Raw genomic sequence first — 204,315 nt, forward strand, 5'->3', positions numbered from 1 at the left:
GATGACTTGCACCTGGAGGGCATCTCATTTCCAAACTAGTGTCCCATTTATCACCTTACTTGATGGTAACTGCAGTGAAAAGTAAGCCGCTGGGGGTGGAGGGGTAGGGGGTGTTTTGAACAGGGTTTTAATAGGTGACAGGTACCTTCTTTTCTTTAAGCTGGGACCGCAGGTGGACATGAGTGGGAACAGTGCTCAGGGACTTCAGGTCCTCTGGGTGTCTGCTTCCCAGCCAGTGAAAAGCATTTCAGATTTAGTTTGGAGGAGGTTTTCCTTCAGGCCAGGAGAAATGTAAATGATTATTCTCAGCTACTGCTGGGCCCAAGGCTTAAATTAAGTCTCACAGGATTTTGATTTTAGGTCCAGAATCTATTGTGGGTGGGAAAGTGGCTGAAACATGTGGGAAGGGGAAGCTGCTGACTGATCTTCCTTTTAAGGGGCTTACGTTTAAATTCAGAGGCCTCGTGATCAACTTCAAGGGGGCCACTCCCCTTGTTGAATCTTTCGGCCCCTGTCTGTGAACACTCCTGTTCTGTTTGAAGCCCTCAACAAGCAGGTTTCTTGAACTGACAAGCCAGCAGATCCCCGGCAAAGCGCTCGTCCTTGGAGGAAATCCAAGGCAGTGAGCAACTCTGTGGCTTAACTCCGGACCCTGAAGTTTGGAGTTACAACCTCCTCAGCATTCCGGGAGCCGGAAGCGGTGTCCTGCTCCTTGCCGTACCTGACACCTGATGGGAAGGGGTTTCTCCTTTCTTTGCCACGTCCTGGAGTTAAAATAGAGTGATACCACCCTTGAGAGAACCAGTGGCCGGATATGGAAAAGAGTCAGAAAATAAGACGAGGCTGCTGTTCCAGGGAGTCATTTACTGGTGGGTCTGGCCCCAGCTTTTTGGCTCCCATTTCTAAACACACTTCCCTTAGACTCTGGGCCTTGTAGGCGGTGCACTGTCTCAATGCCTTGAGCTCCTTCCACGTGTCCTCGCAGGGCCTGATGGACCCATGGCCAGCTGTCACACTTGAACTGCAGCGGCATATTTTCTTGCGGTGATTTCTGGTGATCTTTAGGAATGTGGCTTTTCCTTAGCTTTGGGACACTTGTGAAATGTTCTTCTGACCTTCACCCTGGCACAGAAACTGGAAACTCACAGAGAGGGGCAGAGAGGATTAGGTGAATTGGATTGTGGACTTAATGGTTGCATTAATTCTGCCCCCTCTGGTCTGTTTGGAAGCTACCATCTCTACTTTGGTTCTTACATGCAGGACTTACTGAAAAGGCAAATGCTGGGCTGGGGGGGGTGGGGGGACGGTTGGTGATAGACTTTGCTCCTGAAGCTGGGCTGTTTTAGACTCAGTCTGGACAGAGAGCTCCTCAGTAAGGTGGGACAGTTCTAGAGCCAGTCTCTTAGGGTGGTACCTGGCTGTAGGTGAGGGGTTCAGCATAGCTTGGGACGCTACAGGACTGAAGTGGACTTTCTCAGTTCCGTGACCTGGGGACATACTAGACTTTTTGTGATCCAGTCCATGCCCCTTGCAGGTTGAAACAGAATTGACTTAGCCCCCAGGAATGTAAAAGGAGTCCTCTAATTTCATTCTGTTCTTGGGATGGGGCTCTGGTATTGGCGAGGTCACTCAAGAGGTACAGAGATCACTGCCTTTTCCTGACTGGTCCTGTGTGCCCTGTGTGTCTCAGATCTTGTTGTCTGTCCTTCCTCCGTATGTCATGTCTGCTGTTCTCAGTTTAGTCCACGGATCTGTCCTGTCTCCTCATCTTGTCATTTTGGAAGTAGCCTCCAGGAATCTTGCTGTCTTGACTGTACCCGGGCTTCCTGTGCCCCCACTAGCACCCTAAGTTATTCAAAGAGAGCACCTTTCTCAGGAGAACCGATCCAGCTGAAAAGTCCCCTAGTTTTCCCTCAACCCTGTATCCTGGGTGGCCCTGGCGAGTCAGTACTGATTTCCTCGGTTCCTCCCTTCCCCCTCTCCCTCCCAAAGAAAAAGCACGGAGTTAGATTAATGAGAGCTGCCTGGCCAATCGTCGCTTTGAGAAAGTTTGGGATGTGATCCTATTTCATTAGGCTGATTGGAGCAGCCTTCACTGGGAGGTAGAGTCCCTCCCCAGGGATTCCGCGTACAGTTACACTAGCTGTCGCCGCCCGTGCACGCCCTTCTGGACAGAAATGAACCCCCACCCCTAACCCCGCTCGTCGCCCCCTGCTCCTCCTCTTTTGTTTTTATCCAGTGTCTGCTTCCTCTCTCTCTCTCTTCCCCTCCTCCTCCTCTCTCTGCCTCTTCCTCCGCTCTCTGCCTCCCTGCAGCGCCAAGCCGGCTCCCCAGCCGGGTCCGCCGAACGCAAACCGCTGAGAGTTTGCCGAGCCGCCCCTGGGGCCGGGGGCCGCGGGCCGCCGAGTCCCGCGCAGGCACGGCCGCCAGCCGGCGAGGGAGCGCCGCGGAAGGAAAACAAGCGGGCGCGCGAGGAGAGCCCCGGAGGGTGGCCGGGCGGCAGCGGCGGGCGGCAGCGGCGGGCGGCCGGGCGGCAGCGGCGGGCGACCGAGTTAGATCGGGGCGGTCGCGCCGCGAACCCCCGCGCCCCCTCCTCCTGCGCGGCGCTCCGGGAGACAGACTTGCTCCGCTCGCGGCTCGAGCGGCGACCGTTTCTTAACGCGAAGGGCGGGAAGCCGGGCCGGCGGGCGGGAGAGAGCGGGCCGGCCGAGGCGCCGGGACAGCGCGGAAGCGGCGGGACCCATGCCGGCGGCCAACATGATGGAGAGCCTGCAGCCGCCCGCCCTGCAGGTGCCCGAGCCACGGGGCGCGCCCGAGGGCAGCCCGATCTGGTCCAGCTCGTCGACCCCCACGCTCCGCCGCCGGCGCTTCAAGATGCGCCGAATGAAGAACGTGCAGGAGCCGAGCCTGGAGGCCGGGCTGAGCCGGGACCTGCCCGGCGTCTTGGCCCCCGGCAAGGAGTTCCTGCAGCTGCCGTCCATCGAGATCACACCCTCCAGCGACGAGGACACCCCGTGGTCCAACTGCTCCACGCCCAGCGCTTCCCCACGCCGAAAACGCTTCCTCCTCCGCAAGTGGCTGAGGGTGAGGGAGAGGAAGGAGTGCAGCGAAAGCAGGTACGTGCCCGTTCCGCTCCCTGCCTTCTTCCTCTTTCCTCCCCACTCCTCCCCAGAGCTGTCCGGACCCCCAGGGTACCCCTGGAAACTTCGCCGAGGATTGCAGGAGCCCTTCGCTGTAGTGGACGGCTTCCCACGTGTCACCCGCCGCCCCAGTCCAGGGCAGGGGACCCGGTGACTTTACATTATGTAACACGTGTGCATGGAGTTTCACGCCGCGTTCCACCCCACTGGTTCCTCACAGCAACATGAATAGTAAAATTCATTAGCAGCTAATGGTTATCGAGCCCTTATCGTGTGTAGGTCACTACAGTGAGCACCGTCTATCTCCAAATTTAATCCTCCCAAAACCTCTTTGAGACAGGGACTCCTCTTAGCCCCATTTTACCGGCGGAGGTAGTAGAAGGCGAGAGAGGTTAACTCATTCTTCCACTTAAGTTTCTGAACTCCATTTCAATTATTACTTTATTTTTGGCCACCCCAGATTCCCTTTCCTGGTCCTATGTGTAGAGGAGGTGGTGGAGTATTTACATTGAGAGAGTCACATTTCCTACCAGTCTTTAGACATCTGGGCCTGGTCCACACGGTGATGGTGTGTGCCAGCTACTTTGTGCCTTGGTAAATGTGGCATCTGAGTAGTTGTCAAGTTGGCTTTCCCTAAGCAGAGAACTGGTATAGAATACGGGAGGGCAGCTCCACCCAGTCTTGGCCAGGGGTTGTATTTGAGCCAAACCCATTGCCTACTGGAGGGGACAGTCCTCACTGGCTCTTTGATACTATAGACCCGGCCCATTTACTTTCAGACTCTAGGGCCCTGGCTCTTAACAATGGTCTGTGCCTTTGTGGGGCACAGCTGAGCAATTGGCCACCTTCCCTGGGACTCTTCCTCCCAGTCTGTCCATTTCTATTCATTTGAATTCAACAAGTGTTTATTGAATGTTCTTGTGAGTTCAGTCTGGTACCAGCTAATGGTGCTGTGGTTGGGGGGGGGGGTGCTGGGTAGAGTGTGGGGATGTGGAAGTTGAGAAGGAATATGGGAGGAGACTTGGATAAGAAATGGCATAAAGCCTGTGAGTTTCACTGGGATGGAGGGGATGGAATCTTTGAAAGACATGTACTATGTGTGCCATGTGGACTGTACAGGCAAGGAGAGGAGAAAGACTTCTGGACTGAAGAGGCTCAAACCATGACAAGTACAGACAGATAGTAGAAAACAGCTGAACAAGTATGAGGTCAAGGGCATGAGGTCAGGAAAGGGGAACAGTACGGACAAAGGCGTAAGAGCAGGGCGAGATGTGTCTTGGAGGGATCGCTGAGGAATTGGGCTGGGTTATACGGATGAGGAACATTCTAAGCCTGCCAGGGGTTCTTTTTTGGTTCTCATGACTGGATGTGGTTATCCTTGCAGGTGCTGTTGTAGGGCTTAGTTCTGGGGTTTGGAGGGGACTGGAGGATAACAATTCTTTCTGTACTAGTACTTCATCCTGCTGCCGTTTCCAGAGAGCAGAGGGAAATGGGACAAACTTGGTGGGAGCTAATCTTGAAACTAAAATAGTACATCACAGTTTGTCAGCTTTCCCCTCAAATGTGAGAGACCCTAAAAGAAGCCCTATTTTGACCTTGAGATTCTGCCATATATACTAAGGACAGAATACGGGGGAAGATTCTTACGTTGATAGCCAGCATGCGGATGGGGTGGATTTGGTTCAGTTTAGGGAAGTCTTTCTTCGTTTGGAGAGTTGTCTACAGATGCAATGGAATCTTCATTTTTGTTAGAGGAGGGAACATACTCTTAAACCAGGAAGGATTTTTCACCGTCTAGGAATAGTTTAAAAACTGGCAGTTGTTTTCAGTGGTTGTTTGTTGGATTAGAAGAGTATGTGTATATATGTAGAAAAAGGCAACCTCTGGGTTCAACCCCAAATTTGTCTGACTCACATCTTCACTCTTAACCGCTGTGAAACTGCTTCCTGTTGGAATCTATCTAGATCATGGCTAAAACAGAAGCCCATCATTTTTAGGTCTTGGAAACAGAAGACTTCTTGGAAAGAAAAGAATCAGTCAAGTGACTGACTAGATGCTTGCAGATGGCCGGCATGATTCCCTGAGGTGGAATCGGCATTTAGAGTCAGTAGGGCACAAAGAATATTGGACATCAAGTCGGGAGACATAGGTTTCAATTTCAGTTCTGTCGTTTCTTAGCTGTGGAACCTTGGACACCTCCCTTCACCTCTGTGTTTCATCTCCTCCATCTGTGGAGGGGGAGCTCTGCGGGTTAACGGGAGGTCTCTAGATGATAATACACGTGAAAATGTTTTGTAAACTTCCCCCTGTTGTGCAAGGGGGAAGGATGTGTGTCCTTATTCTATGAGTATCTCACAGGCAGTGGATGTGTGCTTGAGAGTATAGGTTCTGTACTCATGTGTCCTGTTTCCTGGAGCAGCACCTGGGACTCCTCACACAAGACCCGATTTGGAGATGATGATGATTGGAAAATGACCCAGCTCCAGCTTGGCTTGGGAGGATTAGCACACCAGGCCCAGCACGGCATCCATCCCACGCATGTTTCCCACCCCAGGTCTCCCTCTCCGCAGCAGAGAAAAGCCCCTTTCAGGCCTGTGATGCAATTCTGTCTGATATTGTAGAGGGCAGGGACCAAGAGGACCACAACATGTGGATTTTAACTGCACAAAGTTGAAAATATTAAGAGAATCAGGAGCCCCTTTTTTTCTCCTTAACCCTGGAAAGAAAGAAGCAGAGAAAACGGTGAGGTTAGCAAGGAACTTGGGGAACAGGACTCCGAGTCCAACTTTGTGTGGTTCATCTGTGTCTTCACGGTCTAGCACTGTACTTGGCCTTTTGTAGTGATCGGTAGATGTTTATTGATGGATAAATTAATAATGAATGAATGAATGATTCCTTTATCTCTACTCTTTGTAATGAAATTATCCTTACTCATGAGTCAGGGAAAATTTCCTGGAGGAGGTGAGTCCAGAGCTGAGGTTTTGATGTGTGACAGCTTTATTGAGATAGAAGATACATGCCATACAATTCAGTCAGTTTGAAAGGACACAATTCAGTAGTTTGGAGTATATTCAGAAATATGTACAATCATCACCACAGTCAATTTTAGAACATTTTCATGACCTCAAAAAGAAAACCCTGCCTTTTAGGTATCACCCTCAATCCCCACTCCTCCATCCCGCCAGCCCTGGGCATCCGTGAATCTACTTTCTGTGGTGAACTGAGTCTTGAACGGGGACCAGGTGCCTTTTGGTGAAAGCAGTTTGGGTGTGTTGACTTGAAGACAGGGGATGGATGACCAAGTGTGATCTTGATAAGAGATGTGGGAAAATGAGGGCAAAGTGATGGGCTGACAAACTATGATTATGCTGAAGAGTTTGAATTTCAGTTCATCAGTAGGTCAACAAAGATGTATTGAGATCCTACGGACAGTGTGCTTTGTATACAAAGAGGATTCAACTCAATGGGGAGCCATTGTAGGTTCTGGAACCCGGGAGAGACGTGCTCAGAGTGGTATTTGAGGCAACTAATTCTTGCTGTTCTGTGTGAGCTGGGTGTGAAGTAGAGGCCTGAGCCTTGCACTGTTCTTCCAGCAGTCACTGTTCCAGCTGGGAATTGTCATCTTAGCCACCGTTTAACGTAAGGTGGCACAGTTTCTTTGCTGGCCATGCTGTCCCCTGAGCCCCGTAAATAATGTAGTTGAGGGGGCAAGCTCTTAGAATTAGTACCTGCAAGTCTCCCTAAATCCCTTGGTTTTTAACTGGTGGTGGTGATTGTTCAAAACCCAAATTGAGGACATAACGGCATCCTGACCTTGTTCTCTGGAGAGGGAAGGAGAGCGGACAAGGGGCACATGACGAGGTGTGGGTGGCTGACTGTGGGCTGTCTTTCTGGGGGACACAGAGGCACTTCTCTGCCCTGTCTCCCCTGGACACCCTCCTTATTATCACCTTCTACCCCACTTTCTCTTGGCTCTTCTGTCCCCTCTTCTGTGTAACATACCTACCCTGTCGTGACTGCCCACAGTCTAGCAGGCTGGCAGCTGGAGAGATCTCTACCTGGAGCCTCAGGACTTCTGCTTGGCTACACATCTGACCTCAGCTGGTGCCTCCCACTTATTCTGCCAGCCTGGTGGGCCTGGTTATCTAGCTGGTGCCAGCCTAGCTGGCATGTGGATTGGCAGGTAATGATTACCCATCAGTGGTATATCTATCTTGATTCTTTATCCCCCTCGTCTGACCGTTGGAGGGAGTCTTGCTTCTGGTTTCAGCTCAGTTTCCAGGGAGCAGGCTGATGTGGGCATCCAAATGTTACACCCATCCCCTCTGTGTGGACCAGACCCTGCCATGCAGAAGCACACAGAGTGTGGGAAAACTCATGCTTTTCTTAAACAAAGCATCAAACAGGAGACCTGGGATTTGTCAGCAGATTAAATAAGTAATTGGTGTTGGATAAGGTTAAACTAGGAAGAACCTCTACCAGACCCATAATTCGTTGAGGGCGGGGGCTGCGTCTTACTTTATGCCAAGTTTTTCTGCTAAGCGCCTTAAATATGCGAACACATTTAATTCTCACAGCAAACCCCCCAGGTGAGTTTTAGGGCTGAGGAAACTGAAGTTCACAGATTACGTTGCTCCTGGTCAAAGAGAAGCAACGGTGGGGTCTGAGCCACGTTCTTCTGATTCCAGAGCCTGAGCTCTTTACAGCTGCACTGTACCATCTCCCCAGGGCCTGGAAGTCCTTGGCCCTTACATGTTTGAGAGCATGTGGACGTACACCTGGATGGGGAGGTGGGAAGGAGGTCTGGAGGATGGGAAGGAGGCTGAGAAGAAATGTATGGGGTTGGGGACCAGCAGTAGGAGGGTGGTGCTACCTGGCGGAAGCGAACTGGTCCATGAGAAGTAGCCAACCTTTGGCTGTAGATGTGGTTTCCAGATTCAAACAATTTGTGGAAACTGACAAGGTAGAGATGAGCCCTAGGGACTGATTCACACCGGCCAGGTTTCTCTGGTGGTGGGGATTTTGAGAGTTTCCTTGGTGGTTATGCACTCAGGCTGCCAGTTACACGTCAGGGAAGAGACTGGGATTTTTATGGGGCAGATTAACAGGTGATAATTCTGCCCTGCTTGGTTAGTTTCTCCCAGGTACCAACCATCTATACACCAGTTGCTTTGCTCATTGCTTCCAGGGTGACTCTGGAGTTTTCCTTAAGGCGCCTGAAGGGCTAAGCCTCCGGTGGGGAATTTCCTTCCTGACCCCTGTGGTGAGCCACTGGGCCCTGAAGCAGGTGCTTAAACACAGAGCCAAGCTGGCCGGAGAGCCTGCGGGCGGTTGCCGGGTTGCTGTGTGTACCAGAGCTTCACGATCTGCAGGCTTTTCCTGGAGCCTGGAGCTTTTGCCCTCTTGGGATTCTTTCCTCCTCACCCAGATCAGTGTGGTGACTTGCCAAGTGGCAGTTGTACCTGGTGTGAAGGAAGGTGCTTTTAAACATCTTGCGATTGGGGTGGGGTGGGGGTGTCTGTGAGCTCTTGTCCTATGACCTGGGCGCCTGAGGGCCCTTGCTTCTCTCAGAGGAGGTGGTGAGGCTTCTGTCAGGGATGCCGAACAGAAAATCGAATGTGGGCCTTCAGGTGGGAGAAGGAAGATGGGAGGGAGATCCTTTGCGCTGGTAAAAAGGGACGTCGGGCCATGGCCTGCCCCCCCACCCCCCGCTCCATGCCATTGTCCACAGACACGTGCCACCTCCTAAAGATAGTCCTGGTGTGAGTGCTCTCCTGTTTTCAGACGGTGCATCTGGCTTTTTTGTCCAAGTAACATAGTTCAAAGTCATCGCCAGGACGAAGTGCCTTAGCTAAGACGAGTGGTGAAGGGAGGCGGAGAAGGAAGCCCATGGCTTTTTCACTTGAGGCCTGGGTACATTCTTTGGTCAGAGATGTAAAGCCCTTTCTTCTGCTTCCTCTGCACGGACTCTGACTGGGTTGGGGCGCTGGTTGTCCCACCCCGATTGGTGGATGAGATAAAGAAAGGCGATTCTGCACGTTGCAGGGGCCGGTCTGGGTTACAGCCTGGAACTCGGGCCTCCGCCCTGAAGTCCGGACTGGCTTCTATCTGTCACATCTCTGGAGCCTCTTCCAGCCTGGTGCCTCCTACCTCCGCAGTCTGACCGCAGAGGTTTCTTGGTCTTGCCGCTTCTGGTTCACAAGTTTAGTCAGGAAATGACGGGGCTGAGTCAGGGGACTGAAAAACGCATCCACGTCCCACTTGGTTTTTCCCCTTTCTTTGGCAACTGTGCAAAAAGAACCCGCCTTGGGGCCCTGTGGGCACGGTGGGTTTGGCAGCCCTTGCCGCCTTTGCTCCAGCAATTAGGAAAATCTAGAAAGACAGTGGACGGTTACTTTAGCAATACATTTTTTTTGAGTCCCTCCAAGGGTCTTCCAGCTTGCTGTCTTAAAATAAATTCTTATATCATAAAATTCAATGAGTATTGTGTGTGTGGTAATAGCTAGTTTATATAAAACTTAAGAGGAGAATAGCTCATCATTTGACTACCATTAGTAGCGTGCTTGGTGTATCATCTCCCAGTATTTTTTCTCATTCAGAGTTTCTTCTTTTTTGGTGGGGAGAGGTAATTAGGTTTTTATTTATTTATCTTTAATGTAGATACTGGGGATCGAACCCAGGACCTTATGCATGCTAGGCATGCACGCTACCACTGAGCTATACCCTCCCACCTTCAGAGTTTCTTTTTAATCGAGAGATTTTTCCTTTTCATCAGCTCTTCGGTGCCTTGTATCTGTAGAAGGTCAGGAAGAACAGAAACCCACAGGTTGAGGACAGGTAAGTCTGTGGGAAAAAAAAAAGAATTTCTGAAGCATTGTTTCTGGAGGAGCCCTTGTGATGAGACATTTCTCCAAAGTGGGGGTAGGAGCCCTCTCTTCAAAGATGCCACTTGACCTCGTCCTCATGTTCTCTATAATCCGAGCGTGGACGTTACGGCCAGTCTGACCCCTCAGCAGTCTGCCTTGCACCGGCAAGCGTTTGTTTCCCAGCTGGGTCGTTCCACTCCGAAGCTCTTGCTGACCTTCTGGTTGATTCTTAGGATTGTTTGAAATGGCAGTGATACATTACTCTGAACAGGGTGGAGCTTCTTCAGAGAACAGTTTACCCTTAGCTTGAGTAATACCATGTCTTTTCTCTGTGTCTGCAGTGAACCATATCTTCCTGACATGTGAATAGCTCATTAAAAAAAAAAAAAAAGAAAAGATCCCAGGAAAGAGGATTGCACCACCTGTCCTCGCTGGGTTACTTCCTTCTATGCTTTTAAGCCCTACTATTGAGAAAGTTCTGCTTAAGAGCTAACTGAAATCCCCCACGCTATAATTCAAACTCATTTTCTCTTGTTTTGTCCTCAGTGAAGATGAGAAACTACCTGGTCATTGTCCTCTGAGAATATGCCTTCAAAGACTTACTATTAGTAACTTAGGGTGTTGCTTCCAGATTCTAAGATGAGCCCTGGGGTTGCAGTACCAATTACTTGGTCCTCTCTGATTGCCCAGTGGGGGCTGGGGAGCCCTGCGGGCATAATGGAGGAATTGGCAGCCACACATTTTAGAAGAGAGCCAGTCCCAGAGGTGAGCAGGGTAGACAGTGGCCTGCCCATTCAGAAAGTTCTTAGGAACACTGGATGGTACCCCTTTCTCAAGTGCCTTCTCTATGCTTGGACTGCTTCCCCAAATGCTTCTGAGTAGATATGCATTTTGTTAAGCAGAGAAATGAGGCTGAAAGTGTAGATAACTCAGGAGAGGTAATTCTCACAGTTCAACAGACATTAAACACGTTTATCCGGCACTTACAGAGAATCCAGTACTGTCCTGTGTGCTTGGGGCACAAAGACGAATACAAGTGGCCCTTCTGTTGAGAAGCTCACAGCCTGTGGGGGAGATTCAACACACAAAAGATAATTTCAGTAGAATATGGAATTCAGACTGAAGCACAGAAGAAAAAAAAAAAGATCTGAGGAAAAGATCTGCTGGGAGGGAAAGGGGAGGAGGGTCCTTGGACCTAGATCCCCCCACCGCATGGCCTTGCTTCTCTAGTGCTCAGCTGCCGCATGATTGTACCTGCAATTCCAGCTCTGCGCCTCTCTCTCAGAGAATCTGGCCTTCGTGGTGGATGGGGTTCATGTGTTCATTTCAGCTTTGAGCAAACTGAGAAGTCCACGGCTGCGAAGCTGGTCAGTGGCAGACGTGGCTTTAGCATTCAGATCTCTTGCAACTTGTGTTCCGTCCATCCCGTGTCCTGAGGAGCACATCTTTGCCCAGGATAGAGCTGGGTCTTCATCAGTGAACCCGGAAGCTCAGGCAGGCCTCGTCTGTCTGTAGGGGCAGGGTGATGGTTTGTCCTAGGACAACTGCCTTAGCACCAGTTCAAGGGACATACTGAGGCAGCATGGGGTGGAGGCCCAGGGTCTGCTCTTTTTTCTTTTTTCTCTTTTTACTTTTTTTTTTGCTATGTGGTCGTGCATAGGTTACTCAGTCTCTCTGGGCCTCGGTATCATTAATAAAAATGGAATGTATACATGTCTTCTTTATCTTGTAAGACAAAATTAAGTAGACATGTCTGAAGAATTATGTTAATGTTATCATTAGTTTATGAAACTGAGATTTTTTTTTTTTGGTGGTCTGTGAGACCTCTGAGTCTGCTCCTCTGGTTAGTGTAAGCTGAAACAGTGGTTTGTTGTTTCTTTGATGAGATGTCACTTTTCTGATCTATTGATAAATGCTGAAAATGAGTTTATAATTTGTGGGCTGCTATTGGCTGCCTGTCTCTGCAGTGTTGGTCTGTTTAAGGTTCTGAATCCAGGCTTATTTCTCTTTCTCCTTTTCCCCTGTCTCTCGCTCTCTCTCCCTCTTCCTCCTTCTCCTAAATCTACATACTATCCTTGGGCTATTTCGTTCACTCTCTGGAATTTAATTATTCCCGCTAGATGATGATTCTCACAGTTACATCTCAGATCTCATCTCTTTCCTGAGCCTCAGGCTCATCCCTCCAACTGGCTGATGGGCATTTCCATTGGGATGTTCTTCAAAACAGTTCATAACTGAGCTCTTCAAACCTTTCCCTCCAGACCAATGCCTCTCCCTCTGTTCCTTGCCTTGGGGTTTGGTATCTTTCAGTTTCACAAGGTTTCTGTCCCTCCAGAGAGAATGTTCCTCAAGACTGTCTTCTCATCTCTACCACCATCTCCCCTCCCTGGGCCATCACCATCTCTCACTTGTGTTATCCCAGCATCCTCTTGACTGGTCTTCCTGATGCCCCTCACCCCTTGAATTTCACTCTGCAGCCAGAGTGGTCTTCATGATCTTACTTGTGCTGCCCCTCCTGCTTCCTTTACTGCTGCTCGCAGTCCTCCCCCTCCAGCCGGAGTCACCTTTCAGTGCCTCGACGGGATGCTTCATTTTATTTTTAGGCTCACAGACGCTGTTCCTCCAGACGGAATTCCCCTGTAACACTGACCCGCTCAGCCACCCTGCCCTTCTTCTCCTTTGGATCTTAGCTTAGCTATCCTTTCCTCTAGGAAGTAGTTCCCGACTCAGGTGTTTATGACATCGTTGTTCCTAAATTGTGACTGCTTGGTCACATCGTATCCTTCACTGGATCGTCAGCTGTGAGAGCAGAGTTCATTTTGTTCAGTGTTTGTTGATTCAGTGCCTGCAAGCTCTTTGCATGGAACACAGTTGGAGCCCGCTAAACGTGTACTTGGGAAATGAATAAATAATCCAATGGATGAAGGACTCTAAGGAGATTTGATTTTCATGGAATTCTATTGGAAGTCATTTTACAGAGCAGGAAGTCCTCTTGAGGCTGAATAATTACCCTCTCATGCGCCATTTGTGTAAATCTGGGTTACTATGTGTTGTTTGTTTTAAGCCTGTTGGTTTGTTTTGTGTTTTTGTCTTTTTGCTTTCTTCCCTCAGACTGTAAGTGCCCAGAGACCAGAGGCAGCTGTTCTTCTAAGGGTGGTCTCTATTCAGGGTGACAGATTTGGCATCATCAGGTGAGAGTGGTTGACCTCTCCCAAAACGAGGCTCCAGAAAACAGGAGCGCATTGAGGGCAGTATTTTGGCTCCTAATCAACCCGGGGCCCAGGCACAGTCTGCACATAGTGGTTAGCCTTTTCCCACCAAAGACCTGTGACAGCCTTGAAGGCTGTTTTTATTTTTGGAGCTGTGGTTTCCATGGTAACACGGTACTCCCCCCCACCCCCAGTCTTCTGATTCCAGGTCAGGACAACAGTTGTTCCTCTTGCAGGAGAAAAGGATTTTGTGATACATACATCCTTCAACCCTTTGTTCCCCTACTTAACCCAACATATATTTCATAAACACACATTCCACGCCAGGCACTGTTCTGGACACTGGGAACAGCTGGGAACAAAATAGTTTCTGCCCTGGCGGCGCTTACATCCTAGAAAGGGCAGAGACGGCAAGCAAGTTAACAGTGCAACAGTAATCCCTGTTTCTTTAAAAACAAGTTATTTGAGCACATCACTGAAAGGGAATTAGTGTGTTTTCTAAACTTGGGAAATCAGGAGTGGTAAAAGGAATGTCTTCTACTCTGCTTTGAAGAGAGATGGAGGAGAGGAGCTGGGACTGAACATGGGAGGCTGACTCCTCTCCCATCGATAGCAGGACTTAATTCAACTTCGGAATGCATACGCATCTGGTGCGCTGACATCTCCCAAGACCTCGGGAGATGTGGTATTAAGCAGGGTCTCTATCTGCAGCTGTCAGAGACCAGAGCAGTTGTTTTCCTGGTGTTGTGCTGCTTTCTTCCTCTTAGCTCTAGTGGGAGCCAAGAGCCAAAGGGTTGCTGATACAAATGGCCTTTCTTCATACCGAGTGACAGCAGCCTCAAAGGCAGGTCGGGAATGCCATTCAGTGGGGCACATTAGAGTGTGGCGCCTGGAACTGGGAGCCCAGGGGAGGTACAGAGCAGAGAGGGACACCGACACCTGCTGTTGGGAGCTTTGGGTCACAGCAGCAGGGGAATGGTGCCCTCGTGGGCACGGGTGAACACAGTGCTGGCAACAGCAGTGTAATAATCTCTTAATTTGGGGAGCATTTGATCCTTTTCAATATGACTTCCTAGGCCCTGGGCTCCAGAAGATGGGCTCAGAGTGTAATTATTCTTCGTATTTGTCCTGGCATGTAACCACAGTGCCTGGCACACATGGAGCCTTCCAGTAACGTGCTTGTGGCCCGACCATAAGCTCCTGCATTTGTTCCCGATCCCATGGGGCAGACGTAGTGAGTATGTCCACTTGGTCCTTAAGGAAGTTGAAATTCTGAAACATGCCCACATGGCATGCAACTGAGTTATGATGGAAACCTGACTCAAAAAGGTTGTGTCCTGTTGTTTTTAATTCAAGCCTTTTCCTGTATTGTACAAACACTTATATATCTGACATTATACCGATGTTTATGTATGTGTGCTGACCCTGTGGGTCATTAAAATCCACAGGAAATGGAAAGCAAAGGCCAAATATTAGAAGGGGCTGTTTTCAGCATGCCTCACCTGGTGAGAAGCAGTGATTGGATTTTTACCTCCCCCCGATCTCCTTCTCACTTGGAAGGATACATTAAACCTTCAGGCTGTCACAGTGAGGCGAGTCCAAATTCTGCAGAAACTGACCACTTGGCTCCTGTGTGTCAGCCACTGAGCTTTGAGTGGCCTCTGCTCTTGAAGGGTATAGTCTGCTTTATTATTCATCCATTCATTTGTTCAGCAACAGATTTTAATTGAGCGTCTAATAGGCAGTCAATGCAAATCGTACAAATAAATGTAAAATTTTTCAATGTGGCCAGTGTACCCATGGAGGACAGCAATACTGGTAATATCTGGTAGTCCTGGTAATTGGCCAGCCTTGTTGTGAAGGACGTCCTCTCACTGAAGGTCTGCTGGATGGACATTTCGTTTCAGGAGAGGAGAAGCAATTTCCTTTCGACTTGGGGCCTCACTCATTCAGTTCATGGAGTAGAAGTGTTGGCTGGAGAGTTCTGGCTGTGGACATGGGGTAACCAGGGCTTTTTGTTGTGCTCCTGCCTCTTCCTGCTGGACACAGGACCACTGAGCTTCCCTTTGGGTTCTCCAGCAAAGGATAGGAAGGCGAAACAAAAATTGTTTTGTTTCTCATAAGCACCATTGATGCAAAGGATTCAAAAGTCAGGCACTTGGGGTTTATTAACTGTGCGTTTTTCTCCCTTACAGAGCCACCAAGACTCCAGAGTCCGAGAGCCTCTGCCCCCAGTTGCCTAGTAGATTAAGGCCCCCTTTGGGTGACAGATGCTGGCTTAGAAATAATTTACTTTCGTTGTCTTAATCAGCTCAGTAGTAGCCACAGAGGGTTAATAAGACAGTTGGCACCATGCAGATAACCCCAAACCTCTACTCATCCAGGCTAAGTGGAAGGTAATTGGAGAATGAGTGAATGAATGAATGAATGAATCTTTAAAAATAAATGTATATTTAATACATATAAATATTATATATGTATCTCTGTGTGTGTGTGTATGTGTATGTATTTTTAAATCCTGGGTATCCCCTACACCAAGTGAGGTGCTCTTTGGCCATGGGATGGTGACCCAGCTCTTACCAGTGAGAAACTTTAATTTGCCTATTGAATGTGATCTTCGTCTTGATGTCAGCAGTTGGGTTAGATCCATTCAACTCAGAGAGACTTACAGACTGGGCCTGCTGGGTTCCAGGTGAGGCCAGGGGAAGCCCACCTGTGGCTGTGTGACGGCGTGTCTGGGGTCACAGGTGGCTGCTGATTGTGAATTATAGAGTGACTGGGGGAATTAGGGAGTGACTGGGGGACAGCTGAGAAATAGAATGTTTCTACCTCTTCCAAGGCTGTTCCTCTTTGCAAAATACCATTGATAACCTCCCAGGCCTGCAGTATCCCTCACGGTGTCCATACAGATGACTTCCCAGGGGCTGCCTTTGACTTTTATTCCAGTAGCAATTTCCAGCCTGCTTCCATGGAGTAAAATTCCAGCCTGGAGCAAGGTTTCTTCCCTCAGGCTGCGTCCCGTCATCAGTTTCCTCCTCCATAAGCGGAGGGTCATGCTAGCACCCACCTTGTAGGTTGGTTTGCAGAGGAAAAAAGAAAGTAAGGCTCGTCTCCGAGTGCCTGTGCATGGACTCACTTTCTCATCATTTCCTTTCATCTCCCTCCCCTTTAAATGTAAAGGAAAGAGCTGTTTTCATCTTGGTGTCCTTCGGGGCCAACCTTACCTGATCTGAAGGGCAGACCGTGGGACTTGTGGTTGTTGGCCATTGCGGCACCTTTGCTGAGTCATTTGGGGTTGGCGGACCTGGGAAGAATAGTGGTCCAGAGGCTGGTGAGAGCTGTGTGTGGTCAGCTAAGGCAGCCTGTCCTGTCTCAGTATTTCCCGGGGCATTTCGGGAACCTGAGCACCCTTCTCACCAGAAGGGGAGGGGGACAAGTGACCAGCCCTGGAGGTGTTGGGTGTATCTTGCCTGGGGCTGGATTTCCTGTGATGTGGCTTCATGAATCTTTGATTTCAGCTTAATTAGTGCTGCCGTAAGGCTCTGTGGAGGACTCTAAATGAGGAGGGCAGGATTGTCTTCCGGGTTCGAGATGGGTGACATTCCTTGGTATGAGGCATGAAAAGGAGAGAAGATGCTTTTGGTGCTAGGGAGAAGACGCAGAGTGAGAACTTTTAGAAAAATGAGAAGAACTTGTAAAAAAGAGCCGAGGTAAGATTTAAAGTGTTTAAGAGAGATATGAGTGGGGAGTGGGAGGTACAAACTCTTGGGTGTAAGGTAGGCTCGAGGATGTACTGTACAACACGGGGAATATAGCTGATATTTTGTAATAACTGTGAATGGAAACCTTTAAAAATTGTATAAAAAATTAAAAATTAAAAAGAAGGGAGACATGAGGCATTTGTGAGATTTGGATTGGTTTTGTGTGTCCCCTGTAACGCTTGTGTCATCTTTTGTGAGACTTATATTTGTGTAACTTATATTTTGAGAAATGCTTTAACTTGATATAGCTGAGTATTTTATGAGCACTTAGTCTCCTATCAGTGAGAGTATTGTGATCCATTTTATCCCTGTCAACATCAGTGATAAATACTGTTTGAATATGTGCTCTGTGAGAGCTATGTTTAATAAAAAAGTAGGACGGTGGGAAAGCAAACATTTAAGTCTGTTTTTGTAGACTCTGCCACTTAATATTGATGTGACCTTAACGTATTTTTTTTTCCTTTTTTGAGACTCCTCACCACGTGGCTTTATTATCTTCGTAATATTTTCACTTTTGAAATTATCCTATTTTTTTCTTTTGTCTCTTTGTTGATGATCAGTATCCCATTCTGCCAAAACACAGAACGTGAGGTCTTTAAGAGCAGAGCCTTGCCTGCTGCTGTGCTGGTACCTAGAAAACACGCAGCAACAGCACACAGCACATCCATTTTATGGAATGAACAGCCCTTAGTAGTTACCCTCGACATGAGCCGCAGCACCAAAGGGGTAAGAAAAAGTGTAAAATACCTGCTCTTCGCCCGGGGACTTTTAGTTCTCACACCTGAAGGGCAGCAGTGGCCAGAATGCTGCTCTAAGAATAGGCCAACTGAAGTTTTACTTTTTGCAGTGCAATTAAATACCTCTGTAGCTTTGACTTCTTTGCCCTGTCTCTTAACTTCTTTGGCCTTAACTTGTCCCTTGACTTCTTTGGCCTTTTGATTCCTGGCCTGAAAGGGAAAGAAGTGGACGAGATCATCTTTTAGGCTTCTGCTTGCTGTAAGGGTTGGTCCATGATTTCATTACTAGAATTAGAGACTATATAAAACGATAAGCTGGGGACTGGAGAACAGTGGAAGGAAGCCGGCTTAGCAGGAGTCCGCAGAAGTGAGCCAGGGCAGCGCGTTTCTGCGTCTCGTCTGCTCGCTCTCCCCTCCCTGCTGTGCAGCCCAGGCCTCCTCCCCTCCTGGGTCAGTTCACCCAGCTCCCTTCTCCGCCGGTCACCAGGCTTTCTAACTGATTTCCCCGGCAGCTTTCAAACCTTGCTTAGCTTCCTGGCACTTTTAAGGCCAGAAGGGGCCTCTGGTCATCCAGCACACCCAGCAAACCGAGGTTCAGAGCAGCGATACTCCTTGCTCTCTGTGTGCTGCCGGGTCAGGGCAGAGCCAGAGCTGGACCCAGACTTCCGAGCCCAGCACACGCACTGTGGCTCCACTGCACTTGTGCCTTATTTCCCATATGTTTTTATTTGTAATAGGTGAGTGTTGCTTTGCGCGTGACTCCAAGATGCGTGTATGCGGATGCTATACAGAACCCAGTTGGGTGCCCTGAAGTCTTCTCATAACCTACTTTTAGCAGCCCTCTTGCTCTCGCTCCAGCTCTGAGGCTCACTGAAGATTTGCTGTAGACTTGCCACTAGTTGATGAAGGTGGTAGCAGTTACCTAGCCAGCAGGTATTTATTGCCTGCTTCCTATTTGTTTTGCCTGATAATGGAGGGGAAGGAACACCAAAGAAAGAGATTGAACTGCCCCCAAGGGCTAGCGAGCAGAGGAAGCAGGACAGCCTAGATTTCACCCTTGCCTGTTCCCATCACCTGCGGTCAGGTATCTTCTGCATCTCTCCCGGCTCGTTTCTTCCTCCTCACTCCCTTAGCTTGAGCCTTCATCCACTCTGCTTTGTTGAAAGGGCTTTCTTGTAGGCCTCCCACTTAACCCTCTGTGTTCTTCTAATAAACGAATTACTTCCCTCTCCAGATTTCTTCCGTGCCTCCTCATCACCTGTAGGATGAATCTCATCCTGCTTCTGGGACACACAAGGCCCTTTGTGTGATGCTGTGATGCTGACCTTGCGTACCTGCCTATGTTTGTCTCTTGCCATCCCCACCTCCACCTCCAGCAGCATGGGGCTCATGATGAGGTCAAGGTCCTTAACTGAGCATGAGTCTCTCTTCACGTCTGTTTCTTGCCATGTGCCAGTCTCTCCGCTTGGAATATGGTCTGCTAGTGAAATTGTAAATGTCAGCTCAAGTGCTTGTCATGCTCTGGGAAGTGCCGTCCTGGTCCCATGCAACCCCAGGTGTTCTTTCTCTGTTGTAGGTGCTGAGGCTTGCATGCACACTTTCTCCATCCCACCCTCCATGAAACTGTCACCTTGTTTTGCATAACCTCATTATTCAATGGAATGTTTCTTTCTCTGCTGGAGGGTGAACTCCTTAAGGTCAGATCATACCTCTCTCTTTTTCAATCTTTGTGTTCCCTCAAATGGAGCCTGGCGTGCACAGTAGGTGCTCCAAAGATGCTTGTTTGAATGAAAGATGTGATTTCACTAAATACTATTGAAATTAAGCCAAGGACGAAATACTTTTTACCCCAAGAAGGAAGAGTCATTTCAAATGCTGTAGAAATGTCAGAAAGAACTAAGATAGAAAAAAGGGCCATTAGGCAGTCATTGGTGACCTTGGATAAGAGAACAGTTTGTATCAAGCAATAGAAATGGAAGCTTGCTTTCAGGGAGTGAAGTGAATAGAGAGGAAATAGATGCAGCTGGTGGCAATCACAGTTAGAGGAAGGGACAAGGGAAGGGGAGAAGGAGGGTAACTTCAAGAAGTGTGATGAAACCAAAATCATCTGACCCCTTCGGGGCAAATAATCCCCCTTGGGACAACTGGGCATCACAGATACCAACTTGTCTCATCAAAATGAGGCTCTCTTTCAGCGGAGCTCAGGAATGGAGCCTGCGCATAGCAACATCTCTCATTATCTTCCCCCTATAACTGCCCTGAGAAGAAACGGGATGTGAAGAAGAGTTTGAAGCAGATTGCTTTTTTGATCTGAAAGCTCCTAGCGAATGACACAGGTAAAGGCCAAGCCTTTTCCCTGCTCATCATAACCCTTCAGTCATTTACTGCTAAAATGTGAGTGATGAGCAGAAAAGACAGAAGAGAATGGGAGTATTTTGAGTGATAAGAACAGATATGGCACAGGCGGGTTACTTTTATGTGTCAGCTCTGCACACGGGCAGTGATAGATAGAAGCAGAGCTTCTGGGACTAGCCCTTTGTGCTCCTGTGACTTCTCCCCAACTCTAAATCAGATCTCCTGAGCCAGTGATGGGGACCATGATGTTGGGGAGAAAGAAAAATTTCCTCTACCCTTCTAGGTTCTTCTGAGTGGTCTAAGAATGAAATTGACATGAGACCCATTAACCAGAGAAAATCAAGCAAAGTTTACTAACACGTACAACACAGGAGAGATCCAGGAAAACAGAGTAATTTGCCACAATGGCTCAACCCCTTTCCTTAAATACCATCCTCTGCTAAAGACAAAAGAGGATGTTGAGGGTGGGGAGAGCCAGTTCTGGGAGGTTATCAGGAAAAGCACAGTCAACAAGGGTGATTGTGATACAGATTTAAGGTGCTGCCTCCTCCCTTGGCAAGAGTTTCTAGAGATTTGGTCCCTCCTGCTCTTCCAGACAGAGAGATAACCTTGTAAATGGAGATTTCCTTTACAAATGTTAATGTTTCTTACAAAAGGGTGACTCCTACTTGGTCTTTAGAGCCATCCCCAGATCTGCTGTTTCTTAGAAAATAACCAGGTTAAAACAGTTCATATGCCGAAGAGACATATTTTAGGGTGGCAAATTCTGCTCCTTACAATGTATAATCACCTTACTGCTCTTAGCCCCGCAGAGTTACATAGAGGACCCAAGACTCGTGGGCTTTAGGCATCATCAGCACAGTTACCTGCCAGGTTCTGAGCCTGGAAAAAGCATTTATAGGAAGATGTGGTAGGGGGCGCTATGTTGCTCAGAAAGAACATCGTTGATGAGTTATGGTTACAGTGGAGTTAGGGCAGACGTGTGTATTTGGTTATATAAAATGGAACACTTGCATTCTTGCTATAAATCAAGAAAGAGTAGAATTTGAACAAAAAAGAGAATATTATTTTCCTCATATACTGCTTTTAAGGAAAATGCATATAGTAAGTAATCAGTACATGTTCGTATCCCCTTTCTCTATGAAACAGATTTTGGTTACTCGTAATTAGACTTTTAGCTCCATTTCTAAACACACATTAAGATTCATGAGGGTAGTGTTAGATCTTGGGTACTTTGTGTCTGCTGCCTTCTAGCACAGTAGGTGCCCCCCCAAAGCTTGCTTTCTTATCTTTTCTGTTTGTAGACTGTCATTCAGAATGTTCTTTGAGTGAATTTTGAGTGAATAAATTGTCTACTTTGTGGATCAAAATCTGTTTGTGGTGGGGGGTATAGTTAGTGGAAGAGCGCATGCCTAGCACGCACGAGGTCCCGGGTTCGATCCCCAGCACCTCCGTTCAAAATAAACAAATAAACCTAATTACCCCCCCCCATCTATTTTACGTCCTTGTCCATGTGGGTGGGTCCCAGAGCTGAACTTGAAGAGGCTTAATTGAATAGAGGGCAGGGTGTGTTGGGTTTGATGAGGGGGGAAGGGTGTTTCATTAACATTCTCCAACAAGAAATGATTATTTGTGATTTATCCAATTTCTGTTTTCTTTTGTTCAATATTCTGATTACAAGTATTCCCCTTGCCTTGTTGCCAGTAAAAGGTGACAATGAGTGGTATATACCTAATGAGAAAGTTGTCAAGTGCTTGGCAGAGAAGTTGGCCCTTAATCCCATGTGGAAAATGACATTGTGGAAACAGATCACGCTGTTAGACCCAGACGTCGTGACTCCAGGTCCGGTCAATGCTATTTCTTCCCAGGCCCCCACGGGGCTCTCTGTGAGCTGGTAAATGACCGGAGTTCTTGGTTAGGACTATTTTTATTTCTTTTAATTGGAAAAAACCCACGGTAATAGTTTTACCATAAACCAATGTTTCCTGGGGCTAAGGGCAAATGAAATGGGATGGGGGAGGGGTTGGGGCGGGGAAGGGGACACAGGGAGGCCGAAAAGACTCTTTCCGGAAAACAGCACAGCCTGCAGCCTGTCCTTGAACTCCATGGTCCCTCCGTGGGGTCTGGCAGTTTGTCTGTGACAAGGTTTCTGTGTAAGAACCCCTCTTCCCCCATGTGTCCTTAGTCCTGCAGAACTCGAGAATTTGTCCTTCTTTCCAGCTACATCGGCCTCTCCTCTGTCCTTGGCCCCCGGGGCAGAGCACAAGGGGAAATTTCTGTATCTTGCCTTCCTTGACCTTTAAACTCATCCATTTTCAGCATAAGGGGTTTGAATTCTGCTCACTAGAGGGAAACAGGTGGTGACAAAATTAACTGCCGGTTGGGAAGCCACAGTCATAAAATGTCTTGAAAACATGTTTATTCTTAATTGAGTTGGCTCTTCAATCAGATGTAAAATAGACTCTTGCCACTTTGTTTTCTGGGGCGTCTGAAGCGTTACTGTAGGAATCCGCCAGTTGTTTCTGGGCATCAGCTGCCCGGTCTACTGCAGGTTGGCTCCTAAGTCAAGCTACTCCGACCTCGCTGGCAGTAGGATCAGGTTGGCACTGCCAAGTGTTTCCTGCACTTATTTCAGTGAAGAGGCCCTCGGGGCACCTGCCTGTCTGCTCTGCGGTTGGCCTACCCCTCCTGAGTCCTGCTCTCGTGCCTAAATGAGAGGGCACTGGCCTCTCAGGTCTTCAGAGACTCCCCGTTGGGCTCAGGCCAAGCCTTCACTGGCTTCCTAGAAGTCTCTCTAGGCTCTGGGAAGCCCTGCCCTCTCCCTGGGCACGTTGCTCTGTCTTATTTGGCTTGCCCATGGTGTTTTCACCAGCTTGTTGATGAGATAGCTGTATTCTGATGCACTAATTATTTTTTCAGATGTGGGCAAACACTAGTTTATTTCTGTGGTTTCACTTGTGGCCTTGTGACCTCCCGGCAGGTGCCGTCTCGTGACAGTGCCCGTTGACTGTTTAGGGCAAACTCTTTTCACTTCTTGTTTCACGGTTTCTGCTGCATCGGACCTCCCAGAAGTTCTTCCTTTCTGTCTGAGGGCTGCCTCCTGCAGGTCAGAGATAATCAACAATTTCAGTAGAATGCATATTAACGGCTCTTCCCAGCCCGCACCACGCCAAGTTCAGATCTCTCTCCATCTCACTGCTGAGGTCATTCCTGCCACCCACCCCTTCCCAGCGCCAAGTGAAGGCTGGGCCCAGCACTGTCATACGCTCAAGGCGAAAGAACAGAGAAGTCAGGGGCAGAAAACCTAGAGTGAAAATCACGTTCCTTAGCTTCCCAACTGCTTGCTCTTAGGCATGTCATATACTCCCTTGAACACTTTCTTCATCTTTAAAATGGGGATCAGAGAAGATTATGTGTGTGTGTGTGTGTGTGTGTGTGTGTATTTGTGTACTTTATAAGATTGGAAAGATCGGTTGGAAGAATGTACACGGAAGCACTTCGTAGACTCGTAAACGTGCAGGTTTATTGTTAACATTAAACACAGCATGTTGGTATGTGCCCTAGCTTGAATACACTGAAAAAAACAGCTACTGTTTGCACCAAAGGCGGATTTCTCTGATGTGGCCAACAGGTTATCTCCAAGGCTCGGCTGGGGCCACCACCATCACTGGTGATAACTGCTCAGGCTTGGGTTTGTCCTGGTTCTGAGTCTCAAAGGGAACAGAGCTCTGGGTCCGGCAGAGAGAGAAAGTCAATGAACTGGGCCCTGAAGAGGCAGCCAGGCTGTCAGAGGGACGAGGCAGCCAGGCCTCTGTGTGGCATGGGGCTCAGCTGGCCAAGGTGGGAGATGCAGTTAGTGAGGTGGGGGTCTGTGGGATCACGTCAAAGCGACATTTAAAGTAGAGGGGACAACGTGAACAAGATCTGGAGGAGTGAGCTCACACGGGGGCTCAGTGTCGGCAGAACGATAGGGGCTCAGGCGGAAGTGGCTGTAGGGGAAGTTGAGAAGTTGAGAAGTTGGTTTTGTGTTGTAAGGGCTTGTGGGTGAGGCAGAGGTCTTCGGGCTGTCATCTTCACATGAGAGGAAACCTTCAAAGGACTTTAACCTGGGAAGAGGCGCGTCTAGAGCTGTTTTAGAAAATGCAGGTGGTGGTCAAGTCACAGTTCCTTGCTGGACCAGCTTGTATCCGCCAGCTGTGCACATCACTCCCCAGTTGTGATTTTAGTGACCTCACACTTGAAACCAGCCACAGTGGGAGGATTTACAGCCCAGAGGTCAGCAACTGATACAACTTTCCCCCTCAAGCTGGTTGTTAAAATTTTATCCAGCACAGTTAAGGAGCCATTTCAGTAGGGTGGGACTTCAGTAGTTTGCAGACCTGGGATGTGCCTTAAAAATCCTTCAGGCTACACCCTGCCCCAGAATCAGCATCCAGGGCAAGTGAGGGGGTCGGAACCTATTTGTAAAAAACTTTTCAGTCAGTTCTTATGCAGCCCATCTGGTACTGGTCTTTGGACCAGGACAGGCACAGGAGGGGTAGGGAGGAGGGGATGGATATAAAAGATGTCTCAAAGGTAGGAGCAACAGAACTTGGCAAGAGATTGAAGGTAGGGAGTGGACCAGAGGGAACTGCCAAGGCTGTTTCTGAGTTTCCTTGTTTGGACAACTACATGGTTGGGTAGTGATGGCAGGGAGCTGAGCTGAGGGAGGCAGATGTGCGTGACTTGGTGGAAGAGGCGAGGGTGGGGGAGGGAGAGGGTAGTTTTGGACAAGCTGCTTGAGGAGCCCCCGGAAGCAGGGTGTTGGCCCTGTCCCGTAAGCACCTGGGGCCAGGGACCTGGCACAGTTGGTGGAACAGTCTGAGCTGGCAGTGCCGGTTTGGGAGTCAACAAGTGGGTTGTTGAAGCCATGGGCTTGGATAAGATGGTTGGAGGAGAATATGGAGAGAAGAGAAGGGAGCTGTGGGCCAAACTCTTACTTTTCAGAGGCTGGTAGAAGAGAAGCCGAGAAGAGATCCAGCAAACACCTGTTTGTGTATCAGTTATGAAAGTCCGTGCTTCCTTGGAGGAGGGAAGCCTTCCTTTAGGTGTTCCTAAAATTTCCAGAAGCTTAACAAAAACCACACATTGTTTGATTTGAATTCTATCAGCCCAGGGTGGTAAGGCATGTTATTGGTTGCTGACCTGAATGGTAGTCGTGGGCCTTTGATGACAGACACACACACAAATGAACCAGGAGATGGATGGCCCTTTGTCAGTTCTCTCTCTCAGAACGTGGTAGTTGGGAATGCAGTTGAAGAGTTCTTGGTGTGGAGGAAGTAGGGACGGGTGAGGAACGTAAGCAGAGGCTCTTGGTCTGTCGTGGGAAAGTCTACCGGTTCCCCTGTGAGAGGAAATCCACAGAGAAGGAACTTTAACGCTCATTTTGAGCAGTTTAGACAAAGGGACTGGGATCAAGATGACTGTCCCAGGTAAGGTTTTGGGGTTGTCTGTGGACAGAATGGCTTCTGGCTTGCTTGGGGTTTGAGAACTCTCTGCAGCTTCTCAGCACTGACTTCCTTCTCCAATGTGAAGCCCCAGATTGGGACGGAAGGGGTTTTCTAAAGGCGGGAGGGGGCCCAGGGAGCTGGGGAGGGTGGAAGGTGAGGGAAGGGAGTGGGGGCTGGCCTTTGAGACGCTACTGCCCAAGGTCTTGGCAAATTCTCATAGACGGCAAGTCCTGGGAAGCTGCTTGTTGGCCACATTACTTTACGAGTAAAGTTGCGCCACTAAGAGACCTGGTTGATTTGCATTTACTCTCCTCAGAGGGCCTAAGCTTTCACTGTGAAGCAAAGTAGCAACTGAGGCCAAGGAAGCTCCTAGGATGTGGAAACTGGACAAAGGCAGTGTCTTCCTTTAGCTGAAGAGAGTTTAAGCTCCACAGGCCCTCCTGGCCGCTGTCTTCTGACCCCACGGGAGGGAAGCGCTTGGGGAAGTGTGGTTCTTCCAGGTGCGTGTGGTGAGAGGCCTAGAATGTTCTTGTGGGTGAGGGATTCTTTTTCTATTTTATTTTATTGAGTTATAGTCAGTTTACAGTGTTGCGTCAGTTTCCAGTGTAGAGCACAATTTTTCAGTTTTACATGAACATTCATATATTCACTGTCGCATACTTTTTCACCATGAGCTACTGCAAGATCTTGTATGTATGTCCCTGTGCTGTACAGTATAATCTTGTTTATCTGTTCTACATATGCCTGCCAGTAGCTACACATTTCGAACTCCCAGTCTGTCGCTTCCCACCTTCTTCCCCCCGGAGGGGTTCTTTATCCTTTGTGAAACCTACCTCTGAACAGGGCATTCGAGAGAATTACTTTCTTTTCCAACCAAAATGTGATTATCTGTATTCATGGGAGCCAGGGATTAGCATGAAAACTGAACACTCACAGACATTTTAGAGAGAAGCAAACAAAAAGATTGCAGCCTTGGGTTTCACAGTCTTTTCCCACTAAGTTTACCTATGATGTCTAATGGGGGGGGCACATTCTTTCTTTTTCGCCCTCCGACGGAGGCTCTGTCGGGCACGAGGTACAGCTTTCCCACGCTGGATGACTGAAGGTGAGGCCACAGCTTTGGCACGGGTGTGGGGCAGGGGAGGGCTGGCGTTAGGAGGGGCATGCCAGCCCTGGCGGGGTTTCTTACTGTGGTAGCTTGCTTTATTTGGAAGAGTCACACACATCTGATTCAAGTTGGTGTCTCCAGAGCACCGAAGCCTGAATCCTACTCTGCTGGCAACAGGGCTGACCAGATGGCCCATCAGGAGTTCATACAGAATGGCAGGCTCCTTGAGGTCACAGGCCATGCCTTACACATCCAGTGGGACCTCACTGGAGACTTGGAACACAGGTGCTCAGAAAATGCTGATGAATGTTTGGAAGCACATTGTAATCTGGAGGGAGCGTGTGATCTGTACTCGGCAAAGTGTCTTTCTGTGCTGGCCAAGGAGTATTCAGCAGAAGTGGACACCTGAGAGAGGGGACGGGGCTAGGTATTTGTGCATTAATTTATCCGACGCATGTGGTACACCTAATATGTACTAGGGGTCTACTGCTGGGCACTGGGGATTGAAAGAAATGATGCATAAAATAGGATCTTGGCTCTAAAATAATTTACAGTGTGGTAGGAGGCATAGAGAACTGGTCAGTAATTACTGCATCCCAGGGAGTGTGACAAGTGTTATGATAAAGGGGAGTACAGGGTGACATAGGACCACAATGTGGGTGGCGGCCATCCAGGAAGAGCTCCCTGAGAAGGTACTGCTTTTGGAGGATCATAAGCGCTATCATACTGAGTATCTGCTCCATGCCAGTATTTCGTGGTTGCTGATTTATTTAATTTTCAGAAGGCCCCAGCGAAGAAGATACTTGTATCGTCCCCCTTTTACAGAGGTTGCGTTTGAGTAGGTGCAAGAGTAGAGATGTGAGCGCTGAGAGTCTAAAGCTGGGCCCCTCAGGCTTAATCCCCGAACCATCCTGCTTCAGTGATGAGAATGGGTGAAGCAGAAGGGAGTGGAGAAAAGGGTATACAGACAGACAGAAGGGCAGAGTCCAAGCCAGGGACAGCAGAATGGCTGTCTGGAGAGGGTGCACGAGACATGGGAGCGGGAAGGTAGGTTGCAGTCCGCTTATTAGGCTTTTATAGTTTAGTTTTAGGCTAAAAGAAAGGGTTTAAACTTTGCTCTGAAGTTTGGGAAGCCTGAAGGATTCCAAGCCAAGAAGAGACATGATCAGATCTGCATTTCAGGAAGAGCACTGTTGTATCAGTGTCAAGGACAGACGGGAGTAGGGCCAGGTTGGCAACAGGAAGAGCAGTTAGGAGCCTGTTAAAGTAATCCCCGCAGGGAGTGATGAGAGCTTGCCCTCAGGCAGTGGCAGACAGGGTGATGAATGGAGGATGGAACGCGTTTGAGGGACAGTAGGAAGGTACAATCTGCAGGTCCTGGTGTGAAACTGATGTGGGGGTGCATCTCTTAAATCCTTACCTGTGGAGTCCAAGGAGAGGACAGAAGGATGGTGAATTCAGTATTGGGCACATTTAGTTTTTTTTTTTTTTAAATAATGAAACTGTATGATTATTTTTTCATTTTCATATTCTTTTTCATTAAAGGTTATTACAAGGTAGGGAATATAGTTCTCTGTGCTATACAGAAGAAATTTGTTTTTTATCTGTTTTTATGTACAGTGGTTGACATTTGCAAATTTCAAACTCCCAAATTTATTCCTTCCCACTCTCTTTCCCTGGTAACCGTAAGATTGTTTACTATGTCTGTGAGTCTGTTTCTTTTGTAGATGAGTTCATTAGTGTCCTCCTTTTTTTTTTTTTTCAGATTCCACATATGAGTGGTATCATATGATATTTTTCTTTCTCTTTCTGGCTTTCTTCATTCAGAATGACAATCTCCAGGTCCACCCATGTTGCTGCAAATGGCATTATTTTCGTCTTTTTTATGGCTGAGTAGTATTCCATTGTATAAGTAACACACAACTTCTTTATCTAGTCATCTGTGGATGGACATTTAGGTTGCTTCCATGTCTTGACTGTTGTAACTAGTTCTGCTATGAACATTGAGGGGGATTCGTTTAGTTTTGAGGTTCTTAGTGGACTTGAGAGTCCAGTACCATGGCAAATGTATGATAATAAAAATAAGTATTATTAACATTTATTGGATACTTATTACTTGCCAAGCCTTCTGTTAAGGGCTTTGTGTTTGTTAACTTGCTCAATCCTCCAAACAGGTCTATGAAGAGACTTACATTTAAAAGACAAGAGGGCAGGAATGTAGAGAGAGGTTAATAAGCTGCCCTGAGTTACTCAGATAACCAGTGGCAGAGCTGGAACTCAAACCCTGGCTTTGATCTGGAAGTGTCTCCACTGTCCAATGAAGCTTTCTGAGATGATGGAGATGTTCTTTATCTGCATTAATGTGGAACTAAGAGCCACGTGTGGTTATTTAGTTCTTGAACTGTAACTAGTACAACCAAGTGAACTTCTAATTAATTTAAATTTAAATAGCCACATGTAGCTAGTGACAGCTCAGCCCTCTGCTGTCTTTGAGAGTCATTAACGGACCCATCATATTTGAAGCCATGATTCCTCTGGGATGTATTGCAGTGAATTTTAATCTTCTCTGGGTCACAGGCCTATTTGAGAATCAGATGAGAGCTATAAATCCTCTTACATGAGTGTGTAATATAACAATTTCAGAGGTCCACGAAACTTAGGTTCCCGTGGTATAGAGCTGGGAGAAGGAACCCAGTAAAATGTGAACTCCTTGAGCGCGGAGGTCTTACCTGTTTTGTTTACTGCTCCGTACTTGGGATCTAGGTTGTAGAACAATGCCTGGTCTATAGTTGGTATCAGGTAACTGATTAACTGAGTGGCTGATGAGTCCTGGGAAACATTTTAGGACCAAACTGAAGAGGAGTCCATGAAGTTCCCTGAAGAAGAAAAGAAAAACAAAAGTAAGACAAAAGCCAAGAACCAGGAGAGGGTGTTATTGTAGAAGGCACCAAGGGTTAAGTTTAAAGAATGGGAATAATCACCAGTGTCAGACCTGTCCGGGTGGTCGGATGAGATTAGTATGTAACCGTTGTCACTGGCTTTGGCAGGAGGTCCTGGTTGATAAAATTAAGGAGGGGTAAGGGTGTGGTCCAGGTTATAATGGACTAACTCATGAATCAATGGTGAAGAGGCAGAGGCAATGAGTGTGATGTCCAGTGGGTCTCAATCACAGTTGCCCACCAGAATCACTTGGGATGCTTTTAGAAAATATGCATTCCTGGACAGGCTCAGATTCGGACTTGGTAAATTTGGGAAGGCACCAAGGAATCTGTGTAATAAAGCTCCCAGCTTATTCTGATATAATTTTTTTAAAGTAATTTAAAGTAGTTATTGATTACCATAAGAGCATTAGATATAATAATGTTTAAAATGTTTTAAAGATGAACAATTTTAAATTACATAGAAAAATCAGAATAAATGAGACATGCTTGAAATAAGGAAATAAGGATATACTCTTTGTTTATGAATAACTACTTAATTATCACAACACCTATTATATGCAAATCTCTGACACAGTTTTGATGGAGGTTTGGCAATCACCAAATAATGTATTCTTTCAATAAAATATGGTCCTGTAGGGAAGAAAGGAAACAAAGGAATTGCAGGAGATTTTTTTTTTTTTTTGAAGACAGAGAGATGGATATGTTTAGAGGGAAAAGAACTATTAAATAAGAAAGTGTTAGTGAGTTGTAATGAGTTAAAAGACTTCCAGCTGGATTCTCAATCCCTGAATCTTTGACCAGCTCCCCACCTTGCAGCACATTCCCTTGGGAGCCACTGAGCAGAAGCAGTCCTGCTCACTTTGTAGATAAATCATTAATTTTCACTCAGGGCATGCTATTTTCTGAGTCGTATTTGAGACTATTCAGGTATGTTGTGTAAGATGCTGGCAGTCATTGGCAGTGTCCCAAATCACATCTGTTTACTTACTTTCTATTATTAGACTCTCCTATACCCGCTTGCCAGATGGCAAACAGAAACTATTCTCTTTTATTCTCTACTTACTTGCTACCTGCCTTTCTTCCCCCATCCCCCTTTCCTACTCAAACTGAAATGGTAAATGCCAGTCATTTCGCAGGTGGTCATAATTCAGTGTGAAAGCCCGGCCTTTTCTTTTGTCGGTGATGGTGTGACTCTGCTTTTCAAGTCAGCGGCGCTCAACAGCTCTGCCATGAGGATCTCTTCTGTTATTTTCCTCCCATGCTTTGGATGTTTCAAATACTTACCTTGCTGAACTCACTGTGAATACTAAATACAGTTGATGTCCATCATTTCTGGTACACCCACCAAGGCCCAAACGCTGCCCTAGGTGCTTTGTGTAAGATGATTTCTACCATTTCTAAGCCTCACTGCAATCCTTGAAGGCAGGTGACCCTCACATCTGACACTTAGAAAAGTTAAATGCTTTGCCCAAGGTCACTGTGCTCAGTGGCAGAACCTGTGTCTTCCTGACTCCAAATCCTGAACTCAGATACTGTGATTGAATCACTCACAACCTAATCCCCAGCACAGTTGTACAAGTGGTGTTTTATTGTTACTGTTTTCCAGGGAAATAGGCTGAGAGAGGGTAAGTGACTCTGCGGCAGTTTTAGGGCCAATAAGACACAAAGCCGGGGCAAACCTCGGTCTTTCTGTCTCCATTGCTGTTCTGCTGTGTCCGCTGCTTAAAATAATTTCTTCTCCCATTTTTATTAGTCAAAGATAAGCATCAATCAAAGTTGCTCTCAGCCTTTCAAAGTTTCTAATTAGCATGAGATATTTGGTATTAATACCCTAGATTGCTCTGATTACAGCCAAAAACAAAGAAGTGGGAAAAATGAGTGCACAGCATTAATGGGGGTAAATATACAGGTCTCATTAGGCTGCAGAAATACTAAATTACAGCTTGCCTAGCCCCATAACTGCTTGGACTCCCCTGAATCTCTCAAAATCCCCTCTGGGTTTAGGAGACCCCAGTAGTGTTGTCTGGGAGAGAAAGAGCTGTTTCTGCTTGTGAAGCACCAACTCAGAAGAGGTGCCGAGTTCAGCCTCCCTAGCAGTGAAGCTGTACTTTCCAGAGGGCAAAAGGACACCTTGCTGGTGGCTTGTGGGTTTAGCCTGTACTTCCTGTAAGTGCCCCTGGTGGAGGGAGGGAGAGAGGCCCGGGGAAACATGGCGGTTCACCCAGCCTGCACTGCAGGGCTCCCCACTCCAGCCCATGCATTTCTGCCTTCTGGAGTGTGCCTTCAGCTCAGGTTACAACGATTTTCCCCAGCCAACCTTCCTGGTTTAGTGTGACCTTCTAGGATAAGCTCCCAGCACTAGCTTGCTGATGGAGAACAAAAACCAGGATTCCAGATTGGATTCGCTTCAGCTGGTTTCCCTCAGGAACGTTCTGGAATTCAAAGAAGCGCTTCCTCACCTTATTTAGTAATACAGTCTAGAGTTTCAGAATTTGATTTATACAGTGATTTTCATCTGAAGCTTGAATTTACAGCAGGAGGGGTTGCCGGCATCTTGTTACCAGATCTAGCTCTTCTGGGGGAACTGCAGATGGTTGCTCACACAATTTCCATTCCTCGCAGTGTTAAGCTGACGCTCAGTCATCTGCTGCCCAGGCTGTCATTCCAAACCCTTGTGTAGAGTTTCTTTTCAGGCCTCCTCACGGGCGTTTTCATCTGTTAGTGCCCTCTGCTGGACTTCCTCCAAGTTCTTCTCAACTTCCTTAAGCTGTGGAGCCCAGACTGGTTTCCTGTCCCATCAAGTCCTTGACTAAGACGGAGTGGTTCAGCCTGTGGCCCCTGACCTTCCGGCATTCCACGCTCCCTCATAAACACTCTGCTCTGGTGGTTGCTTTTTTCATGACCTCAGAAGACTGGCAGACTTATTTAGGGAGCAGAGTGAGCTGCCTGGTATCCAGGTGGCCTGTATCATTTGAAAAGGCTCATCTAAGAGAGGGACTGAGAGTTTCTGCTAGAGAGCGAGGCCACGTCTGACCGTCTGGAAATTCTGCTCGACAACGACCATTTCATGGGGTTGAGGGGAGAGGTGGTTGGCATCTATCTCACTTTAAAGACTGTGGGAAGAAAAGTTCTGAAACTGGGAGGGGAGAGGACCAGGCTCCTCGCGGCGGGTCTAGAGGAGGAAGGACCCCCAGGCACACTGTAGCTGCTGCTGCCTTGGCTTCATCTGCAGTTCTCCTGTTCCACGCTCACCTCTCCGATGTGTTCCTTGAGCCCCCGGCAGAAGTGTCTGCCACCTGCACCTGTTCATCTTCCCGCGTTGCCGCATCACAGTGCACAGTGAATTCTTGTGCCTCCTCGACAGAGCTCTTTACGTCCCGGTCTCCTAGCACCGTGCCTGGTACGTGGTAAATGTTTGGTGAACGGAGCTGAAGCAGAATGCCCTCCCTTCTCAGTTCTTCTCCTTCTGAATCTATTTGGATTTCACGTCTCAGCACAGAAAGCCTGGCTGTCAAGACAGTATTCTGTTACCGGCCCCAGAAGGAAGTGACCTTCCTCTGGTCTGTGTTTCTGTAGCATTTAATATTTACTTCTAAGAGTTATCATTTTCTGCTTTTAAATGCAGATACTTGTATCGACTCTAACTTTGCAGATTGTAAACACCTTGAGAACACGTCCTTGTCTGCTTGACGTCTTTATTTTCCATGACCCGCAAAAGGATGTCTTGCGTGTGATGATAGCATTTATCCAGCAGTTAATATGTGCCAAGCACTGTTCTCCATACTTCACATATGCTCATTCTTTCATCCTTACAACAGCTTTACATTCTTTCATCCTTACCACAGAAAAACTCATAACATCTGTCTCCATTTTATAGGTAAGGAGGATGACCAATAATTTGCTCAGGGTCGTACAAATAGGAAGTGGAGGAGCTTAGATTACAAGCCCAGGCAGCATTTTCCGAAGTCTAGCCTTAACTGTTGCCTCAGTTCTGCCTTTGATTGGCATATGTGCACAGAGAAGGCATTATACAAATATTTGTTGAATGCATGCTGGTTAATATTTCTTAATTATTTAAAACCAGTGAACAGTTTGAAGGTGTTTTCTAAGCAGCGGGAAGGCCAGAAGGGGGTGCCACAAGGTTGGGTCTAGTTTTGGTTTCAGAAGCTGGATGGGTTGGCCTCGGTGAGGTTCTGGTTTGGAAGTCAGCAGTGCCATCTAGTGGGATAACTTGCTAATATCAGCTCAGAATTATTTTTCTGAATCCCTGGCGCATGTCTGTTAGTTTTGGGAGCCCCTTTATTAGCTTAACTTTAAGTTTTGATTGCCAGAGGGCGGGTAGGGTGAGGAAGAAGAACCAGCCCGTTAGAGCTTAAACAGTCAAGTGTGATCTCTCCTATGAAGAGGCTGTAAAGCTGATCGTGGTCATTCGGGCTGGTTGATCCCCTTTGGGTGTTAGATGGTATGAAACACTGGGCTCCAGATGCCCCTCCCTCTGCTTCTCACACATCCTGCCCACAGTGTAGACTGGTATTCCTCCTGCGATGCTGGCCTCCGGAGCTGAGTCAGCTTTGGAATTTGAGTTCCAGTCATCTGTGGGTTGCCTACTGTAGTCTTAATACCCATCTCAGATTGTAGAGAAGAGGGAGCTTGATACATATGATAGGTCAGTCCCAGTGTCAGAAATCCTCTGCTCAACAACACAATAGTATCATTTTGTTATAAGGAGTTTTCAAAAGGCAAGCCTCTGAGATCTTGCATAAGTAGCAAAAGAAGTGCTTTGTGTAGAGTGAATGAAAGAGAAAGGGCTTGTGTACACACCTGATTCTGCCCCAAACTGGAGGCTTTGTGTGTGGTGCTGTTCTGGTTTCTGGCGTGTGTGTGTGTGTGTGTGTGTTTTAAAAATTGGATGTAAATTGCTTCTAAGTTCATTTACATCTTGCTGAAAGAACAGAACTGGAGAGCGTGGTTGTAACTGACCACTAAAACTCACAGGCTTCTTTGGCGGAGAGCGGACAGGCACCGGGGCAGGCACTTACCCCACAAGCCGTTTGGAGTTTGCCGTCTGCTGGGGATCTAGCCTAAGGAGTACACGCTGGTGAGACCCGTGCACGGTATCGCTGTGAGGAGTGTACCAGCACCAGGGAACCACTCTGGGCCTGGGTTACAGTGTCATTTATGGTAATAGGAATTCATTGTTGCTTTTGTTCGTGTGTTTGTTTTAGGGAGGCAATAATGTTTATTTATTTATTTATCTTAATGGAGGTACTGGGGATTGAACCCAGGACCTCGTGTGTGCTAAGCACACACTACCACTAAGCTATACCCTCTCCCCTAGGGTGATAGGAATTTACTATTAATAGAATCTATGCAAAGCAGAGGTTTGCTAACTTTTTCTACAAGGGGCCAGACAGTAAATATTTAGGCTTTGTGGGTCTAATGGTCTCACTACTCCACTTATTCAGCTCTGCCTGAACCACACAGCCCTGCCATTGTAGCAAAAAAGCAGCCGTAGTTAGCTTGTAAATGAATGGGTGTGGCTATTCCAATAAAACTTTATGACCTATAATTTTGAATTTCATAGAATTTTCATGGGCTTTGAAATATTATTATTTTTTAAAATTTTTGTTCTCACCCATTTAAAAAAGCAAACACCATACTTAGCTCAAGGGATCTCCAGATTTGGTCGTGGGGCTATAGTTTCTTTAGGACTTTGGATTAGGTGCCTAGAGTATTTAATAATTAGCAATTAATAACAACTATTTGTTAGTTAGTGTCATGTCCGAACAACATTTCTTTCTCTTGCGTAAGATGGAAGACTGGAATTCCGTACTTTGAAGCGAGCACCTGAAGAACTCTGTGAACTGAACTCTGATCTTCATGCCTACAGGGCTTTAAGGGCTGGAGGGACTCCAGCTGCTAATCCCTCTTCTATCCCTCTCCCTCCTCAGCCTTCCCAGAGGCAGAGAAGCAGGCCAGGTGGCCTTTGGCCCCCCTCCAGTCTCAAGTCTCTCTCCTGGCTGGAATCCTCCTCCCCGTCCCCTCCCCCTCCTGCCCCAGCTCCTTGAGTGTCTCAGGTGAGGCTGAAGATTGGGATTGTTATCCTGTCCTAGGGATTTGGAGGCCCAGGTACCGAGAATGCTGGAGGCATCTGCTCACTGAGACTGTGCCGCCAGGGAGGAGCCAGGGAATAGGTCAGGATCTCCCTCTTCTGCCTTAGGTATGGTGGGCGGGGTCTTCACCCAACAGGTGTCTCAGTTCCACTGTTCCTCAGTGTACCGGCTGTGTGAGCCTCTGTGTAGACTTACGCGGGGGACCTTCTACCTTTGAGATGTTGTAACCCCGTTCCTCTGTCGAGCTGAAGTCTGGGCGATCTCCCCCGGGGTTGAGAAAGAAGCTGAACGTTAACGGTTCATATCCTGTGTCTTTCCTCAGCAGCCAGCAGAGCAGCCAGCAGAGCAGCCACGACGATGACTCGAGCAGGTTCCTGAGTCCTCGGGTGCGGGAAGAAAGGTAAGGTCCATGAGGAGGGAGGAGGTGGAAGCAGAGATTCCAGGGGCTGGGGGAGGACTGCACTTCTGCGAGAACTGTGAGAAACTGGGGACCTCTGTGCTCACCTAGCACTGAGCCGGAGCAAGGCCAGGGGGCTTTTGGTGGTCAGCAGGGTAGAAGTCAGTATGTGTAAACCAGGTCTGTCGGGAAGATGTCAGAGTGGACTTGGGACTTGAGGCTCACCTTAAAGGCTGGGTGTGGTGTGGAGCCAGCGGGGAGAGGGTATTTTGTGCCTGAGGAAAGCTGCATGGCCTGGGTTGGCCTGTGTGGCATCAGATTGTTACCCGAAAACTGGGTTCACCTCTTGGTGGTTGTCAAACCGAAAGACAGAGCCAAGCCAAAGATCAGGAAAAGAGAGGAGTTATTATTACTTGCAGCAATTGAGAAGAATACCTGGGATTTTTCTGCAAGCAGTGTCTCTCCCCAGCAGCTAAATTTCAGAAGGTTTGAGCTAAGGGTAAATGCATATTCATGAAGGGGATGAAGCAGAGGAGAATTCAGCATCGAATTGGGGCAAGGCTGACCGAGTCCAAGCTTTAGTTGAAGTCAGGAGGGTCAGCAGCAACCTTCTGTCCTCCCCTGGGCATGGGGTGGGGAAGGGGGTGGGGGCTTAGATCCTGCAGAGCTCAAAGACTGCATCACTTTGTTATGTGCATCCCTTCAGGAGGAACTAGGACCCTGTTTTATTGCTGACCCATTGTTTTCTGACTGGTTTCCTTTGTCTCTGCATTCCCTCACTTCCCTTGAGATCATTGGTTACTGAGACCAGGTCAAGGGCAAGCATTGTGGCCAGGCTTGGATCACAGAATGACTTCTCTTATGTCAAGAAAGCCATTCCTGGTTCTCTTTCTCCAGGGGCCCCCAACCTGTCTGCCTACAGGACGGCAGCAGGATGCCAGGACTGGAGAGGACTGTAGGTGTCAGGGGTTAGTGGACAGTGAGGTTGGATGTGCAGGGTGTGCTGAGAATGAGGAGGCTCCTAGATGCTTGTGTGAGGCTTTGAGGTGGGACTGGTTAAACGCTCCGGATTTAAGGACCAGGTGGCATCTGCTTCATGTGGTGCCTCTGAGTGGCAGACAGAGAGGGGTCTGTTGGAGCAAGATAAACTTGTGCCCATAGAAGGTGGACTGTATTGATGTTGACTGAAAGGAGGTCTCAGCTGGCGTACCCCAGGGCTCTGCTTCTGATCTAGCTCTGTTTACCGCTTTTATCAACAAACTGGATCAAAAAGCAGGTACTTTTACCTCATTTATCAAACATGAATGGTAGCTGCTTAGCTGAGAAGGAGTAGAGAGAACACCAAGGATGGTAGAATCAAGATTTCTTATTATTTCAAACAGAACAGTGGGTAGGGACAAGATTTTTTTTTAAGGAAATGGGCTATTATAATTTGTATATTTATATTAGAATTGTTTCTTAAATGCAGGGTTGCCACAGGCAGCCTAGCTTGAAAGGATTTCATGTAAAAAAAAAAACTTAAAAACAATTTTTTTTTTAACCAGCCCAATATGAGCCCATAATATGAAGCAAGTACCAAATGATCTTTAAAAGCCTGAATTCATTAATGAAACCATGGAGCATGGATTATTTTTTTTTTTTAAGTTTCACTGTAGCCTGTGCTAGCTTGACCATGTCTGATGTACTGTGCTCAGTTCTTCGGAAATGGGTATTGATGAATTACAGTCCAGAAAAGAATGATCAAGATGAGAACTGTATCAGGAGGACTGGTTGAAGGAAAGGGGGGCTTAGCCTGGAAAAGAGAAGGTTTAGGGTGACTGTAACAGTACTCTTTAAACATCTGCAAGCCTAAGAGATAGAACTAGAAGGGTAGACGTTACAGAGGGAAGGATTTGCGCTCAGGATGGGGAAGAACTGTTCTGTAACTGAGATGTACTCCATTGCAGTAGGCCTTGCAAAGCCATGAACTGCCCCCTCCAAACAAGTGTTCAGGCAGAAGCTAGGTGGTGTGTCATGAAAAAGATTCCATCCTGGGTGAGAGCGTGGGACCTCTGTAATCCTGCTCTTTAGATCATGAAGTTTTATGAGTTCTGACCTAGTTCTCAGCTTTGTGCTCATCACTAACCAAAATGAGCAGTTCAGCTCATCAGTTTAGGTGGCGTGTATACGGAGGCAAGGGTCCTCCAAGGGGCAAAGATTAATCATTCTTGTCAAGATGCTTTCTTTATCAGTTACGATCTGAGGGTGGTTCTCTTAGACTCTGAGCGTGGCCTCTCTTTTCAGTGCTTGGATTTTGACAACCATACTGTCAAAATTGGAGGGATCTGTAGAGTTCCCCTGGGCAGCCTCCTCCCCTGTGCTCATGCGCCGACATCTCCGGAAATGTCCCGTCCATTTCTGACCACGATGCCTTCAGTTCTCATCTGTCAGCCCTGTGATTGGCAACTCCTCACCCCCTCTCTTTATCTCTGCTGCTGGGGGCATTGCTGGGAGAGATGAGTAAGTGCCAAATTGCACATACTCTTTAATACGTTTTCCCCAAGGCTGCCTGCTAACTAGAGAGAGCCCTGCCTTTTGTTCAGTATTCAGGATTTTGTGTTGATAAAAATTATATTCTGGAAAAAAAAAAAGAAAAAAAATTATATTCTGGTTTCTTCTCTCTCCATTCCCCCAGCCAAATGGAATGCTTCGGAGGGTCTCGCATCCAAACCTCTGCCCAGAAAAATCCTCTGAATGTCTTCCCTGGTCCTTTCTTCCCATCCCTGGCCCACTGACACCGCCCCCCAAACTCCTCATGGTGGACGGTGGATATTAGCTCACCTTGAGCAGTATGGGAAACAGAGAGGGCTGTGGTCAGAAGGATGCTTCCCGCGGTGGTCCCTGTGGACCCCTCTCCTCAGAAACTCAGGAGCAGTATGTGTTGTGTTCACCATGGCCTTTCTGAATGAAGTCTTTTTTGCCCTTCTCAGCCAGTGGGTTCTCCTGGAGAGAGCAAGTCCTCAGAGTGCTAATTAATCACACGGCCTCGGCTCAGAACAAACCCTTACACCCTGCACCTAATCCTTCCTCTGACATGTTTCCACCCAATTAAGAGACTCTCTGGGGCGTTTGGATGTTGGTCTGTGATATCCTGGCCTAGAGCAAGTGTGAGATCTGAGCCCTGGGGAGATTCTTCTGCAGTGGTGGGGATTTGGCTGGTGCTTCTTGCTCTGAGCCCCATTTGATGGACAGCGCACCCTGCTGGTTACGACAGCGTTTCCTACATGGCGACACACTGAGCACCTCATTTCCTCTTTGCCATTCCCCTGGGAAGCAGGCAGAGCAGGATAGAAAATGGTCAAGTATGAGGTGGGTACTAGGGACCCTTTTCTGTGGCTGCTCCTCACTCCCCAAAGCATGTGGTCAATTACAGAATGAAGGATCATTTCACAGAGCAGGCAAAAAAAAAAAAAAAAAAGACATTGATTTCTTCTGTTTCAGAGATCAAAATTATAATCCTTCAGTATGGGATGAACTTTCAACTGCTTAAATAAAACATTGATTTTTCTTTTTTCTTGTACAACGTTCAGAATGGATATAACGTTTAGAGGCAAAAGAGCTACTCTACTGTAGTCTAAAAAACGTGCACATTACAACAAAAGGGAAAACACCTCAATATGACATCCGAAACTTAAGGGCTTCTGAGAATTTTTTTTTCCTCATTCACATTAATTTCTGTCCTGAAGGAAAAATAGCCTTTGGAACCATGATGAGGGCAGAGGGTAGGTGGGTGCAGGGAGATAGTCATTTCCTGGATGGGTATGCATCAGGGATAAAGGCTGATTTTAGGAATAGAGTGTTTTTTAGGAAATAGGGTTTGTCTCAGAGGTAGGAGAACCACCCCCACCCCCAGATTTCTAGTAGAAAGCAAAATAGATCTAACTTTCCTAAAGTGTGTATGTGCGTGTGATGGGATATGGACACTAATCCATTTTCACGCTTCTAAGTGAAGCCAGGGGTACCCTTACAAAACACTAGTTCCCAGGTTCAGCCCAAACTGGACCAGTTGTTGGGGTTTCTCAGGTCACTAGATCTTTATTTACTACATTCACTCAATGGTAGGAACTTTCACACGAAGCCAGAACTGTAGACAAAGGAGCCTTTTCACTAAGGGCCTTTTGTGTACATGATGTTAGTCACAACAGAATGTGGTCTTGGTTGACCAGGAAGCCCTCTGTGGTAGGGGAATGAGACCCAGACAGGGCTGGGAGTGTAACCGAGGGCCAGAGCAGGGCGGCATGTGTTCATGTGTCCCTTCCTGCGTGGCGGCTAGGTGCCACACACCCTCGTGAAGGGTCTTCAAGATATGGGAGCCTGCTGGAGTCCAGGCTGCAAGAAGGATCACGGCTCACCGTCTGCCAGTGGGCCCTGGGGTGTGCAGGAAAGAGCTAGAGCCTTAAAGTCAGACCGACCTGGTTTTCATTATCTTCTTCCTTCTTGACTATGCATTTTTTAAAGCATTTTACTCAGCTTCACTGAACCTTAGTTTCCTTGTTTGATTAAGTCTTTTCTTATGAAGAGTCCATGGGATAACATGTGCAGAGTACCTGGTACTCATAGGGGCGTGGTAAGTGGTAGCCGTGAGTACTCTGCTGATTTTAGCTGCCATGAGATTTACTCTTAGTCTCTTAGCAGATCTGTGCTCTTCTGCCCTTCAAGAAACAGAGACAGGAAGAGTGTGTAGACTGTTGATCACTGCAAAATGTCAGATGTTGACCCCGAGGCTAAATAGAATAAGGCATGGTATTTCCCCTCTGGAGCCTTGCTGTCTTACGGTGAGGCATACCTGTAAGCAAGCCAGTATGATGTAATAGTTGACATGTGGAATTTTGTATAAGGTAATAAAACTAAAGAATTTGTTTACTAATGTAGGTAACCTGTGCAGGGAATCCTGCATCTACTTTCAGACAGAAACCTCTCCACAGCTGTCTCAAATAGATGCTGTGATTATCTTCATGTTAGAGTTCAGGAAACTGAGGCTCAGTGGAGTTAAGAAACTGGCCCGAGTAATGCAGGTGCTCTGCTTGGGGAGAGGATGGGGAGGAGGGAGGAAAAGGGCAGTGGTATCCAGGAAGACTCTGGCGGGGAGGGGGCTGTGCTTCAGCTAAGAGCTGCAAGATGAGTAGGAGTCCGTCGACAGTGTTCCCAGGCTGGGGGACAGGATGTGCCTGAGCGTGGACGTGTGAGCAGGAACGGCAGACACTTCAGGGTTTCTGCGATCGTGTCCCAGGAGCGGGGATAGCTCCCCAGTGGCTGGAAGTCATCTCTGTACAGGTAGGCAGGTGCCTGATCATGCCACATCCTGCCGTGATAGAGTGGGCTGTGTTTATAGACCAGGGGAGGTGGCTGAGGGATCCTGAGGCCAGCGGTACCCAGATCTCTCCCAGATACTCTTGTGAGAAGGATCTCGTCGGTCTTAGTGTGAGAGGTGAATTCAAGGGGCAAACACTGGGAGCAAGTAGACAAGGAAGGAAATTGTGGCAGCTGTCTACCCCTCCCTTCCCTCCTTGAACAAGTATTTATTGAGCACGTGCTGTATGCTAGCCACTCTTGCGGGCCTTGGCGGGTACGGCCATAAACAAGGACCATTGTCTCTTCTTTCATGGTGCTTACTTTCTAGGGAGGGGAGATAGATGATAAACAAGTAAGAAAACATCAAACAGTAATAAGTGCTATAGAGAAAATGGGAAAAGGTGAGATGGTAGACCACCGCTTTCTGGGACTTCTGTGAGTTGGGTGGGAGGGCTGGCTTACTGATGTGATGGCATTGAAGCTGAGACCACATGGGCACATTTCTGAATTATGGTAGAAGGTCAGAAAAGGAGGACTTCTCCTCTGTGCCTCGCTCTCCTCATCTATAAAATGGGTGTAATAATAGTTCAAACCTCATAGGTTTTTAGAAGATTGAATGTGTATGTGTGTGATGCTTGGAACAATAGTAGTGCCTGGCACATGGCTAGCATTATATATGTGCTTGCTATTATTGTTATTAATATTGATATTATTATTAAAATATTGGGTAAAGGAGGGAGAATTTGAAGAGCAGGGTGGTAGTGAATTTCATTTAGACACAGAGTTGGAACTGCCCATGGAACATGCCAGTGGAGAGAGTCATGGGCAGTGGGCTATACCTGTTTGAAGCTCAGGAGACAGGACTGAAACTATTTGCTAGGAAACAAGGATGTAGTTGAGACCAAGAGTCTTAGGATGAGCAAAGTTTAAGCAGAAAGCCAAGGAAAGAGGAATTTGCAAAAGATCGCCCACTGAAGCTAGGAGAACTAGGAGACAGAAATTTCATCAAAGCAAGAAAAGACAAAGAGGGTAAGATGGAGAAGATAAGAACCAAAAAGGATCTTGTGCAGTGGCAACCAGGAGGTCACTGGTAACCGCAGAGCAGTTTTAGAAAAGGATATATTGAGGGGAGGAAGAGGAGACAGAACATGGAGAATTCATCCTAGAAGTTTGCCTGGGAAGAAGAGAGAGAGAGGAGAAGGCAGAGGTAATTGGGGGCAATTTTTGTTTTAGTGTAGGGAGAGACAGCACTTTTTTAATCTCTATAGTAGAAACTGATAAATCAAAGATGAGAATTTTAGAGAGGATATCATTCATTCATTCACTCAACAAACTCTTAAGACATTATGCATTATGTACTCATTTGAGCTCCCAGTCGTGTTGAGGAGACAATAATAACATAACTGAGTGTATGACACAAAAAATACAAACTTGGAGATGTGTATTGAAGTGGGGGAACATGGTTCCGTGAGGGAGGGTATCAAAGAAGTTGGATCTGGAAAGAAGGGGTTGCAGGATGAAAGCGTGATGGTTGAACTAAGGCTGGAAGGATGAGTCCAAGATGAGAGGGAAGCAGTGAGATGAGGTAAGATGGGGCAGGAGGTTGTTCAGCCATGACGAGGACTTGAGTATGTTCAGCGCATCAAGAAGCCACTGAAAGTCTTTTAAGAAAGGTTGCAACTTGGAGAAGGGATGTAGAGAGATCGGCTGGGGCAGTTAGGAGGCTGTTACAACAGTCCAGGCAAAGGACTGGATGTTGGTAGCTTGGACATGGGATGGTGGTTGTAGGGGATTAAAAAAGTACAAAAATTCGAGGTACATTTGGAGATAAAATGCCCACAACTTGGTGATGGACTGGACAAAGGGTGTGAGAGAGAAGGGAGGTCTTCAGAGTTGGTCCTGGGATTCCATCTTGCTCGGCTGCAGCAGAAAGATAAGGAAATACAGTTTCAGAGGAGGCAAGAAAAGGTAGATCTGGATCACAGGTGAAAGGATTCGCTTGAGTAGGAGAGAAGAGTGGATGTGGGTGGAGGTGAGTTCACAGGCGATGGGTAGACAGGTGAGGAGATAAAAACAGCAGGATCTGTGTTCTCTGTGAAACAGGAAATAAGTTATCTCCGAAGATCGAGGAAGGTGGAATGGGAGTTAATGGGAGTGGTGGGAGACTTGGGTGTAGTGAATTTGGGGATTTCTTGTGTCACCTTTTTTCTGGCTGGCTTAAAAGACGTTCGTGTCTTACACGTCTCACTAGAACTCACCCTGGTCTCTTCCAGTTAAGGTAGGGAAGGCAAATTTTCTTTTTTTTACATTTTTTTATTGAGTTATAGTCATTTTACAATGTTGTGTCAAATTCCAGTGTAGAGCACAATTTTTCAGTTATACATAAACATACATATATTCATGGTCACTTTTTTTTTCGCCGTGAGCTACCACAAGATCTTGTATTTATTTCCTTGTGCTATACAGTATAATCTTGTTTATCTGTTCTACATTTTGAAATCCCAGTCTGTCCCTTCCCATCCACTGCCCCCTTGGTTGTATTCTGTCTATGAGTCTGTTTCTGTTTTGTATTTATGTTTTTATTTCAGATTCCACATATGAGCAATCTCATATGGTATTTTTCTTTCTCTTTCTGGCTTACTTCACTTAGAATGACATTCTCCAGGAACATCCATGTTGCTGCAAATGGCGTTATATTGTCAGTTTTTATGGCTGAATAGTATTCCATGATATAAATATACCACCTCTTCTTTATCCAGTCATCTGTTAATGGACATTTAGGCTGTTTCCATGTCTTGGCTATTGTAAATAGTGCTGCTATGAACATTGGAGTGCAGGTGTCATTTTGAAGTAGGGTTCCTTCTGAATACATGCCCAGGAGTGGGATTCCTGGGTCATATGGTAAGTCTATTCCTAGTCTTTTGAGGAATCTCCATACTGCTTTCCACAGTGGCTGCACCAAACTGCATTCCCACCAGCAGTGCAGGAGGGTTCCCTTTTCTCCACAGCCTCTGCACCATTTGTCATTTGTGGACTTTTGAATGATGGCCATTCTGACTGGTGTGAGGTGATACCTCATTGTAGTTTTGATTTTCATTTCTCTGATAATTAGTGCTATTGAGCATTTTTTCATGTACCTATTGATCATTTGTATTTCTTCCTTGGAGAATTGCTTGTTTAGGTGTTTTGCTCATTTTTGGATTGGGTTGTTTGTTTTTTTCTTATTTAGTCATATGAGCTGCTTATATATTCTGGAGATCAAGCCTTTGTTGGTTTCATTTGCAAAAATTTTCTCCCATTCCATACGTTGTCATTTGTTTTACTTATGGTTTCCTTTGCTGTGCAGAAGCTTGTAAGTTTAATTAGGTCCCATTTGTTTATTCTTGCTTTTATTTCTATTGCTTGTGTAGACTGTCCTAGGAGAACATTTTTGAGATGTATGTCAGATAATGTTTTGCCTATATTTTCTTCTAGGAGGTTTATTGTATCTTGTCTTACGTTTAAGTCTTTGATCCATTTTTAGTTTATTTTTGTGTATGGTGTAAGGGAGTGTTCTAGCTTCATTGCTTTACATGCTCCTGTCCAGTTTTCCCAACACCATTTGCTGAAGAGACAGGGAAGGCAGGTTTCATCACAGTGTTTTATAGGTGTGGTAGCAGGCTGTGGTACCTCTGCCCAGCATTTGCCCGTGCTGTGCACACTTGGGCTTACTTGTCTGTCTCTCCAGCAGCCCCTGAGACCCTGGAGGGCAGAAACCGTGTCTCTTTTCTGTCTGACACAGAGTAAGCGCTCAGCACCAGATGTCGGTGGGATTTATGAATGAACAAGTGGGGAAACCAAGGCAAGGGAATTGGAGCCTCCGGAGTTGGAGCCAGGCCAGAAAGCAGGCCCACTCCCTCCAGCTCAGGTCTGGCCACTGGAATAGATAGCTTCCTATTAGAAGGATTTTCAGTTCTATCACAGAACTTGTCCCCACATCGCGTGTTTCCAGAGCACTCTAGCCCCACCTACCTGCCTGGCTGCTGAATTCCCCACGGCCCCAGGACACTCAGGTGATCTCTCGGGTCAGCTCCCTCACCGAGGAAGGAGCTGGAGCAGCAAATCCTCTGGGAGCAGTGCCCGCGGCCCTCCCCCTCCTTCTAGCAGCTGACATCACATGCAGGTACAGCTCCATCCTCCCTGTCTGAGGACAGAGGAGGAGAGGAAACTCACCCAGTGCCCAGAGCGCTGCCAGATGTCGGGGGATGGGGGAGGGCCCTGTGTGGAGCTGGGGCTCAGGCTGAAGGCAGGGGGTTCCTGGTAACTCAGAGCCTGAGGCTCCCGCCCCGGGCCCTCCACCTGCCTGTGTGTTGTGCTGAACATCAGGGCGGGGAGCGCTCACATGCACGGGCCATGTCGACAGCTGAAGGAGCTGCACAGGCAGCGGCGCCGGAGTGAGCCCCCAGCCCGTGAGGTCCCCGCTGCCATGTGGCGGGCCCCCCCGCGAGCCCAGCATGGTCCAGAACCTGCGCTCCCAGACGGTCTCTTGCAGCACGGCTGTGAGGCAGGCCTGCCACTACCACGTCTCCTCCCTGAGGAAGAAGCTGTCCTTCCTGAAAGCCAAGTAGGTGGCAGGGGGCCCTGGAGATCAGGGCACAGGGAGTTGGCCCTTGGCTGGTTTGGGGTGACATGGACTCTTCATAGGCAGGAGTGCTTGTGGGGTGACTCCCCATGTTTGGGGCTATTGCAGTCCCTTGCCAAGTGACAGGCTCTCAAGAGGGAGACGGAGCAATCTGTCGTCAGAGGCTGAAGGTACAGGACGAGGGGGTGCAGCGAACGAGGCTGTGCGGTCCTTGGCGTGGTGGAACACTTGACTGGGCCTCGCTGTGCATCTCCAGGGAGCTTGCTGTCTGGGTTCTTCATAACTGGTTGGGGATCATTCTTTTCCTCTTTCAGAGTAAATTAATTCAGTTGGTGAAGAACTTGGAGGTGCCAAGGGACAGGTGCTGTAGAGAGTGGTGTGCACTGTCTGATTTCAGGGCCCCTGGTGTCTTTGGGGGTGTTGATAGTTCCCTTCCAGTGATAGGGACTTAGGGGTGAGATATTGGGGGGTTAACTTTGTGGATTCCCTTCTCATAGCCACTCATTTGGGACTTTGAGCAGCTGCCAGGGAGATCTGAGCAGGACCAGGTGTGGGGCGCTTTCTCCTCAGGTGGCCCTGGCCCTCGGCGGGTGATGGCTCCATGCCGAACATGCTGCCTTGGCCTTTGTGAGAAGCAGAGGGGAGGTTTCCTCGAGGAAAAAGAGGTTCCAGCCCCTAGGATCAGAGTAGATCATTTCATCCTTCCTGAATCTGCTTCCTCCTCTGAAAATAGAATTGTACGGACTTGGTGGAAGTTGTGGGGATCAAAATGAGATAAAATGGGAAAAACACTTGGCACCCAGTCAATGGTAGCTTCTGTTAGAGTTACTGTCAGCAGACAGTCTCCTTGGGCCAAGCCTGGGTGGTGCGTGGAAGGTGAGTTTGGAGCCACAAGAACTGTTGTTGGAGACTAGGTTAGAGGGAGCCCCAACCGAGTCCAGAGGTGACATTTCCCTGGGGAAGCCAGTCCCATAAACTCTAGTCCTCACTCTCCCAGCTGATTTCCATCTTAGCACTAGTTGTGTTATCATTGTTTTTATTTGTTGACTTGGTTGTTGTCTGTCTCCCCTACTTGTCCCTAAACTTTGTTTTATTCACTAGTGTGTGCTGACACTTAGCGCGGAGCCTAACACGTGGTAGGTGCGCAGTAAAGATTCATTACATGAGTAACTGGCACGTGGGTGACTGTCTAAGGCTTTTGCTGGCTCCAGTGTTCTGTGATCTTGGAATTCTGGCTGTAACCTAAATTGAGGGCCACTGACGAGCACTTACTCATCTATTAACCTTTGTGACAGCTTCATGGTCAAGAAAGTGGTTGATCTGTGACCGCCCCTCATGTGTTCTCTTCTCTCTGATTCACGTACACATATGCTCCGGGGATGGCATGGCCTCGTGGCAGACAGCGCGTAGGGTGTTTGGATAGTAGAGGAGAGACATGTCTCAGGTCCCGGCTTTGCGCTGACTTCGGAGGCGGGGCAGAGAAGCCAGTGGGTACTCCTGTCTCCCCCGCCCCTGTCTGCGTTCCCAGTTTGCAGCTCCTCTCTGGCTGCTTCCGTTGCTGTCAGCAGAACTGTCTGCAGGTGTAACCATCACCTGCTCTGCGTTTCTCCTACTCCAGCATTTCTCCTTTTATGCCTGAGAAAGGGGGGGTCATTAATTTTAGCTCAGCAGACCACTCTCTCTCTGCTGATGCCACGGTTGGGATTTAGATTTGGACAACTGGCAGGGCGGCTGGTAGATTTCATTCCCCAGTCTCTCCACTTCCTGCTGGGAGAAAGCCCATATTCCTACCAGCCGGAGTGTGAGGGGGTGACAGCTCTCAGCTCAGCAGTGACTCCACCCACAGGCTTGCCCTGCTCTGCGCCCCATTCTTTGCCTCTTTCTTACTCCAGGGCTGAGATGCAGTTGGAGGCCCCAGCCCCTGGGTTCTCATCTCAACACGCTGCTGATTCATAATGTAAGCTCAGAGCAGCGATTTGCAGAGCCCATTCCTTACTTTGAAGAAATCATTGTACCAGAAGTTGATACTCCAGCTTGGTTGTAAACCTCTATTGGTAAACATTTTTTGAGTGTGTATCATCATAACACATATGGATGTATTTACACAAATTGTAACGTACTACTGCTGCACGAAAGCACTGTGTGTATTATATCGTTAAGCAGAAATTTTAGAAGGACGAGCTAAAAAGAGGTGTAAATGTAAGTTCTAGTATTTTCTTCCTGCACTACACGGGTAGGTGCTCACGTCCCTTTGATGGTGAGCAGCCAGCTTGGGAGAGCAGGGTTCTAAGAGAGTTGTCCTCAACCTTTTAGTGAGTTTCAGAATCCCGTGCAGAGCTAATTCAGCATGTGCATTCGTGGACTCTGGATTTTCACCCAGCCCCAAGTGATCTCCATGCAGGTGGTCTTTGAGAAAAGGCCTGTAGCGCGAAGCCGTCAGTTATCCCTGCTCTAGCTAGCATCAGGAACCCAGGTCTGGGACAGGGAGGGCCTAGGTGTCCCAGTCCTGGCCTGTGACATCCATTTTAGGGGGCCTCTGGCAGACCCTCGGTGCCTTTTTACCCAGAACCTGGAACACTGGTGTCAGCGCATGGCTTCTGTTTCCCCTTACTTTCTGCATAGCCCAAGGGTCCCCATCGTGCAGCAAGGAGAAAGATGGGCGGGTTGGGGATGCGTAATTAAATGAATCATTTCATCTTACCGTCACCACGTTCCAGGTTACTCAGTGCCTCTTTTCTTCTTATCCTTAGGCAGGTGAGCCGCTAGCAGGTAACTGCTGGGCTCCCTCCCTCTCTTTGCCAGTCCTCCTTAGTCTGAAGGGGAAACTCTTCCACTGAGATGCAGAGAAGCCCCTGGCAACCCTGGTTCAAAATGGTCCTTGAGCTGGGAGGAGGGGCTGAGGGAGGGGAGGATACCTGAGTACCACCCCCCCACACACACCTGCACCAACACAGATGTTCCCTTTGTCATTCTCTGTGTGAGCCTGAAGAGTGAGTTAGTAGAATTCAGGGTTAGACTTTTGAAACCCTTAGTTTATTAATTTGGCTCGATGCCAGACTTGCTTTGTGATCTGTTAAGTGCACAGTTTCACTTGCTTAGTTCCTTTCCCTCTAGAAGTGGAGCAACTATTACCCATGTTTCCTTTTCCTGGCGTCTTAGTGAGAGGCTTTGCATCTGGCTGAGAGTTTACATCAGTTGTCCTTGTAAATGCGGTACAGAACAGAGAGCTGCAGAAGGAGCCCTTAGGAGGGAATTTAAGGGGCTAAATGCTCTCTACTCCTTCCTGGTTCAGGAATTTCTTCTTCAGTATCTATGCCAAGTGCTTATCCGCCTTTCTATGAATAACTTCCACAATGGGAAATTTGCCAAGGAAATTAATTGGGGTCTCTTTCAGCACAGAGATCTATCATTATAAGAAACTACTGCAAGTCTACAACTGAGAAAAGCAAACCCAAGACGACACAGTGTCCGTGTTCTTAGTTTGTGGGCACAGCATCAGTGCTGAGGTATTATTTGTTGTTGCTAATAATAGCTTCTGTTTTGAGAGTTTATTGTGTGCTCAGGGCTGTGTGTTTCATGTGCTGTTCTCATTTAATCCTAATAGCAGTCCTAGAAGGGAGGCTGCTCTTCTGCCCATTTTCTAGATAAGGAAATGGAGGTTTAGGTTGGCCATTGCCTTTCCCTGTAAGTGGCAGAGCTGAGATTTGACTCCTGAGCTCAAGTTTGTATTTGCAGTTTGTTGTGAATTCCCCTCAGGAAGGGATACAAGTCGGGGGTCCAGTACAGGACCGCCTGCTTTTCCTTCTATCTGATGGATCTAGCTTTACCAGCATCCTAGGATTGAAGCTCCAGATGTGGAAATGTATGATGAGCCATCTGTTGATGAAGGTGATGTCCTGAAAAGCTTCAAAACCAGACAGGACAGGAAACAAACTGACAAGGAAGGAATAGACCCCAGTGATTCTGAATGATACAGTTAAATATGCCCAAAGTTCAAATAGTTTTTTAAAATCTTTTTTCACTATGTTTCCTATGCCTTATTGATTTTGAGAAGTATCTTAGGATTTTAGCTAACAAGTTATATGTATGAAAGTTCCAGTACGTCTCTTTGTTTCACAGTCTCTCTCTCTGATGCTTTCTCGGTTTCACTTTTGTGTCTAGACTGCAGAACAGACCCAGTGTTACTCTTACCTCTCTCAGGTGCCAGGTGAAGGCCCTGTGGGCACCTGCAGGACCTGCAAAAGCTCTTCACCTTCCCTCTGGGCTCACCAGCACCCCCTGCTGGTGGTGGCTTTGCTGAGAGGGGAGGGAGTGGCCAGCTGATCCCTCCTGAGTAGTGGAAATAGTCCTGAGTCAGCAGGCAGAAGGCAAAGGACGTGGCCTGGACTCCACTCCTCAGTTGTGGAGGGCAGGGCTGTCTGCTGGGCAGGACAGTGCCCACCTCGTGGGAAGAAAGGACACTGGGGGAAGGGAACTGCCAATGCAAAGGAACACTTGCTGGTTTGAGGTGCTGTGCACGTGGGTTTGTATGTTCTTCTTGGACCCTCTGCTCAGATTCCTCTGGGGCCATGAGTTCTTCCTTGGACATTTAAATGGCATTTTCCTTGGTCATTCTTTTCTTCCCCACCCCACCCAGCTTCCACAGCACAATGGTCTGTTTGTTTTCTGGATGTACATGCGACAGCGGCAGCTCCAAGGGTAGGAAGGCGCCAGTATCCTTCAGAAGAAAAGCTGAGGACAGCCTGGAGAGGGTGGTCGGCTCCGGAAGCATTCCCTCCACATTCTCCTTTGTGTGCGGCTCCCCCAGCCCTGGCCCGAGAATTGGCACTGATCTGTATCTGCATCTTTCAGCCTCGTTGCCAGTCCCCTACAAGAAAGCTGGGACCTAGCGGTGGACACTCTGGACTTGGAGACTTTCCCTCAATTTCCCCCTTACCTGTCCCACTTGCCTGCTCCTGCAGCTGCAGAGAATTCGGAAGAGGGTGTGAGACACTCCTCCACAGGCGTCGTCAGGGCTGCAGCTTCTTGCTGGACTACCCAGGGATCTGTCACCACAGCTTGTCACCTTATCTTGTTTTCTCTCAGTTTCAGCAGTAGTCACTAAAGGGACCCGCGTCCAATGATGTCCCAGTGGCATTCGGGTGGCCCCCATATCCCCACCCTGACTCTCCCACCAGCACCTTCCTCCGTCTGCACTAGAGTGTTTGATTCTACTATGGAAACGTGTGTGGCTCCCATGTACTGTAGGAGGGTCAGGCAATATGATTGGCCTTCTCCCCCCTCCTCCCTGCTGGCCCTCTGCTCAGTTAATCTTGTGGCTTCTCATATATTCTCCCCCTGAACCCTGACGTGAAAGGCTCTGACGTCCTCTGCGGCCTGGCTGTTGGTGTTTTGTGACAGTTGGTACAGGCACAGGAGCAAAGCTCCAGAGCAGGGAGTGGAGAATTATCCATCTTAGGCATTTATGACCCTGTCCACTTGGAAACACTTGCACGCATCTGTCACTGGGAGTCTAGCTGAAGGCCCAGCTGCTGGCTGGAGGTGGTGGGCCTGGGCCCAGAGATGGTGGGTCAGGGCAGGAGTTGTGTAACCAGACCAGTGCCAGCTCTGCACTGGCACCACGTGCACATGGCTTGGAGGTTTGGGAGAACTTGGGGAGTGGCTGCTGTTCCCACCCCATGAGTGCCCTTAACATAGCAGGTGTAAAGGCAGCATTATTTTAGTTGACATTTATTGAGGGTGCTTATTATGTGTCAGTACTCTTGTTTAAATTTCCCCGTTTTTCTATGAAATAATAATAACTGTTGCCTCCATTTTATAGATAAGAAAACTGAGGCTGCGGGGAAGCTATAGCTCAAGTGGTAGCGTGCACGTCTACCATGAACAAGGTCCTGGGTTCAATCACCAGTACCTCTTCTAAAAATAGATAAAGGAGCCTAATTACTTCCTCCCCTCCCCCCAAAAAAATTAAAAAAAGAAAACTGAGGCTTTCATAACTTGTATGAGAGCACATAGCTGTTAAATGATGGGCTGGAATTTGAATCCAGGCAGTTTGACTCTAGGTTCTAACCATTATGCTACACTGCCCAGCCCCGCTCTACAGGCTGATGTTGGGCCGTATCACTGATACTCCTGTTGCTTGTGAGGTCCCAGGATGTACCAGAGGCTGCGAGAGGTGGGTCTCCACTTTGTCGTGTGGTTGTGTCCCGGGGAGCCGCGATGTAAAGCCACACTGACACCAGCAAAGACCTCGGACAGAGCCTTGCCTGAGCTGTGAACTTCCCTAAGCAAGATGCTGTGGGAGGCGGTCGGCCTGGCACTGTCCCTTTATCCGGCCAGCGGAGGGTGCAGTGCTGGAGGTGACTGGTCCCCAAGGCTCCTTCCTTTCCTCCTAGAACTTGAACCTTAATCCTGACCGCCTGTCTCCTTGTCCTGACTGCTTCAGAAGCTCCTCCATCCCAGCCCACCTGTAGCAACTGACATCTCCAGAGATCAGTTCAGCTCTGAGAGCCCAAGTCAGATGTGAGCTTTGCAGAGGTAGCCGCCTTCCCCTAGTTTCCCCCGTGCTGGGCAGTTTCTCTCCGTCCGCAGCTCCTCTTGGACACTTCAGTCACACCGTCTCGTGGAAATTTCCACTTTGAGTTTGTAATTGTTTTGTATCCTTTCTCCTCGCACTTGCAACCTGACCAGTTTCCCTGATTTCCTTTGTGAATCTTTCCTTCCTTTCTTACTTTCATTTGGACTCTATCATTGTTCTTTGATGGCTTTTCCCCTCAAACTCCCCTACACGTCCCTGCAACGTCCACTCCCGGTCAGCGTGTCCTGCAAGTGTCTCCTCTTACCCTTTTCCTTACTCCTTTTCTGCCTTTTCCTTCTTCTAATGACCACCTCACCCCACCGTTCTGATGCCTTTATTCCCTAAAAAAGCAAATGCATTTGTTTTCTGTCCAGCCTGCCTCTCCCATTATCAGCTCTGCAGGGGGTCTTACAATTCCATGCTTTGAGGGGAGAGGTCCCATGGATGGCGAAGACAGGAGGTGAACCGCTAAATTTTTTTTTAAAAGCCCTTAATGCTTAGATAGTATTTACTGTGTGCCAGATGCAAGTCTAAAGCCCTTTCTGTATGTTACCTCATTTAATCCTCACTGCAGCCTGTGAGTTGAGAGATAGTATTATCCCTCTCTTACAGATGAGGAAATAGGGGCACAGAGAGGCCAAGCAACATGCCCAAGGTCACACAGGTGGCGGTGGTGGGCAGTGGAGTCAAATTCAAACCTAAGAGGAATGGCTTGAGAGGCCACTCCTGCCTCCATGGAGTTGATGGTTAACCAGTGACAGAGAGGAGACGGCACCTTCCAAGTAGACGTGCACAGTCATGGGAACTCACACGCTCTGCCCTCTTTCACCTTCATTCTTCCTGCCTCTTTCTCTTTCTGCATCTCCTCCTCTCAGGAGAAGCTGCCGCTTTGCGTGTGCAGGGAGAGCAGACGGCGGGTGGCCTCCCCTGGTCTGTTGTTCTGGGAGACTCCCTGTTGCATTGTCATCTTTTCAGTTTACAGTCAGCAGTCAGACTCTGGAGAGAAGGAATTTCACCTTCTTGGCAAAGGCGCTTGATCTATATTTGTGGTCTCAGGGCAGGCAGAGCAATCGAGCTGCACATTTTATAAGCATCTCAGATAAGGCCATCCCACTGTTCTTTACTCAGAGAGCCGCGTGTGCACAGTGCGGCAGGCCAGCGGGTTGGAAACGCTTGTCCCTGCTTACCTTGCAGCCACTCCTACCAAAAGGCAGCCGCCAGAGGAAGCTCTTCCAGAGAAGCCGGTGCCTGGACTTCCCCCCACACCTTAACCGCCCCCTTCCCAAACTCACTCTAGCCTCTTTTCAAGCATCTGGGGTTTTTTCTTTCTTTCTTTCTTTCTTAACTTGGTACATTAGTACATGATTAAGCAGTTAGAATGTAATACTTAGGGTAAAGTAATTAGTATGAAGAATTGCCCTGGAGACAAAATGATATAATGATGTTTATAAAGAGGTTCCCCTCCTGTCTGTCTGTCTGTCTTTTCACTAGCTGTTAGGCACAATGGAATGAGCCGAAGTTGTAGAAGTGAGACCTAGTTCAAAAGGCAAATGCATAGAATAGAGGAGTCATTTACCCTACAGGAATTACTAGCTCAGTTCCTTTCTGGTAAGTAGCAGAGTGCAGGTCCACTGGCTTCTCAAGTAGATACGCTGCATCAGTTCTGTAGTGTCATTCATCTTTTCCATCTTTCTTCCTGGAATTATCTTTGGGACACATTCCTTCTCTCTCTCATGAAGGTCTGGCACCGCCTCCTTCCTCCCGCCCTGCCCCGCCTTCCAGGCTGTCTGCTCTGTAGCTAATAGCACTCTCCCTGCTGCTTTGAGTTCAGGACACATGAACTGCTTTGTAAAATATGTTTGGATGCTTCCAATGGAGAAGCACTCTTAAACACCATTGGCCACATTCACCATCCAGGGCTGTGTGACAGTTGGATGCCTTTAAGAACTGAGTAGGTGAATGTGTTTGGTCATTTGGGAGACGGGGTGCAGTCTCATTAACGTGGGTCTGATTTCTGTGTGATTGTGATGAAACAGAACATCCTCATTCATGGGTACTGGCCTTCTGCTGGCCATCTGTTTGTACATTTGACTGTCAGCCCAGGAACAGAGAGGACCGCGGGCCACGGCAATAGCTAGAAGGCACATTCCAGGCCTCGGAGCAGAGATGACATGTGTGGGTCTGGCACAGCTCCTCACCTTGTTATTGTTGTGGGGCTGTGGTGAAATATCTCCACTGCAGGTCGACTGCACCTGTGACCATAGTCTAGCGCTTACAAAGAAAAGCAAGCCATTGGCCTAAATGATTTTCTGTTACTCTCATCCTTGTCCTTTGTCACGTAGGTTTATGGAACTTGGCAGGCCTTGGCTAAAAGAGTTAAGATGGGAAGGCGCGGGGGAGAAGTGCTGCATTTGTTGTTTGTAATGGCTGGGAAATAACGCACCCCCGGGAACCAGGATACGTATCTTTTTTCTCCCTTAATTTTAATCTTGATAGTTGACCAGTTTGGTCAGGTGCCTTGGTCTCCTTTTCTGCTTAAATAAAGCAACCATGAGTGAATCTTTGATGATTCTTTTAAAAAGCATTTTCCTTTGGACGCAGGAGATTTGCTAAATGTATGAAATACCTTCTAAAAATACCCTTTTTTTTCCTTAAGGTTTGATAAAATATTTTCTAATTTGCTATCTTCAAAAAAAAAAAAAAGGAGATCCCAAAGGGAAATGGCAAATTAATTGATGTCTTATATTCTCTGAGTCTCTGGTAATCAGGAGTAGTGGGGACAGGTGGAGGAGCGGGAAATTTGATGGTATGATATTCAGTGGAAGGGGATTTGGAGTCACTGAACATGAGTTTGAGTCCCAGCTCTGCTGTGCAGTCTGTGTGACCTTGGGCAAGTCACTTCAAGTCTCTAAATCTCAGTTTCATTATCTGTGAAATGGAGAGAACAATACTCACCTCACTGGATGCCTGTGAGTATCAAATGAGGTCATGGATTTGAAAACACATAAATCATGGGGCACTGTGCACACGGGAGCTGCTACTGTTGTTGTCCCTGCCAGACCCACGGATGCTGGCAAAATCAACTTGTAGAATGTCTGATGTCATTCTTTTGAAAAACTCTTCCCTTGACATGTCGGTTACCAGGTTGCGCAGATTTGTCGTGAAGTCAGGCTTGAACAGGAGCAGGTAAATAGGAAGAATGAGGGGAAAGGCAGGTGGGAAGGAGAACTCAAGGTCACTGCCTTCTTTTTTTATTCCCTTATATTTTAATCTTTCCATTTAACCCTTGCTTTGCTGAGTTTTTCTGTGCTCCGGGGGCTGGATTGGGAGGGGGTAGGGAGCATAAGGGAGGGGGGAGTGAGGGGGGTCTCACCACCTCTGAGGGAAAATCTACATGGAACTGGGAAACAAGTGCTGGGAGACTTTTCTTTGAGCCTTCTTGCTTTTTGCGGGGACTTTGATGCCTCGTTGGTAAAATGGAGCCGAAGCTTTAAGGTCCCATCCGCCTGTAATATTTTGTGGGTCTGAAAGCATAGGCTTGAAGGAATCCATGTCCTTCACAGCAAGCCCAGGTTAGGAAGGAGGTGCTTAGGGACGCCTGAGGATACTGACCTGCTTTCCCACCAGTTATTCTCTCTGGTGGGGAGAAATAGCTAAAGGTTCAAATGTGTTTGATTGAACTCTTCGGCAGGAAGTCTGGCGGTTCACCGGAGCACACAGCCTTGCTTCCTTGCTGGTTTTGAGGAGGGGAGTTGCTCTTTTGCATTCTTGCTGGTGCCGGCACAGCACAGAGAGATGGGTGGGTGCGCTGTGCTTTAAGGAGAGGCTTTGCTCTTCCCTGGAAATGTGAGCAGCCTGCTCCCCGCTTCCCTCTGGGGCCTGGGGTGCTCTGATCCCTTCCCCTGGCTGCCCCTGACCGCCACAGCCTATCCCAGGTTGCCTGAGTAAAATGGGCCAGAGAGGAAGCGGTTGTCACTGCACGCAGAGCGGCCTGTCCCCGCTGGGCAGGAAACCTAGAGTGATGAATGGGGCCGGATGAAGTCATCCTGCTCCTCCAATCAGGCTGCTCCGAGAGAGCCAGGGGCCTCTGCAGATCCAGCCGGGCTGCCGGCTGCTCTCATGTACCTTTAGACAGAGGCTGTGAGTCTCTGGGAGTGGAGTGGGGGTGTGTGAGCCGCCCGCTCCTGGCTCCTGTGTAGGCCTCAGTCAGTCTGAATGTTATTGCAAGGTGAGTGGCTTCACCGGGCGCATTCCTCTCCCTCTAGTTCCCAGCCGTGCCGGCTCCGGCTTTGTGGCTCCGGCATCTCCTTGCACAGCACCTTCTGCTTCCGTCTGAGTGCCTGCACCTTCTTCTGGAGGTTCTCACACCCGCCCCCCACCAACCCCTGGCCTTCTCCCTTCCCGCTACCCCCAGCACTTGCTCAGAACCCACCAGCTGGCCTCTTCCCACATGCTCCCCTCTCCCTGACCTGTGGGTACCAGTTGGCCCGGGGATGGGAGGGCAGGGCCTCCATCTCTGTGCGCTCTCCCCCAGCAGGGGGAGCCCTGGCGAGACCCGCGCTTGCCTCCTGGGGAGAAGTACCAGGCGAGGGGAGACGCCCCCTGACTCAGCCTGATATGGGCATCTGTGGGAACACAGGTCCCCGACTTGCTGGGGACCCCAAGGCTCTTTTCTCCCACCTCCAGCGGAGGAGGTCCTGGGGCCAGAGGGTAGAAATAGGTCTCTCCTTTTCCCCGAACTTCCGAGGGGTGGTTTGTTCTCTCCGGGTGGACCTTTGTGACTCTGCCTTTTCTTTCTGGATGGGGCCACTGCTCCTTAGGCCCAGCCGAGATCATGGAGCCGGCTGATATGGCAACAGCAAAGGTAGGATGGAAATGCTGCCGGCCGCACTGTGCGTAAGTGGCTTCGCTTGGCGAGTTCTGCCTTTGGTTCACTTTTCTCTCCCCTCCTCTCCCTCAGCCCACCACTCGGAGCATCCAGGGGCTGTGTCAGAGTGGAGGGAAATGGTGTGGGAATGAGGACCCCAGGGGCCAGGAGGAAGGGCCGGGCCTCCAGAGCACACTCCTCACCTTGGTGTGCCCGGAATTCTGTTGGGGGGGGGTGACCTGTAGCCCTGTCTGGGCTGACCTGTGTGTCTGTCTTTCTCTTTAGCTTTGCCTTGTTTTCCGTATCTCTTTATCCTCTCTTTTCAGCCACCCCTCTCCCTTATTCCTCTGTCTCCACCCTCTGCCTCTTCCCCGCACCACAATGTCCCCTGGTCCACGTGTGTCTCCACACTTTCTTTTCCCCTGCTGCTTGCTTCTGTTTTCCCTCTGCCTGTTGTATAAGGAATGGGTGGGGTCGGTGTGGGCTGGACAGTCTTCTGAGCAGAGACGGCCTCTCATCCTGCAGCAGATGTTGGCCTTGGGATTGGCGAGGACTTTGTCTCTGAGTGGCAGATGCTGCTGTTGTCCCCTCCCACTGCTCCTCCGAGGCCCCAATGGAAGTGTTGGGTCTGGGCACCTCTAGGGAATGGTGCCTGGGTGCTGTGTCGCACAGACCCTGTTGGCACGCTAGAGGGCGTTCCTGAGTCAGGTTTCTAACCTCTCCTGACTCCTGCTTGCAATTGGAAATTTGTATTTCTGTGCATTTTTCCAAACAAGGACCTTGAGCTACTGAGAGTAGATGGGGGAGCTAAGGAGGCTGAGTCTGTAAACCCCAGCCCCTGTGTGCAAGGAGAGACCTGTAGTCCTTCCAGAGGTTCTCAGCACTTGGTTTGGGGGCCTTCCTCTTTGGCCAGATGGCAGGGTCTCCTTTCTCTCAGAGGTGGAAAACTGGACGAGGCTCAGACTTCTGGAGCAGGTTGGGTACCCTGTGTGCGTATGGAAGAGAGAATGAGGTTGGAGGCCCAAGCAGCAGCGGTGCTGCAGGCAGTAATGTGTTCAAGTGGTTAGGACATGTCTCTGCGAGTCGCAGCACTGGATGCTTACCCCCTGTCCCCCACTCCCCCACGCTGTGTGATCTATTACTTAACCTCTCTGGGCTTGCATCTCCTAGTCTGCAAAATGGTGGAAACTACATGTATATGTTGTTTTAACCAGCTTAGATCTGTCAAATACTACTTCCTTTTCTTAGAGCTAGGGGGAGAGCAAAACTAAATGAGAACAGGCCGCCCTGGATTCCTGGACCACATCGCCCCTCAGTCCCCGCTTCCCCTCTCTTTCCCTCCTGCCACAGACATTTGAGTACCCACACTGAGCATGGCTGGTGCAAGGTGCTGTACCCACTTGGCCGTGTGCAGTGGCGGCCAAGGGAGCAGGCTTCTGCAACTGTGTTTGGAGCCAAAACATTTTGCTCTGAGCAGTTTGCTGTCTGACTGTAATGCTGTTCTCTGTGATGTCGTGTCATCTCTCGCCAGGCTTACCTCTTAGAAACCTGCTGGTCAGCTAGCTCTTAAAGTTGTAAGCAGTTTGGGATCAACCAGGGGTGGTGGTGGCGAGTGCCCTGGGAGGGGTGTGCTTGAGGGGGTTGTGCAGCTAGCCTGCAACTAGCTTGGAGGTGTGTGTTATGCTTGTATTTCCATGTGGAGGTAGACACAGAGTCAGCTTCATTTTCCTCAGGCCCTTGCCATCCCTTCATCCAGACTGCAGGTTATCTAATCAGGCGGAGAATCAGACCTTGGAACCCGACCATTCCTGAGGCCAGAATTTGCGTTCAGGACCTTGACCACAAGGGTGAATCTGACTGGTCACAGAAACGGATGCCATTTAACCCTGGCACTGTGACCCTTTTTCCTTAACCTTCTCTAAACCAAACCTTTTGGAGGGAGTTTAGTTCAAGTGTTTTCAGTCTGGGCCCATGAACCACTGAGGTCCTTGGATGGACTCTAGGAGAGGGTCCATGACCCTCTGTCATTTGAGTCTCCTTGGCTCTCATCAGATCTCCAGAAGGCTTATAACTCAGAAAAGTCTTAAGAATCTTTAACTGATCAAGATGCTCCCATAAAGAGTCTGTTTGCATTTTGCAGCCCTGGTACGAAGAGAACCTGTGTGTTAGGGTTGCACACTGAATCTCTGATGATGTGTAAATGCAGGAACTGTTGAGCAAAAATTCATAATGTGACTCATTGGTAAATTATTTAATGTGATTTGGACATCACTTTTTAGGTGTCTAAATACATGTAAATGCATTCCCCTTACCTAACCGTTCCCCTGTAATATCTAAGGTCTTGTTCCCAGGATTCCTTTGGCCCCTAATGTGTTGGGTTGAGTTACCACAAAATGAAATAGCTCTTGGCTGGGGGTGTGGTCGCTCTTGGTGACGGCCCTGGCTCTTGAGGCTGCGTCCAGCTCCCGGAGGAGGGCTCTTGGAGCCATGACTTCATCTCCCGGAGTCTGGATTATTGTGTTGCCGTAGTGCCACTCTTTTTTTTTTTTTTTTTTTTTTTTTTAAGATTGCAGTTTCAAACAGGGACCATCTGATGTCCTGACGTGACTGTCTTAAGATAAGCAGATGACAAGTTGCATCCTGAGACACAATTTCAACCTTGAGAAAAGAGGCTGGGAGGCGTTCATTAATCCATTCATTCAGCAGGTGTTTATTCCGTGCTGATGATACACCAGCAGAGATTCAGCGTGGAGGTTTTCGATGAATAGCACATGATGACTGAGCAGTTAGTTGCTCGTGGGTTCTTGGGGAAGACAGATGAGTAAACGAGTTACGGTGGCACAAAGGTAATAAGTGTTGTAATAGAAGTTGGAAGCACAAAAGAACGATGTGACGTTGCCTGGGCAGGCATAAGGGCTTTCTGAAGGAGGTGCCATTTGTTCTGAGCCGTGCAGCGTGGGCAGGAGTTTATCAGGTGGACAAGGGAAGAGAGGTGATCTAGTTGTGACTGGGAGTCTGGGGTTGAATGCCGGCACTGCCACTTTCTGGCTCAGCGAACTTGAGCGAGTTATCTTGGCTTTTCCTAGTCTGTTTTTTAATTTGCAGATATGGGAGGGTGCTGCTGTTGACCCTACAGGATTGTCATGATTAAATGAGTTAATTTAGGTAAAACGCCTGCGCATTGTAGATGTTCACTGAGCAGTAGTGAGGCAGGCGGGGGAGACAGCAGGAATGTGGCAAAGCTCAGGTCACCACAGGTAGTTTGGGGTGATTGGAGCGTAGGCTGCGTGTGGAAGATGGGAGGCAGAGGTTGAAACTGGAGAAGTCAGCCGGAATTGACGTACTGTGACAGCCCCTCTACAGCACAAGGTTATGTAGATACCAGCAACAACTGAAGGACTTCAAGGTATCCTCAGGTTTGCTCTTGAAAAAGCGTTCTCTGGCTACAAGGTGGACAAATCATTGACATTTCCCCCATGTGGTGCCATCTCTGACACTTTGTTTATTTGTTACATGTCGGTCTTCCCCCACTAGACTGGGCTTTTTATGGACAGGGATTGTGCGGTTTTGCTTTTTAAGGCACAAAACCCTTAGCATCTAGCATATTACTTGGTATGCGGTAGATGTTCAGTAAATATTTGGTGAATGAACAGACAAGTAGGAGAGGGTAGGTACAACTGCTGACCTAAAGATGTGGCTTGAACGTCAGGGCAAGACCAACAGCAGGAGACAAACGCTGCTCATATTTAGGGAGCTGGAAATGACATGACTTTGTGTCCAGTTAAATAGGAGGTGGGAGAGGAGGCATGTAGGATGGATTCCAGTGTCTAGGTGACTCTGCAGTTGGTGTTGCCATTGATTGGGATAGGCGCAGACAGTCAGGGTCAGAAGGAGATGTAGGGAGACAATGTGGCGTTTACTTTATCCGTGCGGGCTTTGAGGTGCCTGTGAGACATCTATGTGAAAGTGTTTAGGAATAGTTGGGAATTTGCATCTGCGGTCAGGGGAGTAGTAATAATACACATGTTTACTTGGGAGGCACAGTCATAGCCTCAAGGCATTGTTGAAACATTCAAGTCTAGATTAGGTTATTATCAGAAAGAAAATTGTAACTATGCGAGGATGGATGTTAACTAGACCTACAGTTGTTCGTTTTGCAATATATAGAAACATGGAATCATGATTTTTGTATTCCTGAAACTAGCTGTCATGTTATATATCACAGATATGTCAATTTAAAAAAAAAAAGCCTCTGTGACCCAGATGACCACCCAAAGACTAGGGAGTTGAAAGAAGCTTTTCAAATCCCCCATCACAGCAGTGAAGAGGCCGAAGCTCCCCTGTAGTAGAATGTGAGATCTTAGAACTGAGAAACCCTTCTTCGTAACAGAGTCTGAACCTGTGGACTTTGTAGAGAAATCGAAAAAACTTGGTGGACTGACACAGAATTGCCAGATACTTATTTTACCTATAAAAGGTAACAAATGGAACTAAGCTGAGTTAAAATATAAAACTACTGCCACCAGGGTTTATACTTAGAAGAATATTTAAATACAAAACATGCACGGATATGTTATCAGAAATTAAAAATTCAATATATTTAATCTTTGGAAACTTTCCGCCTTGCTCTTCTTTTTCTCACTTGTCCATGGATCCACGTGGAAACTTCAGCATGGTACACACCAGCACGTGGGTGCCCCCGAACCATCAAAGGTAGCTCGTGGCAGAGTCTGGAAAGACACAGCTGCATTTACTGAGTGGCTCTGGTCACAAGACAGATGGAACCTGAGCTCTTAGGTTTACTCATGATTATGCCAGTCTCATGGCTATTGTGAGATTGAGAGAATATGGTGGGTATGGTGCAAGCCTGAAACATCTTTGAGCATCTCGTTTTCAACTTCAAGGCGCTGATGAGAAAATATCCTCGTGTAGGAAGTGAAACTTCAGAATCCACCCCATTAGACGCAGCCAGCTCCATCCAAATAAACCCGTGTTTATTGGCAGCAATCGTAGCAGTATGTTCCAAAGGCACCATTTCTGGACACCTGTCACGCAAATAAGAAGTTCTGATCTCCTTAAAGGATGATGACAAATACTGGATCCTTTTTCTGGCTAACTCTTTTGTATTAAGACCATACTAATCAAGAAAAAATTATTATAGACAGACTTAGATTAGGGTAGCTGAGAATACTCACTATTACTCATTAGTTGATTGGAAAATTGGTATAATGATTACAAATCTGTCTTCATTTTGGGAAGCAGAAGCACTCTGTCCTTCTGATTATCTCTGCCTCTCTCGTAGGATTTATTGCTTTAAACTTTATGTTAGAGTTGTTTAATATGACGACTTAATGCCCATGTCTTATCTTCCTTATGAGATTATAAACTTCCAGAGATCAAGGAAGATACTAGATTTATCACTGAAATACCATCATGATTTGCCTGGGTCATGAACACACTAGGCACGCAATGAGTTTAGTTATTGTTAAATAAATAAACAGCTGACCACCCTAACAGAAATAATCACAGAATAAAAATACAAAAATATCCCCAACAAAATAGGAAAAATGAGAAACTTTGTTTAGGAAAAGTAGATCCAGAAGCATAGAAATGGAGCCTGTGGTTCTTGCAGTAGGCAGTGGTGGTCTGAGGACACCAGTTGGGAATAATCATCATAATAATGGTTAAAATGTTTTGGACATTCACGATACTACGTCACGTCACGTGTTGTGTCACTGACTTAAGCTCACGGAGTGTTGTCATCATCACCTTTTTATAGATGGAGTCGAGGCACAGAGATCAAGGTCACACAGCTGTTAAGTATGAATTTGAACTCAAGTCTAATTCCGGAATCCTTGTGCTGAACCACAAAACCCACCTCGGGGACTGGGGTCAGGCCCGTGGCAGTTAGGAATGCAGTTCTTCCAGGCTAGTCCAGCTTCTCTGCCAACAGTAGATTCCTGTCTTGCCCTTGGGCAGGAGGTTTTCACTATTAAAATGAGTTAACACTCGATTCATCTGTTCGTTGGTGGTAACTCTAACGTGTAACTTGGTGGAGATAGAAGAACTCGCCTTTCGGTGGGAGGAGAGCAGGAAGCCGCTGGCTCTGGGTGTGTGGGTGCTCCCTCCCAGAGGGAACCTGAGTTTATCAGCAGCCTCCTGGGTCCCTGACACCATCAGTCACCCTAAATTTCTCCAGAAAATAAACCAGGAGGAACAGGGCTGGTAATGAGAAATCTGCCCTGCTTCTTCCATCTGGCAGGAGATGCGTTTTCTTTTGTTATGAAAGTAAAGAGAGTGAGGAGTGAAATCAGGCCATGTTGCCCTCTCCTGGGGAGAGGGTTCCTTGGAGGTGTATGTATCCTTCCTGATGGGAGGGCGTGTACCTTTTAGAGGACGGCCTTCTGTCCAGCAGCAGAAGGCTCCCCGATGGAGAAGGCCGGCAGATCAGCCAGCACCGAGCCTGGTGGTGGGGAGTTGGGGAAGCGAGGAGTGGTTTTGGAGGGGAAGGGCAGGGGAAGGTAGGAGAGAGGGACCCCTCTCTGGGATTTCCATTGCCACAAAGAGCAGGGCCCAGGAAACCCCTGTCTCCTTTCATTCAGCCAGGAGGTCTCCATGGAGAAGGGGTGTCAGGAGCTGTTTCCATGGCAGGGGAGGGGGTTGAGAGAGCTTAGCTGGGTCCTGTGCATGGGCATGGGAGGCAGGTCCTGTCCTGGCCTGGCTGACAAGGAGAGGATCCTAGGCTAGAGAAAGCTGAGGGATGGGTGTTACCCTAGCAAAGGGCTTTGCTTTTTTAGCTTTTGCTTTGTTTACCAGCCCCCGCCTTATCTCAGGGCCAGGAGCAGCCACTTGTAGCGGGATGAGAGCTTGGCCTCCCCGGGCGTCAGTTTCTTCTTCCATTACGTGTGGCTTAGTAATACCTGCCCGGGCTGTTGGGAGAACGCAGACATAATGTGTGGGAGGCCGCCTTAAACTCTCGAGTGGACAGGCGTCCATCTGTGAAAGCCCTGGCCGCAGCTTCCATCCTGTCTCCCACCCTCTCGTCCACCTTGTTGGTGAAGCCACTGGGGGCAGGATGAAGCCCACTGGGGCTTGGCTTTGACCTTGTCCGTCCTGCTGGTTGCCTAAAGGAACATTCGGATTAGCAGATTGTGAAGGAGGGGAGAGGCAAGGAAGAATGGGGGGAGGTAAGTCTGTCTTTATTTTTTTAAGTATTAAAAAAATTATTAAAAGAAAAAACAAGAAAACTCCAGCATCCTAAGTGAAACCCTGGGGTTGCAGAGGCAGGAGGAAACATTCTGAACAGAGCCTGGCTTGCCTTCCCCACAAGCCTCCCCACCTCAGCTGCTCTGCAGCCTGGGCCACTCACCCTGCCCCCCCACCCCACGGTGGGGCTGGAGGGCAGGGGTGTGTGCTCAGGAGGGGTGGGGCTGCCCCGAGGCTCCGGCTGGGTGCTGACACAGATGAACAGACCAGAAGGCAAGGCCAATGCCTGCAGCCCACACTGTCACCCCAGAGCCAGTGACTAATGGTGGCAGAGGGTGGGGAGGGAGTGGGGGGAGGAGGGGCCAGGGGAGTGGGGGGAGCACCTGATGGGCGCAGCTCTGGCCGCCTGCCGCCCCTCACACAGCCTCTATTGACTGCAGTTTGGAATTTGGAAGAGGATTCCGCTTGAGGACGGAGGAGGCTTGTTGTTGGAAGGGAGTGTTTAGGAGGCCGCTCCCTCCCCCGCTGCTCCTCGAGCTAGCTTCCTGACCTCCAAAATGCTCCTTAAATATAACACTCTCAGCGCCTGACGACTCCCCTGCCTGAGCTCGAAGCTTTGATTCCCCAACGGGTGACTGCGGCACGGCTCTGCCCCAGTTTTGCCGGCTCCTAGAGGCACACTGCTTGGCCCTGGCCCTGCGGCCCGCCTCTCCCCAGGAGCAGGGGCAGAGGGAGGGCAGCGCAGATCCAAGAGCGAGAGAGGAGAGCCTCAGGGACCACGTCGTCCATCTATTTTCTGCTCCAGATTTGCTCCCAGTGACTTCCCAAGGTCACGAGGAGGCGTGAGCTTCTAGTGCTGAAAAGAGGCGCTGGTGGGGAGGTGGGAGTCCCGAGGGCCGGGTTTTGGCATGGGCTCCCAGCTTCTAGGTTGCCCTTGGCTATGGGCCTTGGGTGTTTGCACCAGCCGCATGTTCTGGTTGAGAGACCTCTCCCACCATTCTAGTGCCCACTCGTGATGAGGCAAGAAACGCCAGTCGTGTTTTTGTTGGATTAGAAAAGGAACAGTACCAGGGTGAGTGGGACCTTTAGGCTCCTAGGAGGCCAGGAGAACCTCAGAGCAGCTCAAATCAAATAGGAACTGTTTTCCAACCTTCATTCCAAGCCCAGTAAAGTTTGGAAGGAACCATTGTAGCAAGAAGCTTAGAGTGATACCAGCCGACCTTCTGTTAATCAGACCTTGTTTTGAACTTAAGAGTCGTGAAAATGCAGAGAACGCAAAACATTGTCAAAGTCACTCCTTCCCCCATGGCCACCCCGCCCTTTCATCAAGTCTCTTCACAAAAACCCGTAGGGAAAGATTGGTGTCAGGTGTTTTCTAATTACTTTGTTTATTTTTAAGTTGTTTTTGCTTAATACTGAATGGGTATAAAGATTCCTTATAAAACATTAGATATGTGTGAAGTATACAGAAAGAAGAAACCGGAGACAGCTGCACCTCCTACCTGTCCTGCCGACCACCTCATCTTCCCTCCCTCCGGAGTGACCCCTCCCTGAACACTGAGTTTGTCATTCCCCTGGCATTTCATTTTGTGGATACAGAATATCTGTCTATACGGATTCCGTATGCTTGTGGGATTACAGAGTCTATCTGTCTATTATCTTACATGTTCTTCAGCTGTATTTGTGTGTGTGTGTCTGTAAAATCATACTGTAGACATTCTTCGTTGATTTGCTTCCACTGTTCAACACTGAGCTTTATCCACTTTGTTGCATGTGACAGTAATTTTTACATTTTCTGTATGCTATTGCTATATTCTATCCCACATTAAGAAAATACTGCAGTTAATTACCCTTTCTTTTGCTGCCTTTTTTCTCCCCAGTTTTTCAGTTGGTTTCTGCAAACGGCATCCCATGCTGTGTGAAGTCTCTCTTGTGCGTGTCCTAATGTGAGTTTCTTCAGTCAGCGGGGTGGACCCCTTAGGTGTCAGGGGACACATTTCTGCAACACGACTGCGTAGTACCAAAGTTTTCTTAGGTCTTCGAACATTGTACTAGCTCCTTTCCAGCCTTGATACTGTTAGACTTTAAAATTTTTGGCCAATCACATGGATAGGAGATGGCATCTCATTGAAGTTTAAATTTGCATTTTCCTAAATACTAATGAAGTTGAGCACCTTTTATATGTTTATTGATCATTTCCTGTTCGGAAAGTGCTTATTCTGATCATTTGCCTATTTTTCTAATTGTGTTTCTTTTTCTTATTGATGGGTAAATTTTTTAAAATAAATTCTGTGGACAGCTCCTTTTTCTTTTCTTTTCTTTTTCTTTCTTTTTTTTTTTAGACAAAAAGCGTGATATAAGCAAGATTTTTATTAGTGAAGTGAAAAAAAAATAGTGAAAAATAGTACACTCCTGAGAATTGAGAGAATTCCAAGAGAGGAAAAATGGCCTGACAGCTCCTTTTTCAATTAACGTATGTTACACATATCTTCTCCCAGAAAAACCTTGTCTTTTCTAGGATCAGTTTTGATGATCAGATGTTCTTAATTTTGCTGTGGTCACAGTCTTCTCCTTTTTGGACATTGCTTTTTTGTGGATTGCTTAGGAAATTCTCAAGCAATAATCTGTGCGGGGATCCGTTTGTGATTATGACTTAATCGGAGATTGTTTTTCCTCCTCATTCACTCACTGTCAAGGTTGAAGACAGACAGTTTTCCTTTTAGAACCTTAGCAGTACTGTGTGTTTTGAGTTCATCCTTTGGACGACGGTAGAGCCAGCAGGGCCCACTTTTAAAAAGGAGCCCTCCCCGTACGCCTCTCACAGGAGTGGGTTTTTGGCGTTGTCTCTTGTCCACTGTGTGACGTGAGGCCATGGAAACCAAAGCCCAATCTCACAAGTTTTGCAAATGCCCTCGAGAAGATGCAGCCTCAAGACGTTCCTTGATTTTCTGGGTTTCTGCCCTCGCTACATTTGTGCCTCTAAATATTCCTCACTATTTTGATAGCTCATCAGGCATTTTAAAAGAATTCCTTTCTTTCTAAATGTTTTATTTTATGCAGCACTTTTTGGTTGTTGTTAGCAGGGAGGACCATCAGGGATATCTAGCCTGCCATATTGCCAGAAATGGAAATCTGAATTTAGTTTCCTCTAGAAATTCTTGCCCTTCCTGCAATACAGATATTAAGGAACAGATTCTGCCAGATTGCAGAGTCAGGCAGAAGCAGGAGAATCTAATGCATTTGCCTGCTCATGTACAGATTAATGTAGAATTAAGTCAGTGCTGACAGCTTGCTGGTCAGGGAACTTTTCAGACCATGCAAAACAGACTGTCCTCTATGAGAAGATAAAAGAGGGAAAATACATTAAATGAGGAAGCTCAGAGCACTCCTCACATCACATATAAACACAGTGACATGCAAGCCAGCTAAACTCATCAGTGAGCGAAAGAGGAAGCCTGCTTGATGTAGCTTCCTTTTTACCTGTTTGCCTGGATTCTTTTTGTTCCGGAAACATATGAGCTCTTATAATCAGCTTGTTGGATAGAGAAAGTTTTTTGTTTTGTTTTGTTTTATAAACATATGTCATGATGGAGAGACTGGATTTTGGAGTTGGATGTGTCTGCATTAAAATCCCAGGCTTGCAGCTTGTTGGCTGATGGGCATTAGGTGAATCAAGACACCACACTCTTTAGTTTTCGGCTGCATGATCTGGAAAATAATAATGATTAACTACGTCATAATATGGATGTGAGGATTAAATGAGATAATGCATGTAAAATGCTTGGCATGAACCCTGGCATGATAAACCCTCAATAAATTCTTACTAAGAGTTGTGAAGCAAAGGAGAGTTAAAAAAAAAAAAACCCAATCAGGTAAAGAGTAAAAGCTAAAGAATTTTAACATTACAATAATGTGATTCTTAGTGTAAGGCTTGGAAAGCTTTGATCCCGGTTTTGTGTGTCACCTGCGATCAGAGCGGGGGGGGGGGGGGGGGGGGCAGGATGAGTAGTCTTACTTACCTGGAGTACTGTAAGTGACATGTCTCAGGCCTGGGTCAAATGTCCTGGGAGATCCTTTGAGTGACTTGTCTGGGTCCTAAAGGAGAACTCGATGAAATTCTGGAATCTCTTGCATCCTTACAATACCTAGGCTGCAAGTATGGCAAGGGTAAGGCTCAAGGAACTTTAAAAACGTAACTCCAGATGTGTCCAGAAGACCTCAAAACACTTCAGTGTTTTCTGGCGTGGTGGGGGTGAGGGGGTTGCTATGGGTGGAGGGCAATTCCATCACCCAAGGCTGCTTTGGGAATCCATCTCTGAAAGCTCAGGATCCCTTCAAGAGTATTTCTGCAGGACCATCTGGACATGAGACTGCAGTGTTTCAGTTAGGTTTGAATAAGGTCTCTTCAGTTAAACACTTGCTTATCGGACCCCTACTGTGTGCAGGCCCTCCTTGTCACCAGGGAGATAGAGCTGAACCAGTATACAGCCCTTGCCTACAGGGAGCTGACCGTCTGCAAGGAGGAGGGCAGTTAATAAACAGTAATTACAAGTACAGGGAGTGTTACCAGTGGGAATCTGCATTCCAGTTTTTCTTAAGACTATCACCTGAGAGGGTCACAAGTGTACATGGTGTGCACAATACAGCACAAATGGATATCTAGACTGCTTTGGGGCAAGTTGCAGGGTGGAGGCTTACTATGGTTCAGTTGAAGGTTGCTATGTCATAATTAATCTCCTTTTTGTTCATCCTCACCCATCCGCATTATTGACCCAGATAGTCAGTAATCTAGGGGAGGACAAAAAGGAATCAGAGCCAGGGAAGTTGTTGGGGCTGGAACTCCAGGGCCCCAGCTTGGAGGATTTTAAGAAGAGCCATTCCCCCTCTCTCGCGAATTGTATGTTCCAGTTGGAAGTTGAAAAACTCAGTCCCTCGTCACTTGATGCGTGGCTGGTCCTTGTCTTCGTGGAGCCCTGTACTGGTGATAAAGTGTTGTTTAAATCCTACGCCAGGCCTTTGTGGCCACCTTGAAAGGATCCGTGGCCCCAGGTGATTGGGGGCGCTGCTGGGCCACCCTAAGTTGCTGCCTCGCCCCGGCCCCAGAACCCAGAAGTCACGGCCAGGCGATTTCCCCAGCGGGGACAGAACTGTGCGTTGTGTGCGCTGTGAACTGCCGGGATCGCAGCGGCAGCCGCAGCCCCGCCGCGAGCAGCGCTCGCCCCGCCTCGCTGGGGAGAGGGCAAGGAGTCTATTTAAGGTGGTCTTATGCTGCTGCCTGCTTTCAGACCTAGGCCCCTAGCCACTCAGGTCGGCTTAGCTTTGGATTCCCAGGGTCTGCAGGGGGCCTGGGGGCGAGGCTCCCTTCCCGCTAGGGGTGGGGCATTTTAACCCTTCAGCGGATGCCCACGAAAGTGCTCATCTTCAGATATTTCTGCCCGTCTCCTCTTCCTTCTCTGGCACCTCATTGCTTACTAACCTTCTCCCTGACTTTCTGTCCCATCCTGGGACAAAACATGTGCTGTGTCTTTAAATGGGCGGAAGTGGCTGGCAGTGCTTTGCTTGGGTACTGCATTGATTAGGAGATTATATGGAGCTGCAGGAGCTGCCGCCTGGGGGAAGAGAGGTGCAGATTCTACTGGGTTTTTGCTCTCCTCCCGGGCTCTCCTTGGGTTCCTTCCCCAGGGCTGCCTTGAGTTGGCGGCGTGAGGTGAGGGTGGGTGGGTGGCCGGCCTGCCTGCCTGTTGACAGCAACTCCAGGGCTTGTTTTGCAGCCTCGCCAGCATTACCCATCCTCATCAGGAACTGGCGGTGGCAGCAGCCGCTCGGGCAGGCAGCTCCAGCCCCAGGCTGGGTTTGCAGAAGCTGTCCTTTGCCTTTTAGCCCAGCTTTCAGCCAGGAACGAACAGGGAAGGAGGGAAGGTGGCAGCGCTTCCTCTGGCTGGTGCTCGTTCTGCTTTCTCTTTCTGTGTTCGAGTCACATTACATGGGATTCTGTTCTTTTGGGACTTCGTCATCTTTTCAAATATGTCCTGGGACCTCCAGAGCTGCTCCCGGGATGCTAAGGACATGGTCAGTGGATTATCGTGACTGTACTAATGAAAGGATTCAAGCTGTCCTGGTGAGTAGAGAAGGGGTATGGCATCTTCCCCTGCCCTTGTCTTTCTTCAACCCTGTGTCCCCCCAGCACCTCAGCTTCCTTAAGAGGGGTTTCCTGCAGACAGGCCCCTCTCCCTAGGTGTGTGTCGAGGGGTTAAGGTGGGGTCCACACACTCTACAAAGTTGGGTAGCCCTCTCTGACTCAGCCCAGCTTCTGCACTGATGCAGATCTTCTGCCAGCATCTTCCTGGGGGAGGGGCTCTGTGGAAGCTGGGGGGCTATGGAGAAAATCAAACTGCAGCTGAAAAAAGTCTCCAACTTTGAGGGGGCTGGAGGGTGGCAAACACTGAGGGAACTTGATAAAGAAAGAAACCTTTCACAGGCATCTGCATTAAGCTGGCAGAGCAGACTTTCTCTGCCCAGCAGACATCCCGAGGGGCCTTTCTCACCCTGCTCCGTAGGGCGCCCTCAGCCCTGGTGGGCAATCTCTGACCTCAGGGGCTTCTCTCTGAGGGGAGTCATGAGGGGCCAGCCTCTAACCTCTAGCGTGCCAGGTGTCCAGAGGAGAGCGGACTGCCCCCATGCCACAGCACGCACACCCCCGGGGGCCTTGCAAGTCCCTCTTCCTCCTGCTTTGGGGTGTGGGGTACTGGTGTTGTAGCCACAAAAGTAGTCAGAGTATTTTTATCTTCCACTTAAAAACTAAACCCCCTACCTCTCCCTCTTCTCCTCTGAATCAGATGGGTGGGTGAGCTGGCTTTTTATCTGGTTGAGCAGCTGGCAGTTTTGCTTGGGCAAACTTTGCCGCTCCCTGCAGGGTGGTCTGGGCAGCTCAGAGAAGGGCTCCTTGGCTGGGGTTGAAGCTTCCTCTCATTGGAGGCAGTGGAGGGTGGGAGGAGGAGAAAGCCTGGGGGTGCTCCCTGCAGGGATGCAGCCTGGCAGGCCTAGCTGGGGGTTGGGGGGTCACCTCTCTGGATTGGAGGGTGATTGTCAGAGTCGGGGTCAGTATTGGAGAGTTTAATGCAGGGATTCCTAGCCTGGCTCTAGGCCATATCTATCTGCAGAACCCTACCCCAGTTCAACCCTGTTAGAATCAGTCTAGTCTAGCCCTCCTCCTTTAGGCAGGAGGGTCCTTTAGTGGAAAGATACTTTAGGAAAGATACTTTGCGGAAGGGAGGTGAGGAGGAGCTTAGTTCCTGCAGGCTTCACTCTCCATAACTAACTGTGAGGTCCCAAGCGGTGGTACACACCGAGGACCACCCCGCCTGGAGCCTCCGCTTCTCAGGATCTGGCGTCTCTCCCTCTTATGTTTAATCTTGTGCTGAAAGCCCCTCCGCGTCTAAGAAAGGGAGGTAGAGGTGCTGTGGTGCCATCCCTGCCCTTGCTGTCCTGTGGGGCAGGATCCCTGTTCCGTCGGGGTTGGAAGCTGTTAGCAGGCCCGTCAGCCTCTGGAGCTGCCCCTTTATTCCTCGGCAGAGCCGAGCAGGGCCTATGACTTGGATGAGGCCTCCGAGGAGAGCCCAGGTGCTGCTTGGAGAGCGGGGACACTGGCTCATCATCAGAAATAGCTCAGCCTTCCTCCGTGCCCCTGCTGTCAGCACACCCAGGTCGGGGCTGCGGGGTGCTTGGCTGTCATTCAGGATGAGACATCACTTTCACGCAGGAAGCTTCTCTGCTCAGCCCCGGCTGGTCCCTTGGGGACATGCAGAGATGTTTGCCTTTAAAAATCTGCCTTGAGTATCTCTTGATGCATTTGAACAGGAGAGCAGCGTTACGCTGGGAACTGCAATTGGGGTAACCTTGTCCTTTTCAGCCAGATAAAATGTTACCAGGATGGGTAAATTGTGTATGTATGCCTGCCTGGGTACCGTTAGATCCCGGGATTCACCATCTCGTCAGGTATAGGTTTATCAGTCCATTTTGGCCCAGGGGCCGGACTTTGTAGTTGTGTTGTGGGTGTTTGGGCTGGAAATGCTGCTCCCTTTGGTGGGGTCCCATGTCAAGGTACTTTCTACTCTCCCAAAAGGGAGACTTGTAAAAAACAAGGCAACAGATGTATTGACTGCCTTGCTTTGGATAACGCTGTCTGCATGTGGAAGAGGATGGAATGAATTAACTTTCTAATGTTTGAATCTCTTCTAGAAATGCCTACTGTGTGTTAGCAAAATAGAACATGATGGTAATGCTGACAGCTATCATCATCATCATCATGGCAACTAACATTTACTGAGTGCTCACCACGTGTCAAGTACCGTGTTAAGCACATTACACGTATTGAGTCATGTAGTGCCCACAGCGTTACGACTAAGGTCCCCACTTTACATAGAGAGGAAACGGACACAGAGAGGTTAAGTAACCTGATTGGACGCATACAGATAGGAATCTGGCTTTGTAGGGAATTTTTCCCAGAGATTTACTTGTTCTTGGTTGTTTCTCTATAGAAACGCACTTTCCTCTGTATTATATGTATGTGTGTGTGTGTATACTATATGTTGGCTTTTTTATTTCTGTTTTGCTCTCTCTTTGCCTTGGATTTTTTTTTTTTTTTCGGTTAGTTAATTAGGCTTTTTAAAGCATATGGAAGTCTCATCCGATTCTTACCATAAGCCCATGAAGCGGCTGAGATCTCCATTTTAGAGCTGGGAAAACTGAGATACAGAGTGGTAAAGGGCTTTGACTAAATTCTTGCAACTAGTGAGTGAAAAGGCCAGGGTGCAAACTCTTATTACTTGACCATTATTTCAGTGTTGCAACTATCAGAGCAACAGCCAGGTGTATCTGGTTAGACCCACTTCCCCACAGAGCAGGATCAAGGTCTGTAAATCTGTTCTTCATCTACCCCTTCGTGCCATAAGTGTTGACCGAGTAATTATTATTTTCACAGCCCTGAGCTTAGGCACTGTCAGGGGTGAAAAACTGAAGGATGTTGCCTCTGACCTTTAGGGACACCGATGAGGTTATCACATGGGATGCTTTTGAATGAAGCTGATCAAGATACAAGTCTGTGATTGACAAGTAGCTAGAAATCCTTCCCCCAATCCAAGCTCCCCCTCATTCGGGCAGGGGCTTTAGGCTCTCCCAAAAGACGATTGTGTGATTCCATCTCCTGATAACTTGGTGAGCAAGGTAAAGGCTGCGGGGGAGGAGACTGTGAGAGGAGGTGGCACAGAACGCCCACAGAGCTGTGCCAGAGCAGAACTGTGGGACACGGAATTTGGAAGCCAAATACATTTTTTAAAGAACACTTCCCCAGTCCTCCTTAGCTTCTACATGGTTAATTTTTTCTTTTTTTTTGGTACAAGTATGATGTAAAGCTGTTCCCAATTCCTTTAGAGCTTCAGAACCTCAACCACTGAAAGTCTCCAGTTTCGTGGGGCTGCCCCCTGTACAGATTGTTTTGGCCCCCACGGGACTTGGCAGCCTGTAGTGACATCTGTCTTGATTTCTCTGTCCTCACGTTCCTGGTCCTCACATCTTTTGGGCTTCGCGGGGCAGGCTCCTCGGTGCGCCAGGGGCTGTGACACAGCTTCAGGGGAGTCAGTGTGCTGGAAGAATTTCATTCGGCAAAAAAAACGGAGTAAAGAGAGTCAGTTCTTGGCACACAGAGTGGGGGAAGCATTTTCTGTGGCCAGGTCTCAGTCCACAGATGAGAGGAATTTCAAGGTTGTCATTGTGTTTGAGTGGGTGAGTGCACCGTCATGCGACTTCACACTGTTTATTTAGGTATGTGAAGGCTGTGTGAGAGCACCTGTCACTTATGCTTTTACCGGGTAACTGGGGACAGGACTTCATTTTGCCCGCATCCATATTTCGTGGAGATTGATGGCCAGCTGTATTTATTTGATCCCACGAAAGGAGAAATAAATGGTGGGGTTGCAGCAGGAAGGACTTAAATTAGACGTAAGGAAAAAGTTGGGAATTTCTGGAGTGTTAAGCTCAGGACATATATTTAACTTTCAAGGCCCTTCCTGTGAGGTTTCCTCTAGGGGAGGGGAAACCTGGACCTGGCTCTGCATACCCCCTTGAGAACCACGCAGCCCCGCTCTGCACTTGGCTACCAGGAGGTGAGGGCTGGGGTAGCCGGAGATTCTGGAAAGCCAACTCCTGAGTGAGTCTTGTCACCACCTTTTGACCTGCTGGGTGGCCTTAGTAGGTAACTTCTGTTTGCCTTGGGTGGTGGCTGTCTTGAAGGTGGGATTGAATAACAGTGCTGGGCAGATTAGTGGGTCTCATGGGTCTCTCGGCTTTCTTTTTACTAACAGTTTAAAAAAAGGCCACGGTTCCGATAGAGCGGGTTGCTTGTGATGTGTGTGGCCCCTGGTGCCCTGCTTTAGCCAGCAGGAGACACTAAAAATAAACCTTTATTTGAAAATACTAAACATTCATTTACAAAAATCACCTAGCAGGCACACCTCTTGCTAACAGTGTGAGATTTACTTTATTATTTGATGGGTGGGGAATTAGAGTTTTCCCATGGTCTGGTAAATCCAGGGCACTGAGTACTGGTCACCTAAGCATTTAAATCCCTTGAGTGATCAGGACAGCTTAGGGCAATGACCAGATCTTCTGACTCTGCAGATTTCTTAAAAAGACAGGCCTTTCCTACCTCTTCCCCAGGGTTTTTCTTTGGGAAACTGCGTCTGACTTGAAATAAGCAACACGAAACGTTATTTGCTTTGGTTTTTTGTTTTTGTTTTTGTCATCATCGTTATTACTTAAGAAGGAACAGATTTACTGTATTAAAATGTAAGCTTCTGGATGGCAGAGATTGTGTCACACAGATCAGATTACGAGCACTCGAGATTCTTTGCTGCTGGCTAGAAACTCTTCCTCCTGGCCATTATGAGACTTCTTACCACTGCATTTTATTGCTGGAAGAGATGATTTAGGGCTTCTCCTGATAGAACTTGAAGAAGAGAAGAACGCTTCTGATTTCTTGCTAAATTGTCCAGAAGCCTGGACATTAGTCCCCTAAATGAGTTGTTAAGGTGAAAGGATGTGATAAACAAGGTATTGCCAGGTGTTTTTCTGTTTATGTATCCTTAATGCTGTTCTTTGGTTTGTATTTGCAGAAAGATGTTGAATTGAACTAGGTAGGGTAGGTTATGCTATGATGAAAACCACCACCTCACCTCTACCCGCAAACTCAGTAGCTGTAGCTCATCAAAAGTTAGTTTTTGACCACTCTAAATCCCTCCAAGACTCTGGAAAACTCTCCAGGGATGCCATCCTCTGTGTGGAAGCTCAGCGATCCAGGCTGCAGAATCTCCTGGCACCTCCTCTACAGTCATCACAGGGGGAGGAGAGCGTGCCTCTTAAATCCTCTCCTTGGAAGCAGATACGCTGTCATTGCCCTGTCAGCACATTGGCCAGAACTAGTCCCGGGGCCCTGCCTGACTGCAGGAAATCTGGGAAAGGTAGGCTTTTGAATGGCAGGAAGAGACACACTGTTGAGATCCAATGATGCCCACCGCAGCTGCTTTTATGGAAGTGTGGGCATGGGCTCACTCCCTTCTTAAAACCCAACAGTGTGTTCTTACTGCCTATAGAACAAGGGCCATCATTTGCGATACCACGGAGGACCTTGTGTGACCTTCGCCCAGGTGTCAGCACACTCAGCTTGCCGCCTGTTTTTGCCCAGATGGTAAGCTCAGGATTTTTTTTTTTTTTACATTTTTAAATTGGTGGAAAAAATCAAAAGAAGAGTAATATTTCATGACGTGTGAAAGATTGTATGAAATTCAGATTTCAGGATCCATGAATAAAGTTTTGTTTACACATTGTCTGTGGCCGTTTTCATGTCACAGCGTCAGAGGTGAGTACTTGGGACAGAGACCTATGGCCCCCAGAGTCAAAATAATTACTATCTGGCCCTTTACACAAAGTTTGCTGCCCCCTAGTTTAGGCAAATAGGGATCCCTCCAAGTACAACAAAGTGATGTGTTTTTACTTGCTACTTCCTGGCTGGTGGTCTTGTTCTAGGCACCTTAATAGTAATAGTGATGGTAATAAAGATATTAATAATAATAATAGGTAATACATAACGGTTTACTATATGACACACTTTAAATGTTTTCTGTGTATTAACTCATAGCAGTTAATTGAGCTCTGTATTATTATTGTGTAGGTTTTACAAATTAGTAACTAAGGCACAGAGAGGCCAAGTAATTGGCCCAAGATCACACAGCCCAAAATTGTTAGAGTTGGCAGTCTGACTCCAGAGTTCATGTTTTTCCTCTACAATCACAAAGCAATTGGGAGATAGGTCTTTGCCCATGAGAAGACCTATACCCATGAAAACGTAGAGAACTATTAGAAGGTAATTTATGAAGACATTTGATGATATGAATTGTATGCATCAATGAGGTACAAGAGCAGACTGAGGAAGAGCAGTTATGGGCAGAATAAATGGAGAAGGGCTTAATGGAGAGGGTAGGCTGAGGGATGTGTGTTGATCCTTGAAGGATGGAGGCCACTGAGATTTCAAGAGGGTTTAGCAGCCCTCTCAGGCAGAGATGAAGCACGTGCTTGGTCACAGAAACCCGAATGCGGGCCTGGTGGAAGAGGGAGAGTGGGGCAGAAGTGGCAGGACAGGGCTCCCTACAGACAGCCTCCAGAGTGAGGCCCAGGCCGGGCTTGCTGTGCTCCGCTGGTAGAAGCCCACAAGCTCAGCATGACGTAGAAGAGCGAGGATGCATTTCCCAGCGTGGTTGGCAGGCTGCTCTGGGGCTGAGAACTGTAGCATTAGAAGTGAGAATAACAATGCTTCTCTGAGCTTTCCATTGAAAAAAACTTCACGGAACCCTACAGGAAAGGTGGTGTTGATCCCGTTTTACAGGTGAGGAAACTGAGTCTCAAAGAGGTTTAAGTAACAGGTCCGAGACCACGTGGTAAGTGACAGAGCTGGGATAAAACTCCAGATGTCGCACTTTAAAGCCTGTGCCCTCAACCTCCACACTCCAGTTCTTGAGTCGGTGTGAAAAGAGTGTTTCTTTGGTAGAAACCTAGAGCTTTAAACTTCGCATTTCAGCTGAGGTTTGCTGAGGAGGTGGGGCAGTCTTTCTGGGTGGTGGTGCTCCCTTTGTCCCCATTTGTCCCTCTACCATGCAGTAGAATGGTTTCTCCAGTGCACTCACCCCCATCGTGACCATATTCATCACTGCTCTGGTGGCTGTCACTTCAGGGCTGGGTCAGGGTTTATTTAAAAGTAAGTTTTTTTTAAAATTTATGAAGTGTGTAATGGATCCATACAGCTTAGAGAATAGTTAAATATTGTCTGTCACCATCTAGTTAAGCATTAGAACATTACCTACCTTTGAAAGCCATTCAGTTTTTGTTTATTTGTTTCTTCTATAAGATTTATGAAAATATTCAAAGGCTAGGAGGATAAGCCCCAGAAAATGCAAATCTTGGGAACTGAGCACTGACTGTTTTCCTGAATCTGGCTTTGGGACTTTGCTTTCTAGAGGAGGCAGGCAGTGCTTCTCAGTTCTACACAGGCACAGACGGCTGCTTCCTCACCGGAGCCCCCTCCCTTTAGCTTTGTGGTGGACACCAGGGTACATATGCATATGGTTCTGCTGCTTTCTAGTTGTTTGACTCCAGGCAAGTTACTTACCCTCCCCAATCCTTGATTTTTCTTATCTGTAGAATGGAACTAATCACACCTACCTTGGAGGGCTGTTGTAAGGATGGGGAGGATTAAATAAGACAATTCTTGTTTAGTAGGAGACCTGGCACTTTGTAACCACCTTATAAATGTTAAGCTGTTGTTAAAACCTCTATTGTTTTATGTTGTGCATCATTCAGAGAGCAAGGTCATGGTCCTTACTCTCTACACCTAAAATCTAAGGTTGTTTCTCATACCCTCAGTGGATACAGAGAACTCTGATCCTTGCCTTTCCTGGAATAGCCAGGAGAAATGGCCTTGGGCTACTACCTGTCAGTTTCACCCCGCCTTTCAAGTTAACAACCTCCCTCTATCATATGTTTTAGTCTCATTGCTGGACCTCGTCTGTCTCCTGTCCCACATGGATGTGGTCACTTGGTCACTTAACTAGAGGCTCACTGGGTGTGTGGCCTTTAGCAGGGCACCAGTGCCTTCATCACTAAGATCAGAGCTGCAGAGTTTATCTCTTTCGGATCCCTGCAGACTTCAGGCTGAGAATCTCTGGAGAGCATGACCCTTTGATGTTCTTCCCAAGTTCCCACTGGATTCTTCCTATCCTCCCTTTGATTCATTTATTCGTTTGTTTATTCAGGGAACATTTCTTGAGCGCCCACTGGGCTAGGTGGTAGGAACACAAAGACAAGTACCAGCTGGTCCTTGCCCTGAGCGGTGCCTAAAGCAGAAGGCGGCCAGAACTGGGCTCCCTTCCATGGAGGGTCTCACCGGTGCTGCGGATTATAGGAAAATTCCACAGAGGGACTCAGATGCCTCTCCTGCTGTAGTGCAAATAGATTTATCTTTCAGTTAAGATCTTTTTTTGGACCCTTTCTCCTGAGACTGGGAGCCTCATTGTTTCATAATAGCTTCCCTGCAGCGACCTCAACTTTTTATCCTGACTGCATGGTCACGGTTTATATCCAGTGGCATGATGACGGGACACGCAAAGCCCCTTTGTTTTCCGGGGGCTTAACTTGACAAGCCTCAGTATGAAAATTCTGGGAGCTGTGACCACTGAGCTTTTGAAGGTGATCTGCTTTGCTCATTGCACCTTATTTTCCTGAGTCATCTTTTTGGTCTAAAATGGACCATTTTTACATATTTATTTATTTTGCATCTGTTGACTCTGGTGAGTTCAAATGATTTTTTTTTAACCCTCTGATCTCATGACCCAAGGCTTCTACTCCATATTTGTGCCTTCTTTGACATAAGCAAGCAGAATAAATCAGTTCTCGTGAAGCACATTATTTGTAAGAGGAGCTAACCACTGCCGTTCAGCTACTGAGCAGTCTTTGTATAAACCATTACGTTTATAGCTGCAGTGTTAAGACTGCTTTTTTTTTCCAAAACCTGTACTTGGAGCAGTAAATCCTCAGCTCTGTTAAGTGCTTGGAATAGTGCATGTGCAGCTACAGAGTTGGTTTTTCTGGCTTGCTGCAGTCTTAACTTCTTTCTCTGGCTAAATTCCCCTAACTATATTTCTAAGCATAAGTTAGCACCACTTTTAAGCGGGTCATTAGTGTTGCATATGATTAATAATTGTCATCACCAGTCACAAGAGACCCTCAGCCCCACTTTCCTGGCCAAAGAAGGGCTGTTGACTCCAGATCTGCACCTGTCCCTCTGTTCCCTCACTTCCGGGGATGGGCTAAGCTCCTCAGACTCACTACTTGAAAAGCAGATTTATAATAGTCTCCCATCCAACTTTCCCTTCACATCCTCTCTTAGTCATTCACATTGGAAACTTCTGAGCTATTTTTTCCCTTGTTCTTCCTCACTCCCCACACAGCGACTTCCGTCCTTGCAGCGTCTCTCTGATCTGTCCTCTGTCCTTGCCTGTGACCGCTGCCCCTGACTTAATCCATAACCTTCCAATGTCTTGCTTGGCCTGTGGCAGTAGCCACCTGGTGAACCCCCTCTCTTCTTTCCTTTTATAAACAGCTTTATTGAGACATAATTCACATACCATACAATTAATTCATTCATTTAAAATGTAGCATTCAGCTTTTAGTATATTCACAGATATGTACATCCAGCATGGCAGCCAGTTTTAGAATGTTTTCATCATCTTGAAAAGAGATCCCATACCTTTTTAGCTGGCGCACCCTAACCTTCCCAGCCCAGCCCTAGGTAACTAGTGATCTACTGTCTGTCTGTCTGTCGCTATAGATTCCCCTATTCTGGACTTCCATTCATGATACAGACATACACACACACACACATATATACATATATATATGTGTATACACACACACACACACACACACACACACACACACACACACACACACACACATGCACACAGAGACGTACTTTGATGACTGGCTTCTGCCACTTAGTATAATGTTTTTATAGATGGTTGTCTTTAAGGTTCATCCAAGTCATGGCATGTATCAGTACTTCATTCCTTTTCTCTAGGTGAATAATCTCTTCTTGTAACACTTGGGTTCATTTTTCATTTGAGTGACATGCAGGTCAGATTTCCAACCCTTCTTCAAAAATCGAATTTGCCGACAAAATACAGTTGACACCTCGGCTTGGCACTCAGAGCCGTCTCCAGTCTGGCTCCATCCTGACTGTCCAGCCATGTCGTCCACTTCATCCGTCCATGAACCTCTCTGTCCCCGCCACCCTAACAAACCTGTCCTCTGTGGAGTGTCTCACATACTTTTTCATATCACTGCAGTCTCTAGTCATGCTGCTCCTTTGCTTGTGCTGCCTGTGGAAATCCTATTTATCCTTCAGAATTTAGCTTTGCTATCACCTCCCTAAGGAAGTCATCCCAGATTTATCTCATCCTCAAATAGGAATTAATTAGTCCTTTTCCATTCTCTGAGCACTTTGCTTGGATTCCCATAACTACAGTGTGTTGGATTAGATGTCATTCTGTCTTTTATAATGTTACATCTTCTCTGAGAGTAGAGAGTTATTCTAATTTTTGTTTTATTTTCTCACTGTACTTTTCTGTGGGGCTTTACACATAGTTGGTGCTCAAAAAAATTGCTGGATAATTGATTGCATTCTTGTGTTTGTAGTCCTTTTAGCTTTTCAAAGTTCTTTTATATATTTCTTCTCTTTTGAAAATCAGAAGAACTTTCTGAAGAAAAAAATTATCAGTAGTTTTAACTTGTTTAATTTTTTTTTTTGCAGCAAAAATTGTGGGCATTGCAGAAAAATTTAAAAATATAAAGTGAAAAGAAAAATCATTCATTATACCATTCCTCAGAGATTATCACTGTTAACATTTTACTTGATATCCTTTGAGCTATTTTTTCATAGAAAGATATAAATAGGTGAAATTTATAGCTCATTCTACATGCAGTTCATTGTTACATTCTTTAATTAATATCTGATCTCACTATAATATTCATTTACCTAATTACTTTTAAGGGTAGCATTGCAAATATTTGTCCAGTCTCCTCATATTTGACATTTAGCTTATTTCTAATTCTTCAAGATTAAAACTAATGTCATACCAACATTCTTCAGATAAAAACTTAGAAGCCAGATTTCTAGGTCAACGGCTTTTAATATGTGTGCCAAGTTGCCCTTGGAAAGGTTGTTCCATTTCACATGCCCACCCCCAAGTTTGAGCGTATTTGTTCCCCTTGTCCTTGCCTGCTTGGCATTTCCATTCTTTTTAGTCTTTGCCAATCTGATATTCCACAAGTGGTATCTCAGAGTTGCACTAATTTGCATTTCTTTGATCACTGATGACATGCTTTTAATTTCCCTATTACCCGTGTATATTTCTCCTGTGAATTGCCTTTTTTGTTCTTTGCCCACCTTCCTGTTGAGGTGTTTGTCTTCTATATTGCACACAGCTCTTTAGTATAATAAAGATATTAGCCCTTAGGCACACTTGTTATATGTATTTTCCCTGGAATTTTTGTCTTTCAACTTCAGGCTGATTTTCAGCACGTAGAACTTTCTTTGTTTGAATGTGATCAAGTTAGTCACTCTTTCCCTTTCTTTCACTCTGGTATTATTCATAGAAGGTTCCTTCTGACCTTGAGAGTATGCATATTCACTCATGCTTTCTTTGAGTCCTTCTGTGGTTTGTTTTTAAAGTTAATTACACTGGTCCATTGTAATGTAAAATTGTATCTACTTTTATGAAACCCAGGTGAGTAAATTTTCAATCGTGGGACTAGAAGGGACGGTCATAGGTCATGTTCATTCTCCTAGCATCAGAACACCAGACCAGGCTGATAAGCCCCTCTTTTCCAGGGTATGATAGTCAACCACCTCCTGTCAGTCACCCACACTTCCCATAATCCTTTCTGAAATCACCCCTGTTATTGTGTGCCAGTTACATATTAATAATATCTAATCTCAATAGGCCAGTTTGAGGCTTAAATAAATTCGCAACAAAGATTATGTGACGATCTACAGCACACTGCATGGCACACGAATGTTCCACGTCAGTTTTGTTGAGTGAATTACTGAATGAATGAGTGAGTGAATGGTGGTGTGAACAGTGATGACAAGTCACTGAAGATGTTGTAAGACAGCAGCAGCTCTTCCACTGAAGCTGGGCCTTGGCCAAACAACAGTGGAGGGAGAGCCCTTGCCAGCTGCAGTGTGCCAGGGCAGTGTGGAAGGAGGAAAAGCCCTGACAGGGGTTCTGAGAAGGTGGCAGTGCAAGGGTTAGGACAGAGCCCACAGGCTCTTGTACACCATGCTTGAGGTACATGAGCAAGTGGGAGCCATGCTGGAGAATTCCAAGGGATGCTGGAGAGTTTGGGATTTGGGGGGAGTTTATCAGGGAAGTTTCCCTGGGGAAGATGCATTGAGACCAGAGCTTTGAAGGAAGGCTGGGACCATACAGGGTAGATTTGTGGAATGCGGTCATTTGATGCAGGGAGTGATGTAATAAGCAAGCAGTATTTTTTTTAAATTTGAAATAGTGATTTTTTTTTGCATCCCTTCCCGCTTTCTTTGCTTTTGCTCTCACTGTTTACTCATTCTCAGCTTTTCTCATCCTTCCTGCTTTTAGTGCCATTTAGAATTCATCATGAGAAAGGTTGTTAGTGGGATTGAGAAAGTTGTCTTCGAAGTGCTTGAGCTTTTGGGTAGAAAGACACCAGGGAACAGGAAAAAAAAATTACACTTCAGAGCAGCCTTATGAGAAAACGTTAGCCATAGCAGCCTTTCTCCAGCTCCACTCAGAGTGGAGGGGAAATTTGTGTTTTCTGAGACTTACCTAGCTCAGAGTAGGCACTCCCCTGTTTAAATAAATCAGTGGAGAGAAAAATCTGAATGTGTTCCCCAAGATGTGCAGCTGTTCAGGAAGCTGATGAAGAACACTTGAGGGATTCAACCCGCTGTGGCCTGGGAAGCCGGGTGGGGTGGGCATTTTTGCGATGAGGGATTCCACGGAGGACACCTTGAGGGGTGGCCATGCACCCAGTATGAGATCCCGTGAGCTCCCAATCTCAAGCATTAGAGGAAGTGCAGAAGAACAGGGAAAAGGGACCTCTGCCATGCAGAGAGGTGTGGGACAGACTGGACACAGATGCTGAAGAAACCAGCCCGAGGGAGTCATTGCAGTTGGCTGGTGTTAGCTAAAAGCTCTTCTTGGAAGTCAAGTAATTGGGTGAAATGCCCTCAGTCCCAAGGTAGAAGAGCAAGAAATGGGCTTCTGCTCCAGGATTCACCTTTCCTACTATTAATGCCATCCTTTATTTCAGGGATCTGCAAGCGTCAGCCTGCTGCCTGTTTTGTAAATAAAGTTTTATTGGGATGCAGCCGTGTTCTTTCACTTGCATGTTGTCCGTGGCTCCGTGGCTGCTTTAACCCGACAGCAGCAAAGTTCAGTAGTTCCGACAGACTGTATGATGTGCAAAGCCTAACGTGTTTCCTGCCTGGCTCTTTACAGAAACTCCCCTACCGCTGCTTTACATTATGAATAGATGGCTGATTTTGAGTTGTTTTTCCATGAAAATCATGATTTGCATCAAACCTAAATGCCCAGTTTCCTAAATGAGCACCCCCTTTCCCATGGCACACATTTGCAAGATGACTTACTAGGACCAGTGGTGTGGTTTGGGATTCAGGCCTCTTGAGGATGCTCTCTGAATGGCTAGTAATCTAATAACAGACAATACTAGTTTCTAATATTTTCTTACTGCTCAATACATGCCAGTATTACAGAAAAACTGAAGCTCAGTGAAATTAGGAAAGGTGCCCCAGTTTATGTAAAGTGGCAGGATTTGAACTCAGTCTGTAGGAGAAAAGCCCTGGCCCTCACCACCACCCTGTGCGCTGCACACCCTACCCACTTCTCTGTGGTTACTGGATCAATCATCTGCCATCCTTTGCTTTCTTGCATGAAATAGGTTTCTCTTGGAGCATCCATTCCTTGGTCCATTTTCTTCTCGACCCCCACCCCTCCTGCAGTCACCTTTGTGACTTGGCCCCCCTAGCCTCATTTCCTTGGGGCTAACTCTCCCTGGGAGGATGATTTTGAGAAACGAGTGAGATCTCAGGTTCCCTCCACATCAGCACTTCCTGCCGGATCACTGAACCTCGCTAGAAGGCATCTGTCACACAGGTGCTCTGCCTTCTTGGGAAGACAGGAGGTGCCCAGAGAACCAGCTGGAATGGGGAGTGTGGCCAGGGCCCCAGGGCACCAAAGTAGCAAAAAGGCAGCCGCTGGGCAGGCTGAGCTGGCATTTCTGACCTTTGTGGAGAGAGGGCGTCCTTAAAGGCTCAGCGAGCTCTTTTCTTTCCTGGTGGCCGACTGCCAGTTCAGATGCCAGGGATTTGAAGAGACCATTGTTCTGGCGGTGGGAGATGGGGGCCCAGACCGCCCAGTCTTTTTTCCTTTTCCCATTACCAACTGCCTGTCCCCCTCTGATGTGCAGCCTGTCAAGTGTGGAGGGACGGTGAGCTCCCTTCAGTTCGTCACCCACCCGCCCCTCCTCCTCCACCATCTGAACGCAGCCTGTCACCAAGGCCAAAGAACAGAATAGCCCTCACACAGCCACCAGCTCCCCCTCCCCCAGGGCTGCCCCAGTGGAGAAGGAATGGCCTCCTCAGGCAGCACCGAGGTGCCCCAGGGGGTCGTTGACTTGTCCCAGGTGAGCTGAGTGAGGCGGTGGGGCTCGTTCTCCACAAGCGCCTTTGTCAGCCACCTGCACTGGGATCTTCTTCAGTGCCTGTTTAAACTCTAGATTCTTGGTTCCAGTTCTAGAACTCCTGGGACCCAGGAATCTGAGTATCGGCAAGCGCACCATAGTTTGAGAACCACTAACTTAATTAGCAACTTCCAAACCTGGCTGGTCGTCAGGATCACGTGGGGATGTACTGAGTTGGGAGTTATCTGCACTGCCGTGAATTTCAGCCAGGCCGCTTCTCTTTGGCGGTTAAGAGCGGATACCCTGGAGCTGGCCCAGTGGGCTTGAATCCTGGCCTCCACAGGCTACTATCTCTGTGTCCTTGGGTAAGTTTCTCAACCTGGTGTGCCTCGGTTTTCTCACCTGTTAAAATAGGGATAATTTAGTACCTGCTGGATAGGGTGGTTCTGAGGATTAAAGGAGCTGATATTTACAAAGTTTGCACGACAGAACTAGCACATCAATAGTACTGTGTAAGTTTTTGTGAATTTCTTTTTTCTTTTCTTTTTCTTTTTCTTTTTTTTTTTTTGGTAAACTGGTCATCCAGGTTTCATGCAGGAGATCACAGTTTGAATAGTCTTTTAGTGGCAGCGTGCCCTGGCTAAGCTGGCCTTGGGAAAGGAAGCCTTACGTGCTTTAGTAAATGACCAGCGGTTCCCGGGTGCGTCGGTGTGACTTGCTCTGAGAAGGTGGCCCTAGCGTCCCCCTTCCCTGTCACTTGGCCGACAGGGTGAAGAGAAAAATCCTGGCCTGATGTCCCCCTCTGGGCGAGGTGATGTTGATGAGCACTGGGATGCTGTCACATGAAGGCCAGAAGCCACGTCTATAAGGCTGGCTGACCTCTTCAGAGGGGACTGAAGGAGGAGAAACAAGCTGCAGGCCAGAAATAGCTCGACATAAATACAAGGTATTATAATTACTATCCACACCCAGCTCCATCCCCTGAGTTAAATTGAACCCTCTGTGCAGCCTTTCTGACCTCAAGGAAGGAGAGCGGACGCAGGCATCCATGGGGGCTGGGGGTGTGGGGAACCAGGGGTACGTGGGTGGCACCACCCTCAGGAACACTGTTGAGCCAAAATGGGCACTGCTACGTTTAGCCCACATCCAAGTTTTTATTATAACGTTGGTTTTGCTCAACCATTACTTTTCTGAAAATGATTCTGTTGGACTAAATTTTTCCATGTTTAGTATCCAGCTCAAGGCTCCTTTTTCTTCCTGTGCTCTCTAATTTCCCTTTGCATTCATTACTCAGGAGTCAGATGTATCCAGCTGCTTACGGGCATGGTGTGATGTTGAAGGAGGTTGGGAGAGAGACACCCAACCTGGGAGGATTGGGCTGGTCCTTTCTACCTGCTCCCCCACTGCCCCCCAAGTGTTCTGGGAAATATTCAAGGCTGGACAAAGGGCGTTGGTCTAGTAGAGAATTCTAATGCCATACACCCAGGCGGTGGTATTTTATAGATCCTGATACAAGGGGTTTTGGTGAGTCAAATGCTAGATTATTTGGAAGAAAACGAGCCAGTCTCCAGGGCATATCTCGTGGATGTTTTCCATCCTGACGACAAATGTCAGCATACAGGGAGCCCAGCAGTGGGCAGAGCTTTCCTCGCGGCCACTCACTCCCACTTGAGCATAATTCACGAGATTTCCGGGAAGCTTCACAGGGGCATTTCTGTTCTTGGTGGGGATTTTGGTACCTTTGGTGGCTCTGAGACCCACAGTGATGGGCAGGAGGAGGACCTCAGTGGACCGAGGGACACATTTTGTCAACCTCTCTTGGGAGAAGGGTTTGGCTACCTGCCCCATTAGTTAAGAATGTTGATTTATTGTTTTGGAGGCTAATGGATGAGATCCATTGGTGTCTTTTCCTTCTCTTTGGGGGGAGCTCCAGAGAAAATCACTGCTTCGGGTGAAAAATTAGGCCCAGTGAGATCAAAAGGCCTTTCCGCTTTGGAGATTCGTGGAGTCTGTGGAAGTACCTTTGGCCCCTAACAGTAGAGGGAAGTCCTTCCCTCTCAGTCTGGAGAGGAAGCATCTAGAGAATAGGGGCAGGTGGAGATTACCTTCTGGTTTCCAGTAAAAAAATCAGAAGACCCTGTGCTCATTCCTGCCCTGCAGGCTCACAGGGTGTCATCTGTGACCAAGCACTGCTCAGCCACAGCTGATGCCTCAGAGTCGGGAAGATTTGTAAGATCTGGTCTGTAAGTCTGGACCAACCTGGAGATCAGGATATGAAAGCAACCTCTTGGCTAGAAGCACACTCCCCGCAGCTAGCCTCTTACAGTGTTTGGTTGCCTAAACTCTCAGAATATTACCTGTTACTTCAAACCCAATTACGCAATCTGATAACTTCTCTGTAGAGAAGCAAACCATTGGACACTTCTTTCCTTTGGCTTTCTCTCTTCTCTTCCTCTTTTCAAATATTTGATATCCTGCTTGCTTTAAGGCATCTCTCCTCTAGTCTTAAACACTCCCAGGCGTTTCACAGTTTTGCACAGGGCAGGCTGTCCTGACCCACACCGGCTTATTTAGCTTATCTGAACAATAGACCTCATAAAGTGGGGTGCGCTTTCTGGGTGTTGTTTGCTGTGGGTTTACTACCTCCCTTCACTTGCTTCTGTTGACGAGGCCCAGATGTATTTTAGTTACTCTCACAGCCACATCGTCGTTCTGGTCCATGCTGAGCACTGTGATCTTCGCTCACTGGTAACCAGGCTTTCGTCTTCCTTCAGGCTCTGTGGAAGAAAGGCCCGTGCCACGAATCAGGGCCCCCTTCCGTCAGGCGGGCCCCAACATCTGGCACACATGGCCAAAATGATCCACCACGTGTGGACTGTGAGAAAGGAGTTTGATTGTGGTTGCATTTGATTTTGGTTGGAGGGCCTGGGACTGCCAGGATGTCACAGCACACGTACATGCCTGGTGTCCCCAGCTTGCCACATGGCTACTTACTTCCTTAGTCAGATCTGCTCCTACCTGTTCCTTTCTAGCCCTTACTGGGTTTTGACTGGAAGAATTAGGCCATGTCTGCACTCTTTATGAGGATTGGCTTAGAGTTTGGAAAGAGAGAGTGCCTCCCAGCTGCCCAGTACAGCCACCCTCATGGCTTTTGAGCTCTTCTCTAGAGAGACCAGAGGTGTGGAGGGAGAGAGAGGAGAGGCAGGGAGTCCTGAGCAGTGATGTGCTCAGAAGAGAGAACGCAGGAGGAGAAGGGGCCTCGGGGCCGGTCCCTGGCCCTGTCTCTGTGACCAGCATTGCTGCTCTGTTCTGCCGCAGTGAGTGGCCTCAGAGCTCCTCTTTTTTTTAGCACTTGGAAATGTGTGAGGTGAAATGGTTTAGAACAGGAAATAACTTAGGAGTTTATCTAGACGGACCCCTTGTTATAACAGATGGGGAAACTGAGGCCCAGAGGAAAGGTGGGTTATGTCCAAGGTCACCCCACAGTCGGCCATGTGCCTGAACCTCGGGAAGGTGGACATTGTCTAATCAAGTCAGTTTTGGGTTGTGGCCTGTCAGAAACTCCTCCGTTAGCCTGCAGTGTCCTCATCAAGAGGCAAGCGTATGCTGTGTCCTGAACCAGGACAAGCCCTGTCCTGGGAACAATTTTTGGCCAAAGCAGCCCAGGTGCTGCCCTTGGGGAGGGTGACCGAGCAGACTAGCTGCCACAGCTGGACGTGTATGGAGAGGTGGACACTGAGAAAAGACGTCCAGATAAGAACAGCTTACACCCTAGGGGAGCCCAAGTGAGGTCTGGCAACCTCACAAAAGCAGCTCGGACACACCTGCAGAAGCCAGACACGAGGCAGCACTTAGGAGTCCAGGGTAAGGCGAGATGGTGGGAGCCCTCCCAGCACCTGTGTGGGCGCCCCTCCACCCCCACGCCTCATCCTCTGGAGAGCCTGGGTTGAGTGAAAGGAGAGCTGAGTCAGGATGCTGGGACAGTGAGCCCTGGCGCTCTTCCCTCCTGGGCCCACTGACCACCCAAACTCCCGAGACACGGGGTGTGTGGAGTGGGGCCAGGAGGCAACAGCAGCATCCCTGGCACACCCCAAGGACCCCCGGCCTGTGACTAGACCCCTCCTGACTCATCCTGGTCCCCCTCCCCCCACCCAGCGTGGCACTCTTCCTCACCAGCTCCAGGGCCTCCAGGGCAGGGGCCTAACAATGGGGTTTTCATGATGGGAGCTCTGTTAGCCACCAGGGCGGCTGGTTCTCTCTCTAGGTTAGAGGCAGAGTGGGCCGGGGGTGGAAGGAGATGGAGGGGATCGTCACAGGCCAGTGGCAGGGAGGACCCGAGATCTGTCCTTAAGTACAACGTGTCAGCATCTTAACTGGGGCACCAGCAAGCAGGCTTCCCTCTCTAAGACCTTAATCCCGGATTAAGGGGAGGTCAGTTACCTCTGCAGAGAGGTGATTTGGAGGGGGCTCAGTCTCTCCTAATGTCCGGAAGTGGGCAGAGGTAGAAACCCTCGCGTGGTCACCTGCCTGCCGCGGGGCCAGGTCTCTCTGGAAATTACAGACTTGTCCTGAATCCTTGAGCCTGAAATTTGGTGTTTTTCTTGAATTTCAGCAACGTGTCCTGTTGCCTCCATATTCACACATTCCTTTATGGTCATTAGTGTGTCTTGGGTTGGAAAGAGATCCTGAAAGAGACATGGAGACAGATTTGCCTGCAGGAGGTTAATTGGGAAGTGCTCCTGGGAACAAGCCTGTAAGTGAGGGCGTCAGGACTGGGCAGAGGGAGGAGGTAAACTCTGACGCACCTCAGCTGGTCCCATGGACAGCTGTGGTTCTGGATGGCCCTGCAGAGTCATCCCAGACCAGGGCAAGGGGGCAGGTTTTCATATCCTAATGGACTAGCCATTAGGTGTGGTCTGTCCTTGGTTGGGGCGGAGGGAGGCATACTCCTCTGTGAGCCTGCTTTCTTTGGTCCAGGACAAGTCCCAAAGGGGAGCCCAGTTGTGACCCAAGAGCCACTCTTACTCAGGCAGCTGTGGAGATGAGTGCCTGGTTCTGGAAGGGAGCAGCGCACCATGGTACCTGCTACACTGTAATACTTCACACATGTCTAGGAGTCCAGGATGTTGCACTTGACCTTATAGCTCTTCTTCCTCACAATTACCCTCTTATAGAGCAGGTGTATTATTTAATCCTCTTCCATGTTAACTCTGGGGTTGTGAGCAAGTTAAACTATTTTAATTTGCATAATTAGATAATCAGATTAGCTCTGTGTCCATGTTTTAAAAGTCTCCAGCCCTGTTTATACCCACCCTCCCAGCATTCTCTTCATCCAGGGCCCTCCTGCTTGGGCAGGTGTGATTGCCTAGAAAAGAGGACAGCTTGCCTTAGGATAGTCCCCCTTCAGTGAGGCTCTGAGCCTTCCCTTGAGTTGCCAATCCCACCTGTCACCGTCCTCAATTTTTCCTTTTCTGCTTTCATTCCTGACAAGGGTTCTCTAGTTCCTGGACTCCACACAGACTCCTCTTATCACCTGCTTCCCATAGAATTATGACCATAGGTTATTTACCTCCATCATCCTCAATCCCATTTTTTCCTTCCCGGGAATCAACTCCAGCTCCTTGCCCCACCCCAATCCCTCCCACGGATGAAGTGTAATGTTCTGATATCTGTGGGCTCTGTGCTGCCTCTCTAGGGCAGAACAAAGTGTTCTAAAGTAGTGCCTGCTCTCTTGTGTAGATTTTTGCTGTGGCCACCAGGCACTCACTCTAATTCGGAAGATCTAGGAAACAGAAGGATTTTCATTCTCTCTCCAGTGCGTATCCAAATATCCCCCAGCTTACCTACCTGAGGTTGTCTTCTCATGTAGAAAGAGGAGTTTTCTAAATCAAAAGAATAGAGCAAATGTGATTAGGTTAAATTAAAACCCAAAGATCATGGAAAAGGTAACACGGAGGAATTGAGCTTTTAAAACTTGTTGAAGGCTCACAGGTGTCCTGAATAAACTTGTAGATGTTTCCATAGTCTTTTGGACTCAATTTCTCATCTGTGAAATTGGAATAGTAAAATTAAATGAGATGTAAGCCAGTGTGCGCTTTATAAAGTGCCTAGAACAAGGCCTGGCACGTAGTTCTCAATGAATGTTGTCTCTGATCATTATGTGAGAAATCCTAGAAAGAGAGAAAAAGTGTTTGGGTTAAAAAATAAAAAACAAATTGACTTTTAGAAAACACAGATCACAAGACTATGCTTTCAGAAGAATTTCTATACTGCCTTACTAGCGAATGAAGATTAAAATCGTATATACCAGTGGTTCTTGAAATTTGCTGCACATTGGGGATCATTTAAAAAAAAATACTGCAGCCCAGCTCTCACCCGCAGACACTGATTGAATTGGTACAAGGGTGTGATCTGGCCACTGGGATATGTAAAAACTACTAGGTGCAGCAAAGTTTGGGAATCACTGGCATGGAACATTCGGTGGATTTATGGTATGATTGATCCTGGCTGAAAATCTAGAACTGATGGTCAGGAACTTTTAGAAAAGAAAAAGGTGATACTCAGCAGTCAGTTATTTATTCTATTTGGATAAGGTTAGAAGAAAATTGGTGGAGAGTTTTGGCATGCGTGGTGACATGGGCTTTGACTCTTATGTAGAAGGAGCCCTAACCCCAGCAAGTTCTCGTCCCAGGGAGCTGGGAGGGGGGGTAGTCTGTTTATCCTACCGGGCGGCATTTGGCTCCAGGGGAAGCTTTTATCTTGCTGAAGTTTGACCTAAGGGCTGGGCGCTGTCTTAGTGGCAATGTTGGTTTGCCATAGGGTGGGAGTGGTGTGAGAGCTATCTGAGCCCTCATCCCTCTCCCCCCACCCTTCCGGCCATTTCTTGCTTCAGGTTTTAATTATGTAGACATCACTGCTCCTCATGTGAGAGATGCAGTATTCATGAGAAGTCTCGGGTTACAGCTGGGTCAGAGGCAATCAGTATACCCATTCAGAACCCCTGATCCAGGTTCCATGGGTGAACGTCTGGGTTGGGACCTCAGAGAGGGCAGAGTGGAAATCTATGGACCATCAGTTCCCCTGCATTAATGGTTCACGAGACATGGACCATATCCTGAGCATTAGTTCTGAAAGAGATATTTAATAGTCTCTGGAGCATCTGATGAGCAGGGCACACCAAGCATTTTACACCAAGACACCGAGTTAGAAGCCCTTCAGTGGCCCCTTCTCATGTTTTGAATTCTTTGGAGATGTGTGGACCTCTCTGGCTAACAGTTTTAACTTCTTTTTTCTCTTCGCACCTTCCGGAGAGACTGTTGTGTTTCTGTGCCCCACTTCTGCCTCCTTGCCCCTCTTCCCCTCTTTGACTGCGGCCAGTTGATGGAGAAGGCATTGCACCACGGCTGAGAATGGACTGTGGGGTCAGAAACTCTGGCTTCCCTGCCTACTGTGTGATCTGCGGAATTTATTTAATCTCTGAGATCTCTCCATTTCCTTATCTGTGAAGTAGACTTGATGTGAGGATTAAATGAGGAAATACGTATGAAGTGTATAAAAACTGTGTCTGGCTCACAGACCGCTCTAAATGCGTTTAGCCGTTTTATTACTACTGAATAACTTCAGGGCAGGGTGGTGCCTTGCTTCCCTGAGCTGCTTCTGGCTCATCCCTAGAGTGATGTATCAGTGGGCATCAGTCAGGAGACAGACACCACGCCAGTACGTTCAACAGGGAAAATTTAATACGAGGAATCATTAACAAGTCAGCGGGTACAGCAGACTCTAAAGAGTGCAGGAGTAACGGATACAGGCAGCGGCCACTACCTCTAGGATTGCAGCAGAGCACCCACCAAAGGAACAGATTGTAGGGGTGGCCCCCACCCAGCCCCCAGGGCTAAGATTCAGAGATTAAGATTTGTTGGAGGGCTGTGGCTGTGGCCCAGTGTATGGCGCAGAAAGTTTCTGAGACACTCCAGACTGGGACAGATAAACCAGAAACTGCCCATTGGGGCACCAGGGAGACTCATCGGGAGGCTGGTGAGATGCTCACAGGGTATGGCTCTGGCATTATAACGCCAGGCAAAGAAGGGTACATTTGGAGCTGAGAGGCAATAAATGGATGGATAGATGGCCTAACTAGGAACGATGGAACTTACCTTGCAGGGTTGGTTATAATTAAATGCAGTGACCTTTGAAGTGCCTTTTCCTTAGCAGGTGTTTATTTATGGAAGGAACGTGGTGTGGTGCAAATGTGGGTCTTAGGAATACTAGTGTGACCTTGGGTAAGGATAGGCTTCGACACTCAGTTTCTTCATCTGCGTGATTAAATAGAAGTTTCATAAGTAAATAAAATATGTGACTAGCACATATTTTATTTGGTCACGTGGTCGATTCTCAGTAAATGTTAGATCTTTGCTCCTTTTTCGCCTTTGACTTACACACACACACTGCAGGGATCACCTAGATGTTTGGGCCTCATAAAAGTGACATGGTGATAGTAATACAATCAGGTTCACTTTTGCCTGTCATTCCCCCTAATTCAACAAATTCAGATTTAGTTAAAGTCTTTGAAGTATTCCCTATGTAAAAAGTCTTTTTTGTTGTTGGGATGGGAGTAGGAATCAGAGATGCAGTAAGACTGTTCCTTTTATCATCCCCATCTCCCATTCTTGTCAACGACAGTTATTAAGCACTGGAGGTGAACAAGATACTGTGTAGACACCACCTTCTTTTTATAGTATGTGGCTGAATGGGCCTGGGTTGAATGGGGCCATTTGGCTCAGCTGGATTTGCAGGTGTACCTTAACTTCTCTTTCTTCCCCCGATCCCTCCAGGGTGCTCTTCAGAAAGTGCTTTCGATACTTCACAGGACTCGCAGAAACCTCTTTTCCTTTCAAAAATAGAAACTAATGTCAGTCTTCCTGTCTCTCAGGGAAAGATTTAATTCAGAAAAAGATACCTACTTTTACCTCAATTTCCTAAATTCATTTACAGAAAAGCAGTTTGGGAATTTAGGCACCAAAGAGCTCAGCTGTTCCAACGTGGAGACTGAGTCCGGGGGCCCGGGTTCCGTCTGTGGACGCCCGGTTAGCTTTGTGATGGTCACAGCAAGCACTCTTAGGCCCGGCCGGCCTCTCCGGAGTTTGTGCTGTGACTTTCAAGAAGGCCGAGGGGCGCAGCGCAGATCTGTAAACACAGTCAGTTTAAAAAAGGCCCCTTCCCTCTGCGTGACAAGTGGGAACCACTTTTTCACATACAGTGTAACAGTTAAAGGGAAGGACAGGGCTAAGGTGGCCTGGGGTTCCAGAAACATGCTTTTACTGTTTATTAACCATATACTCTAGGAAAGTTACCAAACCTTCTGTCTCGTAGTTTCCTTGTCAGAAAAGCGGGGGATGGTAAGCACCTGTTTCTTACTGTTGCTGGTAAGATGAAATGAGACCATCCACATCAGAGACTTAGGGAGCGAACTGTACTGTGTATAGAAAGTACTCTATTTCTGTTTCTTATCAGGAGAATCTTGGTTTTGTGTAGCTCAAGCGAGGAAGCTTCTAACCTTTCTAATGAAAGAAAGGCTTACATTTTATAACACAGTAGACATAGTTCAGATTCTCTGACTTGCTTGCTCTGTAACTTTCCTATTATTTAATGAGGTCCAGGCAAAGAACATTTTGGAAACTGAGGGAATAACCTGCACATACCTTGTGCATCTTAAGGAGCTGAGATTTTTCTTAGATGCAGACTCAACTGAAGGCTTCCAAATACCTGTCTCACCACTAGACCATATCTTCTGTTGTGTTTAAAAAAAAAAAGTTATTGTTTTTCACCAATATTGAGACTAATCATAGGTTTCATTTATTTGTGTCAGATACAGCAAAAAGCTTGTTACATGTACTTACCTCATTTAATTTTCACACGATCCAGTAATAGTTATTTTTGTGACTACTTAAAATTTTTAAAGTCTGAAGCTCAGTGAGACTAACTGTTCAAAGGTCCCAAAATTAGGAATTGAGAGGAACAGCATTTGAAGTCAGGTTTGATCTCTGAATCTGCTGTTTTATTGCTGTTGGTGTAAACCATGAAGATACTAAGACTCCAGGGCTATGTAGAGCTGCTTCAGAAGAAAGGTGAATCTGTGCATTTTATAGAAAGGTGAATCTGTGCATTTTATAATGGAAGAAGCAAAGATTTGTCCAAAGTCACATAGTGAGCGGAGCCAGCAAGAAAAGGGTGCAGCTGGTTGGCCCCACCAACCCCTTTGTTTATTGTCCAATTGGAGGACGGGACAGTCAGTGCAAAGATATTTACTGATACCTGTGCTGTACCCAGGACTCCTACGTGTTGGAGGGACATGAAAGAAAAAGCCTGCAGTCTTCTTAGGGAGATAAAACCAATAGAGTGAACAACAGAGTCTACAGTTAAGCTTTAAATTGTGCACTCCAGTTATAAGTGCAGAGGTGGGGAATGTAGCCAGCTTCTCTTGGGTGCTTTTCCATGCCGTTGTTTTATTCCATCTTTTTTTCTTTTCCCCTAACAGTGTCAGGGAGGAAATATGTATTTTTGCCTTTTTCAGATGAAGAAACTGAGTCTGAGATGGGGGTAGGTAGGCAACTTAGGGTCACAGAGGCAGAAAGCAGCAAAATATAGCTTTGAATATAGATCTGACCCCAAAGTCCGAGTTCTTTCCCTGGAGTAACAGAAGGGGAGACAGGTGGGTGGTCCAAGGTGAGGTCCAAGAAGAGGCAGGGCTTCAGCCAAAGTAGGGGCGGGTAGAACTGGGCAGTGCTCACATCCCAGGGGCCGCCAGCACACCTTTCTTTGGTGCTGAAACTCCTCTAGGTAACTGAGGCGGGGGCCGGGCAGCCTAAACCTACCTGCTTCCTGGACACTTTGAGGCTGCTGTTCTCCCAACAGGTTGGACCTTTCTTGATGAGCCGTAGGGCTTGGCGATCCCAGAACAAGACATTTTACCACCAGATGCCCAAGAAGTATTAGCTGCCAGCGTTGAGTCAGGTGAGCAGGACGCAGGTGACATGGAGGGGTTATAATTAATCTTCACCTTCAGCATGTTATCCTGTGCAGCTGCGGCAGGCACACAAAAGTCTGCCCTTGAGGGGCATGCAAAGAGAACACATAAACCAACCCTTTGCTACCCAGCGTGTGGTCCATGGCACAACTTGGGCTTCCCCTGGGAGTTTGTTAGAAAGGCTGACTATTGGGCCCCCCTCCTTGGGCTACTACATCAGAATCTGTGCTTTTACAAGATCCTTGAGTGACTGAAGACTGAGAAGCACTGAGCGAGCTAACCCTCACCATTGTTTCTGTTGTTTGTTTTGGCCCAGGTTTGGAAAGAGGAAGCTCTTTGCTCCCCTCAGAAGATGACAGTGGTACTCAGGGGTCTCACAGTCATTCTTGGGGTGTTGTGGGATTTCATGTCAGGTGCTCTGGATTCCCAGCTCAGCCTTTCTTTCTCAGGTTCTCAGCCTTTCCAGGGCTGGATGTTATGTTCGATGTGGTCATAGCAAGTCCTTATAGATGATTGTTGTGGAAATCAAATGAACTTATGTGAGTGAAAGCGCTTTGCAAGCCATAAATGACTTTCAAAATATTCATTAATATCACTGTTGCATAGAATACCTCTCATCTGAGAGCACATTCCTCTAGGGGCTGTTTCAGTACCAGTGCTGCATTTCAGTGAGTGGGCAGGAGAAAAAACAATTTTAGGAGGTGCAGCTTAGAGTTTGAAAACTCAGAAGACTCTGCTTTGTTGTGAATGTAAGTGTTTTAGTTGTTAAGGGTGTAACCTGCAGGAATCACAGCCTGCTGCCTGGAAAGTCGGGGAGAGGCTGCCCTGAAGAGGCCCTCGGCCATTTTCTTCTGCAGATTACGGTCTCCAATGTATCTTCCTCCTTCCCTCTGTTCCCAACGCTCAGGCAGTGAGAGCAGCTGTCATCCTTTAAAAGATGCAAGGCTATTTTGAGCCAGGCGCTTGTGTTTTGATTTAGTGTCACCTTCTTGATACAGGTTGACCTAATAGGCAACACCTGGGAAATAATTGGTAGCAGCAAAGGGAGCAGAATCTCTTGGGAGCATCATCTCGCGTTTTGTCAGATTTGGGGATGAAGAGGAAGGAAGGCTCGCAGCCCCAGCGGCTCTGTCCTCCGAGGCGGCATGAATAATTGAGAGCTGGCAAGCTGACTGCACCAGAGTTGCATTATGTAAAGCGGCAGGCGGCGGCGTGCGCGCGCGTGCGTCTGCGTGAGTGTGTGCGAGTGTGTCTGCGCGCCGGAGGGGTGCGTGTCTGAGTGTGTCTGTGCGCTGTGCGCGTGCGTGCGGGAGCTCGGAACAGCTGTCTAGGAGGGAGTCGGAGGGAGAGAGAGAAAAGGAGCCAGGGAGCAAGGGCAGTGAGAGAGGGGCTGGGGTCCCGCCGCACGACCACACCAAGTAACGCCTAAACAGCCGCAGGGGAGGTGGGGGGAAGAAATTCAAGGGGAGCCATGCTTAAAATTCCAGAGCCGTTCGAAACAGCAGAGAAAGGAGGCTCCCCCGGCTTGTGAGAGCCCTGCCCCCACCGTTGGCCACTGGGCTGAGGGATGGTCATGGAGGTGCGTGCCCTCCAGCGTCCCCAGGGCCCCCGCTCCCCGCCCCCGCCCCCCACTGCCCAATGCATGAATGAATGAGCGCTGCACTCCACTCCACTACCGTCCCCAATGGCTTCCAGGTTAGTGCTCACTCGTGCTGACGCTTGTGTGTGTGTGTGTGTCCGTCTATCTTTGTTTCCTCCGTGCATTTTTTGGAAGGGGCGCCTGTGCCCGGAGTCGGGTCGCAGCCCTGGGGGCTGTAGAGAGGACCTGTCTGTCTGGCTTGTGCTTTTCCCAGCTGGCGCAGGCGCTGCCGAGAACACAAACCTTTGATGGCACAGTAAATCCGGAGTCCATGTTGTTTTGCTTCTGTTCTGTGTTGGGGGATTCGAAAGCAGCCAGCGTGACATCATGCTGCAGAGGTGCCACATTCTTTTTCCTCCCTAGCTTTTTTCTCTCCCCCTTCCTTCACTGCCTGAGCTGAGCTTTGGGGCATTGAGGGGTGAACCCGGGTCTGGTGGGTTGGGTTGAGGCTGGTGGGGTCCCCTTGGCCAGCAAGACTTCTTCAGGGTCCCCTAACTTGGAGAGAGGAGGGCAGAGGATTGCATTAGCGGTGCGTCATGGAGAGCTGGCCGGAGCTCCTGGGGGAGGTGTGGACAGGCCATGTGCTCCTGTTCTCCTCCCACGGACTTAGCTCTGGGCTGCCCCTGGTGGGGGAGATGTGACCAGAGCAGTGGGGAGCTTGGAGGGGGAGGCAGGCTGGAGGGTTGTAAGGCAGGCCCCCCTCTCAGATGTGGACAGATCCTGCTTCTCCCAAAGAGGGTGAGCCATGGGACACGGATGGAGCTGGCGAGCAAGCGGGAGGAGAGCGTGAGAGGGGAAGTTGAGAGCTCCCATCTCAGGGAAATGAAGGGATTTGTTTATTCTTTGGCTTAGCCGGCATTTGGCTCAGAGATTTGCCATGTGTTTTCAGAAAATAGATACCCAGTGGCTGGGCCTTACTCCCCCACACCTCCTTGCATTGTTAGTTATCTGCTTGATTTAGGCAAGTGGAGGGTGGGGGAGGACTTGAAGCTCTGTCTCCCTGGGGACTCAGCCAGGCACTCTCCAGGGAGAAATCTTTGCCTCTTGACTTTTTCTGACACTTGCTAGCAAGCTGCCTCTGTGGACACTGCCCGGCTCCTCTGCTTCACGCCTGCCCTCGCCCCAGCTAGCCTTGAGCGGTGGGCATTTCCTCCTTTGCCTGGGACAGCACTCCATAGGTTAGAGAAATTTAGGACCTGGTGGAAAGAGCTGGCCTTGAAGGAGCCTCTGGGAACAGGAGAATGTCCCTGTCAAGGCCATGGATGGTAGTACCCCCTTGGGAGAGAACGAAGGAATGGGAGCTTCTATCATCCTTCCTGGGGAAAAAAACTCCTTTCTTTCCTGGCCCTACAGATTTCCTCTGCTGGCAGGAGCCAGCCTGCAGCCCCTTACTCAACTATTGCATCATCAAGCACCCATTCCTTAACTGTGGGACCCAGACACCCTCCTCCCCAACTTGACAGGGGAGAAGCAGACTCACAGAACAGACCTTTCAAGGTCACACATTGTTAGGGCAGGGTTACTAGCTGTTTCTGTAAGGGGCCCGACAGTAAATATTTCAGGCCTTGTGGCACAAGCTGTCTCTGTTGCAGTGACTCAACGCTGCTTTGTACAGCGGAAGCAGCCAGTCGTCCATGGACCAGTGCGCGTGGCTGTGTTCCCAGTAAAACCTTATTTATGGACGCTGAAATTTGCATTTCATATAGTTTTCACACGTCACAAGTTATTTTTCCCCCCAACCATTTAAAAACATAACCGTTCTTAGCTATGGGTCATGCAAAAGCGGGTGGTGGGCTGGCTTTGGCCCTCAGGTTGCAGACTGCTGACCTGTGAATTAGACAGTCCTGATGATCACCTAAGACTTCCTTAGAAAAGCATGAAGGGTGCAAGCAGCCTTCACTGTGCATGTGTTTGCACGCACGCCTGCACACATGCACTCTTCTGTTCCGGTAGCAGACAAGACAGGGCTGAATTCAGTTTTCCTGACGACCTCAGAACCTCACAGTATTGCTCTCCGCCAGCCAGGAGAAACCTTAGCTTCTCTGTAAGTCAGGCAGTTAAAGGCCCAAGGAACAAACGTCTGGACTAGAAGGAGGGAAAACATTTGCTAAGGACTTGACATGTCCAGATAAAAGAATCTCTAGGGGCCCTGGCTTGGTGTCTGGCCTGGAGATGCTCATAGAAATGTTCAGAACTGTGGTCTCACCTGAGCTGGGGTGAGACCTGGGCGGGTTCTTCATCCTCCCACTAGCACTTGGGTTTGTCTGGTTGGGGGAAGGGCTGGGGGTGCGGGGTGTCCCTTGTCAGGGTGCACTCTCCTTACCCTGGAGGCTGTAGCCAGAGACTCGAGAGAGAACAGTGACTAATTCCAGATTCCTCTGATTCAGAAGATGACTCCAAAAATATTTGTTTGCATTCTTATTTCCAAAGCACATGGAGTGATGGTTCTGCTCTATTCTGAGCTCCTCAGAGAACTTCTTTGCTGTCTTACAGTCATTTCCATGGTTTAAGGGGGGACTAAGATGAACTGGAATTCATTTGGAGGAGAGTGAACCCAGTGGCTGAGGGATCCATAGTCATGGTATATGAGGGACAACCAGAGGGACTGCCAGGTCTGGAGGAGAAGAGACTGAGGGGGCGCGCAAGTGCATGTGGAGGAGGGGTGCCTTTTATTCTACGGCTGCCAAGAGGGTGGAAAAGTAGGACCTTCCTCAATCAGGAAGCAGATTGAGCTTAAAATAAGGAGCGTTGTCCAAAGGTGGAATGAGTTACGTCATCAGTTAATTACTTCTCTGTCACTTGAGGTAGCGTCTAAACAGAGATTAGGTGGAGATGTAGAAGAAATGATTTTAAACTTCTAAAAATAGGCATGAGACATTAGAATCATTCCACCAAAGAAAGGAGGACAGGAACAGAGGAGTGAGGGTCGCTGCTGAACTTACCTCACGTCTGAGAAAGCTGGAGTAAAAGAAAATGGCATTAAATGCATTATAACAGGGTTTTGTTTTTGTTTTTTGTTTTTTGTTTTTTTTGACTCATAAAGAACTTCTCGATGGTAGCAGAAGACAATGAGAAGGGTCACAGAGGGAAGCCCTGGAATTTTGCATGCTGAATATATTTTAAATAAGGATAAATCCTCTCCTGAGTGACTTAGGTATCTGCTGGCAGCCAGGCAGATTGGCTGACCTCTTACAGATCTCTTTGTTCTAAAATTTCTATGATTTTAACATGATAGTTATTCTTATGCCAGTTTCTGTTTGATCTCTAGGAGGAAGTCAGTTTAACTCCGTAGGGTCTGGAGGGGATTAGCCCCACACTTGACTCTTAACAACGAGGTTAGGGAGGACAGATTGGAGGGGAAGGGGGCACCAAATGCTGTGATTTACGTCCCATCCACCTACACCCTGCACACCCCTTAGTCCGACTGCCTGGCTGGCAGCTTCCTCCTCATAGCACGGCAGCAGCTCTGGTGCCTGACGTGGCTGGTGGTGCTGAATTAACCAGGACTGAGACTGCCGGGGTCTTGTTTCTGGATCCTTTGCCTGATTTGGATCTGAGTCCCTCTGTCTCAGAGAAGCTACTGCTCTTAGTAGATCACAGTGCATCCTTTTCCTGCTCTTTGTCACCCCCTCTCCTGTCTCTGGGGGGGAAGGTGGCGTTCACACTCACTCTTCTCACGTAATGAAAGCTGCAGCTTGGTGAAGAGTGGTTTGCCCCCAGATCCTACACAGGGCAGGGGCTGAGTCAGGGCTGCCCGGCTCCCTTGACAGGAGGTGAGGGGAAATGTTTTGATCAAATCCAAGTAGCTCCTGCCACGTGGTGTTAGTTAATTACATGTCTGTCTCTGTCACAGACCAGGAGCTCCCTGTAGGTATCCCTAATGCCTAGAACATCACCTGGCATGGAGTGTGCCCTCTTCAGCTGTTTGATGGAGAGGGTGGATGGACAGATGGATCCTGCACAAGTTCCTTTGAGTTTCAGTGGCAGCATTTCTCTTGCTGAGGATGGGGGAGGGGCAGACCAAGAAGAAACTGGAAGTTCTATCCAGTTGAACTCCTCCCTGCCGTGTTCCAGTGATGGTGGCCTCCCAGTGGATTGGAAATCTTTTTCAAGGAAGGCGCTTCCTGGGGTGGCTTAGCACCTTTCTGTTTTCACAGGGTCCCGTTCTCCTGAGTGTTAAGGCCTCTGAAATACTTTGGGTGGGATTGTCTTAGATTTGGCTGAGACTGACGGTGGATCAAGTGTAAAAAAGTATTAAGTCCCCAGCTTCACACTTAATGCTGTGTATTTGATCTTTGTGTATCTACAGAGAACCATGACATACTTGCTGCCTGGTGGGGCCCTCAAGATGAACACGTATCACATAGCTGGAGACACATAGTAGGTGTTCAGCTTGTTTAATGACATCCAGTCAGCAAGGTTAGCTTAATTTCTAAAGACTGTGAAGCTCCAAGAGAGCTGGATGGATAAAAATCACTGAGAATCATGGAGAAGTAAGGACCATGCTGCTTAAAAGTCCCTTTAGAGCTGTTCCAGTGTAGATGCGGCCACCAGGTAAGCCAACACTGCCTGCCAACCTGGCGGGGCTGTCTCCCGAACGTTAGGTGTTTATGAACAATCTCAGAGAAGGGAAGTTGCACAGCACCAGTAAGTTCCTGTGTTTAATTTCAGCGTCTTCTGCTTCCTTTCGAGTCTTTATCCTCCCAGGCCTGTGGAAGTGGAGACTAGCCGAAGATGTGAAAAGCCCCAATTTGTATTCTCACCCCTTGTCTTTGTCTTGTGGACAGGAAGAATTTGGAAATAGAATTCAGCTCCTTAGCTGGAAATTCACTTCCCACTTCTAATCCTTTGTTTCCCTCTGAACAAATTATAGGAAGCCCTTTACTTTAGGGATTCACTGTCTAATTAGGTTTTTTTGTGTTTTTTTTTTTTTAAGCTTCTGCCCCTCATCCTAGTAAGGTGGGTTGTGATCATCCCACAGGCAAGAAACACGGGTGCACAGAAAGATAAAGTGATTTTCCTCAAGGGCACAAAACAGCTCAGAATTTAAACTCAGACATATACGCTTATGTCTAGACAAAGTGACCGGGGCGGCAAAGATTCTGGAAGTGATGTCATATTTTAGTTTTCATGAATCCAGAAGTCAGAAAAAGAACCAATGGGCTGGTGCTGTAAGAAGGCAGATTTGGGGCAGGCTTAAGAAAGAAATATCTAACAGAGTGGCTGAACAGTGGCTTTAAGAAGAGCTCGTTCCGTGATCTGAGATCACAAACACAATACGTACCTGCGATCTCAGTGTGTGCCAGTCATCATGCTAGAAGCACTGGGGAACCATGCAACAGACAAGGCCCCAGCCCCTGTGGAGTGTTCAGTCTAGTGTAAGCAACTTAACAACAACAGAATAAGACAACTTCAGCTCCTGATAAGTTCCACGAAGAGGGGAGGCGGCATGATCTGACAATGCTTGCCTGGAGACACGGAGGCCACCTGAGATGGAGTGGTCCTTCCGGACAGGCTGCTCTGGGGATGTGACATTTGAACTTTGTTCTGAAGGTTGAAAAGGAATCAGAAGTCAGGACTGTAGAGTGAGAGTTACAGGCAGAGGGACCAACAGGTGCAAATATCCTGGGGCACGGGTGAACTGGGTGCGTTCAAAGCACAGAAAGGTCCAAGGAGAATAGGGTGAGGGAGAAAGTGGTACAAAAGGAAGTTGAGGAAACTGTTGCCCAAGTTTGGATGCCAGGAGTTGGATTGCTGGTCATTAAGTCCTTCCTTCCAGAAGGTTAGGACAAGGACACAGTGGATTTGACACAGCCCATGGGCCCTTTCGGTGAAATAGTTCATGTCTGACTCTGACTTCTGACACTGGTTCTGTAGTGTCATCAGAGTTTTCAAAGGTTGTCATAATTTGTTCCTCTTTGAAATGTCCATAGAGATCACTGGGGCTCTGGCTTCTCCCTCAGCTCTGGCAGGACCCAAACAAACTTACTCTGTTTTTGTAGGAAGGGGGAAAAGTGGGTCAGGCTGTTTTGGCATTTCAGGCATGGAGTCCTGGTTGTCCTGCAGGCCCCGGTCTCCATGGAAATGAAAAATAGTGTTTGTCATGCCCGTTCCTGGATTGAATTCCAAACTCTGGGCTGAACAGAAGCTGCAGGAAAGCCAGGGAGTGGGGGAGTGGGGGGATGGGTGGAGGCTCCAGCCCTAGTGATGAGGAGGCCTCTCTTCTTTTGCTTGTGCTGGAAAGGCAAACAACCTTTGCCCAGTCTCCAACCCTCTCTTCACCCATCACCTCTCTGGACCTAAAACACCAGTAGAAGAATAACTGACATTCTGCCTTCCTCTGCTTGGCCAAAGACCTTGCCCTTTCATTAATTGGTCAATTAATAAATTCATCGACAACTGAAGTCACAGCTAGGACTTTCCCACAAGTAATTCCTTCCAGGCTTAAGTATGAGGATGTAACTAGTATGTACCTAGAAGGTCTAAAATTCATCAGCTGGCTGAAGATGTTTTGAATGGGCTCTGCCACCTTTCATTCCCTTTGTAAGATTAAAACATTTGTTTAACTTTCCATAGACACTTGAACAAGATAGGGAAGGAGGAATGGGTAAGCGGAAGTTGGTGGCCATAAGAAGTGCCCTGAATTATCTACCCAGTACATCTCCAGAGATGGGGACCAATGAGGGACAGGGAGCAGAGAGAGGGCGGGGCCTGGGCCATGTGGACCCTGTGAGCCAATGTTTGGATGACCAGTGGCTAGTTAGTGAGTCTGGAGGGTTGTCAGGCTTCCGTTTGTAAGGTGTCTCTGCCAGTGGCCTGACCTGGCAACAGTTTAGTTCCACCTTCATGGTTCCAAATTTCAGGCAGAACCTGTCCCTGAACACCTTGTATGCTTCACTCAAAGGCCCAACTTGGAAAGCCCCCAGGTTATTTCAGCAAGTTACTCGAACAGAGCAGAGGGAACAAGATGTTCATCTGTCAAAATCTTTCTCTTGCACCAGTGGAGGGAGGCCCATTGTGCGTGGGGCTCTGCAGTTGGCATTGTATGGACAGTGATAGGAAAGAAGAGCGTTATCCTGGGAGCCCTCTCCCTCCCCGCCCCTCGCCGAAATGCAGCGTGATGCTACACCCAGGCCAAAGCGCGGCGTGCCGGGACCAGGCCGAGACCTGCTGTAGCAGATGCCGGGAACATAAACATGTGCCACAAACAAACAAAAAAGCACCTCTCCAGAAGCTGTCTGGCCCCTTTCTTCACCCCGTAATCACGGTTTGACACAAAAGACACGGTTAACTTTCTCCCTTAGAGCAGGAATTGGACCCAGGGCGCAGTTGTTGCCAGGTTTAGATTGCAAGTGATAGGCCTGCAAAGAGTACGTTCCACCCATGGTCACTGAGAGCTCCTTTTAGCAGGGACAGTCATACATTTTTCATCCTTTCGAAACCCCACCCCATCCAGTATCCTAAAAACCGTGGGGGATGAAGCCACTGAGACTTGCACTGTTGAGCACCCCGTCCAGCTGCCTCTTAAACCCTGGTAGGCAGTCCTGCCACCCCTCTGGACCTGCGCTTCCATCCAGAACGGTAAGAGGATTGGACTGGATGAGCCCTTGACTCTTTCTCTGCAACAGTCATCCTCTTGGGACCTGAGACTGGTTTTATCTTCAGGGCTAAAGGGGGCCGAGACCAGGAGCTCCCGGGGCATTATAACAAGAACTGAAGCAGGCCTGGGAAGTCTTTTTCCTAAGCGACTTGATATCTTGCTCCCCAAGGAGAGTTTAGGGCCCTGCTGAGACTTGTGATTTGGGACATTTTTCCTCGTCTACAAAGTTCTGGTTGGGTCTGCCCTTCCCACCTACTGTGCTGTGGTTTTTATAGGTGCAGAGACACTGCTGAGTGACAAGCAGGAATACAGAGAGGAACTGAAAAACAACAATCTTCAGGGAGTCCTTGCAAACTCTGAATCTGGAACCCGTTTAGGTGGACAGATCGAATGGAGGCATTTGCAGGGTGCACGTAAATTTCATGCAAATGTTATGCAAATACACCTGTGGCCTTCCTGTCTCTGACACTTGAGCATGTGCTGTGGGAAAATTCAGAGTGGAGCTGGCTAATTTGCATGGGTATTTGCAATGCTATTATGAAGAACTGAGGAGGATTATCGATGTAACTTCGGAATCAGCATGGGGATGGGAGGTGCGTAGCTGGAAAACAGAATGGTCAGCTTTTAGGAATTAGGGACCGTTAGATACCAGAATCAGCTTTAACTTGATGCTACGAAAGGCAGGGAGGGATGGGGTATTTGTAATATGGCTGTGGCCGGGGGTCTGATGATAATTGTCAGGCCCCTACACCAAAAGAAGGTGTGCTGAAGGCCTCACCGTGAGAACCACACCTTCTGCGCACTCCCCATCAACCCCGGGGACTTCTCCATGGGCCACGCCTATGACAGGTTCAACTGATTTTCTGTTCCAGTGAGTCCACCCACCTGGTAGACACTGAGCAGCTGATACACTCAAGAGGGTTGTTCAAGCAGGTTTCTGTCATCTCGGGCAGATACGTCACTTACCCCTTGATACCTACAAGATTAGTCCTTGGGAACAGCGGTTCTCAAATTTTGGAGTGCATCAGAATTAGCTATGGTGCTTGTTTAAAATGCAGATTCGTAAGACCATCCCCTGGAAATTGTCATTTATTGAGTGGGGGTGGGGCTGGGATTTTGCACTTAAAGGAAGCACCCCAGGTGAGAAGTAATGTTGGGGGAACATTCAGAGCCTGTCCATGTTACCCTCTGAGGAAAGAGGGCACGGATAAATATTCCACATTTTACAGAGAGGAACAAAAGCCCTCTTCATAATAGCAGCTGAGAGATACTTATTAAGCGTTCATTATGTATCAAGCACAGCGCTCAATATTTCACTTAGGTTGTTTCATTTGACACAACAGTCCTGTGGGATAGGTATTAATATTGTCCAATGAGAAAAATGAGGCTTAGAGGCCAGGGTCCCACAGCAAGTGGCAGAGCTGGGACTTACCCTGAATACCACAGACTGGCAATTAATCCTGGCCCTACAGGGCCCAAGCAGACTTCAGCAAACAAATGTTGGATTTGAAACTGGCTTCTAAATTTCTAATTAAATGTTCTTTCTGTTAAGGTGGGGTGCCCTGGAATGTATCAGGCAATCTTAAAAAAAATTACCAGTACCGGGCACCCAAACTGTGACTGCGGTTCCTTTGCTCATCCAGGTCGCTGCAGAGCTGGCGTGGGGGAAACAAAAAGTGAACGGAGGCATCTGGGTGGGGAGGAGGGGAGGTAGACCCTGCTGGCGAGAGAGGGGGAAGGGGCTGCTGAGTGGAGAGCGACAGGCGCATTCTCTTGCAGTCTCTGGGGCAGAAACAATTGATTTCTCTGAAAGCAAACAAGAGAACTTGGAGGAGGGACACTGGAACACCAGCTGACTATTCTTCTCTGCTCAGGGTTCTGAAAAATGTATGGGGAGCTGGTCAGGGAGCTGGCTTGCTGACACCATCTCCCCATGCCCGCAGGACCACACCAGGCAGAAGGATGGGAACAGAAAGCCAAGCAGAGCAGGGCCACGGCTCCCATGTCTCGCGTGGAGGTGGGAGATGCAGCCAGTAGAGTCACCACAGAAGGCCTTTCCATGTGCCCCTGTTTCTTAGGGACTTCAGCCAGACGTACCAGTGGAAAGTAGGATCAAAACTGTAGCATGAGGAACTGTGGTCAGACTTAAGGAAGCACTGTTTATTAGGAAGGTAACCAGGAGAGGAATGAAATAGTTTTTGTTGGAGGTTTAAAAATGAGAGAGGTGGGAAGTGAGTGAATGACCTCTGGGCCCCCTACAGTGGGTTAAAGGTGGCTGGTGGGGGTCTCAGCAGATTATTATTGTTGGGGAGAGTTGGTGAGGACAGGAATCTCTTAAGCATCAGTTTAAGTATGTTATGCGTCAGAAACGCAGCTTCTTGTAATGCTCTGTGTGCTGCATGCCATTTTAGGCCTTCATATCTTCACTCATGCTGTTGTTTTGAAGTTTTGTTTTTGTTTTGGGGGGAACATTCTCTTCTGTCCTACTACCAGCCCTTCACCTGGCTCCCTCTAACACATTTTTCAGGACCCAGATCAAGTCTCCAGGGCCACGTCTTCAAGGAAGCCTTTTTTGATCCCCCAGGTGTGGCTAAGGCTCCTTTCCTCTCTCCCCTCGCACCACTCATTGCTTCTGGTAAAGGGAGAGGAACACGTGTCTAGCTCTCCTTGACTCTAATGTCTCAGGCTCAAGGATCTTCTCCTACCCGCCAGTATGAACTTGAATGCCTAGTATGGCGCCAGATGCTCGGTAAATGTTTGTGGAACGGAAGATCCAGATACGAAGCCATGTCACCTTGGCCAGGCACTGACCTCTGCTTCTCAGGTTTCGTGTATGTGAAGTTGAGAGTTGGATATATTAAGTCTAAGATCTGAAAGGGGGGGTCTTAGTCCAGTAGCCCCTCCAGGACCTGTCTTTCTTTTCTTTATGGCAAACCTAAGGTCATTTTTAGCTTTAAAATCCAAAGACTTTGACTGTTATTAATAATGGTGGCAGGATCAGATGAACGGTGTATCATAGAGTTTCTTGGAAAGACTATAGGTTATGAGAGTCTGAAGAATTGGTTTTATTGGCTCACAGGACATCCAGTCCTGTAGGACAATGGAGCGTCTTCTCAAAGAGTTCTAGGAATCTAGCAAGGCTAGGAGTGATTTTGCCGAGTTAGAACTATGGTAGCTCCAAACATTTCTTCTCATAGCGAGGGATCAGAGTAGGGGTGGGGTGGGGAGGATCCCTGGGCTCAGTCTTGAGTGTAAATGTTGGGTGGGAAGGACTAATTAATACTTCACAGATGGGTTGGGAAAATTAAATGAGATCATGCTTAATAACTGCTTGTCACTGTGCCAGAAACGCATGAACATTCATAAACTTTCAGCTATTTTTGTTAACATAAGCAGGTTGGAGGTACGGATCTGGGAGCTGCCGTGTACTGGGGATCGTTAAAGCCCTGGGCATGAAGACCTGTTCACTCCAGACATTAGCTGAGCTCATATGACTTACAGAGCTTCGGGCTGAGCGGTGCGGGAGGGGCGAGGGGTGTGCCCCCCGGGAGTGCGTAGGTCTTTACCACCAGGCAAGATGTGTTAAGTCCTTTGGTCAGTTCAGTGGTGGGGATTTAGAAATGCTTTTTGGAGAAAGTAGGCTTTTGAGATGGGCCTTCAAGGATGAGCGGGACTCCAGTAGGTAGATGTGAGGGAGGGAAGGAGGGGGCTCTTCATGCACGGGCAGTGAGTGCTCAGGAAGCCAGGAAGGAGGGGTGGGGCTAGGACCCGGGACCCTTTCAACGAGTACACGGAGGAAGTGTTGAGATCTAGACAGGTGTCTAGTTAGGTTCAGTACAGAACCTGGAGTTCCACTCTTAGGATTTGGGACTTCAATATGAATGCTCGTAGCGGGCAGAAAGATTATATCAGACTTTTATTGGGAAAGATTGAAGGAAAAGGTGTGAATGAGTAAGAAAGAGGAAGGGAAATGGAGGAGACCACTTAGAAAGCTCCTGGAAAAGCCCCGGCCCGAGGCCTTGAGGACCAGAGCTAGGGCTCTGGGGGTGGGAGGGCAGGAGGGGTTCAGGAGCATTAGGGAAATGGAATTGGGTGGGATTCAGTGACTCACTTAGTGTGGGGTGAGATGGGAGAGACGGGTTCGCAGCCTGGGAGACTGGGAGATGAAGGTGCCTGTGAGGGTGGGCAGCAGTGGGAGGAGCTTGGGAGGAAAGGTGACAAGCTTAGATTTGAATCTCAGGTGCTGGTGAGACACCTCTTTGGAGGCAGTGTCACGTCGGCAGCAGGTTGCTGGGCTGCAGCTGACAAATGTGATCAGAGCCAGAAGCAGGTGGAGGAGCCCTCCGATTCGAGGCATAGTCAAAGTCATAGAAAACAGGAAGTGGTTGGGGCGGTGTAGGACTCACCTTTGGGGAAGGGCTAAATTTTAGGTGGAAGAGCAGGAAGGGAGCCAGGTGCTGAGACAGGAAGAGGAATAGAAGAGAGAGGTGTGTGTCATCAGGGAGAAGAGGAGATCTTGAAGAACGACACAGATGATGAACAGCCTTAAAGTGCAGAAATTAAAGTGGCAAATGATAGTATAAGTTGTTTGTCAACTGACGTCTTGAAAGCAGAATTTTCGGGATCCTTGGGTGACATGGAGGGTCAGCTGATGTGGGGTCACTAAGGGAGGAGGACATCTCATGGACACGTCTGAGATTCATGTGGTTTTGGATCGTTGGAGTGAGTTTCCTCCAGGTTGGAATTTTTTGCCTATCCCTTGCTTGCATCCTTCCTCTCCAGCCAGTTATCAGCAGGGATTCAGATATCCTTTGAAGGATAAAGGGACCACCTTTCTGTTCCTGGGTCTAGAATCACCCTCTGTGAGGATGTCCCCCTCTCAGGAAAAGACAGGAGCCCAGCTGTGTGTTCATGTGGTCTGAGCTGGGTATGTGCTGGGTGCCATCCACACTCTAGCTCTGCTCTGAGCAAACTAGCTGAGGTTCAGGGCGGGGTTCCCAACTGTTCTTCCGGCAAAGTGATCCCTGGAGTGCTTGGCAGTGGGTTGAAATTGGCCGGAGAGAATGGGGGCTCCCCCAAGGCTCCCTGGAGGATGGGTCTGAGGACCTACTCACTGCTGTTCTAGGTCTGGGCTTTTCCAGCTGAGGAAAAGGAACAGAGTTTCCTTTCTCCAGGGCTTGTAGCAGTGGATGAGTTTAGAAGTCCGAGGATAAGGATGTTGGGGGTGGAGTGAGAACTTAAAGAGCCTCTTTTTCTAAATCACAGTTGTTGTTGGTATTATCACGGAATTTGAGGATAAAGCAAAACATTGGGCCTTACGTGTCCCCATTCGACCCCTGGTCACCTCTGTCTTCCCTTTTCTCAGGTCTCCTTTTGTTCCTTTTCTCTCTCAGTTTCCTTCCAAAAGTGAGAGCCCCGCTGCTGCCCTCCTCCCGCACGTGCTGGTTTGGGCCTTTGGGCTCCTTCCTTTTCTCTCTGCCCAGGATCCTTAGGTGGGAGGTTCTGCTGAAAGGGGCATGGTTTTCATTGCAAATGGGTCCAGTGGGACACCTGAGGTTGCAGCTGGGTCTTCATGCAAGTGGCCGCGTTCCCCACCCTGCACTCTGCTTGCTTAGGAAAAGCTGGGATGAAGCTTCCTGAGAGTTTCCTGGGGCCCTGACGGGCTCTGACGGGCTCGGCCTCGGATCCAGCTGCGCCCAAAGCCTGACCCAGCTCTCTGATGGCTGAGTGCGTGAGAGGCCGCTGGGCGTGTCATCCCCTCCCTTGTGCTTTCTCAGCTTTCCAGTGTCACACGTGCTTTCCTTCCCATTTCCCGCCTCTGTCCTCTCTGAGGAAAGCAAACACCTGTTAGAGCTTAACTGCATTTAATTTTCCTCTCCTCTTCCTTTCTTCATCTCTTCTATCCCATTAAGAACACAAGCTAAATATTCATACAGTCTGTAAGCCTTGGTGTAAGGGGATTTGGGTCTGTGGGATGTCCCGAGTACGTGCCAGGAAGGAGCTTTAGGGAGGGGAGTATGACACGTGAGACCTGCTGTGTTCATTTTTACCCTGGGCAAGGGCGGCAGGAACCAGCGCGGCTTACATGGAAATGGAATGGTGTGAATTACAAGTCAGAGGACCCAGATTTTGCTTCTCAGCCCTCTGTGATCAGAGGACACTTGGTTCTCTGCCGTGCATTAGTCTTCATTTTAAAAACAGGAATTAGGGCTCTTGCCATTACTCCCTTGGTGGAATGATTTAAGGACCCAGTGAAATAATATAAATACGGATACTTTGGAAAGTGGGATTCTTTTTGTTATTTTCATGGGAAAATCTTTCCAAAACAAAATGTAGGAGCTGTGTTTGCAGCATGTATAAAACGAGCTGACAGTATTGATATGATCTCTAATGAGTCAGCTCTTAAATTCCATCTTTCCTGGACAGTTCTTGGCATATACTGGGAGAGGTCTAGAAATATTTGATCGATGGACACAGTGATGGATGGATGGATGGATGGATAACGTCTAATTGCCCTACTTACCCCTCCCCATTGCTATTTCCATTTCACATGGGCACCACCGCCCTCTCCTGGCTAGCAGTGGTATTTCGGTGCAGTAAGTCCATAGCTGGGCCCTTTTCTCCCTATTTCTCCCCAGCCCCTAACCTTGGCTCCCTGAGCTGGCTCCTTGGGACCCGTCTTTGGCCTTCAATCACTGACTGCTTGTCTCTCCTCCTCCTCCTGTTTCCACCCCCTCCCTCTCTCCATCTGCCTCTGCAGCACTGCCAGTAACTCCAACCGCAGCACGCCGGCCTGCTCCCCCATCCTCCGGAAGCGGTCTCGCTCGCCCACCCCACAGAACGTGGACGGAGACACAATGGTGGAGAAGGGCTCAGATCACTCGTCGGACAAGTCCCCGTCCACACCGGAGCAGGGTGTGCAGCGCAGCTGCTCCTCACAGTCCGGCCGTAGTGGTGGCAAAAATTCCAAGGTGAGCCAGACCCCACCTGGGACTCTGTCCTTGCTTGTTAGCTGGCTGCAGGGAAGCTGGTTTGGGGGGGTTGGCGAGGTAGAAGACCCCTTCATCCAGAGATGATTGACTGGCCTAGGGTCCCAGAGATAGTCTTTATTTAGTGAGGCGAGGGTGGGGCAGGCAGGAGAGACCCTAGTTAAATTGTACATTCTCAGCTAAGCACTCAGAGAGGGTCCCGGGAGCTGGTGCAGTGATTCCACAGGGACCGGTATCTCCCTTTAGGGGCTTGGGAGCCTCACGTGCCTTGAGATTTGGAGGAGGGAAGCTCTGGGGGTCGGGAGGGATCATCTGTTTAGCACCGCACCCTTTTGCAGATTGGGGTAGAAGGGAACATTACTTGGGACAGCTGTCGTGCGGGGAAGGGAATCCTCAAGGAAGGTTGCAGAATGCTGTTTTAACCTCCACCCGGGCCGTCACCCTGCCTTACTTTTGGTAATAACCCACTTGATACTCATCTGGCCAGGAGGACGGTGACAGGGCTCTCCACCCCTCCCAGGTGTGTCAGCATCACCACCCGAGCACTGGGCCTTTGCCTAAGGAGGGGATAAAATAAGCCCCAGGGGGCCTGGGCTACTTGTGGTTCCCAGAGGTTTTGTTCTCCCCCTCCTTAATCCTTTGGGAAGAAGGGGATGTCTTTGCCTAGATGCTCCCTCTAAAAGCTTCTCTTTCCCGCTGGACTCACAGGCCCTGGAGAAGGGGGGCCCCGGGAGGCTTGGGAGCTGGCTTCCCACCTGAATTTGTCTTTTGATTTCTTGTTCTTCCTCTTCTTCCCCACCATTTCCCAAATACCTTCTTTGCATGCATGGTCTTAGTCTCACAAGCGCCTCTCAAAAGTAAGCCATCTTTTGTCTCTGTCTTCGGTCTCCCCTTGGGTGTTGAATTGTTTGTAGTGCTCGGCACCCCTCCCTCTGCCCCCGCCCCTTTTGGCCCGTGTGTCCTGCTTGGTCCCTTTCCCAGAAGGGCCGGCCCCACTGCCCCTGGCAGGCTGGCTGAAGTCACGCAGGGCCCATTTCCACTGCACCCGGGGTCGAAGAACAGACCCACCCCACCCCCACCCCCGTGTCTGCCTGCTCCCCAAACACTGCCTCTACCTAGAATCTCCTCCCTCCTTACATGGTGCCGTCTAGAAGCAGAGTCCTGCCAAGGCTTAGTTTCCTTCCTTTGGGGGAGGGGAGCCCCCAAATCTGGCCAGGCTGCAGGTCCTGATACCTCCGTACACCTGCTCTGCTGAGTGACTCCTGGTTCCCTGGAGGGTTGGCTCCCTCCCGAGTTCCCTGGTGCAGCACAGTGGCCCGGGAGCCCTACCCTGCCACTCCTCCTATCTGCCTGCCCTGCGAGTCGCTCAGCCTGACTGCCCCTTCCACTTCCACCCCCTGTCCAGCCTGGGGCTCAAGGTGTTCTGAGGCTCCTGGATCATGGTCAGAGGGGAACTTGGCTCCAGGGGGGGGTGGTGCCAGCCGATGGAAGTTGGTGGGCATTTATAGTAGCCCCTGCCAGGCCCGCAGAGATGCAACCAGGCCAGGGAGCCGCTTCCAGAGTCTGCCCATGACGCCAGGATTTCAGAGGCCTGCGGAGAATTTGGAGGGAGTGGGGGCGGTGAATAGCAGGTATTTGGGGACGGCAGGTCTCAGGAAATAGTGCCCTCGGGAAGGGGTTAGTGCAGGAAGGCTGAGGCTGGCTTAACAGCAGTCTCAAGCCTCTCAGTGTTCTGGGGAGGAGGACGGGGAGCAGCTGCTCCCGTTCCTGGGGGACGAGCAAGGGTTACAGGGCTAATCCTAATCCTCCAGTCTGTGACCTTCAGGCCGAAAGCTCATCTTAGCTCTGAGGACTTTCAGTGACTGTTGCTGGCTGTGGGCAGGGGAGGATGCTGCCTGACTGAGGAAGCCCCCAGGAGCCCCCTGCGGGTTCAAGGGGGTTGGCAGGAGCAGGCCGTCTGGGGATGAGATTTTAAGATGACCTCTGTCGGCCCCTCCTGAGTGCCTCCCCAAGCATCTGGCTGGGGTGGGGGCAGCTGTTTCTGGACAGGGGGGTCCAGTTACTCCATTTCTCTGCCTCTTCCCTCAGCGTCTGCACACTACCATCCCAAGGTCAAGCTGTGATCTTCCTTACCTCTTCCCCTGTGCCCAGCAAGGCTCCAGCAAGCAGAGCAGTACTTATCTGTGGTCCTTAGTCACTACTTACCGAGTACCTCTTTTGCTCAAGTGATGGGTTGAGGGGAGAATCCAATAGTGAGGATTTTTTTAAAAACTCTTAAGTGGTAGATCTTCTTTAAGAAGTGCGTATGAACCAGGTTCCTGCCCCCAGGCAGCCTGTAGTCTGGGAAGGGAGATAAGAGACAGCTTATCCACAAACCAACCCCGACCCTGAGGACCACAGGGTGCTCCGTGAATTCAGAGGCGGGAGAGCGCATGTCTGAGTCAGGGAGTGCACATTTCAGGGAGCAGGTGCAGGGAGCCAGGCCGGAACTCCGAGAGGGATTGTTGGGGGCAATGTGTGGGGTTAGGAAGGGACCGAGAGCTGAGCGTGAACGGGAGTGAATCTCTGCCCCTTTCCTAAGGAGCGAAAGCAGGAGGTGGCTGACGGACCAGGTTTTCTTTCCCTGTGAAGAGCCTGGTGAGGCAGGGCCTGTCCCTATCCGCTGCAAACTGAGTTCCCCAGCTTTGGAGAGCCGCCTCCCGGCCCCATCCCCTCCCCGGTGGTGACCATCGTCACCACCACCACAGCAGTTAAAAAGGACTGCCTCGTGGTGGGAGGGCGCCCCATAGCCCAGTGGGAAGTGGTTGGTTGGGATTTGTGGGTGCGGGACACAGACCAGAAAGGACACATGCGAACCAGTATAGGAGTTAGGTTCTCCGTCGGTCAGGGCCTGGAGCAGAGAGGGAGGGGAGCTGCAGGGGTGAGGGGAGAGGCGAGGAGGCGGCGCTTCTGTGGTGGGGTCACCTCCTCCTCCACTGGAAGATTTTCTCAGGTTGACCAGACATACCCACAGCAAGGGATGTGGTAGTCAGAGCTATTGTCACTGTGATCACAGCCAGGCCACCTCGCTCCCTGTCTCCAGTGCACCTCGTAGAGGAGGTGACGTATATTTTTCAGACAAGCTGGAGAGTGTTCCCACTTTTCTCTGGAGCCAGGCCTCATGGTGTCTGTCGTCCCTTCTCCTGGGGTTGGAGTGGGTACCAGTAAGTCCCACTCCTCTGACTCTGTAACTACACTGCCGAGGCTGACCCGTGCGAGGGCAGCTCTGCCAGAGCCCTGGGCTAGACCGCAAGGCCTATTTCTGCTTCCCGGCCCCCTTGGTTGTGCCCGCGCCCGGCTTCCGCTCTGTGGTGCCGGCTGGCGGCCGCCAGAGGGAGCCCCGGCCGTTTGCTGCTCCGCCAGCTCCTGATCTGGGCGCGGTGCGGTGCCCCGCAGCCCAGGCAGGTCTTCGCCCCGTGCCTTGTGCCTCCCAGCGCTGGATGTGCATTGCCGCCCGGCTCTGTGGCTCTGCCATGCCTTTTCTTTGACTTTTTCCGTTTTTCAATCCTAATTTTTGTGGTTTTCTTTCCAGTATGACAGACTTAAGCTGATCAAAGTAAGAAATTGTTTTTTTCCCCCTAACTCCTAGCTGTAGTGAGCCTCCGTCCCCTCCTCTGCCCCTATCCCCCATCTTCCAGACTCCCCGGCCTCTGCACTGGAGAGACAGATGTGTAAGGAACTTGACTGCTTCCAGGGCCTTGGAATCCCCTGGGCGTTTGCTCCTCAGACCTCTCGTAGGCACCTAGAAACCTGCTCTGCTAAGCCCTGTCCCCGCAGCTCTGTCTTCGGGCAGTTTTCCTGACTCCCTCGTCCTCTTTGGCCACATCCACTTATAACCCATCAAAAAACCCTCACCCCACTCCCTCGTTCTGTTTCTTCCTTACTTTTGGTCCTCTCTGCACAGGAGGGTGTTTCCAGACTGATTCAGAAGGGCCCTGCGTCTGTGTGGCAGTTCATGAGAAGAGTCCCTCTCCTCCTTCTGTTTACCTGGGCAGGAGGGAGCGTCTGAGCAGGAGTAACAGTAAAGGACCTTGGGTCCCCCCACCAGGCCCAAGTTCCTGCTGCCCCTTTCCTCCTCGGAAGGCCTGGAGAGGGGGGTGTCTGATGACCTGGTTTGAGTTTGATGAAATGCCGGCAAACTCAGGCATAGGCTGAGGCTAGCAGCTGTAGTGTGTACCTTCCCACTAGTGAGAGATATATTTTCAAGGATAGCTGTACACCCTCATGCCATGTGATCTCAGAATCAGGACCCAGGAAGGTAAGATGTCCCAGGATATAGATAAAGTCACATGCAGCCTCCTTGCCCCGTCCACTCTCCTCCAAAATGACTGGAGGCTGAATTTTCAGGTCCTGGATTTCCATGTGGCCATGGCTCCCTTAATGATGAAATAGTTAATTTTGAATATTTGGATTTAGCCCCTTTACCTGCTAAGACCTCTGGATTGGAGGAAGACATGAGGCTATAGGGGGAATACGTGACTTCTGGACAGGGCTGTGGTGACAGCCTTTGTTGGGAAATGATCAAGGAGAGCATCTTGCAGGGGGATTGAGAAGCCTGCCTTACCATCTGCCCCTGACCCCCAGCCATATTGCGGCCCCTGAGGTAGGGTGTGAGGAGGAAACAGCCACCAGGGCCATCCCGTCCTCTGCTGACCTGTTTCCTCTTCAGAGTGAAGGTGAAGGTCTCAAGAGAGTTCTGGGGGGTTGGGAGAGCCAGCAAGGAGGGAGATCACGTGACCAGGCTTTTGTCCCTGCACACACACTCACCCTCTGCCCACCAGACACACACACAGCAGACATCCTGCCTTCTTCCTTTATGGATCTGGGCCCCTTAAGACCAGGTAGATGGGATAAAGGTTACTAATTGTGCCCAGGATCCACGCTTTGCCTATACAGACATACCTCGGAGACCCTGCGGCTGGGCTCCAGACCACCACGATAAAGCAAATATCACAATAAAGTGAGTCACGGGAGTTTTTTTGACTTCCCAGCGCATATAAAAATTATGTTTACACTCTGCTGTAGTCTATTGAGTATACAATAGCACTATGTCTAAAAAAGCAATGTACATTTAATTAAACTACAATTAAAAAATAAAACTTAAAATCAACTGAAACCAATGCAGATGGGAAAATGGCATCAATAGACTTGCGTGACGCAGGACGACCACAAACTTTCAATTTGCAAAAAATGCAGTACCGTGAAGGGCAATGAAAGGCGGCATGCCTGTAGTTGAGATGTGGACTTGCAGGCAAAGCTTGCCTCTACCCAGTGATTCTCTACCTGAATTACACCCTTGACAAGCTTTTTTAGACTGAAAATACCCTAGCCTCAGTCTACACAATCTCAACCTATTGGACCAGCACCTCAAGGGATGGGGCCTAGGCAGGCGTGCATGTGTGTGTGCGTGAATGCGTGTGTGTGTATCTGTTTCTGTCTGCCTATCTCTCTGTCTGTCTTCCAAGTAGGATGTGCATAGAAGACTCCTGGCCGTAGAGATTGGCTGCAGACCAGGCACAATCGTAGCCATCCCTCCTCTTCCCCTACAAACTTTTCCGTTGCTGTGAAGATGAGTGACCTTTGCCCAGAGATGGGAATGGAGAGTACCTGAAATCTGCAGTTGGGGTGGACGCTGGGTTTGTTGCTATTGAATCACAGCACCGTGAAGTCGGGAAAGACGTTTAGCAATTATGTCCTTCCCCCTTCCTCCCAACACAGAGCCCCCACCGCGCCCCAGCCGTTTTCTCGTAGCCCATCAGCCAGTTGGACAGAAGGAGGGATTTACTCAGTTGCTGGCTGAGAACAGTTGGAGGGAAGTTTCCAGGCATTCCCCTTTCTCCTGACACCAAGGGTCCCATCCTGCCTTCCAGACAGGCTGACTTGGGGTGGAAGGCTGCGTTGGTCTCCGTCGGTACTTTGCTTCTGATCAGGGCCCATGGGGGACTGGGTCTTGGATGCCTCAGCGCATCCCTCACCCCCATCAGAACCTTGCGATGGGGTCCGACTCCCTTCCAGCTGAGCTCTAGCTGGTGCTGCCGCTGCCTGCCACCCCCACTGCGGTGGGGCTTCCAGCATGGACCGCTCCCTGGGCCTCCTTTCGGGAGCTGTCTTGAGAAAGGAGGACCCCCGCCCCCGAGCAGCAACGTGGGAAGCATTCAGCTGCCTTGGGATTCCTCCTCCCTGCCCGCCCCCTGCTGTCTGTGTAACTCCCCGCCGGAGCCAGGAGTGCCCTGGCCATTCCCACCGTCTCTTCCCTGACTAACATTGCTTCTCTTTTATTTTGTTCTTTCAGAAAAGCCAGAGTTGGTATAATGTAAGTATCCCTTTTTTCTTCTCGTTGGGTCTGTGAGAAGCAGGTGTGGGATGGGCGTGGTCAGGGGAGTGGAGGCGTGGGGGTGGGGGCAGCTTGGCTTCCCTGTGGGCTTGAGGCAACTGAGGGGTCTAGAAAGGTGGGCTTTGTCCCCTGACCAGACCTCTCAGAGACCAGACACGATGGACAGGACTGCTGGGGAGGGAGGGAGGGAGGGTTCGATTCCTGGAGACCAAGTAAGGATGGCCCACCTTCTCCTGGACTCCTGGACAAGGCTTCTCCAGCCCCCAGAGGAGATGGGTCCTGGGAGGTGTCCCCAGGCTGACAGAGCTCTGGGACAGGGACAGTGCCAGGGCTTGACCTCAGGGCCAAGGTCTCCTTCCCTTAACCAAGACAGTTCTGGGGAAAAGCAGAAAGCTTTCCCATTAGTAGAAAGGCTGTCTCAGGTGATGGAATCTGACTTCAGCCTCAGAGTCGCCTCAGTAGCCCCAGGAGCACGCTTCTCCTGGAAGACGTCCACTTCTACGGGGGCTGTGACAATGCAGCCTGGGGTCGTCCCTGGGGAGCCCCTGCCAGGCGCTCACACCCAGAAGCCAAGTGTGGAGTAAAGCAGTCCCTGCGAAGGCCACATCCTGTTGGTCACAGAGCCGGGGTTGCACGATGTTGAACTTGTCCCCTGAAAGCAGCTGGCCGAAGTCTGTCGTGCTCCACCCTCTGGGGCTGCGCAGTGGACAGGCCGCTGGTTTGCAGCTGGGGCCTGGTCTCAGGTCACTGTCTCTCACCCCCAAGCCTGCTGCTCCCTGTGCTTGTCCCTGATGGGCACGCGGGTGCCTCCCCCGCTCCTCGAACACCGGCCCCGCTGCAGCAGGTGTCATCGGCTTGGGGAAAGTGTGGGAGAAAGCGTGGGAGAAGACGTTGAGGACACTCCAGCGAAGGGGAGGGGGTGGGGTGAGGCTGGGTTTAGTGTAGGAACTTGGGTCAGAATCACTGGGGGGGCCTGTCTTCCCACATGGCTCAGCGATCCCCCAAAGTCAAGCACGCGCCAGTCAGCCCTGTGGCTTCCGACCTGATGCTCATGGGGCCACCTATCCCTGGGTGGGCCCAGTAGATTGACGGATCCCAGCCTTGGCCCCACTCGGCACGAACAAGGCAGAGGTTGTGGGCTTTGCTTATAGGGGCAGAGTTGAGGGCTAAGGGGGCCCGCATGGAGGGGAAGCCAGACTTCAGCCCCCAGCCCTCCCCCTTGGACCTGCCATGGTCTTCACTGGCCTCAAAGCCTCCCCGGGGCCAAAAGCTGACGTCTGTGAGGAGAGAGGCGCTCCTTCTAAGTGTGCAGGGGGGGCAGTGGGGAGAGGAGGGGTGGAGGGCTGCTTTCCTGGGAGCGAGTGGGGCGTCCGGCGTCCTTTCTCTCGCGAAACCTTCCACCCTTCCGAGGGGTATTGTCGAATTAGTGCCTCCGAGGGGAACAGGAAACACGTGGCTGCAGACCCAGGTGACATTAAAAGAGCAGATTTGGACGAGCGAGTCCTCACCCTTGCGGCTGGTCTCTGCCCTCTCCCCCACACCTGTTCTCTTTTCTTTCCTCTTTCCAGCAGCCTTTTCTGCTCCATCTCACTTTTCCTTTTCTCGAATCCTTCCCTACCCTTCCCTCTCGGACTCCCCTGTTTTCCTTTCTCCACCTCTGTTTGCCTCTCCTTTCTGACTTCTCCGTTCTCCTGGCTGGCTTTCCCTTTCTCTCTGATTCTCTCTCCCATCTCTCCCACCCTTTCACCTCTGATTTCTCCCTCAGTCCCACACACGAGGACCGGTGTCTGAGCTCTCAGCAGAACAACAGGCTAGAAATAGATACTGCTGCTCGGCTGGAAGAGGGGGGCCAGCTGCCGCGTGGGGCCCGGAGGTCAGGGGTTCTGATGACAGATGAGGGAGAGATGGCAGCAGGCCTGGCCGGAGCCCTGCTTCCTGACTGATTCCACCTGTGGCTGGAGACGTGCTGGAGCAGTCCACCCTCACTGGCTTCGTTAATCTCTTTGAAAAATCGTCCTCCTGACCACACCCATTGCCCAGGCCTTTCCTGCCTCTTACCCTCAATTAATACTGGACTGTCTTCCTTCACCCGCTACCTGTCACCCCAGATAAATTACAGAAGCACTGACTCTCCACCCAACACAGATCATGAGCTCACAGAGGCCAAGTGCACCAGGGGCTCAGCTGAGCAGTGTTGAGTGATTCCCTCCCGGCCTCCTGCTCCCACACTGGAGGTTCTTCTGGAGACTCAGCGAGACCAGAGAGGGGGCCCTTCTACAGATGTCTTCCTCCTCCATTCGGGGCTGCCAGGCACACTGGCCCCTGGGGTCTGCCCTCCGCCCCCTGGGTGCTGCCTTCTTCCTGGTCCTGCCAAACTTCCTGTGGATGTGGACGTCCTAGCTTGGGGCTGGGTGTGGGCAGGACAGAACGGTGTGGGGGAGGGGGTAGAAATGGCAGGTGGACATTGGGAGGAAGAGGCAGAAACTGGGCAGTTGGTGCGACGCTGAGAGGTGGCACAAGACCTCCCACCGGCCTGAGCCATAGACGTCAGGAGCTGTGTCCAGCGCATCTTTCCAGTTTTTCTTCAAGTGTTTTCACATCCAGAGGGTCATCGGCCACCGTAGTGGGTAGAGCTGTAGATAGGCTAGCTTTAGGCAACACTGGGAACCCCCTTCCAAGTAAAACCCTGCTCTCTTCCTGAGCCCCGTGCCCTGGCTCTGGACTGGTCCACTCCTGGGTGTCTGTGGAGGAAGCAAGATGCTCCCTGTTCCACATGACAGGCGTCACCCCCATGTCTGCCCCCTCTGATGTGCAGCGTATGGAGCTGTGGGCGACCTGAGTGTGGCTGTGCTCCTGGGCCCAATGCCTAGCCCGATCCCCCATGACCTGGGGGGCTCCCCAGAGCCCCCCAGGTCTGCACACACCGTGCGGTGTCCCCACCCAAGCGCACTGTGCGTGGGTCAGTGCTCGTGTGCAGAGGCCCCGTCAGGAAACTTCAGTTCAGCTCCCCACTCCCCAGCACTGCCCCCCAGTAGTCCGTTCATGGTTTTTCTGGTGGCCCCGACCCTGCCCTTGTTGCTTTGACCCGGTTTTCTGTTTTCCCCTGGTCTGCTCTGTCCTCCTACCTTTCCTTTGTGTTGCCCTGAGTTGGCTGGACTCTGACCATCAGGAAGGATGCCCTGTCTCTCCTCCTCAGCTCTGCCGACAGCCCTCTTTCTGATCTCTCCCCCGACACGAGTGGTAGCTGTCCATCTGCTCTGCTGCCTGAGGCTCCGTCTTTGCACTGGAAGCCCTTCAGATAAGCGAGGGCTTTGTCGTCGCTGCCCTCTGGCCAGATTCGGGGGTGGGGTGGTGAGCGCAGACTCACTGGCTGTTGCAGGAAGCCCTCAGGCCTGCTGGAGTAGCCTGGGTCTGGTACGAGAAGCCACCCAGCACCTCCTGCCCCTCGCCAGCCTCCTCCTCTCTTCTGCCTTTTACTTTTACCTCGTTATCCAGGGAGGAACTGATACCATGGTGACAACCCACCCTAGCCTCTATAAAGAGTGGGTCCCACGGATGGGGGTGACTGGACCCCAAGGACCTGTGGAAAGGCTGAGGGGAGAGCCTCTGGTCTCCAGCCAGGAATATTCAGGTCAAGAGTGGGGTTTGAAGGCCGGGCCGTCTGCGCTGCCCTGAGTCCTTCCCAGGCCTGATCCCATTGCCTCCCCGTGAGCACCCCTTCAACCACCCCAGTTTTGTCAGCCAAGGCCCCCAGCTTGGGTAAGCAGAGAAGGGAGCGCTGGGGGTGGGAGGGGTGCAGTCCGCCGCCGCCCCCTCCCCCCGCCGAAGATGGGCTCACTAGGCGCATTGGGCTGGGGAGGGGTCTTGCATCTCGGGTGAAGCCAGCAGGCGCAGGAGTCTCCCCGATGCTCCAGGTGGGCAAAGGTGCTTCCCCACTTGCCTCACCTCTTTTCTGGGCATCAGTTGTCTCCATGGCCACCCAGGGAAGGAGAACTTCTGAAGTCAGAGGATGGGAGCCAGACCCTGGCGGTTGCCGTGAGACTTCAGGGCCAAAGTCGCCTTCCGGTCCAGGTTGGGAATGCTGGCTGTCCGATGGAGAGGAGGGGTGGCGCAGGTCCTGTGGGATCACCAGGCAGCTCGGACAGGCATAGGATTGAGCAGGAGGACGAAGCTTTGTAGGAGTGAAATTCTGTTGATGGGGCAGGGAAGAAAGTGGGGTGAGTGCTGAGAGGCACCCCGGTGACCTTGGCAGCACAGGCCTTTTTTTCTGGGGACTGACTGTTTCCTCTACCTTTGTCTGTCTCCCCTCTGTCTCCCCAACAACCATCCTGAACTTTCTCCGGAGTGGCCCCTTCTCCAGGTGAGACCACTCGCAACCCCTCTCCTCTCTGTCTCTGTTAACACCTTCGCCGACCCCCCTCGGTCCTCCCTTTCCTGGGTCACCTCCCCGGTCTGCATTGCCCCTCATCCCACATCTGGCTCCTCCCTACCCAGATCTGGTTGAAAGTCCAGGGTTTCCCTTGAGGGTCTTAATTGGTTTCTTCCTGGTTGAGATCAATACTCCACCGAAATCCAGCTGTTTTTCTGCCGGGCTCTGCACTCTCCCTCCTGCTACTCAACCCAGGGAGCGGGTACCACTTGGTCCCAGCTCCCAGTGTTTGCCATCCGGTTAATGTTTAGCCCGGGGCCAATTCCCTCTCCCCGGGCTGGAAGCTGCCTGCTGCCCTACCCAGCTGGGAGGGGGCGGGGGCACAGTAGACAGAGGCTAAGCACACTGGGACTCGTCTCCCAGGCCTTATCTTTCTGGGTGTGTACTGCCCCTGCCTCACCCCGTTGGAGCCCAAACAGTCATCCCTTCATCTGGCCGGATCGATACTTAAATGTTTCCGGGGAATTCTTGTGATGATTCAGTCTCCATGGGTCCTGGTACCACCTCGGTCGTGGGGTCTGTTGTGGCCCAGGAAAGAGACATTTGGGTCACCCTGGAAAATGGAATTACTGAGCCTCCTACCACACTGCTGGTGATGGGGCTGGTGCAGGCAGGGCAGAGGGGAGCTCAGATACGTGGTTTGGAGAGCGTTGGCAGGGACGGGGGACCTAGAAGTCATGCCTATAGAATTGGGGATCTCTGTGAGTGTGCGCACACAAGATGCGTGTGACTAGTGACAGATTTAGAGGTGCACAAGGAGTGCGTTCATTTGGTAAATAGTTTTTGAGCAGCTTATATTTGAAACACACGATGCCGGGTGCTGGAGAGCACGGTCCTCTGGAGTAGCTACCCTGCAGGAGACGGTGGGCGGAGGCGGTGGCTGCATCCGGGCGTGTACATGGAGAGAGGGAGACGGGAGTTTGCAGGAGGACTCAGGCTCCTCCTCTACTTCTTCCAGCACTGTTTGCCTGGGAGACCCCAGGTTCCTCTGAATCAGAATCTTTGGATTTGGGAGCCAAGAATCGACATTTTTAATACGTTTGTTGCACCATTTTTAAGTACAGTAAGGTTCGAGTGTTACTGCATCAGATAACAGATTCCCAGGACAAAGGCACTGTTCTCCATCGTGTGCAGCTTGGAGACCCTCCTGGCGAGGTGGGCGTAGCTGGAGAGGGCGAGGGAGGTGCTTCTCAAAGGTCTCTCAATCCAGTCTTCCCAGCCCCAGTGCCGTCTGACCTCTGTCCCCAGCTTCTCTGTTTGGAGCCCTTCTTCCCCCCATCGGCCTGGCTCACTTTCCTCTCCCAGACGTCTCAGCTTCCCTGCAGTTTAGCTGTCACCTTTTAACCTGGGCCAAATTCTCTGCTTTTAGCATCACAACTTGGTCCTCCAGGTCTGAGCAGCTGGAAATCCTCTTGGCCTTTATCCTCCTCCTGCTAGTGCTGGAGGCAGGTCAGCGTCACTAGAAAGGAAGGAGGCACCTCCGACAGACCTTGGAGCTGTTGACCTCATCTTCTCCCCACCAGCACATCTGAAATGGGCTGAATTAAACTGCCAGGTCTCCTGCTGCTGCTACAGAGAAGTTGGTAGATGGATGGGTCAGTAAGGGGGAGAGTGTGTGTCTCCAAGAAGTCCCTGGCTATTTTAAATCTCAAATTTCAGATTTCATCATAACAGCCGTGCCCCTGGCACCTCCTTCCCTCCCCTCCGCTCCCCCACTCAGAGTCCTGGCCAGCTACTTTCCATTGCAGGAAACATCTGCTGGGGAGGCCAGGCTAGGCCGGGGGTTACTGGAGGACGTTGGCCAGTACCATCACCCAGATCCTGTAACTTGAAGCATGTGTCAGGCCCCAGCCCTTCCCGCCCACCCGCCCTGCCTCCCGCCTCCCTCCTGCCACGGGCAACTCTAACAAAGAAGTTGTTTGCTGGTCAGCTGAGAGGAGCCCGGTCTGGGAGGAAAGGGGTGTGTGTAGGGGTGGGGGTGGGAGCAGGCCCTGGTGCCACAGCCAGCGGTGGCCGCTCTGCCCGAGTGAGGACCATGAGTCATAGCAACCAGTGCCCGCCCAGAGAAGTGATTGCACATTGAACGGGCCGCCTTATGGGACAGGCCAGACGGAGCTGGGGAGTTCGGTGTTCACCCTCCCTGGAGTTTCAGACCAACTCTGAGCTGCTGTGCTGGCTGTGAGTAACCGGAGGGCGGACCTCTGGACCTGGCCGTGGTGGTCCTGAGGGTGTGGAGCCCTCAGCCAGCCTGGTACACCTGTCCTCTCGTCTGAATCCTGGCCACAGCCAGCCTCTGCAGTGGCTGCCCACACTGACCGCGAGGACGGGCTTTGTCACCCCTCTCTGGGTCACCCTCAGCCCGAAGACCAGCCACATTGGGAGCCAAGTGGGACGAAGCAGAACCTGGCCATGGGAGACTGGCCGGCCAGCCTGTCCCAAGAACCATGCTGAGCACGTCCTCCCACTGGTGAGGGATTGCCGGGAACCAGCTCTAGGCGAGGAAAGGAGGCCAGTGAGGGCCACGTAGACCCTGTGCTGAGAAGCCAGGGGCCACCCATCTGCGTTTAGCCTGGGCAAGACCGACTCTTTTCATCCTGTGTGGACAGTAGGGAATCGGAGTTCGAGGGGCTGGGTTCCCCTAGGAAGTGGAGCGTAGGCAGCAATGGAGTCCTTGATGGAGTCTGGGGTCCTCTGGAGCCTTCTGCTAGAGCTGGACAGCCAGCCTTTGTGGTGGCACCTGCGGAAGCTGATGGATGTCCCTGCTGGCGCGGAGCTCTGCTGCTGGCACGGATCTGAGGAAGTCCCAGCCGTGAGTGTGCAGCCCCGTTTCTCTGCGCCCGGGTGACAGCTCAGCGGCACCCTTGTCGTTCCCCACTTGGCCCTGCTACCCGAGGGCCCCAGGCTGGACAGTCTTTGAACCACAATTCTTTGGCCATTTAAAATGAAAACAAGTATGCCGTGCTTCCCCCTGGAAGAGGTCGCTTTAAGAGCATGAGGGCGCGAGGGAGAGGGTCACAGTCTGTGTCGAGGTATATGTGGCGGCCAACTCGTATCTCTGTACTTTAGACTCTGGTTGTGAGCCTGGCCTGCCGGCCGCATTGGCAGCCTGCTAGAAATAGGCCTGCCCGCTCCCTGCCACACACGCATACACACACAGCTTTGTTCACGGAGGGGATAGAAGCGGCTCCCTCTGTTTGCCTCTGGTTTGGAGATTCTGGCCGGATTCCCTGCACCTGCATCTCTGTCGATGTCTGAGTTCCCACTGGACATGAAGCGAGGGTAACGGAGTGCTGTGGAGAGAGCATTAGACAAGGGAGGGCTTCAGGCTTCAGGTAGTGTCCAGTTACAGCTGAAGGGGGTTTGGGGCCACCTGCTAGGCTGTCCTCAGGCTGATATGGGAGCTTTGTAAATATAAAGACCAACTTGACTGACTCAGTTTAAAAAATTTGTTGTGGTATAATACACGTAACATAAAATCTACCATCTTAGGTATTTCTAAATACATATTTCAGCAGTGTTCAGTACGTTCACATTGTTGTGCTCCCAATTTCCAGAACTTGGGAAACTGAAGCTATACCCCACCACTTGCAGGATGGAAAGCTAGTGGCGGGGCCCCCAGATAAGTTAATACTGTCTCATCCCAACGGTGTGCTTGGCTGGGCATCCATTTCCCTCTTGGCAGAAGGACATGCGGCAGTGCAGAGCGACGGCTCAGGCTGGGAGCTGTGGACCATGCTGCCTTGGTTTGTATTCCACTCTCCCAGTGAGTAACCACATACCTTGGGCAAGTTGCTTCACCTCTCTGTGCCTCAGCTTCCTCTTGTCTAAAGTGGAATAATAAAAACGACCCTGTGGGCAAATGAAATGATGTTGTAAAGGGTTTTTGACAGTGCTTGGTGCGTGGTGATATCTCATTCCCAATGGCTTCAGTGCAGCTCTAGAAGGTCTGTCAGACGTAATTGGGAACTTGCTGATGATCAGGTGTTCAGGCAAGGGGTTTCAGTGTGCGGACTCTGTTCTGCGAGGCCGGGGGGCCATTGAGATTGGCTGTTTCAGTATCAGTTTGCAACTGAACATGAGCTGGAGGACTGCTATCTTCTGAGGTCTTCCATTAGCCGTAGAAGTCATGGGATGGCCTAGCTTCCAGGGGTCCACGCCCAGTGGCCGTGATACTTGGTTCGAACATCCTGGGTCCTGCTGAGGGGCTGAGGGAGTCCCCTTGGGCTCCGGCTTCGCTGATGGATGATTTCTGAAGCTCGGGATTCTATAGCACATCATGGCTTTGAGGAAATAGCTGGGCATCTACTGTTGCAAGTACAACTCATTTAATAAATAAGTCAAAACAAGAGTTTAAATTTCAAATTAACTACGGACAAAGTAGTTGAAAGCACTGTCATCTCTCTCTCTTCTCTAGAAAACCTTCCCAAACTGAAATCATGCCGTTTTCTCCGCTCCAACTTCCCGAGACACTCTGTTCCCTCTAGCACAGGTGGTCACTTAGCTCAGGGGACCAGTGCCTGCTGCCGGTGTGGTCAGGCTGCAGCCTTGCTTTTCAGAGAGCCGAAAATGGACCGTTCAAAGCTCGTTCCCTCGTCGCCACAGCCGTATACCGGTAGATCCCCAGGAAAGTGGGCGAGAACATGTAAATGGCCAAGACCCATCTGTCACCAGCGTTAGTACAGTTTGTGTATCTGTGTGCGCCCCTCGCATAAGCGGGTCAGCGAATCGCCTGGGTGGAGTGCTTGTCTTCATGAACCATTCTTGGGTGCCTTTCAACTGTAGCACACTTTTTTTTTTTTACGATTATAAGTTTGAAAAGAGTGGACTTCCTGTCTGTTCAACTGGCTCACAGGATTTCCAAGAAGGATTCGCTAGGGCACTTTCTGGGTCTGAGTCTGCACTGAGGCACCTGCAGGCTAGGTGGGCGCAGGGGCATCTGGCCCACGGGTGGTGGTGGGAGGTGAGCACAGGACAGGCGGCAGATGACCGCTGACCAGCTAGGGGACACTGCGCAGGGATGCTCCTCCTGGCTTAGTTTCCTCGTCAGTCACGTAAGGGTTGGATTAGATAGTCTTGTCAGGGATGGTGAGGGAATGAAGATTTGTGTACCTCTCGTTGCCAGACGTGCTTTTAAATTCTCTACTTGAATGTTTATTTTAGTTTTTTTGTTTGTTTGTTTATTTATGGATTTTTTTAAATTGAAGTATAGTTGATTGATAGTGTTGTGTTAGTTTCTGGTGTGTAAGCCTGGTGACTGAGGTATACGTATATACATTCTGTTCTTTTTCATCGTAGGTCATTTCAAGTTAGTGAGTACAGTTCTCTGTGCTATACGGTAGGGCCTTATTGTTTTTATATTTGTTTTATGGTGTTTTTTAACTCAGTCTTTGTAAAAGTGCAATGTCCCCTCCAGTTTTATTGAGGTGTGATTGGCATAGCATAGTACTAGTCTTGTGCTCTATGATTTTTTTTCCAGTCATGAATTCCAGACACAGCCAAGTGGTTACTGTGTTACCCCTGATGACAGCTTCTCGTGAGGGGTGCACTGGACACTGTCACATCCTGGGTCCTGCTGGGGGGCTGGGGGAGTCCCCTTGGGCTCCGGCTTCACTGTCAAGGTGGTGCTTCTGCTGGCAGAAGGCAGAACAGCATTAGTGGACCTAGGAGATCCCAGGAAGCTCCCTGGAGTGTCCCTCCTTCCTTTCTCCACTTGGGGTGTCCTGTGGGCCCTGCTTAGTATGTTTAACGTTTTCTCACTGATGGACACCAGATACAAAGCCTAGTGCGGTATCAGATTCTCTCCACCACACTTTTCCATACGAAGCCCCCTTTGCCTAACCTGGCCCTCTGGGGTCTGCGACATAACAGGACCTCGACTTTGCCCTATACACACACAAGCAGGTACTGCTCCTGCTCCCTCCTCCCCAGCCCCACAGAACCGGGGAGCATCCTGCTAACCTGGGCCGTTGTCATTGCAGGTGTTAAGCCCCACTTACAAGCAGAGAAATGAAGACTTCAGAAAGCTCTTCAAGCAACTTCCAGACTCGGAGCGCCTCATCGTTGGTGAGTGTGTGACCTGGGTGTGCGGGGCAGGAAGGAGGTCTGGGCATCCCGGGGGCAGCACTCAGGCTGCTTCTGACTAGAGGCTCCCCAAGTAAGAGCGTCTGTCTGGGGACAGGAGGAGAGGACACCCAGAGCACTGGCCGCAGTGGTCAGGCTCAGGGCTGAGCCCACTTGGGTGGTAGCCCCCAGAGAGCCCCACCTGGGAGGAGTCACTGCTGCTTCTGTCACCGCAGATGGCCCAGCAGCCATAGGGCTGGGGAGCTGGCTGGGGGTGGGGGCGTTAGTTGAATTCTCTCGGCCTGTTCCACCTCTCACTTTCTCATGCCCCTGTTAGCTCATCCATTCCTCTGCCTTTAGCGCATTTCACATCCTCCTTGTTCCTGATCATGAGAAGCCAGGACTCCCTTGGCCACTAGTTCAAGTGTCCCACACACCTAGTCAGTGGTGGGCAGGGCTCCCCAGTGCTGGGGCAGGGATGGCATGCCTAATGTGTAGAGGTTTGCTGAAATGCTCCCCGTCCCTGAGCTCTGTCCCCCGTCCCACTGCAGATTACTCGTGTGCACTCCAAAGAGACATTCTTCTTCAGGGCCGACTCTACCTCTCTGAGAACTGGATCTGCTTCTACAGCAACATTTTCCGCTGGGAAACCCTGGTAAGGGCCTGGGGCTTGCCCCCATGGGCTGTCCCATTGGCTGAGGCTCAGGAAGCTGCCCCCACATTTTTCAAACTCTTGTCGACCGCAGGCTGTACCCGAGCCCCTGTGTAATTCACAGAAGCACGTGCCTGAGTCTTGAAGGGTAGATCTCCGCTACCATGCCTTCCCCTCCCTCCTTGGGTGTGCAAGAGTGTGTTAAGAGCATTTGATTTTGGCAGCTGCAGGTAAATGTTTGGCAGGAGTCACCACAGAAGGCAGAATAGTAGGGTGAAAAGGGCACTGATCTTGGGGCTCAGAACTGGCTTGTGTGCTTCCTGGGTTTATGTGACTTAAGGCTAGTCCTTTATTCTTTCTTTGCCTCTGTTTCCTAATCTTATTAAATAAATGAGAAAAGGCAAAGTAGATGACCCTAAGGTCCCACTCAGTACCAGTGTTCTGCATTTCTGTAAGTGGCAAATCGTGATGGGGCCTCTGCGTGTTTATGAGATGGGGTAGAAATGAGAAAGAAAGCTCCCTGGGCCAAGAATCAGGATATCCTGGGGCTCTTGGTGAGGCTCAGTCACTACCTTGGTCCACGGCTTCTGAAATAGGGGCTAAACCAGAAGGTCTTTGAGAAGGTCCCTTCCAGGTTGGGGAGTGCATAGATTGATCTGATTTCCTGTTTGAACTGGTTCCGTGTGAACACTGTCTGCCTGACTCTATTAATGCCTCTTCTTGCTCGTTCCATTCTGTCTCTGCGCGGATGCCAGCTGACCGTTCGTTTGAAAGACATCTGCTCCATGACTAAAGAAAAAACAGCTCGCCTCATTCCCAATGCCATCCAAGTTTGCACTGACTCAGAAAAGGTAAGTGATCTCTGACTTGCTACTCCCCAGACCCCCTACTCCTGGCTTTCTGCCCTGCAGCTGCATTTGTGTGGGGGCCTGTAGGATCGGGGGAGAGGTGGTAAGGTGACGCTGATTGCGGGAGCCAGCTCTGGGGTGGGCAGGGTGCTTGGAGTCTGAGCAGGATGAGAGTGGAGTGGCAGAACACTGGACTTGGAGCCAGAACCCCTGAATTAGGGTCCCATGACTGAAGGTACGTTTTGTAACCTCTGTGAGCCTTTGTTTTCTTGTATGTAAAATGGAGCCAGCAACGCCTATTTAATAGTCTTGAAATGACATCGTATGTTTGAAAACACTAAATCGTGAAGCACCTGACAAATATGAATTGTGTCATCATGAGCAACGGAGCTCATGGAGAGGGCCGCGGAGTCTCATGGGAAAGGGATTGTCTGTGTCGCCGATGCGGGGGAACGGCTGAAGACTGATGGCTGGGGGTGGGCTAAACGCCCCCTGCTGGACGCAGGTCTGCGGTGCCCTTGGACTCAGGCCCCTCAGTGGCAAGAACCAGGAGACTATGGGGTTAGATCGTCCTTGCTTTGAATTCTGTTTCTGGTACGAAGCGGCTTTGCAACTCCAGAAGTCGCCTAACTCGCCAGCCTGTTTCTCTTTATTGAGTATAACGTTATGTTTCTTTTCCGAGGCTTTCGTATGGTTTAAATGAAGCTGCATTTGTGAAGCACCTAGAATGTGTTCAGTAAAGTCTGGTTTTCTGTTGCTTCCTTCCCGTACATTATAAAAGGTCCCCACGAATGTGTACCCCCCATCAGAGCTGGGGTATCTTTCTGTTTTCTTTGCTGTTGTGTCCAAAACACATAGAAGAATCTGTTGAATTAATGAGTCACAGGGTGAGCGGGTGAGTGTGTTTGCCTTCTCCTTCCCGGGGGCCAGTGCCCAGCTCACCACTCACCTAGGTCCTGTAGGTCGGTGAAGGAAGTTTTTTATGGAGGTGGAAACTAAGAACCAGAAGTGGCAGCGCTGAGGAAGGTGTGGGCGAACACGCAAGGGCTTGGAGACAGCAGGGACTGAGAGGTGCCTGGTGGGCTGACCCCTTTCGTCAGAGCGCCTGTGCTGTGAGCGTGGTAACTGAGAGTCAGGAGTATTTGAAGGCAGAATCCTCGGCTTTTTTTTTTTAAAGGAAGGAGCACTTTGCCTCCATTCATTACATTGTAATCTTAACAGACACTTCTTGCCATCTTCTCTTTCAATCCAGCACTTTTTCACTTCCTTTGGGGCCCGGGATAGGACGTACATGATGATGTTCCGGCTGTGGCAGAATGCTCTCCTTGAGAAGGTGAGTCCTGCCCGGCTCCTTCCCTCAGCCCCGGGATGCTCACCCACCTAGAATGTTCTTTCCCTTGGCTGTGGGCCCACTGGAGTGACCACCCTTACTGTGGCACTGGCCAGCTCCAAAGAAACCCATGTTTCCCCCTGGTTCTGGAAGTTCCCCCGACTGCGGTGAGCGCCAGGCTGTCCAAGGCTGGTGACCCGGGCGCCGACAGCATCGTGCCCTCTCTTGTGAACAGCCTCATTGCTGCCTGGGGCCAGGCCCTTGCTGACTTCGGACGCTGTGGTCCCACCGTGGTAAAACAAACCGGGGCTTGTTTTAACCAGGTGTGGTAGGCACGCAGTCACGGAAATGACTGTCACGAAGGAAGAAGTCCTTATACTCACAGGTCCCTAGAAGCAGAGGCCGGCAGGCCACTCAGGGCCACACGAGGAAGCACCAGGCCAGTCAGGAGGCCAAGAGAGTGAGGGGGGCGCAGGGTTAGGAGCCTTCATTGTGGTTTTCATAGGGAGGAACGGGGAGAGGGGGTGAGCTGGCCGAGCAGGTTTAGGACTGGCTAGTTTGAATATTTTACCAGGCTTCGGGGTAGGGAGATTGTCTCCAGAGCAACTGTCCCTGGGGTAGTTAGTGCCAGAGAGTATGGCCTGGAGTGCAAGAGCTACAAAAGGGAGGTGACTGGGGGTGTGGGCCTGGGTTGGCTGGTCACAGAGGAAAGGTGGGCTCCCAGGCAGGGTGATTTCTCTCTCTAGGAATTAGCCAACCCTGCAAGGGGCAGGCCCTCCCTAGTCAGCAAGGCCTCAGATGTCAGAGCACCAGAAGTACAGAAAATTGGAAAGTAGAGTTAATACAGCCACCAAGTGACTACTCGAGTGTTTGAAGGGGACACTGGAAGGAGATGCAGGTGAAGGAGATGTGGCTGCAGGTGTTAGAGGATGCCCACGCAGGTGCCGGGGATGTTGAGAAACAGCCTCCCAGAGAAACACACCTAGGAAAAAAATTACATGATATAATGATAAAATATACTTAATTATAATTACACGAAAGACTTGTATGTGTTTAAACATATGTGGGTATCTGTCTTGACTCTAGCCCTAATGTATTACTATCTAAAGGAAACTGAGCAGATTTATTATTTAGAGTGTTTTCTAACCTGAAAGTCTGTAGCTCCATCCCGATCTTTGTTCTTTGACTTTCTGTTGCCTCCTTCCTGTAACTCTGACCCTCACGAGAGCCAACTTTTCTTAGGACAGTGCTTTTGAGGAGGGCACGTAGACACCGGTGAAATGAGAGAAACTGGAACTAATACACAGAACTATAAGCAAAATAATTGTAATTAAGAATAAAGAAGGAAGGATTCAGATAGTGGAGAGAGGGATGGATGCGATGACCTTTGAGACCCCTTGGACTGTGAGAGTGTAGGCTTCTTTCCAAACACAGGAACTGCCCAGCTGTGGAATGGGCCCCCTCTGAGGTCACACCTCATTCTTGGACCTGATCCATCAGGACCTACGTGGCCACTGTTAGTACAAGGAGATTTCTGCCACGTGAGGGAGGCTGGCTCAGGAGACCTGTGGCACTCGTTCTGAGTCCAGGTCAGAAGCTCTGTGGTTGCCTTGGCCCCAGCGTCGCAGGTTTATGCTGCTTAGTGCTGGGCCTCAGCCATGGAAGCAAGAGGCAGGGACTTACCATCCCCAGGGTAAGTCCTGAGTTGAGGGAACAGGCCAAGTTCCTGGCTTTGCTAAAAAGGCACGTTCTTAGGTGGAAGGCGCGTGTCTTGCTGAGATCCGGAGAGGAGGGGAGGGCGGGGTAGAGGCTGCCGTGGGCGCGGTGCTCTCCTCTCGGTTCAACCAGGGGCGGTGGGTTCGGCTTCTGCCCTCTTGGAGTCCAGCTCCACCAGTGCCTCCGTGAAGAGTGGGGTCCTGAGGAAGGAAGGGTCAGCGCCGCTCTCTTGTCCCCGGCAGCCCCTGTGCCCCAAGGAGCTCTGGCACTTCGTTCACCAGTGCTACGGGAACGAGCTGGGCCTGACCAGTGATGACGAGGACTACGTGCCCCCCGACGACGACTTCAACACGATGGGGTGAGCGGGGCAGAGGGCGGCGGCCGAGGAGCCTTGCCAGGGAGGCTTGGATGGCAGGGGAGTGGCGTCTAAGTAAGAGCCTGGGGAAGAGAAGGGGGAGCCAGGAGGGTGCCTGCGGGAAGACCCTCCCAGGCAGCGGAGAGGAAGCGGGCAGTGGGCCAAGTGAGCAAAGGGCAGAGGGGAGGAGAGGCGGTCAGGGAGGTCGGGGCTGGACTCTGAGGGCCTGGGCCAGCGCAGTGATTGGCTTTTCCTCAGAGTGCGATGAGGAGCTGTGGGAAGGCTTTGGACAGGTAATTGGTAAGATCTGACTTAACACTTTAGCATCACCCTGACTCCTGGGATGAAGATAGACTGAGGGCAAGTGAGGGCAGACCTGCTGAGAGGCTGTTGAATGGTTTTGGTCATTTAGATGAGAGGTGCGGGTGCTTTGGGCCAGGGGTAGCAGTAGACGTGGCAGTAGGTGGGTAGCTTCTGAATGTATTTAGAAGACAGAACCAGACATACTTAGAAGGATTTGCTGATGGGTCAGAAAGGAACCAGAGGTGGCTCTGAGGGTTTACCAGCTGGAAGGGTAGAGTTGTTCTGAACTGAGGTGGATGACACTATAAGCAGAGCAGACATGGGGGAAGAGCAGGAGCTTGACTTTCAGCACACAGAGCTGGAAAGGACTGTTAGCCACGTGGAGGTGTCACACAGGTGTTTGTGTGTGTGAAGGTGGCGTTCACGACCAGAGATGTAACCTTGGGGGTTATCAGTGGCTAGCCACGAGGTTGGCTGAGACGGCCAAGTGACTGAAGGAACATAAGGAGAAGTTCAAGGACTGGACCTGGGCGTGCTCGACAAGAGAGAGGAACAGCAGAAGAAATCAGGAAAGAACATCCAATGAGGCAGGAGGATGCTAGGAGAGTTTTGTATCCTGGAAGCCAAGGGAAGGACGTTTGCAGAAGGGGTGTCCCTGTGCACATGCTGGAACCAGCTTGCCTGAGGTTGGGAGGTAGAGGCTTGATGGTAGCATGAGGCACGGGGGACAGAGGGCAAAGAAAGAGCGTCGAGTGTGTGGTGCGTAGACCTGGGCTCGGGGACCATTTCCGACACTTCATGGTGGTATCTCTTACTCTCTGTGAGTTTGTACTTGATTAGCTCTAAAATGCGTTTGATGATTTACTCAGAGTTGTGATGCATACAGATGAGGCAAAATGTAAAGTATTAGATGCGGATGACGATGGTGATGGTGGTTTCTCCCTTGGGAGAGCCTGTGGTGGCATCACTGAAGTGTCCCTGGAAGGGCACCTGCCTTTATCTCAGGGGGTGTTTTTCCTCAGGTGTGCAATGCAGAGAAGTTTGCTAGTTACGATCTAGGATCTGGGCAGTACCAACTCGTGTCCAGAGCCCTGTCCTAGTCGCCGTGTGGGAAATTAGACGTATGCTCAGAGCCCAGATGCTTGACTCAGCTGGTCAAGTTGGAACGGGATGGGATGCCAAAGGGAAAAAAAGCATAAGACAAAGAGTTGTCGTATTTAGGCAGGGATAAATCTAAGAAGGCTGCCTGGAGAAGATGAGTTTGGAGCCAGAAATTACCTGGGGGAGGGGGTATAGGAAGGAGGTTTCAGGAGAGCAGCTTGGGGGTAGTTAGAGGAAGGTCATGTACAAAGCAGAGAAACGGGAAAGCCCGTGGTTTTGTGAGATTCTTAGAATAGCTGGCAGTCTTGGCCACTGAGATTAACTGGGGCTCATGGTGTCTCTTTTCAGCTACTGTGAGGAGATCCCCGTAGAAGAGAATGAAGTGAATGACAGCTCATCCAAAAGCAGCATAGAGACCAAGCCGGACGCCAGCCCACAGCTGCCCAAGAAATCCATCACCAACAGCACACTGACGTCCACGGGGAGCAGCGAAGCGCCCGTCTCGGTATGGGCAGGGGGCCCTCTGCTTCCATCCCCGTCCAGTGGCCGCGATTCCTGGCCTAGTGAATGCTGCAGGACCCCGTACCGGAGAGCAGGTCGTGGGGAGATTGGTCACACTGCAGTCACTTTATCAAGGAGGCACCGTGAAGCAGATGGGCTCTCTACATTCTAGTGAATGTAGAATCCAGAGCTGGATTCTCGGTCTTCGGGTATAAGGTTTTGTTTGGCTTCTGAGCTGATGAGAGCCATTCTGAGTCCGTGGTGTGAGCCTGGCGCTTGGTGGGCCGCGCTGATCAGCCCTACTGGTGAAGAACGGTTCCAGGCCTTTTTTTCACTGCCTTGATCTAAAGTCAGAGTCATAGGTGAATATAGGACCATAGAGCTGCTGTCTGTTCATTCATTCAGTGATTAGTGACTGAGTTCCTAGTGGCCCCGCTCTGGCTTATTTTCCCTCTGTGTTAGACTTGGCAGAAGAGATAAAAATGTGAGAAGGACTCTGTCCTGGGACTTGGTTACGGAGGGGATAGAAGCTTGGTGAAGGAAGTGTCCACGTGTGAGCCGGCAGGTAGAAGAAAGAGTTCTCAGAAAAGGGAGCCTGTGTTGCAGTGGCTTGGGGGTCAGACCACTTGGCCTTAGCATGAAAACGTCATCCATTTGCTGCCTCGTCTGCATTTTCTGTCTCTGAGCTTAACTTTAAAATGTAAAGAGTCGTACCTATTCCCTTCCAGGGCCGGTGGGAGGATTAATCCAAAACTGCTTATGAAAACTTCTGAGCTCTCAGAAGACAGGGTCCTGGCTGGGGTCAGGCCTGGGTGGTTACAGGGCGGTGGGGGCATGGCCCAAGGAGAGGAGCTGCCAGGAAGGGGCTGACTCTGGCGAAGCATGGGGCTGGGTGTGCTGTTCAGTGGCAAGAGAAGGGCAGGGCCTCGTGCTGTGTTCTTTGTCTTCCGTGGCCGGGGTGAGTGCGTGGTGCAGCCAGCTCCTGCACAGCTGGGGAGAGTGGGCAGGCTCCCCACCCAGGCCAGCAATCTCCCTTCCCTTAGGAGGGTGGATCAGGCTGACAGCTCTGTCCCCACCCCAGTTTGACGGGCTGCCCCTGGAGGAGGAGGTGCTGGAGGGCGACGGGTCCCTGGAGAAGGAGCTCGCCATCGACAGCATCATTGGGGAGAAGATCGAGATCATCGCGCCCGTGACCTCCCCGTCGCTGGACTTCAATGACAACGAGGACATTCCCACCGAGCTCAGTGACTCTTCCGACACCCACGATGAAGGTGGGCAGGTGGCGGTGGGGCAGAGTGGCCCTTCCTCTCTCCAGACGTTTTGATGTCCCCGCATGGAGACTGGAGTCAGTCTGGGTTCTGGGTGGAAGGGTGGATGGGGAACAGGCTTTCTTAAAAAAAGGTAGACTTGCTATTAGTGTTACTAGCCTTTTTCAGGTACTCACTGTAGCATCCTGGTCGTTTCATATGTGTCTTTCTTTGCTTGGCAGATAAAGCTTTGTCCTGCCATTCAGTCTTGTCACGACATGTGCCCCTGTTGGCAGCGGCTTGCCTTGCAGCTCTGTCCTCACAGTGTTTATGTGTAGAGGAAGGTGCCAGTCAGCTGCCCCTGGAAATAGTTGGATTTTAGTAGAAACTTGCTTTGGTGACTCCCTCATGGGGCTTGTGGACCTGATCTGATTCGGGGTCAGACAGACTTTGCCCTTCCCGCTAAGATTTCTGAGTGGGTAGCTTGTTCCTTCCCTCCTGCATAGGGCTGGCTTCTAGGTTCCCCCTCGGGAACATGCTGTTTCTCACATTCCAGGGAGGGAGGCCAGATTCTCAGTGTTCGTGAGTTTGGTTGATGGTTTACCTCCATGGAATTGGTGGTAGGATATGCAGGCATCTGTGGACAGTCTCTCCTGTGAGTCACCTGTTGTGGTTTTCTCACCTTTGGTTGGTCTCCCCACTTCCGTCTAGGGAGCAGGGTCAGCGCAAAAGACCGCACAGGTGGGCACTGCGTGATAACCAGGGTGCTGTATCCCCTGCCCCCAGCTGTGCCCCGCAGTCCCGATCCTGCACAGTCACGGGCACTGACCCTCCAGGATGCTTCCGAGTTCCTCCCTGGCATTCTCAGGGTCACAGCGATGCCAGAAATGTCCCATCCTGCTTGAGGCCAGATACCAGCCCCTGCAGGTGCAGTACTGAGGGACGGAGCATGCCGAAGGCTCTGGAGGGACGCTGGGGTTTTAGCAACTCACCCATGTTCTCAGAAACTTTCTCCTGTAGCTGAGAGAAACTTCAGAGAATTAAAGCGATCGAAATCATGGGGGGAATAGGCTGCCCTGTGGAAGGAGGGCAGGCCTCACGCAGTTGGCGATCGCGGCCCTGCAGACCAGCCCAGCCACAGAAGCTTCTATGTGAGCAGATTAATCAGTGTCCTGTGGACATACGTGTGCCGCAGGTCGCAGTGACATTTGCTGTCAGTTATGCTTTAACTCTAGACTCTTGGTACCTGATCCTCTGGGTTTAGGCAATATCAGTAAGTGTCATTTATTTAGATTTTAGTCTGAGATCAGATCACCTTAATTAGGAAGGTTTGAAAGTATAAAGGCAAACTGCACATTCTCCAGGCTTTTTGTAAAGGGTGAGTGAATAGGGTGCCAACTAGAGTCAGCAGTGTGCGTGCCAGCCGAGGAAGGGGGCGGATCCATGCAAGGTCACAGATGGCAGCAGCCAGGGCCCCGCTACCCTGATCCCGGCCTCCCTGGAGCCTTGGTGGCCGTTCCCACGTGAGCCGTGGAGACATAGTGCCCTGGGGGTGCCCCCGGGGTCACCCATCCCTCACCTTCACCGTCTGCCGCCTCCTCGGTGTGCAGGGGAGGTCCAGGCCTTCTACGAGGACCTGAGTGGCCGGCAGTACGTGAACGAAGTCTTCAACTTCAGCGTGGACAAGCTCTATGACCTCCTTTTCACTGACTCGCCCTTCCAGCGGGACTTCATGGAGCAGCGGCGATTCTCAGGTCCGTCCCTCCTGGGGCTGGTGCCTCCCCCATCCACTCTTCTTCCCTCTCTTCCCAAGCACCCTCCTTTTCCAGGCCATCTGATGGCCCAGGGCACCCCCTTTCTGGCCGCATGCAGTGCCGGAGCTCCCCAGGGCCCTGCCAGCTTCTCCCCCCATCCCCCTGAAACTGCAGCTGTCCACTTGACTGGGCCCCAGGCCCTGGGCCCCAAAGGCTCACTGGCGAATGGGATGCCACAGGCTCACGGTCTAGTGGAGAATAGCAGGTACCACATCCTTGTAGGCACCCACTGCATATCGAGCACATTACACCATCCCGTCTAGCCCTCCATCCGCCCTGTGTGCGAGTATTATGGCCCACAGGATACCAGTGAGGACCTGGAACTCGGACCCTTGTCACACGCCCAAGGCCATGCAGCTAAGAGGGGGCCGAGCCGGGATTCAGGCCCTGGGCTCTCGACGTTGATGCCTTACACCTCTGTGCTGCGGTCTCTTCCCCTTCCCCTGCTCTGCCATACCACGGGGACTTGCAGAGCTGCTCCAAGTCCAGATCCGAGTCCGGAGGGGCACTCAGGCATCAGTGCTCCCCTCTGCCAGGAGGAGGGGCATGCTGAGGGCATCGGGAGGTCAGGCCTTGGAGGAGAGGACTTGTTCCCAAGGATCCTGGGCCCTCATCACAGTAACTCCAGTGTTGCCAGCACCCCTGTGGGTGGCCCCGAGACCTCCTGCCCCAGCCCCAGAACAATCGGCACTCTGGAGGATTTCGGCAATGCTACAAAGAGCCTCTTTCTGCTTTGACGCCCCCTCCTTTCACCCTCCTTCCCCGGCCCTCAGGCTCCCATTGGCTTCCTTTTGGGGGCCAGGCAGCCATCAGGACAGTCAAGAGGGGACATTCAGATGTGGGGACAGCATACCTCTTTCCCTCCCTCATGCCAGGGCTCCTCTCTCCCCCCAGACATTATCTTCCATCCGTGGAAGAAGGAAGAGAACGGAAACCAGAGCCGAGTGATTCTTTATACCATCACCCTTACCAACCCTCTGGCTCCCAAAACTGCCACCGTCAGGGAGACACAGGTGAGCTGAGGGCAGAGGCCAGTGAGAGCGGGCTAGAAGAGCCTCTGTTTGTGACGGACTAAGGACAGATGTTAGGAAGTTTCTGGGTGCAAGTGTTGTTGAGCCTGGAAACGGTAGCATTTGATGTGCTTAGGTGCTGCCATTCCGATGGTTCTGGGTCCCCCGTTCAGAAGCCCAGGTGGGCTGGGGGTAGGGGGTTGGGGAAGGAGGCACTCTGTCTTGCTTCTCTTCTGTTTTGTCCGACGGCCCTTTCCTCCCGCAGACCATGTACAAGGCGAGCCAGGAGAGTGAATGCTACGTGATCGACGCCGAAGTCCTCACCCACGACGTGCCCTACCACGACTACTTCTACACCATCAACCGCTACACACTCACCCGCGTGGCCCGGAACAAGAGTCGACTCAGGTGCCGTGTCTGCTGGCCCGAGCGGGCTCAGAGCGAGTTCCCGGTGCCCCTGGGGATCCTTAGTTAGAGAAAGGGGACTTGCTCCCGAGAAGGAGCGGGGAGGTGGGCTGTATTGGCTGCCGACTCATTCTTCACTCCACCCTCTTTCTGAAGCTCTGAGACCCCCCTCCACCTCCCCATCCTGACAGTTCATTCTTCTCTCCATCTTGTGTTCTCTTTACCCCTCTGTGTGTCTTTCTGGTAAGAGTTTTATAACCACTGCTATTTACTGATTGTCTACGGTTTATAAAATACTGTGCAGTTACTTCACCTACACAAACTGGATCCTTTAGAATAATCCAAGGAGGTGGATTTATCCTCATTTTTCAGATAAGAAAACTGAGGGTCATACAGTCAAGTACCTTTGAACAGGGGTCAAGAGTGCTGAAACCCAGGTCTTAGAAACGCAAGCCTGTCCTGTTTCTGCCATGCCCTGCGTATTGCAAGTTCCTGCCCGTCTCCTGGATGGCGGCGAGCTCCCGGGGAGGAGCCCCACTCCACTCCCCACTTCATCCCCAGCACTCGGCACCAAGCCTGCGCACATAGAGTCAGATGGTGCTGATTGAATGAGTAATTAGTTGCTGTTTGGGGAAAAAGTCCTGCCCTGGGCACTGTGATGTACATTCAAGGGAGGAAGGACCCTGACATTTTAAGAAGCTTGTGGTCTGATTGAAAAGCCAAGACACACACCCATTTGAAAATAATCGGATCGTATGCCAGTATCTTAGACCAAGTTCTTCTGGTTGTACAGAGCAGAAATTCTCTCATGTTGTTCAAACAAAATAGGAGTTTAGTGGAAGGCTACAGACAGATCTCTGGAGACTCAGGAAGATCTGAATACCCACACCTCGAAAAGGGCCTGAATCTTCTCATCTGCTTCTTTTAAAAATGTTTTCTTGGTTTCTCTGCTGCTCTCTGAGCAACTCCCCCCGCCCCCGGTCTCTTCCTCCTCCCCTCCCTCCCCTCCCTTCTCTCCTCTCCCTCCTGCCCCCCATCCTTCCCCCACAGCGTCTGTGTTTCTCACTTCCAGCTTCTTTGGAGGGCCTTCTGATTGGACGTCCTTTCTGTCCAGCTCACTCAGAGGTAGCTGGTTGACCCCAGATGAACCTTTACAGGGAGATGTCCACCCTCCACCCGGGAAGCAGTTGTTTGGCAGTGGGTGGGGTGGCTGTCGGCACGGGCACGCGCACATCAGGCCGTGGCTGGAGGTGGTGTCCCCCAGCAGGAGGGGGTGAGGGCAGAGAAGACAGCCTTAAACCTAGTGCGCGCCCCTAGTGACCAATGAAAGCCAACGGCAGGAGAGGCAGGAGCAGATCTGGCAGGAGATGGGGCAGCAGAGAGACTCACCACCAGAGAGAGTACTGGGGACGGAGCAGGAGCGGCGGGGTCCTGGGGAGAGTGGAGAGGCAGGAGCCAGGCCAGTAGCTGATGAAGCTCTTAAAGGTGGACTCTGTGGAGCCCCAGAGGAGGAGAGAAGGGCCCCGTGGCCACAGGCTGCCCGCACCACCTAGAGCCCTCGTCGGAGGAGGCCACGTGGCATCGCTCAAGAACTCTGGGCTTGGAGTCAGAGCTCTTCTTGTTAGTCTTCGGTCTGCTTACAAATTCAAAAACTCAGTTTTCTCATCTATAAAATGAGGGTAAATCCACTAGCTTCACTGACCTCACAGGATGGCCGGGGAGATCAGATGGCATCGTGGATGTGAAAGGGCTTTTGAGCTCGTAAAGGGCAGCACTTAAGTGAGCTGCTTTAGCCTTAAACTTGAAGTTCCCTTTTGCCAGCAGAGGAAGGTCTGCCCAGGAAACGGCTGATCTTGTTTCCGGCTTGTTCCTCAGGGTCTCCACAGAGCTGCGCTACCGGAAACAGCCCTGGGGGCTGGTGAAAACGTTCATCGAGAAGAACTTCTGGAGCGGGCTGGAGGACTACTTCCGCCACCTGGGTGAGCGCTCAGTCACCGCCGCTGGGTGAACGGTTCCGCTGTCACTGGTCAGGGGAGGGGAAAGCCTGGGGCAGGCGGGAGAGATGGGGGCAGTGAAGGGGTTTAATGGACCCTTGAGTCTGTCCCAGAAATGGATGCAAAGTTCAGCACGGATGTGAACATGTGCATTTTCAAGAGACTCTGACTATAACTTTCATGAGATCATTATCATGCGGGAATCCATGGCCCCAGAAATGAGCCTGAGAGCCAGTCACACTGTTGGTAGTTCTGTTACGAGGAGGCAGTAGTCTGTGAAGGCATCCACTGGGAAATGGATGTGCCCCAAGTATGCATACGTGAGCCTCTGTCTGTATACACTGTTGAACAACCCGAAAGAGGGCTTTGGGCTGGGCTGGGTCCCAGGAGTATTTCCCAGGGCTCCTGGGCATCCCTGAGGGAACCCCGCCCTCCCAGGCATACCTTGGAGTACAGCCTGGGAAAACGGTCCCGTTAGGGAGGGTGCGGCTCGGAGGAGACGGAGTTGCTTCTGGAGGTCGGTGTATTGGGTCGGAGGTATGGGCAGATGGCCTCTGATGTGGCCTTTTGACCCCGACAGAGAGTGAGCTGACCAAAACGGAGAGCACCTACCTGGCTGAGATGCACAGACAGTCTCCCAAGGAGAAGACCAGCAAGCCCCCGACGGTGCGGAGGAGGAAGCGCCCCCACGCCCACCTGCGGGTGCCTCACCTGGAGGAGGTGATGAGCCCGGTCACCACGCCCACTGATGAAGACGTGGGCCACAGGATCAAACACGTGGCAGGTGTGTGCCCGGTGGGGGCGAGGGGCACGGCTCAGGGCTTCGCGGGGAGCTGCGGGCCTTGCCGAGGACACACGTGTGCACTCATTTTGCGGCCAAGGGTAGACCGTGTATTCAGTGAGGCTCGTGATGCATTGAATCTGAGCTCTGGATGAGCTGTTGTTTCCCGTGCCCTTAAGCTCCCCAGCCCCTGCCGAACCCCTCTGTGTGCTCTGCTGAGTGCGAGTTGCCTTTGGGTTTGTGCCCCCGTGTTGCCCAAGCTGGTGGCCACTGCATAGGCTCAGGCATGCCACCTCCAAGTTCCTGGGAAATGCCCCAGGGGAAGGCTGAAGCTCAGACCCTGGGGATGACCCCGTAACACAAAGGGCAGGGAGTCCGAGGAGGCCAGGCAGCGGGTCCCTCGCTGAGTCTCCCTCTTCCCATCCAGCCGCTCACACCCTCATTCTTTGCTCAAGCGAGGAAACTTGCAGCAAGAGCCCAGCTAATCCAGGGTTTTTCAGACTGTGCTCTGCACCTCCCCTGGCATTCATCATTGCTGGGTGGGGCAGGAGAGGAGGCAGAAGAGGAAAGAGGTGCCGGCCTTTCTCGACCTTCCCCGGCTTCAGCCAGAGCAGAGCACTGCTGTGTTATTTGTGTGTTTTACATACGGGACTCCTGACTAACTCTGCATGTGAATGAACTGACTCAGGGGATCCATGACTTGCTCAGCGTCTTGTGGCCTGTTCTGGATAAAGCTAGAGCTGACAGCCGTCTCCAGTCCTAGCCCAGGGCTGCTTCCCTTCCACGGCTGCAGATCGCTGTGTCCGGCATCTGCACGTCTTACCCACAGAGGTCCGGTGATTTCCCGTGTTCAGTGACGTTCATGTCCACCTTGCCCAAACCCCGCCATGACCTTGCCCTCAAGGAGCTCCCCTTGTACTTTCGGAGGGAGGGCCAGGCCCACGTATCACATCGTTGCCACAACAGCATCACGAACAGTTCTGTGCACGACCGGCGTCAAGTCAGCAGTTGGTGGACTTGGGTGCCACGGCGGTGACGGCCTCTCCTTCTCCCCGCAGGTTCCACGCAGACACGGCATATCCCTGAGGACACCCCCAACGGTTTCCACCTGCAGAGCGTGTCCAAGCTGCTGCTGGTTATCAGCTGTGTGTAAGGGACTCCAGGCTCTCCCCCCGACCCCTGCCCCCAGCACCTCCCTGTCTGTCCCGCTGCCTCCTCCCCATCTTCCTCAGGCGTTTGAGCATCCTCACTGTTGCCCTGGTTTCTTTTTTTTTTTGCTTAGTCCTCTAGTCTCTCTCCAGATCAATTGCTCTGTCATTCCTTCCCTCTTTGCTTCTTGTTCTCTGTTTTATTCGCACTTACTTTATGCTAGGACTTCAGAATTCAGAAGATGCTGCGTGGAACAGCACCCGTGCCCTTCAGGAGTCAATTTCACATGGGTCTGACAGAAAATTCACGACTGCTGCACCGCTGGGTACATGCTAATGTAGTGACGCTACAGAGCATTTTAGGAGCCCATTCATGTTTGTGACAGACATGCTGAGTGTCTGCTCTGTGCCGGGCATCAGGACCATGCACGCATGGGGCCCACACTTTGGTAGGGTAGCCAGGCAAAATCAATGACTAGAGTCCAGGAAACATGTATGCTTATTTTAATTTAAGCAATTTATAGTAATTGCCATACTGCTGTAACACTGTGGGCTCAGTAACTTTCACAGAGAGCTGCCAGGCTAGGGAGACAGTTTGTTACAAGAAATGAGGGTGTACGAGCGGGGCGGACACCACTGTTGGAAGTGTAAGCCGGAGCCTTCTCAGGGCTTCTGTGAACCGTTTCTGAGCAGGAGCCTCTAGGGCAGCTAAGTGCAGACGCTTCTCCTCTTGGTTCAGGCCACTGCCTGACACCCTGACCCTTCCTGGATGGGATGTGCTGTGGCAACATGGGGCACAGCTGGGTGGGGGCTCAGGAGCTGCCCAGACGCTGGCTCTGCCAGGTGGGTACCCAGCACTGGACTGTCTGTAGCTCCGTCTTCCTTCTGTGACTCCACCCCCATGCCTTCACGCCTTCACTAAAGCATTGTCAGAAAGGCAGAAGCCGGGGCACAGCTCTACCCACAGGAAACAGAGAAGGAAGCCCTGGGATCACACGGTTGGATCTGCACTTTAAAAAAATCACTCTGGAGGCGGTATGGTGCAGGGACTAGACAAGAAAGGACTGGAGGCAAGGAGGCCAGCAGGAGCGAGCTGCGGTGATCTCAGCAGGAGTGGCTGTCAGACCGAGGTGAGGGGCTGGGGCTGAGAGGTCCTGGAAAGTGAAGGCTCGTTACACGGGGTGATGTAGGGAAGAAAGATGACGTACTGACTGGCAGGCCCATAAATGGCTGCGTCACTGACGGAAATCTGGACCTCAGTGAAAAGTTGTCAGAGAAGATGCTGCCAGGTCCAGATGTCTCTGAGTTGCCATAGGTTGTCCAAGTGAAGTGACAGACACTTGTTGGTGTGGACCTGGAGCTGAGGAGAGAGGTGTATGCTGAAGCTGCTGGTTGAATTGCCGGCAGCATCAAAGCCACGGTGGGAGTGGGGTCATCATCGGAGGAGAGTATGGAGCGTGCGAGAGAACGTGGGCTGAGGACAGACCTGGGGGCCTCTTGGGAGAGGGGCCTGTGCGGGGCGCAAGGAGGGCTCCTGAGCTACCCCTGCCTGAATATGCAGTGTGAGCATACATGCGGAAGTCTTCTGACTGTGGCATAAGAAGCCAAGATATTTTTACAAAATGAAATACAAAGATGACTATAAAACCAGTAAAATTCATGCATAGCAGCAGCATTTTAATGTGTTTCATGTCATTGTTAAAACCGAATCTCTGACGTTGGGTTTGGTGGACAGAAAGCTCTAACCTTGGGTTAGTTCTGCGGCTGAGCTCTCTCTGCGTTTTGACGTGAGAGGAGGCCTGGTCGCCTGAGTACACCGTGTAGCGTGGCTTTAACTAACTTCGGGACTTTGTTAGTTTCGGGTAACCAGGCCTCGTCGTTCAGCACGAGAGGCGGTGGGTCTGCTGCCAGCACACATGTGGAACCTTCTGGCACAGTGCAGGTTGCCCTGTGTCTGAGGGGCCTCAGCTGCCATGCTCCTGCCTTGTGGTGACCCAGCCCTCCTGCCTCTTCTCTGTCTAGACCACCCCTAAGCCTTCCCAGGGACCGCAGGCCGGGGTGTCCCTTGACTGTCACTGAGCACAGACAGGACTGTAAACACAGGTCCAAATGCGGGGGCTGACACTGCAGCGCACACTGAAGAGGTGTGCGTTCCAGTGGTCCAGGAGTACTGGCACGATTAAAGGTGCTACCGCTGAAACTCAGTGCAAGGTTTAGAGGTTCTCATGGAGAATTCAGAGGGCCCCAGGGACACAGCTGAGTAGCCCCAGGCATTTGCAGCTGCCACTTTAAGAAATACTACTTTCTGTAGTGTGGGAAACGCAGGTGACAAGTACAGTGTCCCACGCACAACGCACACAACACATACCACACACTGCACACACCACACACGACACACCACACACAACACACACTGCACACACCACATACCACACACCACACACACACCACATACTTTGAAAGGTCAAAGGCATAGTATAGATTTTCTTTCTTTCTTGGTCTTTTTTCATCTATTTGTTTTGTCTTTCTGTTTTTGTCATCTTCTTTCCGTGTGCGTCTGTGCCTCCTCCTTTAATGAGAAGACCTCCCCTTGTGGAGGTCCTCCTGTGTGCAGGTGCCTCAGTACATGCCTTTCTTCCACATAACCAGCCCCCCCCCACCCCCCACTGCCCCAGCAGGGTAGGACTTGTCCTGTTGAGGGAACTGGGTTTCAGGGAAACTGGATCAAAAGTTAAGAGACTTCTAAGTGATGAGCTAGCATTTGTGCCCAGTTCCGCACATCTCTGCATCCTCTCTTTCCCTGAGCCTTCTCTTCAGCCCATGAACCTCTGCTATAAAATGATCTTTAGGCCCCTGGCGCTGAGAGAAGCGGATCCCACAGCCCCTTGGTGACTCTCCATTGCCCCCGGGGCTCTCCTGCCACCTCCCTGTCTGCAACTGTTTCTGGCCCATCCCTGGGAAGCCTCAGCTGGTCCTTGTGACCCCTGCAGGGCTGGCCGGTGCCCGGAGGAGACGGCAGCTCTAGGGCAGTTGTGCTAACGTCTGGGGACAGAGCTGGGAATCCCCTGCGGTTTGGGTTAGTAGGAGGAACCTTATCTCCGTTTATCACCCTTGAAATGCTCGGAGTCCATTTCCCGTTCTTCCCCCTGCGCCTTCCTTGCTGGGTGTCCTCGCCCGTGGTGTCCCTGCTTCTGGCGTTTCCGTCTCACAGGCTCTCACTTTCTCTCTGGCTTGATTTAAGTGCAACTTCCCCTTCCCCACTCAGTCTCTTTCTAACCTGCCTCCTCCCCATTTTTCTTCTGGCTCCCATTAGGATCTGTTTCAGGTACTGGCTCTACGATGCTTCTTTCCCCTCCTCGTCTCTTTTCCTCTCCATCTTACCTCTCCTTCCCCGGCACCCAGCTCCTGGGTGACCTCTGTGTCTCTCCTTTTTGATGCCTTCACCCCACACACCTCTCCATGGCTCTCCTGCCGTGTCCCAGCCCCCAGGTTAGACTGCTGCTCACCTCCCCACCCCCGCTGTGTCCCTCCGGCTCACGTATTCACTCACTGCAGTGCTTCAGGTGGCCCAGAGGGCGAGGACAGCGACCTCTGGGGTGGGGGACCTCCGTGACTCTGAGAGGGAGGCTGCTTTCTCAGACCCCGCCTCACTGCTCCTGCTCTCTCCCCGTCTCCTTCCTAGTCTGGTGCTGCTGGTCATCCTTAACGTGATGCTCTTCTACAAACTCTGGATGCTGGAATACACCACCCAGACTCTCACTGCCTGGCAGGGTCTGAGGCTCCAAGAAAGGTAATCCTGGCCTCTTCCCCTGGCTTCCACCTCCAGCCCGTCTGGTACCGCGTCCTGGCTCCTGCCTCCCAGCCTACTTGGGACTGGCCTGCGCCTTTGGCCGGGGATAACCCTTTGGGATGAGTCCATAAGCAAGCTCTGGAAACTGCCCCTGTAGGTCTAGTCTGCTTCTGATTTGAGGCACAGAGGAGCCAGGATGGTGAGCAAAGGACGAAGCACTCTGGTGTGGCTCTCTGTCCTTTAGGGGTCTGGGCGCTCAGGACAGTCCACTGCTCCTAACTCCGGCTGCTGGGGTACCCCTCTTCTACCCCACAGGTTACCCCAGTCTCAGACAGAATGGGCCCGGCTCTTAGAGTCCCAGCAAAAGTACCACGACACTGAGCTCCAGAAATGGAGGGAGATCATCAAATCCTCGGTGATGCTTCTCGACCAGGTGAGACGCCCCCACCTCCCCTCCTCGCCCCAGTCTTCTGGGGGTAGAACTTCCTCCCTGTTCTCCGAGAAGCAGCACCATCTCCATCACCATCCACCAGACCTCGCCCTCCCGTGCGTTCTTCTCCTAGGCCGTCCATTGTCCTAACTTTAAAGCCATCCTTGGGTGAGCTTTCGGAAGCAAAGGTGTATTCCCCAATAGTGTGTCAATGAAATTACACACCAGATTTGCAGCAGGAAAACTGTGGGTTAAATGAAAGGAGAGCTAATTCTCTCTCTCTTTTTTTTTTTTTTTTCTTGGTAACCCATGGCCATCTGACAGGCATTTAAAGAGATAACCCCCTTTTTACAGAGATTTATCTTCCCAGCAGGCATGTCTTTCTAATTCCTTCTGATGTATGGCCCCCACCCTCCACCCCCTACCCCCTGCCCTCAAAACATGCGCCCCACACACAGCCTCCAGGACGTCGTCCTCCCTGGAGGCTGTGCTTATGGTCTGGGAAGATGGTTGTAATGTCTTATTTTCATAACATTTTCTTTCTAGTACAGTTGCCTATGTTCCTTCTAAAAACTAGATACATACATTTAAGAAAATCATCCTGGGACAAAATCAGTAATTAGCTTCGTTTCATCAGCCTGAGGTGGAACCCTAGCCTTGCCACCAACCAGTTTTATGCCCTCGAGCAAGGGACTTGATAGTACTGACCTTCCATTTTCTCATCTATAGAATGGGAATTACAATCGCTGCTCCATGAAATTGCTGTCAGGAGTTGGTGCACATGGGAGGCACTCATTAATGTTACGTTTCATTTCCCCTTCAACGTTCAATCTCTTAGCTCTAAATTAAGGAGAGAATTTTATGCAGCTGTCAAGATCAATGGGTTTAAAGCTTCCTGTGTAGCATAGGAACCATGTTTGAGGAGGGCTTTTTTTTTTTAAACCAAAAGAGGGTAGACAACATAGCACGGAGTTTGGGAGTTCCGTGCTATCAGGAGGGGCTGATAGAATGGAAGATGTGCTCAGGAGAAGGGAAAACTGGGGTGGGTGAGCGGAACAGGAGAGTCTTCAGACGTGGAGGTCTAACACAGAAGGTTAGGTAGCTTTTGAAGTCCAGAGCACTGCCCTGGGGCTAGAAGTCAGAGGGGATCGGATTTTTGAGCCATCGACTGAAGACAGACTGCTTCTGGTTAGAGCTTTCCCGCAATGGGATGGGCTGCTTTGAAGGACTGAGACTTCATCACTGAAGGTGCTGAAAGCATGATGAGATGATGTTGGATGAGAATTAAACGGGGGGCATTTGGACTCCTTCAACTGTAAAATTCTGTTTCAGGGTGGGTTTCCTTAAAGAGCTTGGGGCTGTCAGATTTGTAGCCTGGTAGACATGACTCTACAAGCATTAAGATAGGTATTTTGTTCTATTCCCTTTAAAAGGGACCTTTAAAGGAATAGTAATGGGCCCTTATCCCTACTGAGCTGAGGATACAGAAGAACTAAAGAAAAGAAAGTGGTAGATTGGGCAGAGAGATCAGAGGTTCTCAAAATCCACAACTGTTTACCCATGACATGGTAACTGTCCCGTGTTGTCCCTAAGCAGCTTACCTAGAGACAGGATGTAAATGTGTCGTCTTGTCGCAGGCCGTTGGGATTCTACCGCTGGGCCTGCCTGATGTGGACGCCACCCCGTGATGGAGGATGTGTCTGTTTCTTAAAGAGGCTAAGGAGTTCAGTTAAGATTAAGTTCATTCAGTGATACGGGCACAGCTAAGAGCCTGCTCAGTTCTCTGCTTGGCACCTGGGGTGTGTAAAGGACGGAGAAGACGCGGTGCGCTCCAAGCACACGTGAAGCAAAGCCATTAAAGACGACCGCAGGGCAGAGCCCCAGGGAGCGGACTGTGGAAGGGAAGGCGCGGAGAGAGAAAGGCGACTGTGAGCCAGGGAAAGTGTGGATTTGCTCCTGGCCTTCACAGACGGGCGAGATTGGGTAGGCAGGACAGCAGAGTCCGAGCTGGGAGAACAGAGCGGCATGTGGACCAGGCTAGGAGTCCAGTGTATTCGGGAGCAGAGGGAACCGAATAAGGGCAGGATGCCGAGTAAGGGGCGGTCTAATGTGGGTCCTGGTAGCAACAGAATGCTCGGAGAGTTCTTAATTCAGCGAAACGAGGCCACAAATCCTCGAGACACAGCGAACTTATTACCCGAGGGGTTGCCAGTGCTGGACTGGCTGTCCCCCTTCTGCCTGAGGCTGTGTCCGTTGAGAATCGCCCTTGTTTCAGGAGCCCGTTCCCTTTAACTCCCAGGCCTGGTGGGGAACCTGCGAGAGGCGGGCGTGGCGGGGGCTGCTGGATGGAGAAGCCCACTGAGGGCACAAACCCTGGCGGGGCCGGGCTTCCCTGTCTTCCAGATGAAGGACTCACTCATCAACCTGCAGAACGGCATCAGGTCCCGTGACTTCACGTCGGAAAGTGAAGAGAAGAGGAACCGCTATCACTGACAAGGCAGGAGCAGGGGCGGCCGCCGGAGGCCTGTGCAATATGTGTACATAGACCATATAAATATATATATAAATATATATATACAGAATATAAATATATATTATATACAGATTTTAAAAAGAGATAATGCCTATGTACCAGGGAGAAGGAGCGGGACCGCCTCCTGTGCTGGCCGGTGGAGGGGCCGAGGAGGGCAGGGACCACCTCTCAGCACCGACCTCCCCTGATCCTCCTCCCCCTCCCCTCCCCATCCTCTCGTCCCCGCCCTTTCCCTTGCTGGCCGTTCTTGGCTCTGAGAAGGGGAATGTTGTTGAGCCAAAGTTATGCCTGTGAAGACCCTGGGGTCGTGCAAAGTCTCAAGGGGGCATTGCTTAAGGTGCTTCATTCCCTAATCCCCTTCTGATTTGTTTCGAAAATAAAAGATAATTTTTTTCTTCCCTGCCCCGCGCTTCCCCAGGCGTTCTCTCTCGGGAACAAGGAAGCATCAAGGGCAGGGGCCCCATCTAAACTCCAGCATCTGAGGCCACCCGTTTACTCGGGCCCCCACACCAGGAGCCAGGTGCAGAGGGAGGGGCAGCAGGGAGGCTGCGCCCAAGGGAGTGGGCTTTGTAGCCGCAGCGCCTGAGGGCTGGTGTTCCAGAGGGTGTCCTCCTCCATCGCCCTGCACCTTCCTCTCATCTGGGTGGGTGTGCACCCAATAAGGGCTGGGGATTTGTTACTTTCCCACCCCCCTCCTCTCTGGTCTTTTCCCAGGCTGGGTCTGGGTGAAATGTCACTTTTTAGTGCCTAAAGCCCTATTTTTGCTCTGTGCCCTAAGAGCACATCGTTTATTAGTCAGGGTGGAGCATTTTTGATCTTGTTAAATCTCTTTTAGTGATTATAAGCAAATCAGGTCTGTGGCTCTAACCCCTTTCCTTTGAGCTGTCATTTGATTTCCAGGATGAATCAGGGTGTTCTAGGACCTCCAGGGTTTCACAGAGTGAATGCGCTAGCCGTGGACGGATGGTAGGGTCTGACCACAGAATGATGTGTGAGGAGTGAGCACTCTATCCAAGCATTCTTGGGCTGCCAGCATCATTTAGCCTCAGTGAGGAACCAACTTAGTTGAGGGAGACAACTGTCTGAGCTACTTTGCCCACGTTAAGAAGACCTCAGCCTTGGAGGGAGTGGATTTGGCAAAGGTATGTGCATTTAGGCAGGAAAAAGCCAGATCGAGTCTGCCCCGTGGGGACCATTCCAAATCCGGTTTCCCAGAGCTGGGAGTGGAAGTTCTGGCAGAGAGAGCAAAGCCTTCTCTGATCTCTGGCCCCAGAGAGGTATGAAGTCATGGAGGAGTAGAGAGAAGGCCATGGGTTAGGAGAGGGAGTCATGTAGAGCCTTTTCGGGGTTGGCTCACTGAACCCATAATTTGTCTGACCTGGTGGGTCCCTTCTGAGCATGCTTCTGGGTACCCTTCACACACTACGATTTCTCCATGTAAGGACCTGAGCAGTCCCACCAGCCCCAGGCAGAGCGTGCAACAGATTCTTGATCTGGAAAAGATCCTACCGATTTGGCAAGGAGAGCGCTTCCAGAGTGCTTGTTCTGGTGGGCCTCTTGGCGCAAGGGGCAGAGGAAAGGAAGATTTTATCACTCACCTAGCCTGAAGAAGAGCACGTAGTGTTCTCCCGGACAGGCCGGGGTGCCCCACTCTGGCAGTTAAGGAAAGGTTTTAGCTTTTCAGTCTATCTGAGAAGATGGCCTTGTTACTGCCCTTAGGGCAGGGTGAGAAGACGAAAGATACGAGCCCAGGTCATCCCCCAAGGGGAGCTGGATGAGAAGGTTCCATGGGCATCACCTAGAAATGATATTCCTCCCTTTGAAAAGGAGGTATGAGGGAACGGAGCTGAGTGTAATCCTGGTGAAGGGCACTTATCTCCATCATTCCTGTCCTGGAGGCTGAATGGGAGACCCTGGGGAAGCTCAAGGCTCATGGGCCTGAGCCAAAGGAAGAGGAATAGTGTAGGCTGCTAAGAATTTACCCATTGGAGTACCCAGAAATCAAAATTATTCTCAGAAACTACTGAAAGGAAAACTGGTAAATCCTGTAATTTACCCCATACATATTACTTATTTATTTATGTAAATTATTCAGGTATTAAAGGTCCCACGGTCGGACCTCTGGGCTGACTTAAAAAGGGCTCTTTGCTGGGAGTAAAGCAGTTTAAGTGGGCCTCGCCTCAGGGAGCTGCTCGGCTCTGGCTTCACCTCCGGCTTCACCTCCCTCTCAGGCCCGTTCTAGGGAGGAGTGGGTGATGGGAAGGATGTCCAAGGAAGCCCCTTGAGATCTGGGGGTCTGAGCCCAGGAGACATTGTGTACACACGGGGAGCATCCGCCTCATTTCTAAGAGCCATGGATCTTTTGTGGGCGCCTTCTATTCTAATAACTTTCTGACTTTCAAACCAGGGGAAAACCAGTAACTCTATTTACTCCCCCCCCCCCAAAAAAAAAGCTTTTCCCCCTTATTTAATAACCTGTGAAAGAGGAGGGACCTCCCCCTTGTGGATCAGTTTGGGAGTGAAACACGTAAATAACATTGTTACTCATGGCAGCCTGGCTTGTAACTATCTGCAAGGGAGCATTAAAACCACCATTTCTTACATTATTTCTCCCAGCCAGGGCTTTTTTTGGTTTTGTTCATGTAAGAACTCAGTCATATAAGAGTCTTTCTGCGAGGATTCGTGTGGTAAGACATTTGAGAGCTTGCACTCAGTTTCAAAGCTCCTGCAGTTTCTAGATGGGTACAGGACAGCTACAGGTCTACACTTCACTCCAGCTGACTGTGGAGGAATCAACAGGGCTGTCCTGGGAGAAGCCAGTCGTGACTGTAACACCCTCCTTTCCCCCATCCACCTCCCTGGGGCAAGGGGATGCATTCTGAGACAGCAAGAGCAGCAACTTGAAGCCCCCTGTAAGGGCTGAGAGCCGGGAGACCTGGGCCTGAGTCCTGCCCCTGCTATTGGACAAGTCCCTCCCCGTCTCTGAGCTTCAGGATCTTATTTGTAACAGGAATCTCCTGAGCTAGACTATCTCCAAGGTAGGGTCTAGCTTTGGCATTGTCCTGGAGGCTAGGTCAGAGACTGGCAAGGCTGGGCTTTCTCAAACTTGGCAGGTGCCTGCCAGGAGAGGGTGAGCCTTCTGGACTAGCGTTTCCCTGGCATTAAATGAGGGGTAGGGCAGTGTCTGGGTTCTCAGGAAATCCAGGGTATTTAAACTTTATTCTTTATGGACTAGGAGGGGTAGGGAGGTCCAGTGAAGGGGGTGGGGAGGGAGAGGCAGAAACAGAGATCAAGCTTGCTGTATTGCTCGGCATCAGTGCAGGAGGCTATTCCTTCCTTTGTTGGCCTAGTCTTAGGTTTGGGAAGGGTCCTTCCTTTGGACTTTCTCCAGGCTCAGAAGAAGAGGATGGTGGCAAGAAGGACACCATCTTGCGTTGAGCTCATCTTCTGTCCTTAAGCTGTGAAGCCTTTCATCTCTCCATCCTTCCTCCTCCTCGCCAGGGCAAAGGGTGGAGAGGAGCCGTTCCTGGCTCTAGCACTTCTCTTTGGGCTCCAGCCTTATTGGGGTTTGAATTAAGTGTGAACCTTTGGCTACAATCCTTGGGTTGCCTCAGAGCGTTGACACTAAGAACCTGGGATTACAAGGAAGGGGGAGGACCAAAAAAACCTCAAGAGCAATGCTTTGATAGAGCTGGATTCTCTCCATGACCGTGTCTCTGACCCAAGTTTGGACCATGTCCAATACATTTGCAGGCAGCGTCTCTAGGGTGAAATCTTGGAGGAAGGATTAGGGGCAGAATCTTTCTGGACTGTCTGTGGTCTCAGAAGGATCCTTTCTGTGACGTATCCTGCTGCATATTTAGCTCTGCAGGGCAGCCCAGGGCAGCCCTTCCTCCCTAGGGGCTCCCAGGAGAGAGAGCACTCTTTCTTCCCCCGGGTGGCAGGGCTGTGGTCTCCTTCCCCGCACCCGCTGACTCCACCTGCCCACTTCGGCAGGAAATGTGAGAACCTCTCTTCCTGATTGTCTTCTCTCCCAACCTTTGTCTCTAGTCTGTGGGACAATCATCCATCCATCACTTGACATCCTTGACCCTCATCCCCCAGCCTCCAGCAGGCTGGCCCCACTCCCCTCCACCTTTATGTTTTCTTCCAGAAGATGCATTTTTGGGTCCGAGAGGAGCGTTTTTCTGGAAGGCCATCTTTTAAGCCCCTGCTTTCCTGTTGTGGAGCAGAAATTTGCACACGGTGTAGAGAGCTTCCCTCCCCGCCTCTCTGCCCAGCCTTGTTACCTCACTCCTGCTCCGGCCGTGGCTGTGACGGGCCCAGCCAGCTCCCTGCTTTGGTGTTCTGCGCGAAGCTCAGGGGTCTTGGGCATTGTTTTCTGTTGTGACTTGAGGTCCTCAGCAGGCCTGGGAGCCCAGATTGGAGCCTTGGCTGCTGGCGAGAAGCACCTTGCCTGCCAAGAGGAACTGATGCCAGACAATGTACCTGGCATGTGAAGGCGTGAAGAACAGTCATCTCTGCCCTCCTTGCTTCTCTCAACACGATGAGATACTGCAGAAGCAAAATGGTGGCCTCTGCTCCAGGCAAGACAGCTGGCTCTGCCTGGGGAGTTGGCCCTGGGCTCGGGTGCCACTCCCTGAGATTGCATAGTAAGAGCAACCATTTTTGCCAACAGTAGCGCGTGGCTCCCCACATTTCTCTCTCCTGCACTGTAGGGCCAGACCACTCTCTGCATGGACCAGACCTTCTTCCCAAACCCATGGTGCTTTCCCCCCAACTCAACCTAGACTCCACAGTGGGGAGGGATGGGTCAGAGGCCATCATGGCCCCTGGATAACCCTGACATGGGGTGGAGTGGGGTGAGGCAGAGGGAGCAGCCCCCAGCACTGCACTGGGCCATATATGGGGAAGAACACAGGCTGATTGCAGTTGAGTTGTCTGGCCATCTGTGTTTGAACCTATAACTGTACTTTGCCTGGCGCTGTGCGCAAGGTCTGAAAACTGACTGCTAGTACCTAGAAACATACAAGGCTTCCCGGTCAAATCTTCATGTAAAGTAGCTAGAGCCATGGAAATACAGTATGAATTAAAAGAAAAAAGTATTGAACTACAAATAATAAATGATGTGTGTGTTCATTGCTTGATTCATTAGTGCTCACCGTCTCAGATGTTTTCGCTCTTCCCAGAGGTGATCACAGCAAGTCCTAAAGGCACATGTGTGCAGGCGCACTTACACACACGTGCACAGCCTGCCACTCTGCCTCCGAGACCTGACCAAGCGGACTGGATGAGAACTTTGGGAGTCAGATCTGAGTCCAAACTGCAGCATCGCCATTTACCAACTGTGTTCTTGGACCCCAACCATTACTCCAAGCCTCAGTTTACTTTAGAGATAATATAAAATACATGTGTGTATACGTGTGTGTTTCTTGGTATAGTGTCTGGTACTGTACTAAGATAATTTTTAATGTTATTATTAATCGGAACTGTTACTATAGGAACTTACGGTAGACTGTGAATCCCAGTGACAGTTTCTTGTGTAACCCTTCCCTTTTGGGGCCTTGGCACTTCTAGGAAGATGGACATTGAGGGGCAGCTTTGCTTTGTTTCCTTACTTCAGCTAACCTGGTAAGGGAGCTTGGCCCCTCCCTTCACTGGGTCTTCCTTGCTGGGAGCCCGCAGCCACCTGGTGGGAAGCTTGCTTGATGTCATTCAGGTGAGAACACAGTGACTCTTTGGGTAGAGAAGGAAGGGAGACAATATGTTTAATTCTAGGTGATTAAATATATTTTTCACTCTCTGGGTATATATCCATTTCAGGAACTGATGCTGGCTGGGGAGGTAAGTCGGAGCCACAGTATGCATAGCAGACGCACCCAGAGAGCAAAACCAGAGCAAGCGGTGTCTGGAGACGCTTTATTGACATGTACAGGAAATTTACTGGAAAACACCACGTACAGGCATTAGGTTGTTGAGAGCTTGGCTGGTCAGGAACAACATTTCTAGAGTTGAGAAAAAGATTGGCTGTGGAAAATCAAGAAAAAGCCTTATGAAGGTGACAGCGTGGTAACGAGTCCCACTGGTTCCATGGCTGTCCGAGTTTGCTGACTGTGTTTCACGGTGTCTCACAAACCCACAGGCACTCGTCCTTCAGCGGCCCCCTCCCCGCCACACGCACCACCCATCAGGTGCATCCCTTGCCGAGTGGTGACCTGGTGGAGGGGGGCGGGGAGGAGAGTAATGCCGGCTTTGAGGCTGAGCTGGCCTGTGATCGGGGTTGAATCTGATCTACCGTAACTCAAGACTTGCTTAAAGTGCTTGTCTGCCGGGCCCTACTGTAGACGTGGTAAGGGGAGGGGAGCTGAACGTGAGTTACCTACCATGGTAGAGTGCTGGAGATTAGGAAAGGCGTGGGTGATGACATTTTTCAAATCTAAGACCACAGGGCACACTCAGGGGCTAGATGGGTGCTTGATGCAGAGTGGGTGCTGAAATGTAGAATGAACGGGTGATGGGAGGAGTAATGACACATCGAGGGCTATTCAGATACATTTGCAGTGACCAGGAGAATTCACTGGATTAGGGATTTTTCATTCACAAAAAGGAGGGGAGAAGAAGGTGCTTTTCTGCTTTATTTTTTCACTTCTATTTAACTTGGGAAAGGGGAACCAAGAAATACTGTGAAATGTGTCTAGCTCCTTACCACTTCTTCCCATCAAGACGCAGTTACACAGCCCTGTCCCTCTGATTTACGTCAGGTAGGGTCGCAGGTTCTGAGGCGGGTCTGTTTTCCTTTTTAATCTGGTAGTTTGGGGGGAAGGGAGGGAGTACTGTCTCTTCCCTTAATCATTCATCGCTCAACACCTGTTTCCAGCTTATTCCTGCTTTGAAAAATTCCTTTCCTACTAAGATTTCTAGTTGGCATCTCAGGAGAAACCAGAGACCCAGAGAATCAGAAATCTGGGTGTGTAGATATTTGGGGATGGTGACACTAAAGGATAATGCTTTTAAACAAACTGAAAATAAAGGCTGGTGTAGGGAGAGGCACTGACTATCAAGGTGTTTCCACACAGGAGTTGGGGCCATGACACAAGGCTGAGCTGATGGTAAAGGTCGGTAGGCAAGGTGCTCACAGGGCCAACTGAGTGGAGCAATGACGTTCATGGCTGTTAAGCCAAAGGAAAGGGAAAACCATACCCAGCCTAGCTGGGCCTTTAGTGAACTGTGTTATTAAAGATCAGTCATGGGAAATAGCCAGCACCAAGGCGACAGATGGGGTTCCTAAAGTGGTAATAGCCCTTGAGAACATTTCTAAGCCCTTTAATAAGAACAGCATGCCAGATACAGCTTCCAGAGCAGTGCACATTGATCTGGGTCCTGTAGGAACATGAGAAACGGAGTGGGTGAGGATCTGAAGTAGGCTGGTGATCACAGTATCTTGTAGATTTAGAGTCATGATCAAGTCTCCCAGGAAGGAGTGTAATTGCAAATCAGGAGAAATAATGATGTACAGACCAACTGGAAATGAAAAACCAAAATAAGATAGACTCTCAAAGCTCATTACTAGCTTGGGCCAAGAAGCAGAGTGGTAGAGGAGCCGTCGAGCAGGATTAGGGTGAGAGAAGATGGTGAACATCTCAGGACAAGCAATACAGGCAAAGATTAGATGGAAGCAAAAAAAAAAAAAAAAAAAAAAAAAGGGATGGAAAGGAGGCAGCTATGGTCTCAGTGGAAAGAGAGCTGGGCTGGGGGTCAGAAGACCTGGATTCCAGCTCTCCACATTACCAACTCTATGAACTTAGGGTTTGGTAAATTTCTTAGCCTCAGACACCCTCCATTTCTTCATTTGTTAATGTATTAGCAATATCCACCTCCCAGAGCTAGTTGTGGAGAAGAAATAAGGTATCTGAGATAAAAATGATTTTGTAAGCCACAGAGCTTAATAATGAGAAAGTATTAAAGATGAGAAGAGTTGAAAAGTTAAAAGGAAAAGGCTAGAGAAGATTACTCGTAAAGGATAAAGAAGGAAAAAAACGAGAGGTACCATTCAGCTTCACTAAAAATCACTCAGGAAATATCTGAGTCGGGCTTTCAAAAAGGAAAAAAGGCCAACATGCATGCTAGATCACAAGTTAGACGCATGGTCTACTGAGGCAAGAGGGCAGTGGAGTGGTGGGAAGTACCTTCTACGGCGAGCCCTGCTGTCCACCAGCCGAGTGACGGGGAAAACCTCGCGCGAATTCAGGCCTGTTTCCCTCACTTGTATGAAGTAAGAAAAATCTATATTCTGTCTCCTAGTTCAGAGGGATTATGTGGGAAATTACCAGTGGGAAGGGCCTTGAATTTATTGAAAAAGAGTACTTTCTTCAATAAAGTCAGACTCTTGAATATGTGAATGAGGGCTTGTTTCAAGTACTTCCCCAGGGATGGCAGAGATGAAAAACTGAGTATGCCAGGTGAGGCACAAAGCCACGGGAGTGTGATCTCTCCCTTTAAATCCCCCAGATCAGAGGGACATCTTGTTCATCGAATCCCAGTCACTTCCATCTTCTCATATCCCCTAGAGCCTCCTTCTCCTCTCTCATCATTAGATGCTGAAGGACATTGCACTTGGACCCGTTACTCAAAGTGAAATATGAGATATTTTTTCTGGTGTTCATCTGCTCTCCTAACATCTAGGAAAAAAAAAAAACACCTGGACATTATGGATTCACAGGTGAAATATTTGGAAGCCCCCTCACCTGTCTGTCCCCTATCTCTTCACTCATTTGCTCATCATCCACCTTGGACTAAAAACATGTTTCTTAGTTAAATCCTATTCCCAGATGTATTCTCCTTCAAGGATGTTTCAGACTCACAAATCTTTTCACTCTAATCTATCTCACATCCTTCTCTCTGCCTTTGGGGCCAGTCTCTAGTTTTCTGAGTCAGAGTTAACCTCAGCCGGGAGATCCACCCAATTCTGTGCTTGTGAAGGAGGCAGGGCCATAGCCAAGCTCAATTACAGAGTCTTTTTCAGAAAGAAAATTATCCCATCCCGGGACGTGTAAACTGGGCAGCACCTAAGGCTCATCTCTGCTCCAGCCTGTCCTTCGTAGCCTCTTACCAGTTGAGCCCTGTCTGAGTCTCAGTTGCCTCTTGTGAAATAAGTAGTAACACTGATCCACAGAACTTTTGAGAGGAGTAACTTAGGAATTTCCGTTCCAACGCCCACAGGACAGTAAGGCCCCCCAGGCATCTCAGGTGGTGTGCTCGCCGGGGAAGGCACACATGCGTTCCCCCTGTGGGATCATGAACATGTTGTATGACTTCCCAAGTCTCCTGCCCTTGGCTTCTTGGAGGACTGAGACTTACCCAGGCCTTTGAGACCTCTTGGGGTCTAGCCCTGGAGTACCAATTTCCAGGGAACATTTTGGTCCATGCTTAACGAACTTTCTATCCCTGGAGGGCCTGGAAAGCTATACTTTGGTGCTCCAGCCAAGTGGGCAGGAACTCGGAAAAACTGACTTCAATGAATCTCGTTTCATGACACTTTTTTGCTTTAACCCAAGCGAATCTCTCCTGCTTCCTTCCATTAAGACAACCATTCGCGTGCAGGAACGGGGAATGAGCCAGCTCCAGCCAGCAAGGGGCAGGTGGGTGTGCTGCGTCCAGCCCTTGTTCTAAGTCAGGTGGAACACAAGGGAGGAGTCCGGTTGGCAGGGTTCTGCTTGCTTGAAAGCTAGGTTGAGTCCATGTAGACATGTTGGTTCCTCAGTTTCGGCAGAATCTTACGGTGTGTAGAGGTCTGACGGAGTTAGCAAGTCAGAGGTGAAAGTTCAGAGGTGAGTGGATGCATGATGAATGAACTGAGAGATGGATGCGTGAAGGGGAGCCATGTGGCTCCTGGGGCGCCCTCCTGATGCAGCTGACATCACTGAACCTGGAACAGCCAGTCCTGCAGGGTTCAGGCCACCTACCAATAAGAAAACAGCTCACTGCGAATTTCCAGTCCAGTCCAGCCCAGGCAAAGACTCTTTGACCTAATCCATGATCCCTACAAAGGAGGGAGTGGGGGGGTTACTTTTTGTCACTATGGATGAAGAGTTCAAGTTGCCCCAACACTCAGGCCAAAACCACTCACCTTCTGAAGGGCTTTATCTCATACAGAGCTTTATGACTTGGGCATCAACTTAAAGTTAAGTCCCCTGAGGGTGAGGACTTGGGGTAGGGTAGAAATCTAATCTAAGGGACCAAATTTAAAGTCACCGGTTTGTGGGTGATGAGGTCACCTGAACATCCTGCCATCCTTATCTGCCTGCCCTCCCTTCCCTGTACATCACCTCTAGTGTCCCCTTCTCTTCTATTCCTCCACTGGTACCGCAGAGTTCTCTTTGTTCTCCGATGGGATGGCAAGGTAGTCAGACCTGTCGGAGGAAAGACAGGGAAGAAAATCAGTGCCTTGGTACGTGGTGGTGGGAACACAGGAAAATGGAAGGAGCCAGGGCACAGGAGCAAGGATGTCTATGGAACAGCGTTGCATTTCCTTCTGGCTGTGTTCCCCGAGAGAATACGAGAATGGCCCTTCCAGCAGACTAGAACAATAGTTTTGTTTTTTCCTCCCACCAGCACCGTATGAGTCTTCACATTTAATCCACATTGTTCTCAGGACTTAGTATTGTCAGGTTAAACTGGCCAAACTGATGGGTGTGAAGTTATATTTTGTAATTGCTTTAATTTTCATCTCCCTGATTACTGGTGAAGCTGAGCATCTTTTCATAAGTTTATAGACAGTTGAGGTCCCGACTGCTATAATTTGACAGTTCATTTGCTTTGCCAAGTTTTCCTTGTGAAATACTTGACTTATTGATTTTTCTTTGATGTCTTGAAAATATCTCCTCCCAGCCTGTCATTTCTTTCTTTTTTTAATTTTCTTTTTTAAATGTTTTTATTATTTTTTATTTTTATTTTTAGGGGGGAGTAATAAGGTTGGTTTGTTTGTTTATTAATTAATGGAAGTACTGGGGATTGAACCCAGGACGTGGTAAACAGGCACACTACCACTGAGCTATACCCTCCCCACCCTTGTTTCTCTTTATATCTAGTGTAATCGAAATTACCATTTTTTTCCTCTCTGCTCTGCACCTTTTGTATTTTCAGAAATCCTCTCTATTCCAAGGTAACAAAAATATTCTCTTATATTCCCTAACAGAATTTTAGAGTTTTACATTTTACCCTGTCTTGAAATCCACTCATGATTTATTTTTGTTTAGTGTGAGAGGTGGAAGATCTAATTTTCTTTTCTTTTCTAAATGGATAAGAAATTGTCCTTATGCCACGTCCTGGACAGGTCATTCTTCTTTCAATGGTTTTTTTGTATAGACATTAACTTATTGGGGGTCTCTGCTTTGTTCTGTTTGCCCGTGTTGTATGCCTGGGCCAGTATCATAAACCCGTTAGTAGCTCTGTGAGAAATCTTCACATGTGATAGAAGTCCTATCAGCCACTTCCCCCAAACTTACTGTTCTTTGAAATAGGCAAACCATGGCCCATAACCTAATAATGGTTGTTATTTGTTTAAAGGCTTACAAACAAACAAACAAAACCAAAGAACAGTATGGGACAGAGACCCATTTTGGCAAAGACAAAAATATTTACTATCTGGCCATCGTCTGGCTTAGACTAGTTTTGCCCCTTTGGTCTTCAGTGTGACTTTTAAGATCAGTTTATCAATTTCCTTCAACAGTCCATTGGGTGTTTTGATTCTAATTTTACTGAATCTGCAGATGAATTTGGAAAATAATTGCCGTGTTTGTAACAGCGAGGTTTTAGTCTCCATTTATTTAACTTAAATCTTTTGGTAAAGTTTTGTAATTTTCTCCTTAAAGGTCTTACATATTTTTGTCAAATTTATCCCCAAGTATTGGAGAGGATTTGTTGCTTTTGTAATTGAATTTTTAAAAATGTCTTAAATATTTAGATGTTTCTTTATAAATTTTTGTGGCTGAAATATAAATGCATTTATACTTATATATAAGTATTTATAAATATTTTTATTTGTATCAATGATCTTATGGAATGCTGTTACTAGTTCTAATAGTTTGCCCATAGATTCCCTTGAAAAGTAATTATACTGGGTGTGAATTTCTTTCTTTACAATTCTTACTCTTGGGGAGCGTGTCTAGCTCATTGGTAGAGCTCATGCTTAGCACGAGGTCCTGGGTTCAATCCCCAGTACCTCCATTAAAAAAAAAATTCCTACTCTTTTTGTTTTGTATTTACTTAGTACACCACCTAGGCTCTCCAATACAATATAGAATAGAAGCAGGGAGAGGTGGTATCCTTGACATGCTTCTGATATTACAGGCAATCCTTCTAAAGTTGCCACACAGGTATTTGCTACAGGTTATCTTAGTAGCCGCCACTTACCCGTTTAAAGATGGTTGGTACTTAGGTATAGATTTATATGTTATATGTATTTATCCTGCTCAGGATACATTGTGCTCTCTGATTCTGAAGAGTCATGCCTTTCCTTAGCCACCGTATCTCTGAGTGTTTTTTCTCCTCCATTTTCTCTCTTCTAATGGGTCTTCTCAATTTTTTCCTTCATATTTCTTTGTGATTTTCCATCTTTTTGTATCTCTGTGCTTCATTCAATGGAACTTCCTTACATTTATCTTCTGGCTACCAGTATCTAATCTCTGGTGAACCAATCCATTGAGTTTTAAATTTTATTGACTAAATTTTATCGACCATTTAAATTTTATTTTTCATTTCCAGATTTTGCTTTATTCCTATCTAGATCTTCCTGTTCTCTTTTTCTGAGCAACTTCTTCTCTCCTTATGCTTTTGGTTCCCCCTTTTATTGTTTCAACTCTTTCAAGCAGATTTATTTTCTATATTTGCTCAGGTCCTTCCTGTGTCTGAGGTTCCTGGGATTTGATCCTGCCATTTGCTACTCCTCTGGCCCGTGCTGGATTATTTTCTGTGTGTCTTTTAGTTTTGGATTGCACTGTTGAATCAGATTCAACAATGCTTTATCTGGGGAACCCTGTTAAGCCTCAGCTGAAAGCGGGTCCCTTCAGAATAGTTTTTCATTTGCTTCTACATGGTTATCACTGTCTAGGGACTAATTTTTTAATTGAATTTCTCAGCTTAGATGTTCCTGGATCATGTGGGTAGTGTAAATTTAAATTCCAGACACTGTGAGAGCAGGCTTGTGGTTACCGATTCTCAAGAATCTTTTATGTTTCTGCTTGGAGTCAGGCCAAGATAGATGTGTTTCCTTGGCTCTTCCCTGGGCTGGTGGACTGATTCTTTTCTGACCTGTCTTTTGCATGAGTTGCAGCTCTCTGAGGATCTTGGTTCTGCTGGTGACCTCAGTTCCAACTCTGTTTCTTTTGCAAGCCCAGTCGTAGGCATTTTCTGTCCAAGCGTGGGAACTCCCTGTGTAAGTGCACGCACTTCCTGTCCAAGTATGAGCACTTCCTATGCCGAAGCACTAAAATCTAAGCACGTAGGCCACCAGGAATGACAACTTCCCCTGCATATCATTTCTTTCTATTCTTCTATCTGGTCAGTTGTAATTTTTTACTTTCCTAAGATCATAGATATCATGAGAAATGATACTTTATCAAACAATTCTAGGTGGTAATAGCCTAGGGTTTTTTGGTCATCACCTCAGCAATATTGCAACCTGTGCAGAGAGGGTTCTTTTTTATCTTTCCTCTAAGTAACAGCCCAGTGTGGCCCCTTAGACACTCAGACCCCATCATTTGTTACATGTGCTCACTCCTGAGTGACAAGGGCCTTGGCAAAACTGGCCAAGGTACGGTCTGGACACTGGAGAATGAGAGCCCCTCTCTGGGTATTTAATCACTGCTAAGTTCCAGGGGGAAGAACATGTTTGGAGCTCCTCGGCTAATACAGAGCAGTGCCCAGTGCCCGATGAGCTTGTGGTCTACAGCAAACAGCTGATTGTGGCAGGACGAGCATGGATGTCAGAGAAGCCTCCGTTCAAATCCCAGCTTCTCCTCTCCGTATCTGTGTGGCCTCCACAAGTCACTTGCCCTCTATGTGCCTGCTTCAGCATCTATAAAATGGTCATAATAATGGTAATTTCATGGGATTGTGCAGGCAGCTGATGGGCTTCATATAAATGGCTAAGAGTGCAGGGCAAGAGTTAGCAGGCATGAAGTCAAACCTTGCTTTGTCGAACAGTCTGGGGCAAACTTTCCCAGGCTCAGTTTTCTCACCTGTAAAGTGGGTATATCAATGCTGCCTACCTCAAAGGTTGTTGTGAGGAAGGTGGAGGACTGTGGAAACTTGCTTAACACCTCGCCTGTGAGAGCAAGCTGTCTGAAGGTGCAAGCTATCGTTACTTTGGCCTTCCATAACCCTTCCATAAAAGGTTATAAAATAAATGTACATCCATATTTACTAATTAGCCTCCAGTTTATAAACCATAGAAATCACAATTCTGAGATCCTTCTATCAGAAGAACAAGAATGCTTCTGAATTCCTATAATCTGTATTTTGACAGAGAATCATAGATGGATTGTTAAAGGTTTATTTAGGCTATGTGTGAAATTTAAGCTAATTAATAAAACTGGGTTTTTTGAGGGGGGGTAATTAGGTTTATTTATTTTTGGAGGAGGTGCTGGGGATTGAACCCAGGACCTCGTGCATGCTAAGCATGCATTCTACCACTTGAGCTATACCCTCCCCCTAAAATTGAATGGTTTTTAATGGGTTAAAAAAAAAGTCTTTGGACTTACGCATTTTCTTGGGCTGCCTCTTCAGCCTTTGAGACCTTCCTGTAGCAGTATATCATCTCAATGAGCAGCCACAGAGTGAGGAAGACCAGCAGGATGTACATCATGATCTCGGAGACCACAGAGGTGAAGTCTTCACCAGCTGCAGGGGGGAGAGTGAGGCTCAGAATGTGTGTGTCCAGCCAGCCCAGAGCTGTCCCCGGGGTCAGAGATATAGGAGGCCTCTGTCCCCTGAGCTTAGGGTGGCAGAGCATGGCGTCCCCAGGGAGAGAGCTCAGGAAAACACGTTCAAGCCAGTGCAGTCCGCCCAGCCAGCGGCTTGGGCACGTTCTCTACAAGTCTGGATCAGACACAAGACATCCCAGCCCACCTTCCTTCCAGGTCACCCCAAACTCCAACAGAAATGAGGACTGGAGAATTCTGTGTGTGATCCAGGCTGTCCTCAGAGGTCTACTTCTGAAACCCAGACCCGATCCTGCCATACCCCTGCTGAAAACCTTTCAGTGCCCCACAATGCCCTCAAGATAGAGGCCAAACTCTGTTAACAGGGCCTGTGAGGCCACTCACAATCTTCTTCACCTCGTGTCCGTCAGTTGGCCAGCAAATCCTCTTTCTCATACACACTGTGGTCTTTTGGAATCTGTAGACGTTTCTTCTTCCTCTTCCCACTTCCTAGACTGTATCTCACACCTCACTGCTGCCTCTGCCCCAATATCCCCTCCTGCTTCTCCGTCTCCCAAACATTCTTCTAGACTCCACTGAAGGCGCCTCTTCCATGAAGCCTTCCTCAGCCTCCCGTGAAGTTATCACTCACATCCTTCTCCGGGCACTGGTCCATCCATCCGTTATAACACTTCCCAGGTTGCATTGTGATGTATTTTGATGTATTTATCTCTCTTCTCTACTGACTACGTGCTTATTAGGAACATATTTATTTCTGAGTTATCAGCCTGTTGCCTAATCTTAGAGTATTTGAAGTATTCAATAAGGATTTGTTGAATAATGAATATAAATCAATAGTGAGCCTCCTTGTAACCAACAAAATGACAATAAAACACGACATATGGGATATGTCCTGAAATATATTCTTTCCTAGTGGGGAGGAAGGCTGCAGCCACATCTCTCCTTGCTAGCTCTCGGCAGCAAATTAGATTCATGGTCCTCGGTTATCCATAGGGCCCAAGTCATCCCCAAGGCCTTGCTCATTAAAAGCACAGCATAGCCACAGCAGTGCCCTTCAACTCAGAGAGGCCGTCTAAGGTCTCCAGGATCCCTCAAGTTTCCTAACGGGAGCTGGAGGTCGCAGATGCAGCTCGAGGCCTGGGAGAAGGTATACACGTCAAACGTCTTCTCGCGGGCTTGCCACAGCCTGAACTGTGATGAGCTCGACTTGAATAAAGCACGCGCTGTCTTTCTAAATGCGATCGCCCAGCAGCAGTACCACAGGAAGCTGTCCTTAGTAGCTTTAGTCACCTCTAGGTGAGGAGACCTCAGATTTCTGTCTTAGAGCCAGGAGGTGGGAGCCTAAGCTGGGACCAGTCCAGCTGAACAAAGAGAAGCAGGGACATTCTCTGGGACCACAGGGGTGGAGCAGACTCGGGGCAAGGGGGAGTGTGTTGTGGTGGAGAGTGGAGCTCAGAGCAGTATGAGAGCAGTGAGCATCTGGGGGTGGTGGTGGGGGGCACTGCCAAGAGTTCACAGAGCAGGGAAAGAAAGAAAAACCAAAATGGGACGGTGGCGGAAGAAAAAGATGAAGTGGAAATAGAGCTAATAGAGGCACAGTGCTGGATTGCAGTCTTGCTTCTGGGCCAATGTGTTTCACATCCCCAGGCAAGCCGTCACCTTCCAGAGCTCTGTCTCCCAGCCACAAAGTGAGGGCACCAGAGCAGCGCCCTCCAATCACCTGGGGAGTCATTTCAACTTACCTTCGCCAGGCTGCACCCCAGCCTACTGAACTCACACCCGCAACAGCGGTATGGAGACGCCGACACTGAAGGAAAGCCCTCTGCGCGATTCTGGTGCCCGCTCTTTGTTCAGAACTCCTGAATTAAAAGACAGCCAAGCTTCCTTCCAGCCCTAACATCCCCAGAGGCTCTGTGGCTCTGAGAGCAAACTTGTTTCCCTGTGTTCTCACCCAAGTCTGGCTCTGGTATCCGGCAGGCGGACTGACCCTGCTTTGCCGCGCTTTCCACTGGCTGCACCTGCACGAGGGGCTCTGGAGGCAAAAGCCTTTGAGAGCAGGAGGTGGGGACAGAAGCAGCTTCCTAGTACCTGCAGTCACCAGCTGACAGTCCTGGCGGTGAACAGTAGAGGGCGCCAGGCTCCCTTCCCCCAGGGAGGAGAGGTGTGGAAACAGAAGATAATGGAACATCTGAACAGAAAATTACCTTAGAGAGCTCCCAGTCCAACCCATCATTTTACATAAGAGGAGACAGGCTCGGAGCAGGGAAGTGGCTCATCAGGGCTGAGCCAAGTGGCCTGAGAGTCCTGCACCGTCAGGACAGACCTACCTTCCACTTCAGTCTTGTCTGAAACATGACTAAATCATGGCATCTCTTACTCTGTTGTTCGCTCTCGTTTGCTTCATGAATTTTATCACCATAGCAGGATAAAAAGCAAATATGCCTGTGGCCTGGGAGTCAGGGCTACGGGCATTCTTTTCTAGGAAGAGACTGTCTTTAATTGGACCACTCCTTTGTCTCCTGCCCCATAGCTTTTGCCTGTTCACCGTCCTGCATCCTGGGGCAGCCAAAATGCTAAGAACATGCTAGAAAGGCATTGTTTGAGAAAGGCTAAGTAAAACGGAATCATCCTTGGCCTGGGTGAGAAAACACACAGAGAGATACGTATATCACTCTTCCAACTTGTGAAGCCTTCATGGAGGCTGTCCGCTTTCTCCAAGGATGACCATGCAGGTAAAGATCGCTGCATGATCATCTCCACACCTTTCTGCTTTGAGGAGAGGCACAGAGAGGCGAGCTCTCGGCAGCTTTCGGGAGGCTGGCCACTACAGGAAGACAATTTGGTGATGACATTGTTAGGTATCACCACTCCAAATACGTGGGGTTCTGCATTCTGCGAGGGGCTTATTTGTGTGGAAACCCCCTGTTCTCCCTCCCCTGAGAGCCAAGCACCCTAGAGAGCCAATGCCCGGCCTTACCCTCCTCGGTGACTCGGAGGGGGATCAGCCGCGTGGTCTTCACAAAGGGACGATGTGCCTCGAACTCAAACTCCCGGGACACGTTGCAGGTGTAGAGGCCGGAGTCGTTCAGGGTGACGTTGAGCACAGTGATGGACACGTCCTGCAAGTCTTTGCTCCCATTCCACTGCAGGCGACCCTGGAAGGGGCTCTCCACCTCCTGGTGGCCGTTCCGATACTCGTAGATCTGCAGGTAGAGAAGCAGAGGGGTAGGGCCACGAGAGAAGACAGGGTAGAGATGGGGACGGGACAGAGAAAGGGACCAGAATGATGCATGGACGGGGGGAAAGGGGACAATGGTACAAGGAGCTCCCGAATGTGGGAGTGGGATGGGGGCTTGGAAGAGGGCGGGGAAGAAAGCGAAGATGGGGCAAGATGGGAAAGGCAAACAGGTGTCGGGGCACACAGACACGGACATGGCGAGGGAAGAGGCAGGAAGCGGGAGGCAGGAGGAAGGGGTGGAAAGGAGGAGACAAGAGGAAGGTGAGTGAAGCGTACAGGAGCCCGGGAGGGGACAATTGAGAGGAAGGAAGGATTGGAAGGAGACGGAAAGAGAGAACAAGAGAGAAAGATGTGTCGTGGCAGCAGCCAGCAAGAGATTGAGGCATAGAGACCAAGACAAGCAGTTTCATGCATCATAAAGACATCTGAAAGCTCTGGCCTCCAAATGGGACTCTCTGGGCTGGTCCCCACTGGGGACGTGGGCAGTCAGTCGGAGCCCGGCGACAGGAAAGGGCTCCAGGCTGCTAACATGGCCCCGATGAGCAGAGAGCTGTCAGCCGATGTGCACACATCACACCTTCCATTCTGGGCTGAATTATAACTGAAATCTGGTCTCTAAGTTTCTTTTCTCAAACATTTCCACCTTCTAACACAACTTTTATTCCCCTCTGCAGTTGTGCTGTCCATTCTAGACTCTGCTTGCCCTGTGCGGCTACTTATATTAAAACTGAAATCACTAGGAATTAAATAAAATGTAAAATTCAGTTCCTCAGTCGCACCAGCCACATTTCAAGTGTTCAATGCCACACGTGACTGGTGGCTACTGGATTAGCACAAATATGGAACGTTTTCATCTTCACAAAAATTTCTATTAGCATTGCTCTGTATTTCCAGCCCATTTTTAAAGTTTCTTTTCCTCTGTCTGAGCCACCTTCACCTCACTTTGGGTAGGCCTGGAGGCAGAGCAGGTGGCTGGCATATGACCAGACCTGAGGCTCAGCGTGAACTTTGCATCTGGCCAAGCCATCCAGGCTCCTGTAACCTGCAGTTAACTGAGCCAGGTGCCGGGAAGTTGACTGGTCCCAGGTCTGGCACCAGACTGGAGTAAATTTACATCAGAATGGCGCATACAGCCTAGGGTTAGAAAGGAGGCCAGCTTTAGGAGAGCTAGACAAAAGAGCAAGCCAAACTCAATTTACTCCTAACGTTGTCTCCATCAAGTCTTTGTGGAGAAGAAAACTTGCCTCCAAGAAGACGAGGCTGTGCAGTAAAAAGGGCTTTGTATCTGCCATCAGATGGCCTGGTTCCAATCTAAGCTCTCTTAGTTAACTTCTTGGAGCCTCAGTTGCCCCATTTGTGTGTGTGTGTGTGTGTGTGTGTGTGTGTGTCTCAAATACTTATATAGTGCTTCCTATATTCCAGAACTATTCTAAATGCATTAACAATGATAGCTCGTGAGTCCTGGTAACAACTGTGTGCGGTAGCTATGGTTTATATCCCCATTTTAGAAATGAAACTGAGGCCCAGAGAGGTTAAGCAGTTTGTCCAAGGACACAGAGTTAATAAGTTGTGAATCACTAAGAATCAATCCCAGGCAGCCTGGCTCCAGAGGCAGTGAAAGCATGAATGATGACCATCCCCAGGTTGGTACTCCAAGTGTAGAGCCGCCATCGTGGCACGGGCATGACCAGTCAGAACTGACACGGGCCATGGCTGACCCCTTAGTTCCCAGAGCACGGGGACGTCTGGAAGTTCCTGGGCTGAAGGATGGTGGGGAGGCCGATTGGAGGGTTTGGCACAAGCAACCACTATAAGGACTATTGAAACATTTTACCCACTGATGTGACCGTCCCAGCTGAACATCAGCCTTGGTCATCCCCGTCATTCTTATGTCACTGGGATTGTGAGAGTTAAGTGAGTTAACCCACGTTATCTCATTTAATGACTCTTAGTGTTATTTCCATTTTTTTCTACTAATTTAATCCAGCCACTAGGATGGTGCAGAGATCAAATGAAAACACCTGCAAGGTGCCTTGTTGGGCAACTGGCACACAGTAGGCCCTAACTGCTGTTTCTCTCTCTCTCCTCCTTACCCTGCTGAGACTGGCAGCGTCCTCCCTTTCACAGCGGCTGGGCTAAACAAAGCTGTCAGTTATCTGCAGAGGTGCTGTCAGTGCTTTGGAGAAAAAGGCCAGTGTTTGTCAGATCATCATCCCCCAGACTCTCAGGAGCCAGGCACATAACAGCAGAGGCCAGTGAAAGAAAGGCCAGAGTCAGCAGTCAGACATACAAGGAAATCTTTACCGCCCTCGGGCCTGTAGAACCATTCCACCACCGTGGTGGCCTCCACCTCCTCCCTCTTCATGCAGGAGATGCAGCGCAGCTTCATGGGGTTGCCCTGAACGGCCTCGGTCTCCGAGGGCACTTCCACACACACGGGGAAGCAGACGCTGACTGGAGAGAGGCCAGGGAATGGGGAAGGGACAGGAGGCGTGGGGCAGAGGCAGTGGACAGCGAGGAGGGAGGGAGGGGAGGCAGAGAAGGAAGAATCATGAGCCGAACTTGAAAACAGCAGGCACATGTATGTACGCTCCCCTAGTGTGCTCCCCACAACAGGCAGGGAGTGCGACAGAGGAGCCGTGGGGGACCGGGCATCGAACGCAAACCTCCCCAGAAGCAGTGGGGATGCGGTGCAGCGCGCACCTGACCCCGCCCTCAAAGACTGAGTGCCTAGGTGGGAATTGGCACGCATGCATCCATCCGTGGACCGTCCTTGCACCCTTCCGTTCAACAAGCATCCACTGAAATCTACTCTATGACAGGTCTGACACTGAGATACGATGAACAAAACACTCACCACACCCTAAAGGCATTTATAAACCCGAAGGGAACACATACTCCTAAGTGTCATTAAACCAGACTGTGGCAAGTGACGTAATAGTGCCGTGCTCTGTTCCCAGGGGAGGGAGAGTTTACTCCTGGTTGGGCTAGAAGAGAGGAAGAAAAGGATGGTGAGACTTGAGGCTAGAAAGGTGGATTGGACCATGTTGTGAAGACCTCTGTACGAGCTTCACAATAGGAGGGATCACATGTTTTAAAGCCGTGGAGAGATGTAATCGTATCTGTGTTTTACGAAAAATGTAAGTAATTCTGACGTACGGTGGGGGATGGAGCAGCAAGGAGGTGAGCTGATCCTGCGGCTGGGGTGATGCTTCACACAGAGGAAGAGAGACAGAGAGAGAAAGATGCAGTTACAAATTGGGAGGGAGGTCAGATCGGGGGGCACTTTGCATGCCATGCAGAGGTCTGGACTGTAGTTTCTGCCCTCTAGAAACATCGGGCTGTAAATTCAGAATGAATCAAAAGTGGGATGTGGCTGCCAATAAAGCAAGTGCAAACGCAGGCTGTCTTAACAGATGTACACTGTGCAGAACAAATGAGGAACCATCCCTCTGCGTTGTGCAGAACAGATCTGGACTATGATGACCAGTTCAGGGTGTCACTTTGTACAAAAGGAAGTTTTTGACGAGTGTGTGTGCAGAGAAAAGCGAGATGGAGAAGGGTCTGGGGGCAAAGTCTGGTAAGAACAAAGAGGGGGCCGGGTGCTTAGCTTTGACACCAACACATCTGTCTTCAAATATTTGAAGGCTGGATTGTGGAAGAGAAAACAGATTCTGCCCAGCTCCAAAAGTTACAAGAAAGTAAGTGTAGCTCAATTTTTTTTAAGAACTTTCTCATGCTGTAGCTGTTCACAAGTGCAGAGAACTATTTGGTGAGAGAGTTTACACCTCACAGAAGATTCAAAAGTGAAGTGACCACCCAAAATTCTTGAATCAGGGCTTCTAAACTGTCCTAATGCTACCTTATCATCAACTATTAATTTAAAACCCTTAAAAATGAAATAGTACACACTGTCATTTAAAAGCTAGTCCACTGTGAATGGTCAGTCTGTTCCTCCACTGGCAGGCAGTTAGTACTTACTAAAAGCAGAGGAAAGCGTTAGGTGGAGATTAAAATGAGACTGACCAACTAATTTTGAGTCAAAAAATGAAATATTTGACTTAGAAGGCAACAGATCTAAGTTTTAGACACAGAATTTAAAAACTGGAGGCACTATCATAAAGTTTAATATAGTAACAAGGTAAAATACATTTTGTCAGTTTTAAAACTCTCAGGAGGCTGGGGCTGGTTTTACCAGGCAGCCTGCAAGAGGCTCGCTTGCTCCTGCATGTGGATCATTATTTTAATGGATAACAGGTCCATATCTAGAGAGAACTGATCAGAAATAGTTTCAGAATCTGATGAGTTTGAAGTCTTGATTATAGGCCTTGTTTAAAAAAAGGAGGGGGGGGGGAGAAAAAGGAAAAAAAAAAGGCATGGTCTGTGCAAAACTTTGGGAGTGGTAACAGTGTAGAGAGCATGCACTGAGAACTCTGTGTAGCAGGGAGCCTTTGGGGCACATTCATATTTAAAGAGACATGGTAAAGATGAGTTAGTTCAGTGATGATGACTTCAGAGCAGAATAGGAAAATGGACCATGGAAGTACAGTTGCAATTAAAGAGGAAGGAGGAAAATGGGATTTGGCAACTGAAGGCTTGGATTTGATGGACTGTTCAACCTCTCAGAGGTTCAGTTTATTCATCAACAAAATGCTGAAAGTAATATCTATCTAGAAGATGTATCATGAAAATTCTATAGAATAATTTGCATGAATGTGCTTTGTACAAATACCACTTGTTAATGTGATTTTATCCTTCATTCATTTGTTCACTTATTCAACAAACGTATTGGGTGCTTCCTGTGTGTCAGTCATGGCTCTTGGCACTGAGAACACAACAGGAAACAAAGCAGGAACCATCCCTGCTCTCCTGGAGCCCACATTCCACGGGAGGGAGAAAGACAATAAGCAACATTAAATTGCAATAAGTGCTATGAGAAAAAATAAAACAGAGCAGAGGAGATAGAATGTGCATAGGATCATGGGAACAGCCTCATTGAGAAGGTGACGTGGAGCAGGCACTGAAGGAAAGAAATGAGGGAACTAGCCACATAGACATCTGTGTGAAGGTGTGCAGAGGAAGGAGCGACTCAGGAGTCCTAGGGTGGGAATGTGCTTGTCGAAATCACAGAGCACAACAAAGCCCAGGGAACAAAGGGAGAATAGACCAGTATATATAAAATAGACAAACAAGTTCATACTGTACAGCACAGGGAGCTATATTCAATATCTTGTAGTAGCTTATGGTGAAAAAAATATGAAAAACGAATATATGTATCTTTGTGTATGACTGAAGCATTGTGCTGTACACCAGAAATTGACACACCATTGTAAACTGACTATACTTCAATAAAAAAATACACATTAAAAAGAAAAAATAAGCTTAAAAAAAGGAGAATAGAAGGAGACAAGGTAGGAGAGATAAGCCAGGGCCAGATCAAACTGGTCTTGTAGACCATGGTTAGAACTTTGTCTTTTATTTTGAGTGACATGGGAGCATTGGAGGGTTCTGAGTGGAGGAATGACATAATTTACACAAAATTACATGATCTGACTGCTATGTTGAGAATAAACTGAAGAGGTGAGGAAGGACACGGGTGGAAGCAAAGAGAATAGTTCGGAATCTAGTATAGTGACTAGACTGAGAGATGGTTCAATGATTTTGCTTTGATGAAGATGACAGCAGAGCTGCTGGGGTTTGAAAAGGAATCGTTTGCTGGACTAATATCCTTGAATAGATGAGAAGTGATGTCCTCTAGTGAACAAGTAGATGTGTTGGTCTTAAATAGAAATACAGTTAGTTGATTTATAGTTAAAAGAGGGTGGGCAGAATGCAGTCAGGATGGCGAGTATGTCACAGCGGCTCCTCTTTGTTCTGAGCTGCCCCTGAGATGACAGTAACCCAAGGTATCATCAGAGAGCAAGTTCCACTGATTGCCTTCTCCCTGCCAAAGTCCAATTACAAGTCATAAGAATGACTCTGCACATGAGGTCAACTCAGTTCATGAGGTCCTGGATAGCACACTGCAAAATGGCCACAAAATCCTCTCGTCCCTGCTTACTCTCCCTTTGCATTATGACTTGTTGCTCCTTCCATCAAGAGGGAAAGTGTATTTCTCCACCCTGTGAGACTCCAGCACACCACTGCCTCTCTTTCTGTGAGATCCTTTAGATACCAAGAAAAGATTGTACACATGGTAGGTATTCAACCCACACTGCTGACTATAACTAGTAAACTCCTGGAATAATCTTAGCCAAGTCATTTGACCTTTGGTCTTCTCTTCAATTTCTATAATAATAATGAGGAAACATGGGAGGGAAGAATATATTAATGATGATTATATTTAAGGAATAGCATCAGGAGGTGGATAGTAATATTTATGTAACCAACTCCTCTAGTAATTCCAAATCTTTTTCTTCTTTGGGCATTGCTATATTGTCCCTCTTGACCTTGCTCTAGAAAGAACACTTTCCTTTGTGCTAAGATAATAAAGGCTTTGATTAGAATGTAAATACTTTTCAAAAGGGGGTAATAAATGACATTATTTATAGATATTAACACCCTGGTGACTTGGTTTATCAGATTAGCCAGTCACTTAGTGGAGCCTTGAAAGTGTGGATGCAATTTAGGCTACTGGGGGGAAGAGAGGAAAACATCCCCCACACAATGGACATCTGGAGAGGAAGAGCAGAGAAGACACTCGCAGGTAAAAGATGAATATGGCCTTAGGAAAGGCTATGGCATGGGGGAGGGGCATTCCAAAAGGGATGAGAGGACAGACAGATGCCCACCTGGCAATCCTGGTATAGCATCATGTGCGTCCACAAGAGGAGATAGAACAAGCTCTAGAAGACTGAAATCAGGAGATAAGAGTTCTCTAGAAAGTCCTTTCCCCTCCCCTGCACTCATTTTCTCATCTCTCAATTGAAAATAATACTGCTTTCCTTGACTACCACCATAGAATTGATATGGGGACCAAACGAAGTAATAGACTGAAAATTGCTTTGTAAATTGTAAAGCACCAGACAAATGTATATTTTATTATTATTATTATTATTATTATTATTATTATTATTATTATTATTATTATTATTATATACTTGATTGAAGGAAATAATGGAACTTTGTTAAATTCATGCAGAAAATAAAAGAATGGAAAAGATTCCATTCATATTTGCATCATGTGACAAATCAGCTTGGGAAGGGAGACCATATCTAAGCTAAGTGCTTGCCGGTCTTGGAATTATATGCAAATAAAATGAAACTGCATTTGTGAAGTGAGGCCCTCTTTCTTACACTTAATGACAAGGTTTCCTGAACCATCCTTCTTTCCCTTCTGCAGCTTCTCAATTTGGCGAACCAATGCTCAGAAGCTGAGGATGAGCAAGGATTAGTGTAGTACGCACACTTCTTCCAAAGGTTTTTTTTTTGAGGGGGGGGGTTGAGGGGCTAGGAGGATGGGTACTCTGCCAGTTTTAGCAATATCGTGTAAATATTTCCCTGCCATTCAATTGTGCAGCTAAAGGGATGTTAGAAACCTTCTGCCCCAACTTCCAAACTTACGTTCCAGATATATGTATACAAGGAACCAGACACTCTAAGGTGGTTACATAGCAAACTAGTGGCAGAGCTGAGACTCCAGTCCAGGTTTTGTAAGTCTAGCCAAAAAGTCCTTGGACTACAGCATGTTTTCCCTCTGTTCTACAATTCAGGCAAGGATGCTAAAACCTTAAACGAGGATTTGGGAAGAAAGGGCCTGTAGAATCTCATCCCAACACTTCTCTACAACTTCATCTCCCACTGATTTACCCACTCTCTCTCTTATCCAGCCAGACTAACCTCTCCTAAGCCTCATATCCCTAGTCTTAGCCTCCCCTGAGGAAATCTCAGCCTTAAATCTTCAAGGCAGATCACTGGCAATCTATTATGTCTGCTTCATCTTCAGGTCTGGCTTACTCTCCTGGGGATGGATGGCGGTGAGTCTGCCCTTGGGACTGGCATTACCCTCTCTCTTTGTCCTTGCCAGCTTGTCTCATCAGGCATTTTGTTCAACAGGAAGCTTGGCTCTGCTTCTGGTCACATGCAAAATCCAGATAACGCTGGTAAACAGAGTTAGTCCTGGAGGCTTAATAAAGTGATACTAAGGTAAAGAGGTAATTCCCATCAGCATGTCTGCCACTGCATATGCAGAATGAGTTCCATGCCAACCACAGAGCTTAATCCTACATGCCTACTTTCAATAAAGCAGGTGGGCACAATCATTTCTAATTATCCTGGTTATTGATTTTTAGCATGAAGAAAAATAGCTAAGATCATGTAAAGCAATATATCAACTGATGAGCACATATATTTGATCTGGAGATCTAATCAGAGTTGCCAAGACTGAAATTCCCAGAACTACGCAACAACTATACACACACACACAGACACACACACACAGGCACACACACACACACACACACACTACCATATCCTCATCAATCCATTCAGACGCCCAAACAAGCATGCTCAGACATACACTAGCATGCACATTCAAATATTGAGGCATACATTGACACAGTAAAGCATTCTCTCAATCACATATTCAGACATTATCGTGTAGACTCAGTAACTCCCACTACACACATGCAGGCACCCCACTCCAAGCCCATCTCTAACCACTCTGCTAGGCCTTGCTGTTGCAAGTATAGGACTCTCTTATTGGGAGGGAGAAGGTCACCTCACCCTTTCACAGCAGATAAGCAAGGACCTATTTATCGTTGAAGGCAAAAAACCCAACTCCCCAAACACCAAAGCACCTAGTTCCACATATTTATGAAAAAGAAGAAAGATGCATTTCCCAGGTGCCTATTTATCCAATACACAGCTGCAAGTGGCTGAAGCCTGTTTTCCTTATTAAAATTAAACAGGTGGATCAACAACTGAGGTATTTTCACTTTCAAAATGGATTCATCCAGATTGTTTTGATATATAAAAATTAACTGGAAGACCCGATGACTTCTCATTGAGAAATGAAATGTAACTGTAATAGAGTTGTTTTTTGTTTGTTTGTTTGTTTTTTTGTTTTTTTGGGAACATGACTGCGTTCTCTTTCAGCAAAGGGGAAGGGAAAGGGAAAAAAATACTTTGGAGTTAACAGGAAACAGGAGGAAGGGTGGGAAAATCACCAAGGAAGGTTTGGGAATAAAGAAGCAGGAGAGTGAGGAGGCATTTTTCCAATCTCAAAAATCCCAGTTCTCATGGAACCCCAATGGATCCCATGCCTGGCAGACATGCACAGAGGGAAGCCAACCAGGGCTCCTTTTTGTCACCAACGACATCAATAAGCGTTATTACTGTTAGCATTATTACTGTTATCTGCATCTCGCATGGCAGGGGGCTGGTACTTACCCCACAAGATGAGCACGAGGGAAGCCAGGGGAAACAATCTGTTGAAGGCAGGCATCTTTTTCGGCGGGTGGCTTCCGGAGCTAAACAGAGATTCCCTTGGTCAGCAAATGCTCCTTCTCAGATACTTTCGAGGAAACCCTTTGGGACGGACTGTCCCAAGGGGGCGACTTTCTGCCTGAAACAAGGGCCAAGCGCCAGCGACTGGGGAGGCTCTGCGGGCTTCTTGAGCCCGGCGAGGGTTTCAGCTCCAAGCCGCCCTAGCCGACCGCCCCAATTCGAGGGAGCGGATCGGCAGCTTGGCGCGCTCTCCCCGGAGCCCGTTGCTGGGATCCGGCTCAGCACCACGGACAGTGCCTTCCCCGCCCACCCCGGAACTTCCAATTCCAGTTGCTCGGCTGCTTCCCTTGTTTGCGCCTCCGGGAAAGCTCAGCTCCGAAGCGAGCAGCACGCAGGTTCTAGGCGGCTGGGCTGTCGAAGGGGTCCATGTTGATCCACCAGTCACCTCCCTACGAATAGCTACGCTCCGACCGGCATCCACCGAGACCCGGGAGCTCCGGCTTCAGCCGCCCTGACCGGCTTCTCCAGCTGGGCGTGCCCCCACGCCCGAAGCCACCGGGACCGCCGTCTGAGCTACAAAATTCGTTCCACCTCGGTCCCGTCCACACCCGCCCTCGGCTCCCCGGGGAGGTCCGGAGAGGCGGGGAAGGAGGCGTAAGCTCCTGTTTGGCCCGCGATCTCAGAGGTGGGGCGTCAGGGATTGGGTGGGTAGGCCCCTTCCCCGGAGCTTGCCCCCGGATCGTGCCAGGGCCCGACCCTGAGTGGAGGGTGACCAGCTACGCTTCTCCAGGCCCCCCTGACAGTGTGTGCTCAGTCAGCCTGGACATGCGCAGGCGGCTCTCCACCCTCACCGCCGCCACGGACCCACCCCCTCGTGCAACACTCCCCACCTCCAAACAGGCGTGCCCCTCCCAGGGCCGATCTCTGCTGCCAAGCGAGGGGCGGAGCTCCGAGCGACGCAAACACCTCAGCCCCCGCGATTCCTCTGCTCGCTGGTTGTCTCCAGGTCTCCCTTTCACGTCTCCACACCTCTTCACAGAGCGGGCACACCTCCTCCCTCCGATTCGCACCCTCCAGGCAACCCCACTCCTGCTCCTGCACAGACATGCTTGCCTCCAGCTCCGGGAAGAGGAGGGCCAAAGTCTCTTTCAGGCAATGATGTCATCTACAATGTACACTGTACATGGCTCCCAGCTTCTCTCACCCGACCCCATCTCTCCTGCTCTCCTAGTATATCCTTTGTCTAGCCTTGATTAATTGGTTCCGGGCACACTGAACTCAGCAAAAGAATCCCTGCTTAGAAGTGGGGTAGGAGTGGGGCGCACCTGTTCCCATGTTCACCTCCTCAGCCAGTGAGGTGATCCAAATGTCGGTGCAAGAATGGTGTTCTTGGGGTGGGGTGAGGCAACTCCCTCTGGCTCTAGTCACTTTTTTTTTTTTTTTTTTTTTTTACAGTTTAAAAGCAAATAGATTGTGGTTTGGCTTCTTCCAACTATTAGCCTCACCCCAGTCCTAACAGCTGTTTCAGTGCTCTGCCCCATCGCTGGAAGGGAAACCTGAACCTTTAAATTTAGTTATAAACTCAGATTGACATAATAGATTAGGAATGCCTGGAACTGAAATGAAAGGTTAATACAAGAACCTCTCCCCCCTCTTCTCATTGCCTACTGGCTCCCTTTCCGAAAGGGGAAGCTTGACTCTGATATTCCAAAAAAGAACCACAGAGTAACAGCTGACTGTAAGTGAACCATAGGCAGGAAATTCTCCCTCCTAACATATCACAGAGCAACAGAATGTCCTTCCTTCTGGGCAGGGAGCCACCAGGCATAAACTCTATGTTGCTTTGAAGACCAGCCCTTGAATCACAGTGTGTTAGACTTGGATGAGAAGTTAAAGTCGACTTAATTCAACTTTCTTCCCAATTCATGAATCCCCCAAGGACGTTCCTAATGAACCGGCTCAACCTTTGTCAGTGATGAGAGCTTACTACTTCACAAGTCAGTCCCTTCTAATGTTTAAGGAAGTTCTTCTTTATATTCAGTTGAATTCTGTACACTCCTTCCTCCTCAAACTCCATTAAGAGATGAAACAAAGCTGTTTTCCTTAAGACAGCTACGCTTCCCCAGATTTTTTGTTTGGGGCTAAGCTTCATAAGTTTCTGACAGTGTATTTCCTGGTAGTTTCCAGCCCTTAAGTATCCTGGTCACTTTCTCAAGAAGATTTTTTGTTTGTCAGCATGATTCTCAAAGTGACATCCAGAACAGGAGCTGATGTTTCCTGTGGGGTCTGATCCACATAAATTCAGGGGAATTGTGGCCACACTTGCTTTAGAGGATGCATCTGTTCAATTACATTTGCAGCCATGTCTCACTCCTAATGAGCTATGGTCAGTTAAAATCCCGAAGTATTTTTCACTCAACCTGTTGCAGAGTCATCTTGAATTTATACAGGGAATTCTGGAAAAATATACTCTGTACTTACTGCTGTTAAAATTTATTAGTTTCAACCAATTGTCACATCCTATTAATATTTGTATTGAATCCAGATTTAATCATCCAACATATCTCTCTTCTTTAGCTTTGTTTCATCTCTAGGTTTGACAATCAGTTGATCCAAATACAGATTTTTTTTAATGGATAGGAAAAAACAAAGAAGAGTTCTTTGGCACGACTTTAGAGACCTTACTTTAGTTTGACTAATTAGACTTGTTTGGTATTGTCACTTACTCACAAAAAAATACCCAAATATATCTCCCCATTTTCCATATTGATAGCATAACACATTCTGAAAACAAATTTTAAAAGCATGTACGTGAGAAGAATTAGACTTACAATGATCCAAAGAAGAGAGCTGTAGGGTCAATGGTTTACATTTACATAGAAATGGATTTTCAGCAGAATGTTTCAAACCATTCCAAAGTGGAATGAATTACCTTTTGATATGTTCAACATGTTATTATCCAAAGAATTACTGGATGTTGTAGAAAAAAAATCTTCTATAGGTTAGGAATTTGGAATAGATTATTGATAAAGTTCTAATTGTCTTTGAGATTCTATGATTTTATCGGAAGTCTCACCCAAATACATAGAGTGACTGAAATATTTTCAGTCTGATAATTCTAGCAACCACGACTGCACTCACCACCACTACCGCATCAGGAACCGGCTCAACTTTGCATAATTTTTCTTACATCTATTTGTGCTGATTCCTAATAATCACAATGTTTTTTTTTCTAAATGTTTGCCAAGCCCATTTAAAATTATCACTTTGAAGATTTTACATGAGATTTTAAGAACAAAGTACTTACCTCCAGTTTGCGTAAGCCACTTCTCCTGTCTCTCCCCTATTAAAAACAAGAGCATTTGGTCTTTTCAGTCTCCTGACATTTCCTTTGGTTCTTGGCAGTGGCTCTCAGTCATTTTCACAAGTACCTTAAGTTCCCTAAAGTACATATGGCTTTGTTCTCAGAGTTTTTAACTCAATTAAATTATTTCCTCCTACTTTCCATCATTCTGGCTTCAATTCTTTTCTGCTGTTTTTTGTTTTTGTTTTTGTGGTTTTGTTTTTACCTTTTCCAATTTGATGATTATCTTCCCCTTGCAGTTGAGGGTGAAACTGTAGTTTCTAGTCTACAAACAGTAGCCAGAGCACTGTTTGTATTCTGTGAGATCATGCACCTTTATTGCTTTAAGCCCTTCAACAGCATCTCTTTGAATAATAAAGTAATAAATAAAAGCTTGACTCCTCGCCACTGTATAGCCAGGCCTGCCGGAGCCCTGATTATCTCTTCACACTCACGTCTACCATTCTCTGTCTTGTCCACAATGTTCCAGTTACACCTGCCTTTTTTTAAAATGTGCCTCAAACTGATCGAGCTCTTTCCCATAATAGAGGCTTTGCACCAGACGGACCGTCTGCCCAGAATGTTCTTCATCTAATGGCTGGTTTCTTATCGTTCTGCTCTTGCCTCAAAGGACCTCTTACAGTAACACTCCCTGGACACACTTGACTAATTAGACTTCTTTGGTATTGCTGCTTAATCACAAAAAAACATGCAAACAAATCTCCCTATTTTCCATATTTAAGACACCTAAACCAGTTTCTTACCCACTTCCCCCACCTGAAGTTACTCTATCTCATTACCCTGTTTCTTGTTCCTCCCATTGTCTCTCACTATCTAAAATTATCTTATTTTAAATTTATGTGCTTGTCTATTTTCTGTTTCCTCCCCTTGGGGCGTAAGCTCTGTGAAAGCAGACTCATTTGTTCTGTCTGCTGCCGTATCCCTAGGCATGGATTGGGACCAGGCAGGTATTCGATCTTCTATGACTTCTGAGTGAATGAACAAATGGATGGAGGAATGAGTGAGAATAGTGCGGAAAAAAGCAAAGAGCCGAGGCCATGAACCAGCAGAGGGAACAGAAAAAGGATGGTCAGAGGAACGGAAGGACACAGTGCCATGCTAGGCTATCTGGACTGTCTAGATTTGAGGAACACGCCTCCTTGGAGGGGACTTCAGCTGGCTGGGGAGGAGAGGGGCATATGGGGCCTGAGACATTCAGAGATTCTGAGGTGCAGGGGGAGGAACGACTCTGACAGGGAGAAAGGAATGGCATCTGAGCTATGCAAGAGGAAGTTAGTTTTCCTGAGGAAAGAAACCCATTTCACTTAGATTATTGGGGGTGGGGGGATGAGTAACAGTAGTGACAGTGACACTGTGAGTAGAGATAAAGTATGAGACCTTAATATGCACATACTAGTCTTGGTGAAGCAGGAAGCAGAACCGTCCACTGAGAGTAGGGGTTGGGGAGAGACGGAGGAACTGGGGAGGGGAGAACCAGTCTGAAATCCCCATGGTGTCCTTCTTGATGTATAGACAGACGCCAAGAGAAGCATTGCAAGATCAACACATGCCTGAACTTAGAGTCAAGATGCAGAAATCAGAGCCCAGTGTAGGCAAATCAACTGACCTGCTTCTGCTGTTTGAAGTGGATTTTGAAAAATGGTGCATACCCCCTGGGATGAGAGGGAAGAAACCTGTTTATTTTAAACTGCAGCCAAAGAGCACATATGGGACTGAGAGATAACAGGCTCCCCTAAATCGTTCCTTTATCCTGCCTGCCAGCTGTGTGGTAACTGTCACCAGTCAAGGGATGTTTGGGATTAGAACAGGAAACGGTGACATGGTGACCAGACTATGTAACCTCTTTCTGGAACTGCACGGTAGAGAATCTGGCAGGTAAGATGAGGCCAGAAATGTTTGCTGAATAGAACTGAATTCTAGCTGAATGATTAGGGAAGCCAAAATTTTCCTGACAACCAGCAGAGCCCACCATTCCAAACCCAAAAAAGCCAATGTCACACTGTTCTTAATCCTTCTCCAGGAAACTTATGGTTACATTCAGTGAGAAAGCTGTCCATAGGTGGTTATGATAATCCGAAATTTGAATGGGAAAAAAGATGTAATTGGTGACAAGGTACTCCAGGCTCCTCAGAAGAAAAGTTATATTTCAATTACTGCTGTTAGCGTGGCATCATGTTGGCATTCCTGGCATGTGGCTAGGGCTATCAGGCCAGGGGGGAGGAACAAGTCTCCTAGAGAAATAAGTATCATTATGCCCTCCACTGCTTATTGAAATACTATTACTGTTCTGACATTTGGGGCGGGAGCAAGAGTTGAGCCCTCACTGAGTCAATGGTCATCAGAAACATTATTGGAAAAGAAGAAAAAGAAACCACAAGATGAGACCCAGGGACAGGAGGCCCGAGTCCCACACCTAGTTCCACCTTGAGTGGTACTAACATTTTCACTTAACCTCTCTAAACCGACTTTCTGTCTCTAACTGTCTGCCTTCCAGAGTTGCTGGGAGCACAAATGAAATTGTGCGTGTGTGTGTGGATGTGTTTTGGACTTTGTAAAGTCCTATAAAACCAAGAGGCGTTAGACTCCTGTTTAAACGATTTTGTTAATCCTTACAGAGATGTGCTCCGCTGTGAACTTCAGCGGGATGAGAAATAATCAGCTTTTCATGATTATCATCATCTCTGTTATCATTATCACCATCAACATCATTATCTCATCATCAGGGTATCCGAAGTCATCCTTTGGCCCAGAACCACGCTACGTACTTCATATGGATTAATTCATTTAATCCTCACAACAATCTTAAGAAGTAGGTACTGTTACAAACAAACAAAACAGAAATACAAAACAGAAATAGACTCATATACATAGAATACAAACTTGTGGTTGCCAAGGGGGCAGAGGGTGGGAAGGGATAGACTGGGATTTCAAAATGTAGAATAGATAAACAAGATTATACTGTATAGCACAGGGAAATGTATACAAGATCTTATGGTAGCTCACAGAGAAAAAAAATGTGACAATGAATATGTATATGTTCATGTATAACTGAAAAATTGTGCTCTACACTGGGATTTGACACAATATTGTAAAATTATTATAAATCAATAAAAAATGTTTAAAAAAAGTAGTAGGTACTGTTATAATATTCTCTATCTCTTTTTAAGGAAATAAATACAAGAGAAGTTGACTTTCTCACTCAACTTGTACACGGCAGAACTATAACTCAAACCTAAGTCTCTTTGTTTCCAAAGATGTGAGGACTTAACCTCTTCCCACGAGAACTTCACCATCAAAAGGCACTTCTCTGTGCAAATCAGTCAGAAAGGGAATGACTCATTGCACAATGGCAAGTTCTTAGTTAAGTGCTGTGTATGTACATGTATGTATATGTGAGAAAAAATAGGTATAAATCCCTTTACTCACGAAACTTCTAGTGTGATGGCAAAGTATGGAAGCTAAGTAGACATGAGAAAATCCAATATATTCTGTGTTCTTTCTTTCTTTCTTGGGATGTTAAAGAGGCAATTTATAATCATTTATCATTTAGAAAGCTGGTATAAATCAACATGAGTAAACATCTCCTTGTTGATTTGTTTTTCTGTTCTTTTTTTTTTTTGTAAAAGGAATAACCGCTTAGCCTCATCTAATAGTTTTATTTTTAAGAATACAACATATTTCACTGAATTCTCATTATATACCTGTAAGATATGAGAGACTAGTCATCTCTTTCAAAAATAGCAAACACTGATATCTAAAGAGATGAAATGATTTGTGTCCTGTTACACTTCATTTGTTCATTTGTAAACCTCTCCTGGGTGCTCATCTATGCCAGGTATTGTATTAGTCTCTGGCTTTACAGAGACAACTGAGCTCGTGTGGGCAAGGCTGTCATGCACAGGTGGAGCCAGGAGATGGACTCACAGGTGATGCTCTGGGGGTGAGGAGCAGGGGGACAGCCGGGAAAGTTTGGAAAGAGGTAATATTTAAGTAGATGAGTAGAATTTCTCAAAGAAAAGACATGACAGATCGGGGGTTAAATGAGGTTCTGAGAAGCTCATCTTGCAGATGCAGGCGGTGCTCTCCTGGTTCTTAATTTGGGGCACTTTTCACGTAATGACCCTGCCATTTTCAAGTCAGGTCGTGATTTGTGGCTAAATGGAGTAACGGAAAAGAGTGATCTCTTTCGGATTAGACAGGTTTCTCCTGGATACTCTACCTCTTACCGCTGTAAACTCGGGCAAGTTACTCAATTCCTCTGAGCCTTAGTTTCTTCAGCCATAAAATGAGAATAATAGTATGACTTTTCCATAACTATTTATGAGGATTAAATGAATTAAACGTGTAAACCACCTAGCACAATGCCTGGCCCTTGGCATAAACTTAATTTATTTTCTTCTCTCTTCTTCATAAATAAGGAGTAGCCCCTACTAATATCTTCTTTTTAGGAAACTAAATTCAAGAGAAGTTAAATTAGTTGGATATTCAACTTGTGTGTATGTGGCAGGACCATTAATTTTTTGTTTTCCATTCTTTGATGTTCCTCATTCACCATGCCCACGGACCCAGCTTTCCCCAGCAGCAAGGAACAGCCCAACACACCAACTCCAGGCCTTGAAGGAGGAAAGGGATGGACCTCTGTATCCGGACCACGTGAAACAATAACATAGCTTCTAAAAGGTGTTGCATTTCCGTAAGCGCTTGCAGGAACACATGACTATGCCTAATGCTTGGGAAAGGCATAGTTCTGGATTTTGTGTTTCAGAACGATTAATGAAGTCATGCCGAGAAAACCTGGCTGAATCGGGTAGCTGCCAAGTTACTTCATCATGCCTTCAGGTTTATTCTTTCCTGTGGCCACTCCTGCTGGAGACGGTTCCCACAGCTCCCACAGCACACACACCTACCTCAGCTTTTGTAACTGGTGCCTTGGGGTCTGTCTCCATCACGAGTCTGTGGTCTCCCTTCTAGAACAAAGATTTGAGTCCAGAGTTCCCACAGGAGGATTTGAGAAGACACTCTCCTTTGCTGTAGTGGTAAAGATGGCTGCTTTCTCTGTATTCCATCCTTTAAGGAGTAGCAATCGGAACTCACTCATCTTCTGAGTGAGTGAGAAACCTGGCTGGTGAATGAGGATGAGAAACATAAATACAGGTGTCCTTTGGGTAACGGTGTTTAGAATTTCCCAGGGAAATTAGGAAAATGTTTATTTTTCTTTGAATCTGCAGAAACTAGCAGGGTACTTGGAAAATAGTAGTAAAGACACAATCCTTAGTAAGGATGTGGCATTTGTGGTGAGAAAGTGGTTTGTTCACAGGTGGTTGTGATACAAAGCAGATAAACAGAAAATACAGAGGATCAGAGGAAAGGCAGTTTACATCTCAAACAGTGAAGACTCCACGAAGAAGCTATGTTTAAAGCCTTCCTGAAGCCAAGATAGGGTTTCAACAGGAAGAGATTGAAAAGCAAGACATTCTTGACAGGAAAACAACATGAGCAAAAGCATAGAGGCAGGAAAGTTTCAGACCTGAGATGAGGAGAGTGAATGATTGAGTTTATCTGAACACTGGGCACATTTAGGGAAGCAATGGTGGGTAATGCGAGAAAAGTAAGTTATGTAAGTATTACTATTAAAGACGTCTAGACTTGTTTGGTAGGTAATTGGCAGTCACTGGAGATTTTAAGGCATGTGAGTAATGTGACATGAGATGAGTTTAGGAAAATTGACCTGGCAGACTAGGAGACATGGAGGGGGAGAAATAGGAGGGATGGTTGCAGTAGCTGCAGTCAGAGGGAAGGAGGGGCCGATGTAGTGAGTGTGAGCGGGTGAGGGCTGATCCTGGAGAAGATGTGTATAATACATTGGATAAGATGATACACTGGATCTGGCGAATGACCAGATGTGGGGCAATGGAGGAAAGGTCACTCTCGTCATGGCTGATGGGGAAATATTTTATGCCATTAGACGTTATAGAGAAGATAGCAGGAGTGATTTTGGTGAGAAAATTGATGGATCTTGGATCTTGTTTGGTATGTTTTGTGTTTCAGATACCGATAGATTATCTGGAAAGTTAAACTTAGTCCTTAGAAGAGAAAATAGGTTGGTGATCAAGATTTGAGAGTCATTCTCATAGAGTGATAACTGAGGTAATGGACATAGATGGTATTTGAAAGAGAGACTATCAAGAGACAGGTGATATGAGGCTGTCTTAATTTAGGAGGGTAGTGAAGAACCTGTGAGGCCAGAATATGAGAGGCTCTGTCAGCGTGGATTATTGACACTCAAGGAGGCAATGGTGGGGATAAGGAGAGAGAACAACCGTTCTCAGACGAAGTCACTGAGTGAGGTGGGCAGAGTATAGGGAAGTTGGCAGAGAACTTTGAAGAGGGCGCAAAAGCGGCAGAGTGACTTGTGTGAGCTCCATGAAGGAAGAGCTGAGTTGAGCCATGCGGACAAAACTACAGTCTGAATATGGCAGTGGGGAGCAGGGATAAAGATCGCTTCTCTCCCAGGGGAACAGAAGTGGAGCAGACAGCCTCCTTTCAAAGGATTCCAAGAGAGTTAGTACTGTTGAGAGCTGGGGGGGAAGTGGGGCAGTAAGATAACATTCAGTTAATAGAAATGAAAGACGTAACAGTCAAAACCGAGGTTTGTCTTTTCCTAAAAGGACAAAGCTGAGTTCTAATGACATCATAGTCCTTCTGCATAAACTTCGGGGTTTATGATGCAAAAATATAACCTAAATAAATAAGCAACTGTGCGTTGCCAGCAGTCCCTGAGGGGCTTCAAGGCCTTGAGGCTGGAGTCAAATCTCAGAGGGAGGAGATGCCTTTTGTTTTTATGCAGGAGGGAAGAGACATACCCTTGGTCCTGTTTTTGTGTGCAGATCAAGTGGAAACTAGGAGTGGGAAATTTTCTTTAAATCTCATCACCAACGGTCTACTGCTTTGGTGTTCATCTTCAGGACCAGAACGAAGAGAATTTTGGCACTATTTCATTTCCCTTTTTTTTTTTTTGTCTTTAAAAATTTTTTCTTTCTTTCCTGTTCTTTCTCTTTTTCTCCCTCCCCCACTTCTTCCCCTCCTTCCCCTCCCCTCCTCTCCCTCCCCTCCCCTTGACTCTTCTTTCTTTCTCCTTGCTGTCAGGAAGGAGGCAGAGCAACAGCTAAAACTCTTCTCCAGCTTATGTCATCTATTTGTGTTGTTTCCTGACGTGGAATCCAGAAGCCCCAGCTCCCCCCGCTCAGCCCCCAGGCTCAGCTGCCTGGACAGCCGTCTGTGGAATGAAAGGCAGCCCGCCCGTCCACAGCTTTCCTAGAAGTTCCCGTCCCAGCAGCACAAAATTCATTCCAATCTAGTGAGGTAGGTTGAGTGTTCGGACAGCTGCCGATTTGGGAGCTTTATTTAGATTCTCTGCAAAAGTCACCCCTGCTCTCCGTTTGGCTGAGTGTCTGTTCCCAACTAGACGAAGCTGGCGCTGAAGACTCCACTTGGACCGGAGCTTGCCTTTGCAGGTTGAGTTCGTAACTGCAGCGGGGAGACAGCACCAAGTCCTCCGGTGTGACCGCTCCGTAGGGGACGGTCTGGCCACGCCTCACCTGACCCAGGCACCGACTGGCTGTTGGTTGTTGCCCTGCTCTGGGTTTGTACCACCCATTCTGCCCCCAGCAGTGGTGTCATTGTGTTATCTGAACGTTGCTCCCCTTGTGGGCCAACTGGAGGAGACATGTCCAGGAAGCGAAGACCCCAAAATAAACAAGAACCTACACTCAGAGACAGAGGCCAGTGACTCGGAAATGTTTGTTTTCAGATAGAGCAGAGCAGGGAGGAAGGAGTGCAAGCTGTAAGAGTCTGAGGCCGGATACCATATAAAAGCATTTGACTCCAAGATTATTATAATTTTTTTTAAGTAGCTTTCTTTTTCCTGGGTGAAAACAACCGTATCTTAGAGTGGGTTTAAGGAGTTTTATATTCCTGCTTTTTTTAAAAAAACACTTTTATATTTTTTCCAGAATTTCTACAAGGAGAACATATCACCATGAAATCAGAAAAAGTACAAATGAGTAAAGGTACACACTGAGGCGCAGTCCAGTCCAGCCCCAGCTGGTCAGGCCCTTCGTGCCCTATACCAATACTTCATACAGGTGCCGTGTGTCTGTCTCTGAATCCTCCGGGGAGTGAATGGGTTAGAGCAGTACTGAATTTAAAACTTCCAGTTTTTAAAATGGAAGAACTGAACGCAGACAGATTAAATAGTTTGTCTGCAGCCACAAAGCTAGTCAGTGAGGGAGTCACTCTTCAAACCCAGATCTTTCTTTCACCAAAGTGCATTCTCTTTTTAGCGCTACCTCTAATTTGCGCACTGGTCATCCGAACCATCAGGTGATAAAGTATGGATGAAGCAGAGTAATCCATCATCACTCCCCGGGGAGCAGAGCATCTGACCCAGTAACCATAATCAGTTGCATAATTTCTGTTACATCATGTATGAGGAACAGAAAGAGCTCTAGGTGTTAACAGCAACTTGTTCAAAAGCCCAGAGACCAAGTTCCCACTTCTATAAACATGACACTGTGACGTCTGCCTTGCTCACTTCCTTGGATTGTTTTGAGATTCAAATGTGAAAACCTTGTTTGAAAATGCCTCATAGATTTCAGAATTCCTTATTGACATAAATCGTTATGACTGTGTTCTGTCTTTCCCTCCGTTACCTAAAATCACCTTGCATCCACATATTACTAGGAAACAGCAACGAAGGAGTTTCATGTCATAAGAAAATTATAGGATGAGGCGTGGAAAGGACAATGACAAATTATTTAGTTCATCCACCTATTTCTATAATTCCTTGAAGAGTTGCTGAAATCAACCCAGGAAGGAAGCTCAGGACAACACTTTAATAAATTATGTGAAGAAAATATACTCATATTAAGTGTTCTTTGCAGTAAAGCAAACCATGGGATTTTATAGACTACAGAGTTAGAATGACAGTGTTTAATGAGTCTATCCCCTGAGAGTAGATTCTTCGAAGGATCAGCTGAGTTGTTACTTTTCATTTTTCTTGCTTTTTGATGACTAAACATTTAAAATGTGGAGCAGGGAAACATCTACCTTAATAGTCTGTCAAAGGAAACAGGGAGCAGAGTGTAATTCTCTTCACAAATCCTAGCTTTTAACACTTCTCAGCACCAGACTGACAAATAAAATGTGACCACAGAGCCATTGTCATCACACGTTTGTTCTTGCTTCTCAGCAGGTTGCATGGTTCTTTGTGTATTTCTACATTCTTCTCTGGGTCGGCACTTAATGTCACTTGCTTCCCCCCTGCACAGTCCAGAGGATTTGAGTGTGATGTGCGAACTTGGTCAAACTGCGACCCGTCCTTCTCAGAATTCCCTATCTAGTATGGTTCCAGTTTAGGGTTTGCCCAAAGAAGAACTTGCGTGAGATTTGGGAGGGCAAAGAGAAGCAGCAGCCATTACTCTCCCTCCGAAGTTCATCACAGTCAGACAGACACGGGTGCCGGCTGGTCCCAGCTGGTCCTCTGCTCTGTATCCAGCATGTCTTCCAGAAACTGGCTCTGATTACCAACAGCAGCCCTGGGCTTGGCTGTGCATAAACTGAGACAGTGGCTAACCTAATGGCTAACAGCTTCCCATAGACCTCTCCACAAGTCTCCCCGCTGTGGTCCCACCTTGGCAATTCTGATTGCTTTTCAGAAGTCCCTGCAAGTCCCAACTTGTCCACTTGTTCGTCACTTCATAAAGACTGTTAAGTGACTTTTTTTTTTTGATTCTCCAACTCCCCCTTCAAGACCTTCACCTGTTAGCTCCTTGCACTTTTGTGTCTAGTTCCTATAACAAAGTGTAAGGTCTAAAAATGGTCTAATTCCTATAGAAGGAGTTAAAGGCTTAAATCTCTTATATCCGTAATACTCACAGTGACTCTTTCTCTGATTCACACTTTATTGGAACCAAATGTAGTTTCAGAGGAGCAAAACTTGAAGGATTGCTCCTCTGATCTGGCTAAATTTAAAACCATCAATGACCATGTTGCCGCTGGTAGACACAATACTAGTAGTCATATATAATGGCAAAACAATTATTTAGTTATCACGTGTAGTTACCTGGAGTGAAGTGTTTATGGAAACCAAGGATCTGGATGATCAAGAAGAGGTTGCCATAGAACATGTAAATGTAAATACAGGGCTGTGATATTGATTGGTTTCTTCCAAGTTAGCTGGAGGACTTGGAGACAGAAAATAGTGAGATCAGGGCTTAATTTCCCAGCTTAAGTTTCAGTTAAAGAACCAGCGAGTTTCTGTAACTTCCCTGAAATAAACCTTTATCTCCTGTAGCCTCCAGGTTGAGATTTCTGAAAATCAAATGCAAAGTTTAATTCTTCAAAGGCTTAATTACAAGACAAATTGAATTCACAGACTCATTGGGTCTCTCATGATAAAGTTAGGGAATTGATAGGGAAAAACAGGGACCCTGAATATTAGGTTAGGGAAACCTGGGCAGATTCTGATGAAACCGAGAAGCTTAAACTCAAAAATTCTGCTGAGCTGCCTTTGCTTGTAGAAACAGCCTTTCCTCCCTGACCAAAGACTTTTCTCTGTCTGAGGAAGGTTTAATGACCTCTCCAGAGGTAATTGTCTTCTACAAGGTAATGATTCTCTTCAAGACTCACCGTAACCACCTCCCATTGCTTCTAGATGTCTGTGTTGAGAGAGCTAAATGCAAGTTCTGGTAGAGCATGGGACCAATGAAAAGATATCATACATACCAAAAAATCACAAGATTCTGACAACTGATTGAGAAAAAATCTGAAGGGTATGTATGAGAATGGTTGGATCAGGGCAAATTTATTGATACTGGTGCACTGACCTATTTCTGTATCCAATGTTTTAGCTCCAATGGCTGGGAGCGACTCTTAACACATTGCTTTGAAGGTTGCCAGCTCCAGGATAGCTGTGTTTCTTATAACACTCCTGATTCTAATCTGGGTTTCCCAGCAACCTCCAGTGAGGGGCTAATGAAGATCAGGTTTCAGGGGACAAAAGATACTTCCTTTTCTGTGCTTGTTTGCTGATCTCTTTGGGAAATACTTCACCTCTCAGGGAATGGGAGATCTTGGAGCAGAGGAAATAAGTATTTTCCGAGTTCCTGAGAATTCTTACTCCCGTCTGGGGGTGGCTGGGCTACTTTAGTCCTGGCTTGCAGTCACCACATGATAAAGAGAGGCACTGCTTCCCCTGAAAGGGTTTCTATGGCAACCTCACCCAGCAGGCAAAGAACAGCTTTCTAAGCTCCAGCCGGAAGGTTAGGAGATAAAAATAAATTCTGATTAATCCAGGACTCACATCTGTCTTAAGACTCAGGAATTACCTGAAAACAAAACCAGTTGGAGTGAAATTGGCATATCTCCCTTTCCTTTCATGAGAAAAACAAAACCCACAAACAAATGAACTGATGCCTTTGCTTTATCATTATGGCTCCTTGAAAAGCTGAGCTCTTTCTATGAGGCTGGATTTTGCTGGTAGCTTTGCTCTCTCAATTTCTCATTCTCTGGACATCAGATTGCAAAGGAGTCTGTGGACTGAGAGTTGGTGTGTTCCAGTAGTAAACTAGTGACCACAGTTCATATTTCAGAGTTAATTGCCACAGCCCAGAGACCCGAAATGTAGCACCGTGTCTCATGACTCAGTAAACAACTCTGGGCTTCTTAATTCTCTTACCTTAAAAAACACCTTCCCTGACTACCTTACACATGAACAGTGAGGCTCAAATGAGGTCATAAATAGGAAATGTTTTTGAAAAAATGAAAAGGTTCTGTGCAAATGTAGGTTGTGATAATGGCTGTTATTACGATGCCTTGGGCTCAGGCGGGGCTGGGGGAGCCGAGGGAGAAGGCAGAGCTCATGCTCTGGGAGGCAGATGGGGGCTGCTGTCTTCCTCCATCAGTAAGGGGTCCAACGACTGAGTCGCAATCAGTGCTTTCATGTTGAATGTTCATCCTGCTGCACCTGAACTGCAGATTCTGTGTTATCATTTCAAAATGATGTCTTTCTTCTTTCACTCCATCCACCCTCACAGAGATGTCTGCCTCCTCCTCTGAATCCAGCTCCCCAAGCCCAGATTTGCTCCAGCCTGTCTGACGCTGTCATTTTTTCTGTGCTTGGGTCACGAACACACAGCTTCCTTCTGCTTAAACTGTAGCCCACATGCTTGCTCAAGGCATATTATTTTTCTCCTGTAAGTTCCAGAGATTTGGCCTACTTACCTCTGTTTTCTCTAGCTGTTCCCTCCTTCTTGGGCTTTTGTTTCATGCCCACACCCATCTTCGGAGTAAGGAAGAGGCTCTCTTACAGTTTCATCTGCTCCAGCAGACTGAGAGGCCTTTGAAATTTTGAGGAGGTCAGTCATTTTTAATTTATTTTTATTTTTCATTTTTTCAGATTCCCTATTTTTTTTAAAGTTTTATTTTGAAGCAATTATAGACTCCCAAGAAGTTGGAAAAATCGTACAAATAATCTTGTGCCCTCTTGGGCCAGCTTTCCACGGTGATATATTAGTACAATATCAAAACCTGGAGGTTGACATTGGTACATTAGTGTTAACTGGACTACAGATCTCATTCAGTGCTCACCGTTTTTTACATCTGCATTCGTTTTTGCACTTGTGTGTGTACAGTTCTATACAATTTCACCCCATGTATAGATTTGTAAAACCAGCCCTACAATTAAGATCCAGAACTATTCCGTTGCCGAAAAAGAACACCCTCATGCTAGTCTCTGCATGAATGCCTAACCCCCACTCCACCCCACTCTCATCCCTGTCTCCTAGCAACTGTAAATCTGCTCTCCATCAATATAGAGCGTTCTATTAACGGTATCACACACTATGTAACCTTTTGAGATTGCATTTTTTTTCAGTAAGTGTAATGCTCGTGAAGTCTGTCCAGGTTTTATGTATCAATAGTTCATTTCTTTTTATTGATAAGTAGTATTCCCTTGAATGGATATACCAGAGTTTGTTCAATCATTTATTCAAAGAAAACTTTGGGGTTGTTACCAGTATTTTTGTTCATATAAATAAAGTTGTTATGAACATTTGTGTATAGGTTTGTTGTGTGAACTTACGTTTTTGTGTCTCTGGGATAAATGCCCAAGAGTGGAATTGCTAGGTCATGTGGTCATTGCATGTTTAATTTTGTAAGAAACTGCCAAACTGTTTCCCAGAAGTGGCAGTAGCAGTTTCTCTCCCACCAGCAGTCTGTGAGTGATCAATGTCTCTATATCCTTGCCAGCTTTGGTGTTGCCACTATTTTTAAAATTTTAGTTGTTCGTAAAAGTACATAGTGGGGGAGGGCATAGCTCAAGTGGTAGAGCGTGTACTTAGCATGCAGGAGGTCCAGGTTCGATCCCCAGTACCTCCTCTAAAACTAAATAAATAAATAAACGTAATTACCTCCCTCCCCGACCAAAATTTTTTTAATTAAAACAAACAAATAAACAAACGTAGTGATATCTCATTGTGATTTTACTTTGTTAATGGCTATGATGTTGAGCATCTTTCCTGTTACAGTGGATGAGGGTTTAACACATTCACACTCTGAGTTCCCCTTCTCTGTCCTCCCCTCTGGTCCCAGGAGTGATATTCCAGACACGTAGGAACTGCTAACATGCAGAATTGTTGTTGGCTGCCTGGCCGTACCCGTGCATATCAGAGGAATATCTCATTGTTTGTTTGTTTGTATTAATTGGTAAACAGCCTGGAATAGTAGACAAATGCTCCAACTCTGGACCCAGAATGCCTGGGTTTCAACCCTACTTCTGCTACTAGCTGTTGTTCAGGCAAGTTGCTTCATTACTCTGTGCCTTTGCTGGGGATAATACTAGTAGCTACCTTGTGAAAATTTTGTGAGGGTTAAATGAGTAAATTCAGATAAAACACTCAGAACAGTGCTACACTAAGCTGTGTTTGCTATTATCATTATTTTATGATTATACTATTATTAAGTATATTACTTATATTACTATATAAGACCCTGTTGGCTGAGCCAAGAGAATGTGATAAATTTGTCTACTTTTTAATGACCCTCCACTGAATCTCCCCACTTGTCAAAAGAACTATCAATTCCGCTCTCAATGCTGTTTCCATAGAGTCAAATAATCAGGTATTTTTCCAGTTTCATCCTTTTTTTCCTTCTTCCTGGTATCTTCCTACTGGAATTCTTTATGATCCTTTTTCAATGTGGACTAGCTTTTCTCTAAGCCTGTAATACAGCTGCAGTCCTGGGACTTCCCTTTGCAGATCAAATGTGTTGGAAATCTTACTCTCTAATATAACATCTTCTTTATTGGTTTAATCCAGGATTTCTCAGTCTCTGCTCTATTGACATTTGGGGCCAGATAATTTTTTTTTCTATTGAAGTATAGTCAGTTTACAATGTTGTGCCAATGTCTGGTGTACAGCATTATGTTTCAGTCATACATATACATACATATGTTCGCTTTCATATTCTTTTTCGTTATAGGTTACTACAAGATACTGAACTTAGTTCCCTGTGCTATACAGTAGGACCTTCTTGTTTATCTATTTTGTAGATAGTGGTATCTGCAAATCTCGAACTCCCAATTTATCCATCCCCACCCCTAGATAATTGTTGTAGGGCCTACCCTGCCATTATGGGATTTTTAGCAACATTCCTGGTCTCGACCCACTGGATGCCAGTAGCAACCCCTCTTCCATTTGTGATAATCCAGTTTGTCTCCAGACATTGCTCAATGGCCCTGGAGGGAAAAATCATCCACAGTTGAGAACTTAATGTTACTGACTTACATCTGACAATAGCTTCCTGAGAAGGGTTGTATAGGAAGTAAATTTTTTGAGCTCTTGGGTGAAATCTTCTTAAATCCAACCTTATGTTTGATTGTAAATTTTACTAAGTGTGCAACTAGACTGAAATAACACACCCCTATCCTCCACCCTGGGTTTTCAAGCTATCACTCAATGACTTTTTAGCTTTCAGGGTTGTTAAGAAATCTGATGCCATTTAGTTTCATTTTTTTTATTTTGGCAATTATTTTAGATTTGCTGCACAATGCACCATCTGTAACTTAACGGTTTAAAACAGCAAACATGTTATTATTTTTCATGATTCTGTGGGCTGATTGGGGCTCATCTGTCTCACTTAGGGCCTTGCATGTGGCCTTCCTCTCCGTAAGGGGGCAGATGGGGCTGGAATATCCAGCATAGTTTCATTCATACACCTGCCTTGGCCAGATCGCTGGAAGACGACTCACCAGGATGCGGGGAGCAGGGGCTGAACCTCTCATTCCCCACATCGTCTCAGGACAGTGCTCTCCTCATGACCTCTCCATGTGGTGTCTCCAGCAGACTACCCAGACTTTCCCCTGGCAGCTCAGGGCTTTCAAAAGCAGAAGCTGGTAGGTATCCCTGTTAGGCAGTTAGACAGAAATGAGCACTGGGCAGGGGGAAAGGAAGGGGAGAGGAACAACCCAGAAAATAACAGTACATCTGCACTCAGGATAAGGGACTCCAGAAACTTACTTTCTCTAAATGAGGGCCAGCCAAAGAGGCCAGCTAAAATCAAAACACTGCAGCTGCACAGAAGAGAAGGACCAGGTGTAACTTGACCCAATGCTCATTATAATGTAATTAACATTACAGTTTGAGCTTCCTCCCTTAGGTTTCCGTGTGCTTCATGGGTTAAGAACCTGCCCCAAAGGGGATGGGCGTGCCAGAGCACAAGGAACCTGAGCTGTCAATCAGCTTGATCACTCAAAGAACCTGAGCCGTTAATCAATCAATCAATCACAAAGAAACGCCCCTAAGCCAGGATATAAAATGGAAAAAAACGAAGGCGCAGCGCCATCTTTCCTCTCTTGGATTGGCCTGCTCCCAGTTCTCAGGAGTGTACTGTCTTTCACTACCTTTTTACTTTACTAATAAAAATCTTGCTTATATCACATTTTCTGTCTCTCGTTAAAAATTGTTTGTTTTTTTTTTCAGGTAATGGAGAACCGAGGTAATTCTTATTTCCTGGTAACATCCCTAAAGCTCCAGCCAAAAGCTGGCCCAGCATCACGTCTGTCCCCTACTATTAGCCAGAGTGAGTCACAGGGCCACGTTAGAGTCCCCATGGGTGAGGACTGTGCAAGGGTGTGGGAATGGGGGAGCACGGCTTATCAGGGTCCGTCTTTGGAGACAAGCTACCAAAGCAATCACACTTTTATTTCCCGAGAACCGTTTCTTGTTTTCTGAGGGTTTGTCTTGCCTAGACTTCTGTTCTTGCTGCATGATGCAATAGCCTCTCTTGTCTTTCTGAGAATATTAATTATAAACGTAACATATTTTTTGGTCTCAATTTCCTTTGGCTTCCATTTCTTCTGTTTTGGTTTTTTGTAGTTGAGTGGAAGAGTTTTTCAAGTATTTAAATATCCTTAGCTATTCATTCGAGTGAGGTTCTGAAAGGCTGGTTGGAACCTCAGGAGTAATCGGTGTCACGTCTTTGCCTTCAGTCTATGGGGATGGCAGAGCATGTGTTGTTGTATTGTGGGTATTATAAACTTCATTTTGGGGTTTTTTTTTACTTAGGGCTCTTCAGTCTCCCCAGAGAAGGACTGTCCAATCTTTTGCTTGGAGAGAATTTGTTTGGCAATCAAAGATCTTGAGGCCAAGCTCCTGAAGGGGCTGGATGCCAAAGGTGATTGTCCGGGACTTCCACCGAATCACCCTCTTTTCAGCACAGTGTCTCTTCCGTATTGTCAACTGGTACCCTGTCTGAAGACTGAATTTGGTTTTTCCAGACAATGCCCTAATCCTTCCATGATGGAGGGAAAGAGTCACCTGACTTCTCACACTGGGGGAGAGGACCTGAGTGACTACCTGCCCATCATACAGGTGCTCAATTGAATCCTCCTGTTTTTAGTCCCACCCCTCTTCCTGTCTCTGTATCTGGTGCCTCTAATTTCTGGGCCTTTTCAAGTATTCTTGAGCACAAGTCAGCTTGACTCTTATCTGCATTCCCCTCTGCAAACTCTTAGGTTTTAGTTTTTTGGCTGCATGAAGTCAGTCTCTATTCCTCTATTTGCATTCTATTTCCCAAAACTTAACTGCTATCCCTTGTCTGTTGGTTTCTTCTCTCTGTGCTATATGTTGTTACAGGTTTAAAAAGCTTACTCTTATTTTAGTGGGAATTCAGGAATGATGGAAATGAACTCATGTTTAATTCGCTATATGTAACTAAAAGACTTTTTTCTTTTCTAAAGCTCAGAAGATGATATCTATAAATTTCCTAGGTTCAAGATCAAACGACTTCATCAATGGTAAATTCTATCTAACCGCATCTAAGCTAACGGAATGCGTGACCCAGCGGTTCTCAACTCTCACCGTATGTAGGAATCATCTGTGTAGCTCTGAAAAACCTGATGCCTAGATCCTACCCCACACCCAATTAATCAGAATCTCTGCGGTGGGCTCATACAGTAAATGAGATTTTTTTCCTGATGTGTAGCCAAGGTTAAGAATCAGTGATGTGGCAGTTGGGGGTAAGTAGTGGTGCTGGAGTAACGATGTCTGAACTCAAGAGTTTGACTCCAATATCTGATGGCTCTTGCAAAATACACCTCTCTCTCTCTCTGACATGCACACACGGTTTCTCACTGGCTTCCTATGAATGGTTGTCCACACTTAGCGTTGGGGAATGAAGTGTTTGGGACTGTTGCTACCTGCCCCAATTTTTACGTTAATGCTCAGTTCTGATTCACAACAGACCTCACAAACACTAGGGGGCACACGTACCCAGAAACCCGATCTCCATTACCCCTGGGATAAGTCTCAATTTCACCTGTCTTCCTTCGTTTACCGTAGTCTGTGCTAAAGGGATGCTTCAGAGTCACAATTAGTAACTAAAAAGGCAAGTTGTGGAAGGAAAGAAAAAATTTAAACTGGACGATCTCTCAGGCTTCTGGACTTCAGAAATTTGATCTTTAGTCTTTGCAAGGATGTTTTAAATTAGGTAATGCATTTAAGACTCTGAAAAGTGTAATGTGTTTGGAGTGGCTTCAAAAAAAATCTAAAATGTGTAATTTTGCAAGGACTCACAACAAGGTCACAAACTATGAATCAAATCAGCAGGCCAGGTAAAATCTGTATAATTAAGTCTAAGAAAGAAAGTAATAGAACAGTTATTTAACTAGACACAGAGATCTGATGATGGAATGTCCACTATCATAATATACATTTTATTGCCTTAATTAATAATTTATTCATTATAATTATAATATTTATTAATTCTGATTTAATATGATTAATTTTTAAGATTTTGACATTCTTTGGCTGCTCAGTCTATCATATCAGATGTTTTTATAGTTACCATTACTCACATGCTTGTTCTCTCGAATTTCAAGATTCCCTGAACTAAATACATACTTAGCGTCGTGGACGTGATATCTGGATATAAAGCACAATTGTCATTAAATATTTTCTCTCCCCTGTAGATGTATTAGACATCACCGTGGTACCGAGAGAATCAGTCATCTTCAGTCCTACACGGTGCACGTGTTTCCACTGCGTGAGAAACTTGCTGCTCTGTTCCCTCAATTATGTAAGTTTGTGTGCGAGTGCACATTCAGCACGTACTCATTTGTTCATCTGGAACACAGTGATTGAACATCTCTTCTGTGCTCTGAATCCTTCCAAGTGATGGGAATAAGGCAAAGAAGACAAAACAGATAAAATTCCTTTCCCTCACTGAGCTTACTTTCTAACGAGGTCGAGGTGTGCAGTTTGTGTGTTTGTAACAATATCTTGGCAGGATATCCCTTTGCCTGTCAACCTCAGGATTCTTGACATGACAGGCAGGCTACCAGGATATGAATTGGAATGATGACCTAAGACTTTCTTAGGGAAATGGCAAAAATACTTTAGATTCGGCTTCTCAGACACCAAGATGTACGGCCTTAAACAGAGAGAAAAGCTTCCTTAAGTTACATCCAGTAAATCAACTTTCTAAAAGAAACAGAACCTTCAAAAGTTAAATCCAGCTTTTAAAGAATGTTATCGACTCGCTGGGGTTAAGCCCATCACTGCCCACTGCTCCCTTATGTGGTCCAGAGCCGCAGGAGTTAAGTTTGCTGTGGATGTGTTATCCCTTTGTTCCTAACATCCAGGAACCCACCCCAATCCTGATCCTATCCCTTGACGCAGACCTACAGTGGGCAGCAGGGCTGTCTGAACCAGACCTCTGTGGTTTCATGACAATTCCATGCTGGGAACAGGCTGTGAATGAAGGAAAACAGCCTCTTTTGAAGATGTCCAAGGGGAGCTGGGTTCTGGTTTGGGCTGTTCTTTAGTAGGAGAACCCACAAAAAAGGACCTTGGTTTTCTAGTCTGAGTGGGTAGCAAGGAGCTTATGTTCTGCCCTTGTCTTTGCCCCAAACCCCAAAACCTGAGAGCAAAGCTTCCTGGTGATGGACAGGCAGGCTAGTGTGAGTACATGCTGCTTCCTGAAGCCTAGTATTCTCTTTAGAGGTGAATTTTTTTTCATGATAAAACATCAGTGCAAGTGAGCATTAAGTGTTTCACAGCCCACAAAGGGCTTTTACTGGCTTACCCTTTCCTGAGTAGCCACTGGAGAATGAATGAACAGAACCAGCCCCCTTGACCATTCTCTAAAAAACAGAAATCCTTAATGAGTCTAGGTTCCTATTTAAAAATCCTAGCTGAATGTTTTTAGACCCAAACAACTTGTTCTGTTTTCTGCTGGCAAGGTGACATATTGTCAATCTCAAAATTTCTTTCGAAACTTACACCAACCTCCAAGGGTAACCTCCAAGGGCTTGAGTATTTCATACATCTCCACCCACTGCATCTCTGATCTCTCCTTCCCACCCTTTCCCAGAAGAGATGCTATAATAGCTTCCAAGACATAAAGAAGATTTTAGACTGGCTTCATCATACGATTAAAGTCTTTGAATTTAGCCTTGGCCCATTAGTCTTGGCAGAAAAGAATTTCTGTGTTTGCCTTGCATGGGGAGAGAAAAGGCTGGCTGTTTTCTGATCAAAATTGGAAGCTTTCCCCATTTAGATAAGCAAAAGAGGGAGGAAATATTTTGTTTCACTGGCTCATATTGATTTCCCAGTCATGCCTGCTACCTGCCTGTGGACAGACTTAATGGCTGCAGATAAATGAGGCTTGTTCAGCTGGCAGGAGCGAGGCGGAAAAAAAAATCACCTAAAAATGCATGGTTTGTGTGGGTCCAAACAGAAAGTAAATGTGGCTTTTTAGACTGCAATTTGCTGTGGCCCAGTGAGGCGAGGCACGGGGGAGAATTTGAATTATGGTCGCTGGACTTCTCATCGGGGATGAGAGGCTCCAGGTGATGTGTAGTGAGGCACAGAATCCATCAGCAGAGAGATTCAGCTGCTGCCATCAGGCGGAGCAGGCTGGAGGTGAGGGGACACGCCGCCGAGCTGCTTTGCATCCCTGACCTTTTAGGTGAGCTCCCCCGTCCCCCTGTGGGGCTCCCTTTAATACTGGGATGCTGGGCTCAGTGCAGATGGTAAATGGGAACTGTCTGGACTGCATCCTGATCATGATTCTTCACTCTCTTCCTAATGCCGAGTCTTTACTGCATAATAAACGTCCTTGCCACTCCATCATGGCTCAGCACGCACATGCTTGCCTTTCTTCTTCTCTATTCTGTTGGCTAACAAGGTTGCAAGCAGCAGAGAGATGAAAGGGGAGACAGGCGATTCCAGGCATGTGGGCTTTGACCTAAGAGATCTGGGCATTTTTGCCTTTGTTTTCAATTTATGGAAACTTTAGCAATAGGGCATCACCAACAAGCTTAACTAAGGGCTTCAGAGGATAGGAAAGAGTCAGAGGCCTTACTAAGGCCTGGCCTGGAAACACAACCACAGAGCTCCTCAGATCCACCTTGCCGTCGCCAGCATCACCTCCAGCAAATGTTCTTTCCTGCCACAGGCTCGTGGGCCACCAGGCTGAGGCGTTCTGCTGGGAGGGAGCGGGGAGCTGGGTATTTGGGGGTCACAGACCGGAATGGATAGAGGAAGGAAAATTCAAGAATGAGGATGGTGGGGGGTAGGGGGGACAGACAGTCCTTGTAAGGCCTGGCGAGGCTGTGGCTGAGTCTGAGCTCATCTGCTGTGTGGTTTGAGGTCTGGAAGTTGTGGCAGCAAGAGGGCTTACAAATCACCCAGGCTGTTGAAAACACCAGGAAGTGCTGCTAAGAGCTTAGTCAGAACAGAAGCCTGAGATCTGGGTTCCAGCTCTGGCTTTGCCATCGACTAGCTGTGTACTTCTGGGCAGATCAGTTCATCTTTCTAGGCCCATTTCCTTTTTTGTAACACGCAAATTGCTTATTTGTCTTAGCGTCTCCAAGGCCTTTTGTGACCCTACCATTCTGTGCTTCCGTGGCTTCTGTAGAGCAGGTTGGTCACACTCCAGTGCCACCATGTCATGGGATGGCCAGCGTCCCAGCCGTGACTGCTCTCCTCCTTCCTCTCCACTTCTCTGTAAGGACCCACCAAGGGTAATTACGCTGACTACTAGTCTCTGCCATCCTGTGCTGGGCATTCCCTTCTCAGAACAGCCCTGAGAGACAGGCATTACTTTTATGTGATGGACAAGGAAACTGAGGCT

General features: G+C 48.7%; 2 protein-coding genes and 1 long non-coding RNA gene across 20 annotated transcripts; 1 reads left to right on the plus strand and 2 right to left on the minus strand.

Moving 5' to 3' along the window:
• Positions 1–234: 234 nt before the first annotated feature.
• Positions 235–152,037, plus strand: GRAMD1B (GRAM domain containing 1B). Of its 11 annotated transcripts, none has more exons than XM_045504516.2 (20): positions 2,086–3,116; positions 36,046–36,120; positions 112,586–112,796; positions 119,146–119,166; positions 129,595–129,679; positions 130,228–130,331; positions 131,084–131,179; positions 132,429–132,509; positions 134,465–134,580; positions 136,330–136,486; positions 137,564–137,753; positions 139,340–139,483; positions 140,438–140,556; positions 140,819–140,961; positions 142,834–142,937; positions 143,533–143,736; positions 144,792–144,882; positions 148,564–148,671; positions 148,987–149,104; positions 151,505–152,037. In XM_045504516.2, exons 1-20 carry the CDS (start codon positions 2,743–2,745, stop codon positions 151,592–151,594), a joined length of 2,631 nt encoding a protein of 876 aa, XP_045360472.2. In that variant the 5' UTR covers positions 2,086–2,742; the 3' UTR covers positions 151,595–152,037. The 11 variants fall into 11 exon arrangements, 9 of the variants coding, with proteins under 9 accessions (XP_045360472.2, XP_010965526.3, XP_074213163.1 ...); XM_010967224.3 differs by having other exon boundaries at positions 2,087–3,116; positions 36,043–36,120; XM_074357062.1 differs by lacking the exon at positions 2,086–3,116 and adding an exon at positions 25,520–25,539 and having other exon boundaries at positions 36,043–36,120.
• Positions 117,907–125,186, minus strand: LOC141575864 (uncharacterized). Of its 4 annotated transcripts, none has more exons than XR_012503842.1 (3): positions 123,678–125,186; positions 123,133–123,376; positions 117,907–122,479 (listed from the first exon to the last, which is right to left on the minus strand). It is a non-coding gene; the product is annotated as an uncharacterized LOC141575864 (long non-coding RNA). The 4 variants fall into 4 exon arrangements; XR_012503843.1 differs by having other exon boundaries at positions 117,907–121,820; positions 122,313–123,376; XR_012503844.1 differs by having other exon boundaries at positions 117,907–121,928; positions 122,313–123,376.
• Positions 152,038–157,539: 5,502 nt separating the features above from the next.
• On the minus strand, positions 157,540–180,995 carry SCN3B (sodium voltage-gated channel beta subunit 3). Of its 5 annotated transcripts, none has more exons than XM_010967212.3 (6): positions 180,149–180,995; positions 179,202–179,281; positions 169,551–169,776; positions 166,394–166,532; positions 161,960–162,043; positions 157,540–161,592 (listed from the first exon to the last, which is right to left on the minus strand). In XM_010967212.3, the coding sequence occupies exons 1-5, from the start codon at positions 180,363–180,365 to the stop codon at positions 161,980–161,982; spliced, it is 726 nt and encodes a 241-aa protein (XP_010965514.1). In that variant the 5' UTR covers positions 180,366–180,995; the 3' UTR covers positions 157,540–161,592; positions 161,960–161,979. The 5 variants fall into 5 exon arrangements, with proteins under 5 accessions (XP_010965514.1, XP_010965513.1, XP_010965515.1 ...); XM_010967211.3 differs by having other exon boundaries at positions 157,540–161,673; XM_010967213.3 differs by adding an exon at positions 172,102–172,265 and having other exon boundaries at positions 157,540–162,043; positions 180,149–180,287.
• Between the last annotated feature and the right edge of the window lie 23,320 nt (positions 180,996–204,315).

Source organism: Camelus bactrianus, chromosome 33 (genome assembly GCF_048773025.1).
Source record: "Camelus bactrianus isolate YW-2024 breed Bactrian camel chromosome 33, ASM4877302v1, whole genome shotgun sequence".
In the NCBI taxonomy this organism is placed as follows: Eukaryota; Metazoa; Chordata; class Mammalia; order Artiodactyla; family Camelidae; genus Camelus; species Camelus bactrianus.

What these genes read in the sequence shown, in the direction of transcription:
- GRAMD1B (XM_010967224.3), top strand. Translation starts at nt 2,743, where the DNA reads ATGCCGGCGGCCAACATGATGGAGAGCCTGCAGCCGCCCGCCCTGCAG. An exon ending in TTTGCACTGACTCAGAAAAG is followed by an intron (nt 131,180 to 132,428) that starts GTAAGTGATCTC and finishes CTTTCAATCCAG; the next exon opens with CACTTTTTCACTTCCTTTGG. An exon ending in CTGCTGGTTATCAGCTGTGT is followed by an intron (nt 144,883 to 148,563) that starts GTAAGGGACTCC and finishes TCTCCTTCCTAG; the next exon opens with TCTGGTGCTGCTGGTCATCC.
- SCN3B (XM_010967212.3), bottom strand. Translation starts at nt 180,365, where the DNA reads ATGTCTGTGCAGGAGCAGGAGTGGGGTTGCCTGGAGGGTGCGAATCGG. An exon ending in CCTCGTGCTCATCTTGTGGG is followed by an intron (nt 169,777 to 179,201) that starts GTAAGTACCAGC and finishes CTCTACCTGCAG; the next exon opens with ATCTACGAGTATCGGAACGG. An exon ending in GAGGCAGCCCAAGAAAATGC is followed by an intron (nt 162,044 to 166,393) that starts GTAAGTCCAAAG and finishes TTCCTCCGACAG; the next exon opens with GTCTGACTACCTTGCCATCC.